The sequence below is a fragment of the Chlamydotis macqueenii genome, chromosome 3 (assembly GCF_036417535.1).
Source record: "Chlamydotis macqueenii isolate bChlMac1 chromosome 3, bChlMac1.mat, whole genome shotgun sequence".
In the NCBI taxonomy this organism is placed as follows: domain Eukaryota; kingdom Metazoa; phylum Chordata; class Aves; order Otidiformes; family Otididae; genus Chlamydotis; species Chlamydotis macqueenii.
Genome location: NC_141558.1, coordinates 99,865,174 through 100,153,531, shown reverse-complemented (window position 1 = coordinate 100,153,531; position 288,358 = coordinate 99,865,174). Strand labels below are relative to the sequence as shown.

Genomic DNA, 288,358 nt, shown 5'->3' with positions numbered 1-288,358 from the left:
TGGCAACTGCTCCTTATGCTGCTGCTCTGAGGTAGGAAGCTCTTGGTGGAGCGCAGGGGAGTAGTGGATATACTGTCTGAAGGGCTTTTCTGGGGTGTGGGAGGTAGAAAAGGGCTTATGTGGTGGTGGTGAGTGAGGGAAATCAGGGAGAAAGTGCATCAGGAACTAAGTGACAGTGAGGAAGACAAGCTTCAAGAGTGTTGAACATGCTGGGCTGCAGACAGGCATGGGAAGGAGAGGGGCTGGAAGAAGCAGGTGCCTGCCTGGTGCATTGACAGAGGAACTGGGTAACAGCTGGAAGCAGTCAGAGATTGTTTGATAAAACAAATTTTATTTGAAAACTAACAATTTTTCAAATGGAAACATTTTCTAATAATGTATTGGCTTCAACAAACTTCTGGTAAAGTGCAGGTAGTTTCTTCCCACCTACCTGGAGGCAAACTCGACCTTCTGGAATTATGGATGTTGGACAGCCCTGCTATCCAGCCATTTCCAGAGCTTTTAGGCTCCTTCTTATCATATCCACAATATGCCATTGCTTGTTTTCAGCCTCCTTTACACTGCCTAATGGAGGTCTGTAAAAAGGCTCTATAACCAGCACTAACCCAAGCTGGTGCCTCCACCTGAGAATGTGATGCTGTGCCAAAATCATTAGCACAGGATCACATCTGAGGTGATAAATCCACCTGTCGGTTCTCCTGCTTACACAGCTGGTCAGGGAGTCACTGCACCCTGCTCCGTTAAGTGAGACAGATGTCTTGCTCAGCATTTGCTGACAGCTGTTTGCGCAGCCACATGCAAACAGTACAAGGGTAGGACTTGTGTTACTGCCAGCGCTCCTGATACGGGGTCAAAATCATATGAATTTGTTGCAAATTCTCAGAACTATCCACAGTTTATTAGCATTATCTTTATAAACATGCACCACAAGTTTTTTACGTAATTGTTGAGAAATGAATAGCCTAACTACCCCTTTATATCACTGCTTGCACAGACTTACACAGCCATAGAAAAAAAGGAAATGGCCAACAATAAGTTCATTGACCTTCTGGACAAGGTTATAACTGCCCCTGATAATCTGTCTAGAGAGAAGCTGATGTTCTCCTTCCAGGAGAGTTCTGTACCCTGCTGTGATAGGCAGTTAGAAATTTTTAAAGCTCTTAAGTCCTTTGAAGTCAGGAATGATGATGTGTTATTAGCAGAATATCCTAAATATGGTGAATATGCCAGTTTTCTCAGCTTCAAGTGAAGGTATTATAAAATGATTGGAAAGTATTTGAAAAGAAATGGAATGGAAAGGAGTGGCATGAAAAATGAAATTAAATGAAATACAATTAAAACCAAATCTTTATCTGCTGCTAGGTGAATGCTAATTAGAAGCACGTACAACGAACTTGTGTGTGTGTTTGGATAATGTACTTTCTTTAATTCATGATTAAGGTAATGCAAAGGAAAAAACAAGCAATAAAAAGTCAATGTGGCCAAAGCAGTCTTAGACTGACCTCCACACCATCATGGTGTATGTGGTACTCAGTGACTTTTTCCTCTTTCCACTTATTATGTTCCAAGTCCACCCAGCTCCTCCACTGAAGGGGGAGAGCTTTGAGGTTGGAATGGGTGTGAGGGACATGGCCATCGAAGAGTTCAAGTCTTCTTTTTCACTACACCCATCATTTGCCAGGGCCATGTCAGGAATAGTTTTCTCAGGCAGCTGCAGCTGTTCATCTTTCCTTCGTACCGGATTCCTGGGCAGGAAGCACTGGAACAGTGGTGATCAGGTAACATTGCTGTGGGCTGTGAGTGTAAGATATTGAGATGTCACCACTATCCTCGAGACAGTTATTTCCCCATGGTTTGTGTCAGAGATCCTCACTGGGATTTTATTATTAATTAGTGGTCAGAGGTGAATAAGTTTATCTGCCAAATTTAGACTTAAATAAGGAATATAAAAGCCTCTTCGTGATATTTATTTCAACAAAGGATTTTACTCTCTGTTGTAATTTTTTTTTCATTGACATTACATGGTTTTGTTTTAAATAGAGCTTGCACTTAGTTTTTCTGAAACAATTAGAAGGAAATGTGAATAATTTGGCTCTTTGCAATCAACAGTTTGCTGTATGCGATATTTAAAAACTGGGAAGCATACAGAATTACCTTTACTTTAGTTACAAGCACATCCATCCTCAAAGAATCAGCCAGTGCTGCCTCACAAGCACTGTCACAGAACTGCCAAATAAGAGGGGAGAGTAACTAAAGACCAGTGCAGTAATGTTCAGAAATATGTCTTGAAAACTGCACTTTGGTGAAATAAAAGTAGAAGTAGGTGACTGTGACTGCTGCTGGCCATTCAGTTCAAAGCAAATTGTTGGTCTTAACATGGAAAACTGGGTAAAATTCCATGTTCTGTATATGTGGTCAGATCAGATACATGATTGTTCCTTTGAACTTCAAAAGAAATCTCTATTTTGGATACTGGTGGAACAAGATTAATTGTGGAAATACTTTCTGCAGAAAATGGGTAGGGAACAGGGAGTCTCCGTACAAATAAATTGACTTGATAAGAACAAGAGAGAATAAAGTGTACGTCCAGCAGTGGAAGGTTTGGGAGGAAATTGAGGGCAGGGCTACACTAAATGCAGTCAGGGAGATAGTTTTCATTGAGTGGCAGAGCTATCCTGCTTATGTACCCATGCACGTGGACCCATATGCTGCTGAATTTTGTGTTGTGGACTTAAAAATTTAATCTCCCTGGGTGCAGGGTTGTCTGCCCTGTGCTTCGTTGCACCCCGCGATCTGCTCCAAAGATGTCTGCTTGAAGAATTTCCCAGCATTTCTCTCCTTGGTGATGGCTGCTGCTGGTTTTCCTGTGCGAAGGCAAAGTTTAACTGTGTATACACGTAATTGGCTCCACAAAGAGCACTGTGCAGTTTTGGAATCCGGTGGATAAGATACTTTATAAAATTAACTTGGGAGATGTTGGCGTTGTTTAATGCAAGTGACAAAAAAAAAGTGGTGAACCAGAACTATTATTGCTCACGTTTTGAATAAAATTTTTCAATAACAATTGTCACTTTGCACATAATGAAACTTTTACAGTACTGATTATGAATGAGAAGCCATAATTCTCCCCATTAAAAGCAGCTGTTAGGACAAGCGCACACAAGTGTAGAAGGCAACTATTTCATTTCAAAATGGTTATCTGATTGGCGTGGAGAGCATTATTCACCCTTTGAAGTACCTGTAGAAATGGAGTCTTCTTGAAATGTCATGTAACAAAAGGACGTTTTCAAATACTATCGCTGACATAATGCAACTTTAAAATTAATATTAAACAATAACTTGCACAGATTGTTAGGTAACAACACAAATATTAATCATCTTTTTCCTCATTAAGAAAACAAAATCAAGACGTCGGGTATTAACAAAGGTGAAAATATGGATTATCCAGTGTGACATAAAACTAGAAGAACAAGTTTTTTAAAAAAAAACACAGAGAAAGCCAAGTGTCCAATCAGATGTACCCTTCTATATTTTTTCTCTCCAGGAAAAAAAAAAAAAAAGTTTCTTAGTATAATACTGTAATTATGAATTTGTACACCTAAAGGGGTTAAGAAAATACAATAGTAAAAGTAATACAAAATAATTCTGATTATAAAATATTTGTATGAGTGGGGAAGATTATGTAGTCCATAAAATGGGAAATTCACATTTCTCTGTTTTCTTTTAAGGGAGTTTTTCACCTATTTCACAGAATCATAGAATGCTCAGAGTTGGAAGGGACCTTCAAAGATCATCTAGTCTAACCCCCCTGCAAGAAGCAGGGACATCCCCCACTAGATCAGGTTGCTCAGAGCCTCATCCAACCTGGCCTTGAACATTTCCAGAGATGGGGCATCCACCACTTCTCTGAGCAACCTGTTCCAGTGTTCTACAACTCGCATTGTAAAAATTTTTTTCCTAATTTCCAATCTAAATCTACCCCCCTCTATTTTAAAACCATTACCCCTCATCCTATCACAACAGGCCCTACTAAACAGCCTCTCCCCATCTTTCCTGTAGGCCCCCTTGAGGTACTGGAAGACCGCTATCAGGTCTCCCCAGAGCCTCCTCTTCTGCAGGCTGAACAGCCCCAACTCTCTCAGCCTGTCCTCATAGGAAAGGTGCTCCAGCCCTCTGATCATCTTTGTGGCCCTCCTCTGGACCTTCTCCAACTGGTCCATGTCCTTCTTGTGTCGGGGGCTCCAGAACTGGACACAGTATTCCAGGTGGGGTCTCACCAGGGCAGAGTAGAGGGGGAGAATCACCTCCCTCAACCTGCTGGCCACGCTCCTCTTGATGCAGCCCAGGATGTGGTTGGCCTTCTGGGCTGCAAGGGTGCATTGCCTGCTCATGTTGAGCTTCTCGTCCACCAGCACTCCCAAGTCCTTCTCCTCAGGCCTGGTCTCAATCCATTTTCCGCCCAGCCTGTATTTATGCCTGGGATTGCCATGACCCAGGTGCAGGACCTTGCACTTGGCCTGGTTGAACTTCATGAGGTTGGCACGGGCCCACCTCTCCAGCCTGTCAAGGTCCCTCTGGATGGCATCCCTCCCTTCCAGCATGCTGACAACACCACACAGCTTGGTGTCATCGGCGAACTTGCTGAGGGTGCACTCTATCCTACTGTCCATGTCGCCGACAAAGATATTGAACAGGTCTGGGCCCAACATGGACCCCTGAGGGACGCCACTCATGACCGGTCTCCACATAGACATTGAGCCGTTGACCACCACTCTCTGAGTGCGGCCATCCAGCGAACTCCTTATCCACCGAGTGGTCTGTCCATCAAACCCATGCCTCTCTAGTTTGAAGAGAAGGATGTTGTGAGGGACAGTGTCAAAAGCTTTGCACAAGTCCAGGTAGATGATATTCGTTACTCATCCCTTGTCCATCGATGCTGTCACCTCGTCATAGAAGGACACCAAATTGGTCAGGCACAATCTGCCCTTGGTGAAGCCATGTTGGCTGTCACCAACCACCTCCTTGCTTATCATGTGCCTTAGCATGGTTTCCAGGAGAATCTGCTCCATGACTTTGCCAGGCACAGAGGTGACGCTGACCAGCCTGTAGTTGCCTGGGTCCTCCTTGTTCCCCTTTTTAAAAATTGGGGTTATGTTCCCTCTCTTCCAGTCATCGGGGACCTCACCAGACCGCCCTGATTTCTCAGATATGATGGTCAGTGTCTTGGCAAGTTCATCCGCCAGTTCCCTCAGGACCTGCGGATGGATCTCATCAGGTCCCATGGACTTGTGCACCTTCAAGTTCCTCAGATGTTCCCAAACCTGCTCTTCAAGTACAGTGGGCGGTTCTTCATCTTCGCAGTCCCTGCTTGTGCCCAAGTCCACAGCTTGGGTGGTGAGACAAGAGCCCGGTGAAGACTGAGGCAAAAAAGTCATTGAGTACCTCAGCCTTCTCTATGTCCCGGGTAACAAGGACACTGGTTTCCTTCTGGAGGGGGCCTACATTCTCCTTGGACTTTCTTTTGTCCCCTACATACCTATAGAAGCTTTTCTTGTTGCTTTTTATATCCCTGGCCAGATTCAATTCCGTCAGGGCTTTAGCCTTCCTCACCCGATCCCTGGCCACTTGCACAGCCTCTTTGTAGTCCTCCCAGGCTACCTGTCTCCGCTTCCACCCTCTATAGGCTTTCCTCTTCACTTTCAGTTGGTCCAGGAGCTCCTTGCTTATCCATGCAGGCCTCCTAGCCTTTTTGCCTGACTTGTTCTTCATTAGGATGCACCTCTGCTGAGCTTGGAGGAGGTGCTCCTTGACTTGGACCAACTTTCCTGGGCCCCTCTTCCCTCCAGGGCCCCCTCCCATGGCACTTTGCTCATCAGGTCCCTGAAGAGGCCGAAGTCCGCCTTCTTGAAGTCTAGGGCAGAGAGCTTGCCGTGTAGTTTCCTTGCTGCCCCGTGGATCTTGAACTCCGCCGTGTCGTGGTCACTGCAGCCAAGGCTGTCCTTTAGTTTCACATCCCCCACCAGCCCCTCCCTGTTGGTGAGCACAAGGTTGAGCATGGCACCCCTCCTTGTTGGCTCCTCTATCGCCTGCAGGAGGAAGTTATTGTCCACACAATCCAGGAACCTCCTGGACTGCCTGTGCCAACCTCCTGGACTGCCTGTGCCTATTTCTTTGGGCTTTTCCAAAATCTTTCTTCTGGTGTTCTACATGTAATAACTTCAGTTGTCAGCAAAACGAGTGAGGCTGTTCTTTGGGTCTCATGCTATGCCTCTTGGCATGATAACTAAGTGTCTTCCAAAAGGAGAAATAGATGAGGTAACTAATAACAGTTGTTTTAGGGTTTTTCCCATAACCATCTGGAGAGGAAATGTTGGGTGTGTGCTGATTATAAAGAAAATCCGTATGCTAAACAGCACAACGCACATGTGAACATAAAAATAACAACCCCCAGATATTTGACTGGTGTCCTTATGTGAAATTTAAAGAAAAAAAATCTAGCTTTCAGGCTTGAGTACAATGAGAGCTCTGCGACGTAGAGGAAAGGACTCAGGGGTTGATGCAATTGTAACAGTCAGTTTTAGAGCTCTGAAAGGTATTTTCTGTTTGACAGCTTGTACCATGATTCCCATGTGAGACCACGGGGCATATGAACATGTCACTGTGGAAATCTATCTTATGGTGTTAATTTTTGATTTAATTATTTTTGAAAATTATTCTTCTTCCATTTGATGATCCTGCTCTTCAGGAGTCTCAAAATGTTGGATCTGAACCTGCTTTACCAGACTTGTGTAGAGGAGGAAAGACCAGAAACAGTTCTCCATTGGAGAAAACAGCAGCAGGTACAGAAATGTAATGTTAGCCAGAACACTGTGTCATAGTGTAGCAAGAAATTAAGAAGAATAGAAAATAGAAATAATAATGCAAAAATCGGTAACTTTAATGTATGACATTGTCTTCAAAGACATCCTACCTTTGACAAAACATCTGACTTATCTTTGAAAATGTCTGCAAAGTAATGTTCTCCTCTGTTGCATAGAGCCACCACTGTTAATAATGCAAAAATCAGCCTCCCTGTGTGTTCGATACAGTGTGGAAAGTTCACTGATCAGAAGTTCATTAATTCCAAAGAAGGGCAAGTGCTCATATCAGGTACTTACGTGTAGCTGTGCTGCACAGCAGGAAGAAACTTCTCAGCAGATGCAAGCATTATCAGAGTAAATGTCCAATCTGTGAGCTTCAGCATGATTGAATCCATTGCAAAGACTCAAAATCTATTCCACTGTTGTCCACATTTATTTTCCCTTCTTTTCTTCCACCCCCCCCCCCCGCCTCTCCTCCCCTATTCATCCATCTTTCAAACTGTTTGCAACAGTTATTTTTGAGAGGGATTAGAAATGTATGCTCCGAGTAGCAACTGCCAAGATAATTCTTCCTTCTACCATTTTTTTCATACTTTTTTCATAATTTCTTCTTTCTGCATTTATACAGAAAAAATGCCAGATATTTTTCTTTTCCCTTTGGAAACTCTTCAAAATTTCAGCACGAGGTGATGCAGTTGCCCAGTGGTGGGGTTTTTAAAAGCCATTTCTTACCTGTTTCACAGAATGACTGCATTTTCCACGTATTGTAGGACATAGTTGCAATAGATGCAAGGAAAAACAGAGAGGTGACAGGTGAAAAAATGCAATATGAAGAACAGACAGAGTATTCATATCTTGAACTGGGAGATCCAGGGAAGTTCCACCTTATTACAAGCGCTCTGCCTTTCCTTGAACCTCCTCATCCGCTACACCACCAAGAGTGAAAGCTACTTTTGCACTCCTTGAGCACAAATTACAGCAACTGTGCTCCTTTGCTAACCCTGAGACAGGCTGATGGTGGTGGCTGAAGGCTCTTTAGCCAGAGACGTGCTTTTGAGTGATTAATGGCGATTCTGTTCCACAAGTGTGCCAAGAGACATTGGTACTTCAGGGAGGCAATTCATGGGACTCATTTTAGTTGTCTGTTTCAGGATGAGAAGAATGAAGCCCTAGCAGTGATTATATCTCTTCACTGACTATAATGGTTTTGTATTGGATCACCATATAAAGTGGGATAAACTTTTGGCCTTAGGGCAAAAATGATAAAAAAAATAAGAATGCAAAGAAGCTAAAATCCTTTACTTAATGCTGAAAGAGTTATGTTTTTCACAAATGTTTTGTCCTCTATTTTCCTCAATAGCAGCTTCAGGGCAATAATGGGCTCGAACAAAATAATTCAACTGATTTGCTTTCCAGAATGCAGTGCAGTCAGTGAAAGGATTCTAAGCCTGATTGTTTCAGCAGGGTCTAATAAAATTATTCATTTCCCACAAAAATACATTCATTAGAATTCATTAGAATTTTATCTTTGGGACCAGGTAATATTCTCAGTTCTATTCAATTTCACTTCTTTTTAAAATCAAAGTGCCTGAAAATTTCTCTAACATCATAGTCCTCAGTATGGAGGACAGAAGGTAGATCTGCCCTCTCAGAATACAAGATTCATGTCATGCATCATCCATAATCTGCTTTTTTCTTTCAGGTATCAGCAGTATAGCTGATGAGAACTTTTCTGAGGAAACTAAGTTTGATCAGAAAATACTCTGAAATGCTCCAGAGCAGTCTTACAATAACAGTATTTGCCCTGTATCTTTGCATACAAATTCACCAATACCATGTCATTAGTTTTATTTCAAACTATTCTTATGTTCCAAACTGGGTCTCATAAAGGAAATATATGTACATTTAGTGGTGCTCATTCTATACCTTCTATAAATACCAAGTCATTCTGCAGGGACTCATGGCAGTAAGACTACCAGTCTTACAGCCACTAAGCAATAAGATAGTGTTCATTCCATGATATTTCAAGTATGCTTTATATGTATCATATGGCAAAGATCTGGTCTGGGAAATCTCTGTCCTTGGTGATATTCAAAAGCCATCTGGACACAGTCCTGGGCAACCTGCTCTGGGTGACTCCTTTGAGCTGCGGAGTTGGACTAAATGACCACCAGGGGTCTTCTCCAACCTCAAACGCTGTGTTTCTGTGATACTGAGTGGGCAAGGGTGGCTAACGAGAATCTCCTCTATTGAATGTCCTTAAATATCTGCCATAACAAAAAGACTGTGTCACTGCTCCCATATTGCTTCAACCTGGCTATTTCAGCAGCTGAACTGTTGAAATAAAGTCTCTCTTTTGATGTTAAGAACCAAGTATGTGACAGGAGATTTTACTTCTGATTGGATTGCAACTTTGCCCAACATTAGCAGGAGACAGGACTCAGCTCTTCTGCTCCTGGCTGCACCCATGCTCTGTAGTGATCTGGGCTTTTATGCAATTCTCTGTGTTCAATAGCAAATAATGAGGTGAAATTTCTACTCCTTACTCCAGTGATGTATTCAGCTCAACTACCTATACCTGTAAGGCAACAGTGGGCTGGTGGTAGCTGTGGTTTCCATTCTGGTAATTTTGTATCATTTATATAATAAGTAATGATAACGTTTTCTGTAGAGGAAAATTTTTATGTTATTTTACTCTTTCAATCATGCAGAAGAAAATACAACTGGATAAAACCCACATGAATTGTATCATGCCTATTAAAGCTCTAACTAAGGCAATGCTTGAGCCATGACTTCAGTAATTAAGTCCTAATCATAATAGCTGTAAAAAGAGGGGAAGAAACTGTTTTCCCAACCATTTTTTCTTAAAAAAGTGACAAGGTCATTTTAATTCAAATTCTCATAAAAATATAGCCTTTGGCAACAAGTCAAATTCTTAGCCTGAAAGGCTTTGGGATGATTGACAGAATTGACATGATTCATTCTTCATAAGATAATATTAAACTGTACTCACAGACCCTACAAGTACATACATCTGGAGTAGGCTAAATCTCTCCACTTTTAAGTATAGTTGTCAGCTAAGCAAACGGAAGGGTGACACAAAAGTCTTAAAACTGATCCTTTCACCAATTGTAACCTGAGAATGAGCTTAACTGTGTACTTTAAACAAACATTGCATAATACAACATACATTGAAGCTCAAACCATATTAAATCAGATTTTTATTTATCCATTACAGGATAAATATTAATTCTGGCTAGACTTCTGTGACATAACGCCAAATTAAAATGAAGTCCTTCAAGAATATGAGACCCTAATGTCCCATCCTAGAATGGACCAAAGTTGCATTTAGCTGTGTGTCCTATGTACAGGTGTGGCCAACAGAAGATGACAAGACAATAGTATGGGAATGGTACAACATATAATGGTAATTCCATAAAATAACTTCCCACTCTCCAACAATCTGTGACCTAAGGACATCCTGAATCTGAAAGTACTTGTATTTAACAGCCCTCTGAGAATTTATCTTTCGTGAGGTTGTTGCTGGACTTTGAAAGCTCCTTAGCCTTCAGTACCACAGTGTCCTGCAACAGGGTTTTACCTGAACTGCTTAGATACTTTTAGGATGAACTAAGAGCTATGGCTATTCGTGCTTCTAGTTCCTCATTTATGTTACACTGGGAATGACAAAATTCCAGTCTAAGTAGTTAGCTCACCATTTAAAATACTTATGTATGGACCATTGTTTAAAGAATGTAAATGTTTTAGTTTACCTTTGGGATCAAAGTACTGCTGATACACTTCCCCTATCTTTGTATATCAGACTTGCCAGCACCTTTCCATGCCAAGTATTGCCTAAGTGGCGATAAAATGTTGACTGGTTCATGGAATGGTTTGGCTTGGAAGGGGCCTTTAAAGATCATCTAGTCCAAATCCCAAGTTTTTCCAGCTGATCTTCCTTTTCGGTGAAAGGCAGACATCTGAAAAAGCACAATATGCACTTTTCTTGGAGCCCATTGATCTGCTCCCTTTATCACATTGAGTCCATTGGTCTTGTGCTCAGTGACACTGCGATGAGAGTCCAGTCTATCAGCCATCAAATCTCTTTTCAGGGCCCTGACAACATACTGATATTGCTGCTGCATTCCCTGCTGTCTTTTGGACCCTCTATACCTCAATCTGCATACCCAGGCCAAAGCTCTGGTGTTGCTGAAGACAGCCATGTTATCATGTTCACTTATAGTCAAAATAAGATGCTTAATTGCTCTTAATTATGTCACGTCTAATGAACATAGGCCAGAGACCATGTTAACAATGATGGAATCAGAAGAAATACGTGAAGATGCAGGTTGCATGTTAGCTGTCGTTTGAGTCATCATTAAAAACAAATAGATTCCTTTATATTTTCTCTGGAGTCTATTTATTTCTCAGTGAGGTCAATGAGACAATTTTAAATGACCCAGCTACAGGTAGTTCATGCTCTTTTTCTGCAAAGGGCTAGGGAGGGAGGAAAACTAGTTTTTCTGTAGGCTTCAGCAATATTTTAAATGCCACAGACCAAGCATATTTCTGGGTACTATTCAACAGCTCTGCAACTGTGAATTTCCACACTTGAAAATATTTCCTTTTGTTTCTCTAATGAGATGTCACTGGTACTCCTCATGCACCATTTTATACATTACATGCAAAACATTTCCTAAAGTCTTCAAAGCAATTCTGCTCTTCACGCTTCCAGATACAAATTGGTTTGGACAAATATTAACTGACTTCGAATCATAGAATCACAGAATGGTTAGGGTTGGAAGGGACCTTCAAAGGTCATCTAGTCCAACCCCCATGCAAGGAGCAGGGACATCCCCGACTAGATCAGGTTGCTCAGAGCCTCATCCAAACTGGCCTTGAACGTTTCCAGGGATGGGGCTTCCACCACCTCTCTGGGCAACCTGTTCCAGTGTTCTACAACCCTCAGTGTAAAAATTTTTTCCTAATATCCAATCTAAATCTACCCCCCTCTATTTTAAAACCATTACTCCTTGTCCTATCACAACAGGCCCTACTAAACAGCCTTTCCCCATCTTTCTTGTAGGCCCCCTTGAGGTACTGGAAGACCGCTATCAGGTCTCCCCGGAGCCTCCTCTTCTCCAGGCTGAACAGCCCCAACTCTCTCAGCCTGTCCTCATAGGAAAGGTGCTCCAGCCCTCTGATCAACTTTGTGGCCCTCCTCTCCAACTGGTCTTATGTTGGGGGCTCCAGAACTGGACACAGTACTCCAGGTGGGGTCTCACCAGGGCAGAGTAGAGGGGGAGAATCACCTCCCTTGATCTGCTTGCCACGCTCCTCTTGATGCTGCCCAGGATGCGGTTGGCCTTCTGGGCTGCAAAGGCACATTGCCCGTTCGTGTTAAGCTTCTTATTCAATATAACTTCCAAGTCCTTGTCTCAATCCATTCCCCGCCCAGCCTGTATTTGTGCCTGGGACTGCGATGACCCAGGTGTAGGACCTTGCACTTGGCTTGGTTGAACCTCATGAGGTTGGCACGGGCCCACCTCTCCAGCCTGTCAAGGTCCCTCTGGATGGCATCCCTCCCTTCCAGCGTGTCGACGGCACCACACAGCTTGGTGTCATCGGCGAACTTGCTGAGGGTGCACTCTATCCCACTGTCCAGGTCACCGACAAAGATGTTGAATAGGGCCGGGTGCAACACGACCCCTGAGGGACACCACTTGTCACTGGTCTCCACTTGGACGTTGAGCCATTGACCACCACTCTCTGAGTGCAGCCATCCAACCAATTCCTTGATTGCAACAGTTGCAAAGAAACCAATAAAAATGAAGCAAATAATCAGGAAGATGTGCCAGAAGAATTTCCTTACCTGAAACAGGATATCCTGAGAAAGACAAGGTGGCCACTAGAGCTTATATGTCATTTCTCAACTGAACATGTGACACTAGAAATGTGTCCTTATAGAGGAAGGATTACGGACAACTGCAGGGATTCCCTTACCAAAATAAATCCATATAGCACTGTAAGAAGAAAAAGGACTGTGTGAGATACTTTCCAAAATTCGGTCCGATTTTATTCCATAGAGGTTACAAAGGAGACATTTCATGCAAAGGTAAACAAGAAGACTCTGTAACACAAGAAGAAATGCTGGAGATAGTCCCATAAAGAACTTCTGTTGCACTTCCAACAAGCCAATTTAATTTGCCACTGCCCTGCTGCTTTCTAACACACAACATTTACTTGTTAACAGCAAATACGTATGTTTATTTGCTTTCCAAGGTGTCCTGCTTCTGGCTAGGATAGAGTTAACATTCACCTGAGCTGGGAGGGCAACTGGACCTGGTGGCCCCTATGGCTGGGGCACACAGGTGGGATAGGTTACTCATTAGCCAACAGCTGGGGTGGTTTACCCAAACTGGCCCAAGGGCTGTTCCATCCCATGTGACACCATGCTCATTGTATCAGTGAGGAGGGGGCTGAGGGGAGGCTCCTGCTACTTGGGAGGAAACTGGGCATCAGGATCTGCTGTGAGCTATTGTACTGTAATTGTTTTCCATCACTGTTTTGTTTCCTTCTGTTATTCTCTTTTTTTTTTCTCTTACCCCCCTCCCCCATCTCAACCCATGGGTTTTGCCTTCTTTTTACCAATTCTCCTCCCTGCCCCACAGGAGAGTGGGGAGACTGGGCAAGAGACTGTGTAGCTTGGTCTTGACTACGGCTAAACTATAACACAAAGTTGTTTTTTTTTTTCTGTAAGGAGGTGCTGCATCTGTATGACTAGTTCAGGTTTCTGTGCACTGTCTGGCTAATATGCTTTATTGCAGATGCAGAAGGACAATCCCCAGGCACAGGTGGACAGCTCAGTCCCCATGTGTGGAGACCCTGCCGTAGGAGCTGCTCATAAGGAAGTTAGGTACAGATGGTGCTGGTCAAAACTTCAACTATTGTATGTCAGAGCTCACATCCTTGCTCAGGACTTTTGGAGGTATTCCCTTTCCCCCTGTCTTTCTGCATTGTTGCAACTTTTCTCCTTTACTATTTAATCTCAGCTTCTTCCTTCTCCTGTTCCCTCTCTCCACGTAGTCTCAACAGGCTCCTTCGTTTTGACTCTGAAAGGATGCATCATTCTCACCTCCACCAGCAAGATCCTACCCATTACTTTTAGATTTCTCTCATCACCTAAGGAAGAAAGATGAACTCATACTTTGACATGGATCAGAGGACAATTTTTCTCCATAAACAATCATTTAGGAGCTTTTAGGTTAGGATGACTAAAACAGACAGTATTTGGTCCCAGGAAAAAGCTTAACAATGTCTCCTCTCCCAGCTGAAATTTTTGATAAGTCTTTTAGAATCATAGAATCATAGAATCATAGAATGGTTAGGGTTGGAAGGGAACTTCAAAGGTCATCTAGTCCAACCCCCCTGCAAGAAGCAGGGACATCCCCCACTAGGTCAGGTTGCTCAGAGCCTCATCCAGCCTGGCCTTGAACATTTCCAGGGATGGGGCCTCCACCACCTTTCTGGGCAACCTGTTCCAGTGTTCTATAACTCGCATTGTAAAAAATTTTTTCCTAATTTCTAATCTAAATCTACCCGCCTCTATTTTAAAACCATTACCTCTCGTCCTATCGCAACAGGCCCTGCTAATCAGCCTTTCCCCATCTTTCTTGTAGGCCCCCTTGAGGTACTGGAAGACCGCTATCAGGTCTCCCTGGAGCCTCCTCTTCTGCAGGCTGAACAGCCCCAACTCTCTCAGCCTGTCCTCATAAGAGAGGTGCTCCAGCCCTTTTATCATCTTCGTGGGCCTCCTCTGGACCTTCTCCAACTGGTCCATGTCCTTCTTGTGCTGGGGGCAAGGGGTTTGAAAATACTAAGGTTATTTTAATTATACTTCTACTTTCTCTCTTCTCTGAATTTTATTGATGCAGGTCAAGAAAATAGTAGCTGTGTGCATCGTTGTCTTTCCTTTGACATCCCTGTGGTGTGAAAAGAGATACCCTGAGAGTTTGAAGGCTAGAGAGAGGAAATGCTGTGTTTCCTTGGATATAATCCAGTACATGACTTTTTTTCCTAACAGAATGTATGCTTAGGAGTGCAAAAACAACTTGAATTTTTTTTTTTGTTCAATCTGAATGAAATGATGTACAGAGGAGTGGTTTCCAGTGTGTGAAGAAGACACCTAAGGCCACTCATGGGACGTTAGGTGATACTCTCTTCTGTAAAGGTGAAGCCATTCTGAAGACACTGTTCTCAGCCTTCCTATGGTGAGGTGTGCTATTCCCAGCTTCATTGGCAGAATTTTCCTTCCATAAATATCAGCTGAATATTCACAGTGTACAAATGGTGAAAAATGCAGTAGATTTCCTAGCTTTAAGGGTTATTTCAGGACTGTCTTACAACTGGCTCGGCACACAGCTTTTTGGACACCTTTCCTCTTTTAAACCTGTGTGCGTCTGACTCAGTTAACCTGAGATGGGGAGAGCCAGACTGTTGGTGATATGGTATGAGATCTTTCCTCGTTTCTGGCTAAAGAGATATTAGAGATCAGGCAACAGTGTGATGGAGCTTGTCCAGCCATTGAGACCATTAAGTCCTTCATCCAAAGAGACATTCGCTTTTTTTTTCCTTTGAAAATCTATGGGAGCTTTTTGGGAAGCAAATGGCTTTCTGGAAGGAAAATCATAGAATCATAGAATGGTTTGGGTTGGAAGGAACCTTTAAAGGTCATCTAGTCCAACCCCCAAATGTTTGGTCATTTCTGAGTGTCCGTACCATCTTATACTGAAGCAGCTCTAGAATTACAGTCTTCATGGCAGGAATAACTAAGCAGCTAGTGAATTGTTCTTGAAATGCGGTTTTCATCCAGCTGGTGTATGAAGGTGAACAAAAACCGAGGCCGGTTATCTTTATTTCACCCATGTAACAAGCCAGGAGTCAGTCTGTGGCTATTCACTCATCCCTGCCCCAAGACTGGCGCCATCTATGGGATAATTGAAGCAGAAAGCTGGCCACAGACTGACCTCACCCGGTGGATCTCTGCGGGCTAGCAGAACTGCTCACATTTGGAAAGGAATGAAACCTAGTAATAGTTTTAAAAAGCAAGGAACAACACCTCACTTACCATATAGAGGGATATAAATAATACTTCCTGGGCAAATAAATATGCTGAATACTAAAACTTGTGCATTACATCTTACAGCATCAATAAGGGGTCTTTGTAGGTGGTGTTAGCAACTGGAGAAATCTTTTTGTGGAAAAGCATGGATTGGAAATGGAGGAAATGTACAAGGAATGCTTAGCAGCACCCCCTCCACGTTAAAATATTGTAAAATAATAATAAATAAAAGTATATTTGCAATAAAAGTATTGCAAAGCCTGAGAGATAAAACAGAGCTGTTAAAGCAATCATTTCCTGAACTCTGCTCAGGAGTGCAGCTGCATGATACACAGGACAAAAGTCAATGTTGCAGATAAGTGTTGTAACAGTCAGACTACAGCTGCCTTTATAGCGATTGCAGTGTATATCAGATGTTAATGCTAAATGGAAGACCTTTGGCATACTGAGAAGTTGTTCATTTACTGAACCGTATTAGAACTAATGGCGTACAGAGCAATCTCACAGTGTCACTTCACAATATGCCTTCTTAAAGGAATATTCTATTTGGGATGAGTCTTGGCTCTGACTATGGAGGTCTGCGGAGGTCTGCTCGGGGTGTTAGCCTCTGTGACTTTCATGGGAGCTCGGAGGAAACTTCCCAGCTGAACTGTAGCTGCTCTTCCCCAAGCACACCCTGCCTGAGCACAGCGAGGCTTGTAACAGCTAGTTGTGCCGTGAAGTTGACATGCTGACCCAAAGGATGCCTCTGTGTTCACCTGCTTTTCTGAGGCCACAGTCAATATGCATTGAGTGAAGGAGCATCTCCTCAGCCTTGTGCACCTGACAGGACTCAAAATGCCCCGTGTTCATGCAGTGACTGAGCCAGTACCATTTTCCTCAGACCCAAATGAAAGGGTCTGAGACAGACTTTTGTTTTTTTCTTTTTTTTTTTTCTCCCCTGCTACTTGTTGCTGCAGACCATGACAGGAGAAGGCTCTGAGCATGAATATGGGAACTCTGTCTTGCCTGTTCTCCCAGGAATCCTTTTCTCCTCCTAGTTCCCAAGCCACAAGGGAAGAAAATTGCATAGTTCAAACATGGACAGAGCAAATACTGAACTTAGAAATAAAAAAAAAAAAGTAGGATTTAAAATATTTTTTAAGCCTCCAGACTAAGAGAGAGTGCTTCCAATGCACTTATGCAAGCTTTCTTCTGCAATAGTCAGTTCCACACATAGCAGACGACTGCTTTTGCCTCCTGCTCTCTGCAGGTGTTGCATTAACATTTCTGTGGAGTAAATACAGCCTGTGAATCAACTAATTAAAGAAAAGCATGAACATTTATTAATACAAGAGTGCCTTAAGACATAAAAGCTACTGTCTCTCTCATGGGGGCATTTCATCAGAGCAGCTTTTCCCCTCTTTTCAAAGCAATATTCTCCATTTCTCTGCCACTCTGCAATTCTCCAACCTGATAGTAATCATGTTTGGGGGGAAGGATATTTTCTGCATTTCTGCCACTTTTCTCCCACAGCTTCCTTTCATTCAGTATGTATCACCTTAACTGGGGATCACTCTACTCTTTTCCAAGTCAGCAGCTCCAAAGGTCAGTAGGAACTCAACTGGGAAGAAAAGTAAGTGTGGGGTTTAAACCCTAATGAGTGAATTGGCAATTTCCACAATATGGTCTGGTCTGTGTATAATAACACCTTCAGTTCAATCTGAAATTTCTTGTATGGTTTAGTAATCATTCTTATTCTGGGTCTCATTCAGGTAAAATCAATTTATAACCTTAAGCCTGAAGGATGTCATTGATTCACTGAGGAATAGGGTGATCCAGCGTGGTAGGCTGACCTTGGCTGGATGCCCACCAAGCCACTCTATCACTCCCATCCTCAGCAGGACATGGGAGGGAGAAAATAAGATGGGAAAAAAGCTTCGTGGGTCACAATAAAAGCAGTTTAATAAAGCAAAAGCAAAGACTGTGTGCAGAAGCAAAGGAAAACAAAAGATTTATTCCCTACTTCCCACCAGCAGGTGATGTCCAGCCACTTCCTGGGAAGTAGGGCTTCAGTATGCATAGCAGTTGCTCCAGAAGACAAACATCATCATAACGAATTGACCCCACCCCCTCCTCCTTTCTCTTAGCTTTTATTGCTGAGCAGATATAATACGGTATGGAATATCCCTTTGGTCAGTCTGGGTCAGCTGTCCTGGCTGTGTCCCCTCCCAAGATCTTGCCCACCCCCAGCCTACTGGGGAGGGGGAATGTTGGAGAGGCAGCCTTGATGCTGTGCAAGCATTGCTCAGCAGTAACCAAAACACTGGTGTCTTATCAGCACCTTTGTATCTACCAGTACAAAGCACAGCACTGTGAGGGCTGCTGTGGGGAAAATTAACTCCATCTCAGCCAGACCCAATACAGCCAGCAAAGCTAGGCTTGGTGGCCTCACCCCTTTCTGTAGGGATCTGAGGATGCCAATTACCAAACAGCTTCTGCTCCTGATCACAAGACAGAGACTAAGTGTGGGAACAGCAGTGGAACGAATCAAGAGTGAAAAATAATTTACTGACTTGGCACTCTACACTAGCAGGAGCTTTTTTTGTTGCCTTGCCACATTGACTTTTAAATCCCGGCAATTCTGACAAAGTCTGGAGTTACAGCTACTTTAAAATTGCTATTAAAAATGGGAAACATAATTTTCAAGACATATGGTGAGAGAGATTTGGAAGTGGACCAGTCCCAGGTGTCTACCCTATCTTATTATCATGAAGAACTCCACCATCTCTGGCTGGAGGTAGTGGGGGAGACAAAGGAAGGGCTGGAGGAGTGAGCTTCAGAAGTTCCTGAATGGTACCCGTGGTATATCAAGGGAAATACCATCCATTTAAAAATACTTTAAATCAGAATGGTAAAAGCTGCAGGTATTTAGGAGTTTTGACATCAATTATCTGTGTTCACTCTTCAAAGGCAGCAACTGTGGGGTTACTGTGATGTGGAACAGCCATAACTTTTTGGTAGAAAAACATTTAAGTAAGATAAATTACTCACCTGAAAATAAAAAAAAAGCCCACAGAACTTTTGCCTTTTCTGAGCCACATATTTTGTGGACAGATTAGTAAGTCTGGTGAGCTGTGCTACTGCTGACTATTTTATCAAGTTTGGATGTCAAATCCCTTCATCTTTACACAATGAAGCACATCTCTCCGTATAGGGAATGGACTTGACCTAGGGAATGTATAAACGAAGATGACAGCTCAGGAATTGTGTTAGGATCAAAAAGGAGAGTGGTGAAGATGAAGGAGCCTTGAGACTAAGAAAGAAATAGGGTGAAATAGAAAGAAGGAGAAGCTTTCATGTTTTTGTATGTGTTTTTCCTGGGATCAAAGAGGACTGTGTATTTTGATTAACTCTAAGCTATAAAAGTTCCTCAGATTGGAGATTTGAGGGGACAATTGTCCAGTATCAGGTACACCAAGTGAGATAGGAGTTTACCTTTCACCTCTAGGAATGAATCTGGAGGTATTGAATGGAATCTAGTTACGTAAGATGACAGCCAAGTAGTCTTGCTAGAGCTGAAAAAAAGCAATTGGCAAAATGAATCAAACCTCCTGACCATAAGGAAAAAAAGGAAGAGAAAATTCTTGAGGGGATTAAAAAAAGGTTGTGTATGTTTTGGTTTTTTTTTTTCTTTTAATGGACCAAGAGTGTAAGAAAATGGTAGAATGTGCTAAAAGGAGGATGGGGAGAAACTTGACATTTGGTCTGTGGTGAAAGCTCTTCAGCAGAGTCCCTCAGCAGAAAGCAGCAGAGCACTCCCAGGAGGCAGGCCAAGGGCTGAGCAGCCACAGAAATGGTCTCACTGCTTGGCTCCGGGGTTAATCTGCAATCTGGCTAACCTGCCCGTAGATAGTTGTGAGCTGGGTATTTCTAGGAAGAGATGCTCAAATTATTGTTTCCCTGTCTATTCCCTTACATCAACTCATCTTTCCTGTACCCTCATCTCCATACCCTACGAGGGTAGGAGGGTATGGGTACGTCTTCCTCCCATGTCCTAACTTTGCTTCCAGCAGTACACACTGCAGCCCTTGTCCTTCTCCACAACACACCACATGGAGCTCAGTCAGCTTGCTTAGTCCTTCGGAGGGCAACAGGAGGTGAAAGAAAGTGGTAGATCATGGGCCAAGAGTAAATAGGTTGTTACTGGTGGTGCCCATGTTGGCCTGGTAGCCAGCTAGTCAGCATGCGAATTGGCCCACAGGCCATTAGCTGGCAGTTCTTCTTTAAACTTTCTACAGGATTAATTTACAGTGTCACGACTGGAACTCAAAAGAATCCATGGAGAAACATGTCTTAAAAACATCAGAAAAACACTCTAGTTCTTTCTGTATGACTTTCCAGTCCTAATACTACAATACTTGAATAAAACTAAATCTCTTTGATAAGTTAAGTGAAAAAAAACCAGTTAAAGTGAGATCTTCAGACAAGGAAATAAATTATCCTCTTTCTGTGAAAATACACACCTTTAACTTTATGCTTAAGATCTAAGCTGCACGCTTCCAGGTCCTGTAGGAATACATCCTCTAATGTCTTGTATGTTCTACTGAGCAAGCTGTGTTTGCTTTGATAATCCTGATTCATGCGCTCAAATTCATATACTGAAAATTAAATAGCTTTTTTTTTTTTTTTTTTTTGCAAAGAATATGACAGGACTAATTTTTTTTTTTTTTGGCATCTGGATAATCTGGTTCAAGATACCAGTTCAATCAGCTTTATTAAGCATGCTTTACATTTGCATTTCATATTTGGTCTCATTTGTTTTGCCACATTACACTTTGTTTGTATGACATAATTACTTCTGCACTAAAGGCTCCTGAGCTTTGACTATTTCAGGGGCATAGACCATAAGGGGATTAATGACAGGTTTGCAGGACATTTAGTACATTAGCAAGAATCAGAAAGTCCTCCATAACATCAGTAGAGTGTTTGGTGACATCCTTCTTTGCTCCTTCCTTCCTGTTTCTTCCCCTTCCTCTTTTAGAGTCAGGTTCTACAGATGCACAGTGAGAAAACAGGTGACTTCTTGAGGTCACTGGCCTCATTATAGTCTCATTGTATAATATTATATATTAATATATTTGTATATTAATATATACAAAATACACAAAATGAACAACATACAATTTCTCACCACCTCATGTCCGAATGACAGACGCAGCCCAAGCAGTGATCACGGGAACGACACCGAGCAGCAAGCAAAGGGGGGAGAGAAAGCTAGCAAGGTATAGGGAACCATGCCAGCAAGCAAGAGAGAAACACAGGATGCCAAGGGTGCCCGAATGGGTGCCAGAATGGAATGGATGACCAAATGGAATGGGTGCCCCCTCCCATAGGCAACCCCCAATTATATACTGAGCATGAACTTTATGGCATAGAATACTCTCTTTGGCTAGTTTGGGTCAATTATTCTGTCTGTCTTTCACCCAGCTTCCTGCATCTGCACATTAACGAGACTTTAATGAGACTTTAACAAGACTTGGAAAGCCAGACAGTGTCCTTGATCTCATTAACAACAACTCGTATCATGAGAGTGTTTTTATCAACATTCTTCACATACGAAATCCAAAACACACCAGCTACTGAGAGGAAAATTAACTCCATCCCTGCCAAAACCAGGACATCCCTACAGGGCTACATGGATTTATTTTGGTAAGGGAAGTTGTCCATAGTCCTTCCTCTGTAAGGACATATTTCATGTGTCACATGTTCAGTTGAGAAATGACATATAAATTTCTGTGGCCACCTTGTATTTCTCAGGATATCCTGTTTCAGGTAAGGAAATTCTTCTGGCACATCTTTCTGATTATTTGCTTCATTTTTATTGGTTTCTTTGCAACTGTTGCAATTATGGCAGTTAATGTTTGTCCAAATCAATTTGTATCTTGAAGCATGAAGAGCAGAATTGCTTTGAAGGCTCTAGGAAATGTTTTGCATGTAATGTATAAAATGGTGCATGAGGGGTACCGGTGACATCTCGTTAGAGAAACAAAAGGAAATATTTTCAAGTGTAGAAATTCACAGTTGCAGAGCTATTGAATAGTACCCAGAAATATGCTTGGTCTGTGGCATTTAAAATATTGCTGAAGACTACAGAAAAAAAAAAAAAACCAACAAAAAAACAACTAGTTGAGACCTTTTCTGCTCTGGCAGGATAAAAGGATGACCTATTTTACTGGCCTTGTATCAAACCATAAAATAGGAGGAGATTAAAATGTTGATCATTGTTCCAAACAAGACAAGACGGTTTTAAGAAGGACATTGACCAAGTACATCATGGGGTAAAAAGAGTTATTTAGTTGGATTGCATAGGAATATTAGTAAAAGCCATGAGGAAATGCCTTGGGTTTGCCTCAAATTAAGTTCTCTAGCCAATCCTGTTCCTTATCTGCCAAAATTCATCCTGGCTCAAACTCACCCCAGCCTAACTCCAGGTCAGTGGAATAATCACAAGCTTGAACTTTCTCTGTTGTCAAATCCAGTATTTATACAAGCAGGTGTAAGTCATTCCAACTTTAAAGCACTCAAGTAAGGACCTTTAATAGCAAAGTTAGTGGTGGTATGAATGCAGCATGAATGAGACGTGTCTGAAGGCACCAGGAGAAACAACAGAACAAGGGATAAGAGGATGACCCGTATGGATAAGGAGGGAGACTGTTCACAGCAAAGAAACTGAGGAGTGTGTTCCTTATGTTAAGCCCAAGACGTCTGTCCTCTGATCACAACTTGTCAGCAGAAGACCCTGGACTATGACAACAGGATGGTGGCAACAAGATTACGGCACGCAGCAGACTTGTCTAACATTTATAGAGGCTGAAGTAAGCAAAATTTGAGACCAAAAGCATCACACTGAACTAGTGGTCACCCCCTGTGGGGTAAAATAGAGCTGTCCAAAAACTAGTGTGTCACCACCAATCAAGAACCACCCAAGATACATGATAAAAACTCAATTTATCCTTCGTATGAAAGTATACAGCTATGAGAGAATGAATGCAAATAGACAGAATAAACTCAGAGTTTCCTTTCTCATTCTTCTCAGATAAAAGCTGAAATAAGTATCTCATAGCTCTAAATGCAACACCATAATTACATTAGTGATAGCAATTACAATTGTTGTTGTTGTTACTGTTGTTATTGGCTAAGATTGTTATTATTGTTAAAGATGGCTTGTGTCAGGACTTTCAAATACTCTACTTTTGAATCCATTCATTTTTTTTTTTTAATTTTAAGTATTATTTATAGCATTCCTATTTCTTTGCAAAACTCTGCATTTCTACATGTCCAGGCAGAAATAACCAGATTCAGATCACAGAATCATAGGATCATAGAATGGTTAGGGTTGGAAGGGACCTTCAAAGGTCATCTAGACAAACCCCCCCCACAACATCCCCCTACTAGATCAGGTTGGTCAGAGCCTCATCCAGCCTGGCCTTGAAAGTTTCCAGGGATGGGGCATCCACCACCTCTCTGGGCAACCTGTTCCTGTGTTCTACAACCTTCAGTCTAAAAAACTTTTTCCTAATATCCAATCTAAATCTACCTCCCTCTATTGTAAAACCATTACCCCTCATCCTATCACAACAGAGAATTTCCAGTTATGGAAATTAATTAATTTCAGTGTTTAAGTATTAATTAAAGTTAAAGCTTAATGGTAGGCACCTATGTAAATCAAGAATGAACAGAGGGAACAGCACAAAGGAATTCCAGCTGCCCCAGCCAGCAAGTCTGCTTCATCAGAAGTCCAACTTAAATGCCTCTATGCAAACACAGGTAGCATGGGGAATAAAGAGAAGTAAGATGCTTGCACACCTGCAGGGCTATGATCTTATTGGCTTCACAGAGATGTGGTGGGATGGGTCCTATGACTGGAGCACTGGGACAGAGGGATATAGGCTCTTTAGGAAGGACAGGCAGGGGAGACGAGTAGGGGGTGTCACCTTCTATGTCAGCAACCGGCTGGAGTGCATGGACCTCTGCCTGGGGATGGATGAGGACCTGACAAAGAGCTTATGGGACAAGATTAAAGGGAGGCCACGGACAGGCAATATTACAGTGGGAGTCTGCTACAGGCCACCTGACAAGGAAGACCAAGTGGATGAGGCCCTCTATAGACAGGAGCTGCCTCACAGTCACAAGCCCTGGTCCTTGTAAGGAATACATTTTTTTACCATGAGGGTGGTAGAACACTGGAACAGGTTGCCCAGAGAGGTGGTAGGTGGTCCATCCCTGGAAATATTCAAGGCCAGGTTGGACGGTGTTGGATACCTGGAGTATCAGGGGCACTTAGTGAACAATCCAGACTGAATGGAATTGTTATGTTTGTGAGCAGCAGGCCTCAAGGACATTGCTGAAGCCTCTTGTGAGAAAGTAATGAAGCCGCCTGTGAGAAAGTACTGAAGCCACCTGTGAGAAAATAATGAGGCCGCCTGTAAGAAAGTAATGAAGCTTCCTGTGAGAAAGTAAATGAAGCAACCTTGAGAAGAAGGAAAACAGCTGGCATACGTGACTGGGGGCTGAACGTGAAGCGGGGTGCAGGTGGAGAGAATCGTGCGGGTGAACAAAGAGAATTAACGAATCATATTTTAGCTAAGAGCGCGTGCATGATATAGTTAGCAAATTAGTAGAGAGCTTGCGCATGATATGGAACTAGAAGGGCTATATTAACCAGGATGTATCAACAGTAAATTGGCATTTGCTTGATCATATTGGTCATGTGCAGTGTCCGTGACTTCCGCGTCAGCAGGATGGGGCTCTGAGAAACCTGATCTAGTTAAAGATGTCCCTGCTTCTTGCAGGGCAGTTGGACCAGATGGCCATTCCAACCCAAACTATTCTATGATTCTATGATTTTATGAATGCTAACTGTAGTTTTGGGGTAAGAGTGCTCTGCTGGCATTAATGGTGGGAAACATCATCTTCTATATTCACTACATTTCCTTTTATTTTATGGCTGGAGCATGGAAAACATGAAAGCAGTTCTTGGAAGTGGCACGTAGGTGCATAGATTAAGGAGTCTCTTCAAACACAAGAAGATGACGTTAAATTAATCATTTTGCTTTTTACTAATGTTTATACAGGTAGAACGACGGTCTTCAGCAGAACAAGTGAAAATTTATATGATATTAAAAATAAAATCTTTTGGTGTTTTTGTAATACAAAGAGAGAGCTATTCATGGTTATACTGTCGTAGTTCAGCCCCAACGGGGACCAGACTACGCAGTCTCTCTCTCACTCCCCCCCACTCTCCGAGAGAATAGGAGGAGATTTGACAAACAAAAGAAAACCAGGAAAAAAAAAAACCAAACACACGGGTTGAGATTGAACAAAAAATAAATTTAACAGTAATGACAGAAGAAAACAATAGAGTGATGGAACACAAATACAGTATAATAGCTCACAACAGATCTCCACATCCAGTCTCTTCCAACTAGGAGGACCTCCCTTCAGCACCCTCCTCACTTATATACTGAGCATGATGTCAGATGGGATGGAATAGCCCTTTGGCTAATTTGGGTAAATTAACCCCAGCTGTTAGCTAATTAGTTAACTATCCCAGCCATAGGGGCTACCAGCTTCAGTTCTCCACCCAGCTCAGGTAAATATTAACTCTATCCTGGCCAGAACCAGGACATATACATAACTCAGCACTTTTCAAGCTATATCTGGAGTACAGTCCAGTTCTGGTTACCATAATTCAAGAAAGAACCGATCAAGAAAGAACAGACTGGAGGGAGTCCAAAGGAGGGCCACAAAGTTGGGAAGGCTGAGGGAGGACATTATCACAGTATTCCAGTACTTAGAGGGCAGCTACAGAGAGGACAGAGGCTCTCTATTCACACGGAGCCACATGGAGAAGACTTGGGGCAATGGGTACAAGTTGCACAGAGAGGTTTTGTCTCAGTATACTGTTTGTATACTGATACTGTTTGTAATTAACTAAGGTTGTGTCAGATCTGTATTTTTGCTACTGATCTTTTCTGTGAAGACATTACCTGATTTGAAACACTTTGGAAAAAAAAAAATTCTACACACTAAATAATTGTAAGTAGTTTAGAAACACTAAGAGAAAAGAGTAATTTCCTTCCAGGTGACAGCTGCTGAAACAGGGCTGTTAAGTTTATCTGAATATGGTCAGTTGACATCTTATTCAGCAAATTAGTGTAGCCAAAGCAAGCCAGAGATCTCACCTTTAAAACAGAAGCCCACTATTCATCATTGCCACTGCAAAGGCTGCTGCAATGGGATTATTACAATAATTCTAAGATACTTGGATCATTTGGTCTAATTTTCTTGTATATAGCATTCAGATTATATGAGAGTGCATTGGAATGCTCTTTCTTTAGCCACATTTCATTATTCTTCAGGCTTTGCAGTACATGTCATACTTTAACTTTGTTCCCAGTTTAGTGCCTGCCAGATGTTCTTCAAATACTTTGTCCATTTTCTCATTCTGATCTTCACTGAAAAGATTCTTCCAGTCACTTACACCACCTTCAAAGAAGCAAAGACACTTTTGAAAAACAAGAAATTTTATTATTTTTTATTCTAGAGATCTGTCATCCTTGTTCCATTGTACACTAAATGGAGTTGTTCCACTTTGCAAGATAAAACTTCATTCATTTTTGCACCAATATCATTTTGTGAAGTCAAAGGACACACAGATCTGTGAAACTGCTATAATGCAAAATAACATAGGGTAAAGGAACAAACTGCATCCTCCTCTTCAAGTGAGTGTGTCCGAAAAAAAAAGCAGCCTAAAGTCCTGTTTCCCTGCAGCTTTTTACTCCAGTCAGTTATGACTGATAAGGTGGAGGATCATGAAGGGTTGATTAAGAATCATCTGTCAGGAGGCAGAGCTGGGCTTCTGCTCACTTGGCAGCTTGAGTTTTTATCTGGTGACTTCTTTAATGTAAAATGCAGAAACCGATTTTGACAGCCAAAGTGGTCCTCTCATGTCTGTGTCCCCTACACTACACTGCAAAAGTAGTTCCCTTTTGTTTCCCCTTCTCTATGTACCTGACTCTTGCATGCTTGGCTTACTTCTCACCTATGGGGGGGTTGGCAGTGGCCCTTTCAGGAGATCCTGCACTCTCCTAAAAAGTGTGATCATGCCACTCAGGCTGAGTTTGGCTTAGTTTTGCCAGCATTAGAGTTAAGCATCTAATGGCTGAAGAATCAGTGATCTTGGTGTAGAGGTGGAGAGGAGTTCAGACACGTGACAATCCCTCCTTGCTGCCAGAGGAAGGCGGCCTCTAAAATTTGCTTTGTGCTGTTGCTTCTCCTGTACTGGCTGCAGCCTGCCTGCTGCCAGGGCATTGCTGAGTCTCTTCCTCACCAGTGCTTCGTGACTACTCCTCTCAAGCACAACAGTGATAATGTGCTTGATACAAATCTGTAAAGCTAGTCTGTGTGCAAAAAAGAAGCAAATAATGGGTGACCCAAGTTCTTGAGAGTGAGACATTTCTAACTCTGGAGCTTCCTACCTTTGCGAAAGAGAACATTGCCAAATGTCCCATGGGTCTTCAATGAGTTGTTCTTCATTGACTGGAAGCTGCTCCTCTCTACCACACTCTGAAGCTCTTCCTCAGTCAGGGAAATCCCAAAGAAATCAGCTATGTTTTTCACACCCAGGACCCGATTCTGAAAAGCGGAATGCAACATACCACATGACACTCAAACAAATGACACTGCTTTCTAAGGTGTTTGCACTTCCCTACATCTCTCTTCTGGTTGCATGTATACCATATTCATAGAGTTCAGTAGGACTGGAGCAGTATATAGTGTTTCTCTTCTCCGTAATTATTTCAGAGGAGATACGAGCTGTCTTCCTATAGATCACAACAGAATGTACGTGATTTACAGTTGAGCAAAACCTACACTGATGAATCAGAGAATCACAATATAGTTTGGGTTGGAAGCGACCTTCAAAGGTCATCTGGTCCAATCCCTCTGCAAGAAGCAGGGACACCTCCAAGCAGATCACGCTGCTCAGAGCCCTGTCCAACCTTGAATGTTTCCAGGGATGGGGCATCACCACCTCTCTGGGCAACCTGTGCCAGTGTTCCACCACTGTGTAGTATGTATTCACTGTGTACTGAATATATAAAAGCTCCCTCCAAAAAATTAACTGGGGATTTTTATTTACAGTGATTTGGGCTTATATCACAGCTAAAGATAAAACAAGAGTCATTTTCACAAATACATTTTTTAAAAGCTTTTACGTTTGATTTTCATCTCTCCTTCCCTTAAAACAAGACTCTATCTTATACGGTATCATGCAGCTTGAATACACTACATTAATATAACGGTTAATTAGTTTAGGAACAAATGCACTTTGAATTATAAAATATGTGTAACTATTGGTAGTCTCACCTCTTTCAGCTCTTCGTAAGTTATTGTCATAACATTTTCATCATTAGCATATTTGTTCCATTGGGAAAGATATTCAAAGTAGCATCCCCAGGGCACTAAATAAAACAAAAAAAAAATTCTAAGAAGAAGCATAAATGAAGATTAGACAAGCTCCTTATGAAATAAGCCAATTTTTACTCCCGAAGTTGATCCCTCAGCTATGGGCAATATTAATCATTTCTATGCCAGAGTTTACACCCTTTTGTGCCTATTATGGAGTTTTGCTCCAGGCTGTTTAGGCACATGTACATGTCTCAGGCGTATGATACAATTTATGAGTCGGTATGGCAAAACATGTTAGTATTTCAAGACAGATATGAGTCCACTGAAGAGCTATTGGTACTCAAACCATCTTGCAGACTCCCATAACCTAGCTTAAAACCTTCTTTAACCCTCCCTTCTGCTGGCCATGTGATATGCCAAAATGAAGAATTTATGCAATTTTGAACTAGTGGGATTATTTTCTTTCTTTTTCAGAGCACTGCTTAGTCCACATCAGTCCTCTGGTCCAATTTGGCATGTAGGTGTTCAGAATCTGCACGGGCACAAGATTATGGACATTAGAGAGAAGGGGTGAAGTGAATCCAAGATAGTGATGAGGAGAAACTGCTTCTTCCAGAGGAAATACCAGTGTGTGCAAGTTAAAGTAGTTTGTGGAAGTGCAGGTTTGATGAGGAGTTATCCTCAGGCAGTAAGAAAAGCACTGTAAGCTTTAGTTCAAATTTCTAACTTTCTGTCTTTAATCTCTGCTTTTGTACTGTAAACCAAAAAAAAAAAATCCTGGTGAAGTTGATTTACAAAGTGCAAGGGTTTTAGGCAAAGTCAAAGCATTTAATAATTGACACAGATGGAAGAATTTACTGTACATTTCTTTGTCATGAAAGCTGTGAAGAAATCATCCCAGGTCTCATAGGAGGGAAGAGTAGAAACACCATTGCAAAAATGGTAAAAAGATGTAGCTACATCTTTTGGATTGCGAATCAGCAACAATATCTGGAAAAAAAAAATTAAAATATTTTATTTCTAGAGAAAGACATAACAGACGGTAGTATGAAGAAAACAATAATTTGCTTTATAACTGCAGTTTGGGGAATTTCTAATATCTTGTATACTACTTGCAGAAGTAGCAATTTCTTTCCAAATTCAGAAGGTGAAATATTTCACTTTGCTTCAGTACCTTATGAAGACTATTGCCTATAATTATTAAAATATCTTTTACAGATTAATCAAATTAATTATGCAGAATCTAAGTATATTTTGCTCAATACAAGCATCGTTCAGCATTTAGGTAGTGGGGAAAAATCAGACAACTACAAATTCTCTCTGAAACTTGACACACTGAAGCCCTCACTTCCGACAACATCACAAAATGCCTCCCATAGCATACTGTATGTCAAAATACATTTTACTGATGGAGGATTTGTATCTCCCCATCTCGCTTGTGGAGGACACAATGATGTTAATAAGGATGAACTAAGATTGTGAGATGAACAGCAGTTCTTGAACTGGCATGTAGAAATGGCCAGGCTAAACACTTATTAAGTATAAGAGTATTTCTGAAGCAGAAAAAATACTAAATTGGCTAAAAAAAAAAAAAAATCTGTTGGAGTGTTTGCTTACAAGACATTAAAATCAGCACTCACCTTGGCTTTATTTTTGAAGATAGACTTGGGAAGATATTCAGGACGCAGAAGAGTTAACATAAGTCTTCGAGAAGGTAATTTATTCATTCGCTTTAAGAATTGGAAGGAGGAAAGTGGATGGTTTAATTAATAATTAAGTATTCTTTTCCATCAGCCTATGATAAAATATTGCCTTGCTCAATGTATCAACTTGTCCGACCATATCCTGCCTGATTCCCTTAACTTTGATCTTCATCGATACATCTGGTTGGCTATTGATCAACATGTTATTCTTCATCGAGTCACCAGAAGTCCTTATTCTTTGTGAATGTTATCCTAGGATCCTAGTGGACTGATCTCAGTAGCTCTAGTATTCAAAAGCCCCTGAGGATGTGTATTTGAAACAAGATCATCCATTGCTACTTCTCCTCAGTGATAATGAATTTAACATGGCCCTTGTGGCCCAGAAGGCCAACCACATCCTGGGCTACATCAAGAGAAGCGTGGCCAGCAGGCCAAGGGAGGTGATTCTCCCCTTCTACTCTGCCCTGGTGAGACCCCACCTGGAGTACTGTGTCCAGTTCTGGAGCCCCCAACATAAGAGGGACATGGACCAGTTGGAGAAGGTCCAGAGGAGGGCCACGAAGATGATAAGAGGGCCGGAGCACCTTTCCTATGAGGACAGGCTGAGAAAGTTGGGGCTGTTCAGCCTGGAGAAGAGGAGGCTCTGGGGAGACCTGATAGCGGTCTTCCAGTACCTCAAGGGGGCCTACAAGAAAGATGGGGAAAGGCTGTTTAGTAGGGCCTGTTGTGATAGGACGAGGGGTAATGGTTTTAAAATAGAGGGAGGTAGATTTAGGTTAGATTTTAGGAAAAATTTTTTTACACCGAAGGTTGTAGAGAACTGGAACAGGTTGCCCAGAGAGGTGGTTGATGCCCCATCCCTGGAAACGTTCAAGGCCAGTTTGGATGAGGCTCTGAGCAACCTGATCTAGTTGGGGATGTCCCTGCTCCTTGCATGGGGGTTGGACTAGATGACCTTTGAAGGTCCCTTCCAACCCAAACCATTCTATGATTCTATGATTCTATGATTCTATTTTCTGTTAGACAAGGATTAAACCTAAAGGTAAGGTGCAGATTCTAACTCGGGCTATGTAAATGCTGAAGAATCTCAAGGAGAGAGAGAAGAGGTAAGGAGGAAGAGCTAGTAGAAGAGATAAAAGCCATTCTTTCAGTATTTGACATTTCATTAAACTCTTCTTAAAGACAAAACATTCTATATTGAATGTCTGCAGTTATTGCGTACCTAATGAGTATGTGCTCTTCTCAAGCCCTCTGAAGTGTCCACTGATCCCTCAGCATTTGGCAATATGAATGAGAATCATCCTGACCAGAGGATATATAGGACCATCCATATACAGAGAAGTAGGAGACTTCTTATCGAAGAGAGGAGTATTTCACACACCATATATTCAGTATTTGAAGCACAAAATTTTGACAACTTTCATAGATATTCTGTGCCCACCTCATATTTCTCAGTATCACCAATTTCAAGGTAGGGGAATTCTTCTAGTTCTTCATCATTCACGCTGCTTTCTTTATTCTGCATTTTCTTTTCAAATATGGCTAGCAGATCACTTAAGATTTGACGTAACCAGTTTGTGCCTGAAAGAGGAAAAGATACAGAATTGTTTGTAAAACCTTTAGAATAAACAGAAATGGATTTAGCAGGAAAGCCAAGAGATAGCTAGCACTACCAGGTGAGTTGCATGGTCTCCTTTCATGTGATACAATCACAGCTGAGTATCTGGACAATCGCCTCTCAGGAACCTTTGTTCTTTATAAGGACACATTTTTGTAACTCAAATGTCTCAGTACATCATAAATTAACTTGTATATTCTTAATTAACTTGTACATTGTTAATTAACTAATAAAGGAGAAGAACTGCTAAGATGCAAATTGGAAAGCGTGCGTTAATGTAATAATTTTTAATGGTCCGAAACATAAGGGCAATTGGGGTGGTAAGTCCGTACCCCAAAATCTAGTATATTGTATATGTTTTCTGACATGCTGCACAGAATTATCTTGGGAGGAAAGATCTGAAACTTGTGCTATATGTGTTCTTTTTCTTGACAAAGGGCAAAAATTCTCTTAAGTGACATTTCCTATATGCATTTATTGTATTTCTATTCACAACATTTTAAAAAGTCTGTAGAGAATTTCCTTCTTTACTTTACCATTTTCTGACTTCTGGACACTGAGCTCCTACATCTTTGTCACTACAGTCTTATTAACTGTGTTCTGGTGCATAGCATTCCTTAAAAAAGAAAACATAAAAAAGCAAAAACTTTACAATCCTGTGAACTGTGACTATACGCTGTAAGACACTGTGAATGCAACTGCTGCAGAAGAGAAATAGCTACAGTAAAATGGATATGAGACACACCTAATCCAAACCTGAGGCTCTGATAGGGCCTGTATAGGGTGCTTTCAGGCGGGAGGAGCAAAGATGCAGGATAAACTCACAACCATAGCAAAGATGTTCTCTTGATTTCCCAATAGCTAAGGATCAGTATGATCACTTCAAGTGTTACAAAAATAATTTTTTATAATTATGGATTTCAGATATTCTTGATATCTATGTGAAATTAACTAAAGAATATGCAGCACCAAAAGCTCCATTCTGTGTAAAAATACAAAACTATTAACTTTAGAGATACAAATGTGAGAGCAGACCCTGCAGTATCCAGAGATCTAGTTACCTCTGGTTTAAGAACTGTGTTCTCTCTAGTATGTGCTTTTAACTTCACAATTATAAAAAGTAAAAATTAAAAAAAAATTACATGCTATAGAAAATATCAGATCTCTTTTTCCAGTCATTTGAAAAATTCCCTATATAACACTTCATAATTAACTTTATTGTGCTTTTTTGAGAAAGAAATTAGCTCTTCAGAATTTTGTGAACATTCTAAATATTGTTATTTACTATAACATATATTATAATATGTATTATATATGTGTGTGTTTAGCACAAACCTACTTATTTGTCATTACATAACTTTAGTTATGAAGAAATCAAACTATATTCACCAGATTTAGGATATCCTGCCAAAATGATATCATCACTTCTGGCTTCAAGGGACTCCATGGCTCTGAATACTTCAGGACTGCAAAAAGTAACAGGGTAGAGAACCCCCTTGTAAGAAAAAAGCAGTTCGTCACGATCCATTGTGTCAGCAGTAGCTAATGCATTATCTATCACTTCAGTAAATTTTTTCCTGGACTTCTCCATTCTTCTCTCTTTCTCACACGCAGGCTGTCTCGCAGTGTGAAATGGCCTGCAGGAAAAGAGAGCCACAGATTATCCTTCAGCAGGGGGTGACCAATAATTTACCACTCCCTGAAACAGTAAACAAATACGCAACTCCAGTCAAAGTCCTCAAGTCAATTGAACCTTTTGAAATCAACAGAAGTTGTATGTAAGCAACCAAAAAAACCAAAAAAATGCAATTGCATTCCAGGTTAAAGGGCTTAAGTAACTTCAAAATACCATGCCAAGAAATTTGTGATCACTGCACTGAGTTTATCAACAAAACAGATCAAAATAGAACAACGTGAATTGCAGGCTGGAGTTTAAACACCACAATCACATTCCTCATGGCAGTTCTCCTCTTTCCAGTACTCACTCTGCTGGGATATTTTTTGGTTATATGACTCATCTTTCTCACCAAAATGGGATCAAACATGTTGGGATTGGGAGAAATTGTTCACTGTGCTAGTGACAGAGCTGTGGACCGTCCCATGAGGGTGGCCAACTGCTCCCTCCAGCTGGTGCCCAGGAGGACAACGTGGACGAGCACACTCTTTGGCCGTTGTTCGGACTGCAGTACAGAGTTCTGCCTTTCTGGCGGTTACACAGAAATGTCTCATTTATACATGTTCTTCCCTTAATGGGCTCAATCATTGTTTAACAACTGATCAGTCATTACTGAGCTAGTAATAATATCGCCTCAACTACCATGATTAGCATTTATAATGCACTTCAGCTGATGCGCTTCTGACTCCACTGACCTCAATAGAAAGAAATGCAGTTAGGCCCAAGTTTCATATTCCCATCCTCTGGCAAGAGGATGGGTCACAAGGAATAAGAACTCAGTTTCCCCAAAGAATTCAAGCCAAGCATTTAAATACTATTCTTTCCTATCTCCAACTTTTGAGCGCTGCCTGTTGGGCACTGGAAGCAGGAGGACCAGTGCATACCTGTATGGTTTTGCCAGTTCCTCACCCTGAGGTATTCACACGTGGTCCCTCAGGCGCATCGCAGTGCTCGCAGGATAACCTAGCCCTACATTTTTATCATCAATTTTGTTCAGTCCATGGAAATATTTTTCTTTTCCCTTCATCTCCTCTTTTCTGTAAAACTATGTCAGTATAGAAAGACGACCTATGTGTAGGCACCACCTGAACCAAGCGGACATCATGTGACTCCTCCTTGACCCATTTGTTGAATGAGATCTGTGCCAAAGCGCAGCCAGTTGACACCACCTGCATCACTTCATGATGTTAGATAAAAAATGCTGTTCCATGAAACAGCATCTTTGCTGATTCTTGAAGTGTCACTCTAGCAAAACAAAGAAGCAGCTTGCCTTACTTTTTTTCCTTTACCTGCCCTTGGCATAAAACTGTCATAGAATGAAAATGTGTTTAACTGATATTTTTACCTGCTGATGAAAAAAAAAGGGGTTGACATTCCCCATGCATTCCCTAAGGAGGGAAAAAGGGAAAAAATGGTATGCAATTTAGTAATGTATCTCATGCAATATCATAGTGTTGGAATAGGATTTCATTCGTACACTTCCCTCATCACAGAACAGTCCAAAGAAACTTTGACAGAGAAAATCCAGACGATTTCCAGTGTATTTTTGCCAGAGAGGACAGTCAGGCCAATTATTCGTTGGAGACATGTTTTCTCCTTAGGAACTCAAAAAAACCAGCATTGGTGGAGAAAAACCAATTAGAAGACATAAATAAGGAGAAGGGATTTTGAGGGGAGTTAAATTTTTTGGGGAAAAAAAAAGAAAAAAAGCAGGATCAAGATTTAGTAATGTGAGCCTTTAATACCGCCATCTGCCACAGCACCTGAGCCAGGAGATGGGAGGAGCGTACCTTGCACCTTGGACATTGCACAAGAAGACCCTATGATCCTGCCAAATGCTGAACCCAAAGACTGATGGGAAACATCAGTTGATTTAAAGTTCCTAAGAAGTGGCTTCAAAAACATGGAGATTAAAAACAGATTAAAGGATTTTATAATCCCCAAATTAATAATATCTGTTGTTCAAGCCACCACAATGCCTCTAAAGGTTTCTGACTTTCCATACTTATCAGACCTGGTCCCTCCTAATCGTGGAGCTTTGCAGAAAGAGACTGGTGACCTTGTCTGTGATAGCATTAGACGCTGCCAGCTGACACTTGCCTGGTGGACTGATCTGCTTCTGCATATCCATTCCCTGTTAAAAACAACAAAGTAGTACCCTTAAAACTTGTGCTCTCAGGTGGTAAACGAGAAGAAGTGGGTTTCTATAACTATTCTATGATCTGCATTAATCCCAGTAAAACTCTGGAGAAGACTTCCATAAATTAGTTCTCCCAAATAACCTCATAAGATTTAAAATGCATCCAGTAAGATTGATGCATTCATGAATATATCCTCAAATCCCCCTGATCATTCATCTGCATATATATAAAAAAAACCCAACAACCTCAAAGTGGGGGCATCCCCTGGGATCCTATGAATGAGTCCATGAGACGTAGGGCTTAAAGTAGACTTGGCTTTACAACGTAAATGCAATATGTGGCATTATTCCCTTTGAATAATTTCACATGTGCTTAATCATGGTGGAGTCAAAGCCCCCAGATAGAGACCAGGATGGTAGGATGTCTTAGGTTATGTGGTAAAATCTTGTCTGCACACTCACAAAGGAGCCCAGAAAAAGAATGGAAGTGGAGCCCAAACAATACCCTGCCCAGATACTCCCAGGTATGTCACAGAAGCTATCACCTCATCAAAGGCCTGATCACACAAGCCCAGAGAAGCACAGGGAGACAAAGGCAGACAGGAACCCAAGCTAAGGAATCAGACAAAGGGACAACTTGTCTAAGCCCCTTCTTGGGCTGTCCCAAGTGAGCTCCAGCCTCAGTGTCCTGCTGTGAAGATGACCCAGCAAGATGGTCAGTGCTGGAGCACCTTTTGAAGACTGGCAGAGGCTGCTGCCTGGGGGTATAGGCACATTAAGAAATGCAGAGGAAGAGCCTTTCATGATTGCACAGAACTTATTATGTCAGGAGTACATGACAGGTGTGAGACAATTGCCACAAAACAAATTATTTACCAGTCTGCATGACACTATTGTTATTTACTTAAAAAATACTGAAACAGAGATGGAAAAAATAATTAATCCTCAGTAGATGATCCGGGCTCATTTTCTTGACTAGTCTAAAAAAGCTGTTTGAGCTGTGGTCCAATCTGTTTTAAAATTTTCTAGGATCCTCCTTGTTCTTTTATTTTCCTGCTTAATTGTAGTCTTCTTTGTGACAGTCACCTTCCCTGACCAGGTCAAAGCTGGTCACAGCACCAGATTAGACTATTCCTTGCCTACAGAAGTATAACCAGTCCTGTCTTTCCACTACCCCAAATTTCCCACGTCTCTTCTAAACTCTCCTCTCATAGCTTTTTTTCTGCCTCAGCTTTGCTGTCTCTGGAGAGTTTCCACTCTCTTAATCCCCTCTCTGGAACAAGGTAGGAAATAAGCAATTTTCCACAGCTTTCATCATCTCTACTCATGCATTGGCTAGTTGCCAAAGTACAGATGCAAACCTTAACTGCCCTCTCCCTCCTGTTAATAACTCCACTAGGTAATAAGAAAGAACAGGCTGACAGTTGGTGTTGCTCAGCCTGGAGAAGAGAAGGCTCCGGGGAGACCTTATTGCAACCTTCCAGTACCTAAAGGGGGCCTACAAGAAAGCTGGAAAGGGACTAATTACAAGGGTATGTAGTGACAGGACAAGGAGTAATAGCTGTAAACTGAAAGAGGATGGATTTAGATCAGATACCAGGAAGAAATTTTTCACTATGAGGGTGGTGAGGCACTGGAACACGTTGCCCAGAGAAGCCGTGGAAGGCCTGTGCCTGGAAGTGTTCAAGGCCAGGCTGCATGGGGCTGTGAGCAGCCTGGTCTAGTGGAAGGTGTCCCTGCCCAGGCCAGCGGTGGTGGAACGAGACGACCTTTAAGGTCCCTTCCAGCCTGAACCATTCTATGATTCTATGAACGTGCCAGTAAATACAGAGAGTTTCATGACACACAATGCTGGAGAAATCACCTTCTTATACTAATCTGGAGATGTCAGCTTTATGTCAACAGACTCCTCAAACCATCGCCAAAAGAGAGTTATTTCCTTGCTTGTTTGTTTTACCTGATCTTTCCCAACCATATTGGAGAAAATAATTTTAAGAGTTGGAGGTCTCTGACTGGAACGTTGTTACCAAATAAATGTGCAGATGGAGGAGTTGGGCCAGTGACCTCAGGAAGTCACCTGTTTTCTCACTGTGCATCTGTAGAACCTGACTCTAAAAGAGGAAGGGGAAGAAACAGGAAGGAAGCAGCAAAGAAGGATGTCACCAAACACTCTACTGATGTTATGGAGGACTTTCTGATTCTTGTTAATGTACTAAATGTCCTGCAAACCTGTCATTAATCCCCTTATGGTCTATGCCCCTGAAATAGTCAAAGCTCAGGAGCCTTTAGTGCAGAAGTAATTATGTCATACAAAGTGTAATGTGGCAAAACAAATGAGACCAAATATGAAATGCAAATGTAAAGTATGCCTAATAAAGCTGATTGAACAGGTATCCTGAACCAGATTATCCAGATGCCAAAAAAAAAAAAAAATTAGTCCTGTCATATTCTTTGCAAAAAAAAAAAAAACAAACCGAAACTATTTAATTTTCAGTATATGAATTTGAGCGCACGAATCAGGATTATCAAAGCAAACACAGCTTGCTCAGTAGAACATACAAGACATCAGAGGATGTATTCCTACAGGACCTGGAAGCATGCAGCTTAGATCTTAAGCATAAAGTTAAAGGTGTGTATTTTCACAGAAAGAGGATAATTTATTTCCTTGTCTGAAGATCTCACTTTAACTGGTTTTTTTTCACTTAACTTATCAAAAAGATTTAGTTTTATTCAAGTATTGTAGTATTAGGACTGGAAAGTCATACAGAAAGAACTAGAGTGTTTTTCTCTGATGTTTTTAAGACATGTTTCTCCATGGATTCTTTTGAGTTCCAGTCGTGACACTGTAAATTAATCCTGTAGAAAGTTTAAAGAAGAACTGCCAGCTAATGGCCTGTGGGCCAATTCGCATGCTGACTAGCTGGCTACCAGGCCAACATGGGCACCACCAGTAACAACCTATTTACTCTTGGCCCATGATCTACCACTTTCTTTCACCTCCTGTTGCCCTCCGAAGGACTAAGCAAGCTGACTGAGCTCCATGTGGTGTGTTGTGGAGAAGGACAAGGGCTGCAGTGTGTACTGCTGGAAGCAAAGTTAGGACATGGGAGGAAGACGTACCCATACCCTCCTACCCTCGTAGGGTATGGAGATGAGGGTACAGGAAAGATGAGTTGATGTAAGGGAATAGACAGGGAAACAATAATTTGAGCATCTCTTCCTAGAAATACCCAGCTCACAACTATCTACGGGCAGGTTAGCCAGATTGCAGATTAACCCCGGAGCCAAGCAGTGAGACCATTTCTGTGGCTGCTCAGCCCTTGGCCTGCCTCCTGGGAGTGCTCTGCTGCTTTCTGCTGAGGGACTCTGCTGAAGAGCTTTCACCACAGACCAAATGTCAAGTTTCTCCCCATCCTCCTTTTAGCACATTCTACCATTTTCTTACACTCTTGGTCCATTAAAAGAAAAAAAAAAACCAAAACATACACAACCTTTTTTTAATCCCCTCAAGAATTTTCTCTTCCTTTTTTTCCTTATGGTCAGGAGGTTTGATTCATTTTGCCAATTGCTTTTTTTCAGCTCTAGCAAGACTACTTGGCTGTCATCTTACGTAACTAGATTCCATTCAATACCTCCAGATTCATTCCTAGAGGTGAAAGGTAAACTCCTATCTCACTTGGTGTACCTGATACTGGACAATTGTCCCCTCAAATCTCCAATCTGAGGAACTTTTATAGCTTAGAGTTAATCAAAATACACAGTCCTCTTTGATCCCAGGAAAAACACATACAAAAACATGAAAGCTTCTCCTTCTTTCTATTTCACCCTATTTCTTTCTTAGTCTCAAGGCTCCTTCATCTTCACCACTCTCCTTTTTGATCCTAACACAATTCCTGAGCTGTCATCTTCGTTTATACATTCCCTAGGTCAAGTCCATTCCCTATACGGAGAGATGTGCTTCATTGTGTAAAGATGAAGGGATTTGACATCCAAACTTGATAAAATAGTCAGCAGTAGCACAGCTCACCAGACTTACTAATCTGTCCACAAAATATGTGGCTCAGAAAAGGCAAAAGTTCTGTGGGCTTTTTTTTTATTTTCAGGTGAGTAATTTATCTTACTTAAATCTTTTTCTACCAAAAAGTTATGGCTGTTCCACATCACAGTAACCCCACAGTTGCTGCCTTTGAAGAGTGAACACAGATAATTGATGTCAAAACTCCTAAATACCTGCAGCTTTTACCATTCTGATTTAAAGTATTTTTAAATGGATGGTATTTCCCTTGATATACCACGGGTACCATTCAGGAACTTCTGAAGCTCGCTCCTCCAGCCCTTCCTTTGTCTCCCCCACTACCTCCAGCCAGAGATGGTGGAGTTCTTCATGATAATAAGATAGGGTAGACACCTGGGACTGGTCCACTTCCAAATCTCTCTCACCATATGTCTTGAAAATTATGTTTCCCATTTTTAATAGCAATTTTAAAGTAGCTGTAACTCCAGACTTTGTCAGAATTGCCGGGATTTAAAAGTCAATGTGGCAAGGTAACAAAAAAAGCTCCTGCTAGTGTAGAGTGCCAAGTCAGTAAATTATTTTTCACTCTTGATTCGTTCCACTGCTGTTCCCACACTTAGTCTCTGTCTTGTGATCAGGAGCAGAAGCTGTTTGGTAATTGGCATCCTCAGATCCCTACAGAAAGGGGTGAGGCCACCAAGCCTAGCTTTGCTGGCTGTATTGGGTCTGGCTGAGATGGAGTTAATTTTCCCCACAGCAGCCCTCACAGTGCTGTGCTTTGTACTGGTAGATACAAAGGTGCTGATAAGACACCAGTGTTTTGGCTACTGCTGAGCAATGCTTGCACAGCATCAAGGCTGCCTCTCCAACATTCCCCCTCCCCAGTAGGCTGGGGGTGGGCAAGATCTTGGGAGGGGACACAGCCAGGACAGCTGACCCAGACTGACCAAAGGGATATTCCATACCGTATTATATCTGCTCAGCAATAAAAGCTAAGAGAAAGGAGGAGGGGGTGGGGTCAATTCGTTATGATGATGTTTGTCTTCTGGAGCAACTGCTATGCATACTGAAGCCCTACTTCCCAGGAAGTGGCTGGACATCACCTGCTGGTGGGAAGTAGGGAATAAATCTTTTGTTTTCCTTTGCTTCTGCACACAGTCTTTGCTTTTGCTTTATTAAACTGCTTTTATTGTGACCCACGAAGCTTTTTTCCCATCTTGTTTTCTCCCTCCCATGTCCTGCTGAGGATGGGAGTGATAGAGTGGCTTGGTGGGCATCCAGCCAAGGTCAGCCTACCACGCTGGATCACCCTATTCCTCAGTGAATCAATGACATCCTTCAGGCTTAAGGTTATAAATTGATTTTACCTGAATGAGACCCAGAATAAGAATGATTACTAAACCATACAAGAAATTTCAGATTGAACTGAAGGTGTTATTATACACAGACCAGACCATATTGTGGAAATTGCCAATTCACTCATTAGGGTTTAAACCCCACACTTACTTTTCTTCCCAGTTGAGTTCCTACTGACCTTTGGAGCTGCTGACTTGGAAAAGAGTAGAGTGATCCCCAGTTAAAGTGATACATACTGAATGAAAGGAAGCTGTGGGAGAAAAGTGGCAGAAATGCAGAAAATATCCTTCCCCCCAAACATCATTACTATCAGGTTGGAGAATTGCAGAGTGGCAGAGAAATGGAGAATATTGCTTTGAAAAGAGGGGAAAAGCTGCTCTGATGAAATGCCCCCATGAGAGAGACAGTAGCTTTTATGTCTTAAGGCACTCTTATATTAATAAATGTTCATGCTTTTCTTTAATTAGTTGATTCACAGGCTGTATTTACTCCACAGAAATGTTAATGCAACACCTGCAGAGAGCAGGAGGCAAAAGCAGTCGTCTGCTATGTGTGGAACTGACTATTGCAGAAGAAAGCTTGCATAAGTGCATTGGAAGCACTCTCTCTTAGTCTGGAGGCTTAAAAAATATTCTAAATCCTACTTTTTTTTTTTATTTCTAAGTTCAGTATTTGCTCTGTCCATGTTTGAACTATGCAATTTTCTTCCCTCGTGGCTTGGGAACTAGGAGGAGAAAAGGATTCCTGGGAGAACAGGCAAGACAGAGTTCCCATATTCATGCTCAGAGCCTTCTCCTGTCATGGTCTGCAGCAACAAGTAGCAGGGGAAAAAAAAAAAAAAAAAAAAGAAAAAAACAAAAGTCTGTCTCAGACCCTTTCATCTGGGTCTGAGGAAAATGGTACTGGCTCAGTCACTGCATGAGCACGGGACATTTTGAGTCCTGTCAGGTGCACAAGGCTGAGGAGATGCTCCTTCACTCAATGCATATTGACTGTGGCCTCAGAAAAGCAGGTGAACACAGAGGCATCCTTTGGGTCAGCATGTCAACTTCACGGCACAACTAGCTGTTACAAGCCTTGCTGTGCTCAGGCAGGGTGTGCTTGGGGAAGAGCAGCTACAGTTCAGCTGGGAAGTTTCCTCCGAGCTCCCATGAAAGTCACAGAGGCTAACACCCCGAGCAGACCTCCGCAGACCTCCATAGTCAGAGCCAAGACTCATCCCAAATAGAATATTCCTTTAAGAAGGCATATTGTGAAGTGACACTGTGAGATTGCTCTGTACGCCATTAGTTCTAATACGGTTCAGTAAATGAACAACTTCTCAGTATGCCAAAGGTCTTCCATTTAGCATTAACATCTCATATACACTGCAATCGCTATAAAGGCAGCTGTAGTCTGACTGTTACAACACTTATCTGCAACATTGACTTTTGTCCTGTGTATCATGCAGCTGCACTCCTGAGCAGAGTTCAGGAAATGATTGCTTTAACAGCTCTGTTTTATCTCTCAGGCTTTGCAATACTTTTATTGCAAATATACTTTTATTTATTATTATTTTATAATATTTTAACGTGGAGGGGGTGCTGCTAAGCATTCCTTGTACATTTCCTCCATTTCCAATCCATGCTTTTCCACAAAAAGATTCCTCCAGTTGCTAACACCACCTACAAAGACCCCTTATTGATGCTGTAAGATGTAATGCACAAGTTTTAGTATTCAGCATATTTATTTGCCCAGGAAGTATTATTTATATCCCTCTATATGGTAAGTGAGGTGTTGTTCCTTGCTTTTTAAAACTATTACTAGGTTTCATTCCTTTCCAAATGTGAGCAGTTCTGCTCGCCTGCAGAGATCCACCGGGTGAGGTCAGTCTGTGGCCAGCTTTCTGCTTCAATTATCCCATAGATGGCGCCAGTCTTGGGGCAGGGATGAGTGAATAGCCACAGACTGACTCCTGGCTTGTTACATGGGTGAAATAAAGATAACCGGCCTCGGTTTTTGTTCACCTTCATACACCAGCTGGATGAAAACTGCATTTCAAGAACAATTCACTAGCTGCTTAGTTATTCCTGCCATGAAGACTGTAATTCTAGAGCTGCTTCAATATGGTACGGACACTCAGAAATGACCAAACATTTGGGGGTTGGACTAGATGACCTTTAAAGGTCCCTTCCAACCCAAACCATTCTATGATTCTATGATTTTCCTTCCAGAAAGCCATTTGCTTCCCAAAAAGCTCCCATAGATTTTCAAAGGAAAAAAAAAGCAGATGTCTCTTTGGATGAAGGACTTAATGGTCTCAATGGCTGGACAAGCTCCATCACACTGTTGCCTGATCTCTAATATCTCTTTAGCCAGAAACGAGGAAAGATCTCATACCATATCACCAACAGTCTGGCTCTCCCCATCTCAGGTTAACTGAGTCAGATGCACACATGTTTAAAAGAGGAAAGGTGTCCAAAAAGCTGTGTGCCGAGCCAGTTGTAAGACAGTCCTGAAATAACCCTTAAAGCTAGGAAATCTACTGCATTTTTCACCATTTGTACACTGTGAATATTCAGCTGATATTTATGGAAGGAAAATTCTGCCAATGAAGCCGGGAATAGCACACCTCACCATAGGAAGGCTGAGAACAGTGTCTTCAGAATGGCTTCACCTTTACAGAAGAGAGTATCACCTAACGTCCCATGAGTGGCCTTAGGTGTCTTCTTCACACATTGGAAACCACTCCTCTGTACATCATTTCATTCAGATTGAACAAAAAAAAAAATTCAAGTTGTTTTTGCACTCCTAAGCATACATTCTGTTAGGAAAAAGAGTCATGTACTGGATAATATCCAAGGAAACACAGCATTTCCTCTCTCTAGCCTTCAAACTCTCAGGGTATCTCTTTTCACACCACAGGGATGTCAAAGGAAAGACAACGATGCACACAGCTACTATTTTCTTGACCTGCATCAATAAAATTCAGAGAAGAGAGAAAGTAGAAGTATAATTAAAATAACCTTAGTATTTTCAAACCCCCTGCTGATGCAAAGGGTTTCAAAAGGCTTATCAAAAATTTCAGCTGGGAGAGGAGACATTGTTAAGCTTTTTCCTGGGACCAAATACTGTCTGTTTTAGTCATCCTAACCTAAAAGCTCCTAAATGATTGTTTATGGAGAAAAATTGTCCTCTGATCCATGTCAAAGTATGAGTTCATCTTTCTTCCTTAGGTGATGATAGAAATCTAAAAGTAATGGGTAGGATCTTGCTGGTGGAGGTGAAAATGATGCATCCTTTCAGAGTCAAAACGAAGGAGCCTGTTGAGACTACGTGGAGAGAGGGAACAGGAGAAGGAAGAAGCTGAGATTAAATAGTAAAGGAGAAAAGTTGCAACAATGCAGAAAGACAGGGGGAAAGGGAATACCTCCAAAAGTCCTGAGCAAGGATGTGAGCTCTGACATACAATAGTTGAAGTTTTGACCAGCACCATCTGTACCTAACTTCCTTATGAGCAGCTCCTACAGCAGGGTCTCCACACATGGGGACTGAGCTGTCCACCTGTGCCTGGGGATTGTCCTTCTGCATCTGCAATAAAGCATATTAGCCAGACAGTGCACAGAAACCTGAACTAGTCATACAGATGCAGCACCTCCTTACAGAAAAAAAAAACAACTTTGTGTTATAGTTTAGCCGTAGTCAAGACCAAGCTACACAGCCTCTTGCCCAGTCTCCCCACTCTCCTGTGGGGCAGGGAGGAGAATTGGTAAAAAGAAGGCAAAACCCATGGGTTGAGATGGGGGAGGGGGGTAAGAGAAAAAAAAAAGAGAATAACAGAAGGAAACAAAACAGTGATGGAAAACAATTACAGTACAATAGCTCACAGCAGATCCTGATGCCCAGTTTCCTCCCAAGTAGCAGGAGCCTCCCCTCAGCCCCCTCCTCACTGATACAATGAGCATGGTGTCACATGGGATGGAACAGCCCTTGGGCCAGTTTGGGTAAACCACCCCAGCTGTTGGCTAATGAGTAACCTATCCCACCTGTGTGCCCCAGCCATAGGGGCCACCAGGTCCGGTTGCCCTCCCAGCTCAGGTGAATGTTAACTCTATCCTAGCCAGAAGCAGGACACTTTGGAAAGCAAATAAATATACGTATTTGCTGTTAACAAGTAAATGTTGTGTGTTAGAAAGCAGCAGGGCAGTGGCAAATTAAATTGGCTTGTTGGAAGTGCAACAGAAGTTCTTTATGGGACTATCTCCAGCATTTCTTCTTGTGTTACATAGTCTTTTTGTTTACCTTTGCATGAAATGTCTCCTTTGTAACCTCTATGGAATAAAATTGGACCGAATTTTGGAAAGTATCTCACACAGTCCGTCCAAATCCTTTTCTCCCTTGTCCTGGTTTTGGCAGGGATGGAGTTAATTCTTCTCTCAGTACTGGCCTGACTCCTGCACATTTATTTGGTAATAACGTTCCAGTCAGAGACGTCCAAATCTTAAAATTATTTTCTCCAATATGGTTGGGAAAGATCAGGTAAAACAAACAAGCAAGGAAATAACTCTCTTTTGGCGATGGTTTGAGGAGTCTGTTGACCTAAAGCTGACATCTCCAGATTAGTATAAGAAGATGATTTCTCCAGCATTGTGTGTCATGAAACTCTCTGTATTTACTGGCACGTTCATAGAATCATAGAATGGTTCAGGCTGGAAGGGACCTTAAAGGTCATCTCGTTCCACCACCGCTGGCCTGGGCAGGGACACCTTCCACTAGACCAGGCTGCTCAAAGCCCCATGCAGCCTGGCCTTGAACACTTCCAGGCACAGGCCTTCCACGGCTTCTCTGGGCAACGTGTTCCAGTGCCTCACCACCCTCATAGTGAAAAATTTCTTCCTGGTATCTGATCTAAATCCATCCTCTTTCAGTTTACAGCTATTACTCCTTGTCCTGTCACTACATACCCTTGTAATTAGTCCCTTTCCAGCTTTCTTGTAGGCCCCCTTTAGGTACTGGAAGGTTGCAATAAGGTCTCCCCGGAGCCTTCTCTTCTCCAGGCTGAGCAACACCAACTGTCAGCCTGTTCTTTCTTATTACCTAGTGGAGTTATTAACAGGAGGGAGAGGGCAGTTAAGGTTTGCATCTGTACTTTGGCAACTAGCCAATGCATGAGTAGAGATGATGAAAGCTGTGGAAAATTGCTTATTTCCTACCTTGTTCCAGAGAGGGGATTAAGAGAGTGGAAACTCTCCAGAGACAGCAAAGCTGAGGCAGAAAAAAAGCTATGAGAGGAGAGTTTAGAAGAGACGTGGGAAATTTGGGGTAGTGGAAAGACAGGACTGGTTATACTTCTGTAGGCAAGGAATAGTCTAATCTGGTGCTGTGACCAGCTTTGACCTGGTCAGGGAAGGTGACTGTCACAAAGAAGACTACAATTAAGCAGGAAAATAAAAGAACAAGGAGGATCCTAGAAAATTTTAAAACAGATTGGACCACAGCTCAAACAGCTTTTTTAGACTAGTCAAGAAAATGAGCCCGGATCATCTACTGAGGATTAATTATTTTTTCCATCTCTGTTTCAGTATTTTTTAAGTAAATAACAATAGTGTCATGCAGACTGGTAAATAATTTGTTTTGTGGCAATTGTCTCACACCTGTCATGTACTCCTGACATAATAAGTTCTGTGCAATCATGAAAGGCTCTTCCTCTGCATTTCTTAATGTGCCTATACCCCCAGGCAGCAGCCTCTGCCAGTCTTCAAAAGGTGCTCCAGCACTGACCATCTTGCTGGGTCATCTTCACAGCAGGACACTGAGGCTGGAGCTCACTTGGGACAGCCCAAGAAGGGGCTTAGACAAGTTGTCCCTTTGTCTGATTCCTTAGCTTGGGTTCCTGTCTGCCTTTGTCTCCCTGTGCTTCTCTGGGCTTGTGTGATCAGGCCTTTGACGAGGTGATAGCTTCTGTGACATGCCTGGGAGTATCTGGGCAGGGTATTGTTTGGGCTCCACTTCCATTCTTTTTCTGGGCTCCTTTGTGAGTGTGCAGACAAGATTTTACCACATAACCTAAGACATCCTACCATCCTGGTCTCTATCTGGGGGCTTTGACTCCACCATGATTAAGCACATGTGAAATTATTCAAAGGGAATAATGCCACATATTGCATTTACGTTGTAAAGCCAAGTCTACTTTAAGCCCTGCGTCTCATGGACTCATTCATAGGATCCCAGGGGATGCCCCCACTTTGAGGTTGTTGGGTTTTTTTTATATATATGCAGATGAATGATCAGGGGGATTTGAGGATATATTCATGAATGCATCAATCTTACTGGATGCATTTTAAATCTTATGAGGTTATTTGGGAGAACTAATTTATGGAAGTCTTCTCCAGAGTTTTACTGGGATTAATGCAGATCATAGAATAGTTATAGAAACCCACTTCTTCTCGTTTACCACCTGAGAGCACAAGTTTTAAGGGTACTACTTTGTTGTTTTTAACAGGGAATGGATATGCAGAAGCAGATCAGTCCACCAGGCAAGTGTCAGCTGGCAGCGTCTAATGCTATCACAGACAAGGTCACCAGTCTCTTTCTGCAAAGCTCCACGATTAGGAGGGACCAGGTCTGATAAGTATGGAAAGTCAGAAACCTTTAGAGGCATTGTGGTGGCTTGAACAACAGATATTATTAATTTGGGGATTATAAAATCCTTTAATCTGTTTTTAATCTCCATGTTTTTGAAGCCACTTCTTAGGAACTTTAAATCAACTGATGTTTCCCATCAGTCTTTGGGTTCAGCATTTGGCAGGATCATAGGGTCTTCTTGTGCAATGTCCAAGGTGCAAGGTACGCTCCTCCCATCTCCTGGCTCAGGTGCTGTGGCAGATGGCGGTATTAAAGGCTCACATTACTAAATCTTGATCCTGCTTTTTTTCTTTTTTTTTCCCCAAAAAATTTAACTCCCCTCAAAATCCCTTCTCCTTATTTATGTCTTCTAATTGGTTTTTCTCCACCAATGCTGGTTTTTTTGAGTTCCTAAGGAGAAAACATGTCTCCAACGAATAATTGGCCTGACTGTCCTCTCTGGCAAAAATACACTGGAAATCGTCTGGATTTTCTCTGTCAAAGTTTCTTTGGACTGTTCTGTGATGAGGGAAGTGTACGAATGAAATCCTATTCCAACACTATGATATTGCATGAGATACATTACTAAATTGCATACCATTTTTTCCCTTTTTCCCTCCTTAGGGAATGCATGGGGAATGTCAACCCCTTTTTTTTTCATCAGCAGGTAAAAATATCAGTTAAACACATTTTCATTCTATGACAGTTTTATGCCAAGGGCAGGTAAAGGAAAAAAAGTAAGGCAAGCTGCTTCTTTGTTTTGCTAGAGTGACACTTCAAGAATCAGCAAAGATGCTGTTTCATGGAACAGCATTTTTTATCTAACATCATGAAGTGATGCAGGTGGTGTCAACTGGCTGCGCTTTGGCACAGATCTCATTCAACAAATGGGTCAAGGAGGAGTCACATGATGTCCGCTTGGTTCAGGTGGTGCCTACACATAGGTCGTCTTTCTATACTGACATAGTTTTACAGAAAAGAGGAGATGAAGGGAAAAGAAAAATATTTCCATGGACTGAACAAAATTGATGATAAAAATGTAGGGCTAGGTTATCCTGCGAGCACTGCGATGCACCTGAGGGACCACGTGTGAATACCTCAGGGTGAGGAACTGGCAAAACCATACAGGTATGCACTGGTCCTCCTGCTTCCAGTGCCCAACAGGCAGCGCTCAAAAGTTGGAGATAGGAAAGAATAGTATTTAAATGCTTGGCTTGAATTCTTTGGGGAAACTGAGTTCTTATTCCTTGTGACCCATCCTCTTGCCAGAGGATGGGAATATGAAACTTGGGCCTAACTGCATTTCTTTCTATTAGGTCAGTGGAGTCAGAAGCGCATCAGCTGAAGTGCATTATAAATGCTAATCATGGTAGTTGAGGCGATATTATTACTAGCTCAGTAATGACTGATCAGTTGTTAAACAATGATTGAGCTCATTAAGGGAAGAACATGTATAAATGAGACATTTCTGTGTAACCACCAGAAAGGCAGAACTCTGTACTGCAGTCCAAACAACGGCCAAAGAGTGTGCTCGTCCACGTTGTCCTCCTGGGCACCAGCTGGAGGGAGCAGTTGGCCACGCTCATGGGACGGTCCACAGCTCTGTCACTAGCACAGTGAACAATTTCTCCCAGTCCCAACATGTTTGATCCCATTTTGGTGAGAAAGATGAGTCATACAACCAAAAAATATCCCAGCAGAGTGAGTACTGGAAAGAGGAGAACTGCCATGAGGAATGTGATTGTGGTGTTTAAACTCCAGCCTGCAATTGACGTTGTTCTATTTTGATCTGTTTTGTTGATAAACTCAGTGCAGTGATCACAAATTTCTTGGCATGGTATTTTGAAGTTACTTAAGCCCTTTAACCTGGAATGCAATTGCATTTTTTTTGTTTTTTTGGTTGCTTACATACAACTTTTTTTGATTTCAAAAGGTTCAATTGACTTAAGGACTTTGACTGGAGTTGCATATTTGTTTACTGTTTCGGGGAGTGGTAAATTATTGGTCACCCCCTGCTGAAGGATAATCTGTGGCTCTCTTTTCCTGCAGGCCATTTCACACTGCGAGACAGCCTGCGTGTGAGAAAGAGAGAAGAATGGAGAAGTCCAGGAAAAAATTTACTGAAGTGTTAGATAACGCATTAGCTACTGCTGACACAATGGATCGTGAGGAACTGCTTTTTTCTTACAAGGGGGTTCTCTACCCTGTTACTTTTTGCAGTCCTGAAGTATTCAGAGCCATGGAGTCCCTTGAAGCCAGAAGTGATGATATCATTTTGGCAGGATATCCTAAATCTGGTGAATATAATTTGCTTTCTTCATAACTAAAGTTATGTAGTGACAAATAAGTAGGTTTGTGCTAAATATATATCATATATATAATACATATTATAATATATGTTATAGTAAATAACAATATTTAGAATGTTCACAAAATTCTGAAGAGCTAATTTCTTTCTCAAAAAGCACAACAAAGTTAATTATGAAGATATTATATAGGGAATTTTTCAAATGACTGGAAAAAGAGATCTGATATTATTTTCTTTAGCATGTAATTTTTTTTAATTTTTACTTTTTATAATTGTGAAGTTAAAAGCACATATTAGAGAGAACACAGTTCTTAAACCAGAGGTAACTAGATCTCTGGATACTGCAGCGTCTGCTCTCACATTTGTATCTCTAAAGTTAATAGTTTTGTATTTTTACACAGAATGGAGCTTTTGGTGCCTTCACATGCCATGCTGCATATTCTTTAGTTAATTTCACATAGATATCAAGAATATCTGAAATCCATAATTATAAAAAATTATTTTTGTAACACTTGAAGTGATCATACTGATCCTTAGCTATTGGGAAATCAAGAGAACATCTTTGCTATGGTTGTGAGTTTATCCTGCATCTTTGCTCCTCCTGCCTGAAAGCACCCTATACAGGCCCTATCAGAGCCTCAGGTTTGGATTAGGTGTGTCTCATATCCATTTTACTGTAGCTATTTCTCTTCTGCAGCAGTTGGATTCACAGTGTCTTACAGCAGATAGTCACAGTTCACAGGATTGTAAAGTTTTTGCTTTTTTATAATGTTTTCTTTTTTAAGGAATGCTATGCAGGTTTGGATTAGGTTTCAGATCTTGTTCTGCTCCTGTGCTGAAGTTCTGTGATCCATCTTTCCTCTCAAGATAACCCTGTGCAGCATGTCAGAAAACATATACAATATACTAGATTTTGGGGTACAGACTTACCACCCCAATTGCCCTTATGTTTCGGACCATAAAAAATTATTACATTAACGCACGCTTTCCAATTTGCATCTTAGCAGTTCTTCTCCTTTATTAGTTAATTAACAATGTACAAGTTAATTAAGAATATACAAGTTAATTTATGATGTACTGAGACATTTGAGTTACAGAAATATATCCTTATAAAGAACAAGGGTTCCTGAGAGGCGATTGTCCAGATACTCAGCTGTGATTGTATCACATGAAAGGAGACCATGCAACTCACCTGGTAGTGCTAGCTATCTATTGGCTTTCCTGCTAAATCCATTTCTGTTTACTCTAAAGGTTTTACAAACAATTCTGTATCTTTTCCCCTTTCAGGCACAAACTGGTTAGGTCAAATCTTAAGTGATCTGCTAGCCATATTTGAAAAGAAAATGCAGAATAAAGAAAGCAGCGTGAATGATGAAGAACTAGAAGAATTCCCCTACCTTGAAATTGGTGATACTGAGAAATATGAGGTGGGCACAGAATATATATGAAAGTTGTCAAAATTTTGTGCTTCAAATACTGAATATATGGTGTGTGAAATACTCCTCTCTTCGATAAGAAGTCTCCTACTTCTCTGTATATGGATGGTCCTATATATCCTCTGGTCAGGATGATTCTCATTCTATATTGCCAAATGCTGAGGGATCAATGGACACCTAACCATTCTATGATTCTATGACTTCAGAGCCAAGAGGGTGAGGCCTGCAAGGCCCACAAGGCTCGCACCTCCTCCTCTCTGCCCCCGCTCAGCTCCTTCACATCTCTCTCTTTTTTTTTTTCTACTTTCCCTTCCTTAAATACGTTATCTTAGAGGCATTATCATGGAACATTCTGTCACCAATTGCCTCGGCCTTGGTGTGCAGCGGGTCTGCTCTAGGCCCAGCTGAATCCACTGAACAAAGCGGAGCGATTTCTAGCAGTTTCCTAGAGAAGCTACCACCTTAGCCCCACCCCCTACTAAACAAAACCAGAACAGGAGCACATATTCATTAGGTATGCAATAACTGCAGACATTCAATATAGAATGTTTTGTCTTTAAGAAGAGTTTAATGAAATGTCAAATACTGAAAGAATGGCTTTTATCTCTTCTGCTAGCTCTTCCTTCTTACCTCTTCTCTCTCTCCTTGAGATTCTTCAGCATTTACATAGCCCCTGTTAAAATCTGCACCTTACCTTTAGGTTTAATCCTTGTCTAACAGTACATGTTAAATTCATTAACAATGAAGAGAAGTAGCAATGGATGATCTTGTTTCAAATACACATCCTCAGGGGCTTTTGAATACTAGAGCTACTGAGATTCTAGGATAACATTCATAAAGAATAAGCAGTTCTATTGGACAATAAGTTGATACATTGAGCAAGGCAATATTTTATCATAGGCTAATGGAAAAGAATACTTAAGTATTAACTAAACCATCCACTTTCCTCCTTCCAATTCTTAAAGCGAATGAATAAATTACCTTCTCGAAGACTTATGTTTACTCATCTCCGTCCTGAATATCTTCCCAAGTCTATCTTCAAAAAAAAAGCCAAGGTGAGTGCTGATTTTAATGTCTTGTAAGCAAACACTCCAACAGATTTTTTTTTTTTTTTTTAGGGAATTTAGTATTTTTTCTGCTTCAGAAATACTCTTATACTTAATAAGTGTTTAGCCTGGCCATTTCTACATGCCAGTTCAAGAACTGCTGTTCATCTCACAATCTTAGTTCATCCTTATTAACATCATTGTGTCTTCCACAAGCGAGATGGGGAGATACAAATCCTCCATCAGTAAAATGTATTTTGACATACAGTATGCTATGGGAGGCATTTTGTGATGTTGTCGGAAGTGAGGGCTTCAGTGTGTCAAGTTTCAGAGAGAATTTGTAGTTGTCTGATTTTTCCCCACTACCTAAATGATGAACGATGCTTGTATTGAGCAAAATATACTTAGATTCTGCATAATTAATTTGATTAATCTGTAAAAGATATTTTAATAATTATAGGCAATAGTCTTCATAAGGTACTGAAGCAAAGTGAAATATTTCACCTTCTGAATTTGGAAAGAAATTGCTACTTCTGCAAGTAGTATACAAGATATTAGAAATTCCCCAAACTGCAGTTATAAAGCAAATTATTGTTTTCTTCATACTATAGTCTGTTATGTCTTTCTCTAGAAATAAAATATTTTCGTTTTTCCCAGATATTGTTGCTGATTCGCAATCCAAAAGATGTAGCTACATCTTATTACCATTTCACCAATGGCATTTCTCCGATTCCGTCCTATGAGACCTGGGATGATTTCTTCACAGCTTTCATGACAAAGAAAAGTACAGTATATTCTTCTGTCTCTGTCAATTATTAAATGCTTTGACTTTGCCTAAAACCCTTGCACTTTGTAAATCAACTTCACCAGGATTTTTTTTTTTGGTTTACAGTACAAAAGCAGAGATTAAAGACAGAAAGTTAGAAATTTGAACTAAAGCTTACAGTGCTTTTCTTACTGCCTGAGGATAACTCCTCATCAAACCTGCACTTCCACAAACTACTTTAACTTGCACACACTGGTATTTCCTCTGGAAGAAGCAGTTTCTCCTCATCACTATCTTGGATTCACTTCACCCCTTCTCTCTAATGTCCATAATCTTGTGCCCGTGCAGATTCTGAACACCTACATGCCAAATTGGACCAGAGGACTGATGTGGACTAAGCAGTGCTCTGAAAAAGAAAGAAAATAATCCCACTAGTTCAAAATTGCATAAATTCTTCATTTTGGCATATCACATGGCCAGCAGAAGGGAGGGTTAAAGAAGGTTTTAAGCTAGGTTATGGGAGTCTGCAAGATGGTTTGAGTACCAATAGCTCTTCAGTGGACTCATATCTGTCTTGAAATACTAACATGTTTTGCCATACCGACTCATAAATTGTATCATATGCCTGAGACATGTACATGTGCCTAAACAGCCTGGAGCAAAACTCCATAATAGGCACAAAAGGGTGTAAACTCTGGCATAGAAATGATTAATATTGCCCATAGCTGAGGGATCAACTTCGGGAGTAAAAATTGGCTTATTTCATAAGGAGCTTGTCTAATCTTCATTTATGCTTCTTCTTAGAATTTTTTTTTTGTTTTATTTAGTGCCCTGGGGATGCTACTTTGAATATCTTTCCCAATGGAACAAATATGCTAATGATGAAAATGTTATGACAATAACTTACGAAGAGCTGAAAGAGGTGAGACTACCAATAGTTACACATATTTTATAATTCAAAGTGCATTTGTTCCTAAACTAATTAACCGTTATATTAATGTAGTGTATTCAAGCTGCATGATACCGTATAAGATAGAGTCTTGTTTTAAGGGAAGGAGAGATGAAAATCAAACGTAAAAGCTTTTAAAAAATTTATTTGTGAAAATGACTCTTGTTTTATCTTTAGCTGTGATATAAGCCCAAATCACTGTAAATAAAAAGCCCCAGTTAATTTTTTGGAGGGAGCTTTTATATATTCAGTACACAGTGAATACATACTACACAGTGGTGGAACACTGGCACAGGTTGCCCAGAGAGGTGGTGATGCCCCATCCCTGGAAACATTCAAGGTTGGACGGGGCTCTGAGCAGCGTGATCTGCTTGGAGGTGTCCCTGCTTCTTGCAGAGGGATTGGACCAGATGACCTTTGAAGGTCGCTTCCAACCCAAACTATATTGTGATTCTCTGATTCATCAGTGTAGGTTTTGCTCAACTGTAAATCACGTACATTCTGTTGTGATCTATAGGAAGACAGCTCGTATCTCCTCTGAAATAATTACGGAGAAGAGAAACACTATATACTGCTCCAGTCCTACTGAACTCTATGAATATGGTATACATGCAACCAGAAGAGAGATGTAGGGAAGTGCAAACACCTTAGAAAGCAGTGTCATTTGTTTGAGTGTCATGTGGTATGTTGCATTCCGCTTTTCAGAATCGGGTCCTGGGTGTGAAAAACATAGCTGATTTCTTTGGGATTTCCCTGACTGAGGAAGAGCTTCAGAGTGTGGTAGAGAGGAGCAGCTTCCAGTCAATGAAGAACAACTCATTGAAGACCCATGGGACATTTGGCAATGTTCTCTTTCGCAAAGGTAGGAAGCTCCAGAGTTAGAAATGTCTCACTCTCAAGAACATGGGTCACCCATTATTTGCTTCTTTTTTGCACACAGACTAGTTTTACAGATTTGTATCTAGCACATTATCACTGTTGTGCTTGAGAGGAGTAGTCACGAAGCACTGGTGAGGAAGAGACCCAGCAATGCCCTGGCAGCAGGCAGGCTGCAGCCAGTACAGGAGAAGCAACAGCACAAAGCAAATTTTAGAGGCCGCCTTCCTCTGGCAGCAAGGAGGGATTGTCACGTGTCTGAACTCCTCTCCACCTCTACACCAAGATCACTGATTCTTCAGCCATTAGATGCTTAACTCTAATGCTGGCAAAACTAAGCCAAACTCAGCCTGAGTGGCATGATCACACTTTTTAGGAGAGTGCAGGATCTCCTGAAAGGGCCACTGCCAACCCCCCCATAGGTGAGAAGTAAGCCAAGCATGCAAGAGTCAGGTACATAGAGAAGGGGAAACAAAAGGGAACTACTTTTGCAGTGTAGTGTAGGGGACACAGACATGAGAGGACCACTTTGGCTGTCAAAATCGGTTTCTGCATTTTACATTAAAGAAGTCACCAGATAAAAACTCAAGCTGCCAAGTGAGCAGAAGCCCAGCTCTGCCTCCTGACAGATGATTCTTAATCAACCCTTCATGATCCTCCACCTTATCAGTCATAACTGACTGGAGTAAAAAGCTGCAGGGAAACAGGACTTTAGGCTGCTTTTTTTTTCGGACACACTCACTTGAAGAGGAGGATGCAGTTTGTTCCTTTACCCTATGTTATTTTGCATTATAGCAGTTTCACAGATCTGTATGTCCTTTGACTTCACAAAATGATATTGGTGCAAAAATGAATGAAGTTTTATCTTGCAAAGTGGAACAACTCCATTTAGTGTACAATGGAACAAGGATGACAGATCTCTAGAATAAAAAATAATAAAATTTCTTGTTTTTCAAAAGTGTCTTTGCTTCTTTGAAGGTGGTGTAAGTGACTGGAAGAATCTTTTCAGTGAAGATCAGAATGAGAAAATGGACAAAGTATTTGAAGAACATCTGGCAGGCACTAAACTGGGAACAAAGTTAAAGTATGACATGTACTGCAAAGCCTGAAGAATAATGAAATGTGGCTAAAGAAAGAGCATTCCAATGCACTCTCATATAATCTGAATGCTATATACAAGAAAATTAGACCAAATGATCCAAGTATCTTAGAATTATTGTAATAATCCCATTGCAGCAGCCTTTGCAGTGGCAATGATGAATAGTGGGCTTCTGTTTTAAAGGTGAGATCTCTGGCTTGCTTTGGCTACACTAATTTGCTGAATAAGATGTCAACTGACCATATTCAGATAAACTTAACAGCCCTGTTTCAGCAGCTGTCACCTGGAAGGAAATTACTCTTTTCTCTTTCTAGCCAAACTCAGTCTTTCTAAACTACTTACAATTATTTAGTGTGTAGAATTTTTTTTTTTCCAAAGTGTTTCAAATCAGGTAATGTCTTCACAGAAAAGATCAGTAGCAAAAATACAGATCTGACACAACCTTAGTTAATTACAAACAGTATCAGTATACAAACAGTATACTGAGACAAAACCTCTCCGTGCAACTTGTACCCATTGCCCCAAGTCTTCTCCATGTGGCTCCGTGTGAATAGAGAGCCTCTGTCCTCTTTGTAGCTGCCCTCTAACTACTGGAATACTGTGATGATGTCCTCCCTCAGCCTTCCCAACCTTGTGGCCCTCCTTTGGACTCCCTCCAGTCTGTTCTTTCTTGATCGGTTCTTTCTTGAATTATGGTAACCAGAACTGGACTGTACTCCAGATACGGCTTGAAAAGTGCTGAGTTATGTATAACCATGAATAGTTCTCTCTTTGTATTACAAAAACACCAAAAGATTTTATTTTTAATATCATATAAATTTTCACTTGTTCTACTGAAGACCATCTTTCTACCTGTATAAATGTTAGTAAAAAGCAAAATGATTAATTTAACGTCATCTTCTTGTGTTTGAAGAGACTCCTTAATCTATGCACCTACGTGCCACTTCCAAGAACTGCTTTCATGTTTTCCATGCTCCAGCCATAAAATAAAAGGAAATGTAGTGAATATAGAAGATGATGTTTCCCACCATTAATGCCAGCAGAGCACTCTTACCCCAAAACTACAGTTAGCATTCATAAAAGCATAGAATCATAGAACAGTTTGGGTTGGAATGGCCATCTGGTCCAACTGCCCTGCAAGAAGCAGGGACATCTTTAACTAGATCAGGTTTCTCAGAGCCCCGTCCAACCTGGCCTTGAATGTTTCCAGGGATGGAGCACCTACCACCTCTCTGGGCAACCTGTTCCAGTGTTCTACCACCCTCATTGTAAAAAAAAAAATGTTTTCCTTATATCTAGTCTAAATCTACCTACTTCTACTTTATAACCATTACCCATTGCCCTATTACAGCAGGCCCTGCTGAAGCATTTCTGCCAATCTTTCTTATAAGCCCCCTTGAGGTACTGGAAGGTAACAATAAGGTCTCCCCGGAGCCTTCTCTTCTCCAGGCTGAACAGCTCCAAATCTCTCAGCCTGTCCTCATGGAAGTGCTCCAGCCCTCCAGGTACATGTCCTGCTCCTGTTGGGGGCTCCAGAGCTGGATGCAGTACTCCAGGAGGGGTGTCAGGATAGTGGAATAGAGGGGAAGAATCCCCTCCCTCGCCCTGCTGGTCAAACTTCCACAACAAGGATGTGGTTGTCTGTGCCCTGCTGTGTTATCCCTCCACCAGGTATCAGGGTGGTTGAAGTCCCCCATGAAGACCAGGGCTTGTGACTGTGAGGCAGCTCCTGTCTATAGAGGGCCGCATCCACTTGGTCTTCCTTGTCAGGTGGCCTGTAGTAGACTCCCACTGTAATATCGCCTGACCGTGCCCTCCCTTTAAACTTGGCCCATAAGCTCTTTGTCAGGTCCTCATCCATCCCCAGGCAGAGGTCCATGCACTGCAGCAGGTTGCTGACATAGAGGGTGACACCCCCTCCTCGTCTCCCCTGCCTGTCCTTCCTAAAGAGCCTATATCCCTCTGTCCCAATGCTCCAGTCATAGGACCCATCCCACCACATCTCTGTGAAGCCAATAAGATCATAGCCCTGCAGGTGTGCAAGCATCTTACTTCTCTTTATTGCCCATGCTACCTGTGTTTGCATAGAGGCATTTAAGTTGGACTTCTGATGAAGCAGACTTGCTGGCTGGAGCATCTGGAATTCCTTTCTGCTGTTCCCTCTTGTTGTGGTTTTGTTTAGTGAGGGGGGGCCTAAGGTGGCAGCTTCTGTAGGAAACTGCTAGAAGTCGCTCCCCTTTGTTCAGTGGACTCGGCTGGGCCTAGGGCAGACCCGCTGCTGGCCAAGGCCAAGCTGATTGGTAGCAGAATGTTCCGTGATAACACCTCTGCGATAACGTATTTAAGAAGGGGAAAACAGAAAAAAAAAGAGAAGAGAACATGTAAAGAAGCTGAGCGGGGACAGAGGCGCAGAGGGGGAGGCGCGAGCCTTGTGGGCCTTGCAGGCCTCACCCTCTGGCCTCTCGCCAGGCAACTGACTGGGCCCAACTCGGCCTGGCCCGGCTGCAAGAAGTGGAGAGGAGATGAGATGGATGATGTGAAGAGATTCTGAGAGGCATCTGCCAGCCTGTGGTGGAGAACTTTTCTTGTGAGAGGAACACCTGCAGACACCAAGGTCAGTTCAGAAGGAGGGGGAGGAGTAATGTGGCTCCTGGCCAAGATTCCCCTGCAGCCTGTGGTGACGACCATGGTGGAGCAGGTTGTCCCCCTGCAGCCCATGGAGGTCCACAGAGGAGCAGAGATCCACTTGGAGCCAGTGAAGGACCCCACATCGGGGGAGGTGGATGCCTGAAGGCGGCTGTGGTCTGTGGAGGGCCTGCTGGGGCAGCCATTCTGGAGAGACTGCACCCCATGGAAGAGATGGCCCACGCCGAAGCAGTTTCATGAAGGACTGTGGTGTATGGGTGGGACCCCACAGTGGAGCAGAGGAGGAATGTGAGGAGGTCTTCCCCCGACCATGAAGCAGCGGCATAAAACAACGTATGATGAACTGACCGTGACCCCCATTCCTTCTTCCCCCCTGAGCCGCTCGGGGGGGAGAAGGTAGTAGAGATAATGTTAAGCTTGGGAAGAGGGAGGGATGGATGGAGGTTATCTTGTTCTCTGTCTCATTATCCTGCTGTTTGTAGTAATAAATGAATAGTTTTCCCCAAGTCGAGTCTGTTTTTAATGGTAACTTTAAGGATATTCTCCCTGTCCTTATCTCAAACCTGGAGCCATTTTTTCTTATATTATCTCTCCCTGTTCTCTTGGAGGGTGGGGGGAGTGAGAGAGAGAGAGACTGTGTAGTCTGGCCCCGATCGGGGCTGAACTACGACACCTCTGTTCATTCTTGATTTACATAGGTGCCTACCGTTAAGCTTTAACTTTAATACTTAAACACTGAAATTAATTAATTTCCATAGCTGGAAATTCTCTGAAACTGAAGATACCAAAATTCCTTGAAATGGGCTTTATTGAGAAAAAGGGATTGTCAAGGCTGATGGTGTGAGACTTTACTATATTCAGCTATTTTGTACTGGCGTTGGTATTTGTCACAGTGGACACAGTGTTTCAGACATACGCAGGGACTGACTGCCCTTCAGCCACTTGTTCTGAAAAAATACCAAAATAAGATTCTTTAAGTATTGTTGAATTAAAAGCAGGAAACAAAACCCACCCAATTTATGGATCCATCACCTAAGCAGATAAGAAGTAAAAATAAAAGACACACTAGGAAAGAATAATTTATTCAATGACTTTTTGCTTCATTCATCTGAACCTGGTTATTTCTGCCTGGACATGTAGAAATGCAGAGTTTTGCAAAGAAATAGGAATGCTATAAATAATACTTAAAATATTAGAAAAAAAAATGGATGGATTCGAAAGTAGAGTATTTGAAAATCCTGACACAAGCCATCTTTGAACAACTAGAAATTATCTGTAAGAACCCAGAAAGGTACCAGAGATCTGGTCTACAGTAACAGGAGGATCATACAGAAAACACAGGCAATAATTATTACAGCCTGTGGTTGCAGGTCAGTCTAAATCAGAGAATGCTGCTTAGGGAGGCTGCAGAGAAGATTAATGAAGCATCTGGCAGGGAGAAGACAGGTATACCCAATACTTCAGCAGCACAGGAGGAAGATTAGAAAGTCACATTAAGACCCTTCCAGTTCTGTACTTGTAGGTATCTTGGAGTATGACAGAGTTCTTTCCATGTTCTTAGTGTTTCCCTGCCTGTGTTAATTCTTCTTGCATTAATGTCACCAAATGCTCCAGTTTATGAGACATGAAAGACTCAACCAAGTCTGACTTCCTTACGTGATATTTTTTCTGCAATTAGATACACCAGATTTTAGAGTTACATTCCACATTCTCACTGTCTCAATCCTATTGCAATTTCATGGCAGCTTTTGGGTTTTCAGACACCGATACTGCACAAGAGCTTTTGCTTGTAGTGAGGCTTTCCAGGTACACTGGGCTTTGAGAAGTAAAATGTGAGTAGCACATTTACTTGAGGTAAGAAGGGGACATCATTGATCCTCAAAAACTATTACCCTGGCAACATTTTCAGATAAGAGATTATGTAGGTAGTTGTTACTGAGTCTGGCAAAAATTTCTGCAAAGACAGGGTACTACACTGCTCACAAAGAAAACACAAGATCTATTGGTAATTTTTCAGATAATACTACTACATCACCACTACTCTATTGAAGCAATTAGATTAAAACTAGTTGTAGAACATCTAAACTAAAGTAAACAGTAGACATGATCTTGCTAATCTGATGGAAAACCAGACCATGACCTGTTTCTGAAGTTTATCCTCTCCAGTGTCATCCCAGGGCTATGAATTCGGTCCCTTTCTGCCCTTACAATCTCACCCTGAAGGATGGAGCTGTTTAGAGCAGTAACACATCTAGTGCTGTTGCTCCATTAGAAACACTCTGTGGGTCCTTGCATTCAGTGAGATAATGAGGTGGAAGAGAGGAGGACAGAAAAGGCAAGCTGCTGTGTTAGAAAATGAATGTGTGCAAGGAGACTTGATGGACTCTAACAGCATTTCCATCCAAGGCAGATTTTCCTGTAGATCAATCGAACAGCTCAGAGTTTTCCCTGGGGACCATGTGAGCTGTGCCAAAGTCATACAGCCTGTCTCAAGGTGTCACCTTCTTACCTTGAGACACTGGGCTGCTGGGCAGATAGTGCTGGGACTGACTTCTGACACCCTTAAGACCCATGGTTCACCTGAGCCTCTCCAGATAGGAAGGGCTACTTTGAGCCCTCACCTCTGCAGCTCCTGAGCAGCCTGCCAGGTGGCTGTGACAGCATCGAGTGTGCCACTCATGAGCAGAGATCAAGGTCCAAGGGTTAGAGAACCTGGAGGCAACCATGTCCCCAGTGGCTCAGGTGACAGGTTGTTAGATTTCATGTTGAGGTGTTGTAGTGATCTGCCTCCCTCAGGATTCAGGCAACTGGCTCTGGAAGCAGGAGGAAAAGTTGTTGAAAGGAGGAAAAATGCTGTTTTCTTACTGTTCTTACTCTTCAGTATTGACAAATGGGAGGACGTTTTCCTTTGCAAATCAGAGTAAACATATGGACAGAAAACTGAAAACAATAACCAAACTGGTGGAAGGCATAATATATGAACGGGGTCTCCATTTTTTATGAGTAAAGTGGCACTGCTAGAGGACATATTTCCAATAAAATGGTCTATTTTGATGGTTCTTCATTTTGGAGAGACCAGAAAAGTAATTTTAAATGATTCTTTGTAGGTAATTGTAAGAAATCTTCCAGGTCTTACAGGTATGCTTTTGATTTGACACCTCCTCATGCTTAATAAGTTTGTGTATAGGCTTACTAAGTGTCTAACATCCACTCATGAAGAAAGAGACAAAGATGTGATGCACAGCAGTGTGGAGCTGTGGGTTTGCTATATGGGTAGCGAATGAGACTCATACTGTAGGGCACAAAAGAAAGAAAGAGTGAAAGGCCCCTCCACAGGGTAATTCAGCCTTTCTGTGTTGGATGTCTCTGTTGGGATGACCTCTGGAGATACCTATTTCTCTGTCTCGGTACTCCTTATCTTCTGAAAAGGCATCCGACAGAATGCCAATAGCTCCCCAACCAAGAACAGTTTAACCTGCAGATTAAATTAGAGACATGTGTAGAAAGAAATAGAACTGAAGTCATACAGGTAGAATTTTATTAACATTAATGCAGAACCTAAGTATTAGAGCTTCACATGAAAGTAACCCTCATGTAGGATTTGGTGAAGTAAAATTCTCAAATGCAAGTACTTCATAGTGAGAAATATGGCTTAGGTGGTACTTGTCCTTAGCTCTGAAGATATCACCTGAAGGGATGATGTTACAGCGACTGACTGTAGGACAGAGCCACCTCCTGGAAGGAAGTTGCACGCTTGGATGTGTATCCATTAGTGGAGTCAATAGCAAGCTGGATTGAGATCCACTGTTCACATGTCCACATGCTGGTTGTTCAGTTTGCAAATTGCACTACATTGTTCGCCAGTTAAAAATATTTCAGGCAATATTCTTTATAGATCTTTATTTGGTTTCATTTAACATTTTAAACGCTATTAGTTGTTGCCCCAATAGATTCCCATTCTTAGAATCAGCTGCAGCAAAGACTCTATGTCACTATTGTCAGTCTGCATTTCTGTAATTTCGAACAGAATTAACAGAGTACAGAGTTAATCAGTAACTTGTAGCTGCATTCCTGAGGGAACGCCATATCTGATTTGCTTGTATGTTGCATAAAGTTTTTCTGCATTGTGGAAAAACAGCCTGTATCTGTTTCTTTCAAAAGAGTTCCACACAGATACAACCATGAGCAGAAATAGGGAAAGAATAATTGAAATAGTAGAAAATTCTTTTTCACAGGGTGAAAAGCTTCCCCAAGAAGGCATGCTGTTTTCCCACAGAGGTATTTTATACCCTGCTGTACTTAGCAGCCCGGAAACTTTGGAAGCTCTGAAATCCTTTGAAACCAGGAGTGATGATGTGATTCTAGTAGGCTATCCTAAAACAGGTGAGTGTTGTTTTCTTGATAAGTAGTCAGGTACACAGTGCTGCAATCTGAGTAATATCTCAGAAAAGCTTATGGTGACGTCAGACTTCATAGCATCACAAATTTAAGTTTTAAGACATCTCTGGAGGTCAAACAATACAACCTCCTGCTCAAAGCTGGGGAAAGACCTAACTTTCAAAGTAAAGATTGGTTGCTCAAGGCTTTGTCCAGAAGAATTTTAAAACATTGAGGGTGGAAATTCACCACCCACTGGAAATCTATTACAGTGTTTTCCCACTATAGTGTTTTTTGGAGGGTTGGTTTTTTTTTATTTTGTGTGTTTGTTTGTTTGTTTATACCTATGTAGTCGGATATTACCTTGTCATGATCTGTAATATGCCTCTTTTGTAACTTCCTGGCCAATTTTCAGAAGAGTTGGCTCTGTCTTCATTATAACCTCCAGTAGTGGAAGCCTGCAGTGAGATTTCCCCATGCCTTATTTTTTTCTTCCCTAGCCTGAGCAAACCAAGCTTTTGTATGCATTTCATTTGCTCCAACTGCCAGTGATTTCATGAAATTCAGCAGGATTCTCTCCTGATTCTCAAAATCACTTGTGCTTCAGTGCAGAAACTGCACACAGTATTCAAGTGGTGAACTCACTAGTGTTGGGTAAAGCAAGATAATCACATCCCTTGATATTCTGACGAAACTCTTGCTAATAGAAGAAAGCAAGTTATTACCCTACTGGCTTGTTGTGGATTTGTTTAGTGAGGGGGGGCCTAAGGTGGCAGCTTCTGTAGGAAACTGCTAGATGTTGCTCCCCTTTGTTCAGTGGACTGGGCCAGGCCTAGGGCGGATACACTGCTGGCCAAGGCCGAGCCAATTGGTAGCAGAATGTTCCGTGATAATGCCTCTGCGATAATGTATTTAAGAAGGGGAAAACAAAACAAAAAAAAAAGATAAGAGAAGATGTGAAGAAGCTGAGCAGGGGCAGAGGGGGAGAGGGGGAGACGCAGGCCTCATGGGCCTTGCAGGCCTCACCCTCTGGCCTCTCGCAAGGCAACCGACTGGGCCCGACTCAGCCCAGCCCGGCTGCAAGAAGTGGAGAGGAGATGAGATGGATGATGTGAAGAGATTCTGAGAGGCGTCTGCCAGCCTGTTGTGGAGAACTTTTCTGGTCGGGACCAGACTACGCAGTCTCTCTCTCACTCCCCCACCCTCCAAGAGAATAGGGAGAGATAATATAAGAAAAAACGGCTCGAGGTTTGAAATAAGGACAGGGAGAAAATCCTTAAAGTTACCGTCACGGGCAAAACAGACTTGACTTGGGGAAAACTATTCATTTATTACTACAAACAGCAGGATAATGAGACAGGGAACAAGATAACCTCCCTCCACTCCTCCCGCTTCCCAACCTTAACATTATCTCTACTACCTTCCCCTCCAAGCGGCACAGGGGGAGGAAGAGGAAATGGGGGTTGCGGTCAGTTCATCACATGTTGTTTTACGCTGCTGCTTCATAGTCGGGGGAAGAACTCCTCACATTCCTCCTCTGCTCCACTGTGGGGTCCCACCCATACACCACAGTCCTTCATGAAACTGCTCTGGCATGGGTCATCTCTTCCACGGGGTGCAACCTCTCCAGAACGGCTGCCCCAGCAGGCCCTCCACAGACCACAGCGGCCTTCAGGCATCCACCTCCCCCGATGTGGGGTCCTTCACGGGCTCCAAGTGAATCTGCTCCTCTGTGGACCCCATGGGCTGCAGGGGGACAACCTGCTTCACCATGGTCGTCACCACAGGCTTCAGGGGAATCTTGGCCAGGAGCCACATTACTCCTCCCCCTTCTTCTGAACTGACCTTGGCGTCTGCAGCCGTTTCGTTCCTCTCACAAGAAAAGTTCTCCACAACAGGCTGGCAGACGCCTCTCAGAATCTCTTCACATCATCCATCTCATCTCCTCTCCACTTCTTGCAGCCGGGCTGGGCTGAGTCGGGCCCAGTCAGCCGCCTGGTAAGAGCCCAGAGGGTGAGGCCTGCAAGGCCCATGAGGCCTGCGCCTCCCCCTCTGCGTCTCTGCCCCCGCTCATCATCTTCACATCTTCTCTTATCTTTTTTTTTTGTTTTGTTTTCCCCTTCTTAAATACATTATCGCAGAGGCATTATCACGGAACATTCTGCTACCAATTGGCTCGGCCTTGGCCAGCAGTGTATCCGCCCTAGGCCTGGCCCAGTCCACTGAACAAAGGGGAGCAACTTCTAGCAGTTTCCTACAGAAGCTGCCACCTTAGTCCCCCTCTCACTAAACAAAACCACAACAGCACCACACAACCACTTGCTCATTCCCCTGTGGTGGGTTGGGGGAGAGAAACAGAACAGTGAAAGTGAGAAAAGTCATGGATTAAATAAAGACAGTTTAATACGTAAAGCAAAACCTGTGCATGCAAGTAAAGCAGAATAAGGAATTAATTCACTACTTCCCATCAGCAGGCAGGTGTTCAGCCATCGCCAGGAAAGCAGAGTTCCATCACACGTAACAGTTACTTGGGAAGACAAACTCCATAACTCCCAACAGCCCTCCTTCCTTCTCTTCCTCCCAGCTTTTATTGCTGAGCATGATGTCTTATGGTGTGGAATATCCCCTTGGTCAGCTGAGGTCAGCTGTCTCAGCTGTCCCCCCTCCCAGTTTCTTGTGCACCTTCAGCCCACTTGCTGGTGGAGTGGTGTGAGAAACAGAAAAGGCCTTGAGGCTGTGTAAGCACTGCTCAGCAATAATTAAAACCTTCCTGTATAATCAATACTGCTTTCAGAACAAATCCAAAACACAGCCCCATACCAGCTATTATGAGGAAAATTAACTCTATCACAGCCCAAACCGGCACACTCATCTGTTGACAGCCTAAAGTACAATACAGAGACAAACTGATTCACAAATGTGAACCAGTTTGACAGGATATCCAGGTTGACGTGAAAAAGTGCAGTTCGGAATGGATGTGCTACTGGTGTCTTTATCCTTTCAGGAACCAACTGGCTTGACGAAATGGTGAAGGAATTGGAATCAACAAATGCCAAATATACAGAAGAAGAAATGAAAGAGAGAATAAACGCTGAAAAGAAGCTAAAGACATTTCCTCGTCTAGAATTTGGAGATCCTGGCATATATGAGGTTGGCACGGATTAAAAATATTGGCAATGCTCTTCCTACAGATAGTAATAGCTGAAAAACAATGGCTGATCTCAGAGGTGATGGAGAGTCCAGAGCCTCACCAACTGATATGGTCAGCACAAGTAGAATGTACTATTGGCCCTGGTGTCCCAATGTTGGTGTCAGTGTGCATACAGTGCTGAGGAGCTACAAGGGGCTCAAGACCTAGACTCCGTGGGTTTGATCAGTAACACCTTTCTCTTGGATGTCCTGTCCTTAGGCCTGTCTCTTGTGAAATGGTGCTCTGTGGCAGAGGCTGGCAGAAGCCTATACCACCAATTCACCCCTGTGGGTTTTCCTAGGGGTGAGGTCCTTCTTCTCTGGTCTCACCTTTTCTTATTACCTGCAATTCCTGAACAGACACATGTCACTGAATAAGCTACTTCTGTCCTGACACATTTCTTCCCATTTGCTTTAAAGAGGATGAAGAAACTGCCTTCCAGAAGAATTATACTAACACATCTGCCACCTCATCTCCTGCCCCCATCCGTTCTCCAAAGCACAGCTAAAGTGAGTCTTCTTTTTGTATCACACTGCAAAAGCTTTTTCACTTCAGATTAGCATTCCTCTGAGATGTGAGATGCACGTTCTGCACTTTCACTTGGGCTGTTCAATGCACAGGCACATTTCCATGGTTGAAGAGGCAGAGTGCTGTATGCTGAGGCTGTGAACAAACATCTTCCCTCAGCAGCAGCTTTGCTGACTCAAGAGGTAACTGTCAGTGGGCTTTTTTTTTGCTGGGTGCCAGTGCCCCTTCAGAAAGATGCTTACAGGTTTGTGTCAGAAAACAGCAGGGCAAGCAGTTACTCTATTTGCTTTAACTCACCTCCAAGACCAGAGTATCTGTGGTAAGGTCATCACAGGCTGGGGCTAAGATGGTCTTCAATGCGAATTTTTGCAGAGAGAAGCAGAGGTGCACCCACAGCCTGCTTGTGGGTCTGCTGTTCAGCAGCCTATGAGCTCATTTCTCTGGATTGGAGTTAGCTCAGAGCTGTGTCCCAAGGGTATAAATGAGACGCTTCTTTTCACTCTGAAGCTCACATTAGCCGCAAGTGACCTGCCAAAGCTCTGATTTCTTGCTCAGGAAAGGGAATTAGACCAGCATTGTATGGTCTAGTGGGTGTTACTGGACATGTGATGTGTTCAGAAAATGGCGTTTTGGTCAGTCACCAAATCAGAACCAAATTATCTTCCTCTAGATCCTTGTGCTACTTCGGAACCCCAAAGACACAGCTGTCTCCTATTACCACTTCTACAACAACATGCCAGTGCTGCCATCTTTCGCCTCCTGGGATGAGTACTTTGAAGCCTTCATGAATGGGAAATGTACTTTGCCCTGCATCCTCTGGCATTCCTTCTTACATGAGGGGCATGCACAGGATCCTGTGCATAGGAATCCTCTAACATACCTTACCAAGGCACTCCCAGGACAGACAGACAGGTCCATGTTATGGCTGCAACAGGGAGTACCAGACAATCAAAGTTTCTTTTGTCCCTAACTCTGAACAGAGAGATCATGAGAAAGTTTTAGCTTGGTGTTTCTGTTCCCACAATACAGCTTATGGTTAGGTGCAACCCAGTGGCCAGAGCTGGGGGATCCTGCAGTGACCTCAGCTAAAAGAACAGACATGTTGAGCTGGTCCTCACTTCACCATCCTAGCGCCATGCTTAGAGAACTGTCTGGGCTGATTCCTCTGATTTGGTAAGGGCCTGTTTTGGGGAACACCCTATAAAGCTATATTTCTTCTTTATCTGCAGTGGCCTGGGGATCCTACTTTGACCACTTAGTGGAATGGAACAAATACATCGACCATGAGAGAATCATGATGATAAACTATGAGGAACTCAAAGAGGTGCGGCATCTCACCCAGTTTTTCCTTGATGGGTGCACTGTGTACCCCTCCTGATATGTATGGTTATAGGGAAGAAGAAACTTTTGTGTGAAGCTTGTCTGCCCCTTTAGAAGGGCATGCCTTTCTGAGCTACTCTGTTATGTCTGGTGGAGGCCCATAAGGTTAGGAAGAGGATAGCCTTGTACAGCCTTGCCTCTTAGTGGAAGAAGTCATATCTGGCACAGGAACAGTCACTTCTGAGAGAGAAGAAAATACCTTGAAGCTGAGGCCACCATGTGTGGATTTCCTTTCTGCTAGAGCTCTTAGATTTCCTCAGTGACACTGCAGGAGGCAGCCTCCTCTGCTGGGCTTGCCACCAGATGCTGTTTCCATGCCACAATCACGTTGTCAAGTCTTTTGGTTTCACCTCTGTGCTATGTTCCTTTGGCTAGGACCAGATACTGGGAATGAAAAGGATTGCTGCCTTCTTTGGATTCTCCTTGTCTGAGGAAGATTTTCACAGAATTGCCAAGAAGACTAGTTTCCAAGCTATGAAAGAGAAATCCAACGAAACCCATGGAAAATTTGGGGACATCCTCTTCCGGAAGGGTAAGCCTCTGCAAATGGAGAATCTGCCTTCTAAAGTTTCCTTCTAAGTGGTCCTCCTCACTTAACTGTGAGCTTATTGGGCTGTCTGAGAAGGAATGGTGTGGATGAGGTCTTTCCTGTGGCATCCTGTACAGCAAGCCTCTGCTGTTGGCAGGATTTGGGGGCTGCTTGTGAGAAATACACTGGAGCACCTCAACTGTCCTGACTTAAGGTCCTCAGCCGTTGCTTCCATGTTGCTCTATTTCCCTGTGTGGCCCCAGTTAGTTAGGCAAGTGAGGTGTGAAAGAGGGGACCAACACCAGTGTAAGTTATGCCAACAGTTATGCACCAAATCTGCTTGGGTTGGACAGTTGTTCTTTATAGAGGAGTGGTGGTATGGCCTTTGCTTGGCAGTCAGGTGATGAGGCTGATCCTTTCTTTCTTATCTTTGCTACCTTGCCTCTCCCAGGCAATCAGACCTCTCGGGCATAAATTAGATCCTTCCCACCTCATGTGTGCAATGATTCTGCCCCATTGCTACTTAAGTATTATCCTCTCTCAGGAATGGCTGCTTTCTGTCTTTGATACTTCTTGTTGTACACAGGAGTTGTTGGGAACTGGAAAGACCTCTTCTCTAAAGCTCAGAATGAAGAAATGGACCGAAAATTTGAAGACTGCCTCGGAGGAACAAAGCTGGCAGGAAAGATGAAATATGATGTGTACTGCAAGGCCTGAAAATAAGCAGATGAGCAACATGACAGCAAGTTGTGCCCCAAAGATGATTTTCCAAAGGTGCTTGCTCCCCATGTGTCCTTCTCATGAGAAAAGAGAGAAACCCTGCAGAGATCTGCCTGGTACTTCCAAGCATTTGGGTGGTAATTCTTAGGTGTTTGCTGGGCCTAGGGTGTATGCTTCTCTTGATGGAAACAAATAAAATGTGCACATGCCTCAAGTGAATGCCTGGTGTACTTCCAGGAGGGAGACGATGCACAGGCACCATAGCACCAGTCTGGTGGCTACTTCATGGCCTGAGATGGTGAATGAGGCCCCTGTGGTGCTCAATGGGGGCAAAGGGAACAACACAGGGCCTCTCCTCCTGACATATAGCTGGCTTGACATGGATTTGTGGTGTGGGTCTGAACTCCTAAATGTCTGTGTACAAGGAGAGCATGATAGTCTAGGTTCTGGGTTCTGTTTTAGATCCTGGTATTGACATTTGTACAAGGCCAGAAAGGCCTTTGGCACTTTGGCAAACTCCTCACTTTGGTGTAGGGCGGGACTTCCAGAGCTTTTACTGCCACAAACTCTTAAGTAATGAACTGTGGGAACAGAGAGTGCAGCACAGCTGACTGATATTGAAGAATTTGAGCTATGTCCTTGAACACCACTTGCTCAATAACAAAAAAACCCAGCAATTAGAACAAGATAAGTAAATACCAAAGGCAAAAATAGTAAAGACAACTAAAAATCTATAACCAATCCAAATGAAGCTTAAGGCGCGTGAACAGTATATTGCTACCAATCGAATTAGATGGTTAAGTGTGTGCACTTCGCGTGTAACTGAGAAAAATTATAAAAGACTTAGGCTGACTGACAAGAAAGGTCTCCGGAACACCATCCACGGAGTCCGTGTTTTTACTGCAACAATGAACAACTATATGTTTTCTGGAGTGTTTTACTTCCATTGGCCTCTCTAAGGACAGTTACATAAGTGGCAAGCAGGAAGAACTATGACTTTTGAATGGAAGGATCAAAGGAAAGAAACCCCTTAATGACCCTGTTGCTAAACTATTGAAACTGCACTTGTTCAACAATAAATACATTTGTGCTACACAGGTATGATTTCCACACCATCCTTGCTAGTATAAATGTCCTCGCTACAGCTGTGCAGAACACGCTGCACAACATTTTGTCACAACCACTCTTTTGGAAAAACACAAGAGCTAAGAAAATGTTGACTCTATCTGGCAAAGGGAATTCAGTTCCTTGGAAAAGGGATTCCTCTGACATATTCCCAAACAGATATATCTGCAGGACTCACACACTGAACTAAGTTTAAAAACTGAGCACCAGCAAGCCAAAATCTAGTTAGCAAAACTAGGAAATTGTCAAGGCCTTGTCAAAGCCCTGACTATCTGTGCCCTGCCCCGCAGGGCTCCTCTCACCCTGCCCATGGCCCAGGACCCCATGTCAGCCCCGTGGGGCAGTCAGCCCCTGCCCCAGTGATGCCACAGCAGAGCCAGTCTCCGGCTCCTCATAGCCCTGCACTGTCTGTCCATGGGCCCTGCCAAGCTGGACCCATCCACAGGCCCATGTCCTGGCCATCCTCAGCACATCAGTGTCCCCAGGGAGGTGCCTGATGCCCAGGGCTGGGGCTCCTGTGCTTCTCTCTAGACACTCTGCTCCTGGCTGAGATGGTGGGACTGGGCCTGACTGCCAGGCCCTACTCCATGTCTCCCTGATGGGAACAAGGAGTGTTGAGATTCGGCTCTGATGGGCCACTCACAGCCTGCTTCTCCATCACATTTTAGAATCACAGAATCATAGGATAGTTTAGGTTGGAAGGGACCTTTAAAGGTCATCTAGTCCAACCCCCCTGCAAGGAGCAGGGACATCTCTGACCAGATCAGATTGCTTAGAGCTTCATCCAACCTGGCCTTGAACGTTTCCAGGGATGGGGTGTCAACCACCTCTCTGGGCAACCCGTTCCAGTGCTTCACCACCCTCAGTGTAAAAAATGTCTTCCTTCTATCTAGTCTAAATCTACCCCCCTCTATTTTAAAACCATTAACCCTTGCCCTATCACAACAGGTCCTGTTAAAAAGTTTCTGCCCATCTTTCTTAAAAGCCCCCTGGCACCTTCTCTTCTCCAGCATGAACAGCCCCAACTGTCTCAGGCTGTCCTTGTAGGAGAGGTGCTCCAGCCCTTTTATCATCTTCATGACACTCCTCTGGACTCCCTCCAACAGGTCCATGTCGTTCTTATGTTGGGGGCTCCAGAGCTGGACGCAGTACTCCAGGTGGGGTCTTAGAAGAGCAGAATAGAGGGGGAGAATCACATCCCTCAACTTGCTGGCCACGCTTCTTTTGATGTAGCCCAGGATGTGATTGGTTTTCTGGGCTGCAAACACACATTGCTGGCTCTTGTTGGGCTTCTCATCCACTAGTACCCCCAAGTCCTTTTCCTCTGGGCTGCTCACAATCCATTTTCTGCCCAGCTTGTATTTGTGCTTGAGATTGCTCCAACTCATGTGCAGGACCTTGCACTTGGCCTTACTGAACTTCATGAGGTTTGCATGGGCCCACCTCTTAAGCCTGCCAAGGTCCCTCTGGATGGTATCCCTTCCCTCCAGCGTATCAACCGTGCCACACAGCTTGGTGTTGTTGGCGAACTTGCTGAGAGTGCACTCTATCCCACTGTCCATGTTGCTGACAAAGATGTTAAACAGCAATACTCCAATACTGATCCTTGAGGAATGCCACTCATCACTGGTCTCCACTTGGACATTGAGCCGTTGACCACCTTTGAGTGCAGCCATCCAGCCAATTCCTTATCCACTGAGTGGTCCATCTGTCAAATCCACGTCTCTCCATTTTCTAAACTTCTGTGCAAGGGTTGCCCATGTGAAATTGCTCTGCATGAAGAGTTGTGTTTGTCTCTGGGATTTTCATTCCCAGAAGAGTGGAACTTCATCAAACCCTGGGCTTTCATGCATGAAAAGAGATAAGCCACCATGCCCTATAATTTTGGAATTAGCAACGTTTCCATTTATTCCTTAATACGTGCCCTTTACTATTTCCTACATGGTGATATCAAAAGCTATCTAGATAACAGAAAGCAGTGTGCATCTCAGTGTCAGCAAGGAGTTGAACAAGGGAAAAAGCTTGACCAGAAATGAAGAAACAGTCACTCAAATATTCAAAAGGCCTTTACTAAGATGAAAAGATGGTATCTCAAGATTTATTGTTTTTTTTTTTTCCTGCAAAGGCATTTTGTAACCTAAGGCCTCTTAGCAGCCCAGAAACTTCAGAAGTTCTGAAATACTTTGAAATCAGGTGTGATGATGTGATTTTTACAATTTTGCCTAAAATGGATGAGTCTTTCTTGCTCCACTGCTGCAATCCAGAAGTGTGTGACTGCACATAGCACAGCGATAATGCCCACGACAGGTTAATAATGACTTCAGTCTACTGCGGAGACACAGGAGTAGGGGTTGTTCCACAGAGGAGGGCAGCAGGACTGGTGTTTCTATAGACCTCTTCCACTGCCAGACGCAGGTCACACCTGTGTGCTGGGTGGAGGTTCAGGCACACCTGCTACCCAGACTCTTGGACCTTTTTTCTCTCCCTTCCCATGCCTTTAAATCTTAGCATTTAGAATTACTGGATACTTTCATGTTCTGTCTTAAACACTTAGAGAAATATCTTAACAGATCATCTGAAGAAAAAAAGAGAAGATTATGTTTGAACTGCATTCCATCCACTTCATGCTCAACTTGAAGATGTTTTTCTCAGACAGAAAAGGTATACAATTGTGAGGTCTCATGTAAATATCAAAAGTATTTTAGATATCATCTGACATTAGAGTTGCATCACATCGAATTTCCAACTAATCTTAAAAGAACTGTGTTAGAAAACGCTTTATGTGACCGATTTTAAATGTGATGTGGCCAAGATTCAACCCACTTAATTAGATGGTGTGGTGGTGAGTGATGAGTAAGCTGAGAGAGATGCAGCCTAACTTTCAGCTCAACAGGGACAAAGGGCTTCTGGCTTCTAAAACAACATTTCTCACAGAAATCATGGCAATATGACTTGGAGAGATGAGCTCAGACCCCCCTGCTGGTTAAAAGGCTAAAACTGGATTTGGTCATCAGGAGGTAATGTAATACTTGCACACAAAAAGCTCTGAAAAGCAGTAAAATCCTTGGATGGGATGTAAATTCTTTTAGTCTGTGAAGATTGTTACTTTTCATTGATTCATACAATTTTTAAAAATTTCATTTTCAAAAGTTTATGACTTATATTTCCTTTTGACTAAGTTGACATCCCAGACTGTTTTGCATTTGTTCCTACAGACAGGGTCTTCCGTCTTTTCTGATTTCTGATATCTTATAGTTTCCCAACTGATGTTACCCAACTCTACTTAAAGGATTTCCTTCTCCAGACTTCTCAGTCTATGTATGCTTATGGGTGTACAGGTTGGAAATCTTGGCTATAATAAAACAGCTCCTTTCTAAGATACACAGGTCTTAATATTTTTTCTTTCTCATTTTTTTTTTATTTTTATCTATAGTCCATGGAACAATCTATTTCTAGTAAAATATTTATTTTGCATTTGTTCCCAATCCCATTAAAAAGAATTAAAAAATTCTCTTCCAGAAGAACGTTATCAACTTCACATCCTGCCCCACTAGTGTTTTTTCAAAGCAAGGCTAAGGTGAATCTTCCTTTTGATTTAATCTGAAATTACTGTTATTAATAGCATTTTCATGCAGATTAGTTTTCCACTTCCTGGGTAAAATGTCTTATTCTGAGATTATATGTAGGCTTTAGAGGGGTAATTATACATTTCCAAATGTGAAGTAATAAAGTGCTGTTTACAGAGACTGTACACACGCTCTCTGGCAGCTGCAACTATAATAGCTCCATAGGTTTTTGCTACCTTCAGCTCATCCTTGCCAAAGACAACTGCTCCCTCAAATTTCCTAGGAGAGCTGCTCCCTGGCCTCTTTCATCCCAAATACTTCAAACCAGAATCTCTTTAAACTAACTGTGAAAGGACCTTGAGTTGTCCAAAGCTTAGAGGTGAGCCTACCTGGGCCTTTTGTTTACAGTGGACACACCAATAATCACCCAGAGGGCTGTAAACTTCTAAATGCTACATTTAAGTTCAACTAAACAAGGACAACAAATGTTTAAAATATGGAAACTCATTTTCTTCTAAATGAGAAAATAATAGTATAACAGACCTTTTAAGCAAATCTTCTTTCTCCTCACAGATTTTGTCTCAGTCCAGCAACATTTTGTGGCATTTTGGGTTGCAGCAGGCTCCAAGCAGGCTGAATATTCCTGAGAAATTTGAGCTAGTGGCTGCCCCAAAGGCCAAGCTTACTTCTGACTGTAGTTGTCTGCTCCTTCTTTTGCACGAGCCCTTCTGCTTGTCTAACATCTCCAGCTTTTTGAAGTACCATGAAATACTCACTTTTGGTGGCAGCAAGCTGTCAGATTGTCCCAGCTGTCTTGCACAACCTCACCCCTGGTGCCACTGGGTCTCTAACAAAGAATTTTTCTGTTGCTTCAGAGGCTCGGCTCTGTAATTTTCTGCTTCTTTCATATCTGCCCTTGCTGCAGGCTTCCTGACTGCTAGGTTGTGCACCCACGCTCCAGATGACTCTCACAGCCCAGGGACCCCGACTTCACTCCTTCACCCAGAGTAGAGCAAGCACAGCAAGGCAAACAGGCAAACGCCTGGCTGGCTACTGAAAGGGAACAGGGTAGACACAACACTCTGCACTCACTGACTTTCAGTCTGACATGTTTCTGTAAAGGGAACTTTAGACCTAAAATCCCGTGGCAATCACTTAAGGCTTATGACATTCCCTCCAGTTGTTCTAGCAAGAAACTCATTCATTATTTGAAAAATAACAAATTTATGTCTTTGCTATCAAGAAACAACTTGCTAGCAAAGGTGTACATCCATTATTTTCTTCAAAGAGTATTGACAATTTTAGTAAATGCTAGAAGTATATATTTTTTTTTAGGATTACAGCATTTTTTCCTGTCCAATCAGTTGCATACTTATGGGTTTTTTTTCAGATTAAGATCCAGAACATCAAAGACACAGCCATCTTTTATCTCTACTTCTACTTTTACTTGTACTCCTGGGATAAGTACTTCATAGCTTTATGATTGGGAGAGATGCTTTCTGTTGTCTAGAAAGATATTCTGATTAACAGTGTGTACAGGTAAAATAGTTGTAGCTAAAGTAGCCTAGCTTTTTCGCAATGAACATGAAATTAGATTTTGACCTTGTGTTTGGCAGGTACTCCATTTTCTGACATTGTGGTAGTTATGTGTTTCCACTAGAAAAGTAGTTATACAAACACTTTTTAGCCCTGAATTCACCTAGGTTTTGAAATAATTCTCATGTATTACTTTTAAGGTTCCAAAGAGACAGATGTGGTGTAGTTCCACAGTGAACCTCTCTTAGCCAACAACTGAACCAGCGTTTAACGGCAGGAACTGGTTTTGTCCGAGTCTTGGTGCATTTGGCTTCTTTCCAGCTAATGCCACTGCTGGAACCTGATGAAAAAAGTTGCAGGGGAAGATGACTCTTCAGTGGTTCCTGTGCCCCTCGCTGCCTCTCACCAACTTTCTGATGGTTGGCAGGAAGCACATCTGGAATGCTCAAGTAATGTTTTTTTTTTTTTTTTTTTAATCAGAGAACTGCTCTGCCTGGACTCCAAGGAAAAAGGGAAGGCTGTGGACTGAAACATTGGGACAGGTTGCATGTGGTCCTCAGACTTCCTGTTGGATAGTTTCTAGGCCTTATTTATTGTGGCTATGTAATCACTTACAACCTGTGGAAAGCACAACATCACAGCAATCAGACTAGTGTAATTGCCTGAAGACTTGCTTACATTGATAAAACAAAACCCAAAACACATATTAAAACCATGCTAGTTATTTATGATTCAGTAAAAGTATATTAATGCCCTGGTATCAAAAGAAAAATTTTCACCGGCTAAGACTGGTTTATGGTATGGATAGTTCAATTCATTTTCCTTGCTTGCAATATGGAGAAAATACCAATTACCTAATTTTGAGGCTTTGTTGCTACTATTTGTAAATATTCCAAAGATAAAACATGTTGAGTACTATATCCTGCATAAAATGGAGCAATAAAATTGTTGAGTGGCATTTTTTTGGGGGGAAAAAGGAATAACCTGACAATGAGAAAGACTATTATGATGAAAAAACTCATACTATGTTCAAAAATACAGAGATTAAAGGTTCTGATAGAACATAAATGATGTTAATCATACCACAGACACGCATGCTAAAATATTTGCAGAATTCATTTACAAAGGTTCCTCCACAACTGAAATCTAATAAAGCACTTCTGAGTATCCTCCTACTATACAGAAAATCTTTCTTCCATCTTATTCCTCCATGGTCAGTTTACTGTTGTGAAAACTGAACACAGTCAAGGAGCTGGGAACAACTCAGAATTCAATCTGTTATTCACCCCAGCTAGTGCCAGGACATTATGCTTCCGTGCTCCTCTGTTCCTCAGTCCTTATTTCATAGTCCAGGTCCCACAGTTAAATGCAAACCCAAGGTCATGAAAGGAAGGTAGTGGTGAAGGAGAAGAAACCTTTTCTTCTTTACATAATGTGTCTTTACATTCACTATTACTGAATACTTTTTTCTCTTCAACAGTGGCTTGGGAATTGTACAGACATTTCAATGATGACTATCTAAAGTCAATATGCTATGAGGAATCAGAGGAGATGGGGTTAGTGTTATTTAAAGTAAAGCATATTTCAACTTTTAGTCAGTGTATTACTGAAATAATGTACAACAGGACCCATTAAGATCAGTTCAATGATGCTTCAAAACAGAAATTGTCAGGAAATTGCTGTTCCTGCAAGTGAAATTAAAAGAATATATATTTATGCAATACAGTTGCTGGCTTTTATTGAAACCTGAAACACCAAAACATATTTTCTGAAAAAGCTGGAAAATTTTACATAAAACTTTCTATTCAATCAAAAAGCCCTTTTGTTCTTGGAAAACATTTTGGCAGGTGATCTTACCATACACATTGAAATGTATTTTGGAAGAGTAAAAATTGGGTTTGGATATGACATAATTCTAATCAAGTCCTCTTGCAAAGGAAGAGTTTTGCCAACTTCAAACAAAATGTGCTAAAGAAGCTAGGCTTCACAAACAAAACCATTTTGCCCAGTGCTCTCCATAATAATCCTCAGCACCAAAAATCTGCACATCTACACAGTGTCAAAGGTGTAAATCCCCAGTCTTTCAGCAGAATCAGGACAACTCTTAGAGGTGCACTTTTCATTCTTAAGTTGTCTGGACAATGTCAGCCATGTATTAATAAAGTCAGTGGCCTCATTTTCAAAATTGCAGAGCATTTATTTTCCGTGGGGATCAGTAGATGCTGATAGCTTGGAATAGGTGTTAAAATCAGACCAGCTAACATCATCATAAAGATACATAAGGATATATAAAGATACTTTGGAGGGAAATTTTGACCAATGTGTCAATTTTTTTTTAAAGGTCCAATATATCATCATGGAATTTAAACTGCTTAAGACTAAACTGAAGGGTTAACTGTAAAAGATGTATTTTACAGATTGAATTGAAAACTGCATTGCAGTAACATGAAATATTATACATTTGGCAAAAGTGTTTAAGTACATCTCCCACTGGCCTTACTTCAGATGAAGTGCCTTCTTCACACTTCTAAGTGTCTTCTTCAAAATGTCTAAAATAGATAGGCACTTAGGGGATGCTACTCTGCCATTAGACAGCCTGCTCCCTTAGCTCAACTGGAGCTGGTTCCGTGGGAAGCATGCTTTCTGCTCATGACCGTGTGTTTTCCCAGCACACCAACTCTTACAAATATGGACTCATAAGCTGTGTCAATTACTAGAGTTTCCTGAGAGTTAGTGGTAATGCAGTCTGTCCCATGTGCATTATTTTGTATGGGCAAAAGAGCCTTGCATGGCTGTCCTCTCCTCAGTGGAGCTGGGACCCAAAGACTTTTCACGGCAAGCCCTTTCAGGGAAAAGCCTACAGAAACATTGCTATAACTCTGCCAAAGGTACAGTCAAAATATAATTCCTTTACAAATTCCGTATCAGAATCAGATGCTGGGAATTAGAAGGGTAGGTGAATTCCTTGAATCTCCTTAACTGATGGAGATTGAAGCAGCTGCAAAGAAGACAAGTTCCAAAGAAAGAGAAACCCTCAGAAAACAAAAGACATTTGGGAATATTTTTTTTTCAGAGAAAGTGAGCTGACAATTCTTTGCAGGCAGCTGTAAAAAAATCTGTTCTAGTTCTTAGTACTAAAAATATCTGTCACAATTGTGCTAAGATAGCTCCTGTTATACAGAAAAATGTATGGATGCATTTACAGAATGATGCGAAGTAGCACTGAGCTACCAAAAAGTCAGGTATCCAAGCTAGGCTAGTGGTCTAGGTATCTTCCTAATGGAGAGAGGTAAGTGCTTCCAGTGGAAAGTTAATTACTCCAGTGTCAGACCTCTGTCTTGGTGTTTTACCTTTTGGGGGTACTCATTCTTCCCTGAGACTGTTTTACTCTCTGAGAAAGTCTCATTCAGAAATAAAACAATTTATTTGTCACTTATTGAAGAATAATCTATTGGAGAGTTATGTTATGGGAAAATGGGCCGTATTTTTAAAAAATTTTTATGAATCATAGCTTGTCAGCTGAGCAATATTGATCAATTACTGCACACTCCTCATGATATTAATCCTATGTTTTCCTCACCAAGGCTAAGCAAATGGGTGACCTGCTGTATTTGAGCTCGGCAAAATGAGCTGAAATCTTACGATTTTGTCTATTGGTAAATAAGACACAAAGTTTCTGTGAAGAAAAAAAATTACTTGGATTTTTATATCCTGGTGAGAAATTCCATTAACTTCATGAATGTTAGATTTGTTTTTAGATGAAGCTATATGTGATTTATTAGACATGAAGAAGGATTTAATATCTTGAATTGAGTTTAAGCAAGAATTGAAGTACACAAACATAACATTTTTAATTGTGTAAACCACAGCTCAGGTGCTACCTAACCCTATACAGGTAAAATGACTCCGTTTTTGTCTTTAAGGTCTCTAGATACCCAAACTCTGCTTCAAGACATGTCCAACAACTCTTCTGTCTTAACAGGCTTTGATCTCTGGGGCTTCTTGAAACTATGTACATCTCATTTGAACTTCACAGTTAGATCTCATCTTTCCCTCATACTCAGCACTTTTGGAATAGGAGTGCTCTTTATAAGCCTCCATTTGGGCCTCTCCAGATGGAAGCTGGAGCTCTCAGTTAGCTGAAAATGCTAATAATTTTTACAAACTTTTCACAAAGATAGAGCATGTAATGTTGATTCTTCAGAAGAATATACGGTACAATTAAATACTTACTAATACTGGTCTGCCTACATAAGCCCAAAAGAACGATCTTGGCTTTACTAAATTTTTATTTTTAGCCTGTCACTTTTCAAATGCTTTCTTCACCTCAGAATTACTTGCAGGCTGAATAGCTCACAACAGCTCTTCTGGTAATTGCAACTCTGCTCAAAATTCTTGGCATTGGTCTGAGGAGAAATGTGCCAATCTGGGAAGCAGGGTCTTCTGGTGGCCTGAGGGGAAACATTGGCAGGAGGCTAAGGCACTGTTGGGAAGGCATTTGAAAGCTAATGGCATATGAAATAGTGTATGTGTGTTGGTTAATATAGCACAGCATAATTATCTGTGTTCTCTGCAGAAAGATTAAGGAAAAAAAAAAAAAAATTCCCATTTCTAGCATCTTCTTTTCCCTGAAACTGAGTTTACAGATTTCCTGCAGAAACTTAATTTAAAGGCTACTTGAATCTCTATGACATTATCAAAGCAAGCTTACATTTTACACAGAGATGTGTCTGGGCACAATTTTTCAGCTGCTCCTTGTCTGACATGCTGAAAAGTGGTGGGAAGTTCCACACGGGAGTTCCAGTTTCATCCCATTTAAAGATTATCTGAGTAATATGTACTTGGGGCAGCATCATAAGCCCTCTCTATAGTTACTGGAATCCTATACATACATCCCCTATACATCTTTGTTTTTCCATCTTCCTATGTGCATATTACTGCAACTTAACCTCTAACAACACATCACTTAGAGCAAATCTTATCATTCATGTGCTTATTTTCAACTTCTTATGCAGTATGGACTTGTCCTGCAGCAGCACAGAGTCACTCTTTGACCGGCATACACTAAGATATTTTCAGCTTACCTTTAGAAATGTTCTTGTCTAGTTTTCTGCCATTTGGGGAGGAAGAAAGGAACAGGTGAAACATCCTTCAGGCTTCAGTAGATGGTCGACAATGGCTCCCAGATGTGCACCAGTTCAGGGAAAGTCACTGTTCAGCCTGTATGATATACATGCACACATGTATGGAGCAAAAAGACTGTCAAAGACAAGAAAACTCAGCTGAAGAATCAGCTGAAACATATTAACTCAAGATCCTTTGTTTTGAAATGGGCCTTTTTTGCACCACTGCAAAGCCAATCCTGGTAAACCATCTTTGAAAACACGTAGTGTACATCCAGCTGCATGTGTGCTGTCATCCACTGCAGTGTGCCTGTGCTTCTTTCTACTTTAGGGGCACTTAATCTGTACAGCCTCTGAAAGTCTGCTTGTCGTGCGTGCCCACACTTCTAGCTAGCAGGGTGCAAGAGGAACTTACAGGCAGTATATTCTGAGAGGAAGGACTTGTCCCCTGCCTTAGACACAGAAAATCTCTGCTGCTATAGCATCACTATGCAACGGGCGAGAGAAGTCACCCCAGGACATGTATCTCCCCAGACAATACTGAAAAGTCTTTGGCAAGGGGTTGAATTGTGCTGGAGCTTGTACTGGAGCCAGCTTGATAACTTAATTTTATGCATTTGAAGATGTCACTTGGGACACCCAGCTGGAATCAAAGGCCTGGGAAGACTCTTCTGGCCCCATACGACTGTTTTAACCTGTTCTGCAATCTCACACATGCAGATAGGATGGACCACGCTACCACACGGAACGACTGTGGTACTAATATTTTTTAAAATAGCTTTAAAAATACCTCTGATATTATCTCTCTTTAGCTTTTCCAGGTGGGTTTCATTTTGTTGGTGTTATAACAGCTTATCACTTGAGAGCTTTTATGGTATTAATAAATCAATTTATTAGCAGAGATGGATGGAATATTTAGGCAATATGGTTTTCATTTTATCCTAGTTTTAAAAGACAATGGTACTGACTGAATATAGAAATTATTCATAGAATCTGATAGTGATGAAACTAAGAGGGTTCCCTAAACTAAACAGGAGAATTATAGGAATTATTGTAAACACATAGGAAAATATATCCTCTCCAGAGTTGATTTTATTGAGCTCTGTAACAAGAACAGAATTTCCTATTAAATACTTGCAGAAAAAAAAATCTTTAGGACTTTCTTAAGTTAGTCAAAACATGGAAAAGTGAAAGATTTTTCATCTGTGCTGTTTGTATACAGCTCCCATCAACACTGATGGTAATGAGGGCACAAGCACACTGGGGCAATGGGCCCATTAAAATGGCTAGCCCAAGCTTTCCGTCAGGCAACAGTCATTGAATGCAATGCCCATGACCCTTGTTTCTACTCTACCAATAGACCATACCCATTTGTGTCTCAGGGATCTTCCTTACTGTCAAAAAGGCAGAGGCAGAAGCCTGTAGTGTAGCTTCCAGATCCTTTGATAAGCTGCTGACATTATGATTTCAGTAAAGCCTTGCCTTCACTGTGCTCTAGCAGTAACAAAATAACCCTGTGTAGTTGTCGATGCTGCTAAGAGGCGTTCCTGTCTTCTTAAATCATTTCCTGCAATGTTTCAAAAAGAACACCAGAGGGCAAAAATTTTTAACTGCTTCTAAGAGCCAGGCTAGCAGGAGCGGGGATGCAGAGGCCTGCATGTCCCTTGCCCAGGTGTGAACTGTGTTTTGGGTGAAGCTGATGGGACTGGTGGGGTGGCTTTGCATGGACAGGCATCACCCAGCCTGGTGCTCTGGGCTCCTTCTGCACCATTGCACTGGATACCCATCCTCTTCCTCCTCCTGACCAAACTTGAACCAGATGGTACCTCCCAAAGTAAACAAATGCTTCTTTCTTTATTTAGTGCAAGGGTAATCCATACAAATTGTTAAAAATGCAAAATACAAAAAGTGTTGCAATAAATGTAGTTCCATGGCAAAGGAATCAAGTGATTATGAAAAGGCTTGTTAGATACATCTAGATAAACAATCTGGCTGCTTAAAATATCCTTACCAGGAAAAAAGAAATAAGGAGTACATTTGCCCTTTGAAGTTTTGTCAAGTGTAGCAATCACAGATTGTACTATTTTTACTAACCTCACTAAGTAGTTCACATACCTTTTTTTTTTGCAAATGTTTCCTTTTTTTTTTTTTTTTTCCTCCAAGACAGCTGTGACTAGACAGCACAGCTACTCACCCTTTTGGGTACTCTGAAAAAAAAAAAAATATTGGAGAGGCTTTTGGATACATTCTCCCATTGTCTTTCGTGTTGCAGTGCAACATGTGGGTAGGATTTCCTGTGCCAAAAGAACTGAGAGGACTCTTCTGTGCTATTATTATCACCAAGAATGACTGATTCTGTTGTAGCAGTGGAAAATGTAAAATATCAGCCATGATGCGTCTGATTTTTCGATCGGATACTGGAGGATATATATGAGGAAAAATAGCGGCCACATCTGATTATCCTATATAGCGTTAGATGACAGAAAATGCAGTGCTTTATAAATCTGAACCACCTAAAACAGGGGTTTTCTAGGGGCAAAAGCAGTTTCCTCCAAGTCAGACTTGTACCCTTGGCGGCTGGTGGCTGTCACGCCATAGAAGGAGTCTGCCATTTGTACAGCCCGTTCAGCCAAGAGCTGAGAAAGAACATCATGGATGTCGTTTCATCTCCAGATGTTCTGTGTGACAACTCCTCACTGCAGCTCAAGTGAAGCCCTCTGAGGCCAAAGCATGACGATCTAAAGAAACACTGCCAAAGGTATGAAAATGTTCAATGTATTTTACACAAATTTTAACATTTGTGGTACTCAGTGAAGACTTCATGGAGCTCTGTAAATATTGTTGCATGCAATTAACTTCACAGCATGGGTGCATTATTATCCCTGGTTTACAGCTAGGGAGATTGGCACAGAAAAGATACGCAATTAGTCCTTGAGAAACAAAAATATTTTATGCCCCAGAGGGAAGCAGAACCCAAGCGAGTTAAGCAGTAAACCTGTCCATCTCTTATTTTCCATAACAACATTTTGTGAAACTACTGTTTCTAATTTGGAGGAGATGGCAAACAACAGCTCATGGTTACAAAGTAGTGTTGTGCTTTATAGCAATATAATGAGAAAGGAAACACATTTCATATCAGATCTTATTCTCACAGGTGTCTAATAGCAATTGCCAATTGCAAGCACATAAGGCATAAATTCATGTAATTCATTATTCAGGCTTCAAAAAGGAGGAGATTGTTTTGTAACCTGTGTGGTTCTTTTTAAAAGGATATTTCTCTCTTTTGCCGTCTAGTTTCTGACATTCAATACATTTTTAGCTTTTCTCCACAACCGTTGCAATTAGAAACATCACTATTGTTGAGAATGAAAGCTGAAATCGCTTTCTGAAAGGAGCTAGGTTTTTATGAAAAAGGTGATTTCTATGAGGCTCGTTGTAGCCGCCTGGCTCAGTATCAGCATAAAGTTTTAAAACATCCATCTCTACATGAGCAACATGGAAAAAGAAAGCAAATGGGATCTTTCTGCTGCTCTCAGATCACATAGCTGTTAAGACTTCCAGCTAGGATGTTCAATGTGTATCTCTGGGTTGTGGTCTATTGGTTGTCCATGCTTGAGACATCGCCCAGGTATATGGCAGTCCCTTCTAGCCCTGGCAGACACCAGAGTGCTCAAGGGGCAGTGGTGGCTGTGGAAGAGTAGTTTGACTCTGATATGGCTTTGGGCATGCATTTCTATGCAGGAGGTCCAAGGCTTCCCAGTACCACTGTTTCAATGTAGCCTGAGCTTTGAGGCTATTCTAAAGAAACAGATTTTTTAAAAGAATCATAATAAAATAAAAGTTTTTAAAATTTGTTTGGAAACTTTTGACACCTGAAACTGTGTCAGACATCTATAAATGGATGTGTTGGTCTCTCTTCATGGAAAGGAGTGGTCTCATGGATGTGTTGAGGTGGTTTATCAGTTGAAGGTGAAAGATGCGGAGTATCTGTGTGCTTCACACAGTTGTGTTCAATTTTATTCTTCCTGCAAGGATGAAAAGTGGTGGGGCAGAGTGGTGGGAATTTCTATCTCATTCAAGGTCCATCTCCACACATGCATGGTGGGGGACTGGGCAGCTGGGGCAGGAGGTCCCACAGTCGGGGCCAGGAGGATCATAGCAGTGGTGGATGGGCTCCAGGGCCCTTCTGACACTCCCGAACAGCTGTGATGGGCCAGCAGGCCCCCAGGTGCTTCCCAGTGCCACCACAGGCAAATGGCACCATCTCAAGCTGGCTGAGAGGAGAAGGAGGTTACAAACCCATTAAAGATTTATGGAGCCAGTAGTCAAAGAATGTGGAGCCAAAAAATCCCTCCTGAAGGGCTGAACCTTGTTTCGGATGTGGGTTAGCGTGTGCCCTTCTCACAGTGCTAGGGGTGTGAACAAATGGTCTGAGCACAGGTGAGTTGTACAAACAACATTTGGCAACAGGCAAGCATGGTTGCACCTGTGAAGTTTGGTCAGGTAATGCAAGAGCAGATACTAGGTTCACAATCCATTTGAAGGGATGCTACTCAATTTCTACATACTACTGTATTATTCAAATTTACTAAACTAGTAAACTACCAGTTACACCAATTCTTTAGGGGGAGTTTTGTGGGAAGGAAGAGTTTGTAATTCCAAAAACCAACAGAATCGGAGGAAATAGCACCTAACCATTGGAGATAACATGTTATTGGAGATAACACTAACATTTGTTTCTGTGGAAGGGAAACAGCCAGAGCTTGGTGAGGAAAATGTCTGCAGTCCCACTGGGAAAAGACAATGCCCTGCAGAGTGACTTTCCAGCGCTGGCAGAAAAAGATGCTTGCCATGGGATCTCAGTGGCTATGTGATTTTGCTTACAGGCTACAGTTCTCCTGCCTTACTCATCTTTAGGACACCAGCCAGCTGTTAATCTCAGGAAATGAAGGCGGCAAGCTGTGGCAAGTGGGCTGATTTTGTTTGTGGTGGTTTTTGGAAGAAGAGTAGAGACACTGCTGGTTTTTGCCTGCTCTGGGCGGATTCCCGGTGGCTGGCACAGCGTTGTGTGGCAGCACTGCAGAGAGTGCAGAAACAGGCAGAAGAAAAGTGTGGAAATGTGCGCTCCCAGCTGGAGCGGTGCAAACTTTGGGTTTACTGCATTGAGGGCTGTGGTTGCAAACTCAGCAATGCTTGTGCATCACAGAGATACAGGATGGAGGGGACCAACTGGTTAGTGATGTACTGCTTTTTGTGAGGCTCTTTCTGACCGTCTAGTATCTGACATATACAGTGGCAGTGAAGTCATAATCAAGCACACAGTGAATCCCACTGGAGCTTTGTAAACTACATGATAAACTGAGTTAGAGATACTCCAAATACTTCATTTTGTGTAATTAAAGACCCCTTCAGGTGTGGCAGTCTTTGAAACATATTGGACATTATAAGCCCTGCAGTCAGGGCTTTATACATAGCCATTTGGAAAGCCAGACCTTGGGAATGCTGTTTGAAAAGCCTCCCTAAGCCAGGAGCCCAAATGATGTTTTTATGTTCAGCTGAGATAGGGAACATCCCAGCTGTGTGACAATGCTGCTGTCCCCCCGGTCCCCTCTAGCCCAGCACTGCCTCAGCAGAGACTGTTACACAAATGTTTACATTAAAGGGACCTCCCTCCCCAGCCCAATACACACACAGATGCAGATCCAAACCACTACAGCAGTGAGGTGACTACGTTCACCATCTTGGCACTGTTATTTGGTATTGTGTAACAATGAGAAAATATTCAATACCTGACAAATCAAAAGCACAGGTTGTTCTTGCCTTAAGGATATGAGCACTAGGTGTCACTGTAGTCCAAGGGAAAGGCATCATCCCAAGGGCCCCAGCAATTGCTAGGAAAAAAGTCAGTTTTCTTTTTGCATATGAGAAAACTTAGGTTTTGATGGTGGCAGAGAAATAAAAGAAAAAGACAACCATGCTATGAATACAGATATAAGTATAAATATATAATCTACATTTTATGCGGATAGCATCTTTTATTCAAAAGGGAAACATAATTTGTACAGCAAATTGTGTTGTATTCCAGGATCACTTTCAAGGCCAGGTTGGGTGGGGCTCTGAGCAACATGATCTGGTCAAAGATGTCCCTGCTTTTTGGAGAGAGGTTGGTCTACATGACCTTTAAAGGTCCCTTCCAACCCAAACTATTCTATGATCCTATGATTCTATGATCTTCTTTAGCACACAGTGGTAGAGCCCTGCTCTTGTTTCAGCTGAAGACTGTCATCTTGAAAAGGTCTGCTGTACTGAAACTACTCAATGCTATTTCCATAATTAGCAGCAATTTTAGATAACTGATATATTAATTTCACACAATTTAAAACAAGTGGGAAACAAGACATTAGGGAACACGCAAATGTGAGCACACAGCATCCTAAAACAGCCTATAGGAAAACATCCATACCTCTCCAACACCTCAAATTTCTGTGTTCCCTCATCTTTTTTAGACTTTTTAATCTTTTCTCCCTATTCCTTTCGCTCTACATACTAAATATCCTTATCTCCTCCAGTTTTCCAAACTAAATGGGTTCTTGCAGACGTTGTGAGTGGAAAAATGAGAGTGACAAGTAAAAACACAAATTCATACTCAGAGCCAATGAATCCTTGTATTTCTCCATGTCTGGATTTCATCATTTGCTGATTTGTAATATAGAAGAGTAGCGTGAATGAAAAACAAAGTTCTGGCAATGTTGTTTTTCTTTTCTTTTTCTGTCTTTTAACAAATGATGGCTTCTGTCAAAATAACCCCCCATAAAAACTTACATGGCTCCCTTGTGAGTTCTTCCTATGCCAATTAAATTCAAATGAAATGTAGTGGCTTTTAATTTACTCTTTTTTTTTAATTATTATTTATCAAATGTGTCCAGACAGCCTCTGGCTCCCATTAGAAATTTGAAAATAAAACAGACAGCTTGTTAATCTGTGTCAACTCAGCTCAGAGGCCCCTCCAGAACAAATTAGACATGTTCAACACCACGTCCTCAGGCAAGAGCCTGAGCAGACAGATGAGCCGTGCATCCTGCCCAAAAAATCAACAGACTTGGATACTGGCAAACCAATGGAGGAAATGAAAGTCACAGGTAGACAGACCTCCTATCTAAGGAGGTGAGTAGCTAGGAGGCTTCTCCATGCTGAAATGCCCCTGCTAAGAATGACAGGTAAAAGAATATCCCTGCTGACCTTCTACAAAAAAAAAAGAGAGGAGCTCAGGAGGTAGCTTGGTATCTGCCATGCCTTCTACCAGCAGTGGGCTCAAAGCTGAGTTCTGCAATCACTCACAGATAGGAATCATTTCCACTGAAAATGGGTAGGTAATTATGCATTCAAGGTTCCTTGCAGGGGTGAAGCTCAAAGGATCAGTCTTTTGGTTTTGCAGTTGCAAGGTAAGGATATACATTCATGGTCCTGAGCGAGCTGCTCTTGACCCTTCTACGAGTAGCGGAGAGAATGGATTATAGACATCTAGATGTTCCCTTCACAGCTACACTATGATTCATGAAGTCTTTTCCATTTCTAATTCCTAAGTTCATAGGTTATGTTACAGAGAAAAGACAGAAAAGTTGTGACTCTGGTTGACACCTTTGCAGAGGAGGAAGAACAGTGAATTCGAAGATGTAGTAGGATCAAAGCATTCTAAGAAAAGAATGTGACCTCATGGTGGCCTACCAAATTTGCTCTAGTTTAGTTTAGAAACTTCATCTATTTTCACCCAGCTACTTCAAGCGCAAAGTTATCCTGTTAAGAATGGGTGTTAGCAGGTCAAAGAGCTGCAGACTGATAAATGGAGATTGCCTCAATCAAGCATGACGAGAGGCACTTACATGCCACATGGGCTGCCAACAGGACAATCTATCAACTCTGTAGGTGTCCAGACCACAGCTGAGGTAAGCTGGTAGATGACAGGCAATTATTCATAAACTGTGAATAACAAGATGTGTGACACACAGCTAAAATCATATGATGTCTTTTCTTACTGATGTTGTGAAAAAAAATAGATTTAAAGGTGAGCTGTGGTGAAATGGAAAGTTTTGGGTTGTTGGAACTTTTGGGGGGTTTAACAACTGTGTGCATAATTACTGAGAGAGAAGATCATATAATTAACATGAATTTACCTTAAAATAATGTTTTCAAAAATTGATTGTGCTGTTGTGTGTCAAGGCCTACATTCAGGATCTAGTTCCCTGAGTAAGATGTCTCACAAACAACTTGAAACAGAGTATTTTACTGAATTCTCCTTCTGACATCATTACTGTAGAGTATGAGCATGCTACTTTCTTCTGACTAACTCAGTGGTAGTAAGGTCTACTGTTTCTATGTCAGTTCTCATGTTCTTGGTTATGTTTGGTATCATCACGTCCTCCTCCTTTCTTCTGGTTTCGGTCCTCTACTTTCTCTCTTCTCAGCTTATTTTCTTTCATCTGGTGATGTTCATGTCTTTTCCGTAAACTTCATGTGCTTTCCTTATTTTTCTCCTGTGCTTAAACACAAGCTCTCCTTCATCAGGGCCAATTCTGTAAATATCTGAGTCTTGCTGAATCACTCATTAACATCATCCCCACAGACTTCTCTTGAACAACTGTTTCCAATAGCACATCAGCACATCATGACTGCCAAAGAAGGGAAACAACTGCCACTCAGCAGGCCTAGCAAGACACCAAACACATGTGATGCCATTCCATAACCACAGGACTTGCTATTATTTTGTTTTGATTTCCCCCAGCCACTGGTACTGGACTAGCAACTTCACAAAGAACGGTTATTTTATGGCAGCTAGACAAGCCAGAGAGTCTGAGCTAGTAGCTTTAGAAAGCTGTGATTTGATTTCACCCTGGCCAGCCTGAGAGTCAGTGTCAAAGGACTTCTGCCATGGCACAGGCCCAGGCAAACGGAAGATGTAAGACAGTGATTTCTTAAGAGGAATTGAGCTTTTATAATAAGCTTAGGGACCAGAGGGTGAACAGCAAAGGTTAAAGAGAGCATGTGGAAGGACACTGCGTACTTCTCTTCTAGGGTAACAGGGAAAATATTTGTCTTCTTTCCTCTAGCTTGGAGCTCAACAGAGCTCTCTCCTTTCTTATTAGGTAGGAGATTCATATGATGAATCAAAATATGGAGCTTGATTTTAGCTATAAAGTAGTAATCCAGATGTCGTTCCTGAAAGCATAGTCTCTTTCTAGCCCTCAGCCAGCAGTCACTTGACCACTATCATGCACTATACATGGGAGACTATTTAACCTATGCCTTTTCAACAACATATAGCACAGCAGCTAAGAAGAGAGGATCTAGATGAAGTGGGGTAAGACAGATGTGGTTCTGTAATGGCTTCTTCTCTAAAAGAAGGAAAGAACAAAGCATGTCATGCTAACTTTCCCAAGGAAAAAAAAAAAGACACTGTCATCAGTATTAATCACTTGAGCTAAAATTCAGAGGAAATAAAATTGCAGTCTCAGCACATTCTTCTCTGTAGCTTTCCATAACGGAGAGGTGCTAGAGAGCTCTCCAAACAGAGCAGGCAGTAGCATACATATGTACCATCTTTCCATTGACTACCTGTCAGGAGACACCTCCTTTCAGACCCATCCCTGTCTCTTTTTTCTCTACCCATCAGGTCACCAGACCTATACCTTTGTCTTGCTTATTTGGATCCATTTTAAATAATGCATGGAAGATTTCTTCTGAGGCGCTTGGTCAAGGAAAAAAGTCCAAATAAGACTCATCTAATGTAAATATGGCAGGAACTGTTTAGCTCCCCCTTCTTCATCAAATCGTAGTCCTTCCTAAGAGCCACAAAAGCTTCATTTGTTGTACATGCTCCACCATAAGGCTTCCTCTGCTTTTGCTTATACAGCTTCTATCTGCTGCCTTGTCTTGACATGGTGCTTTGTGATGAGTGCTGCAGGTAGAGGTTAAGAGTGTGTGCCAACTCCATGCTTCTTCCATAGCCAAACACTGTATTCCCAGTGCTCATGATAGACTGAAACTACAGTGATAATAAGGCCTGCATGTGTGTCTCAGGCATGTATGTACACACATCATGGAAAGGCTCTGAAAAAATTCCAGTTAGGTGTCTCCTCTGTCATTCTGTGTTTTTAGACCCTTACTAATTCAAGATTTAAAGTATTTATTGCTGTGGATGTTATCCCCTATTCTCAGATAATCCACAGAAATCTCAAATTTTTTTGCACTGGTACTTTCCCCCAAATACACTTTCTTCAAAATGTGTATTCCATAAATCGCCTATTGGCAATATTTGAGCCTGGTTGTGACAGGCTTGTGGCATCATATGACATCATTTATGTTATCTGGGATTGATCAATAGGAAAGTATTTTCTGCAAGAATTGTTGCATATGCATTTTTTGTGATAGTCTCATGGGAGAATATTCAACCAGCTTTACTAATTTCTATTCTCTGGGCATCCATGCCAGTGAAATGTGATCACTTCAGTGTTTAAGCAAAGACTGAAATGTCAAAAGGAAATAGACAGTATTTCCTTGCAGTTATAGAAGATTCTTGGATTATGTTTTTCAGTTCTGATCTTCTGGAATTTTAAATAGATTCATGAATTTGTATATACCTACAAAGACTAAAATCTCATTTTGGTTGCTCACAGAAATGTAGCTTATCCTCACAGATTTCATTGGAGCTTCAGAGTTCAACTCAGGTTATCAGCACTAGAATCTGAAGGACAGAAATAGGAATGCCATGGGTATTTTAAAGATCGATTGGCTTTCTGCTGAATTCACTAGATGTAGAAAGAAATATGCCAAATATCTCTATATTTTAACCACAAATTTGCATTTTATCATTGCCTCATTCCAATTTGCTTATTTCTTTTCCTTTGTAGAGGCCAAATCACAATTTTCTCTTATAAGAAAAATATACTTCTCATCAGAACCTTTTAAAAGCCATCAAGAGGAAACATTATAATAACAGTGAAAAAATACCTGCTTTGGTTAGAGAATGGACTATCATTTGTGATCAGGATATACATTGAATTATGAACCAAAAAAAAAACAAAGAAGAAAAATTGAATTTGATGTTTTGACTTGAATGTGATAGAAATTTTGTATCCAAGTCAACACATAAGACTCTTGTATTGTTGCCTGTTCACACAATTTAAGCTTCAAAATTTCAAAAGTGAGTGCCCTGCTGAGAAGCTAGAAACTGAGCCATTTGCTAGTCTTAGGCTGAAATATCATCATCATGTTGAGAAGTGTCCACTGTGTGTGCAAGTGCAAATTATTTAATTTCTTCAGGGACACAAATCAGCCAGTGGAGAATAGAAATAGTATCAGATGAATAAGTTTCAAACCAAAGTAACCCAACAGTGAACATTTACAAATTCCTAAACGGAGAACATTTAGTATGTTAACATCGAAAGCAGGAGTGTTAAAATCAGTGGGTACAGCACTTGCCACAAACAACATAGAAGACCATTGTATAAAAGAGTTTAAAAAAAACTATCAGGAATGATTGCTTCAGAAAAAATCTGTGTGATCTATCTCTTTTCCCTCTGCAAGCCAAAGTGAAGGGAAGTGGGAAGTTAGCACAGGGCTATTGCTATCCTTTATACTAAAGACACCCATCCCTTCTTCCTATAGAAGTTCTATTACTAGAGCATGATAACAGCTAATGCACCTATACATTGGATGTTGTATTATTAATGGCCTTGCTAATAGCTGGTGACAGTGAGAGAGTGAATTTCCACAGTTCATAGCCCTTCATAAGACTTCTTCTGGAACATTTCTCTCCACTATCATCACCCAGACTCCCCCTCTGACCTCTTTATCAGTCAGTGAGTGGTACCAGAGGCTTAAGACACATAATCACAGCAATGTGCCCTGTGTGCTCTGCAGAGTGGCACAATGCAGAGGGAAAAATTAGAAAAAAAAACCCATTGCTTAAAAATATACAAGGTCCTGTTTATACTGTGTTAATCACCATGAGGTGATTACATCATTTGATAGCATCATTTAGTTTCACCTTCTCCTTTTGCACTAACTAACTTCACATGAATTTTTGTATTTCATCTTCAAGTGAATCTTCATATTTATAGCTATGCAACCTGATCTAAAATTCACGCCAGTGAAAGTGCTGCCATTGATTTCAGTGGACTTTGGATCAAGTCCTTGTCTACCTTAGAGCTCTGGCTCCCTTGGCTCCTAGTCATGAAACCAGAGGCTGAACCTGGCTTATCAAGGAATATAAAAGTAACATTAAAGGAAAACATTACTGTATTTGCTTCCACTTCTGCCTCCCTTTCAAGAGAAAGAGAAGTAGCTGCTTATTTCAGTACAACTGCAATTAAAGGCAAAATCAACAGCTACAGGTTATAGTTTATTGCAAGCATGCTTTGTGCTCAGAAAACCTTAGAAAATTGAAGCTTTTTGCAATATATTTTTCTCCACAGACCAAGTGGTTGAGTGAACCCTCATTGTTTGTTAAGGATAATGTTACACAGATGTTGCTGAAGCACAGTACTGGCTTTGGGCTACACTTGGTGTCTGCAGAAGCACCTGGAGTCTTCCAGGGCCTTCAAAGCCTTGCACTTGCCCTTTCACATAAATGTCTCTAAACATGGTGACATTGCTGGTGGCTGTAACAGGAAGGGTGGCTGCACCATACTGCTCCAGGTGAGACAGCAGAGGCATCAAATCTCAGTACTCTGTCCCTGGAAATTGCCAAAGCTTCTTTGAGAGACTTTTTTTTTTTTTTTTTTTTTTTACCATTTTCAGTATTTATAGTTACTGTACTTTCATGGAAAGCCTAAAAGCCTAAGTTATAAGGTGGGCAAAACCATCATGAGTATCTCCTCCCTGACACGGGACACTACAAGAGTAATGTCAGTGCTTGATTTTCAATTTCTAGTAACTCGGATTTGAGTTTGCATTTGAGCTGTTCAGAGAGGTTTCAAATACTCCTTCTTTTCAGGACCATCAGGAGTTAGTATTGCATAGCAATTTCCATAATTAAAAGAACAGTGAAGCTATTTTCAACACTTTTTACAGTAGAAGTAACTTCAATCCTTCTGTCACCCTTTTTGGTGCTTTTCAGCCTGCTAAAAGAGCAGTTGAATGAATCACTTAGCATATGTTCAATTTTTAAAATAAGTTCTTAAGGGAATCTTTTGGTTGATTTGCTTCCTTAACAGAAAATATGCATATAATCCTTACTCAAACTCAAAAAAGCTGTTCAATTAGCACAGGGTAAAGAACTACCCTGGTTTGCACAGTATTGCTGAGGGCTGGTCAAAGGGGAAGAATTTATATACTTTTTTCCCCCTTTGTTTTGCTTTGCCTATTAACATCAGTGGTACATTTCAAAAATCTCTGATCAGTGTCTAAGAAAGTAGTCTTAACTATTTTACAGCCACGATTTTAGGCAGTTTAATGCCTTTTATAGACAGCTGTGTGGAGTGCTTCTGGGAATATTCCTGTGCTTGCTGTATCGTTCCATATGGCCTATAGTCCTCACAGGACACTGGACAGATACAACCCTACTAACCCCCAAGCACACCCCTCTGAGGGTGTTATTCTCCCTGCTGCCTAGAATAGGATGATACCATTATTTGCCTTTTTTACTTTGAGACCTTAAAGGTGCAAAAGATATACCACCATACCTGCTTCTATCCTACATGCTGCTCCATCCCTCTTGTAGATCTTGGTCAGTCTTTTCAAGTCTTTCAGCTTTACTGGGAGCCTTGGGAATTTGAGGAGGTACCTTTTCCTTTCGTTTTCTTTCCAGCTTTAAAAGTCAATATACAATGCACTCAGATTAAAGGTAAACAAGACTTAGAAGTTGTTTTGGAAGTGCTAAGGCTGATACTGCCTGGCTCCCCAGTCATATAACTGAAGATGATTCTGATATTTCAGAACTTAGAGGATCCTTTTGCTCTTTCTCTGTCTGACCATCCATGTCTGTCCACCTACTTTAATGAAATTTGGAGGATTTTAATTTTCTCAGAGATGACTATTCCTTTATCAAATTGATCAACTGATTCAAAGAAGATGGGGCAGGAGTTGTGGTGAGACACAACCAGACACATGCAGACCATGATAAATGTCTCATTTCTTTATTAAATCAGAGAGAAAATCAGCTATCGTTATATTTTAAAAGAGTTTGGATTTCTGCAGATTTTGCACGGGCAGCATACAGCTCACTGGGCTGGGCTGTCAGGGGGAAGCCCAAGGTAAATGGTGGTTTTTCAAGCCCACCTTCTCAGTAGCTTCAGGGGGAGACATGGGCAGCTGCTCTCAGCCGGCCCCTCTTTTGCCCCGGACCAGACCTTGCCAGGTGCTGCACAGGCTGGCTCCACTCCAGCAAAGCACTTAAGCACATGCTTAACTTTCAACACGTCAATTACTCATGGAGAAGTCAAGCTTGGAGAAGCTGCTGCTGTAGAGATAGCAGCGAAAAGGAAATGGGGAGGTGGTGACCTTATTGCCTCTCTTTCCCAATGGACTTGTCTGCAGACATCATTCAGGGCCTGGGGTAAAATGATCGCAGAGGCTAATAGGTCAATGACCTGCTACTCTACTGTTGGCCTCGCCTCAACCTTTGCAAAAGAGAGGGGAAGGGAGAGGGGAAGATCTGTACAGTTTGTCAGATGTTATCACGCTTGATAAGACAAAGCTTCGCTTTCAGGAATTTTTCTTTCCTAGTTTGCTATGAAAAAAGATGGCAACCCAGAGATCTGTGATGGCAAAGAGGAAACTCACAATCTTTTGTTCTTGCTCTGCCACTCACAGCTGTGACAGGTTTCCTTTCTCCCTTAAGCTATTCCAATTTCTGGCTCTGCATGTGTCAAAATAAGTTTCCAAAGCAAATCACAAATGCATGGGGTAATTAGAGCTGTCATTTTGATGTAGGGGAAAGCCCTCCCTTTCTCAAGAAGAATACACCTCCTGGTGAACAGCATATTGTAGTGATGATGAATTTGGCATTTGTATCTTTGGGGGTTTTTTTGGGTTTGGATTGTTGTTTGGTTTTGTTTTTTTTTTTTCACTTGAGAGATGGGATAAGGAAAAAGAGAATTGCCTTATGATGCCAGCCCTTCTCTGTTTCAAAAACTCTCGGGAAATGCTGCTAGGAGGTAGACAACTCTGCATGGCCACTGAAATACAGAAAAATGACCCTACAGTCACTTCTTTGGAAATGTGGACATCTAGCAGAATTTAAAGAAAATTCAAAAAACATATATTCAAAAATAACATTCAGAAAAAATTGAAACAAGAAATTGAAAGAGAAGGTCCATTCCATCCACAGCAACATGAAAAACATTTCCTAAATGTTTGGAGGAGTATCTTTAAAAAGTACTGTGACAAACAGGCACACAGCCCAGATCTTCACTCTTCCAGAGACATCCTCAGGGACATATCTGAAGCTCCCTTCACAAGCCTGACACAATAACAACATTCTCACCAGGAATCTATTCTACAGTGTTCTCACAGTTTTTTTTTAATGGGAGCATTTTGTAATAATGGCAACATATATGGAGATAATTATTTAAAAGACTCTTTTTCTTTGTGGGAGTTTAACTGCACACAAAACCAAATTATTTTCCATGCAAGCTGCCCTGCTTAATTTCTGTACTCCTGTTCCATACATGACTCCCTGATGTCTTTAAAGGTACAGCTTGCTCCTCAGTCTTCTCTAGGGCACCTGCGGCATGTCAGCCATAGGAAATGTCAATCAGACTTGGGCCAAAGCTATGTTTTAAATGTGGAAGGAGTGAAAATCACTGGAAAGGTACCTAAAATGCACACTGCAGTATGGGAAGAAGAATGGGCTTTCTAATCGAGATGAAGGACACATTTTCTCTCTTACTGCTGTCTGATTCACTTTCGGTGAGTCATTTGCTTTCAGTGTCTCTGCATCCCCAGCTCCACAGAGGGGTTCACTATGATTCCTTTCTCCCATCTTTCATGCATATTTTGCAATGAGGCATTTTTTTTTTGTGTACCAGGAGGTATTATTGCAAAGCACTGAGCACGGAGAGGGTGCCTCTCTGAGGCGCAGTTTAGTGAAGTGGTTTGCTGGTGACATCAGTTTAAGGACTCCTGCCTGTCCCATCTGCCTGTCCCTGCCTGTGTACTGCAATTCACTGCTCTGTCAGCCATGTCACTCTGCATTTTGCTGAAAGATGCTGAAAGCAGCTCAGGAAACTTATCTAGTTAAAAATAAAGTCAACCCTCACCAACATCATTTCTCATTCAGGTCAATCTACTGATAAGTCCAGTGTGGTCCCATCAACAGACCTTAACACAAGCAAGTAGGCTGTGAGATGTAGCAGAGGGGTAGGAAGAAAGACTTTGGAATTTCTTAAATTAGTTTAGCCAGCATTTCATTTCACTGCAGCCTGAATAAAGCTTTTTAGGCTGGAGAAGAAACAAGTATGGTTATATGAGTCTCTGCTGCAACTCCATTATGAAACTTTGCCCTTCTGCGGGATTTCTTTTCAAGTACCACAGCAACTCTTTGCAAACATTAAGTGCTGTGTCCCTACAACACACCTGGCAGGCAGATACAATATCCTCTTATCAGATGGGCAAAAGGAGCCGCACAGTGATCACGACTGGCTCAGCCAGGCAGTGAGAGCCGACGCGAGAGGCAGCAAGGAGCAGAAAATCCTAATTGCTGAACTTGTGTGTTAACGACGAGGTTTCTGCTGAAAACCAGTGGCCACTGATAGAAATTGCTGATACAAAGATGCTTCAAGCAGCAATAAGAATGGGGTGAGGAGTAACAATGATATGATTTGCAGATGGCTTTCATTAAATGGAGTTTTTATTGGATTGAAGGCACAATTTGGAGTCTACAGTAGAACTGCTTGAAATACTTTAATCTTGAAGAGGTTTTTGACCAAATCAAACATTTTGCTGGGAATTTTTCAGCTCCACTGAAATTTCCTGGGGCATTCTTGGTTTGAAACAATAAAGAAAAGTAATTTCAAAATAGTCATGTTAGTTTTATCACTGAAGATGAGACATATTTTATAGAAAATATATGTTTATGCTTCTGGGAATAACTGTTATTTTTGCCAGCTCTTGCCAGAGAAGTTTTGTCATGGATTATCACAAGTGACTGACTAGGTTACAAATACTGTAAAATATGAAATGTTTTTATATATTAAAGCAGTAACAAGAAAATATTTATTCCGATGATGAAACCAGTGATGATTAAGCTTTCCTGAAATAAAGCTTCCTTCATCTTATATTGGTGTTTATCTTCAACCTTTTAAAAATATCCCCATTTTCATAGGAAAAAACCTTGTGGCATTGCTTTGGTTCAGGAGTTTTGGGAGCAGGGGCTTAATAGTAAAATGTTACCCTTTCACTTTTAGTCAAATCCTAACAAGACTCCGTCAAGGCACAAACTACCTTGCTCTGCAATGCACCATCCAAATAAAATTATATAAATGCTCACAACTCTATTTCTTGCTATATTATTGGATGTTAACAAAAATTTTCTGAAGCTTTTCTTTTAGGGGACAAATCCACATAGGTAATTTCATGGGTAGATGCTGAAGTTATAAGTGAACAAGATAAGGAAAAGTCTTCCTTCTTTGAATAATCAAAAGAAGTAAAAGAATTGCCATACGAGGTCTTTGAGCCTATCTATGATTGTTTCAAAAACCAAACCAACTGAAACTTTAGCTGCATTTTTCCTTCTAATTTTCAACTGTTCAAAATTAGCTGTGGACCTCAGGCTTCAGTACACACAGAAACTCAACCCCCACCTAGGCTGAAGCCTCAAAGGCCAGAGAGATGCCTTCTGATTACAGTTCATAAAAAGAAAAAATGTTTATAAGCACGGAAAATAATATCCATATTTCCATAAATAATGAGAACAAGTGGTGAGAGAGGTTAAAGGAAGGGATATAGCTTGCAATTCTAAACCAAAGGAACAAAAATCAAAGCCAACAACCCCCTGAAAGATCCAGAAGTCCCATCAGACCAAAACCAAATGTTTTCAAAATCTGCAAAAACCTTCTGGTGTGAAATAATTTCAAGTTTCAATAAGAGTGCGGTTAGCAACAAACTATAAATTACTGCACACAGAGGTTTCTAACTGGCAAGTGGCAAGCACATGAAGACTGTTTCTCCATACTTTTGGCTTATTTTAATACAATTCTTTAAAGTTGTTCATAAGGAAACAAGATTGTGGTTCTAAGTGCCCTGTGAATGTTGCTACGCAAGTACTCGAGAGATGGAGGCACAGAAGAGCTGCAACCAGAAATCAACTGCATCACCAGGCACCAGAGACACTAAAGAGGTGAGATCCGTGGTCCGTGTGTTGACAATAGGGAAAGCTGTGGCTGGAGGTCACCGCTTACCAGATACAGAGTGTTTCAGCTGCAGAATCGAAGCCAGAGGCAGTCTGCTGCTCACTGAACAGATTTGGTATCTTATCATTGGCAATATTTGGGGAAAGAACCTCTGCTTACTCTCAGCTCTCATCTTACATTGTTTTCTTCACTTTTGTCTCCTTTAGCTTCATCTTGAGAGAAAAGTTACAGAACAGGAGCTGAGTAAATGCCCCTGAGTATGCAGGGATTTGGACAGCCAGATAGTTTTGTAACAGCTGCTGTATTGCTTTATCCTTTACCTTCCAGAAATTCTTTATTCCACAGTCTTTCCACCCACAAAGTAAAAAATTAAACGTATTTGCAATGTGTGCAGCAGTCACTGCTCCAATAGTATTGTGTGAGTCCCTAGCGAGGGTGAACTCTTCCCCAAGATTCACTGATTGCTCCTGGGGACCAGAAGGCTCCTGGCAAAATGTTCTTCATGATCTTCATCTTCTGTGATAACATTTCAGTCACAAGCAGGAAAAGACTTGTCTTCCAGCAGTGGATCCATACCTGATAGTGGCAGGAATGGCAAAAGGTGAATGCATGAAGGGCTGCAATTATCTGCATTATACGAACCTCTGAGCAAAGGACTCTTCCATAAGAGCCCATGAAAGTCTTCCGTAACACCTGGTAAATCAATTTTGAGACACAACCTGTACATCTATATCACTGACACTGTTGTGATTGTCACTTGCTATATGGTGCAGACAGGACAGCATTCAGCACTGTCTAGCCACCTGTGTGTTTAACAGCTTCTTAGCAGATTTTGAAAATTTTACACTGATTCAGGTTTTGTGTGCAGCCAGTGATGTATAGCTGGTCAGAAGTCAGGAAAATCTCACTCCCACATGCTATAGGTGTGACTATATGGTCAGATGTGCCTTTGGGGTGCTAGTAGTCATGGGCAGACATGGCAAAGCCCAGGAACCTGAACCTTGGTTCAACCTCTAGGGACCTTAAGAGGCTGTTCAGAAAGGATTTTACTATTTTGGAATGGGAATTAGCTACAAAGAAAAAAAAAAAAGGATGACTCTGTATGCCGATGCAGAATTAAATGCAGGCAAAGAGGCAAGAGAGAAGGGATACTCCTGAGGAGCATTTGACTGGACTTCTGTATAGGGGACAGAAAATAAATGAGCCAGCTGAACTTGATGTTGGACAACAAATGTTATTCATCTTTTATTAATAAAAGAGGTCTCCCCAGAAAGAAAATTCCCATCTTGGCCTGGTGATGTAGCACTAAGTGGTAACTGATACATGAAATGCCAGAGCTCATAGATCTCTAGTTACACCGGAGTAGACACTCTTTGGGGCTTGTAATTACAGGGAGTTGGCAGACATACAGATTTCATCTTTGAGAGAGAAAAGGACTTTCTGCTCTCCTGCCAACTGGGATGACTAAGCTCGGTGCCAAGTTGGACATACCTTCCAGAGCACTTGCAAAGCAGTGCTTAGTTCTACCTCAGATTCTTTCGCTCTCTGGGTTTCTGAAAATGAACTAATAAAATATTTGTAATGGCACCTGCAGCAGTGAGGCATCTCAGAGAGAAAAGCCAAGTCCTGCCTCCCAACCAGAGGAAGGCACAGTCAAGAAAGAGCAATAGCTCAGGGCTGCGTAGGAGGGAAGCAGGAAAAGTTTCATAATGGCTAGGGCACAAACGCTGGCTCAAAGACAACTGATATTCCCAGGCACTGTCCTGACTGTAAGCAGGAGTCTGCTCTCTGGAGCCATCCTAATGGTATGGATTAAGCACTGATGTCCCATGGGGCAAACATGGTTTCTCAGGCACTCCGTTGAAGGCAAGCTGCCCACGCTGCCAGGGGACATCTGTATAGTTCAGACCTGTAACGACACCTGGAAAGCCAGACTTGCCCTCTGTTGCTCTCTTTAGATTATAGGTGCACATTTTCCCTCTGATTTGTAGTACTGAGATCAACCACATCAAGTCTGGCCTCGGTGATCTATGCTGACTGCCAAGGTGGCAGATGATCAGCTATCTGATATTTAGTTAGACATCTCCACATGAAATATGTAAAATCTGTGGGCAAAAGAGCAGTACTAATACTTTGGGGCCAAACTTTGCTCTCAATGACACCAGAGGAGTGCAACTGAAGTCAATATGATTTACAGGAATTAAGGACAGTACATGGTTTGGTTTTTTTTTTTGTTTTTTTTTTTGTTTGTTTGTTTGGTTGGTTGGTTTTTTTTTGAGATGACATTTAGATTCTAGTTGCAGCTAATAGGGCTGGCCACAGATAAATCTCAAAGAAAAGTAACACTGTTGTTTGTTTTTCTTCCCTAACGCCAATGCCAGCCCCAGTCTAACAAAGCACCCTATAATATTTGCTTAGGCACTGAATCTGTTAGCCTAACTTATTTTTACTGTTTATGCCATGTTTCTGTAAAAATGTGTAAAAAAATTCTGTTAATGCCAAATGTTCTCAAATACTCTTTTTCATAGGCACAGTGTACACTAGGAAGACATTGCAAGTACAGCTGTGCTGGAATTTTTATATCAATAAACCCCTGAGAGGTGGTGTAACTCCCAGCAGCACACTGGTTCCAAGGATGAAATAACACATCCTGGCACATCTGTTGTTTTTTTGCCAATAGAGCTGCAAGGCTTTTTTTTTTTTTTTTTTTTTTTTGTTGCTGAGACACAATACCAGCAAAAGCTTCCCCTGAGAATCCAAGCAGGGACTCCATGCAGCCAGCTGTTTGGGATGCTCACCTGGCATGCAGGAGACAGAGGTGCGCATCCTTGCTCTGCCCAGATCAGCTGCATCAAATCCGAGTCCCCCTGCCAGTGAAACATTTCCCCAACCCTGGCCCTGCTACCTGCCAAAAGATCCCTCTGTCCCTCTGTGCTCATCTGGTAGAGCTGCTCCAGGACAGTTCGATGAGCTGATGGGTTAGGATGGGAGGTGGGACAGCCAGGCGCCAGTCAGGCAACACAGCAGCTCGAAGAAGGGTCTCCTGTACCTCCGGCCAGCTCAAATGCCAGCCTTTTGGCTGGCCTCAGGGACAGAGCTTTCTCTGGTTTTCAGCAGAAATCTTTCCCGACAAGGATTTTGTTGCAACTGATGTGCCTCTGCGAAGAGAATAGCTTTCTAAAAGTTGCTGTTTTCTGACACAAGCACATGTATAATCGTATTTCACTGAAGAATTTCTGATCAGCTCTTGTTGTTAGCTCAGGAAAGGCCAAATGACCTAAGGGTTACAAGGTGCCAGTTACAGATAGTGTTTCACATTCTTTCTTAGAAAAATAGTTATGAAACTACTGGATTTTCTTTCCCTACTTTTTTCTGTATCCCTTCCAATGCAAAATACTTTGTTCTCCCTGTGGAAACCAATCATTTACTAAATATTTAGTGTAATTCATATCTCTGTCTCTCAAGTGGGCCAGTGTTTATGCTTCAAAAGCAAGAATCTTTCTTCTCATGCCATAGTCACTCCATAGAAATAAATACAAACCACAGAACCTGCACAAATCTTTGCTGAGGCACAAAATTTTAAACACCTTATGGATTAATGTTTATGGAGCCTGTCAGAGATTTAAAACCACAATGAGAAAGAAAGGTTTTCTTTAGCTCTGAGAAACGAACTTTTTGTCTAACATCAGCCCTACACTGAAAAAGCCTTGGCAAGTTGTTAGTCTAAGCAGACAGGTCCTTATTCAATTGTTCGTGATGCCTTTCCACTTAATTCTTGCTATAAATTTGCCTCTTTGCCACCCTCTTTACACCGTACCTTGCTGTGCCTCACGAGACACGCAGAGCCAGCAGCTCACCACAAACTCAGCCTAAAGGGAAATGTTAGCAACAAAGACCAGCCTGCCAAAACCCATAAAACTTGCAGCTTTTTGCCTCACTTTAAAACAAAAAAATAATATTGGCTTTTCTCTAAAGTGGTAAAGCAACACATGTCCAAATGAGTTCTTGACATTACACTACAGGATTTTTCAAGGATTTTCAAGAAACCTTTGCACTTATCAACATGTTCTCCAAAATGTACTATTGTTAATTGGTTTAGTACTCAGTAAAAGTAAAAAAAAGAAAACAAAACCAAAACTGGTGGCATGAGGTGCAACCAGTGGCTTTTGGTAAGGCAATGGGAAGTCCATGAAAATCACAGCCCCTGCAATACTGAATAAATCCAAAAGGAAAGAACTGATTAAAAGCAGAAAAGTAGTCAAGTCTATTGCTGTGGTAACCTGCTGCTTCACTGCTGCCACCGTATCTATGAGAACGTACCTGTACTTACCCGCTGGGCAAAACCTGCTCATGAAAACTCTAAACACAAAGAGAAACGGGCATTTTCCCCAAACTGTGGTACTTTTTTTTCTGTAAGGTTTAACTGACCTTCTTGCATTGTTAACATTTCCCTCTTTCTGAAGGGAGCTCAGTGAGAAAAGATGACTCTCAATGGACTAAAAGCCACCACTGCCCATTGTAAAGCAAAATTTGGCTAGGTCAAGCATAGCAATTTTTGCAGAAACCACAGCATGCTGATAATGCCACTTTCCCACTAAAGAAGTGCCTGCTCCTCTGCCTACCCTCAGAAGCACTCGAAAACTGTCAGAGGGCACCTGATGAAGACCTACACCCCTCTACAAGGCCTGTTGGGCAGCCATTCCTGCTCTCCTCCAATTGTAGGGTCTTCCCCATCCTCTTGCTCATGTTTGAGTATTTCAGTCCTGCAGATGAGGCTGTTGTTTGTAGTCATGAGTTATATTTTTCAACCTAACACAGAAGATTTGTTCTGGCTTTCCTTGAACAGTCATTGAGGTCAGAAAGGAGAAAATACACTTTTCTGCCCTATGTACCACTTATAAGGAGGGGATAGGAAGGAATGGGACAAGAGGTGAGGAAGAACTAGTCTACGACCATTTGCTTTCTACTTTCTAATTTCTTAAAAGTCATTAATCTCTGTGCAAGGTGCCACAGTAACAGTTCTGGAGACCATAAGCACTGTGTTTACGTATGAGGCAGGAACGGTGCGGAAAGGGACAAGGGAGGCTGCCTGGCACACTCAGGCGGCTTTGCCTCCATCCTGTCCTGGGTTGATCTCTGTTGACGGTGATGGTGCGGCTCTGGCACTAGGCCCATTTAGGCTTTGGCATCTGGGCTGAGATTGCTCAATGTGGCGAAGGCTTCGCAAACACCTTGTGCCCACAGGCAGCTGGCTTGGGACCACGGACCTTGCTTTATACAGGGCTGAGGAAGAGGCATGAGCACATAATGGTTTTTGGGTTACTACAGGTTTACAAAACTGAAATAGCAAGCTGGTACACAATACAAATGTCAATGTTGGGGACTAGAAATAAGAAATATTCCTGCACTTTACCTAGCTTTTTATTCCACATTGAGGACTGCATGAAATTTCCACTGCTAAAATACCACACTTTTCTTGTGAAAGCAATTCTGTTTAACTACACAACAGATCTCTTCCTACTCTTCTGAAAAGCAGTGCATATGGGAGGCTGAAGTAGCACATCTCTGACAGCTGTCCAGGATCTTCCCAATAAGAAGACTTCCTACTGCATGTGATGTTACTCCAGCTACTCCACTGGCTCTCAGAATAGCATTTTACAGCTAGTATTTCAATTCATGTAATAGCTATTTTCCTGTATGATTTTCACGGTTGGTGTAAATCTAGTTACAAGCATTGGGGATTAATTTATCCCTTCCCAGGCAGAACTCCTCCTGCTGACAATCTGCACACTATGGTTTTTTTCAAGGCTCCGAGAAACATGCAGAATCTCATGGTTGTTTCCAGACGATTAGGCAGCAGACCAAGTTTGTCAGCAACATTTCCAAAAGGCTATTTTTTTTCTCTTTTTTCCCCTCTATCAGTGCTCACATCCTTCTTGCCATCCCAGGTGCTCCTTTAACTGAGGAGCCAGTCAGTGTTTCAGGGTTTGGTCCTCATCCCAACCATGCTGTCCCAAGTTCTGCACTTGAGCGAAAGAGGAGCACCTCTGGCCACAGAGCCGTGGGGATCCAGGAGGGTGATTTAAGGAAAGGTGAGGGAGTGAGTCAGCAGCAATGTGTGTCTCTGCGTTGCAACAAGCAACCTTCTGAGAAGTATAAAGAGCGTGCTGGCACTGGGTCACAGGGAGAGCACAGCAGAACTGTCTCTCTGGCAGATGGGAAAGGTACTGGTGCCCACCCCACAAGACGCAGAGGTTTTTACTTTGTTGTTGTTGTTGCCCTGAAGGATTAAGTCCTCTTCCTCATACTGCCTGCTCACTAAAGTGTGATAAAACTCCACACAGTAAGCTCTAACCATGGAAAATGCAACATGCTGAGACTGGAAAGTCTGACTGAAGGATGATGCTTTTCAAAGCTATGTTTTTCCCAAGGATAACCAGCCACACACAGGCCTGCTCCTCCACAATTCTGACTTGACTTCGACATTCTGTCCCCTTTCTAAAAGGTTGGTTTGATGACTTTATTTTTAATGATGAAATAATGTGTGGGCCTTGGTGTTTTGGGATGAGGGTTTGGCTCACCTGTGTAGCTCTCAGAAAACAGGATCTCAGCCCCTGGTTCCCATAAACACTTATAAAAAATTCCACCCCACATTTCACGTGGCACAGAGCACAGCTCAGCCATCAGCTGCTTGCTCATAGCTGTGCTAAAACAACTGCATGTTGAAGAAGTTTACAAAGACCATTTTCTACTTAAAAAAAAAATAATTAAATGAATGAGTCATTTTTTATTTTTGCTTAAGAAGTCCCACAAACTCCTACTTATCTCTTGGACTCCATCTTTCCTACTACTCACAGCAAACACAAAGAAGTAAGACAGCAGAGGGCTTTATTATTCCTTTAAACTAAACACATGATATGTATGGGATATCACCCATATCAAATATGAAAACCCCTGAACACAGTTTAATGATACCACAAGTATGGTAGAGCTGGAGTCTCAAGTTGCTCTTTGTGATCTTTTAATTCATATTCGCATTACAGCCATGGGAGATGTGCCATTCATGTCACTTCATTGTGATTTAGTATCTTTGTTTATAAGAAGCTAAGTGCTTATCCTTTACAAGAAAAAAAAATAATTACTTCTATTTTGTTATTATTTGCTATAGGCCCAATCGATCTCTACCAGTGACCAGGACTCCTGATGCTCAGGAGTAGTGTAGAAACCTAGGAGTGAAATGTGGGCCCTTGCCATGCAGCACAGAAGTAACTGTTCTTACTGTCTGTAAGTGCTTATACTGTAACTTACTGTCTGTAAGTGCTTATATATTCTGTAAGTATTGCAAACACTGCTTGCTTGACTTGCAATAGTATTTCCCATTATTTTCCCAAACTTTAAAAATTAATCAAGCGTTTGGTATACCCCAAGCGAGGCTGCAGAATGCATTTGCCACTTGAGAAACAGCAAACCTGAAAAGCAGTTGAGAGCACAGGGTCTGCTGGGTAAATCTTTGAAGGAGGGTGCCAGTCTAAGAACTGCATTATCCTCTGCCAAACAACACCTGATCCTGCTAGGAGAATCAGGCTCCTGAATGCTCACGTACCCCAGGCCAAGGAACATGGCTTGGATCTAGTGGTCCGTCCCTCTCGGTGCAGTACTGCACTGAAACCTAAGCAGATTTACTTTCTGTAGCCTTGATAGGTAAGAGCCAGACAATTCTTCCTTTCTCACAGTTAGAATTTCCAAGATCCTTTTTGGAACAACACTGTTGAATTTAATGCGGTACAGTCAACCGTCCACAGGATTTTAAAGCATGCTGCACAATTCTATAGCAGACTGATAATTACCTTTCAATTTTTCTGACACAAAAAGAAAGTATTCATGCTCTAGTAAATTTTGCTGAGTATTTCCTTCGTATTTGGAGCTAGTGCTGTTAAATCATACAGGGTTGCTCCATGAAGCTCATTCATCTAAGCAACATGAGTTGCTTTCTACAACACTTCTGGAAAGACTTGGGGGAAGAGGAGAAAATGTGAGTCTCATTACAACAGTGTAAGTATAGGACATCAGGGAACAGGGGCACAATTCCTAATGTAGCACAGATGAAGTCTGGTCGTGGTCCTGGTGTGAGGTGGCAGCTAGGCCAAAATTGACCTCGACACATGACTTGGAACATGTCTGGCCATCGAGGCTGAGAATAAACCAACCACTGACAAACCACAGCAAGTCATGTAAAATAAAATTTTCCTTCCATGGCATCGATGCAGAGGGAACACTCACGATGTACTGTTGTGAATGGACCCATGAGTTCTTCTGCATATGTCTCCTTTTTAAATGGGAGATCAACACCTTTAAAGAATCCTGATGTGACTCTCGCAGTCCTTTCCCTAGCTATAACAAGAAAAAACATTTCTTTCTCTTTTTATATCCCTTACCTAATGAGACTGGAAGTTCTTGGACGCAGGTAGGTTTCTTACCACCACAGTGGTGATTGGAAGCTCTGCCTGTTAAAATCACCCTGTCTTTTACATTATAAAATACTATTTTCAGTTGCTTAAACTTTTCCAGTTTTTTATCACTTGGTCTCACATTTACCTTCAAAAATATTTTCTTTAGGCTGGATTATCTTCTGGAATGGGGGCAAAGAAAGGGAAGAAGAAATTTTAAGCAACATATTCAAGTCTCTTTTGAGAAAAAAAAAGCTGGGGAAATGACAGTAGACAAAATAATAGTGTATATTTTGGCAAAACATTTTTATTTTAAAACCATAATGCCACCAGTTTCTGAACTCTAGACTTCCTGTTTTGCAGAGTTTTGGCCTTTTGGCTATTGCCAGCTCTGTGGAAATCCACTCAAATTTGACTAAGTTATAAACCCTCAAAAACCTGCAGCTTGCTTTTATTAGATAAATTTATCATCTATTCTGAGCATTGATTTTTTTTTTTTTCCTGAAATGCCAAATCCAAGCTGCTGTGCTGTTTAGTCAATTCTGGCAGATAAACCAAGAGCAATGGGACTGTTTGCCATGAATCTGCACGCTGGCAGTGCACAGGAGGACACTGAGCTGAAGGTGAAGGGGCTGTGGGCTCAGCAAGCTACAAAGAGCGAGGCAGAAGGGAAAGCAGGCATGGGGCTGTAGGGCTGCTTGGTGATGAAGGGGACCCGTACTCGAAATTGGAGACAGACTGGGATGAACTGGCGGAGAAGAAGGAGGACTGGGAAGATGATTCTGGAGAGGTGAGACTGACAGCATGGACAAAGCAATGGGAATGAGAGGTCTGATGACGAGAAAGAGATTAGGTACATGCGGAGAATAACTTTAAGGCATGAAGGAGGCTGAAGTCACGGTCACGAGAAAAAAAAGCTCCTTCTGGCTTTGGCAGAGACACCAACATTGCCAAGTCTCACCACCTCCCAGCTGAGAGGAAAGGGCTGTGAAGCTGGCAAAATGTCCTGTTCTGCATACTGCAGCAAATGGCAATCTGCTGTCTCTGTGGTGTCTGTGTGGTGCAGGGAAAGGTCTCAAACATGCTCTGACCTGCTCAGTGCCATATGAGAGCTTTCTTGTCTTTTCTTTTTCCTATTTAAAAAGCCCAGTAGATATTACAAAGATGGGGAGAAACTCTTTAGCAGGGTCTGTTGTGATAGGATGAGGGATAATGGTTTTAAAATAGAAGGAGGTAGATTCACACTGGATATGAGGAAAAAAAATTTTTACACTGAGGGTGATGGAACTCTGGAACAGGTTGCCCAGAGAGATCGTAGATGCCCTGGCCCTGGAAACATTCAAAGCCAGGTTGAATGGGGCTCTGAGCAACCTGATCTGGTTGGAGATGTCCCTGCTCCTTGCAGGGAGTTTGGACCAAATGACCTTTAAAGGTCCCTTCCAACACAAACTATTCTATGATTCTATGATTCTAAGATTATGGGCCATGCACACACACATGCATGCACCGACTTTGTGTCGGTAACCATGTTGTTTAAAATTAAACTTTGAAAAGCGCATTTTCCGCCCCGGGAAAACAGGGTCCGGCAACCCTCAGCGACCTCCGGCTTCTGCCCCCGCCCGATATCTGACTGCCTGGGCCCTTCCTCCCCGCACCGTGCGGTGCCCGGCGGGCGGCAGGGCCGGGGGTCGGAGCGCACAGGGAGGGGGTCGGGATGCACCGGGAAGAGGTCGGGGCGCACCGGGAAGGGGTTGGGGCGCCTCTCACCTCTCCCTCCCCACCTCCGTTAGCCGCTATTTGTACGTGTTGATTTAGGAGGAGGCGGGGAGAACATGAGCCCGGCGCGGGGAGTAAGCCGGCGTCCCCCCCCCGGGAGCACCGGGGAGGGTTAATCGGCGAGGATCTGTGGGTCTGGGAGGAGAAAGCGGAGGCCGGGCTGGGGAGGGGGGAGGATAAGAGGAGACGGGGAAGCGCGGCTCGGGGAGGTCGCACACCGCCAGCCTCCGCAGCCGCGGCCGGCACCGGAGGGGTGGTGTGTGTGTTGGGAGGCGGGGGTCCTCCCTTCCCGTCCCGATCTTTTCCTCCCGCGTCCCCCGCCACGGAGGGGAAAGAAGGCGACCCCTAGGGTTAGGGAGCGGGCCGCCCGCGGCGACCCCCCCGGCAGTGCCTGCCCGGCGGGAGGGGAGAGGCTGGGGAGCGTCCCCGAGCCGGGGCTGGCTGTGCAGGAGGGAGGGAGGGAGGGACACGGGGAGAGGGACAAGCTCCCTGTACCCCCGTCCCCAAATTTCAAGGGGTGGGGAAAAAGAAAAGAGAGGACCTAAGCGGAGACCTCCCAGCGGGAGCGACTGAACAGGAGCCCAGGCAGGCGTGGCGGGGTGGGGGGGGGGGGGGAGCGACATCCCAAGGAGAGTCCCCCTCCTCCGCTTCCCGGAGCCGCTGCGTCCCCGCCGCTGCCGCCGCCACCTCAGGATGTGGGTGCCGCTGCTGCTGCTGCTGCTGCCGGAGCTGCTCCCCGCCGTGCCGGCCCAGAAGCTCTCTGCCCTCACGGTAAGGCTGCCCCGCCGAGGATGGGCGCCGGGCGAGTCGGTCCCCTCGGGGCGCACCTGGGCGGACCGGTGTGCTCCCCCTCTACGGGGGGCGTCCAGTTACCCCGCGCCCCTCGGCTGCCGGGCCAAAGGGCTGCTCCCCTGTTTGGGCGGAGGATGGAGCCCCCAGCCGAGGTTGAGGGGTGGGGGGGCTCCGCCGAGCCTTGCCCGGCAGCCGGCACCGCCGCCCCGTCGCGTTTTTCTAGGGGAGCGCAGGGCCCGCGGCGGCGGAGTGGAAGTTTTTACCGCGGGTCTCCACAGAGGTTCGTTACTGTCCCTGTTAATGCTTTTATTTTCCCGAAGAGGAATAACGCTGCAGTGAGGTCTGCTTAGTGGGTTGACCGATTTCGCTTTATTTTTAATTATAAAGCGAGGTGAAACGAGCCTCTCTGGCTATTCCAGGCTCCGTGATGCTAAACATGGAACTCTGCGTGGAGATGGGTGAGCCAATTCATTAGGCTTGCTAAATAAGCCATAACCACTTCTCTCTCCCAGACCAGAGGTTTGCAGCTAATAGCTCTGTTCAGTCTTCTCGTTGAGCTTGCAGTGTTTGCAAAGCTATAATTAATGCAATCTGTAGAAATAAAAACATTTTCCTTAAATGTGTTTTTAAACAAGTGCTTGAGTAAACATAACGGGCAGCGAGTACCCCTTTCAAGCTGTTTTTAAGTGTTTTGGTGAGGGCTGTGCCCTTTAGAGTTTATTATGCTGAAGTTCTAGGCAGTTGAAATAGACCCTATTTTTGTCTCAGTCTTTCAGAAAATTTCTGCAAAATACCGAGAGTTGGGTTTTTCCCTTTCTTTTCCTTTCTTTTTATTTTTTTTTTCTTTCTTTTCTTTTTGAGTAGGGGGGATAGGGACAGCTCAAGGAGAAATGGCAGTGGGGGATGGCTAAGCTGTTCATACCTGAAATTCTTCAGAAAAAAAGTTTTGCCTTCTTGTCTAGGTTTTTTTTTTTTTTTGAAATGATTTGTAGATTAGAAGCTGCTAATTGAAAAGGTTAAAAGAATGAGTTTGCTCCATGAATTTTATAATGTGTGGCATTTGAAAGTGTGGGACAGATGATAAAGTCAAGTGATTCTCATCTTTTACTTTTTAAGAACCTCATTTGAAGCACCCTTAGACTGTCAGGTGATATACTCTGTTCTAGTATTGCAGTGTAATTCCAAGTTCACTTTCGCAAACATGTAAACAGAGTTCACAAGAGATAACATGTTATATTCTTTCTTCTGTACATAAAAAGGTTCTGAGTATTAGCATGGAAGTAAACTGGAAATGCTAGAAAAACTTAATTTGTCCAAACGTAAAATAAGAGTGATTTTAACTGCTAAATGGTCTTTAAATGATACGTGACTCAAATGATGCCAAAGCCCTTTGATAGATATTTATAAATCACTGCTGAATGTAACTGTCATTCTGTGAGTGGTTGCCTGCCTCACAAAAGGGAAGAAAAATCTGTCCAAGGGCACTTGGGCAAACTCTTTAAAAATTTAATGTCATAGACTCATGCAGATGTATTTGACTTCACCGTTAGCTGGGAGATGTCTGAAATCCCTCGGTTCCCTCCTTCACCCATCCAGAGTGTGTATTGTTCATTTCTCTACCTTATGGCAGTGTGCATCTTTATGAATAGAAAAGTCAGTCCTGGTGGCATCCCCACCCTGTGCTACCAAAAAGGTAATTGCTTTGGAAACTTTAAGCTTTCAGACCGAATTAAACGTGCACATTTTAGTCAGGGTAGCTAGCCGTGTTAGCAGGGGACTGTAGGTGCCGAGCCCATGCTAGTTCTTCCACTGCCTGTGCTCTTCTTGCAGAGATGGCTAACCCATGTGAATACTAGCCTGCATTAGAAATCCTCCCGTAAAATGGGTAGTGGCACCCGTAGGAAGAAAATAATGCTCTCACACACTCGTGCACATATCCTTTTTACATCTTCCCACGAGACTAAACTTTGAATGAGGCAGGTTTATTTCTACTATTTGTGTACTTCCCTATTTAAACAGAAAAAAAAAAAAAAAAAGCAGTGCTATTACAGCAACAAATACCACAGCACTAAATCATTCTCTACCGTGCAGTCGTTTTGCGTATAGCTCACAGGCTGTGTAACCCCTTGCCACATGCACCTTTCTCAAATATTCTTGGGTAGTATCTGCATAATTAAAAGACAAAAAACAAATGCAGGCTGTGTAGAAAGCCCAAGAAAACGTATGAATTTTTCACCTGCTGTGCCATCGTATGATGACAGACGTTGCCATTTTTTTCTACAGAAGATTTTCTTTTTATTTGTGGTTGGAAGAATAAGAAAGACAGATTGATATTTTCACAAATAACCAGAGGCCGTGGGGACAGAGCAGGTTTCACCTGCACCTTCCATGAAAACTGCAGGATGATCACGGAGAGAGCATGTGCATCCCTGATGGCATTGCACTGGGTACATGCAGCTTGCCAGGTGGTGGCAATATCAGGGGCATAGTCTCCTTAACTGCAGTGGTAAATCTGCCGTAAGATGAACCTTGACAACCTCGTGATAATAAAATTAAAGTTCCCTCTAGCAAAAGCAACTCTTAACATTAAGGTCATTTTTCAAAAGATGACTGTGTGGATCAGAGGTTTTTTCCTTGCCGGAATGTTGAACGGCTCTGAGTTCTAAGCAACAATCTGGATGAACACTGGGCAGGGAGGAGAGTATGAGCATCTGTCTTTATGTTTTTCATCTGTCTAAAGAGATTTCTGGGATGTTTTAACTTTATGTCCTTGCTGGCTCCAGAAGCAGAGCAAGTATGACTTTCAGAGAAGACTTCCAGTAGCTTACAGAGCTGTATCCCCGTGTAATTAGGAATGGTATTTTTGCATTAGATTTCCCTTGAGCAGAAAACCCCACCACAACCACCTGTGCCTACAGTTCAGGTTGATAAGTGATTTTCAGATATTGGAAGCTTTGCAATAGTCCAATAGCAAGAAATTACAGAGTTTTCACACAAATAACACCTCCAAGAGATTTCTGATTGTCTGGCAGTCTTATGTGACTGCAAGTCTACAGGGATTGATGAGCATATGGCTTCCTACAACCTTGATAAGAGCCATCAGGACAATTTCTGGCAGGTGGATGAATCAAAGTAGTCAGCAGGTAGTTGAGATGAGTCAGGCAAACTAGAGCCTGGTCCCCAGGTCCTCATGGCTAATCTAAAGTGAATGTACCAGTGTCGTAACGTGTCCCTCTCTGCCCAAGCTGTGGACCCAGCCAGAACTCACTTCAGTCCCTATCCGTGTGCCAGGATAGAGGAAATGTATGAGGGGTGGGCTGATGCACACCTGAATCTTTATTGAGGAGCCAGGATGTGCACCGAGGTCCAAAAGTTTCAAAGTCCTTGTGGATTCACTGAGGATTAGAGAAAGCCCAAAGCTACTTTGAGTTTGTACCAATCTTGGCCTCTAGTCATCAAAAAATACTCTTTACTAAAGTTGCTCCTGGACTCTTGTCTCCTGAGGGGGAACATATTGCAATAATAGACAAAGTCAGGGGAAACATAACATTCCAGTTCTGAATTGCTAACTGCGCCACAGGGATGCATGGGGAGGAGAGTATTATTTAGTATTATATTTATTGTTATTTCAAATAAACAAACATTGGCAACAGAACAATGGCTTTCCTTCTGGGAAGGTAGGCTGAGCGCTGTCTCATAAGAAACCATGAGATCTGGAGGGACTGTAGCCAATTTGGCTGCTCCTGGTTTTTCCTCCCCTTGTGTCAAATACTAATGTAAAACATTCTTACATTCCAGAAAATATCTTAAGTAGCCTTGTCCTTTTACCTTGTTTATGGAAAGGCAGGTAATAGTCTGCAATTCTTGTAATACGTTGTTGGAACATTTTTGCAGTGCTGTATTCTGCTCTGTGAGATGTACCCATTCTTCCTGGATGTATGAAACCAGTGGGAGCTGAGCATTATTGGCATATTGTATAGGGGAGTAGTCATATCTTGAGGATATAGATAATTTTGTTTTGAAACACAATGTTTTGAAGAAAGCTCATGTTGTTCCTCAAATAAGTAAGTTTACGATCACTGCACTTACCCCTACACTTACTTTGGCATTGTTTATGTTGTATTTTTTGGAACCATCAGCTTGGCTTTTATCTCAGTTGTGGTGTTGTGTGTATGTATGTACTTGTACAAACAATAGGACACAAGTGTTTTTTATTTTAAAATCTTGATGACTTACAGCATACCACAAACTATTTAATTTTATTCTTTCAAAGCCTCGCTGAACCATGTATCCTTCTCAATACAAAATTGATCTTAGATCTTACAAAGGAAGAAAGTTTGCTTGAAATCGCTTCTGGAAATGAACACCTCTGCCTGTTAAAAGTTCCTTTCATCAGAGGCTGAATATTTCAGGGAACAATTGTTTTCTTTTTCTCCCTTGGCACATGCTTTGTGACTATTCAATAGCATTTAATGCGCTGGATAGCTTCCACAGCACTCACCAATATAAGATGGACCACTAAGGTAGTTCAGTAAAGGGAAGCTAAACACAATCAAAGCTTTCCAAGTTAAGGACCCATTTGTATGGCGCCTGCAAACCCAAACATTTGGTAAAGTTACTCTAATTATGACTCAAAAACCAAGACCATAAATAAAACTGTAAGTGGCTCCAGATCCTAACAGCATTGTTACTGCAAATGGGCATTGGTACAACCAAGGGTACATCAGCTCTGAAAATAAAACACTTTCAACAATGCTTCCTTGCAATAAATTCTCAAGACACTTCTCATTAAAGAAACAAAAACAAAACCTGTGAGAGTTATTATTGAAAGAGTCAGCAAAACTTTTGATCAGGGGTTAGAAGTAATGTTTCTGCATGCAGCCAACATAAACTGTACCTTCTAATGAGAAAGACATCACAGAGATGGCAGGTTGACTGCACACCCGTAAGATTTTGAAACTAGAAGCAAAGAGTAGGAGTGAATGTGGGTAGGGAGGGAAGAGCGGGATAGGGGAAAACAAAAAGAAGTAGATCAAGCGTATTTTGACCACTTGTGATGTTTTTGTCCGTCCCCTGCTGCCCACTGAATACCTCGAGGAACAGCCGTGCGTATTCCTTGACAGCTGGCAAACCTCAGGGTTTGGTCCATTTTGAGAAGCCTCCACAGGTTTAGCTGCTCTCCAAAACCTATCTGAACTGTGTTGGTTTGGAAATCGGGCTGCAAATCTTTTAGAGATCTGGCTTGCTCAGGACTTCGCTAGTGTTTCCATTTCTCCAGCCAGACCAGACTCACCACAGGCGCAGCCATTTTGACGGTATTTTGGTACTTCCATTTCCTGTCAGGCCTGAGACCAGGAAGTGCAGAGGCGCCTGAAAATTAAAAACTGAGTAAGAAGGACCTGGGATCAAAGACCTATTTTTGAACAGCAAATGAAGGTCTGAGTTTGGTTCAGGAGTGGCATTTTTTATCTAAAAAAATGCGTATGTTTTTGGGGAAGCTGGAATGGGTGTTATGTTTCACAAAGGAGTTGGAGATTTCCAAATATTTTGTGTTTCTTTAGGATCAAAATGCAAATGCTTCTTAATTTTCTGGCTGATTCAATATTGTCTTTTGAAGTATGTTTTTAGAAAGTTCAGGTGAAAGATTCGCAATGAAGCTCATTTCACAGTGAAGAGTTGGAATGCATTCTTCAGACAGAAGATAGTCAAGATAGTTTTTGACTGTGTGAATACTGCCCTCCCCTCCTCTGCCCATCTACTGTCTTCTACGATAAAATTCTGGTGATGTCAATCATTTTGGTCTCAATGGTCCTGCGTGGTCTCTCAGAATATGCTTCTATGGACATTTCTCTATCCACTTCTGGTTGGTAATTGATAATCACTGCCTTTGTGTTTATCTACAGTGGTAGCTAAAACACTTTCCAGTGCAACACGGGCTTTAAGTCTGAACAGAGGAAGTGCTTTAGGAAAAAACTTACAGTTTATAGTATGCCAATGTTTTACAAAATAATTTATGCCAAAGGAGAAGGAGGGATAACTTAAGATGTAGCAATAAATTGGCCGTAAGCAATACCTAGTAATTCTCTTCAGGAATAGAACTGAGTGGAGAAGAGCAGGTATAGCATAAATAACTGCATATTTTCCCACACTTTTTCGATCTTTGCCTAGCTGCCCCTTTTACTTAGGGAATTAGTCAGATTTACAGCCATTGGTGTAGTGCAATGATGTTCATGGGATACAAGAATACAAACTTCGGTTACGGGGAGGTGAAAATTACCCAGAAGCGTGTGGACTGGTATTTAGATTGGTGTGCTAACACTTAATATCAGAGGGTTTCTTAATATGACTTTACCAAATTATGAATAGTCTTCAAAAAAACAAAGTAAATGTGGTATCACCTCTTACCACAGAACCTGTGAAGTAAGTTTGTGTGGAGTCAGTCCCCCAAACTGAAATTTTAGCCAGTCCGTGCAGAAGAAATTGCCTTGATGAGTTAGTAACAGCCCTTCAGCGAATTTTTTTCCCCTTCCTAATTTATTAGCTTTTAAAAATGACCACTGAGTATTTCATCAGCTGCTGAAAATCCAGGCTAATAGAGAATACATCCTAGAATTCTTGTCAAGACAGAAAGAGAAAACATTTCCTGCAGGCGATCCCTTCCAGCTCTCTCCCTGGCTTGCTCAGTATGCCGCTAGAAAACGCGCTCAAGAATGTTTACCTCATACCTGTCCAAAAGCTAGCTTTTTTCCTTCCTTTACTTTATGCTGCTTGGTCTGTCATTTTCTGAGTCACTGAGTAAGGATCTTTTTTTCTTCTGCATTACCTTAAATTTGTTCTGAGGATGTAATAGTATACTTCCCTGTCTTCTAGGTGTTCATTTCTAAACTGTATACAAATTAGCTGTCATACCTATGCTATAAATCTTTGACTCTCTGTCCTAGAGCACCTAAAGGGTACTTACATGAAAACAAAGAAAAAATCTGTTGCTCTAGAATGCTCTTTCTTTATTTAGGCCATGGCTGCATGCAGTATTTTACAGATTTTTAGGATACAATTGCTGCCATGAGGTGCTTTTGTTCGGGCTGGATTTGTCATGCATTTATCAATATTCTTTATTCAATATTAAAGCAAGATAGTGAATAGGCAGCATAAATGCTCAGGAGAGGGCTGTAGGTTTTTTGAAATGAAAGTCATGTCAGATAAAGAACCATTTCAATGGCAATCGGGATGGACTCACAACGATCCGTGTAGCAAAGCTGCAGTACAGAGAAAACCTGGAGATTGTGGGCATGCGTGGATGTCAGAGAGGGAAGGCAATGACTCAGTTTCATTATCTTTCTCTCACTTTTATCTGGAGTAAAGCGGAGGAGTGGTGCAGTTTAGTCTGAGTAAAAGTCTGCCGTTGAATCTCATTATTGCTTTGAAGGAGAGGGAGAAAGGAGGGTGGCGTTTTGGTGGACGCACAAGCCATTTAACCATATTTTAACCGTAACATGACTACGTGAACAGAAATGCTGTTAAACTGGACCGTGTGTCCTAAAGTATCAGAGAGCACAAAGTGTGTGATCTGCCTGGTATCTAGGTGGTGCAATCTAGGGAATTGATTCCCAAACCTTTTTCTTTGCTAGGTGCTGCTCTTTCCAGTGGCATCTTTCTGCTCATGGTAGAGCTTAGGGTCTGGGACCCCTTTTGGGAGAATACAGGGTAAAAATATGGCATTGACAGCATATCAGAAAGACAGTGATATTATTAAAATGTGATAATCTCTTCTCAGTGAGGCTCACATGTGTGCTGTGCTGGCTGCAGTGCACTTCATCCTGACTTTCTGTAGGCATGCAAACACACTGGGTTCCTATTTGGGACTGCAAGGTGAACCTAATGGTCTTAAAAGGAGAGTTACTATCAGAGTCAGGGCATGTTGAATATGGCTTCCAAACTGGCTCTGGTCCGGTTGCCCCAGTTAATGCATTTGTCCCCGTGTCTGTCTGCATCGGTGAAGAATTATTTAATGCATTTAATCACAGTGTTTGAATCAGTTCTTATGCACTGTAGCATACACATTGAGGCCACTTAGTGCAGCCCAAGGGGTGCCAGTGAAGGTGATGCAGGCTCTGTAAGGTTACATTTGCCATGTGCTGTGGTCACTGTGTGCCACCTTGTTATGCCAGTGGTGCTGTATAGCACTGCTCAGGGCCGGGGAAGGGACTCGTTGTGTGGACTGATGTGCCAGTTTGAGTGAAAAATCACTGTAGCAAATGTCTCTTTTTAAAGTAAAGATTTCTGTCAAATAAATGAAATCAAATAAGTGAAACCTTCTCCCAACGATGCTGCCTTGTATTGGAGGAGAGCACGAATTCTGAAGACATCTTTGTCCCTACAGAAATTAAAAAGAAACTAAAGAAGGCTCTGACTTCACTGTATGTTTATTTAGTAAATTGTCTCTGGTCTGTAGGATGGCTTACTTTTGGGAGCCAGCCATCCAAGACTTCCGAGACATAAAGTAAAAAGCAGAGAGAGGGCTCTACGCAGATTTTTCTCCATTTCTTCTCCTGTTCCGTCCGTTGCAAATACAGCCCGGTGGCATCACTTAGGCAACATCCTCGGGGGCAGGGAGGTCACCTGTCATCTCCTGTGACACTTTAGGGATCCACCACCGGAGGGCGAGCGAGAGCAGCGCCGTCCGCTCCCTCCCCTCTGGGAAGGGCTGAGAGGAGGGGAATCCCTCGTTTCTCGCCTAAATCTGGAGGGGAGGAGGGGGAAAACGGGGGACGTTCATTTTTTTCAACACTTGCCACTCAGTCGCCCGTCGGAAAGGCCCTCGAATGGGAAAAATCTCAAATGGAAAAAAAATCTTGACGGAAACTGGAAAGGTAGAATACAGTTCTCTTAAAAAGTGTCGTTAATGACATGGCTTCCCTCAACATTAATTAATCATTAGCACTGGTGAGAGCTCAGAGCTGGCTGGTGTGGGCAAGAGGGGAAATATGGCCTAACATATGAGCTTCTTTTGACCATGAGACGTCAGGAGGGGTTCAGCCTGCAGAAGGCATATGGCCTATTCATTTCATTGTATGTATCCATACTGTTTCTTTTTGCTGCATTTATTACATGGATTCTTGTGAGCAAGACAAAACAAAGTAGACAATTTATTTTCCACACGGTATTTAATGGGATTATGTTTCAGACTGCGTCCTCCTGGGAAGGCAGTGTTCAAGCATGTCAAATTTTTGATGGATTTCAGCCTAAGTGGATTTAGTTGCAAATCTGAACTTTGTACAGGAGGCTTTATCTTTCCATCTTGTTTCCTCCTTGAAAGGTTCCATAAATTACATTTCTGAGAGAAAGGGAAAGATTTTTTGAAAGAAGTGTTCATTTGGTAAACTGCTCTTCTGTTTAAGTTTCCCCTTTCCAGGTGCTGAATGACTCCGAGAGCAAAAGTTCTGTCATTGCTTGGTGATGGACTTCCATTAGTTTGCAATAAAATTACAAGGCAATATTCATGCACTGATAATTGATTTCTTTCTGAAGGCAAAATGTCAAAAAGCAGAGCTCAAATGTCTATTTGTCTGCACCTAGTGCACTAATTTTCTCCAGTGCAAAATGCATATACAGTGCTGGTCTCCTGAAGGGTCAGTGTTTATGTTCATTAGATGCAAGACCAGGAGAGATGGAAGGCCATTAGAGAGTCAGAGTATTTCCTACTAGATGGCAAAGCCATATCTGATACCAAGATGAGATGGCTTGAATATTGCTGATAGAGAATGGTTTATGCATCTGGGTGGCTGGTGGCAAACTCGCAGAAGCACAGCAGATGCAGCACTGCTGATTTGATAGAGTAGCTGGTGAAATAGTCACAGATTGACAATATATGTAGTACTGACATAAAAGCAAAGAGAAGAGGTAGCAGAAACCCTGCTGATAGCAGCGAGCCCAGAAGAGCTCAAAGCTGACATCCTTTGTGACTTACAGTTTTGACTGGGCTGTCTTTAACCTCTGCAGATTTTGCTCCAACCTTCTCCTTCCCCATACAGTTTATCTTCTTTCCTTAGTACATCTTGTTCCTCAGTGTTTACATGCCCTGCCTATTTATAGACTCTAAGCTCTTTGGGTTTGTAGCATGTTTTGGGCAAAAGAGCCTCATTCTTGGCTGACTCTCTCTGTCTACCTTCATTATCAAGTTCAATAATAAGTAAGAGTAAATCTTGAATGACACCTGCTTACTGACAAGGCTGAACACATATAATGGAGGGTATACAAATAATGGAGCTAATCAGGCAGTTGTGGCCAGAGTCTGGTTCTTTGCATCCTCTGCATAGTACCCAAGCTGGGTACTTTGTACAGACTTTCCTGTTGTGTGGTGGTTTTTTTTTTTTTTTTTTTTTTTTTAATCTAGTCTGCCTTTTGTAAAGAATTAAAGCAATCAATTCAGCACTACAGGAAGAGATGAGCAAAAGGGTCTGTTCCCTGGTCTTGTCATGTTGCTGGCCGAAGGTGATCTGTGTAGTGCAGAGGGCCGAGTGTCATCTGCTTGGTATTTCCTGACTTGTGAGAGCTTAGTGTTTCAAGCTTATCATTGCCCTAAAGCTGGGGTTCCTAGGATGTGGTATGTGTTTCCTCTCATGGTGCAAAACTCTTTCTCCCCTAAAGGAAAAAAAGCCCTGAACCAATGCAGCCAGGTCTTTCCTGCAAAGAATAAATGGAATGTTTGGATGCCTCTTCCTATTTTTGCATGTAGCTTAGCAAAGTGCTGGGAGCTTCTCTAACCACTGCCCTTCCCTACATTTTCTTGAGGGAGAAAAGAAGATAGATCTAGATGCAAGATACTTCCATCCTGTGGGTGCAGACCAAAGAGCTGAGAGCTGTTCTTGCTGTTCACCAGCTCTTGAATGTTCTCTTTTTCTACAGCAGCAGCACCAAGAACCCTCTGGGAAACCTGGCCCAAAGGCTCTCTGGACAACCTCAAAGAGGTGTCAAGCATTATCAAGGAGTATGGATCTTTTTCCTATAGTCTTGTGGGGCTTCAAAATGTTATCCATCAGCTGCAATAAATTCCCTAGATTGCTATCTCCTATCTTAAGACTACCTAGGTCAGTCGTATATATGTATGCAGGGGTGGACTATGTATGTTCCCATGCAATGCTTTTCTTCCTTTTGTTTTCCGGTGATGACTGTTAAACTCTCATAAAAGCTTAAAAGTTCCCTTGGAGTTAATAACCAGAATTTTAGATATTTTTTTTCCCCTGAAGTTTATGCCATTTGATCTGACCACTTTGATCTGAAATTTGTTTGTTTGTTTGTTTTGATCTAAGAAAGGGAATGATGCATAGGAGTTTAGTGTTAGTTTTTATTTGACAAGATTTCAAAGTTGTTAGGTTTTGACAGTGTTGGAGGTGTTGTATTTGGTAGTTGATAAATTTGTGCTATTTAAAGACTGAAAAGAACACCGTCTACCTTCAAATCTGAGATCAGGTCCATTTCAGGAACTGCCTTGGGCAATAGTTGGCTTTATTTTAGTAGCTCTCTTGACTATCACCCTAAATGAGAGAATAGAGAGAGCTTTTACTGCTTGAATTGCTTATTATGACAGGAGCAAAAAGTTAACAGTTTCTTTCCTTGATGCAAAAGTAAATTATTTATTTAAAAACTGCTATCCTGAGTCTTCTGTGCACACCTAGGGCTGAGGAAACTCCAAAGAGAGATTTATTTTACAACCATGTCAGGAAATCGCACTCATTTAACACAAATAAGAAGCGACCAGAAGTCTTCAATGAAATTAGGTGGTTACAAATAGGACTAATCACATGTAAAAACTCACTGTTTCCACCTGACAGCAATTAAACTGGTGTCAGAGATGCAATGAAGTTCCCTCAAGGGGTCTTTGTATAAATGAGTTAAACATCAGAAAGAGAGTGCGTGATGGATGGAAAAGCTTGAGCGAAATGACAAGTCTATCAAAGCTGAAGGGGGTCACAGTTCATACTCTACAGCTATTCTGTGGTATGCAGGATGTCTCTCAGGAAGAGCCCCGTGGCTATCCGCTGTCAGCAACAGCAAAGCAGGTGTGCGAGCGTGTCTGAGAGAGGCAGAAAGAGATGCTTTCTGTTTCTCACAACTGATGTTTCTTGTTTGAATATCGGTCAACACTTTTTAAACCTTTGTGATTTTTTTTTGTTGTTTCTGGTTTCGCTAAAACACTACTGTTTAGTGGAGTGACATTTAGAAGTTGTTAACAAAGTATAATTGGAGCTGATTACTTAATTTTGTATCTGTTCTTGGTGATGGTAAAATGACCTGAGGGCTGCATGTGTCCCATCCATGCATTCTGTGTCCTGCGTTGTTTAAGAAGTGGTGGGATGTGTGCCAGGTGTCTGCAAGGCAGTTCAAATAGTGGGGGAGTGTGGGTGAAGAGAAGTGAGGTGGTTTGCTCCCCTAGTACATCATTTTGAGAGATCAGAAATGATTCTGCCTCACCATGCTGCAGTCCTTCCCAATGAAGAGGGGAGTCACCATCACAGCTTCTGTCCTAGCCCTCTTGAATGTCACTTTGCTTTGGTATGCTCTCATGTGCCTGAGACAGGCACTCAACAGCAGTAATTCTGGAGCTCTCTGATCATGTCATGTGTGCCATGGATAAAGGAGCTGCTGGGGCAGCTGTACATGGGTGCCAGAGGGTTTGTGTGATGGCAATTCAAATATTCCGTACTCTTTCTAAAGGATACATCCAACTTTCTGCACTACATCCTCCTGAATCCAGTGGGAGTTCGATCAAGGCAAAGCTGGACATGTATCTGTCCTCTTGACTCTGGAGCAAGGGAATCTTTATTTACTCTTCTGAAAGGAAAGAAGGAGAATAAACTTGACTGTGGGTCTGTCAGGGCAGGAGCGTGCAGAGAAGCTGGGAGATGATTGCAGTGTCTGAAACCGATACTGTCAATGAGTGTGTTTGAATGTGAAGCCTCAGAGTGGTGATAAAATCTCTGTCAGGCTGTACGTGTCTGACTGTTCATATCCATGCTCCTCGAGTAAAACAGAAGCATGTCGTCAGCTTTTTGTACATACAGGTAGGAGGTGATCAACCAAAGGATGCCGCTGGGCATATATTGTGCAGAGCAATGGCACAAAATCACCTCACCCTACTGTCTGGTACTCTGAGTAGATTTACTTTCTTGAATCAACCTTGTCATCGTATTTGTGCTTCTTACATATTGTCAAATGCATATGACTGCAGAACTTAAAGTTCCTCTGAAGAAGCCACCAATTGGTGAAATAAAATTTGTTAAAATACTATCTGCTTTTCACTTTGCATGGCAAATATAGCTCACTGTCTTGTTAGGAGGTTGATAAGTTGGAGCTAAATTCTACATCCACCAAAACCGTTATTACAAGACTGTCAATCTTTTTTTTTTTTTTTTTTCCTGAAAATCATTATTTTTGATCTTGGCAGCAAGGGGAAAATCTTTCTAAGATACAGCCATTCTTAAATGACATGCTCTATCAAGGCTTCAAAAATGTTCCAGGAGCAAAAGATTGGCTAAAAGATACCTGAAAGAGGTGGAGGCACTGACTCAGGTGAAATAGAAGTGAGCAGAACCTGAAAAAGGCAGCAATCAAGGTCAGCAGAATGTATTAATCCCAGAGGTGCAGAAAGAAAAGAGTGCGAGTCTCACTACTTTTAGTTTTTCTTCTTTTTTTTTTTATTTTTTTTACTTTTTTCAAAAATGGTATGTTTGTTCCAAAAGGGGCTCATTTTTATAAAGTTATTTTCTTACAAGCAAGCTATAAGGCCATCTCTAAAGGTTACATCAGAGTCACATCGTTTGTCTGCATATACAACTGTGTTAAATTAGAGCTAAGGCCATTTATGTGTCTTCTTCATCAACACAGTCATTAAGAAAACTGATGGAATCGGGAGTGCTACGGTGCCTGTTATTCGTTCTGACTGCACTCTATAGGCAAACACACCAAGTGCATTGGTTTCATGAAGCACTTTGTTTTCCAAACTCACCTCTCCATCAGTCCTGCTGCCCCTCTATGGCCTGGAATCCCGCCCGAGCTTGACTGCAATGCATAAGGTGAGGCTCCTGCTGCTTGCCTGCTGTTACCTTGTCTGAGAATCTGCCTTGTTGTCCCAAAGTGTTTGTGCGTTGTGTTAAAACCGCTTCTGAGATTGCATATGAAAGCATGCAATGTAGGAGTTTGTATTTTCAACACCCAGTCCCTGCCTTAGTGACTCTATGATGTATGAAACTAGTTAATGCTGTTATTTTCAGTTAATGTGGCCAGCACTCCATCAGGTCCATTAACTTGAAGCTGTGAATGGTGCTATGAAATGAAGGGGTCAGTCTTTCAGTGTAGGGGTCACTTGCATTGTTGTTGCAGCACATTGATCAGGGTTTTAATCTTCTTCTACCCCAGAGATCTCTGCTGCTCACTGTTTTGCTTTCTCAAACAGCTGTTGACTATATGCTGTCTTTCCGAGAGACTTTTTCCTTCGTCACGCTTCTCATGTCAAAGGTGAACACCATTGCACTATTGCTATTTCATTTTCTAAATTGCATTAGGATCTGTGCCATGGGAATCCACTCAACTATTATGGTGTTGTTCAAATACACTGTAACTTGATTTGAATGCTTGGCAGATTTAGCCTGATGGACTGTGAATCCAGATGTTATCCTTCTGCTCATCACCTAATAAAATACATACCCAGTACTTTGTTACCCTAGGGACAATTTATCAGCGGCACTCAGCTTCATTATGGACGCTTCCCTTACCCCGTGGAAGGAGGCAGCTCTGTCCGGTAGAGAAGTGTGGTTCCACATAGTGTCATTTGGGAATTTGTCTGAGGACCCTTTCCTCCTAGAAAGTGTGTATTAGGGCTTGGGAGCTAGTCCTGAAGCTCTGATAATGACCACATCGCTGACAGTGTGCCTACAATGCCTCTCAGAACCAGAGGAGACCAATTTGGTTCGAAATAAAATGGGCAAATATTTCTGCTTTATTCCTAGGTGACTGATAAATCACTGCTGTGTTTCTGATTGATGGCTGAGACTAAGAACAATCTCACACACGAGGCACAGTTACAGTTGCCCAGTTGTTCCTGTTTATTTATCATCATCTCTGTAAAGCCCAGTTCTTCAGGAGAGGGTGAAAACCGAGTTGGTGAAAAGGATGGCTCCCTCACCTGCTAAGAGAGCATTTCTAAAAGGCCGAAAAGATACCAGCTGTGAGATGGGTTGAAAAAATAGGGAGAGAAGAGTCACATATATCCATATATATTCAAAGGATCAAAAAGGAAAAGCAGAAGAGAAGAATATTTTAATCCATCTAATGCACAAGATAGCCATCTAGCTCCAGGCAATCTAAAGAAAATACTCCTCTCTTGCCCAAGTCATGTGCATGCACGTATTGACTCCTTTGGGTTTTTTTTTTTTTTTTTTGTTTTAAACAGATTTCCTTCTTTTATGGATAGATGGCTTTTCATTATCTGGGATTCAAAAATAATTGTTATCAATAGCAAAACAAGTGAAACCTCTGCTAGCCAATCTGATTAGCTGAATGCGAAAATGTTTTTTTTCTTGATAAGAATTATGTAAGCAAAGCCACAAATAATTAAAATCTATGTTAACATAAAGAGGGAAGGAATGCAGAGTTTTGAGCAAATTTTTAATAAGTTTTTTTTAAAGGCAGTTTGTCTGTGGAATGTTGCATTTTTAAAGAGAACATTTCTTAACAAACAGCTCTTCTGTTTGAAAGTTTTCTATAAACTGTGGATTTTATTGAAACCCTGGGTTTACAGTGCTGATGTTCTTAAAGAGATGGAGAAAGAGTCATTATATTGTACTCTAGAAATGTGTAGTAAAAAGGAGTTTTATTTCCTAAAAGAGTTGACGGAAGATAAAAGTCCAGGAAATTGAGCAATTTTTGAGTAGAAGAGTGTTTTAATTGGAAGAAATTTCAAGCAGCTGTAGTATTTCATACGTAGTGTAACATGGATGCAACTAGTTACTATAGTTATGTGTATAGTTTTTTGGTGCATCAGTAACCATAGTCAAACAGGAGCTAATACAGTTTTATAAGTTTCATGAACGGTGTCCACTTCTGTGAACCTTTTCTAACCTGAAAGGAATTCTGCAAAATTTGCAAGCTCTTCAACTTTTTGACTTAGCTTCTTGTTAGTGATCACACTTATTTCAATATTGAAGACAATACAGCAGTACTCAGTGTTGCCTTTTTTTGCTATTAACTTTTCTCCTTTTGAGAGCTCCTTTACCATTTTTAATATAAGAATATACATTTCTGATAAAAGATTGGGTGATATCAAAGATGTGGCTCATTTGAAAAACGCTCTCTATCAAGCCCTCTGTTCATATCCTCCAATACAGAGTGACAGAAATGTCCAAGTATTTTGCAGATTTTGCTGAATTTTTTTCAGCCTGGAAATAGCCTATAAAACCAAGCTCTGTTCTTGAAACATTTGAAGGCATAATGAATACTGTTTAATTGTGATGTCAATACAGGAAAATCTCTGAAGTACATTTGGAGTATGGGAAAATTGACATTTGAATTTTGAATCATTATTTAGCATGACAAGAGACTGAGATAAGACAGGTCAAGTTGTTTATTGTTACTTTTGCTAACTTTGTTTCTGACCAGACATATTAAAATGGTCCCAGACAGCTGCAGATTTGCTCCTGCAGAAACAGGGAAGAAAAATTAATATCCTTGTAATACTATCATCAAAGACAAACTCTTATAGAATAAAATTGTTTATTTTATTCTCACAGGTTTTTTAATCTGTTTCATACTCACAATCTTTGCATGGCAGATAAGATAATCTATGAAAGTTTAAAGACGTGATTTGGGGGATTTTTCCAAAGATTCATTCTTCAACCATGCCTTTGAAAAATCCCAAGCTATTTCATTTATGTATTTTTAAAGATATATTTGATATTATATAGAAAATTACTTGTTGCATTGGGTAAACAACAGTTCCTTTACATTTATATAATTTGCATGATCTTAGTGTCACAGTAACCTTATCCATATCAAAATCTTTAGTTCCAAAATAGTCCAATCTTATAACTGTCTTCTCTAATTATCCTAATTACTCAATGTCAAAACATCTCTATAACCCAGTCTAAATACGTTTGAATCCAACAGATTAGCACATGTAAGGCTTTTTTTCTCGTATTATTCAATTACAAATGAATTCCCCTTCCTCATTCCAAAGCAAATCATTATACATCTCTCTCGGGGGACCAATTCCTTTCTACTTGAACCACTACAACTGCCAAAAACCTCTTAATAGGGTAAAAATGTAATGTAAAAGGCAAGCGGTCTGTGTTAGTGTCAGGTGCCATGAGGACCAGGGAGTGGGAGTCGTGGGGACTCCCCATGGGCAGCCAGAGCCCGTCCCACGCCCCAGCCTGGAGCAGGGCAGTCGAGGGGGATGAGGGCAGCCCCACCCCGGGCATTGGGCACCTCTGTGGGGATGGGCTGATATAAAGCTGTGAAGTCTCCTGTAGGTTGGGATCTGGATGTGCAGAGCCCATGGTGAAGCTGCAATGCAATGGGAGCAGTGGATCAGGCAGAGGGCAAGCAGCAAAAGTTTGAAGAGCAGCTTCCTTGGAGCCTCTCCCCAGGGACACCAGGAGAAGGGGGCTGCCACAGATGTGCTGTCTCTCCGTTGACCCTGAGCCCAGGCAGCCAAACCTTTATGAGGCATGCTCTTGGGACTCGTACCCAGCAATCCAACATTGCGTTTGAGCGCTACAGTCCAGAAGGCACCCTAAAAATATCTGTATAGTCTGTGAAGTAATTCTTCCAATGAAAAATCCTAGCAATCAGACTTTTGATCTGGAATAAATGACAGAAACCAACTTAAGGGAAGCAGAGGCCAAGCTGTTGTTTCCAGTTTTACAGAAACTGTGTTGGCTGGTGGCAGTGTAAGAACCCCAGTAAACCACCTCTTCATTCTAGCTGGCATTGTGTAGCATTGTACTTTGTGTCATACAGATTTTATAGCTTTAAATTGCTGTGAAATACACAGGCAATAGAGAAGATAAACCTCTGATTTAATCACATATGTTAGGCTGAAGTTCCTTAGTTATTTATGAATGAAGACTTTTCCCTTGGAGAAGGAGAATCACAAACAAGAAGATAAGCACAATACCAAACCTAAGGATCCCATCATCCTCTAAGTCATGAAACCAGACTGAACAGAGAACCTGGGGAAATTAATCCCTATGATGTGAGTGTGAGGAACTATAGAAAAATGCAGACATCTGCAGAGAGGACTGTCTCAGGCAGACTGTGGAAGCAGTGTGCATCCGGCAGCCTTACAGCTCATCACCCGAAGTGTCTAGAGAGCACTAGTCGTCATAGGTTCCCACACCATATTGAATATTTTTGCAAGACAGCAATTACTAGACTGTTGACCACTCATGTTAATATATCTGACATGATAGCCAGCGTGCAGATAAAGTTCCCCCATCCACAGTCTCCTTGGGTGTTAGCTGGAGCAGGCTAGAACAGGAAATTAATAAATTGCTTTCCACGGTGCTTTCCCTGCTTTCCACACCACATAAAATAAAAAGTGCAAATAAATCGTGTGAAAGCTTGGGTAGGCATGTCCATGTCTGTTTGTGTGCTTGCCTGCATACGTGTATATGGGTGAAGGAAGCAGGATGGATGCTTTGTGACTGTTTCTGGGATGAGCAGTTGAATATTGTGCAATTGCTCCTGAGTTGCAGGAGACCACGTAGCTCAGCGTAACCGTGTTATCATGGCACAGTGCCCAAACTGCTATGGCTTTCAGAGCCGTGCAACATATTGAGTAACCATACCCACCTACATCAACACTCATGTGGCAGTGCAGTTCTCCACCAGGCAGTGCAGGGCTGCCATGGGTTACTATGCTTGTAATCATCGCATAACATTTTTCAGTGTTTTCAAATTTCAGAGGACTAAACTGAGTAAGCAAGCTGCAGGTAACTAACAGACATATGACTTGTCGTCAAACATTCAGCCCAGAAATGCCTTGGTGAAATCATATTCTATTATCTTGCAAGGTTTGGTCAGAAATAGCTGTGGGACCACATGAACTGGTCTCATGTTGATGAAAGATCAAATTTCATGCCTTGTATTTGGAGTTATGAAACAAAAGGTGCTTGCCAGCATCAGCTTTTCTGAGGCAACATGAATACTCTGAAGGACACTTCCTCCTCACTGGAGAAAGAAAAAAAGAAACAAGTATTCATTTCTCATTTCTTGCTCTAACAGAAATGATACTTCTACATTTTTATTCTTACTTCACCATATCAGGGTTTTTTCCTGAATTTTAGGAGGAACTTTTACACTGAAAGCATTTGCAAAGTAATTTGTGTTACTGTCATATCTGGCCATAAGGGTGGACAAATCAAACTCAGTTTCAGGATTTGTAGAACATTTTCCATTCATAGTTAATCTCTTTGATCAACTTGAACGAATAAAATAATAGGGAGAATCTTACACTTGTCTTGGAAATTTTCATTGCTGACTGATTTTTTTTTTTTTTTGATGCAGAAGGATTGTTTGACCTTTCTGATGCCTTTCTTGTGGACAGGTATTATGCTTTGTGACTGTTTCTGTGCTGCACAGCTGAGTATTGTGCCAACACTCCTGAGTTGCAGGAGACCACATGTAAGTGTAAGTGTGTTATCATGATGCTAGCTACGAACAGTATTAGCTCATGAAAAGCTTAAAGGTTTTATACAGGAAGTACTTGGTAAGAGCATATGAGGGGATAAAATTGCATCAGTAAGTCCTATCTACCTTGACAATAAATGTATTAACCTTGAGTGATTCATCCAGTTCCTCAGTGAGATTCTCTTTAAGTAGCAGAGATTTTATCACCTTGTTGCAATAGCCTTGTTTTTTATAGTTACAGCTATACCTTTGTATCAACACACACTTTCAGGTGGCATATCAAATAGGGTGTTGATATGGATTTAATGGGGAAAGGGAGGAATAAAACCTATTCCCCATTTGCACCAGTCTCACGTCATTGAGATCTGCCACGGCTGTCAACTAGCTCTCCCTCTCTCTGGCCTTTTTATAGCTGGTGGGGCCAGGGAGCCTGATGCATTAGCTTGGGAGGGGTCTGGGTGAGCTGTTTGTAAAGCTGAGGTGTAGGAAAGGGCTGAGGGGTAGGAAAGGGGCTTGTCTATTAGTGCATGTTTGCGTAAATATTGTATGAGTTCTTGGCTCTCAGTAGTGGCTTTGCATGGTGCTGCTGCTGGCAGAACAGACTGGCTTTTCTCAGGTAGGCTTTCAATGGCTTGTTTCTCTGTGACTAGCAGTTTATATTTGCTGAGGGAACAGCTTATTTTGATACTAGCATCAGTGGATAGTGCTTACTACTTAAATAATCCAAGCAATATTTGATATGTTCTGGTTTCAATTAAGTGTTCAGGCTAGAAACAAAATCTAGTGGAGAGACTGGGTTTACTGAAGGCTGTAATTAAGGTGGTGGTTCTTCTCAAGGTGCCTTTGAGATAATTTTTTTTTGCCTAATAGGAGAGAAGCACATGCCCTCCCTCTGCTCTCCAGAGCTGGAAGCAACCTGGGTACTGCAGCTCTGAACAGGAGTCATCTCCTCTTCCTCCTGCATCTTGCATGCTTTCTGTAGGTGCTGTCTGTGATCTGTTCTACAGCACTATCAAACTGTAATTCAGGAAACAGTTTAACTCATTGGAACTGGGAGAGTCAAAAAAGCATAATGTTCCTATCCCACAGGATCCTTGAAAATACAGATTGATATCTTGTCTGGGAATTAAACTCTCTCCTTGTGATGCCATGCAGTGTTTTTTAGGCTCTTTATTGTGCGGTGGTCTCCCTGAAGAGAATGTCAGTTTTGGTGGCCTCAGTCCCTTCTTTACTGCTGTTACTGTACAAGCATTGAGTAAATATTTCAGCATGTGGCTACAGCCTGAGCCCTTCTTGCTTTGGGCCGCCTGAAGGGAAGGCCTCCCATGCAGTGAGGTTTTAGAGGGGGTACAGCTCCTTCTGTAGAACCATTACAGCCACCTCCGTGCCTTGCCCTGTTCACATCTAACATCTTCAGGGCAAAGATCTCGGTCTAAGTGTGTGAGGTAAGTTTTGTGTGAGGTTGTGAAACTCCTGGACGTGCTGTTTGAGGTTATCTGTATACCCCTGAATGGCAGCAGTGGTGTCAAGGATGCTGCTCAGCTGTGTTGGTTGGTCTAGTTTAACCAGATGGAGGGAGCTGTTGAAATTCTGCTTGTTGGATGTGAAGACGTGCATTAGTTGGAAAGAAGAGTTGAGAAACATACTGTCCTCTCAGGGACGTCCAAACAAAGTGCCTCTTTCAAGCTGTTTTGGCCTAGAGGCAGCAGAAGCCTGTGGCTATCTGGCAGGAACAACTGAGAATTTCTCCATCTCTTTGTCCAGAGGAAACTGATATTCCTCAACCTGCCTTTTTGTTTTAGATAATATGTGAATAAAGCTGTGCTGCCCATGTTGCTCTTCCTCAGAGGGAGGGATGGGATGGAGGAGAGGATTTATTAGGCAGGTAATTGTGTCATTCAATTGAACAACCACCAGGAAAATCTTATATGATGCAGAGGTGAAAAAGACCACCGACTGAGCTGAACCTTAGGATGGACTTGCATGCCATAATATAACTTGGGCACTCAGGGCTTCATAGTTGCTCTCAAAGATGGAATTTTCCCGCACTAGTGCTGTGTGGGATTCGTTCCACAAATACGTAGTTGGAGGACTAAACATCACCCCCCTTTCTGGGGATAGTGGGAAGGGGAGCATGTGAAGAATGATGAAAAGATGTTCCCTAAACCACATAATGGAAAGAATGGAAAAAGGAAGAGTTACAGCTCAAGCCATTATATCCCCCTGTGTATGTTTCTGTGAGTTCACCCAAAATTGCTGTGGACACAGTGCCAATATTCTTGGCTTAAGCTACTGCTGTGTATTTAAGTTACATAGTCCTTGTTGAACACAGGGGTGTCCTGTGTCAGTGAATTCACAGCACATCTTCCAAAAGGGAACTCTGGGAAATTCTGCTGAATGCCAGCCCCCTTACACCCCTCAAGCCCTCTACCTCTTATTTTACTGTTGTGATAAAAGCTGCTGTGTATGTACATTGGATAACATGAATAAAATTATTCCATGTTATAGAAGTGACTCTTTATTCAAATGAAAGTGGTTGCACAGCTGCAACTTGGAAGAGTTTGACCTATAGTATTTACAGATGGGATCATAGTGATGTCTTAGTTACATCTGCTATTTATTTTGTCTTCTGTAAGATGCTGCTGTGTTTAGTGATGGTAGGCAGTGTTCATCAGTGATTGTTCATGTGCCCATATTATTCAGTTAGTAGTGAAACTGTTCAGCTACAAGGATGAAACTAAGATAATTAAGACACTGTAGAAGATCCTATATTGAGTAGGAACTTTCCCCTTAGGAAAAATGTACAATATGCTAAGGTATCTGAGGATGAAACATGCACCTTTCCTGAAACGTGGATGTCTTCAGGAAAGACAGGTAGCACTTTCTGATCTGTACTTGTTTTAGGACTGGGAGAATAAACCCTTCTGAAGGTTGTATTACAAATGGGTCCTTGCAAAAGCTCATCATCCTCTTCCATTTTCTTGTCTGTTAATTATAGAAGAGACCCACATCCAACTGGCTTCTCAAAGCGTGAAGATCTTACCTGTTTGAGAAGAAAGACGCTATTGTTAGGAACACTTTATACTGACTCCTGTAAACTGGATTGAGTTCACTAGTTCAGAAAAGCTATGATTGTGACCATGGATCTCTTCTATTAATAGAATCTAAAAAAGATAAAGCACAGGATAAGTAGTAAATTGTTTCTTAGTCTCATAGGCTGCTAGGAAAATTCCTGAAGCTAAGCATTTTACGGGCCAAAACCCCGTAAAGACTGATATTACCTGGTAACTTTCAACTCCTGGTCTTGGAAAGAAGTGTCCTTAAGTTACAAGTCCTGAAAAAGGGATGTTTATTTGTCTTTTGTTTATCCCAATGAATGTGTCCCATGGACATACTGATCGATCTAGCTAGCGATTTACTCTTTAGTAAGTCAAAGGAACATAAAACACAAGCTGCAAATCTCTGTACCCAGTTCTGGTAGATAGTTGTGTTCCCATTGGGACAATAGCATGGTGTAGGGAAGGTTGTCAACTTACTAGAGTAAAGTGCTGAGGTCTAGAGGATTATTTTCAGTACTGCTGATCTGAATTATGTAACTTGCAAGAAAAAGCAATAGCTACATATGCTGGTGTAGCTTACAATGGCTTGATCCAAAACAAGAACTAAAAGAAACTCTGAAATTAGTTATTTGGAAAAATATTTTTCCAAGTGTATTAAATTATTTCATTTGGACAAATTATCTTCTATAATGACAAATAACCAAAAAGATCACTGACTTTAGAGGTGGGTCTTCTAAGTCTAACAGGTAGCTAGATTGTATAAAACTCTTTTCCATGCAGGGTAACACAGATGGACTATTCCATTTCATTGGTGTGTTTTTGCAGATGGGACACTGACATTTTTGGAAAAATTGTGATTAGTGCCCATCAGTTATTAACATAGCAAGGACTCCAGTTTACTGATGATCTGAGCCACACTGAAAGACCACAGACACTGCTGCTCAGTTGGTTACTGTTAGTTTGCGAATTAATCACTTTTGTTTTTATTCACACAAAAATAATGGAGAGTCTCCTGACTGTGAGAGCGAGCAATCATTACAGACATGCATGGGTTTTCATAATGAATGCTTATCACTCTTAAGTGTGGAAAGAAAATTCCAAGCAGGCAGAGGTCAGAAAAAAATCAAAATCAACTACTTCCAGAAGCCAGTATTTTATCTGTGCGTATTCTCTTAAGATACAGCTGGGCTGACAAATGGTGTCCTGGTCTTCTTGGAAGCAGTTGACATTTTCCCACTTATTTCAGTATTGACTTGAATTTTTTAAACAATCTCCAAGTGTTTCTTGCAGCTGTGAATCAAATGCAGGTGAATTTTCCCACTCCTGCCTAAAAGAAACAAAATTGCTTCCTACTTTGTAACTGTCTGTTTAAGGAAAGATAATTAATCCAGTTTACTGAACTCACTTTCAGGGTCACACAATACCTTTCCTTCCTGCTCCCATAGTAAAAAAATCTTCTTTCCTGGAACCGAACAACAGCAAACCGAATTAACTAAAATCTAATTTTTCTTTTTTTCTTTTCTTGTATTTAATATGTATTTAATATTATATGTATTTAATATTTAATACTTTTCTTGTATTTAATATGAGAACTACAATATGAGCAGTAGTAAAGCAAATTTCCCATGCACTTCCTTGACAATGTGACCTTGACTCAGATATGCTTTAACTGAAATAGTTCAATCTCCAAATTTTTCCAGACTCAGGGTTTTTTTTTTTTTTTGTGAAGTACTCAAAAGGTGACTGTTGCAGGGTATATGATTTGTATTAAAAAAAAAAAAAAACCAACAAAAACAAAAGAATCCCAAACCAACAAAACCAGAACAAAACCACAAAACAAAAAAAAAGCAAAACTACACTGAGAAACTTCTGATTTCACGTGTAAGCTAATTCTGAAGAGATAGGTAAGTATGCAAAAATATGCATGAAAAGACTGATGTATCTAAATCCCCCATTTAAACAAAACCATCAAAACAGTCTTCCCAACTTGCGAAAGCATTGAGTTTGCTGTTACAAAAACAAACAAAAACATCTGGATGTGACAGGTGTTGCAGTGTGGATCACACAGAGGCATTAGAGTTAATTTATGGATGCTTTGAAACAAGTAGAGCTTTAGTAGTTTTCTTCTAATAAATGGTGTCACTGTTGATGTGGAGACTCAGAAAACCATATTTCTGTTCACCCTTTTCATGTTTAGTGCTCAGATGACAGTGAGAGGCATAGCACTACTTGTTTTTTATTAGAATACATAGTTTTGTCATAGTTTTATTTGGGAAATCTGCGTAAATGGCTTAAGCAGCTGGGTAGGAGTGAGTGAGCAAGATATTCTTACACTGGGAAAAGATGAAAGACTGATTAGTTGTGAAGACATTGCATTGAGAAAAAGTCTGGCGTTTAGTAACTGTAAGTACTAACATCCAGCCTAGAGCTTGAATTTTGCATTTTTGTTCTTCATTTCTGCTTGCTGAAGAAGAGGATCTGAAGCTGTCTGAGTACAGTAGTGTGAAAACTCTTCAAATGACTGGATTGTCATAGCTCAGAGTGAAAGGGGAAAGGAAGGCTTATTCTGTGTGTTCCTGACATTTCTGAGTTGTTGGCTCGGTTGTCAGCATGTACCACCTCTGAGAAAAACCCTTCTGTGGCTGGAGTCAGTAGACCTTTAACTTAATTGGAAAGCCCTTTCTCAAACTTGGGATTCCCGGCCTAGACTCTAGGAAAGAAGCTTCTTTCCCACAACTAACAGCATAGTTGACATATTTTGGTTTGGACACTGATTCTCAAGAGTGGGATCATGAGTTCATTTTATTACTGGGTTAATTACTACTTACGCAACCAGTTTCAGGATATATGTTTTAAAAATGCGTATTTTCAAATTCAGAGAAATATTAGCCTATTAGGGAAAGAAGTATTAAGTATGTACCTATTCATAGATGTATAACTCCTCATTAATACTAATGAGTAAATCCTGTAAATCCATCTGATAAACTACTTTTCATTTTTAAAGGCTGAATCTGATTTCTTTTTTGAGTTTTTCTAACTTCAGCTTCAAGTTACTGGATCTTTGCCTTTGCTGGAAGTTAAGGCAGACCCCTTAAATGAGAAAGGTATTTTGCTTGTTTAATACTTTGTATAGTTTGTTTGAATTTCAAATGTTTTCAGAATAGGTAAGTTCTACTTTCTAATGTGTGAGTGATCAATGGCTTGTTCTGTGGAAGGAAATGAGATTGCTGATGTTAATGCCATTAATGATGTTCAATCCTTCCCGCAAATATTTGAGCTAGGAAACAGCTGAGGTTGATGGATAATCTTCATAGAAATACAGTTTTAATTTTAAGCAGAAACTAGTTTTGGAGCCATAACAATTTTTTTATGCTGTGAATTGTTGCATTCTCTTTAGCTGTCCCTACTGCTTAACTCTGGAGTAAGTTCTTCTAATTATCACATATTTGCTGATATAGCAAATTAGTGTTCACATCTGAGTCATGAGCAATGGAAATTATAATTTCAATGGAAGATCAAGTTGGTATTTGCCTGTTAAAGTGTTTATTTTCCATGTTTCTCTTTTGTTCTAGACCAGTATTCATTACTGTTCATGTTCCGCAACTTAATTTACCAGTTACCAGAAAGCCTGTAAAATCCAAAGTAGGTGCTGATCTATGCAGTGTGATATATTAGTTAAAATCACAGCAAAATGTGAAGTGCTACAATTTACATAGACCACAGTCTGAACCAAAATCTTGGATTTAAAACACACCAATCTTGAGGAGGATTTGGATTTAGATCTAAACTCTGTGGTTTGGGTTTTTCTTTAATCACATGGTGTTACAAACATCTATTTCATGTGTCTAAAGTGTCCCAGCTGTGCCGAGTATTTCCTTGAACACATTGGACTTATTTTTACACAGATGTAAATTAGGAGTAACTCTGCTAAAGTCAATGCAACTGGTGCTGGTAGATGATGTGTGAGGAAAGGTCTGTGATTTCCATATGATGTCTCTGTATGCTAATAATATAAAAGTGACGTGTATTCTTTGCATCAGCTTTGGGAAAAACCTGCCTGCAAGTCTTTGCATGTGCCTGAACATCATGCGGATATGCTAGCAAACGAAAAATAAGAGTTGGAGTGGCAACTCTCTACCATGGCCATTTGAGACCCTTCTTTTAAGGCAGGCCTCAGTGCTGTGTCCTCCTTGCTGTCTTCCCCTCATCTCACTGGTTTCTACCACAAATGCCTTCTCTTCACACTTTCTATAACCCTGTCCTGCTGCATGCTGTCAGGGTGCTGGGTATGTCATTATGCCGTTTGCCTCTCACCTTTAAGGCTGTCACTCATCAGCAATTAGGAACCAATATTATAGAAGTATTTGAGGTAAGGAGAATATTAGAGCTGGATCAAGTGTTGATTTCCACTTTGCCTTTCCCTCTTGAGTTACCTGAAGATTTCAACTGAACTTGAGCTGTGAAGAAATGTAAGCTTTTCTTTAGATTGGACGGAGTTTGCAAAAGTCTTATGTTTGTCTCTGTCATTTCCCCCACCTCCACCCCTTCATTATTCTTGCGTGCATATCCAGTTCCAGATTGAAGTGTGACTGTTCTTGTGGTATTTCTTCTCCTGGCCAGAAGCAGGTACTCCTGGAAGCATTGCTGCAGAATCCTTTTATTGAGTGTTCCTGTGTAGTTTTCCAGACTTGCTGAGTCTAATCTTTGTGTGCTTTCAGATTCACACTGGATGAAAATAAATTACTATTCCTTTACTTGTGGCTTTATTTGAATGCCATTGCTATTTTTCCTGTTTCATCAAAGGAGGGGACTTGACTTGTCTATCCTAGTAAAAGTGATCTGACTCACACCATATTATACCAAGAAAGAGAAACTGCCTTACAGATTTTTGTTTTCCAAAGATGATATGTGGTCTATGCACAGCTGCTGTTCCCCTGGAGGAAGATGGTCAAACTTCTCATTGGGAGTTGTTCGTTCTTACCTCTTCTAGCCAAGAACAATATGAAACAGGGTGAATCAAGGGCAAGATCCATGCAGTTACCAATTTGGTAATACTTAGCATGAAAATATAATACAGTAAGGGACCAAGAGAGAAAACAGTGAGGCCCATGAAATGTCACGTTGCATACTTTGTCAGATGGAAGAACCTGGTACTTCAGATAGCTCTGGGCCAGTAGTAAAACAAAATTCAAGAAGATGATTTGATCTACAAGCCTGTCTTCAGCAGAGTGTTTGGTCTTGGCTAAGGAACATACAAATCCTGACACCTCCTTTTAAGTTGCCCTTCAAGTTTGTAACATTGAGGCAGGCAACAATGGGCAATCATAGACTGCCCCCACCCTTGAGTACAGCAGTATTTCAAATCCTGCAGACAGTGTGAATCCTTTAAGGAACAGCAGGGATCTTTTTCTTGTGTACATAAAATGCATGACTACTTAAAGACTTTTGAGAACATACATGAATTTTGTAGTAGTTATCAGTTGTTTTTTCAATCTCTTCAGAGCAGCCTAAACAGATACTGTAGAAAAAACAAGTCTATTTTGACTCTGGTTTTTATGATATCCATGATAAATCATGTATGATTCCTCAGAGATGCGTCATATTCGAACTGGTATCTGTTTATGCCATGCTAGAACACAACGTTATTTTAAAAAGTGTTCAGCTTACATATTCTCATAAACAAAAGGAGGGCAGAAGTGGGGAAAGTGTAAAGGTAAAAGGCAACATACAGGGTGATTGGAGAAACTTGTACAACCCAAAAACTTTAAAGCTAGGCACTTTAATAGTGGTTAGATAGTGGTGTGTGTTCTCATACACCGATAACCAATTCAATTCAAGTTAGGGCTTAAAGGTTTAAATTAGAAGACTGTTCGTTGCTGAGAATCATGTTTCCCCCAGACTTATCACTCACTTTCTCTACTGGAATTTAATGTATGCTTAACAGTAGATAGCTTCTGGATTCTGTCTCCTTTCTGTTGGCAGCAACAGATCACCTGCTTTTTTATCTGGAGTTCAATATTCAGCTTAAAACTTCACATTTGCCTGTACTACTTCTGCAGTGATTGTTAGATGTAGTCTTAAAATTCACTCGTTAAAATTTATACATAGCATTTTTCTCCATTGTAAATAATTCTCTGTCACTTCCAGCATTTAAGTTTTAGTATCTTCTGGGTGTGACTTTACTGTAGACAAAGAACGAGATCTTAGATTCTTGTGGAGGGTTACGTCAACCCTGCTGAAACAGCTTATAGTATCTCTTGAGTGACAAGATTTTTAGACTTAGAAATAGGAGGAAGAAAGAAGAATGTTTAGTAACAGGCAGCAACACTTCATGAAGCTGCATGTGCAATACAGCTGCTGTTGGATATTTGTCTGTTGTTTCTTTGGGTGTTCTGTACACGTGAAAACATGATGTATTTCATTTCCATCTGTACAAGGCGGTTGCATTTTTGAGCTCGAGAGAAAGGAATCATATGATAAATGGAGCTTGCTAAGCCTCTCTGTATTTGCCTTTTCTCAAAGGTTAGAACTGGAACACAGTTGCAAGAAGCAAAGCTTGAACTGGACTTAAGCAGTGAGAGTGAGCTGTTCTTTATCATATTAATTTCAGTTGAGTCATGTCATTTCACCTCCCAAAACTCATGATGGTTGGTTAAGATTATATCCAAACCAGTCATAAGTTACCTATGAATCAGTAACAGAATATTTTGGGCTGGTACACAAAAACATCTCTTGCTCCATATTTAGTTAGCTTAGATCCTCTTGTGGTTCAACAATATTTTACAGAAACAAAACATTCTTAACTTCAAGCAGAGTCCAGTTTCCTTAATAAAACTTCTAGTGCAAGGAGGGCAAAGAGTGTAGCCAATTTACAGCTGCATTCCTCTCAGAGCAGCTATCAGACATACGTCTTGCATACTCTATGTTCAGGGCTTTCTGTTATTTATTTTGATTATCTGATAGATGTTGTGATATTAAAAGCATGGTATGCAGCAGATAAATCATTATATCAACTCCTTGTGCGAATCCTCTCTGCTTTTCCAACTGGGAGAAGAAAAGATTAAAGTATTTGAGTATGGAAGCCATGCTAAGGGACATATCCTTCTTTGTTGGAGTATTTGCTATTTTTCTCAGGAAACTTGTAATCTGATTGAAATATTGCCTTTGAGAAGTGCTATGACCAACTTTTAGACAAATTAGTGGTAAGTAGCAATGTTTAGAAAAACCTTGAATAATATATCTGTGCCTTAAGTTTCCTATGGAAACATTAATGTATCACACTTATTTTGTGTTTTGATGGATATGCTAACAATTCTGTCATTGTTTCTACACGTCTGACAGCTACAGCAAAGAAGTATCTGAAAACTGAGGTGTTCCTAAAGCTAAAAAACCCATAACTAAATGAAGCAGTATGCTAAGCTGTCATAGAAAATCCAAGTAATCCATGCTCAGCAGTAAATAAGCCCAAGAGAACTAGAGTGACAGTCAAGTCTGTGGCCTCATTCAGAGCCTGATCTTGTGGTTTTGGCACTTACTTAATGTTTTACTCTTATATTGCATTTTTCATTCAAGGTTTATGAAATGCTTTACAAAGACAAGTAATAATAGTCTGAATTTTTAATTTTTTTTTTTTTTTTTGTGAGGACTAAAGAAGCGCTAGGAGATAAAGTGGTTTGTCTGTGACTTAGTTCATTGTAGGTAGGAAGGGCAAAGTCCTGACTCCAAATATTGCCTTGATTTTTAGGTACACTTAGTTCTTTTAAGGAAGGAACATTGCAGGTATATACCTCTTACAAACCGTGATATTGCTCTGCTCTATTCCTCTCAGGCTCCGAAGTGGGAGAACTATGTGAGACCTTGAATTCATGATTCACCCTGAAAAAGCTAAAAAACCGATCAGTACCACACTGTTTTTCAAAACCTGAGAGAATTAATGGCATGCAGAGCCAAAGTAGCTCAGCCCATGCTTTTTCTTTGGAACATCATCCTAGATCCCATTGAAAATGACCTTCAGCAAAGATTTTTTTTTAAATGGAAACAAAGGAGGCCATAATCTACTTTACAAAGCATTCTCAAATGTTTTTAACAAGAAAATCCACGTGCCAGTTTTGAAGAATTCCTACCGTTTCTTTTGCTATATCCTTACTTTGTTAATGAGCTGGACCTTTTTCAGCCATGACTAAATCTTTTTGTAGGAAAGAACGTTTGGAAGGATGACACATGTGGTTAAAAAGCAGGAATGAGTTTCTGGAGTCTTGAGTTTAATTTCCAGCATTGCCACAGACTTCCTCTGTGACTTTGGACAAGCCACCACATCTCTGTGACTAAATTTACTGGCTGTAAACTGATGCTAGTGGAATTTCTCTTCTTCAGAGGCAAGTTGTGAGGAGAACTTATGTTTAGGTATCAACTGCAGCTACAGAGGACTTAGATTTTTAACTTTCTAAAATGTGTGAATCCAAAAGAAGTATTTAAAGATATGTCCTTTTTCTATGGATGGTCTCCATAACGGGAAAATGCCACAAAGAAGTTGGAGTCATTTGTATCACAAATCTGTGGTACTTTGGCATCTCTTTCTGTCAGACAGCTTCACAGCTGAATTTACGTCCTTACCTGGGAGCCTGAGTCCAAGCCAGTGACAGCAAACCTGTAGCAAATGTGTCAGAATCAACTAATAAGTTGTGGCTTGAGCTGTGGTCTAGGTGGTGGTAGTGATGGACCTCAGGGAACTTTATTAAACCAGAAAGGTGTGTCCCTCAGGTGCTCTAAGATGTGGCCAGGGATATGAGCCTTGTGGGTGACATCCGAAAGGTCAAGTGGTAGACTGTGCAGTGGCAGAAGAATAGCGTAGTTGATGTATCAAAGACAATCTGGGCTAGATCTGATGGTGAACAAATTCTTTAGGTTCCCGGGCCTGCATCTTAACTAGAAGATGGCCTCTCTAGCCGTAAATATGAGCACACTGAATTCACATAAAACCTTAGCTCTTCTGGTTTTGAACAGTTAAAATAGTGAGTTATATTTGCCAACGAGCCTGAAAAATCACATTGTTCATCTTGTCCAAGCCGTATTCATGGCTCAATATGTTTAGACTGACATTTATCTTATTTATCCAGATTGCTTTTTAATGTGGTCAAGCACTGTCCACAGAGAGCATCAGTAGCCTATGGTGGGCAGCTTGTAATTCTGCTTAGGTGCTTGGCCAGCCTCTGCCTAGAGGGAAGGGAGGCAAATGAGCAATTACCCTTGGGGCAGTCACCCAATGCTCCTTTTCCTCAGGCAACAGAGGTCAGAATGCCTTAACAAATGCTGTGGCATTTGCCCTCCCTTCTCTCTGTGAGGCAGAGGGCAAGGAGCAAAGATAAAGCTTTTTAAAAAATGGCTTCACTATTTCTTTTCTTCCTCCCATGCCAAGGAAATTTGGTCAAAATTAGCCATCTCACTGCTGACTTTCCAGGCCACTACACAAAATGGAGAAACAAATCTGTGACTGTGGTTGCTCTCCTTGAGCTCACGAGCACCAAAAGACAAAATACTATTTGCAAGAGCCAGGTCCCAGACTCCGAGAAAGTTGTATACAGAGGAGGAAGAGGATGAGGAATTGGTGGGATGGGTATGTCTATTTGAAGGAGGTGGACTCTATTAGATATTATTCCAAGTGCTATAGTCTGTGCAAAACTGTGTCAGGGAGCTATTTCCAACAGTGAAATAGGCAAATATTTCATAGATGTCACTCCTGTCCATATTTTGTTGGTCAGTTCCACTGCATATATACAGTATCTGTCTCATGGAGTATTATATGCTTCCAACAAATATAATGTGAGAAGATAAGATTCTCTGATTTTTCTAGTATGAGCAGAAGCCACAGATACAAAATATTGCATCAGAGACTTAGGACTCCAGAAATCGTCAGTCTGGGGTTGTAGAAATATGATGTTTAGACAAGTTCTTGGTAAGAGCTGAAACTTTCTTCCACTTTGAGGGGTGTGGGAAAGTCTGATTAAAATGAAATACCTATTCTTTAGAGCTCTGCTTTTTTTTAATCTGTTGTGTTTTCAAAGTACTTGGAAGAGTTTTCTTATCACTAATACAGACTGTCTAAGCTTCCTTAAGTGTGTAAGAATTGGTTCTGATTGCATCCCATTTAAAAAAAAAAATCTCAAAATAATCTGTGATATTTTATTAAAGGATCCCAAATGACTGATATGATGTTCTTCTGTCTGTGATCAGCTCCACTGTGTTTAGAAACAACTTTTTTTTTTTTTTTTTTACATTTGTAGTGCAGTAGTCGTTTTCTAGTGTCGATTCTTCATCCACAATACAGCATGTGTGACTGTCATTACAACTTCTTTGGGAATTTTTTTTTTTTTGGTACAGCACTTACCATGGTGGGGTCTTTGCTCACTGAACTGAAATGAAAACTCTGCAAATTCTTCTTCATCAACCTGTTAGGTTTCTCATCCCTAACAATTCCTTTAGCTGTTGAGAAATTCGCACATAAGGATCCAGAGTGGAAAGGGACTAATGCATTGAACAGCTAGTATGATGATTATTTAACATTCTCTGGTATTGCTGGGTAATCTTTTAGGAGAGATTTAAAAGTTACTGGCCAACTTGTGTGCAGAAAGCAAAGAGCAGCAAGAAAAATGTGTTCTGCTGCAAAGGCAAGAGGCCACTTAAAATGTGACACAGAACTTGGAAAAATTCTTTTTTATTCTGGTAAATTGCCTGTTTTGGACCATGGCTTGTTGACCCTCCCACCCACTTCTAGATACACACAAAATTTTGTTTTTCATATTCAAGGGGTTTTCTTTTGCAAAAGTCCTTGGAATAATTAGAAATAAATGGCTTCCTAATGACTTTTTTTTTCCTTGGAAAACAATGGTTTAAATTAAAGAAGAAATGTTTTTGCCCAACATGCAAACAAACATACAAGAGTTCCATAAAATCCCAAAGTTGAGAGGAAGTAGAACTACCAGTGGTTTGAGATAACCACAGCCAGGTTCTTGTGTCCCTATGGAAAGTGTTTTTTTCTCATTAGACTGGCTTGTTAAACCTTTGTATATTCCAAATGTGTACTAGTTAACTGTTTGCTTTTAGCATGATTTCTCCTTTTAAAGACAATAGTATTTAAACCCAGCAACATGTTGTTTTAAGCTCAACAGCTTAACAAGAGGAAAATCTGCCTCCCAGACTCAGCTGCCTGCCTTCCTTCCAAAAGACTTTGTTTTGAAGAAGCTGATGGCAGTGATAAATGTAAGAGAGTTCGAGGTCTGCAGTTACTGTCAGCAAGTTAGCTTTATGGGTTGGGGATTAGACCTTTGATGTCTTATCGAGTTTCTGCTCTGCGTGAATCAGTTTCTTACTTGATTTAAATTATAAAAAGAAATGCTCTGTGGCGATACTGTCTCATACTGTGTCTTCGTCATTTGAGATGCCCTCCATGTTCTTTAGTTCCCCGGGAAGGGAAGGCAACCAGCCATATGGAGAGTGGCCAGTTGCCTGCTGATCATGATAGGCGTTAAATAGAGTTGCATAGAAATTCAGTTTTAGAAAAGCCCTCTTTAGCTCAGCCTTTCTGTCCCCCTACAAAGGGAGATTGTTCCTTACAAGCCTGTAATGTAGCATCCAGCACTGTTTCACTTTAGCTTTCGAGGGGGTCCCCCTATTCCTTTAATAAATGATTTCCTTTTTACTGAGGTAACGGCTTCTTATGAAGTTGTCTTTTTGACATTCCCCAGTGTAATTGCTTGGGCATGTGGTGAGAGAGCAGAGGTGAGCTGGGAAGGAGGTCTCCCTTTCGTGATTTCAGGGAACGATGAGGATGGCAATACCTCACTCTGGAGATGACTGTTTGAGACCATCTAGAAGCTCATTTTCAGGGTTTTGCATGTCCTGTGTGCCGTACCAGTGGATGAGGAGGTTTATGGCTTTTGTGACAGAGGTTCAACCTAACGCTTCTTATTTTGAGTTACAGGTCATTGCTCTTAGTTTTATTGTTTTAAGCTACCTCAGACACTTTAAGGGTGTGTGTTGATATTCTTTAATCCTAAAATAAGCCCCTCAAATATAGAAATGTTGATTTGGCTTAGATTTTATTTGCATTTTAAAATATCTTTTCAACATTTTAGAAGCCAAAATATTTTTCATGTGAGCAGTCTTTGAAGAAGATTAAAAAGTAAAATGTGTTATTTTCCCAAATTGTAGCTGTGGTTATTAAAGACACCAACCAGGCAGATTAGCTATGTGTGAGGAAACTGGGTAACAGGAGGGTTGTGCTAGCCCACTGATATTCTGAAAGCTGAGTCAATACTCGTGAAAAGCTTAAGTAAATGAGAGGATAATTCAATACATAGACAATGCATCCCACTGTTTCTCTGTTTATTTTCTCCTTGTGTGACTTCTGGCAACTGAGAAGAAACATTATAAATGACATCAACCCGCCAAAGAAAAGATTATGAATAACAATACCACAAGAATAAAGGACATAAACTTACCAGTGACTCAGGAGAAATGCAGAACACTGGTCGCATGATGCATCTAGAAACTAGTGGATTGAAGTACATGCAGAACAGAATGCCTTCAGATTAGAAACTCTTTCAATTTGAGTTTCAGTTTAAAATGGTAGATTGTTTTGTCCCTGGTAACCCAAGGTCCGTTTAGCCATAGGTGTTTTTTGACTCTGTTGAACTCCTATGCTTTGTTGGTGGTACTCTGAAACCAAAAGAAGTAATGCCACTGGACACAGAGAAAGAAAAAAACATATTTACTGAAGAAATAAAAAGACTGAGATATCTCTAATTAGCAGTTGTACGCACATACAAAGGACACCACCTTCTTGAGAAGAGTTGTCATTTTTCTTTACATTTTTAACAGTGCCGCCTTCAGCACTGTACTTAAGACTGTCAGGCTTTCCATCCCGATCTGGAGTTCAATGTTCAAGCAATACATATAGTAATCTGATACCCTACATTTGGGTACCATTTAACTTTTTTGGTGGTGCAAATAAACCAGCTGTTTATGTTAAACTGGAGTTCAAAATAACTGATATAAATCATGTGAAGATTTTTTGATCCCTGAAAAGCGAAGTAAACTATATTCTTGGAAGAAGAAAAAACGTTGCAGTCTATTTGTCCTTGCTCTGGTGCAATTTTATTACTTCTAAATGTCTACAGCATTAAAGGTGTGGGCTATTTTCATCTACAGCAAATACATTAGGCTCAGTTTGCAAAAATGAGTGGTTTTGTGAAATATGGAGTGCTCCTTATCTTGCAAGTGAATTAATGTAGTCAGATAATGGGTGTTTAGTGTCACTGACAGTGTTTATTGTGTCTTGAAAATTAAGACCGTTAGTTCATTTTTAGCTATATGGGATCAATGCCAACAAATTGTTCATATATTGTTTCTGATGCTTAGACTGTGCAGCTTCTGGCATGAGTCATTTGAAGTGGGTGCTTTGTGCTTCCGAAGACTATATGTTATAGGAGCATTCAAATTAATCAGTGAAAAGTCCTTCTGAAAGGGTAGTTCACCAGGGCTGAGTGCTACTCAATAGAAACCCAAACTTGCTCCTATTGAAGTCTGTGTATTTATTTACCTTAGAAGGGGTGGAACCAGATCCCAGAATTAAGCTATTCAGGAGAATAGCCCTTCAAGAGGTATGATTGCACTACCTTGAAGTTTCTTTTCAAGACAAAGCCAAGTGGACAGAAAAAAAGAGATTCGGACCCCTTGTTCTTTTAGTGTTTCATCAGATTTCCTAGTATACTATACTCGGAATGCTTAAATAGCACAGAATGCTCTTTTGCTGTAACTTCCCCTATTCCTCCAGACACCAAAGCAATTAAGTTCATTTTGGATTAAAACGATGGTAAATGGAAGAAAAATCTGCTCAACTGGCACTTTTGAACTGCTTACAGAGTCCATTGCCTCCCTGCCTCCCAACCCTTCTCTAAATTGTTTGCGGTTCCCAACCTCCCCAGCCCTCAAAATAATTCATCTGTAATAGATTAGAAATACTGTCAAGCCACCAAATCACCTGAAATCTCTTTAAGTTGATGAGCTGCTGGGAAGAACTTTTTTTGTGATATGGTAATGATGAAACTTGAGATTGCATGTGTAGTAAATCCATGCCCATCCTTTCTTCAAAGCAGGAAGGAACGTGTATCACTCAGTTTGCTTCAATTTCATCTCAGTCCTACCTAGTTTACATGTTTGTGCAACTGAGCTGTTTTGCCTTTTTTTAGTCATTTGTGCAGCAGCAGTAAAAAATGATGGATGTGCTGGCATTCAGCCTCGCCATCCCTCCATCAATACAGCAAAGTAGAGTTCACTTAAAAAAACAACTGTTAACGCAATAAACATTTAAAAAAATAACATGCCACAGCAAAACATAAAAATCAAAGCACAGTCCTGTTCAATAGTCAGTTTCTGTGCTGGTCATAACAAGAGCAGCAGTCTGTAGTTTTGGCAGTGAGTCTCCAAGAGCTCCACTGCACTCAGAGCACTGAAGGAGTAAAGCACAACACTGTCCTAACTGATAGGTAGTTTGGAGCTGACTTCAGGTGCTGACCCAAGAGGAATTAAAAAAAAACCCAAACAGACACCACCACCACAACAGCAGCAACAAAACCCAATAAAAACCACAACAAACCCAGACCCCACCTTCCCACTCCTTCTTTAGCTGTTTCTTTCAACCATCCTTGCTAAAATTGACATGGAAGGAGGTCTGATGTCATAAGTTACACATGAAGAGTTTTGTGAAATATGATGAGGCGAAGAGGGGGACTGTCCGTGTTCAGAAGTTTAAGAGGGTCCTTTCAATAAAACATCATCTCAGCAGGCATTAGAGACAATTCTCCCTCCTGTGTCCCCTTGCACGTGCACAGACATCTGCTGGAGACCTTTGATAAAGTTGTTTTTGAAACCTAAAGTCCACCTCTGTTTTAGTCATCTGGAACTTTGAATGTTTCTTCCCCTTTGTTTTTCTTTGATGCTATGGGCTGGGTTAATCTCATAGGACTTCAACCATTTACAGGAGAGCTAGTTGATCAGACTCTCCAGTTCATAAAGTGGAAAGGACGTTTCTAGGATATGATCCATCTTATCCTAAGTCAGGTGAATCTTATCCTAAATGTGCCAATTTCTAGTTTCTTTAGTCTGTGCAACTAGCTCCACATTATGAAATCATGATCATGGCTTGCTGCCCTGGAGAGTACTGTGGCTGGAATACTATTTTTTTGGGGGGGGGGGTGTGTGAACAGTGATAAATGAACTTCCAAGAACAAATCTTCATTTTTAGATGTCTGAGATAACTTCACTGGAGTCAGTAGTCTGCCCATTTGTCTGGTAGTGTAACATAATGGGAAGATTCTGATTTACACCAAGAACCTTTACCACTGAGAAGAGACACAGCCATGTTTTGATTATGTTCTTTGTTGTTAAGTGCAAACAGCCTTGCCCACTGTAATAGCAGGAATGGGCACATTTTAGCTCATGAGATTAGTCCTGTGTCTGATGACTTTATTTGTAAATTCTTCCATGCAAGCTTAACTTTAATGGTGATGTCCTGTATGTCTGGACAAGGAAGGAGGTCACAGTTTGAAGTAGACAGCTCTGGGCTTTTCCTGGAACAGTCATGAAGGACTGTTTTGCTTCAGTGGGACAGCACAAGATGAACTAATCTGTTAAAGATAGGTTAAGTATAGCAGTTTTACAGAGTTATCATTTTGAAAGTATCTTTTGGTACTGTTCTGAATAACTCAAAAATAAGGATAAGGAGAACCTAGGTTTACCATACATTTCAGTGCTAGGGTTGAATGCTTTTCCTTGGCATTGGGATGAGAGTAGGGTCTGTTCTGTAAATGTAGCTTCTGCTTCATTCCTTGGCAGAAGAGTGATGAAATAAATATAGAAAAAAGGAGTGATGTTTTAATAAAGCAGATTAACTACGACAGACTAGCTGGTTAGGTATTTAAACATCGTTGCCTTTGTCTGAAATATACATGGGAATATGACTTTATATATTATAGCCTATATGTGTGGATATATATATGCACACGTGCTTATATATGCACACACATATATATATTACTATTGTCTAACTGATTTTCCCATTGTAGATGAGCCTGGAGGGAGCAAAATATTCCTAGCTTGGAGATTTCCACATCTGCCCTTCAGGCAGCTATCAGACAGAAGCAGCGTGGCTACATAAATCACTGTAAATCAGCACGTTTTTCAACAGCACAGAACGCCAAGCGCAGAGCCACTTTAGAGCGTGCTGCTCCATAGTTTGTCTGCAGACCTCCCATGCCAGCAGCAGAGAAGTCAGACCCTTCTATTCAACATCCTACAGTAACCAGATGCAGGGTAAAGAAATTGCCTTTCAAAGCTGTAGTCTACACTTGGCTTTTCCAAGCAAAACAGTGATGTCTAGCATCTATCTTTTCTATTCTGCTTGTTTTTCAGGCCTTTTGGGGCCTCAGCCCCCCAAGATGAAGTGTTCTTGTCTGATTTTACAAGTAGGCTTGAACTTAGTTTCAGATTCTTAGGCAGTAGTTTTCACTTGGACCGGGGGAAGGTTTGTGTATCAGTTATAAGGGCTCCACAGAAAGTAACAGAATAAAAACTTGTGTCAGTATGTTTAAATATCTACTGCCTCACAAAAGAGAATGGAGTTTGTCGTCACGTACAGAAAAGAAGCAATTTCTCAGTCTTCAGCTATAGTAGGAAAACTTACATTAGGGCAAAGTAAAAATAGGTTTAGCATAATTCTGAGTTATGCTTTGTGTACAGCCTGTTTGTGTTAAGGATGTCTCTACAGGACCTCAAGAAAACTTTATTAGAGTTAAGCTGACCCAAAAAAAAAAAAGTTGGGGAGCACTCCCCTGCCTCACTCAGAGTAATTAGGCGGTGGCCCCTGAACAGTGACAATCCACAGCTGTGCTCTGTGTTGTGAAATGTAGAGCAGAGCATTTCCCATTACTGTTTAGAAGACTGTGAGCCAGATTCAATAGCTAATCTTTGCACCTCAGCCTAAATGTGTCTGTCGACAACTTTTCCTGCAATGGAGAGAGATGCCTGCCTCCATGACGAGACTGTAACACTGGTCTCAACTCTTCTGCTTTCTTGCACTTGTAGATTTGGCTTGTAGATGTAATCCAGTTCTTGACTCTCTGGCCATGCACCATTTTTCTCCCAATATACTCTGTCATCTGCTTAGGTGGAAAGACAGTTGCTCTGCAGTATAGATGATGGGATCCCAGATTTATGTGTTGGAAATGCGTAAATGTGCATGTGACTCAGTTTCATCTGAAGACCTTTTCTGCCCTAGCAGTGATGTGGAGGCAGGATGTAGAGCAGAGGGAATGATACTGAATCCCTGCAGAAGAGTGGAGAGTGCAAGTTAAAGAGAAGTTGTGTGTTATAACATAGCAGTGAGCAAGTTTATGGACATGTTATCTTGATAAATGGTTTAATAGCACGGTAGAGAAACCATCAAATGCCTACTCTTGAGATACTGGAAAAACTTTCTCATGGACTGCAACATGTTGCTTGTGGTTGAGGAAATAAGCATCATCCTGACTGTCCACAGCCCAGATGTGGGACCAGTGACAAGAACAAAGCTGAAAGATAGAGCAGAAAACAGAGTTGAAATAATTTTCTCAAGTATAAGCAAGGTTTCAGGTATCTTCATACTCTGACAATTCTGGTGTTACCAGACTCCAGTAACAGAGGAGTGAAAGATCACTGGGACTGCTGATGCTACAGGGGGGCACATTTCAGCCAGTGTTAAGAGCCTTTGGTATGTGAGGTGTGAAGGAGAGTACTGGAACTCCATGATGCCTGAAACACACAACAGTAAATAATATTTTATCAATGCTTGTATCTGTCAGTTGGATACATGCAGTTTATAGTGACTTTTGGTTTTAGTGACAGAGATAAACTTAATAATAAAGAATTTTTCTGATATGGTTCCATTACAATTCTTTTCAGAAATACTACATAAGAATTTAAAGCAATGCCTTCATATAGACTCGTAGGCCCCTTGGAAATTGACTGGTTTAAAGTATAATACTTTGGAAAGGCTGACATAAATTGGAGGCTGTAGAATTTTTTTTTTATTATATTAAAATGTAAAGCAGAAGATAATTTAAAGCTACTCCAGTTGGGGAGTCTTGTCTGTTAATCTGTAGCATAAATTCAAATTTGTACTTGAAAGCAATTTTCTGAAACTTGACTAGGCTGGTTTCTGTGTTATTAGGGGCAGGAACACCTCTCCGTTAAAAGTGGTTTGCTTTTTAATAGTATTTAACCATAATTGTCCAATTTTTACTGGTTGTTCAAAACAGTTCCACCTCAGGTTGACCAACTATTGTTGGCTTCATCTCAGTTGCTACCAGCATTCAACAAAAGTGCTGCTTTAAGCTTGTCCTTCAGTGAATCCCATGTTTTTACAATAACAGATTTGTTTCTAAATGAACTTAAAGACAGAAATAGATGAGCCAGTATTCAGGGTGAGTCACCCTCTGGTCCATCTAGAACCATCTTTCTCTCTGTCTAAACTGTCTTATTTTAATCAAAAGGAATACTTTCATAGCAAAGTACAGGTCTAAGATGTGTATCAGTATGATCCCAGTTTTTGTGTCTCTAACTCCGCTTGTTTCTGTTTATACAAATAGTAAATCCCATGAGAAATCCCACAGCCCTTGCTTATTCCAGCATTTCTATCAGTTTCAAGATATTTATCTATTCCTTTGGCTCCATGTAAGCAAGCAATGGTGATTTGAACTCGTATCATCTTGTGCTGCTGTAGTAAAGATGACAATGGAGTATTTTCCAAATATTAATCAAGTACTTTCTGTCTTTTTTTATATTTGCTAGTCTCTCTTGTATGCTGTCTTTTCTCGCAGTTGCTTGCCTTTTTGTCCTTCCTGCTCTTAAATCCCTCAGTTACACTAGCTTGGTGGAAATTGTTTCAATGTACAACCCAAATTCTCCAGTGAGATTTGGCTAACCAACAAGCTATTCAAGTGGTTTTGTCTCCCGGATATGTCTTCATACTCTGCTTTTCCAGGTTGCTTGAATATCCCTGAACCCATAATTTACTCTAATCTAGTCTAAGGCTTTGAAATAATAAAATACTTAAAACTCTTTGGATAAATGCCCTTTAAAATATAGCTTTATCTGTGAACTATCACACTCTCAAGGAGGTGGATTTTGTTCTTCAGACTATTAAGGGGATTTTCTGTCCACTGTGTTACTGTGGTTTGTCTACTGCGATGAGGCGTACCCATCTTAACTCCTGCAACTCAAAACAGAGAAGATGAGAAAAGTCTGGGAGAAAAATGGAACAGAGGCTAGACTGTTGCTCTGTGTCATTTTTTTTCTGGTGCCTGGGTTCAGTTCCCTGATCTACCACATGATTTTCTGCGGGTCACAAAGCCTTCCTGTGCTTTTGAAAAAATAATTCTCTGCTCAACGGAGATGTTGCGGAGGATGAATTAAGGGTGGCAAAGTGCCTAGCCATTACAGATGGGTAGTCTTATATACACAGAAATGCTGTGCTTAGATCCTTACTTCACAAAATAGGAAGAGAGAGATCACTTGACTTGCCATCACAAAATCCACAGGGGAAATCTGAGGCGGAGCCAGGGACTGGGTCCAATTTTTCTGCAAGAGGCCCCATGTGGACCATTTTTCTTTGAAAAGTCCTTTTCACAGTCCTATCTAGGCCTAAGCCCAGAGTCCTGCAGATGCCTCCCAGGCCAGAAGGAGAGGCTTGGAGGACCTCACTTGGGTCCCCCCGTTGTGCTGCAGCTCATCAGGGTGCCTGGTTGGGCCCTGGAGACCAACATAAATTGGAGATCGTTCAGAATCATGGAAGCCTGTCTTCACTATTGCTCATTTTGCAGGTAAAGGGAGAAGACTTCAGTTTTTCTCCCTTCCCAGTCAACTTAGCTAATTACTAATTTCTGTCATCAAAAGGGATCTGCAAAATAGCACTGAAGGGAGACAGGGAAGGAACATCACTTCCCCACTGCTGGAACTCTATAGCTAAATTTCAGGAATAAAGATTTGTGGTTTGTTTGTGATTTGTGAGTGATTGGCTTTTGAAGCTAATTATTGTTAAAAATGAAAAATTACTCAAAAGCATAGAGAAAAAGAAGCTTTCTTTTTTGTTACTGTGCCACTAAAACATAAGAATTCTGGTCAAAATCCAACCACGTAACTATTATTTTAAAGTGATACCTTTGAGATTGTCTCTCCATTTTCAGGCATAGTCTCCAGAAAGGCATCTGTATTTCCTCACATTAAGTGATAGGAAATGCAAATAGACCACAGTTTAAGTATGAAGATTACGGAGATTTATGACTCTCTTTCTACATATTTTTGTGTAATAAAATGCAGGGAAGCTGTGTCTAGCAAATGTTTTATGAATCTTTTAGCTTGTACCACTTTTTCCTGCTCAAATACTAGTCTTTGTCTCTTTTTTTTTTTTGCTTGGAATTTTCCTTTTATTAGTCTCAGTTTCTAATCTGAAGTTCAAGATTTTCTGTACCTGAGGTTTATGGTGATGTAGTAGCACCAATGATACCAGTGCTTCAGCCGGATGAAGACCTTTTCTCAGGTGCTTCCTAGTGCTTAGGAGAATTATAATCTCCTGGTAGCTGTATGCCTTGCTCAATTTTGAGATTATTCAGAAACAGCAAAATCATAGAGAAATTTGTCTGAGGACTGAGTTCAACTTTGTAGTCCTGCTTTTAGGAGCTCTGAAGTTAAAGTACTATCTTTGGTTTTGGCTGGCATGCAGCAGCATCAGAACCGATTAGTTTTTTGGAAGCATGTTTCAGGGTGAGCAACTCCTGCTTTTCACGGTGCTGAGGATGACACAAAACTCATCAGCCATGCCTGTGATCTTGGAGGTGGAGGGATGAACTTTTTAACCAGGTTCACTGTGGCCTTGTGGCAAAGCTAGAAAGGGCAGCATCTCTTGAAACTCATAATGGGAACAACCTAAATTGCTTCTGTCAGCCACTACCCACTCCCTGTCTTCTGGAGGAGATGAGATTGAATTGCTGATAAAGGGAGAATGTGTGGTGCAATGGGCCGGACTGACAGGGTTTGAGTAGCGGGGGCCTTGCAGGGTTCTCCAGTGTGGGAGGAGGGCACAAACTGCCCTATGCCAGTCCAGAAAAAAATAGTGTAGCCACAGGTGACCCACACTGGTGCAAGGACAGGCCTCAGGGACCCTGGTCTATGGGCAACTCATGCTGGGGCAGGGACACCCCATAGGGATTGCAGCCATGGACAACCTGTGCTAGGGCTGAGAACATGCTCAAATCAGCAGTCAGAAGTTTTTGTTGGTTGGTAAGAAATTAAAAAAAGCTATTTGACTCAAGATCCGACACACAGCCTCGTTCAGGTTTTGTCTTTTCTGTTTGCACATGATGGGGCACTTTGGAATGACAGCTGAGACTCCATCATGCATGTTGTAAGAATGGTATCATTGAAAAAAAAGCAAGCTATAACATTTCCCTCTTCAATCCTGACATCTGTTTTTATAGGCAAGCATATACATAAATACAAATATTTCTACAAAATATGTCTGAAATTTCTGTTTTGCTGAGGAGTCTTTAGATTTTGAATATGAGCATTGCAAGAGTAAATGATCTGTTGTGTTTCATAAGGACCTTCATAAGGTTCTCCTACCTTGCTAATTTTCTCTTCAGGCCTCTTGTACTGAGGCTATTCAACATATTATGGCTTTAATTTTAGATCAGTATGTTAAAAATATTATTTGGATCTTAGAACAGACTTTTCAGATTGTTATTGTAGGCTAGTTAGTGCAGAATTAATAAAATAGACACGTTTCCGTTGCTGTCTCATTTTTGTTGTGAAGAATGTTTCTGCCATCACTGTTTTTGTTCTAAAGACTCCAAGCTTCTGCTTTCAGCTTCATAATGGTTGAAGGAGATTCAGAGATTTCCTAATTGCAATACTGGATTTAGTGTATGTTGTGGCAATGTTGCAATCACAACCATTTCAAAGCAGCAGCTGAATAACCCCAGATTTACTTAATTAACTACTATTTGAATAGGCTAAAAAGACAGAGCTTTTCAGTTTTGGGTAATATTTGCATGTGTTCCCTGGGGAAGGGGACCACAGAGCTGTTTTCACATGGGAATAGCATTCCTACAGCATTTATTTGTCTTTTCTAGTTTTTAAGAGTGGACCAAGACAAAGACAGAGAATGCAGCCTGGACTGTGCAGGTTCCCCTCAGAAATCACTCTGTGCATCTGATGGAAGAACTTTTCTGTCCCGCTGTGAATTTCAACGAGCAAAATGCAAAGACCCTCAGCTCGAAATAGCCTACCGGGGCAACTGCAAAGGTGAGCGAATCAAAGTTTCTCTTGACCGTAATGATAAATAATAGACTTTAAAGAGTTTTTGAAAATATCTGTGTTTTGAAAACTAGGAGTGCTGTACTTGAAGAGTTGTCTAAAAGCAAGTAGGTTGAAATCCATCCTGTTAATTCTATACCATTAGGTTGCATAAAGATAAATTAATCTTTATCCATCAGCAAAAATATGACTCCCCGACCCATTTACACTATAATAAGTCACTATTAAGGAAATTATAAGATGAGGTCCTTGTTCTGAAGGACTATATCATTGGCAGGCTCAGAGTAACTCTCAATATTGTTATCTACAGAGGTTTCTTGTCTATTGCAGTTTGCTATTTTTGAGTTAGAAATGGTCAAATTCAGTCTTGTCTTTCCTAACTGCAATCAGTTAGCTGGGAGGGAAAAGAAAAGGAAAAAAAAAGAAAAAAAATCTGACTGGTTACTGTTGTTTTGATTTGATTTAAAATGTAATCTCCCAACATAAGTATGTAGAAATTGTGGGATTTATTGGGTTTTTTTTTTTATTTAATATAGCTGAAAGCTGTGTAAACCCTCAAATAGTGTTAATTCTGAAATTCAGTGAAACGATTTGTAAAGCTTAGAGCCTTCACAGGCCGTTCTTACCTACATCATCCACTTTTACTTCTGACCTCTGTTTAGAGAAACTGTGCGCCATGTGACCCTAGCATTTCACTTCCAATACTTATAAAGTATTCACTGTTATATCTTTTCACTTTTAGAGTAGCCTTGTCCTAGAGAACACAGTTCCTTACTGAAGTGTAGTGTGATTCCCAACACAATAATCTTTTTGAAATGTAAGAATAGCAGTAGTCATAAAGACTTACTTTCCCTTTCTCTCTGTCCAAAAGAGAGAGGCAGGGGGAAGAAAACCCCAGGGGCCACACCGATTCAACCTCTAGGAGGCAATTTTCCACATCATCTCTCTCCATTAGCTCCAGCAAACCTCTGAAGCATCAAGACTGCTTCAAAGAGACATTCTGTCTCATCTTCTGCTTAGACGAGACACAATGCTCGTTCTTCAGCCCTTTCATAATAAGCCGTTGTATTAGCTGATGGATCTATTTACTTTTGCGAAAAAGGATAACATAATGAAGCTACCTGAGCCAAAGTTTTTGTTACACTCCTGAACAACAGAGATAATTATTGTGCACTTTCTATTTATTCATTTTATACATTACAGCATTATACACTTTTGTGGAAATTAGTTTTACAGAATGTTTTTCTCTATTGCTTTTTCCTCTTACTGTGTTGACTGTCATCTGCAAGAAATTTGTTCCATAAAGATGCATTGCCCTACTGAAGGTGTCCCCAGCAATGCTGGCAAATTTTTCTGCAGTCAACAACTACTGTTTGGAGAAGTGCTCATTTACTGTTTTATTAATGTGTAGTATGTCAGTACAATTGTAGATTTGGGATTGGACACCTTAGGCAGGTTAAGTATTGCTAATAGCATCATGCCCTCATCAACTAATCTTTCAATTAAACGAATGAAAACAGCATTGTAGTATTTAAGTTTTTTTTTCCTTTGATTGGCAATAGACACATGGTTGCCAATAGTATACTTGGTCAATATTGGCAAGAGACTGGTGCTCTTTTAATTTTACATTTTCATCATATTATTCAATCAAAGTAGTCTTAAATTTTGAAGTGACCAATGTCTTTATTATTATCCATGGCTGCAATCATCAGAAATATTTCAAGCTGTGAAAACAAGTTTTAGAGAAGAAAAAGGCAATTTGTTAGCCTAGCTGCAGTTTCAGTTTTAGCATTGCTAGAGCTACTTTTGATAGTCCCATGAAACATTCTGCTGAAAAAGCTAAGGAAGTCCTCAGATTAAGACCTCTTTTGAGCCAGTTGCTTTTGAGTTTTGAAATTTGTTGTTGCAGGTGATGCTTGACCAAAGAGTAGAGGATTGTTTTAGTATGGCTAACCAAAAAGTGACGGTTCCATTTCAGGGCAAGTTTCAAGGTTTCAGAATTTGTTTTTGTTCCGTGTTGGAATGAAAGCAAATCCTTTTGGAAGTGTTCATCTGTCCCCCTAAAACCCAGAGAAAAATAACACATTAAAGCCTTGGCTTTGAAGCAAGTTTTGAGGTTGCTAATGGAGGAAAAAGTGAAAGAAGCATACATGCTTGCACGTGGAAGTTGTGAAGGGAGAAGAGAGATGATTCCTGGTATAGGATTCGCAACTTTAAATCTGTGTCTGATATTCATCCTTCATTGATCAGAAAACACAGTCTTAAGTCTGTGTCTGTCTCCTATTGTCTTCTTCCCAGGTGAAAATCCCTGTTTGCCTCACAAAAATCTTGCCTGAAAATTAAATACTTCCAGGTAGGATTTTAATTAGTTGAAAACATGGTGGCCAGTTTTTTGTTCAATTTAATCTGTTCACTAGAAATCTAAATGCCTTGACAGTTTATGTCAACAACATTTGGGAATAATTTTGAGTCCGTCATTTCTTGTTTATATTCTCTTCTTGTTTCTTAAATAACATTAAGAATACTTGTTCTCTTTCTTAATTTGTTTTTATATGAATATACCAGGCCCATAATTGGAGTATTGGAGACTAATATTCTGAATGTGTTAAGCAAGTGGCTCAGTAATAATATTTGGTATTCTGACATTGTGATCAGTGGAAAAATAAATTCACATGTACAGTCCTGCCAGTATACCTCTACTCTAATATAGAGCTCTTGAAACGTCTCAGCTGAGGTGCTCAGATTTCTTGGCTTCTCTACCAGTACTTCACTGAAATAAGACTTTTCTGATGGCTGGAGGTTTGGTACCAATTGTTGATCACTGTAAAATTGCAACTGCAACTCGCATCACATTTCCTTAGTTGACTGCATCATGCAGCAGCAACCTGGGTTTACAATGAACTCTTAAACTGGACTTGAAACACTTCTTGGGGTGGTCCATACTCGAAATTGCAATGTAAGGAACTTTACATAGAGCGATATTTAATTTGTGAGTGGCTTGGCATTTTTAGGCTGGCTGGCACTCAGAGTCTGTATTCAGTATTTGCAGAGGTGGCCCCAGCAGGGCCTTGCTGCATGGTGAGCACGCAGGGGTAGCCGCCATCACACACAGTACTGTCATTGTTGTTCTATAACTGTGTAGATCCCCTTTCTCTATTGGAAACCCTAGATAGCTCATGTTTAGCTTAATTCATTTATGGTATCTTAAAGAGCCTGGTTGTTTAAAAATGCCATTCTTTTATGGGCTATCATGGACATAACAAAAGGTACTATCCTCTTCACACGATTCACATAAAAAACTGAAGCACATCAAAATATGAGTGGAATTTCCCATGAAGAGGTATTTTACTATTTGCTATTTACTTTCCTTAAAGAGTGAAACACCCAGCATTTGTGTCATTAAAATGAGGCTTTCAGCAATAGTTTGAATTATTAGTACAATGAGTTAATGAATGACTTAAGGACACGCTTGAGTGATTTAAGATGTTATGAAATAAGGTACATTTCCATCCTTGAATAAACATACTGGTATGATTTTCCCTTTGTGAAAAGAAAGGAGGACATCGCTGGCCAGTAGATGTTTTGGGCTTGTAAATTAATTTTGGTCCCATAATTCATAAATCTAAACATCCTTTGAGGAAACGTTACTGTTGTAAGAATGGGGTTGTAAGTGCTGGACATGGTTTCTGAGTGCACACCTTATCCCATATTCCCATGGAGGCTAACCTCACACTCAGGTTTGACAGTGAGCCAGGGGTGAGCTCAGCCTGTGCTCGCAGTGCCTGAGCACGTCCCTTAGACCAGTGTGCAGGCAGGGACATTGGCTTGGCCACTCCACCTGCTGCCTGGAAGGCAGCCGTGTGGGCTGCATTTGGGAGGCAGGATGTGCTCCTGAGGTGTTTCGTTTGGAGAGAAAAAGATGTTAGGGAGCAGGTTTGGTTCTTGTCCTAACTGAAATGAGTGAAAGTGGGACTGGACCAAGGTGTCAGTCTATAAAATAAACCTGAACACACACTGAGAGCTTGCACGGTCTACAGATTGAAAGCAGAACAGTTTTCATTTGTCCTTGTCACCTCTCCTTTTTATCCTCTCCCTTTTCTTTTTTTCTTTGTATTTTACGAGGAAAAAGGAAAAAAAAAACAACAACAAAAAAAAAGGGAGATGCAGTGTTTTTTAATTATTTGGGAAAAAATAATTTAAAATTACAATATATTGAGAAGTGGTATCAGTTTGGGGTTTTTTTTTAAATAAACTTGCTGGGAAAAAAAATGATTACATTGATTATAGTGCAGATTTTTATCTTAAAATACTTTTAGCTAGGAGCTATCTCCTTCTTTTTCGGACATATTTTCTCACTGTAGACACTGTGTTTAATTTGTAGGATGGCTGCAAGTTTCCAGACTGTAATGCTGGCAATCCTGATACAAACACTGTTCAGCCCCAATTGAATTTTGTTTCTGAGCCTTCATTTGTGTTACGTATCAAGCATTTATGTATCAAGCCACTGCAGTAAAGGTGTTAATCAGAGAAACAAAATATTCAACATCTCCGTCAACAAAATGTGTCTACATACAGAAGTTATAATTTATGTAGTCTCTGAAAGCAAGAGGAGTTGGCCTCTGATTATACTTTCTAGTCAGTGTTTAATGAAGTTTTAAGTTAAAGTTTTAAGTATGTTTGGAATATTTTTTTGTGGAATATCCTTTACCCTTTTAAATGTGTCTCCTGGTACATGGAACACAGGACAAATAACAATGAAATAGTATCCGCAATTGGCTGTGGGTGGAATTTATCTCTTTTTAAAATACTAAATTTTTCTTGATAATATTTCTCCATGAAGAGTTTGCCAAAGCCAGACTGCACAGAAACAAGGCATATAAAAGCATTCTTAGGCACAAAAAAAAAGGGTATCTTTTTAGAATCAAATATGCACTACTGTAATTGTATGAAAGTAATCTTTTTTTTTTCATTTTGTGGAGTTTTCATTTCTGCATGTATTTTCAATTTAAGTTTCAGGTTTAACATAAACTGAACATCTTGAAGTGAAGTAGAAACTACTGGTGCTGAAGAAATAATACTGCACTGAAGACTAGGAACTACAAATAGTTGCAGGCCTTCTCAGATTTTCAGTGCAAGAACTCTAAATTGCCTGTATTAAACTTTTCCAAACTATTTATCAAACCTCTGTTCTGCTCAGAAAGGCCAGTCTGGCCATTGGTATGTAAAAAATCAGAAAACTGTAGCTTTAGTTTTTCTTACAAATACTTGATTCAGTTCTAGTCAGACTGTATCTCTCCAAATGTGGCTGTTAGCAAATTGAGAGAAATATTATTGTGCCAAGAAGGAATCCAGCACAGCATTCCTTATTTTATCTTAAAGCTTAGCTATCTAAATTGCTGGGTGGTTGCAAAATGTGGAAAAAAAAAAAGCAAACAACAAAGAAACCCCACACCCCACACTGCCTGCCTCTGTTAGAAGCCAATAGAGGAAAGTTTAAGCTAAGATTGCTGTGCTGTTTTGTTTGAATCCAGAATGCAGCAATAAAAATAAATAGTGAAAGAGTTGGCCAGCCCTTGTCATGAAGCAGCAAGTCTTTCTTTTATGGCTATGTCAGACTAAATGTCTGTGCTGACATCCTTTCCAACCCAAGAGGATAATAATCTCTGCATCTTTGAAACAGAAACTTTGAGCATGTATGGCTTGCTATGTATTTCCTATCACGAGAGGCTACAGTTATTTATATGCTTTGTTGGTAGACATGATCAGTTCTTTGGAATATTAATTGACCTAGGTCAAATAGCATAGGAAATGTTCATGTTATGACTAGTTTATACTGTATAAACCAAATGGTGTCTTGTGCTCTGAATAAAATATTTTTTTTTGTGCTAAATTAACTACAAATTAAGACCATTTGACTTTTGTCATATCACTACCAGTCAGCAAAAGGATATAGCAGTGGGAAAGAAACAAGTAAGTAGAAAAAAATTCTGGTTCATTATTAGGACAATTCAGTAAGTGCTCAGACTTTAAACAGCTTGTTGCACTGTATATTTCTAAATTTAAGGCTAAGTAAGTGTGTATAGGTATTCTGCCATAATGGAGGGGCAATAGGGGAAACCCAGAGAGAAACAGTGAGAGGTATTTGGATTATGTGTGTCTATACTAGGTCTACTTGTTCACATCTGTGTGACTTTAGAAAAGCTTTCTCTATAGTGTAAGAACAGCTAAGTGTGTGTGGAAAGCCCTCAAGGGAACTGTTTCTTCAAATGGTTAAGTTTGACCACTTTGTAAGTAGTTTTAACAAAATGGTAAATGTTTCTGATCTGTTCAGCAGGATATTCTATCTATAATAAAATAACTAAATAAACTGTGGAGTGTATTGAATGCATAAATACATAACAAGCCCGTGTCACAGACAGTAAACTCTTTGAAAGGAAGCAAAGTCTGCTCAGTGTATTTGGGCTGGGAAAGGTGCTTTTATTCTTACTGAAATATATAGCAAACCAAGAAATATTGGATAAACTAAATCAAATCATTTGCAGATTTATCTGTTCTTTTGACAAGCTGTTTACTTTTCCATGAGAGAATCTGGATTAGAACTCCCTGTGGAGCACCAAAGTTGCTGTAAATTCAGTTGTATTAAATGTCACTTTGGAGATGGCATTTACACCCTTGATGTGTTTGTGTCATTGTTTTAAAGATAAACTTGTACTTCGCAGTAATAAACTTCTCTCTGTGTGATATATTATTCAAGGATTTGCCAGCAGTGTTGAAGCTGATGCTTTTTCTTTCTGAAGCTCGGGGTTTTCTCTGCCATACTGTTGGAAATATGGCATAAAATGAGGTTAGTTCCAGGTCAGTCCTGTGCTGTTTGTGAGGCTAATTGTATTTTCAAAATTTTCTTGGGTTGCGATTTCCTATTGACTTCGGTGCTATCTCAGGAAGTCCTGTGCTTCCAGGTGTCACACATGGCAGAATCTGGTTCTGGATCCTGCGGTGATGTACCAGCACCACTTCACACGTGAAAGCCTTCCCTATTGTGTATAAAAGCTTAGCGCAGAATTCAGATGGCTTTATTTTTCACCTATGCCTTCCAGACGCTAGTCTCTTCTGGAAGCCGGAATTGTCACCAGGGCCATTCAGAAAGACCTGACCAAACAGCTACTACTCTGTAATCCCCAGTTATGTGTATTTCTGTCCACTCCCATGCACCCATTTTTGTCTTCAGTTATATACCCCAAGATTTATTTGTCTTCTTACACCTCTAGCTGCCTTTGCAGTCATGCTGCTAAGTCACAGCGGTACAATCAACGTGCTGGCCAACGTACTGTGCTAAAATGCATTGAGCCTTATACCAGCCCAGTTTGACAGCTGATAGAGTCCAAATGAGCTAATTCAAGGTAAACTCATGCATCTTCATGCTCAGTTTCTATGCCAGGAGAATTTTTTTTTCCCAGCAAGCTTCTGGGAAAAAGCCCATTTATCTGGAGTTGAGAGGATAAAGTCTCACTGAGTCAGTCATTGACATAATTCAAAATTACAGCTGGGCATACATATCTGAAAAATTAATTTATCCCATTGTCTGAATGTAGGCAAATAAGGCCTCATTTCAGTCAGCTTTTTCCACATCTTAGAACCAAACAGCTTTTTCACCAGGTCATATACCAGATTCCAGCTTGAGTCTGCTGGCTCCCTTATTGATAACTTAAGCTAGGGAGAGAAGTAAAGTATAGTGGGAATTCTAGTCAGAAACCAGTAACAGTTTCAAGCCCCTTATTTTTCTGCTAGATCGTTCCAAAAGTTTAACAAAAACAGATTTAAAAAAAAAAGCTTTTTTTTTTTTTTTTTTTTTGAGCTAGAAGTCCAGCATAACAACAGTGAAACAATAGTGACTTGTTCCAGTGATGCACAACATCGCACAGTGCTTTTAATCCTTCCAGCACCTTGCAGACCTGGAGTCCTCTCTGCTCGCAGGTTATTTTTCTCCAGTGTGATGCTCTTCACCCCAAAAGAGTTTGACCTGCTTTGGTCAGGGTCCATCATGATCAAAATAAAAGTTGTGGGATTGTTTCTTCTCAGTCTTGATTTCAAAATAATCAAGGTCAATCCTGATCTGGATTAATCCTGTTCTAGATAAAGAGGAAAGTCGAATCTGTATGTAAGGGACTTCACTGGTATCCCCTTAGATGTCAATATTCCTATAAACCTCCTTCTGGCAAGCCACTTAAGCCTAGACTCATCCTACTAATTTGAGATTCATATGAGTCATCTTCATTAGTTACATGTGTGCAAGGTGCACAGAGGGGCCCATAGGCAAGAATTGTCTGGGTGCACTTGCAAGACTTTGCACAGTGAGTTTCAGATTCGTCTTTGCTGAGTTAGTGTGAGCAATGGCCACATGGAAGGTTCATTTCCCTGTGGATTAGGATCTCATCCATCACTGATTTTTGCCTCTTAGGAGCTGCAAGGTTTCCCTGTATCTGTCTCTTGTCTGATACTTTGATGTGAGCTCATGTTTCAGCCTTTCTCCCAATCATGGCAAGAATTAATTTTCTTGTTCTTTCTCAGGTGATATTTTACATAAATGGCTAGCACTTAAATATCTTGGATTCTTCTTTTCCTTTGGAAAATTTGTTTGAAATCGCACAGTAGATTTAGAAGGTATTGCAACCAGGACACAGAGGCAGATGCTCAGATGGTGCAATCTTATACATGTATTATTAAAAATATTATAACTTCTTTTCTCTTCGGGGATGTTGTACTTGGAAGGAATTTAGCTTCTCTGAATTAATAATCTAATGTTCATTATTATTCTGAGAAAGAATGTTTTTCTATGTTTTCTTTTTATCTTGACCACCCTATTACATTTCTTCTACCACATCTCTGTGTCATGGTTATTCCCCAGTGGTAATACCTTGGTGAAATAAAAAAAAAAACAGAACTGGGAATAATATTTTGACTATAGACAGTTTCAGATGCTTAACTTGATAAGAGATCTTCTTCATGGGCTTACTTTGGTTATTCTGAAGCACAGTGATGCCCAATGGCTTTAAAATGTTTCCATGGTTATATAATGCAAAATAAGACTTCAGTCATTAATTTCATATTCCACTAAATTTGGTCATTGTTGGCATGCTTTTATGATAATTCAAATATTGGAGATAATTTACAACCCTTCTGGTACTATACCAGAGACCTTATGTGATGGAATTATATCACTTTTCCTTTTATACATTTAAACCACATGTCATTCTAGAAAAACGAGGACAGAGGTCCAACAAAAGAGTGATTTATTTTCAGTTAAAATACTAGCTACATTAAAACCACATGTTATTAAGTACTGTATAACCAAACTGTGCTCAGAAGAAGGCTTACAACTCCAAAGCTTGCTTAAAATGTTTCTTTTTTTTTTCCCAAAAAACTCTGGCATTAACAGACTTCACCTGAGCTGCACAGTACATTGGCTGTAGTTTTCCCTTGATGAAACAAGTTATTAAAGTCCCAAAGTAAAAATTAATTCAGTTCCTTATTATTTTTTTCTCACATTTCTGGCTTGTTGAACTTTTCTGTCCGTTCTAGGTAACATTGCATCTCTGTGAATATCCCTCCTGAAACAGGATAATATGATCAACGTTGTTAAGGCTGAAACAGTTTTTCAAAGTGAAACAACTTGCATTTTGGGCATTTTACCAACATGAACTCTCATAAAGCTCCTGTGAGAAGAGTAAGCTAATGCACAGAAGTAGTGCACGCAAATCCAAGAGCAGAAGGGAAATCAATATTCGGATTAGAATTAAGGGGCCCCAATTTTGTTTTCAGGATGCAGATGCTGAGGACCGATTTCTGTCCTCATCACGCTATACTTCAACACAAAATTGCCTAGGATTTGAAGAGTATTTTTTTATGCTAATGTTGCTAGGTGAGTTGTCCAAAGCTCAGTGGAGATGACCAGTGAAGGACTCATCTTGTACAAAGGACTTTGGCAGTTGTCCCAAGCTTCCATGCTGGTTCTGTGCATGTCTGTCTGGATGATACTGGCACAGAGACGGTGTCTGGGGGGCTGGAACTTAGCTGGCTCACCTGTATGCTCCTGGGAACTGTTAGATGCCAAAACCCTGCCAAGATATGCTGGTATATAATGGGGAAGTGAAAGAGTTTTTGCCTCACTGTTCAGATTCTGTTCAATGTGCAGCTTGCATGGATGAGAAAGCTTGTCCCCGTGCTTTCTAAGAACAGCACAGACATTCACGAATCCCCACAACATCCCTGACTCATAGGGGATCCCTGGACAATTTTAGACCTAGAAGGGAACTAGCCAATTACTGTCAAACAGCCTTTAAACAAAGCAGGGATCAGAAGCAGCAAACTTCTCTGCCTGTATGCTTGGGATCATTCTAATTCAGATGTTGCAGTCACATCTTGAAGTCATTAATGCTACCTTAAGCTTGCCTGGTATTCTCGTTTCTACTGAAATTGCTTAGCTCAAGCAGATTCTGAAGCATTGATTCTGCATCAGCAACATGCTAAAATTTGTCGTGGCTTTAAACAAAAAAGGTGCAACAGCTTGTGTTATGTGTCTTTTCTCAGCCCTTGGCTACCTAATGGAAATAAAGTATATGTAGTAGAGAATATAATTTATTAGATAATAGAAACTCTGTGGAATTAAAACTGTCTGCTACGTTGTCTTGGATGGAGACCAGTACCAACAGTGGACAAAAAAGGACCATATGGTAGATTTGACTTGTGCCATGTATAAATTGTAAACTGTTACACTAAGTATTAGCATAATATGAATTAAGCATGTCCAAAATTATTATTAAATCACCTTCTGAACAAGTCCCTATGCTGTACACTATAACTTTTTTTTTTTTTTTTTTTTTGCCAACCTGGTAGGCACACCTGTAGTCACAACTAAGATGACTGCCTAACTGCAGTAAACAGTGTCTAAAATACTCACAGTAGGAAATACAAGGCAGCTGTACTCCTGCCTACTTTGCCTTACCTGAAGCACTAGAAAGCTGGTGCTGCCACCAGCATGGAGAGAATACTGTGGGACACAATATTGCAGTTATTGCTGTGTTAAATTGCTAGGAAAAGCCCTGTTTGGGCTTCTGCCCTTTGGCAGCAGTTGGAGCAGCAAGATTGTCTCTCGAAGCATCTCTCCACCTCATTTTCCAGTTCTGGATTATTGCCCAGAAATTATTATCTTCCATTATTTTTTTTTTCCTAAAAAATAATGCAAATGATCATACATTTTCACTGATTATGATTTGGTTCTCTTTATGTGGGTCTCAGAGCCTTCTTCCGTTTTCTTAATTTAGATTGTCACCTATCCTTTCTTCATTTTGCATCATCCAGCTGACTTGTCTTTTCCCCTTCTCTAGATGTTTCCAGATGTGTGGCTGAGAGGAAGTACACCCAGGAACAAGCTCGCAAGGAATTTCAACAAGTGTTTATCCCAGAATGCAATGATGATGGCACATATAGTCAGGTTGACATTTTTTCATTCAGTATCTTGCATGGCTGGAAAGTCAGAATGTGTGCATTTGCAGAGAATTAAGAAGAGACAAAAGTAATGAAGAGAAATGTAATTTAAAAATGAAATGTGATTTGTGCTAACACTGATGTTAAAAAATGGAAGGAAAATTAATGTTTTGTGTCAAGTCCTTGTTCTTTTTTTCAGAGTTGGCCAGCAAAAGAGCCAAACATTACCGTTGTTCATGTGATACACTCCCTGTTCTTCTAGGCTGAGGCAGCTGAGTCATTCTTGTAGCCCCTGAATACTCATCAGATGGTAAAATGCTTGGAATTTCTGATCTGTTCCAGATCCCAACCAGAAATTTTGTGACCAGAGTCCATAACTTAGTGCTAATGCGTGAATCATACAGGATTCTTCCCTATTCTCAGCTGAATTTCTGCACAAGCATATGGTCTGAGTCTAATTTACTTATGTTAGATCATGGAATTCAGAAGGGACACGGTTAGAAGCTTATCCTGTGATATGTTATCCCAATCAAGATCACCTTCTACCTCCTCTGTACTGCATTTCAGTTGCAGAGTTGTGCAGAAGACAATCCTTCTCGATTTAACCATGGTGAGGGAACCGATATTGGCCTTCAGGAAATACAATGCAATTGATTTCTAAGAGGAATTCCAAGAGTTTCCTTTCTGACAGCTTGGCATACGAATAATGCTGGCAAAAGCACTCTGTCCTGCTCCTTCAGTGGGTGGAACAATATGTTCTCTATGTGGAAAAAAACTTGAGATTGCTTGCTTCAGGAACAGTTTATGTGTCCCTTAAGGAACTTCATTATGAGGTTTTCATAACACCTGCCCCTCACTCTTCTGAAGTAAGGAGTAAACAACCACATATTTCAATAGTTTTCTATTCCATTGGATTCTGAAGGACCTATCACACTTTGCTTGAAATAAACTCTTCTTTATGCTGAAGAATCATATATAGGCCTGAGATTAGGTCCATTATGGTTTCTTGTTCTAACTTTTGCCAATATAGTTTGCTGGACTAGCCTTTTGTGTGTGTCATAAACGCTTGGCATAACAGACATACAGGTCTGACAAACTGCACATGGTTCATGTCATTTCTGACAGGTTCAGTGCCATAGTTACACTGGATACTGCTGGTGCGTCACTCCCAACGGTCGTCCCATCAGTGGTACTGCTGTGGCCCACAAAACTCCCCGGTGCCCAGGTAAGGCATGTTTGGCTGGATGGGTTATGACATTTTCTTATTAACAGTAGAGTTTATCGGTGGCATCTGATTAGACTTAGGGAAAAAAGTCTTCACTGGAAGAGTGGTTCAGCCCAGAAGCAGGTGCTGGCCGAAACTGTGGACTCCCCATCCTTGGGGATTTGGAAAACTCAACTGGATGAGGCTCAGACAAAGTTGATCTAACTTTTAAGCTATCCCTGTCTGACTCCTGAAGTAACTGCCACCCTAAACCTTCGTGTGATTCTATGATCCACCTACTTTATTTGTACTGTGATCTAGCTATTGAAGGGAGTTTCTGCAGTGGATATTTTTATGATATTTATGTGTCAATATATAAAACCATGCAGCTGGCTTGCTGAGATAGTCCTTTATGTTGAAACTCTTGGATGTAAACTCACTGCAAAAAATTTCAGAGGGCTTTGCCTTTTCAATATTTTAAGTATTTAGAGTACAGAAAAAACCCCACCACCTAAAAAAATATGGACTGTGAATGTCCTGATTTGTAACATAACCCAATGAAAGAACTCCCACAGCAAATCCCATGAGTGACTAAATCTAAAGGAGAAATAAAAATTAAATAAAGCATTAAGAACATAATGGAATTATTGTGTATATAAATTAATTGTCAAATCAAACTCCTTGCTATGTGTACTGCCTTTTGTCTTTTGTTGGGACAATTAACAGGTTCACTGTTTTTTAGAAATTTGCTTCTGACCCTATTTCATTGACATTGATAATAAATATAAATTCCCAGTGTTTGAACAGTTACCAGAATTACTATTCACCTTCCTTGGGGCTTACAGAATTGCACAAAAATACTTGAGCTCTAGGTGTTGCATTTTTGTTTGTGCTGCAGCACCATTCTCTGTCAGAGAGTGGAAGGATTAGCTTTTAAAAGCTAACCCTGTAATGTAAATGAAGCGGAAAAAAAATGGATTAGAGACTGAGGGAATTCAGCTGGTCTGATCTACTTCAATCTTTCAAGCACAATACTGATGCTTTTAATAAATAGATGGAGGAAGGAAGAGAACACTGAGAAAGTTTCAACAAATATTGTAAAAAGTTAATTTTACTTTTAAGGTCCATCTTATTTAAATGATTTGCAGAATCTTCCATGCATCTTGCCTGTAGATGATCTTTAGCCAGAAAGTACTCTTAGACTAATCCTTTTGATCCAGTTGTAAAAGTCACTGTGGAATGGCAGCCAATTGTGAAAAATAACATAAAAAGTTCAGAAGCCTTAAAATAGAGAAAAATGTGCATTCATTTTAATGTAATTATTGTTTATAACTGGATCACACCTTCTGAAGACACATGGTTAGGATAGCATTTATGTGCTTCAGTGTATTCCTGAACAGAGGTGCTTTTGCATCTCCAGAACCAGGGTTTCCCTGAAAGGATGCCTTCATTGCTTTCTCTGCAGTATCAATTTGTAGCTTCCTCTTTCTGATGTCTTTCACTGACATCAGCGAAAAAAGGGTTATGCCAGTGCTGAAAGTTCAATGAGTAATTGTTTGGCAGATGTGTCGCAACATATGGCATTATGTTTGGCTCAAAATGTTGCTGAGTTAGTTACTGTACTTTCACTTTTTCTATTTGTATTCAGTATTATCAAGGAGAAGCTGCAGTGTAGTTCCAGGTTAATTAATAGATTAAGATGAGAACAATTCTATCTCTACAGGAACCAAACTGTTCAAAGGTATATTCATGTGCCCAGCAGATAAACTGCCAGACTGCTTCAGCTCATTTTTGGAGGGGTGGGAAGGGAGGTTAGTTTTACAGAAATGCTAAGGAGAAGATGAGAGTAGCACTTGGTTTTAATTTAGTAGCTCAGAGATAGACATACTGCTCCAGGGCCCAGGTGAGTATGCAGAGTCTGATTTTACTCCGTAGAAGATTGTGGGTATTTTCCAATTGTTATGAGATCCTTTGGGATTATCTCTGCACGTTTCCTCCCCTGCTTGTATCGGTGCTCTCATGTTTTACTGCTCACCACTTATCCTTTGTCCCTCAGGAAAGAAGTCCAGCGACAGCAGAGTTTGGAAATAAATTTGAAGTGCTAGGGGATTTTGCACTAGTAGTGGCTAAGGGCTCCGTCTGGAGAAGTCTGGAGAAACCTTCTCATTCAGCAGAGAAGGCAGCTACAGATTTTCTCAGAAAGTTAGGTGCTATAGTAAGGCAAAACTTTGCTCTTATATTGCAGAGTGGAAGCCTGAAGCACAACTGCACCCCTCTTGTATTTCCCAGTATATGTTCAAAATTGCCATCTGTTTAGGATAACAGAGGGGTTTTTTTTTTCCCCCAGGACTGTTGGTGTTTTCCAGATCACCATTGATTCTCTTTTATACTTTTTCATTAGATCCACTATGCACAGAAATTATGATCATAATATTAGTGGATACACTGAAGTTAAGTAGATGTACCCCTGCTTTAACCAGTATTTCAGGGGTGCACTTTCTTCCAACACTTTTGTCCCTAGTCAGTCTAATACATTGTGTGCTTGGCATTGCCTTGCTACGTTTTGATTTTGCAGACAGATCTACTGTAGCAGTGGCATCCTGACATCAGCATGTTTATGTATTTTCACTTGCTTCTGTGTATTCTACAGGCACGAAGCTATAGCTGTTTCAGAGACATTTATGCAAATTTATCCGTTTGCATGTGCCAGACATTTTTATCCCAGGATCACTTTTGCCACCTTTTCCCTTTAGAGCAGAACGTGCACAGACGATCAAGATGGCAGGTAGCGTCAATTGTGAACATGCTTTTGTAATGATTTTCTCATAGGAAATGTGATACTATGGAATGTGAAAATTTCTCTTTTTAATGAAAACGTTTAGTGTTTCTTTTCAATTCTAGGTTAGTTCTTCAGTAACTTCAGATAAGGCTTGAATACATGTTTAATCAACTGTGCTGTTCCTAAATTATGGGATAATTTCGTCCTTTCATTTTCTCCCAGTAGAACCACCTTTCACTTTGGTGAATATCCAGAAATAGGAAAGAAGAGCATGGCAGCCTGGAAGAACTTGGATTTTGATAGAGGAAATATGGAACAGGATTTAGGACGGCCAGTTAGGAGTTTGATTTCTTGATTCTGTTCCCCGTCTGTGCTTCACATTTACTTGCCATAATCACAATATTAAATAGGTGAAACAATCAACCTCCAAGTTTATCTATCTGTTAATATCGGTTAACTGCATAGCATGATGCTTCCTGAAGTTATCACAGGTCCTGAGACAGAAAAGTGTCACTTTTTATATACCTGCAATAACTATATGAGCAATTTTTTTCCTAATTCTTTTGTTCTGGTTTTTCTTATTGAAGCTGTCTTATTTGCTATAGACAAAAGATGTGGAAGGATGAAAGTTATAAGCAGCATTAAAAAAATTCAGGACTCTCCAACTAATTTATATAAAACCTTTGCTTCAGTTACTACATCTTTAACTGAAAGAGGCTCTTTCCATCCTTTCCAGTTATTCCCACACCAACACTTGGTACTGCTAAAACACACATGATAAATCTCAGAATGCCATTCCACTCCGTGGAAAGAATCTCCACTGTTGCTGGAGCAATGGTGAGGAGAGTAAATCAAACACATTCCCATGACAGCATTAAAAAGAAAGCTTCTTAAAAATGATGAATGTCCTCCAATACTTTCACTAAAGAACAGCAGACATAAGAAAGACATTTTTACAACTCCCCATCTCTGTTATCAGCACTGCAGGGAACTGCAGAAATTCCACAGGCGTGGAGTCCTGGGAAATGAGGCAGAAATTGAGAAGCAGGTGTTAAATTGCCATTGGAAAATAAAGTGTTCACCTATTGTAGGGGTTTTGTGCCATACTAACTCTTCTGGGCTTCTGCCAGTGAGATCACAGAGATATGGACACATATTTTATTATTCTGTAAAGTAGTTTTGCTACCTTACAATTAAGATGTCATAGTCATCTTTTAAGGCCAAAACACAAGTGTTTTTAAAAATTCAGAACTCTTCCTATCTGTATAGTATTATCTTCAGATAATATGATGAAAATTAATATATTTGGGAAAGCAATGAACTTTTTTAGTTTACATTATATTGCTTTTGTTAGCTGGGAAAAATATCCATCCTTGAATTATCTAGTTCTTCTGTCCCAATACATAGTACTTTCCCTATAAATACAGAGTCAAAAACACAGATATGTAAAATATAGAACAGCATGTGAAGTTTACTGTCCTATTTCTTGGTATCTGCATTCGGTGATTACATACCAAACATTCTTTAGCAGGAGATCAAAAATCATTATCTACACTGGATAATAGTAGATATTCACCTTCTCTTTTAAAGCCCGGTCCCATATGATCAGAACTACAGAAACTGATATGCAAACCCACAAAACTCACATCAAATTTCCTGGAATATTTATTGTGACTCAGAAGTTGTTAGACTGAAACTGAGCAGAACTGTGGGTTTTGCAATAAACTAGGGTATAAATATTTCTGCATTTTTAAAAAAAATCATCAGAATCAGAAATATATAGATGGCTAAGGAAATGTACAAGCTAGAATGGTACAAAATTCTTCTTGTTCTCCTTGCCCTCTTCCCTTCCTTAAATATAATGATGTGATGATTTGGTTGTTTGTAGTGCACAGAAAACTTGGAAGCTTATTCTATTGCCTAACTTTTACATAAGTTGTAAGTTGCTATTTCTGTTTCTTGCCTAGCTGAAAATGTGAGCATTCATTGTGAGTATTGAAGATACAATTTTCTAAAAACTTGCAAGTGCAACTTCCCATCACTATTTAAGCTAGAAGTACTTTTACCTCAAATATGTTCAGAAAATGGTAGAAAAAACTGATACAAGCTCAATAATTCCTCCTCACATCCAACTTGGGAGACAACAAGAAAAGTTTCTGCTGCAGAAATTGAAAATATCAGGTGAAACTATGTAAAGGGTGCAGATTTCCCTTTGTAGGTAATTCTGTTAATATTTTTGTTAGCTTCCTAAGACTATTTAAAAAAAAAGTTATCCCAGTGAACCTAATTTTCCTAGCATTCATCTAATTTCATAGGGAAATTAGATTCGCTATGATAAAGTTAGCCTTTGTAAATGCTGTTCTCTTCCTGCATCCATGAATTTTGGGTCAAAATTTAGGGTAAAAAAAAGCAAAGCATAGAAAAAATAATTCAGTTCTCCCAGACTGTACATGAATACCATATTGTCATTATTTCTTACCATTTGACATACAGATGAAGGCATCTTGGTGTTGTTGAATTCTGGGAAGTTTTTTCTGCTTTTGGTTTACTGTGTGGAATATTATATAAATTTCACCAATGTGTTAAAATACTTAGGTATAAACTGCATCTTAGGCTCAGTTTATAGTAATGGTTCTGAATGTACATAGAGAGACAACACTGGTGTCAAACTGAGGCTTTATTTAACACTCTGTTTAGTGCAAAGGGGCTCTCCGTGGCAGTTCATCATACATTCCCTATGCTGAGACCTCATTTCTACTCACAAATTGGTGTAAAACTTTAGTGTGGATGAGAGTCAGATTTAAAATCTCAGTATTTGCAAGAAAATTCTAATTATACTCCTGTGCATAAAAATTAAATTGAGAAACTACAGAGTTAATTGTAACTGGATGAAATTTGAGGAAAGATTTGATCACTGGTATTTAGTGCAATTAGAAAACCCTGTAATTTTGTATGCAGTACTTCCTAAAACTGGAACATCTTATCTGAGTTCAAGCTAAACCTCTTATCAAATTCAAGCCAAGCACCAAAAAGCTCATCTCTTCTGGCTAGAATCTGCCTCCTCTGTGGAACAGAGTGAACAACATGGATTGGTATTGCAGTGTCTTTAAAGCAAGCTTTCCCAAGCTCCCTTGACCTTTAAAGGTCATCTAGTCCAACCCCCCTGCAAGGAGCAGGGACATCTCCAACCTGATCTCCAACCTCTGATCAGGTTGCTCAGAGCCCCATCCAACCTGGCCTTGAATGTTTCCAGGGATGGGGCATCAAACCACCTCTCTGGGCAACCTGTTCGAGTGTTCCACCACCCTCATTGTAAAAAAAATCTTTTTCTGATGTCCAGTCTGAATCTACTTCCTTCTGTTTAAAAACCATTACCCCTCATCCTTTCACAACAGGCCCTGCTGAAGGGTTTCTCCCCACCTTTCCTCTAGGCCCCCTTTAGGTACTGGAAGGCTGCTATAAGGTCTCTCCGGAGCCCTCTCTTCTCCAGGTTGAACAGCCCCAACTCTCTCAGCCTGTCCTCATAGGAGAGGTGCTCCAGCCTTGTGATCATACTTCATATGAAGTATTTAAAGCAGAAAGGGGCGTTTTTTAATCTGAGCCAGGAAGGAGCTACAGGCTGAAGAAGCCCCACAGAGCAGCTGAGACCCTTGTGCAAGACTCTGTGTAGGAAGCGTACTGGCCTGCACAAAGAATGGTGAGGGAACCATGGCCCCGAGGGCTGGGTCGATGCATCTTACTGCAGGACCTGTCCTCTCTAGGTCAGTGCAGAGGGGAGACATTGACTCTGCAGCCTGTGAGCACATTCTTTTACTTGTGTCCATGTAGAGTTTAATGTTAGCTCTTTCTCAGGTCCTGCAGTGGCCAAGAAGTAGTGTCTAACAGTAGATTGATGGTACAGAAATGAAGAAATCCAGCAAAGCTAAAATCTTTGGTTTACAAGGGAAGAATTTGCTAGTATTTATTGCTGTAAGAAATAAAAATGAACCATTAAAGCTGAACTGTGTTTCTTAGAAAACATATTAAAAGTGAAAATAATATTTTCTGGTTAATTCTTTTTCCAATTGCAGGTTCAGTGAGTGAGAAGCTGCCACAGAGAGAAGGTGCAGGAAAAACAGGTAAATATCTCAGTTGGCCTTTAAATGGAAACTAAAATAGCTGTGGGATACACCACTGTGATTGTCCGTAGGTTTAAATTATTAAAATATATTCACCATGTATTATATATGCATATATAATATGTATACATGCATATATGCTATTCATTTTACGTCTGCATTGTAGATATTTAGCAAACTTAGTTTAAATGTATATGTATGTATGCATGTGTTTGTCTGTATATGCATAGACATTATATTTTTCTAGTCTGAGCCCTACAGACTTTGTTAATCTGTTCTGTTTGGAAAATAACTGTTCCTCTCATAGCTATACTCTGAAGTATTTTCCCATACTGTTTGCTTGCCCTGGAGGACAGATTATTCTGTCTGTCTGATAAAGACAGCATTCTGCAGTCCCAAAATCTTAGGAACTGGAGTCCTCACTTTATTTCCATGGCAATCAGTGCTTGAGTCATCTTGGACCCAGCACTTTGCTCTATATTGTGATTAATTCATCTGATGGCTTACACTCATGGCCAGATGGTTGTTGTTGTTAGTGATAGATCATGGTGTGTATCTTCCTGGCAGGACAAAATCTGATGCAACTCCAGCATAGCTGGTAGATTTAAATGGGGGAGATGTCAATGCTTTAAACAAAATTGAAGCTTACACTCTCCAAACACTTAAAATAATTTTAAATTCAGCTGAAAATACATACTAAAAGTTACTGTCAGTTACAATGGCATAAATTAATTTTAAAGAAGTTACTCATATTTGTGCTAATGTTAATGACTATCTGTTTGGCCCACTGTTATATAATTGGAATTTTTTTTTTACAGGAACTTTTGCAGCAGTGTAGCATACCCAACGTTTATATAAAGTATTGTGCTGTTAGGTTAAGAAAGTCAGTACTTCTTTAAAGGCTAATCATTACCAAGTACTGGAAAATTTTTCTTCATGTATTTCCAGACGAATTGTGGGTTCCACTAACCTTAAGTTACCCATTTGCTTTAGGTCAGGACTTCTATTTTCAGCTTTGAGCCGAACGGACTATCCCATATATAAAACTTGTCTGAAATATTTTTTTTTTGTGACTATTGTGGCTGAGCTGCTGAACCCTGGATGAACAATCATAGAACAAGGACAATTTATCAAGTCTCCGTTCACATCACATATATTCATGTTTAGAGTGATGTGGTTGCATTTTACTTATGCCCTGTTTTTATTCTCCAGCATAAACCTGCAGTGTGGGGAGCTGCTGACCTGGTTCCCAGCTCTTCTCAGATGTTGCTAACATCCTCTTCCCACCCTTCTTCCAGCCAGTCACTGCTGTGTGCTTTAAATAAAGTAATGTTGTCAGAGGCATCACAACCTACTTAGAGACCATCACAAACTCAGAATCAGTTGTCTGAGTTAGAGAGCTGTGCTTTGGCTTCACAGTCAGTATAGTAAAAACATATTGTAGCTCAGCTTGAAAGGGCATACTGCAAAATCCCCTGCTTATCTTTCCTCTGCATTTTCCTGTGGAATAACCAGGGGTGCCTGATGGGGGTACCTGCCCATATTGTAACCCAGTAAGCTTAGGCAGGTTCACAGTTTTCTCAGTGCTGCAGAGGACGTGCTCCAGACCTTCAGGAGCGATCTTGAGGACTCTACTCAAGAGACAGCGTAGACTTAGCCTGAGACAATCTGTTCTTCTAAGATGTCCCACACAGACTCACAGGAGAAGGTGACCTGGCAGGCTCTATCTGTTGCAGTTGTGTAGCTCACTTTCTCCGGGTATTCCAATACTGAAAGAAAATTTCCAGCTGCAGACTTTGGAGTTCAGGAGCTCTGTTTGCAGTTTTGCATGTTAAATCAAACAGGAATAAAGCTTAAAAGATAATGCCTGATGTATCTTCTCCAGTTCCCTCCTCTATTCAAGGAAAATATTCAGACTGTCTGAAAAGCACACGTGTCAGAGATGGGATCACGTCCCTTTTTTTTTCTGATTCTTAGCTGACTGCAGGACTATGTTCTTGATGACTGAACTCTGATAGAAAACTGAATGGTTTCTGTTTAAATGTATGCACATATGCACTGGTATGCATGCGCCAGCCAGGAAGACGTATGAAGTTAACCTGTAAGATATCTAATTAACATGAACTACTCTACAATTGTGGCTCTCTATTGGATGTTGTTTTGACCAATGAAATGCCAGATGCCTCTTCACTCTAACATAAAAAGTTTTTATGAAAAGATGATGTACCTGACAGAGTGCAAACAGAAAATTAATGCGGTTGTCTTCCTGCAGATTAAGGGTAGTTCAGGAGCTGTTGTAGCTCCTCCCGTTCTGGAGTGAAGTTAATACCTCTTAGATTATACAGCTGTCGTGTACCAAATGTTTGGTTCAGTGATGACCAAAAGCAAACCTCGTTCTTTCTTTTGGGTGGGGGGGACTTGAGGCCAGTTTTATGACTCAACCATGAAACATCTGTTGAGTTGTTTGTTTTGTTTTGGTTTTTTTTTTTAAAAAAAAATTGATAAACAGTTTTAAATGCTACTTGAACAAAGTTCAAGAGGCTAATTTTGATTGGGCGGGTAATTGCTGAAGTTGCAGCCTTATATCTGAATTTCAGGTGATAACCTAAGATTAAACGTGTCACAAACTGAAATTGTGTACCAAAAGATTATTAGGAAAATGTAATTTAAACCCAAAACTGAGTTTCTGGCTGGGCTCTTCATAATATTTACCTACCGTAAGCTACCCTCTGAAATTCTGGGTTTTCTGAATTGCATACTGATGGATAATCTAAATGTATGTCTTGATGCTCAGTACACTGGGATACTTGATGGCCTCTCTGAAGTTAATCAATGGTCTTATTCCACCACCCAGAGGACACCACAAAAATGCTAGCAAAACTAACGAGAAGTGACAGTCTGTTATGGAATTGGAGTAAAGTATCCTGTCGTTACCTGGACATGAAGAATGAGCAGAATAAAAGCATTCTTATAAAGAATTCTTCTTATGCTTTGATCAAAACATTTTGCAGTGAAAATAAGTTTCTATTGCTATTCCTTTGGTTTTATGAAAAGCATGGACGTTAGTGTTCCATGACTGCAAATTTGGTTTTACCTGCTATTGGTATTTACTTGGTATCTGTATTTGCTGTGAACTTGGCTATGACCTCTAGAGAGGAAGGTCTGAGTGCCTCCAAATCCTCTGCGTGATAAGACAGTGCAGATTTACAAAAAAAAAAAAAAAAAAAAAAAATCTGAAAAAAACAATCTGGAAACTATGTTGGTCTGAGATCAGTTGTGAAACTGCAGTAAGTGCTGATAAAACCCTTGCATGGAAGATGCTGTTTATGATGGGACATCTTGGTCTTGGACTTAGCTTCACGCTACCGGAAACAGCAGTGACTGGAAAATATGTACTAGAGAGCGTACTAAGTCGTATTTACCCAATATCTGAAATAATTTTAAGTAACAAAAATGTAGTAAGGTAAAGATAGGCCTTTGGGTACCACTCTTTCTCACAGAACACTAACTTAAATAATTTTTCTATTGAATTTTTCTTTTCCAGCACTACTTCCACTGTGTTTTACTGAACCTAAAATTACTCAGATCCTCTTATAATTTCTCTAAATATTCCTCTGTCTTTTCTTGCAGTAGTGGCTGGCAGTGGATGGATGAAGATGGCTGACCAGAGAATAAGAATTATGCAAACAGTATTCTGGTTCTTTAATCTGTGAATCTTGCTTATAACATCAGCTTGACTGTTAAATAGATCCTGCTCTGCTGTGCTGAAAGAAGCTTTCCCTTCATTTTCAGGTGTCAGCATGTCTGCAGCCACTCATGCACCTCGGACTGCTTTTGCTTTCACAGGTCTTACCCCTTCTGTACATTTATCTAATTATTTCTTTTGATTGGTCGATTATAGGTATCAGCGTGCAGCATTAAAAATGAGGAACTACTGTCCAGGGAGCCACCAGATCACTTCATGCCTCATGAAATACCTTCAATCATTTCATCAGCCATAACCTCGAAAGCCATCCGTTTAAAATCTGTAGTCTGTAGATGTAATATATCTATGCTGTGTAGTACCTATAAATAATATTTAAATTATTGTTTGTTTTACCGGCCGGGGCTATGTGCAAATCATTAGTATCAATCACGTATGTACACTTATTTAGCTTACTCTCATAATTGTAGTCTCCTTGCAAATCTTTTCCATTCTGAATTCAGATGATGCCTCAGCTCCCGCGCTGGAGACTCAGCCTCAAGGTGATGAAGAAGGTGAGCATCAGTAGGAATTTAACAGTGCAGTATTGAACTATGCAGTGTGGACCGTATACCACAATGTCAAATGCTACCTTAGAGTTAGGGAAACTGCTGAAGCAGTTGGAAGAAATTGAAAAAAATTGAAAGCATCTGTACCTTTTTCTAGATGAACACAGCAAACTCAATAGAGTCTTTGCTTACAAGCAATGAATTTTGTGTGCTAGTTCTGAGGTGACGCTGTAGCTGTGGAGTCCAACATTGGCAATTTTAATTGTCACTACTCAGAGCAGAGACAGTTTTTAAACTTCAGCCAGAGTGCAGATTAAAACTGTATGGCCAAATAAGGAGGCCAAAGGTAAATTCCATCCTCAGCATATTGCCTAGTAATATTAAGGTTGATCTTTTTTAAGGCCCGTTTGCCTCTGGGGAAATTCAGCACTCGGTAAACGGAAAGCTCAACACCTGCATGCAATGATAGCCCTGTGTTGTGGCTGCCTTACCACTCACTGCAAATCTCACAGAATCTGGTCAGAAGTTATCCTATATTATGGGTCACACTGGGAGATTTTTATTCTAATTAAACATAATTTTAGTCAAGAAGAATTTATTTCAACCTTTTTATATGAATGGGGTAAGGAAGGAGTTATTCATGCCTTTGCATGAATGAAGCTTTTAAACATTGTAATAGAAACCAGTGTGCCCTTTTCTTTTTTAGATCCATGTATCTTTAAAACTAGCCACTTACTATTCAGCTGCTAATAACTTTTTAAAAAATTGTAACATTTGCAAACTTTGTTCTGTTGTCTTTTTTTTTTTTTTTCCCTAGATATAGCTTCTCGTTATCCTACATTATGGACTGAGCAAGTAAAGAGTAGACAAAACAAAACCAATAAAAGCTCAGGTAAGAACTTACGTTGTCCTTATTTTGCAAAGCTCCTGTGAAGACATACTCTAAGCCTTGTTAAAACTGAATCCATTAAATGGAAAGCCATTTTAATAACCACTACGCTTCCACTGTCATCATGCTCTAGCGACTTAATGATTTGCATTGTGATGATTTTGTAGGCTCATCCATCATACTTTCTTTTTATATGGAAATATTTTTGGCCAGGCTTTACTAGGTGTAAATTGACATTACTCCACTAAAGTCTCTGGCTCACATCTGTTTGCATCTGTGAGTGGATCTGACATTTATTTTTTTTCATCCTTTTTCATTCTCTGCCTCTTTATTATCTACTTGTATTTTCTCTTTTGAGGGTGATGTGTAGCAAGAAGGTGCTTGGAAAATGACAGTGTGTGTTCTATGTGTTTGGCGGTAAGTCTTAGGACACAAACCTGAAAAGGCCCAAACTCTCATCAGAAACCAGCTCAATTAACAGGAAATTGGAAAGAGAGTGTTACCTGCTTTTTGCTACATCAGTTATCTGCTGTTTACAGACTGCTTGCCAGTTTAGTATGAATTAATTATGTTGCCTTTTTAATAATTGTTGAGTTTTGGCTTTACTTTTTTTCACCAGTTGAGCTTTGTAAACCTGGACTAGCAACGTCAGGCAAATATCCTAAGACTCAGGCCTCTAAAATATTCAAAAACATTCAGTGTATTCAGATAGATTTAGTGGACTCTAAGTTTTGATCCTTTCATTACTGTTCCTTCCTTTCAGTGGAGTAAACTTTAGAGGATCTTCTTGAATTTCCTGATTTCTTTTTCTCTGGAAAAGTGTTTAATTTGAAAGGAAACATTAATGACACAAGATATGACTTAGTAAATCACACAAAAGCACACTTCAGATCCAGTGGAAATTGAAGATGTGCTTTAGATTAAGTACTGTGCTTAAGTATTTTATTGAATAGAGGCCCAAAAGGATTTAAAAAGACAAGCAATCACCATAAGAAAGACAGACATATCCTTACTAAGAGGTTTACAGAGTCCTTTATAGAAGCTATTTTTAACATCAAAGCAATAATTATTAATACTTTTTCCTCTCCTTGATGCTCCAGTAGGCACTTAAGGAAAGGACCTTAAACAGAATGTAGACAAGAGTTTGAAGAACACTTTCCGTGATGGAGATTTATTCTGTCATTTGTTTAGTCGATGTTAGCAAGAACAGAATTCCTTTGGGATTTCTGTTGTGTCAAATACGTGTATAGAAATACGACACTTTTAGTAGTGTTTATTTAAGTTTTACAGTGCTAGAGACTAGATCTAATGCAAGAATTCTTGAGTTTGCAGTGCAGCTGCTGGAAGCCAAAGCAAACACACAAAAAATTAGGAAAGACGGGTTTATTACTGGGAACCTGTAACCTCCTGTCAATCTAAAGACGTATTTACAAAGGAAGAGAAACCAGAAGCATAGCCTGCCTGTCTTATAATTGCTAGCCCATGGTACATTAGTGTCAAAAGCATGGCTGGGCTGGAGTTGCTAACAACAGGACTTGCTCACAACTGTATTGCGTACAGGGGATCTCTGGAGGGCTAGCACGTGCTACAGTCTGTGGTGCTGTACCTGGACTGGGAGAAGTAAGTCAGCAGCAGGCACTAAGGAGCCAGATTTGCTTTTATTTGTGGGCATACCTGATGCGCCAGAAGGGACCACTGCTCTCTGCTGTTACTTCTGTTGCATATGTAGTGAAAAATCACTCAAGATGAATCTAGGTGCTAAACCCAGTGTCTTCACCAGTTGTGCGAGGCAGTATCTCTCTTCCAGACACCAAAAATATGATGTATGTAAGTGGCTGTATATTTATAAGTTGTTTTGGTGGCTAAGCATCACTGATATTCAGTAAATAGGTGTTCTAAGGTCTTGAAAAAACTAGGTTAGGTTTTCCTGTTATTAATTTTCAGAGTAGTGCCAAGGCTTTTGAGAACATCCACAGAGAATGAACTGTGTGTTGCTACATGTACCTCAAGTGGGCCTACAAGAAAGATGGGGAGAAACTCTTCAGTAGGGCCTGTTGTGATAGGACGTGGGATAATGGTTTTAAAATAGAGGGAGGTAGATTTAGATTAGATATTAGGAAATTTTTTTTTACAATGAGAGTTGTAGAACACTGGAACAGGTTGCCCAGAGAGGTGGTGGATGCCCCATCCCTGGAAACGTTCAAGGCCAGGCTGGATGAGGCTCTGAGCAACCTGATCTGGTCAGGGATGTCCCTGCTTCTTGCAGGGGGGTTGGACTAGGTGACCTTTGAAGGTCCCTTCCAACCCTAACCATTCTGTGATCTTATGATTCTATGACCTTGTGACTGAATCCACTGGATTGTAAACTAACCACCTTTGGATGCCTAGGATTCAATATAAGGGATGAATACAGATGTCATCTTTACTCAGTTTGCTTAGCAAACTCCGATTCAGACTTGGTCATACAAATACCAGAAAGCTTATTGAAATGTATTTGTCTGAGTAAAATGAGGAGAGTTTATATCAGTGTGTGAACAGTGTTTATAAAACAAAAGATGAAACCCAATTTATTGATAATAGGCTGAATTTTTCTTTGTTGTTCTGTAGTAACTCAAGTGCTTTCAAATAAATTCTTCAGGTGCGAGTAACACTATGATCTAGCCCTGTCTTTAGAAAATAGCTAAAGAAAAATAATAATGCTAAAAATTTTGGGCAAACTCCAAATATCCTGCTTAAAAGCTGACTATTTTAATTTGTATTGCTTTTATTTTTTTTTCTAGTTTTCACCTGAATATATATCCTAATATGTCATGGTCAACAAGTCATGGCCATAAATAAACTTGTCTTGACCTGAGAAATCAGTCTTCTTAGGAGAATGTTTTTGTGAGTTAAGGATTGCAAATGAACACATTAAATTTATTGTAGTCATCCTGAAGTGGTTTGCTTTTGCTACTCTGCAAATGACCTGCCAGTCACAATTAGCCAGTAAAATCAGCATAAGCTTTTAGATTTTGGAAGATAGAAAATAATGGCTCAGGAAATTCTAGTTTATATTAGTTATCCAGTGCTTTCATTTGATTAAATCAGCCTAAATCAATTTAGCACAGAGTAATGGCATTTGGGAGACTTACAGATGCAGGGCGTGAAATTACTGGATTACATATCCATGTTCTATAATGACTTCTAGTGCATATTCTTTTTGTTGGTTCAGAAAAATAAGCCTTTGCTGCTCACTAAAGGCATTTGTAGAGTGGTATTTAACTTATTAGCTTTTGATGACAAAATGTTACTGCTGGAAAAAAAAAACCATCAACACTGGGTCATGTAACAATACCTCTGTTTAGAGTGGTGGATTTGGGTAGAAACATCTCCATTTTAGCTCTTTTTGTATGTTGAAGATAATTTTCACAATTTTTTAAAAAGACTTTTTCTTTTCAGAATTAGAAAAAAAAAGTATGTATTTAGTTGCTAAAATAACACAGTGTTTGCTGAGATTATGTTTTTTACATATGTCTTGGTGCCTTTGCAGGTTTTTTGCAATTTTTTTGTTTCTTTTCGATTTCTTTTTACTACTCACACTCCTCATTTCTTCCTCCATTTCACAGAAAATATTGTGTTTGCCATATCAGATTGACAAAAATAAGAATTATAGCAACAGCTACCAAAAATAAACAGAAATGCATTGAAAACACTGACTGTAGGACTATATGGATTCTAATTAGGACATGAAAATGTAGCAGCCTACATGCTGCTGTCTGTTTGTGAGCTCAGTGTCTAATCCCTTGCTGTAGTTGGTGGAGATGCAATCAGTGTGGTCAGTGGAGCCTAGAGAGCAGCCCACCTCATCGTAAAGCCAACACCTGCACTTGGCCAGCTAACCAGATGTGGTGGGCTGACCCTGGCTGGATGTCAGGTGCCCACCAAAGCCACTCTATTAGTCCCCCTCCTCAGCTGGGTAAGGCAGAGAAAATATAATGAAAGGCTAATGGGTCGACATAAGGGCAGGGAGAGATCACTCAGCAATTGCCATCATGGGCACAACAGACTTGACCTTGGGAAATCAGTTTATTACTAATCAAGTCAGAGTGGGATAATGAGAAATAAAATCTAAATCTTAACACCTTCCCCTGACTCCTCCCTTCTTCTCAGGCTCAACTTTACTCCTGAATTCTGTACCTCCTTCCCCCAAGCAGCACAGGGGGTCGGGGAATGGGCTGGTGTGGGGTCCTCCAGGTGGATCTCTCCCCCTCCATGGGCTTCCATGGGCTGCAGGGGGACAGCCTTGCCTCACCATGGGCTGCACCACGGGCTGCAGGGGAATCACTGCTTCAGCACCTGGAGCACCTCCTCCTCCTCCTTCTTTCCAGACCTTGGTGTCTGTAGGGCTGTTTCTCTCACATATTCTCACACCACTCTTCTAGTTGCTGCTGTGCAGGTTTTTCCTTTTCTTAAATCTGTTGTCCCAGAGGCGCTGGCACCATTGCTGATGGGCCCAGTCTTGGCCAGCGGTGGGTCTGTCTTGGAGCCAGCAGTCGTTGGCTTTATCGGACACCGGGGAAACTACTGTCAGCTTCTCACAGAAGCCACCCCTGTAGCTGCCCCGCTGCCACGCAGACCCAATACACTAAATAATTGGACCACACTGAGTGTGGTGACTGGTTCAGATCTCTAGCTTATATGAAGGTATTTATGCTTTAGATGAACTTTATCCCACCCCAGTGTCAGTTGAAAATCCAGTAGTATTCTTTTAAAGCTTTTGTATTTTGTGAAGACGGGAGGAGAGGTTTTTTTTTGCCTTGAAGAAACTGGATGTTTTGGACTATGTCCTCAGCAGTTGCCAGTTACTGTAGGTTCAGGGCTGGGTGCAACCTTGATGTGGGTGGAGAACACTACATGACAGTGCGGATGCTTTCCCATCACCTAACAGTTTCCTATTGCAGTTCCCTGAGGAGAGCTCAGGTTGAGCTGTAGATCTCTTAGGCTCTCCTTGCTACATCTGCTCTATCAGCAATTTATATCCCCGTGGGATCCTTGGGAACCAAGTGTGACAGTTTTCAGAGGATGTATGCCCTTTTTTGAGTTTGAGGATAGGCAAAGAAGGGTAGTTTAATCCTTTTCACAATGGCCAGTGAAGCTTAGGATTCGTTTTGTTAACTCAAATTTAAGAGCCAAATTTTTCTAATAGTCCATTGTGGGAGCACTTCCATGAAAAATAAATAAGATGAGTTTAACTGGTAATATTGTTGATGTTCAAAACAATTATTGAAGTACAATCTGTACACCACACAAATGAGAATAAAAAATACTCAGTATAAAATTTCATTAATTTTGCAAACACAGTATGCAAAAAGTCATCCATAATCTTGAATATACTTACATATGTGCTTAAGATCTTTAGAAATTCTGGTGATAATATAATTTAAGGTAAAAGAACCAGGGTTAAATAACATGTCATTGGCTAAGACACCATACTGTTCCACATATTTGCTATTCAGTTCTATTCTCTTATTATTAGTGCTTTTCTACTGTGTTTCCTTAAAGACTGAATAGTATCGCAATATTAGCACTAATGATTTATGTTCATTGATCAGTTGTGTAGTTTATTAAATGAGTATTGTAAAGTAATTAAAAAACTGGTGTTTGTTTTGTTGATAATCCGGTATGACTGGCAAAATAGAAGACAGGAAGAAATTGTCACATTTATTTGGACATTACTGAGCTTGACTTTGATTCATGTGTTAAATTTTAAACATATGAAATGAGTAGATGGAAATTTAGGGCCCCTGGCAGTCAATGGCAGAACTCCCAGACAGCGGTTGAACAACCATTCATACTGTGACTACATGCTACTGGTTGACCCAGTTGTTCGCATTTCATCTGGATCAGGCACAGGCACGTGACTTAGTGCTTGTGCCGGGTTCTTGCTTTCTGCCAGCTTTACACTTATATGCTTTAAGCGGATGCTGGAGGACCAGCCGTACAGGATCCAGCATAAGAGTTGGCCCAGGGGAAAGCCGTGTTCTGGCGTAAAGCATGTTGAGGCAGGGTCAGGTTGTCAAAGTTCTTAATACATCTATGCAAAAAGTAGTGGATCATGTGATTAAGAAGACATTTTTTATCCAGAATGAAGAATCCTAAATCAGAATTCATTCCCTGTTCAAACTATGGCTTTAGTGACTTCAAGAATGCCCAGATTTCAGCCACTGTACCTAGATATTCTGGTAATGTAGAATAATCTTCAATTTAATTTTTTACTTTTGCTGTGCACGTATGAAAGGAATACATTGCTTTTTATTTAATTTTCTGACACAACAAGTAATATTTTATTGCTGCCATTTAACTACAGATCATCAGCTTCAAGGCTTTAGAGATCTGTTACAAGATTTTGTCAATAAGCCCCAGAAGGTTTGATCCAACAGGTGTCCATTCTCAAAATGCCATCTGGGAGATCACTGGAGTGCACATACAGTAATGTAGCATAGATTGACTGCAAATGCAAATGAAACAGCTAGTATAACATCTACTGTGAATACGTTCTTAATAGACTACAATAGGGAATTTAAAGTGATAATGTAATTAGCAGCTACATGTCTGTATCTATACCAAATAACTGCTTGCATTTATCTGTCCATATAGTCTGAATCTGCTGGCAAAATGACATAGACTAATGTGACAGAGTGACATTCTAAGATTTCAGTGCAGTTTTTACTGCCTTGTCATCTGACTGCTTTAAAGCATTTGTACCTATGAGTTTTTCTCACATGGAAACTGTGTTGGTTGTCAGTGAGGTTTCTGTTTTGTTAGGTTGTTTTGTTTGTCGGAGGCAGTTGTTCCAGTGGGATCTCTGTGCACTGGTCATTCCCTGAAAGTCACGCTCTTTAAAAGGACCAAGACAAACCTTGTTCTGTACTCCAGTGCTCCTGTTCTTTCCAAACTGAACCTGGCTAATGTCCTCCTGCTATACCTATCCTGGCAAAACTCAGCCCTGAAATTAAAAAAGCCTATACGAAAAAAAACAAAAGCAGCATTTTCTTTCAAAGGAAGTAAATGTAAGATTTTGTGTGTCTGCCCAGTCACATCAATTCTCACAGCTAGTCCTCTCTAAGCATAGGAAAATTACTAACTTACAGACAGGAAAATTAGTAACAGCTTAGTGACTTTGTATTTATTCTCATTAATTGTTGCATTTTCCAGATGTTGCTTTTAATACTCACTGAAGATAAATTACGTGCTGTTGAAGATGTGTGAGCTAGCAAGAAAAAAATGAGATCCAGTTGTATGTTCCCAGTTACATATTAATTACAAATTAATTAGAAGTTTTCTAGAACCATTTTGAATTAGGTTTATTTAGCAATGTGAAGATTTGAGATATTAAAACAGTTATAACAGAAGGAAATCAACATGGATATCATAACAAACTGAGAAAAGAACACAGGGAAGAAGGAGGAGAAAGTATTTAAAAACTTGTTGCCTCCATTTTTCATCAAGGTTTCCTAGTAAGTCGTACGTTGGCCTGCAGAACCCTGACCATCTTCTGTTCTCAAATTTACTTGTATTCAGCATTAGAGGAGGGGCAGATGAGGATTTTAGAGCAGAATATGCACATATGTCCAGAGAGTCCTACTCGCTCTGAATGCATTGCATCTATATTGGATGCTTAGAAATTGAGTTTAAGTAAATATATAAGTAGATTTGTGTAGGAAAATAGTCTGAGTAGGAGTGGTTCTTTAATTGCAAACCACTGAATTACATAGGAAAAACAGTGGGGTTTTTTTCCCCCATTATTACCTCATTTCAGCCCTAAAGACAGTGTTTCCTTCCAACAATTAGTGAAGTATCAGCCACACTTAAAGATGGGATTTGTATTCCCAAACTTCTGTTGTAAATACAGCTGTTAGCTGTAGCTAGAGAACCGCAAGCATGGGAATAAGCTGCTGAGATATAGGCATCTTGTGCCTTCATATGGCCTAAAGGATGTGATATCTGCATGGGCTAGGAGATATGACAGCCTACTGGAGGTCTGTCATGTTCTGGCATGTAAGTTTGATAGTCCAGAGCACCTGAACTGGCATTGGATTGAGCCCTAAGAACCTCAGTTCAAGCCATGAAAGTAGAAGGCAGAACTGTTGATTTTAAATAACTCTTCAAATGTATAAATTGGCTACTAAGTCAACACGTGGATTCTGTCAATGGGCTCAGTCCAGATGGGCAGTCACCCTCTGACAATTTTTGGACAAGTTCAAATCCAGATATTAATAATGTGAACTTTATAGCTTGGGCTCATCTGCAGGTCAATTTCCTACACAAGAAAAGGCATTAGCATTTTTTTCATCACATCTGCAGCTGAACTCTGAATGTTTTCTGATGGCTGCAGATCTGGCTTTTGGGCATTGTCAAATTTGTGGATGCTGGAAGACATCAGCTGATAGAATATTTGTTGTTTGGGCTGTTATCTCAGCAAGTTATGCATAGAAGATAAAGAGAAAAGAATTATGAGGAAGTAAGAAAAACTGATATGGAGGAGGACTGGAAGCTTCCAGGCTAACAATCTTATGGCCTCCTTAGACTCTTTGAATTGGCTGTGGTTGCTCACTCACTAAATGTTCCCTTTAAAGTACCTGAATGAACTCAATTATTTGAAGTGAACTATAATCTGTGATTTGTATTTTACTGTAAAACCAGGATTGTTAAGACACTGTTGAAGAGGGAGATGTGTGAGGCACTGTGATGTCTTATTGTATCTCCTACTGTTTTATTTTTAAATATTTTGAAGAGTAGGGGTAGTTCTCTTTTCTTCTCTTCCTTTTTTTTTTAAATTATTTTTCTGTCAAGAAATGGAGTTGTTGCAAAGTAGTATTCTTCTAGAATACTGATTTCAAGTTACTCCTTGGCAGCTGAAAAACTGATGGCTTTGAAACTGCTGATTATTCACACTGTTAGGGCCAGTCAGTAAATGGTTGACTTAGTTGCTAATGGAGAACTTTGTCTTAATTTTCAGTTCAAATTTTTAATCATATCCTAATCTGGAATTAGCTATTACACAAAGAGAGAACAGTACTCTTCAGCCCCTTCGCCCGTGAAGAAATTCACTCTTCGTACTCTTTAGTGCTCCTGCCTTGCCTTTCCTTGTCTTACCTTACCTTGACTTCACTTGCCTGCCTTGCCTTGCCTGGCCTGTCCTAAATTGGTAAAGGAAAATTACAACTTTCTTTCAGTTCTTTCAGCCTCTTCCAAGAAGATAAAACTTTCCAGACCTCTCCACAGTGCTTGTATACATTCTTAGTTTGTGGGCTGCTGCATCATTCTTACTATAGTACTGTCCTTTAATAATCCTTTTCACAAGCATTTTCATTTATCTTCATTTTAATTTTACATATTAGTTCAAAACGTTTATAAAGATCAAGTGCTGATATTTCCAGTTTTTTCCTCCCACTGCAGGGTAAGATCCTCCCATCCTAAACCGTTAAGAAAATAGAGTTCTGGTTTACATCCAATTGATGTTCTTTATGCTCAGGATGTTCCAGGCTTTTATTGGACCCCCACTATGGGGGAAAAAAAAAAAAAAAAAAAAAAAAAAGAAAATATCTGGTTTATGCAATGTTGATAATTTCTATTTTATTACATGTGTTAAAGTTTGATGCCAAAGGATAGTAATCTTTCCTGACCATTTTTAATTACATCACATTACTTTCTGCTGCAAGTAAATGACACAACAGTCCTGCCTGAAGTTCTCCTTTAGTTTTTAGACGTTCACTCCCCCACCTACCCGCAGCTTTCCACATTTTCCCAGACATCCGATTGCATAATCATAAAAGCATCAATAAGCTTCATAAATCCTAAGAGGGATATCAGGCTAACAGTCTATATTCTAATGACAGATGCAAAAAAAAATAAATCACATAAATCATGTTAGCGCACAGAAACATATTGGACTGGATCATATCTAAAGACATAATCTTTCTGGGAAATAGATAAATCTTCCAGTCAAGACAGTCTGGATCTGTCTATGGATATAGTGTGATTGCTGGGTGGCCTATAGAAAGACAGGTCTTCCAAATTTTGCAGGCAATTAGAAGTCCAGCAGGGTTGACAGTAGTAGCTGTCAGGCATTCCATCATCATCCCAATGACTTTATAGTTAGGATAAAGTATCTGTATTCCATGCAGGGGTGCCTTCCCTTCACTGCCTCCTCCCAGCCAACAACCCTAAAAGTAATGAACGTAGACAGTAACTCTTGCATATATTTGTTGATACAGTAAAGGCAAAAGTTTTCTTGATTCTGATGCACTTTCTTGGGCAAGAGGCCTATGTCAAGTGAGCATATAGAATTAGGCATCTAAATTTGCAAACAGGCATCTAAACAATTGTGCTTTTTTTTTTTTCTGAAATATTAAGAATCCAATACTGCTCTTGAGTCAAGTCAGTAAAAACCTATATTACAAAATGAAAGAAATACCTACAATGTCAGAGAGCTGAGAGACTCATATTTTCAAAACTTCAGTAAATTGGTGGCTATGCTCTTGATCAAGAAGAGAAAACCTGTTTGGAATACAGATGGTAAAGAAAGTTATTCCATCACTCCAAGGATATCCACCAAACTCTCTCCTACATTTTGCAAGATTAAGAACTCCTTACTTTTTCATCTGTGAGCTGATAAAAAGTCTTGAAAATGCTAATGTTAAGAAAATAAAAATTTTGAGGTTTGCTCTTAATTTTAATAGTAGTCTTTCAGTGAGCTGTTCTGGAAAAATTATTCTGGTTTTATATGACAGACTAGACTGTTCTGAGAAAAGCAATTTTCTCTTTCTTCCATGAGTGTAACTCAAATGACCAGCTGTCCACCTTTCCAATAATTGAGTAAGAAGTGTTTTTAAAAAAAACACAGTTATGGCAAAATACTTGTCTGCTACTATCTTATGTGAACTGTGTAATTCTACTGCTTGATCTGGCTGTGTTCTGCACAAAAACCTCTGCTGTTAAAGGAAATATGGACCATGGAAGGACCGGTAGCCATGTAACATGAATCAGCTCTGGTGGCTGGAGTCAAACTTTTACCTCAGTTTCCTGATGTGTACATTTCTGACAGTCTGGATTCATTTCTAGATGCTCCCTAGTAGATCAGGTTATGGGCAGTCACAGTGGTTTAAATTTGGAGGGATTTTTAATGGGATGATTTATCACATACAAATTCCAACTTTCTTGTTTGCCAAACCATCTATCTCTGTATAAACTCCCTGAAAAGATTGACAGCTGTTACAGTTCAAGCATTGCTTAATTATTTGCCCATAAATTCCTAGCTTTTTTCCTTTAATTCCTGAAAAAATTGCCATGTGATGCAGAAACTTTTTGAGGCTTCATCAGCGATGTTAGATTTTTCTATTTGGTACAAAAGCAAGAGAAATTCAACTCCTACAGGGACTTCTGTGGGAGTGAAATTCACTCCAAAACCTGTGTGTTGGCCACGTGTCTACAATGCAGCCATGACATCAGTCCAAGAGTTTACTGCAGTGTCTGCTTTTATGAACTCTTAAGGTCCCAGATTAATACTATCATCTACAAATTCTTTCCCCTAGCTGGCCCTTAATGCAATACACTGGCTTTTCTGTTTGGGACCAGTGTAGTGTCTCCTTTCATGAAAAGCCACAGTAAGGGTCAGAACTGGCACAAGAGAACTTGTTCTAGTCAAATTACATTGCTAAAGTATGTAAAACCACTTTGAGATCTTTTCATCAGCAAGATGCTGTATATACCCCAAGTGTTGTGTTTTTACTGGCTTGCTTTCCTCTTCACTCCACCCTGTCCATCATGCTCTGTCCTCTCATAACAGACTGTTCCAGATAAATCCTAGACCCCATGTTTTCCCTGGACTCTGCACTGTCTAGGAGTAACATTGACTGTTGTTGCCATAACGCACTAGATTTCTGTGTTACTAGAGAAGAAGAAGTGGTTGAAGAGACAGACCACTGTTTTTCATTAAGCTATTTTTAATACCTGTTTTAGTTTAAGAACAGCAGGCCAAGTATCTGCATTCAACCACAAATAAAACTATGCTTAAATAAGATTAAGGCTGTAAATTAAGTTTGAGATCTTAAATTCTCTTGGTGCTTTACAAAACACAACAGAAAAGAGAGGGCAAAGCTCAATATACCAAACTGATTGAAAATGTGCAACCTTCTCTGGAAAAAGTTGACATCTTATGGAGAATGTCTTGAAAAGACAGGCATTTTCGGCTAAAAAAAATGTATTTTCAAGATGAAAATTCAAACAACAACAACAAAAAAGCCTTCAAAAAGCTAAATAGTTTTGGCTCAAAACTAGAGATCTTGATTTTACCATTGTAATGCCTTATGGGACCTGTAATTTTGAAAGTTCATTAGCTCCTTCTTTTTCAGGGGCCAGGGTCCTTAGGCTGACTATACGTGCAGGATATAATGGTCTCCCTTATTTAAAAACTCAGAGGTACCTCAGAAAACTTGTAGGCATCCTGGATTTTGCAGTTCTCTGGGAAGTTCAATACAAAGAAACAACTTGTTTTGAGTTTTTGTTTTGTTCTTATAAAAATCACATTTTTTATGAATAACAAACAGTTTGAATGAAGAACATATTTTCATTTAGAGACGTGGCTTTCCACCAAAGACAATCACAATGAAATTTTTGAGCCAACTCTATTACAGTCATAATAAGCTATGAAAAAAATTTAGATTATCATCAATTAAACTGTTTATTACCTTGTTCCATTGTTTCCCACTAAGTTCTTAATGTTGTTTAAATTTACCACTCTTATTGTTCTTCAGTGAGTAAAGACAACTTCTCAAAATGAAAGTCCTCGATTTGGATGACTGTTTAGATGCAATTTTTGTTGGAGTAGAATGCGTTATAAATGCATGAAGTCCTCAAATGTGGGTGACCTGTAATGCCCTTGAATTGTTTTCCAGTCCATCCAGTTAAATCAGGGCAACAGACTGGTTGGTGCTTGGTCTGGGAGCAGAGGAGTATAAAGTCAAATTAATGCCTCTGGTGTCTCCAAAAGCTGAGATACAATTTTGGCAAGAAAGTAGAAAATAATTCAGGATTGCAAGATCTGTCCAGGTTCAAGTCATAGAAAGGATTGAGTGTCTGCAGCGCTCCCTCTCTGTCATTAGGCCAAATTTTCAGGTCTGTATTCAGGGAAACACTGATTGATGTAAAGGTTGATCCTGTCTGATTGTGTTTAGTAGTCATTTAGTGAATTCATCCCACAGACTCCGTTACAATGCAGACTCTTTGACAGAGTTAGGGATGTGATTAGTTGCCCAAGTTTATGACCATCACACTCTGTCATCGTGCAGTTTGTTCCTCTTTCACAACAGTACTGTGCCCCGTTATTCTGGCTGGCAAGGAGGTAGGGACCCTTTGTGTTGGTTTGCTTACCTAATTGGTTTGGGGAGCAGAAGTGTAAGTAACTTCTGATCTTGGATGTTTCCTCTTGGATTTTCCCCAAACTCCCATGATGTAGTTAAAGCCATTATCTCAATAGCCCTTACTGCCTGAAAATAATGAGATTCATTATTTTCATTGCTCTCCTGTTTGGCTGAATAAAGGCTACATTCTGCCTAGCTTAAGGGACTTACAGTTCTAGTGTTATTGCAGTTAAGCAATTTAAGATCATTTTTAGGACATGATTTTTGGTTCCTTTGAGTTGATACAACAGGGAAGCAGCAAAGCCAAAAAATATTAGTATAAATGTCAGTGGTTTGAAAGGTCACTTCTCCCCCTTTCCCTACCAACATCCCAAGTATGAAACAGTGACTTCTAATGTAGTCACACATCCTGTAGTTCATCCCTTAAACTAAACAGCTCCATATAATAATAGCAAATGACTGTAGGAGGAGATGGTTTCGTTTCAGCAGGCATAAAGCCTCATTTTACACAGAGCACCGTAAATAGGAGAGACTCCTCTGCAGTTCAAAGAGTAATGCCATTGGAAACCTTATTAGGAGAGAGGAGAATCAGGCCTGGAGAGTTTTTTTTAATTTTCTTTTAATTTTCCTCTAAACAGGGACATTAGTGGTACAGAACTGATGATGGTGTTATTGCCTATCTTGGAAACACAGTGCACACTCATTTCTTTAAGTAGCTGGTTTGTGGCAAATCAGTCTGCTGGATCAGTGATAATAGGACAGTCCACCCCAATCCTGCTGCTATTGCATAGCTGTAATTCCTCTCAACTTTAATGGATGCGCTGTCAGCACAAGAGCTTAGCTACTCCACTTGTATTGCCAGCTGAAAGAGTGAACAACGTAATTTCTCTTTATTACTTTTCTCTACAACTCCGTTCTCCCTAGATGAGGTGAAGTGTTTTGCACATTGAAGTCATATTCAGGTCCTTGAAATACTAATGGATACTTTCATTCATGGCTAAGAATATAATATCACATACCTAACCATAGTGCTTGCCTCAGGAATGTCATGGTGCAGTTACCTTTTCAGTACACTTATCAAAATGACTGTGTGTGACTTTTATATGGATCATCCCTTGTCCATAGCAAGGCTAGAGGAAAAATGCCTTACTTAGGATCTTTTTTTCTGCTGTACAATTCAGTGAGAAAGTTTGGGGGTCAGAATACTATCTTTAAGCTTAATTCACCCTTTTTCATACCTGATTTTATTGGAGCCTTATGTAATTTTATCGTAGTCTCTGTTATCTCTAGCATAATTAATCATCCTCACTGTTGGTTGCACACACAGAACTCCCTGTCCTGGTTCCAGTTCTTTCTTTGCAGTCTGCTTTCTTTTGTGTAAATAGCTTATCTTCATTGCATATTTCTCCTTTTTTTTTTTTTTTGCCTAGGTGTTACTCTGCAATCTCAAATGCTGCTGGTTTTGGCTTTTCTTTCAACACTGATTTCTCATCTCTCTATTCTTCCACCTTCTCTTTTTAACTATTGCAGCCAAAAGTCAGGTTGGACGCCAAGGAATAAAGGCTGTAGATCATGCTATAAATTTGCAGGCCGTATTCTGAAAATGCGGTGACTCCAAGAACAAGCTGAGAGTTCTTAGGAACAGCTAGTTGAACAGTGCAATGAACAGGAGAGAGAGTTTGATTCCTAGATTGAGTAAGCATGGAAAGGTGTCATTACCTATCTATGTAGGATTTCAGAGACCGTTCCAGGGGTACCTTGTGGTGTTTATACTGCAGGCTACTGAAGGATACCAAACTCAGGGAGCAACTAGGTGTTTGATCCTGAAGCTAGTGATCTATATGTTCAGCACTAATCCAGTGCTTCTCTGTGTAAGAATGTTTCTGTAGTCAAGGCTGTGAGTATTTGTGGAAGTCCATTTGTATTTTTCAAACAAAACGCAATGCAAGTGCTGTAACATCAACACTGTTAGTCTGTTAGACCAGTGCTATCAGATTCTTGGCCTATATTCTCTGCCAGTTTTACTTCCTCAGGATGTCACTGGGGAGTCTTAAGCAGCCTACAAAGTATTGTATGCGAAAGCATCTGACGTCAGCTGGTGCGGAGAGGCGGTGTGGTTTCATTGCTTACATTGGTGGCCCCTAGCCAGGAACTCCAGGGCTCTAACCCTGGCTCGGCTTCTGGGAGGGCTGGTGCAGTCTAGACAGATCAGTGCAAGCAGAGGCAAATGTTTCGACAGAGAGATGGTTGAGATAGTGTCTAGTACAGGACTGTTGAATACAATAAGGAACTTTACAGACTTATACAGTATAGGACGTGGAAGTGAAGAAAAATATGTTGTACTGACCAGTTGAAATAGTTGCATTTCTCTAAATGAAAAGGCACAACCTGAACCGTTTCAATTTTGCATCTAGACTTCTTGCCTTTTTTTGTTTGTTTGTTTGTTGGTTTCTTTTTTTCAGCCATGTAAATCATGACGCTGGATTTTCACCTTTTTTCCTTGTAACTGATTGACAGCTTCAAAGATTCCTCCCCTTGTTTCTCCAAACCGTACCTGCCATTGCAATAAATATGTACGTAGAACACAAGCGAAAGAGGATGCCCATGACTTTGGTGCAAGGGAGAGTCTGTGTCTTCACCTCCGTGTTATCTTTATCTAAATGAGCCTACCTGTATGAGGCAAACTTTCTGGTACTCAGTGGTACTCGCTATGGGACTGTACTGTAGTTATTCACAGGCATGACCCAAGGCAAGCAGGTTTGTAAATACACAGGCTTTTCCACTGTTCTTCAGCCCGTGTTTGTTCCTGTTGATTGACGAAAACAAGTCCCACTAAAGGCCCTTGTGGACTTCATTAATTATGCCAGTGGTTGATTGGTTTGGCCCAGAATGCTTTATAACAATAGACAGATTTAATCAGCAACAGCTCTGGTTGCAACAACTTCACAACCTCCTGGGAGCATCATACACTGAGCTTCCTTTTGTGTTATTGTCAAGCCATCAAACAACCTTTAATCTTCCCAAATTAAAAAGAAAACAAAGCATACAATGTGTAATACGTAGAAAGAACAACAGAACTGTCTTCACATAAGCGATAATAAAAACGTTTCCTTATTAGGTGACTGAATGCCAACATTGCTGTTTCCTGTGATGCTGGTTATCTAGAAAAGTTAAATATTTAGAATCTGTTTTGTTTGACCAGTTCTGCCAAAAACGGTCCTTTGGATTTTCTCTGTTTGTTGTAGAGAGCTTCAGAATAAGTGAGGCCTGAGGTAGATGTGCATGTGTGTGTGAGAAGACAGGATAGGAGCAGGTCTGAAAGGGTTGAAAATATTTGTGTGAAACAAGCTAAGCAAACACTTTGAAAAGTAACACTTTCTGAAACCTGTTCTTTACTTCGACACACAATGATTTGTTGGGAAATATTTATACAAGGCTTATTCCATTGATACATGTTCTTTGTGTGGTATGTTAAACATTTTAATAATCTTCTGAGCACTTAAAGTAACCATGCATTGTAAAGGATTAAGGATTGTTGGTCACACTTAAAATTCTGATTTTACTGGTTCAAAAAGTCTTTGACTTGGGAACTATGCATCATCTAAGAAGCCTTTAAAATTGTTCTGGATATGCTAGGGACTGACTTTTCTGTTGGTGATCCCTACTGTATATAGTGGAGTGGTTCCAGTTTACAGGAGCAGAAATTGTGGCCTGGGGTTTTCAATACGATAGGGGGTCTTCCATCTTTCAAAACCATAAGGATGTTTCATTATGGTACCATATTTAGCATTATCTACACTTCAGAGAGCTCTTTCTTTTCGAAAACAGAGATAAAAATGGGGTGGAATTAACATGTTTATTTTTAATTCAGATTGCCCTTGTTTTTATCCAAAGTTTGAAGGTAAAGCCAAGCCAAAGATTTGGCTTTGCTCTTGAAACCAAAGCACAAGCTGAGCTGTTTAACCATGGCCATATGAGAAAAGATAAGAAAAAAAAAGAGCTGCATAAAACTATATTAAAAAGTAGTTGGAGCTGAAATAATAGTATTAGAATATTCTTACTGGCTTTTACTCTTCTTTGGCTCATCCTCTTTATTCCACACAAAACTTGTTCAAAATCAGTAAACAGTCTCCTGTCTGAATTTTGTACCTCTCCTGTTACAAATACTGACTCCCTATGTGCTACATAAATGGTGTGTTTTGGATATAATGTGCCGAGGGTGAAAGCATTTAATCTAAGATGAGCCTTTGGATTTGTGCAGGGTTAAAGCAGTGCAGTTACCTTCTGACCAGGCTTCGTGTTCACGTTATTTATCGAATCTCATACTGAGGAGAAGAGAATGCATTTTGGGAGCAGTGTGACTCGACAGATGATAGCATGTTATAGAATTTGCCTCTTGCTCTGTTACAAGACTTTTCATTGTACAGCACAGTTCTTGTGATCACAGACGTGAGCAATTATATGCATGCTCATTTTACACCTGCTTCTTGTCTTCTCTTTTGCAAGATGAAGAAGAGCAAGTCACTATAAAATAGCCAGGTTTTGGTTCATCTGTCATTAGTTAGCTTTTAAAGGTGCAATTAAGTTCTCAGCATTAGTACAATTTTTAAATGTTGGGATTTTTGAAATCAAGTGGGTTTGAAGGGTGCATATCTGAGAGCCCTGGAGGTGGAATCATTCCACTTAGCCACAGAAGAGGCTCTGGGAATGATGGTAGCATAAACTTTTGCATTCTGGCTGTCAAATTAACACTCTCTGAAACACTGAGGAAGAAAGGAGAATTTATGTTTCAACGGCCTGTTTAATCTCTGTATTCCTGTTCCGTGTGAGGGGCAAATCCTTACTGTTCTGTAATGCCCGTTCAGTCTTCTATGAACTAGACAGAGGTGCATATTATATTGACAATTTTCTAACATACTCTGAGACATGTAAGGGGGAACTACCTAAGTGCAAAATAACATTCTCTTATTTTTTAATGTATCTGTGTATTTTTAACCGTGCACCTCGGATCACATTCCCATAAACGAGTCATAAGTCCTCCTGGCTTCTGCAACAGTAGTCAGGGTTCATGTCCTTGTGGTCTGAGATTATTACAGTGAAATCTGAGAGGATATAACAATCAGAAGTCCCACTATGCTTTATTGCTGAGCCTTCCACCAGCGCTGCTGAAGTGTGACACTCTGTGGGACACACATAGATGGGCTGCAGAGCACATGAGCAGGTTGCAAGCCCTGTGAGCAGGGAACTGAGGGAAGCCTGTCTCAGGCTAGAGTTACCCTCCTTTTTCTGTGGAGAAACCATGGCAGAGCATGGCAATACCTACTTTGCTTCTACTTTCCCACGTGAGCAATCAGGTGCCCTGGCAGGGCACAGAGAAGCAATTTCTGTCTCACGTGCCAATGCATGGAGTTGAGATCGCTGCTTTATGGACTGACTGTGCAGCCCATGTTGCAAGCACCACAGCCACAGTAGATGGTGTAATGAAGCAACTGCATGACTTATGCTACAATTACATGAATTATGAAAAAAAAATAGTATATGAATTAAAAAGTTTGCTTGATTCTTGTGTCAATCTTGTTTACATCTTGAGTAAGTGTATATCCAAGGGAGCTGTCTGTAAGGTGGTTGGAAATGAGTAGATACTTAGAAAATAAATTGTAGATGGAGGTCAGCCACCTCAGGCAGGAGTTAAACAATAAGGCTGAAAAACACTGCGTGGTGCCAACAGAATTAGCGGTGTGGACCGGTGGCAGGAACGTGGCACAAACTGCATCCAGCAATGCCACTGTACACCTCTGAAATTAAAATTACTTAGGTGCCTCAGGTCAGGTATCCATAGTCATTTCCCAGCACTGATGTAAGTATCTCAGTTTCCCAAATGGTGAACAGAAACGACTCTTGTTTCAGTGAGGGGAAGCGCTTGGTTGATAAATGTTCCTATAAGCTGGCTGGCTTATTTAAGTGCCAAAGTATTAATTTAGACACCCCAGTTTGCACATTTTGTTTTGTAATTTTTAGTAGAGCTATTCAAACAAATACCCTTACCTGGCAAAGACTTTCATTTTCACAGCTCTATGGAAAAAGTGAACCAGCTTTATTTTCACTTCAAATATTTCTTTAAAAATAAGAGATTTTTCCACCGGCAAAACACTAACATTTGCTGGTCAATATACTCATAAAGCAAGAATGGTAGCTTTGCGCAATTTTGTTTAATGAATGAGCCTTTAGATTGCTATAGCAAACTGACCAGCTAGCCACTGTGTTTGGGAAAAGTTAGTGATTTTCATTTACTGTAATTTTGGATGGTGGCTTTTTTGTTTGGTTGGTTTTGCAGTTTGAATGCTATGGTGCTACTCTGCTTTGGCAGGGTGAGGCAGCCATACCTAGCAATAATAGGAACCAGCATTTCCTCTTACATAGGAAAACCAGTTTTCATCCCATTTGGCAAATAACTGCTTTCAGTTCTGTCCTTGTGGGATGGGGCAGTCTTCTGTGCAATATCCTCTATCATTTTAGGGGTGTCCTGGTTTCAGCTGGGATGAAGCTAATTTTTTTTCCCCATAGCTTCTGTGTTTTGGATTTAGTATGGGATGTAGTATATGAAGAATGTTGATAATACATGGATGTTATTAGTTGTTGCTAAAAAGACCGAGGATTTTTTCAGCTTCTCGGGTTTCACTAATGTGCAGGTGCAAGAATCTGGGAGGGGTATAGCTGGTACAGTTGACTCAAACTGGCCAAAGAAAGTGTTCCATACCATAGATGTCATGCTTAGTATGTAAGTGGCAGTTGTCTGGTAAGCAGCTGTCTCGCTCTTTCTCTCATTGCTTAGGATCATTCTGGGACCACATTCGGTTTTGTTCTGTGATGCTGCTTGAGATGAGTTGTATCGGTTGTTGGGTGGTAAGAAATTGTGCATCATTCGTTTTGTATACTTTATTATCCCCATATTTTATTATTATTATCATTATTAATATACATATTATTATTATATCTTCCTTTGCTATCATAGTTAAATGTCTTTATCTCAATGCATGAGTTTTCCTTTATTCCTGATTCTCTCTCACATCCCCCTGGGGAGAGTGAGTGAGCAGCTGTGTGGTACTTGATTGCTGATTGGGGGTTAAACCATGACACTAAGTTAATAAAAATCAAACAGGAGCACCTGGAGATGATAATCCATCCTTGTTCAGCCTTGTAACTGAGTGAATGTCCTCAACTCATTGAGCAAAATGGGATGAGTGACCTCATCTCCTCAGAAGACTAGATGATTTTTCACTTTCTTTTTGAAGCCTGATGCCCTGCAATTGACAGCTGGCTTAAAAGGATTTTTGATTTGTGTTAAGGTTGCATTCAGAGATCCAGCATAGAGGGTGAGGTGTAAACAGTCCTTGGATGAAGTCTGACTAACGTAATCCACTTTGTGAAGGCATGCTATCGTTTTCGCTCACTACTGTGAAAGATTTAACCAAAATGTGCTACTCTTGGTTCATTGTTCTCTCACATTTCATAGATAGTGTAATAAATGTTTGACTCAGGATGTTCAGGCTCGAATGCAAAATGTATCTTTGAAATAAGTCAGATTTATAATCTAATGTATACTATCTTCATGTTTCTCTGTCATTTATGTGCAGCAGGAGCAAATGCTAATACTTAAACATTTAGAGCCAGATTCTATTACACTTGTATGTGAAGAGTAGCTTCTCTGTGAGTTTTCATCAAATCAGCAGACAGATTCCACACTACCGTTTTACTCAATCTAAATAATAATGGCAAAATTGAGATTTACATTTTGTTTAAAAACAGGTAGCTAGTTTCATCCCTTTTAATCTGTACAATGGCAGTGGAAGAACTCAGTGAAGGAAAAAAAGGATTATAAATGAATAACTGAGTAATTTTAATAAGTTATAATTCTATGAGAGGATAAATTTGAATACTTACATAATATTTACAATCTCTTTAACCAAGAAGTTGGGCTAAAAATTAAACAAACAAACAAAATGGTAAATTAGCAGGCTTTTGTCACAAACCAGTTCTTTTTCTTTTACAATGTTGTGGTTACAGTCTTTTTCACAGCATAGTATTTCAAATTAAAAAAGAAAAATAAAGAATTGCAGAGGTATGTGCAAAACCTTCCCTAAACCAGAAACTCTTTTAAAAGTTCCAGTAGACAAGTGTGTTTGGATTTTGGTTAAAGAGCAAGGCATTCTATTTCCATCTGAGATCTTTGTCTTACGGGCTCCCAAACTTTTGCCTATTGGTAGAACCAGAATTTGTGTATTGCAGAAATCTTTATTTGGCTTATAGCCACTTGGCTAGTCAAACCTAGGGTAAAAGCTGAGGAAATCCCAGTGTATACAAGCAGATTAGATTGGCTGTGACCATGTTCTTTTCAGATAAAGCTAAATGGGAGCTGGTGGTCTCTGTGTTCTCGTTTTTTGTTTCAGTGGGCTCAGTGCATTTCCAGATGGTCCTCCTGGTGTATTGCAGTGTCTTTGCATATGAAACCACATAGATAAATGAGAGCATCTGTCTATGATTTATCTTGCTTTGTTCAGTGAAGTACATAAATTAATCTTTGAGGCTGTGTTGAAGCTGTGAGCTTTGTGTTTAGCCAGAATCATCTACCCAAGCTCTAAAAGTGCAAAATAGTGATCAGCTGTACATTGAGAGCACTCTCCAAATGCACACAAGGGGCCTGAAATATTTAGTTCCCACAGGTTTTCACAAACAAGAATAAGTATGGGTAGGAATGTTGCCAGCTTTCTCCAGGCCTTGAGAACCCTCATGCTGATGTGTATCTGAACCTAATGTAAATCAAAACATGTGGCGCCAGATGAGTATTAATACTGTAATTTAGTCCTAGGTTTTGGTTGCCATCTAGATGTTGGGGCTAAGATTGAGTGTTTATTAATGTTACCTATTCCTTACAATCAGTACTTGGTCCATGAGCCAATACGAGGCTTAATTGGAAACATACGTGCATGTGAATATATTCAGCTGTGGCCTGGTGTATTGTCCATTGAATTTGGTGGGTGTTTTCCCATGGATTTCTGCTTGTGGAAGATTGGGCCACAGAAATACTCTTCATTTGATTTAGGTTTTTGAATAGTCTTTAAAAGAAGCGAGTAGCAGGAACAAAGTTGTTGCTGCATTTGTTTGTAGTGTTGAGCTGCACTTGATTTCTGCTAGAGATAAGTTTATTTGAAATGGTCAAGAGAGGGCAGGCAGAAAAATTCTTGTAAGAACAGGGCTTCTTAAGAAAGATTAGCGTAAGATGCCCATACCCTAGCCATAAAGGATAAGAAAATAACTTTGTGTCCATAAAGGGTATAAAGTTGGTGTCTTAAACCACATTATACCACCTCATCTTCCTCTTCAGAGAAGGAACGCTAGAGAAGGTCTAAACACAGGCTGGAAACCTGTGTTTAGAGTATGAAGAGTATGAAGCTGTGGAGTAAAACTTTTCCTTCACTAGAATGAAATAATATAGGGAATTTTTGTCATTTGTATTAGCTGACATGTTTCCTCGGATGCTGTGTTTACAGCAGAAGTAATTTAATCTGAGGGATGAAATTGGTCACCGACAAGTAAAGAACTTGCTAGTTTACTTTGAGGGTGCATGTTTTCTGGAATTAGGAATAACAGGACCTCTGCACTAATGGATCATTTGCTATCCAGTCAACATAAATTCTTCTGCAGGGAGAGCATAGCTTGAATAGAAATTATCCCACTCCCACTGCTTTTCTAAAGTGAACGTTTCGGATATATGTGGAAATACAATTTGGTGTAACGTAAATGGGAATCCATTCAATGAAGTTTGAAGACTATTTGAAAATATAAAAACATATTTTAATCAGTTTCTTCAGGGTCTATGAACCTCACTGGTTCAAAGAGGGTTCATCCTAAGCAAATGGATCAGATTCTTATCCCTGTGAGATGTGAATTTGTTGGAGGGTTGCATGAGTGTCATAGGATGACTATTTATCTATCTCAATTACTTTTGAAATAAACTAGCGTAAAAGTTGTGTAAATTAGTATTTAAAGTGTTCTAAAGGGGTGCCTAAATTAGGCTTAATTAACTACGACAGATGATTTGCATATCATTTTGATTAGCAGAAATTGTCATGCAGTTTAACTCTCTGTATACTGAAATTTGGACATGAATATATTCTGTCTGTATATCCTCTCAGAAACCCAGGGGAAGTGCAGTATTAACTGTCTCTAATGTTACACTGCACTCCACCAGAGCATGCGTATCACTTCTCAGAGTATTTTTGCTCACAGGTTTCTTGTTACCTGCTTTCTAAAGAGGACATTGAGCTTCAAGCCCTAATGAAAGATCCCTTTACCCTGGAAACCAGGCCATCTAAATTGTCCTTTCATGGCCCATTATGGTAATGAGAAAAGGAGGGAGAAGGAACCAAATGAAAACAGAATTTCTTGGAAAGGATTCTGTTTATCATACACATATTGTGGGGTTAAGGAAATTGGAAGGAAATGTTTGTATAGTGGCAGGAAATGTTAAAGTAGCATACAGACGCCTTTGTAATTTTCTGCAGATTTGGCAACTTGTTTCTGTAGAACACACTGAAATTTAGACATGAATACAGCGATTCACATTTAAGCAAAAAAAAAAAAATTGTAATCAAGAAAATTCGATGTGTTGGGAGAAGCTGTGATAAGATGCAGCACAGCTGCCAGAATTTCTGAAACAAGGGGCTAAAATATCTCCTGTTACAAGACGAATGAGATAATTGTCATAACTAAACATATTGTGGTGCTCAGTATCTTAGATATGCTGCAGACAAATGCATGGTTACACGGTTTGTTCAGGTTGACTTTTCCAGAAAAGTCACCTCTTTTCTCCTCCAGGACATCCTTTGGGCAACATTGATTAACAATTTAAATAAAGCATCAGGATGACTAAATGAGTCTTTCATAAATAAGGATTTTTTAATAATAAATAAATTGTAAATTGATAATATAATGCTTTATAATAAGTGTTATACCCTAGTACTATTGAGGTATTTTTCTGTTCATGTAAATTAGCTTGGTTAATTGAAATGTCAACAGGTTTTTTTAGGAGAATTTGTCATTAGCAACAAGAACTAACTCAAGATTTTATACAAAATATGAAGCTTACTCACAGAGTTTGTCATTAGCTGGAGTATCTTTCTCACTGACAGGAGATGCAGCATTTCAGCTGGTTATTTGTGATGGACTATGAAGGCATCTTGAACCAGAACAGGAAAAGTATGTTTAGTAACTGACATTTAAAGTAAAAAAAAAAGGGAAGAAATGGAACAGCAATATGACATCAGAAGAGCAACATACATTACATTTAAAGCAGATTTAAAAAATAATTTTTAATGCTGAGCAAAAGTTTTACTTCATCATCCTTTTTCAGAGTAAGTAGATGGTCATTGGGTGGTACAAAGGCTCTTGGTGTAAAACTGTGCAAAAAGGTTTATTTCCTGACATGACTGAAATTTGTGTGTAGAATGACTAATGCTTATGAACCTGGAGTAAAATACAGTTTTGGGTAGAAACTGCGCGAAGGCTTATCAACCTGAACTTAATGATGCGAGCTGAGCTACACTGTGGCTGGTTAACATGGTAGACTATGTGGAAAGGATTTTCCATCCATATCCAACTACTTTATTGAACCAACACACTTGGAAAAGCACCCCTTTTTTTTCCAGCAAGACAGAGCTGAAGGAACTAAGTGAAATAAAAACAGTGTAAGCATATTCCCTGAAAAGAAGAAGCTGGAGTGGCAGTGCTTTTCTCTTCCCAGAAGGAATGTTATTGTAGTAACACATTCCGTAGAAAGTTTGATGCATTTTAATGATTAAGGTATTTATGCTACTTTTATTGTGCCATAGATCTTTTTCCATACCATTCACTTTATGAACTCCTGGCATCCGTCTGTTATGGTTCCAGATCCCAGTTTTTGTCAGATTGTTTGAACAAACTGTCAGGCATTTTCTAAGTTAATGACATTTATCACTGGTTCTCCTTGCAAATGAACGTTTGTTGACCATGACCCTTCTGACATTACAAAAGCAATTAGTTGCAGCAGGATGGTAGCACTGTGATAAGAGCTCTTAGTCATCACAGGGCTACAATTGCATCTTTCCAGTGCTCCTGTTGTAAATAATTGAAAGAGAAGTTTGAAAGGGAATGAATTATTCCCTCAGAGAGGAAATTACACAGAGGACTAATATTCTACTTCTGGGAAAAGCAGGCAGAATTATAAGTAAGCACTTCAGAGCAGTTTTCCTTTACTTTCTGTAGGAAAGGTGTTCTGTTGAGGAAAACAAATGGGGAAGTAGTAACAGCGGCACAAATGGTCATGTCAGAAGTGTACAAAAGCACTGGACTCTGCAGAAATGACTGTCTTGGGCAGTCACTAAGCAGATTGCCTGATAGGTCACCTGAAGCTCATCAGCCATTGTGTAAGGGAGGAGACTAATAAACTATTCTGCACTTTTGGTGAATAAAGGCTCAGTCATTTGGCACACAGAGAACTGACAGACATAGTTTCTCTCACACTAATTTGTATTTTTTCCAATTTCATAAAAATAATCTACATTTTATCTGACAACTAATTTAGGATTAATGATAAATTCATATTCTTGTTACAATTTCCTATCCATAAGGGAAGAGTATAGAAATTAAAGGTTCCAAGAAGGGGAAACTCCTTCCTGAAAATACCGTAGTTTCTTTTTTATATTTTTTTTTGTCTTGAATGCATGTGCTGATGCTACTTTTCAAAAGCAGACTTTTCATCACTAGAGTCCAGCCAGTAACAGGACTTTTATCTTAGCACTTGTATCTTTTTCATAGACTTCTGCCATTAAGAACATTCCTTTTTATCTTCAAAACTTCCTTTGATTACTGACACTAACTGTCTTGTTTCCAGTATCACCTGCAATGTTAAGTTCCATCACTTTTCTGATTTTCCCTCCTAGAGCCATAAGCCTCATTTGCAACCCTCCTTTGACATCTCTCCCATAATATTGCTTTTCTGTACCTCTGAGACTTAAAATCAGACTATAAGAGAGAAAAAGGATGAGAACAAACCTTGACCTAGTGCAGAAGAGACAAATTTCTAGCTTGAGCAGCAGCCTATAGAAAACCTTGCCTTGGCAAGTTACTCAGGAGAGTAAAGACCATTTATCTAGGTCTGTAATACCTGCTCCTAAATCACCACAGCACGGATGACTGCAGTGGCTCATTACTTCAGTGGTTTTGAGTCAGCAGTGCAGTCCTTCGCTAGTTGTTCCAGTCAGTGGAAACTAGAACTTCCGAGAAATTAGGTGGTGTAGCTTATGCTGATAGCTGAAACAGTCCATATCTGCTTCTGCACTGGGAATTCTCCATCACACCCTCTCCATGCTGTTACATTTTGTCTATCTGGATGACCTGACTTATGTAGTCTCTGTACGCCAAGGTATTTTCTGAACGAAGCTGAGAGCATGAAAATGTATCACTCCTCTGGGTTTAGAAGAGATAATAATACCTGCACATCTGCCAGATTATGTTGCTAGTTACAGGGATGTAAAACGAGAGAAGGTCACGGTAGCTAATGGAATGGTCCCAAGGTTTGTCAGTATGAATGAGAAAAGAATTTAGAGGAGTTTAAAGAGGAGTAATGATTTCCTCCGTCTCGCTGCAGCTGCTTCACCTCATTTGCTCTTTTTTTTTGCTTGATTTTATACAAAACATAAAAAGTGAAAAACTAAGCTAAGTGATGTGTTTTCCAGGGTTGTGATTGCTTGTAACTTGAGAACCATCATAATTCGGATTCACTGAAGGAAAGATTGATTTTGGCTACTCTAAGAGGATGTTGGTGATGGATTTCTAGGTTGTGAAAACCATAGCTATTTCTGTGAAGGTTTTAACATGCAAATAATTAGCTATTTCCCTTTTTCAAAGGAGCCTTTCTGTCCTCGCTACACTGATTCTCGAAGTGCACTTTATTATCTAAAGGCTGGTACTTCAAGAGCTGTTCAATCTCTGATTATGTCAGTGGATAGACCAAGACAAAAACATGCAAAATCAATCAACCAATCAATCAAATACTGTATGATACAAAAAGACAAAGAAAAAAAAAAACACAACCAAAGTCCGTCTGTGCCTTGTAATCAGGTTAGCAAGTGATATCCTGGTTTCTTAAACTTTTTACATGGGTTGGAACAAAATACAGTTTTGGAAACAAGGCCATTGTATAGACAGAATTGTGTGCCATTTAAACGATGAAGGTGTTTAACTTCCTGCCACCTTTTCCCCTGCAACAGAAGTCTTACTGATTTTGGTCATCTGTATTTGCAAGAAGCTGTCAAGAAGCAGTAGCATTCTGGACATAGCTAGTGACTTTCTGTCGGGTTTTGTCTACAATTTGCAAAGCATTTTCTGAACCCTATGGATAAGAGTAAATGAGATTAGACTGAAGCTGAAACTCATTACAAATGCACTAGAAAATCCAGTCAGGATTCAACTTGTTCTTCTGTGGGTTGAACTGTGAAAAATCAAGAACTAAATCCCACTAGAGATTCAGAGAATAAGTACATCACTTGTCTTTAACTGACTTGAAAGAAGAGCAAGTATTACCCACAGATGACTTTTCTTTAACTGAATAAAGTAATCTATTGATCGAAATTCTAGTAACTAGAAATTTTCTTGTCAGTAAATTTTGTGCTTGTAGAGTGCTTGTGGTTATCAGCATTCTTGGTTTTCAAATATTTAATTTTTGTTTACTAGATTAGATTGGGAATTATACAGAAGCTGTTTTATTAACCATCTAAATTTCACATGATAGGAGACTGTCTTTAAAGTTTCTGAAGAAATAATAGCTTGAGTAAACAGTCTGTCCCATTTGTTACCTCTGCAGTGCCACGTATACTAGCTTACTAGTGATCAAAAGTCCTCAGCCACGGTGTTTTTTTACTGATTGATGTGAACTGGCTGGCATTGTCAGGCCCTGGGGTTTCTGCTCTTTTCCTCCTGGTTCATAGTTTCATGTAAAGCCTAGGAATGTGCAGACCTGTAAGCTTTTCTCACATCTAGAAAAGATCCAAGACATATTATTAATGCAGAGATAAAAATGTATTACTTTTTTCTTGTGGGCCCTTGGTCTCCAGAGCAAATGATACATTGCCAATACCACAATCACCAGAAAAGAATGTAGAAGAATTTTCACTATATTAAAAGATTTCTCCAAAACTGGCATGAAAGAGCAGAATATAATCATCTAAATGAATATCTAGACGTATAAGGAATCTTAAGAAGTTGGATTTTTGCTGTTCCCTCTGAAAAGAATCAGTAGTTCAGGGACTGTGGAGTTGGTGAGGATTCTTTTAAGGTGGCAGAGAAAGTGTTTGGTTATTTATAGATTATATCTAGCATAGGAAAGAGGATGTCAATGTGCTGTTAGGACTGTATTATGCAGCAGCTGCATGAAAAGGAAACTAAAGTTCCTAACAGTATGCAACATAAACCAATGTAGCTGGCATTTGAGCTGTAGCAAGCCTCTTCAAATACAATCCTTATATGCAATAAAAGACAGATATAAAAACTGTTTGATAAATTGAGTAGGCCCTTTCCGTATAGCTTCTTCAGTTTTTTTTTCTTTTCCTTCCAAAAGCATCGTCATGTGATCAAGAACTTCAGTCAGCCCTGGAGGAAGCTAAACAGCCCCAGAAAGACAATGTGTTTATTCCAGAGTGTGCCCAGGGCGGCCTCTACAAACCTGTGCAATGCCATCCTTCCACAGGGTACTGCTGGTGTGTTCTGGTGGATACGGGACGTCCCATCCCTGGTACATCAACCAGGTAAGGGAATTCGTGTTCAGTGCTCAAAAGCTGTAGTGAAAAGATGCCTTAGTGTGCATGTACTAGCTTGTAGATTTCTGTTGCTGGTGGAATGATATCATACAGGTTCTTCCACTACGAACTGGAATATTTCTAAGAGCCATCAAAAGTTAAGGCCAGAAGGCCACAGACTCTTTAACTGCAGTGTCACAGGCAGTTTGCTCCCGTAGTCTTCTTTTTTACTTCTATTTTGTGTTGGGAAGCCAAAGCTTGGCGCAGATAATGAATAAGCCCAGAGGAAACTTCACAATCCTTATCCTGAATATAGAAGAATCAAGTAAGATGGTCTATGACAGAAACCACGTCCACCCTCAGAAATGTTTAGTTATTTTTCTAGGAACCTCAGCTATTTCATATGACTGGTTTTGATGGAACAACTGCTTGGGAACCCATAGAGAGGAAATATCATTTTAGTGTGTTATTAATAGAAGCTTGGAGTTCAATCATCTCAGCTGAGCCGGATGCATGGTAAAGAGTTGTGAGCCACATAGAGCAGATGTAGGCAAGGCCAGTATCAGGTTCCAAAGGATGTTATTTAGGCTGGTTATTGAGGTTTGGCCTTCGTAGAAATACTATAAAAGCTCATATAAAGCTGACAGGCTGTATGAGTATCTTGATGCAATCATAAATCTTTTCAAGCTTAAGCAAAAATAATTTTTTATCCTTTGCGTAAGGTTTGTGAAAAAACATTATAAACCATTTCCTGTAAAGTATTATATGCTTGGTGTTTTTCAAATATTCTTCAAGTGCTAATTTACCGATAACTGTTTATACCATAGTCTAGACCATGCCAATTACAGTACGAGCTGAAGTGGTCATAACTTAAAGTTGCTGTTGATCTGCTGTTTCTGGCCAGTTAAGATCCGTAAACTGTCAAAACAAAATAATCCAAATTTGGTCCTGAAACTGTAGGATCAGTACACATGTTGTGTGAGGACCTAGAGATGTCCTCCAGAGATTCCAGAGGCTCCCTTTTCTACTCTTCCTCTGTTTTCCATAGCTAAGTTTGTTCACTATTTCTTGGTTTTAGTGCTAATACTTCTTTGAATTATAGTTTAAATAATTTTGTGGACCCTTACTTCCTATTCTCTTTTCCTGTCACTGGACATCACTGAGAAGAGTCTAACTCCATTTTCTGTATTTTGCCCCCTTTGGATATTTATAGGCATCAATAGGATCCTCCCAGAGGATCCTCTTCCCCAGGCTGAACAGTCCCAGTTCTCTCACCCTTTCCTTTGTATATAAAATACAGTCTCTTAATCATATTCATGGCCGCCTTCTAGACTCACTCCAGTATTTCCATGTCTCTCTTACTCAGAGAGCCCAAAGCTGGACCTAGCTCTCCAAATATGTCTCACCAGTATGAAGAAGAGAGGGGAAGGATCACCTCCCTTGACCTGTTTGCAGTACTCTTCCTAATGCAGCCAAGGAGGCTGCTGGCCTTCTTTGCTGCAAGGGCACATTGCTGTCTCATGCTTAGCTTAGTGTCCCTCAGAAATCCCAGGCCTTTGCCACAGAGTTGCTTTCCAGCTGGTTGGCCCCTATCCAGTGCTGGTGCAGTGAGTTAATCTTCGCCGGGTGTGGGAATTTGGCATTTACCTTTTTTTGAACTTCATGAGATTCCTGTCAGTCCATTTCTCCAGCCTGTTGAGGTCCCTCTGGATGGCAGCACAACCCTCTGGTGTATCAGCCACTCCTCCCAATTTTGTATCATCTGCGAACTTGCTAAAATTGTTCTCTGTCCCAGCATCCTGGTCATTAATGAAGAGATTAAACAATATTGGCTGTAATATTGAACTCTGGGGCAATCCACTGGTGACCAGCTTCCAGCTGGAATTTTTGCTGCTGATCATAACTCTTGGAGACTGGCAGTTCAGCTGGTTTTCAACACACCTCACTGTTCATTTATCTAACCCATACTTCATCAGTTTATCTATGAGAATGTAATCAAAGGCAGTGTCAAAAGCCTTGCTAAAATTAAGATGAACAGTTTCTGCTGCTCTCCACTCATCCACTGAGCAAATAATCTCATTATAAAAGGCTGCAGTCTTGGCCAAGCATGATTTCCTCTTCATAAATCCATGCTGAGTACTCCAAATCATCATCTTCTCCTTCATGTGTTTTTAAATAGCTTCTAGGAGAATTTGCTTTGTCACCTTCCCAGGAATTGAGGTAAGGCTGGCTGGCTTGTTGTTTAACTCCTCCTTGCCCTTCTTGAAGACAGAACTGATATTTGTTTTCGTCGAGTCCCTAGGAATCTCCCCAAGTCACCATGACCTTTCAAGTATAATTTGAGAGTGGTCTCGCAGTGACATCAGCCAGCTCCCTCAGCACTTCTGGGTGCATCCCATGAAGTTCCATTGATTTCTATATGTCCAGTTTGTTCAAACGATCCCTGACTTGACCCTTCTCCACCGAGTGTAAGTCCTCGTTGCTCCAGGGTTTACTAGTGGTCTCAGGGACCTGGGACTCCTAAAAACTGGTTTTACAAGTAAAGACAATGGAGAAGAAGGAATTGAGTACTTCTGCCTTCTTCGTGTCCTTTGTCACAAGGTCCCCTGTCCCACTCAGCAGCAGGCCTACATTTTCCCTAGTCTTTTTGCTGCTGTAAGAAGCATGTAAGAAGGCCTTTTTGTTGCCCTTCATGCTCCTTACCAGATTTAGCTTTCAGGGGCTTTGGCCTTCCTAACGCCATCCCTGCACGTTTGGGCAGTAACTGGATATTCCTCCTATATCACCTGACCCCGCTTTCACCTTTTGTATGCTTCCTTTTTATGTCTGAATTTTGTTAGGTGCTCCTTGTTCATCCATGCAGGCTTCCTGCATCATCCTGCACATCGGGATGAACCATTCATGAAATTGAAGGTGGTGATCCTTGAAAAATCAACCATCTTACTCTCCTGTTCATATTTATAGTGTGCATGCGGTGATTTTACTTTCTACTATCACACCAACTGGAATTCTAGGTCTTCCCAACACCTTGATGAATAACCTATGGATCTAGAATCAGTCTCCATCTTCTTTTTTTCCTCTTTGGTCTGCTGGTCTCTTGTGTTCTGCCGCAACGCAATAACTCAGCTGTGAGAGAAGAGGTGGCAGGGAGTTCTTTCGCTGTGCTGCATGTCTCCAAAGTTGGAAGGCTGGCAAGTTGGATTCAGTCTCATCTGTATGATTTAGACACCAATCTTCCTTTTGCTCACTGAGTGCTCTGTCTGATGACTAATAGTTAAAAGATCAGCTGCTGTGGTCTTGACCGTTTCTAATTTGTTCATCTTTGCTGGACTTACAGGGAATCCGCGATGGAGCTTTGAGGAAGTAATGTTTCATAATATCTGAGCACAGACGGGTAAATAGAGTACTCAATTTTAGGAGTTTCTGATTAAAAGATGGATGAGTGGTGTATTTAGGAATCTATAGTCCTGGTAAACAAGGAGGTGTGATTACTGCCTGGAGTTTAAGAGGAGTGTCTAGACCTCATTTCTAGGAAAGACTTAGGCGGGCTGGAATCTCGTTAATTATTTCTTGATTTTATTTTCATTTTAGTCTGTACTGATAAAATTAAACTTTTTCCCGCTAGCAAGGGGAAGTAATAGCAGATTAGAATACAATGAGAAATATGCAGTTGTCATTTTTTAGTTCTTATAGAAAGGAAAGGGTGAACATGTAAGTCTTACCTAGTTTAAAGAACTAGAGCTTCATGCAAAATGATATATGCTATCTTCCAGCTTTCCACTGCAAAATGCAAATTAGAAGAGCAGCTGTTAAAACTCTGCTGCGGCAACTGATAGCATTAGTAGTCCTGACAGCAAGATGGATGCATTGCATCCTGGAATCTCGTTTCTGCAAATCTGGATCGAATCACAACAGAGGGACAACAGAGAAAGGATAGATAGATCTGGGAAGTTGTTGCAAGAAGAGCTTAGCTTTTTTTGCGTGTTGTTTGTTTTGAATACATTAACAAGGATGAAATGTGTCAAATTGTCAGGCTCTGAATACCACAATAAATAGTAGTCTTATTAAATTAAACTAAACCCCCCAAAAGAAGGGAAGTTATTAATACTCATTAACCTTCTATTTTCCTGTCATCTGAAGCAAAGAGAAAGAATTTGTCGGTGATGGTATTCCAGAATGAAACATATAATTCTAGAGTTAAAATAAAGATATGTGAATGAAGCACCACTCTAGGACATTTAAGACAGTAAAACTCACAAGAAACAGGCGAAGTTGTGGTATAAAGCTGGCTTTCATAAAAGCCTACAGGAAACATCCATTTGACTAAAAGAAGGTAATGCATTTAAAGGGGACAAACCCATTCCCCTGAAAGTCTGTTGATAAGGTCCGTACCAGCTGGCTCCCAATGCCTCCCAGACAACATAGTGTGACCTTGAGCCTTTTTGCTCAGCAGGGCTATAAGTCTGTGTTCTCATATGCTACTTTTTAGCAACTAGGATCATGGGCAAAGTAATGCCCAAGCCGCTTGCACAAGATATTCTAAACTTAAAAAAGAACATAAATCAGCTGCTTCATGAGGAATTCACTGTGGAATTCCTGTGAAACTCTCCATCCTCCACTGCTTTGTACACCTCAGTAAATCTGAGTGCTTCCCAGCAGACTGCTCAGAGGTATAAAGCAGCCTTCATAAGCTCTTGACGACTCTAGAGATACATTCACTGCTAGGGATTCTTTCCCTTTTAAAATTCAAAAGAGTAACTTGGGATGTCTGTTGACTACATTATTTTTAACCTGACAGTGCTCCATTCTGATATGCTATCCCTTTCCCACTCTTTCCCCATGAAAACTGAGGCAAGTGTGTTTTTCTTATCAGTTCTTAGTGTGGCTGTGCCTGTGTGGTAAATTTCTAATGATTCATTTCATCTTTCTTCAGTTGCTTTAAAGAATTAAACATTATCGTTAAACACACAAGACTTCACATATACTCATATATATATTTATAGGGCTTTAATAGATTTCATTTTAATATGATGAACTACATGTGTATATAACAAAAATGTAAGCCCAAAAGGTAGAAGAGTAGAGGCCAAAAAATAAAGTGTAGGCACAGAGCAGTAACAATAACAGAAGAGGACGAGGGAATGCAGAGTCAGGTATCAGATTAATCGAGGACCAGGCTGGTTGCCAGATACTGCATTAGTGAGTATGGCTCAGAGATTTCCCTTTCACTCTTTTCTTGGTTGATTGAAGTGGTCATCCATCAGGTATCTGAATCCAACCCGTGCTATCAAAGCAGCTTCTATGCCTGCCATTCTTTAAGGGAAAAAAGTGCCTGTAGCTCTCCCATGTCCATGAAAGAACACTGTACCTTCTTGCGGCAGCCAAAATTTGATGGGCCAGTGGGCAGTTTCCTTAGATGATGTGGAAATAAATTAAGCACTCAAAGGAAAAAAGGGTTGTGGTTTGTTTGTTTTTTTTTTTTAATTCTGCTTAGTAATTAAGGTCAGAATACTTGGATATTTTTCTTAGGGGTAGTCTGGCCTGCACCCAGGACATAGTCATGATTTAATGCTTTTAAAAATACTATTTTCTTTCAAAAATTTGTATTATTATATTTCAGTTGGACATTTTAGTATGCTACTCAGTAAACATCATTTTGGGGGACTCTAGAATAGGAGAATTTCAGACAGATGAGCAGTTATATATAAATATGAAAGAATGTAGATTCACAGAACAGGTATGTACGTAGACACGAATCATATTACTAGGTGTTTTTAACTGAGAATTGAAACTTTCTCTGAAATGCTACACACTAAATTCTGCAGCTTCAAGCTACTTTAGGAGAATGAGAAAGTAAAATTTCTCTGAGAGAGATTCTGTCAAGCTGAGTGAGAAGCCACCATGCATCAGTAGTGGGACTGTAAGACCCACCATCTTACAGTAGTGGGACTGTAAGAAGAAAGAACAGATTTTGCTAGTAGCATTGTGTAAGTTAATGTTTGTTAGAAGTACAAATAATACAGTTTCTTCTTACCAGCTAGACTAACAAAGTGGCGTTAAGTAAACTCAGACAGCACAGAGGAATCAGAATATTCCAGTAGCAGGTGGAGAATTCAGTCTTTTTCCCAATCCATTTCAAGCTGTTCCAGCCCAATTCCCCTCCCTTCCAGTTCTTCCCTCTTGTTCAAAATGTTAGCTGTTCATGGTTAGCCCTTCTTAGGTAAACTAACATTTTTTTTGGAGAGGATACAGTAGCATATGGCTTTGGAGCTGCAGTAGTAACTAACTATAGTTCTTGCCTTGCTGTGACTTTGAAATTGGTTCTCTGGTGTTTCCCAACATGAGTACTGTGTCAGATGTCAGAATTTGTCATATTGTTTATGACCTTTTGATTTTGTAGGTGGGAACTGGACTTTGGTTTTGGTTTTGTGGGTTTTTTTTAAATTTTTTTTTCAAAATTATTATTATTTTAAATGTATTGCCTTATAGCAATTCCCCACAGTTTTCTCCTTCCTCAGTTTTCTTCCCTGTAGATTTTTAGTTTAATATCAACCCCAGGAGAATAAAGAGGTGCTAGTTTCTTTGAGGTAAGTGGAAAATAGGCAGATGAATTTGCATTGCCCCTTCTGAATGAAAAACAAGCTTATTCCCTGAATAAAAGAAGATACAAGTTTAATTTGGACAACAAAATTGGAAATAAATTATTTCTAAATCAAATTAACCTTGGCTGTTTTTATTCTATCCCTGTTTGTTCTTTAGGTATGAACAACCCAAGTGTGATAACGGTGCCAGAGCTCACCCAACCAAAACAAAGGATTTGTACAAAGGACGCCAGCTTCAAGGTCAGTGAAACAGATACATTTGGTTTCATGCATTCCAATGCTTTGTTTATTCACTGCAATAAATTAGAAAGCACTTTCTTACCCTATATCAAAACAATGTATCATTTAGATATAGCTATATTGATTCGCCACTGACTGAAGTCTTTGACTTTGGGACAGTGGATGTAAATATGGGTCCTGGGTTGTTGTCAGAGAACACAAAGCTCATTTTTCTCAGTAATTTAAAGGCAATCACATTTACTTACTGGAATTATTCCTTGCTTTTGTCAGACCAAAGAAGTCAGCAAATATGTCCAGAATAACTTGGCCCATACTTTATAATCATTACTCTACCAAAATCCATGGGAAATTGGCCTCTATCTTCAAATAAATCTAAAAAAAATGTATAATCTACTTCCTTTTTTTTCCAAGAGTACCCTTGTCGGTTTACCTCAGAGTAATGTTATTTTGTTCTTCTGTGTTGTAGGAACAAACTTTGATGTTTGTTAGATTTTTCATTTCTTCACACTTTTTATAAGCATGTGAGAGATTTTATGCCTGGATAGTTGAGCTGCACAGGAGTCAGCAGACTTGCTTCATTTTTGAAATGACCTTTTAATATGTTTGAATAACTTGAGCTGTAGCAGGTTTACTGGTATTGTACATCTTATGGGGAAATTCTGAATCACCATCAGCTATTGTAAAGAACCAGAAACAAGGAAAAAATGTGGGCATATTTTTGTGCGATTAAAAATATTTCAGTTTAGCCAACCAGAGAAACATTTAGACAATAATTCTGAACTAAACATACCTATTAGTGTTGAAATGCATATTGAATGAAGCACAGATTAATACTCTCTGTTATGAAACAAATCGAATTACAAGGTATAATAAAAAGTAAGAAATATGAATGAGATGTAATTATACTGTATATAGTTATATGTTGTGTTCTACATGGAGAGAAATCAATCATAGGATTAACTGTAAGCTGCTCAGTTACTGTGGCTGTAAAAATTGTAAGTGTGACCAAAGACTTATCTAGCTAGGTATGATGGAACAGACAGACAGGAACAGGACAAGGAAGCATTCAAGTCATTTTAGAGAGCCATATTATTTTTTCTGGGTTTTGTCTAGAACCATGAGTGCAATTCTGATCATCTGTGTTCAGGAAAGTGCTTGGCCAGCAGGTCAAGGGAGGTGATTCTCCCCCTCTACTCTGCCCTGGTGAGACCCCACCTGTAGTACTGTGTCCAGTTCTGGAGCCCCCAACACAAGAAGGACATGGACCAGTTGGAGAAGGTCCAGAGGAGGGCCATGAAGATGATAAAAGGGCTGGAGCACCTCTCTTATGAGGACAGGCTGAGAGAGTTGGGGCTGTTCAGCCTGGAGAAGAGTAGGCTCTGGGGAGACCTGATAGAGGTCTTTCAGTACCTCAAGGGGGCCTACAAGAAAAATGGGGAAAGGCTGTTTAGTAGGGCCTGTTGCAATAGGACGAGAGGTAATGGTTTTAAAATAGAGGGGGGTAGATTTAGATTGGAAATTAGGAAAAAATTTTTTACGATGCGAGTCATAGAACACTGGAACAGGTTGCCCAGAAAGGTGGTGGAGGCCCCATCCCTGGAAACATTCAAGGCCAGGCTGGATGAGGCTCTGAGCAACCTGACCTAGTCAGGGATGTCCCTGCTCCTTGCAGGGGGGTTGGACCCAACACTAACCATTATATGATTCTATGATTCTATGAAAGCAGCTGCTTTCCAAGAGAAAGCAGTCAGCATTTACTTCATTTAGACAAACAGGATAAAGTCCAGAGATTATATTGTTCCTCTGAGACTATGAAGAAGAGAAATTATTTTCCTGTGTGATAATTTTGGCACAAGAAAAATAGATGTGAACTGCCCTGGATTTCACCAGGGGCTGAATGCTCCAAGTGGTTTCCAACTATTAAAGCAGTGAGGCACCAGCCTTCTAAAGGATTAGTAATGGGGCAGATAATCTGGTTCAGTTTTTAGGTAGATCTTGATTACTCTGTGGAAGACACAGTGGGAGACAAGGTCAAATGAATGAGGTACCCACTCCACATTATGGGTTATCACTTAAAATACTGAACATGTGTAGATACTAAGACATTAAAAGCTGATTTACACTAAAAATTCACCTTGGAGCATGATTTTCACAGCTCTTACCAATTTGTCTCCATTTTTCTTTCTTCACAAAACAAAAGTGATAGAGCATGCCTGACTTACAGTTTTGCTGTTTAGCTCCTCAGAGAATTCAGCAAGAACCATATGTGCCACATAAATCCTCAGATATGTGAGAAACTTTGTGGTAAATACACCTCTGTTGACAGTCAGATTGATGATGTTTATCCATCATTTCGTCAGCCAGTATTGCTTACTGAAGTTACTTACTGCTGTTGTAACTTCAGGGAAGCTAGGAGGTATTCCAGGGATAATTTGGGACATATTTTACAGTCCTTACTCCATGAAAGCCAATGGAAAGTTGGCCATCTTCAACAATTTATTTCAAACAGCACTTGGATGGTTACAGACTTGGGTAATTACTTGATTTCATGTGTTTGGTTTTTTGAGTGAAAAGAACTTGCACTCAGAAGAGAGTGTAGCAGAGCACAAGCTGAAGAAACAAGTTTTGCACTAAAAGGTATCACTTGCTGGTCACTCCCACCTTTTGCTAGCTGGAATTTTAGAGGGAGAATGTGCAGGTGAAAGGTTTCAAGTTTTCTGCTTCTTATCCAAACTAGTAGTGCTTTTTTACAGTACAGTAATAAAGATTTATCCAAAGTCAAGATATTTTGCCAGTGAAACAATTAACAAGAACTTTTCATGCTGTAAACTCCTACCTGATAAGTTAGTTTTCATGCAGTTAGGCAACGGTCTTTTGATTTTGTCTTTCTACTTTATGGTATTTTGCACTATGTGAGCTTTAGTCCAACAACTCACTGAAGCAATGTGAGCTCGTATTTATCATAAATTATTATATATGACAGGGATTTGCTCTCCCATATCTTACGTTACTTAATCTTTGACTTCCAAATGCTTTCTATTGTTGTAAAATAAGGCAAATACAAAAATTTTCTAACATTTCATAAATACTTATAGGTTAGCTAGAAAAAGCTTCCTCTTCTACTCTGCAGCGGCATGGAGTAGGTACATGCTTAGGGAGGTAGCGGGGGAAAGAGGTTACTTCACAGATGCAGTTAAGGTGTTAATTTTCTTTCTTTCTCTTAAGGCTCTATCTTTTCTCTCTGTTAACTAGTCTATATTAAATGCTCAAGTCCTGAACTGGCAAATTTCTCTCTTACTGTGCTCTGTTGTAAGCAATATTTCAAAGGCATGTCTGTATGTTGTCTAAATTTAAATACAGCATCTGATTGCTGAGTGGTGCCAGGATTGACTAAAAAATGTTGGTTAATTGTGTACTTACTTTCAAGGAATAATACATTTTTGAATGAGTGAGTTTTGTTGATTTGCAACTTGTACTCACAAAAATGTAGTCCTGGGTGAAACCACTGTGACTGCCTGCCATGTAAAACCAGGAAGATTTTAAAACAATTACTTTACTACTGTGAATGATCTTAAATAGTATAAACCACACTGGTACATCCTACAGTGGATTAAATTGGCATAGTTATGCAGCTATGCTGATTTATATCACCTGAAAATTTGAACCCATTACATGTTAAGTCAAATATTTTTAGGAATAATTTGCAAATAAATCAAGATGCAGTTTTTGGCAAACACTATTATCTTGTTAAGGTTAAACTGTAGAAAGCAAGGGCCCCTTGGCGTCTATGGCAACATTCCCACTGTTTTAAACAGAGCTAAAAATATATCCTCACATCCTAAGGGTAACTTAATATAAAGCATCTGAAATTGAAGGCTAATCTAATGTTTGTAAGAATGACCCAAGCCACTTGTATCTGTAAGATTGGACTGAAAGTTATATAATAATAACTCTTCCCATTAGATTTCTAGTTTTTTTTTTTTTTAATCCAAAGCAATTTTCTGAGGTTACTTGTAGTTTTGATTGTTCTCAGAACTAGTTATTCTGAGATAATGAAAATGAACCCGGAAAGAGTCAAGAGAATGTCACATACTGGGGAAATGGAAGGGGTTTTTACTTTTCTCGTGGTCAGAGCTTTCAAATGTTTGTATTTTGACCTTTTGTTCTCCTCTGTGTTATACAGTAAAATGGAAGCCCTGTGATGAACTGATACATTCTGTAAAGAATCTTGAATGGTTTATTTCAGGCTTTTGGATAACTGGTGCATTAAACAGAAATTCAGTTTTCTACAGAAGCTGGTCAAGAGCATTTAAAAGGGTATCACATGAAGGCTAGTTAAGCTAAAACTATAGTATCCTGGACTGAGGTGTACGTGCCCCTGTATTTTCCTAAAATCATGAGTGGAAATAGGTCAAATTCAGCCAATCATCTGAAGAAATATCAGTTTCTGGAACTGTGTTTTTTCCAAGCTGGATCTGTGGGTGAAGATATTTTCAAGAATTCTGTATATTCACTAGTTTTTAATAATCAGTAAAATATTTTTCAGTGTGCACCCTCAATAGATGTATATTTATTTATGTTATATAGATGTTCTACTGTACTAATATAAATACATTGTAAAACATACCCAAATACAGAAATTTAAAAAGGATTAAATAAAAATGAAATAAGCACAATTTTAGTTTTTTAAAAATATATTTATTAATAGTACAAAAAATATTTTCTTCCTGCACTCCAATTGATTGTCTTATGGACCCCTTAAGGTACATATACCCCACTTTGGAGACCAGTGCCTTAGACAATGGATAAGCTACCTGTTCATAAAGCCTGGTCTTGCCTCTGCTGTAAGCAACCTGGAAGAAAGGGACTTGGATATATAAGAGAGCAAGACATGATAGCATATTGAGACAGTGCCAGACCACTCAGCTAATTTGCCTCAAGGGCAAATCTTTTTCTTATTTAAAAAGTATGCATCAAATGCAAGAAGGCTCTGTTTTAGACTCTGCTGTGTGTGAGGGCTGGATAACCTTTGGATAATCCTTTACACAGTTAAGATTTTTGAATTCTTACTTAACCTGGGAATTTATCTATTTTTCCTGTAATACAATTTTCATTACCAAGACCTGAATTTTGAAAAGTAAGTGGAAAAATTTGAAAAGTATTATGGGGAATGTGATTTTGCTCACACAACATTCTTCAATTAAATGTACCCATTTCTTTTGTGAAGAAAAAAAAATTCAAATGACTAAAAGGCGCACAAACTTGAGAGAGGGACACAATATCAAGCTAGGTTTTCAGACTTTACTGGATTTCTGTGATTTTGTGGCTTTAAGTCAGACCATTAATTTTGTTTATGTTTCTTTGTGGTTTGTTTAAGTTTCTCCTTTTCTTCAGCACAGTATGTTTTTTGAAATTCCTATAGTTGTGATATTTCCTCTCATACAAAAGGGTAATTTGGGAGGGGAAATAAGCTTGAAAATTACAGTGCCTTATAAACTGTAACAGTGATACAATCTACTGACTTGGGTGAATGTACAGATTCAGTGAGTCCATCTACTAAAAGTCCTGACAGTCTCCCTTTTCTGTTTTCTCAAAACAACATAGCTCTTCACTGCTGAATATTTCCTTTTCCTGAAATGCTGATGTCAATTAACCCGGCTAGAATCCAGTAGAATGCATCAGTTGCACTGAAGTTACTTTAGATTTCTACTGGTGAAATAAGATCAGCATTTCACTCCTATTTTTGTCCTTCCTTGCAATCCCACAGCTCTCTGGAAAGCCTCACCTCAGATGCTTCTCATTACAATTTTTGATCCTAGACCATTTCTCCAAAAAGATGAGTATTTCGAGTTTTTGATAGCACCGAGTTAATAAGCATCTGAAAAATTTCCATTTTTAATGTCTAACATTTATTCAGTTACAAAGGAAGGATCCAAATTAGAAAAACTGGCATCTTTACTCAGCCCCTATGAGAGAGATTTTGAATTCTCAGTTTGGACAAGAGTATAGACCACTGCCCCCTCCTCCCAGCAGTCCAAAACTAAAAACCAATGCTTTCCACACAGAGCCTAAGCTGTGCTGGTCACTGTGTTGGTGCTGTGGTGGTCTACAGTTTAAGTCAAGCTAAGAATGTTAAAATATTACTTAATTGGAATGTCTTGATGCATGTCCCTTGTAAAGTCAATTAACTTACTTAATAACAAAAACAAATCTCTTAAAACTCTTCCTTAAATATGGTAGTGTTGAACAACAGCTTGTTTTGTGAGTTCACAGCCTACTAGTGACTGTTCTTAGCTATTGTTTTGTCCTGTGGATCTTCACAAGCTCAGTTTAACCTTGGCATTCAAGTAGTTAATATTTTCTCCTGAAAATCATGCATGAGAGCTGTTTAACTCTTTTGTTTATTTCACATTTGTGTTACTTAAGAGAAACTACAGTATTCTAACTGCCCAATTTTCTTCTATTGTAATGGATTTAATTTACTGTATTTCTGATGGGATGATCCAGCCCTGACCCTAAACAGTTTCTATTTTGTGGAGCAAAACTCATGATTTAAGTTATGGGTGAATTATGTGTGGATAAGTACAGTTTGCTTTTGGTTGTTGGCAGTGCATCCTCTTTTTCCAAAGTTAAAGAGAAATAATTGGAAACGCTCAAACCACGATGATGCAAGACCCACAGCCGTCATATAAAGTATCTTACTTCAAAGGCATCTTTAAAAAAATAGAAAGTGATAGAGGCCTAACTGCTTTTCCTTTTGAGGTATGTTCCATTATATTTTCACAATTGCTCTGCTTTTGACCATGAGCACACCAGTTTTCATAAGGTATCAGACTATTTCTCAGCTACAGTACTGAGGTACCACCACTGGTCTACCTCATCTTGCTTACTGTAGTTTCTCACAGTTCTTCATTTCCTCTGTGTAGTCCGGTACCAGCACTGAGTAGAAAATAATCTTACCTTACTACACATTCTTAAATGTTTGCATAACTAAAATTTGTTTTTTTTAAAAGGTCTCATTTAAGTGATTGAGTATTTCCGGTCATAATGTAGATTATATACATATGACTGCCTTCCCATGGGCTTCAAATTGTTAGGTCAATTGGCATGTAACTTGCTCCACTGAGCTGTGATTTAAAAGGATTATATTTTTGTGATGTGACCATCTTTTTGGCTGCATGAGCTAATATTTAAAATATCCCTTTTTGCTATTGAATCCTAAAGCTCTGAGTTGTCAGCCATTTGAATTTGCTGGCTGCTTTGAATGAGCCTGCGACTATCATCCTGAGGCATATACGACTTTATTTACCAAGAGATACTTGGCAAAAAGGCTCTATACAGAGCAGACCTGCCTAGTTAGGTGTTTGAACTATGACCAGGCAATGTTGGTGCCAAGCCAATGTTGAACCTTCCTAGCATCGATGCCAGAACTGAATAGCTGGGTGGCAAGGATGAAGGAGAGGACCTGCCTGGAGCCTGGCGGAGCCTGCAGGGAGGATAGGAGAGAGGAGGCTCAACAGTGAGGTGCAAAGGCGTGCTGGAGGGCCTGGCTTGCTCCTTCTCAGACCCATAGTGCTAGGGGAGGCAGGGGAATGGCTGCTTCCCCTTCCAAAGTAGTAGCTATCTCCTCCAATGTATGGGGCTGCAGGAGGAAGCTTGACTTTCCAGCCCTCTGCTATCCTTATCAGCTGAATGCCTTTCCAACACCTTAGGCTGCATATAGGTTAGTGACAGCTCGGTGAAGGGCCCGTTCCATTTGTTACAGTCCACATTAATTGTCCTGTGCAGGCAGCCTGAGACAGCGATGGTGAGGGACGCGGACCAGGTGAAGATGTGGATGTCAGAGGAGATCTGCGAGTCCACCATGCAGTGAGGTTAATGCACTGCCAGCACACATGGTGCTGTCTCAGTCAGGGTGCCCACACTGTGACATGAGAGGCTATTTGGATACTGAGTAGTGGTGGCCTGGGGAGGCCGTTGGACTAAGGCCATACTCCTCACAGGTCTGCTGCTCAAATGTCTGTATGAAGAGGGAGATCTATAGCAGTAAAGCCCTATGTTTCCTGAGGCCACTACTATGGCTTCAGAGCTGCTGAACCTCCAAAGAGGACTGTGTCTCTTTAGCCTTCAACAGTTTGCTTGGGCTTTTGGATTTAGTAGTTTCAATGCTATTGTCCTGTTGTCTGGCTACATGATTATATTGTAGTCTCCCAGTGGGCAGTTCTGCTCCAGGGGAAGGAAGGCCTGCAAGTTATTTTTCAAAGCTCTGCAGATCACATTTATTTCCTGCACAGCCTCTTCTGTCTGTCTCCGCTTTCTATCTTTAATTACTAATGGTCTGGCCACAGTTCTTCATATTGCTTTATTTTTGCCTTGATTTGTAGTAATTTCTTAACAAAACAATGTATTCCCCCCAACATAAAGCAGAAATATTATTATCTGCAACAAAAAAAAATGCTCAAGCACGTAAATTAAGAGCTGCTGTAACTTCCAGTTATGTGTGAATTTGTCTAAAAAAATTATGGTGAAAGCATTTGAGCCACTAGTAAAGTGCCAGTGAAAAACACATCTGTCTTGCAAAAGAGAAAAGCTGGCTAATTAGAGGTGATGCTACTGGCTCAGCAATAGCATTTCATTCATTGCACTATTTAATATTAACCTATAATTTTATGTTTACTCTAAAGGGCTATATTAGGACTAATAAACACTGACTTCATTTGCTTCTCAGCATTAAAAAAAGTGCTGGAGGCTATGCCAAAGAATATAAGCTCTATTTCTCGCCTCACTTGTTGCTGTCCTCCCTTTCCTGCCAAATCCCTTGTTAAGTACAGCAGCCTTGCCTGCTCTTCTACTCTGTGCCATTGGGTCCTGCTCTCAGTGGGAGCTGAGAAGGTCCCTGCAGTGGGACACCTGCAGGGGTCCCATGCACAGTAAGGGAACGTTCTCTTGTGTCTGGCTGACTTTCCAGGAGGTTGTCACACAGCAGCTATGCAATCACTGTCTCTGCACCAGCACTCTCCAAATGAGTTTCTGATTGCATTTTTTGTCTTCTGGGCCAAAGAATGATTAAGTGAGAGAACGCTTTCCCACAGAAATGCCTTTTCTAAGTCCTAGTGGACATCAGAAAAGTTTCACTGACCCTCACAAAGCTTGTCTTTTACACCCATCGAGGCTGTAAATATATAGACAAATGCTGCTTCCTGCACAAAACAATCCACAAGGTATTATTCCTTATCCATTCAAGGAAATTACAATTTTGGTAATATTTAAAGGTAGAATAGAGATTTTGATATATAAATACTTAATGAATTCAGCTTCTTATGCTGGAATTATATCTCTGTGTCCCATTGGTATCTGGTTTAGATCAGATCTCTTTCTGTGAGTGCCTTTCTTCATTGACTGTAGAGAGAGAAAATGTGACTAACATTTGGTAGTTGAGTATATTTTGATAGCTCGAGTTAAATGACATAATTCCCACCTTACCTGAACAGATAATTAAAATGAACGGCTGTGGTATTCCACAAGCAGTAGGCTTTGTTTCTGCTGTGGTTGATATTATTCAGCTGAGATTGGACCATGCAGAAATGTTTTTTCTTTCACTGTTCCACTCTGAAGAGCTTTTAGTAGGGAAGTAAGTCTGACAATGCTAATAGGGTATGAGAGCATCTGTTTGAAAAAATGACATTTTCAGAAACTCCTTTATCTCACTTAAGACATTAAATATTGGGAATATTACCTACACTGTGGATATCAGGTCAGGGGGAGAGGAATGACTAATGTCTCCCTGAAACCAGTTTAATCTAATGAAATCTTAAATTTAATTCTCCTTAAACTAGCACTCCATGTAGACTCCTCAGCCCTGCTTACTGATGAAAGCCCCAAGATGCTGTGCATGGACTAATACTCTGTCCTTCAAGGGATTTCTGTTGGTCAGTGTTCAGCTGCTCAAAAGCACGAAGCAGTGAGCCCTCCCTGGGGATAAACAGAGATGCTCTAGAACTGCAAGCTGAGAGCCCTTCCTCTCCACTAAACGTTGTCTTTACTCTGCAGTTATCTTTATTCTTTTTTTTCTAATACCAAAAAGATGAAAGAAATGAATTTGTGTGAAATGTTTTGATGCAGGGATTAGCCTAATCAAACAATCTGAAAGAAAGCACAGAACGATGCATGTTAAAGAGCTTTGTTTCTTTTAGCAAGGGCTTTGAGGAAAAAATATATGTAAGTATTAAGAAAATCAGGATACTTGCTGTCTTTTAAAATAAGTCTGAAGTTTACAATGAAAATACCTCAGACACTTTTAAAGCAACTGCTTTTAAGTACGCGACCACAGATACTGAGGTGTTGTTTATGCCCAGTATAAAATCCTAGCATAAGCAGGGTGAAACTTTGATCACATTGGAACCTAAAAGGGATTAAAATATTTGCCCTCATTGAACAAACTTTGGTACTGTGTTCCTGAAGTTGCTAAGCTTCAAGAAATGCATTTAAAAAACCTTGAAATAATTTCTGGAACAGTGAAGACATTGGAGAGGTATCTCATAATAATTTGGGACCGCTGGATTGCAGGTCTTGGGTGAAAAGTGAAAAAAAAACAACACAGGAAGCGGGGAAGATTGATGTAGAATAAGCTGTGTTTTCTCCCAGAATGCCTGCCATCATTATCATCTCACAATCTGAAAGACAGCATGAAAAACTCTTAGGGCTGAACGGAAAAGGTGAAAACCTTTTAGTCTGCCAGGGCTGTAATCACAATGAAAAATGACACCTGAACCTTATCATGACGGTGAGTGGGAGTCACATAATAAGACACTATTTCTTCTAAAGCGCATGGTATGAGGCTTCTCCTTTTTCATCTGATAGAGTATGAATTGAATAAAAACATGCCATTGATTTGTAAAGCTGTTCTCTGCAAAATAGATATCTTGCTTTGTTGTGTTTTCATACTTGGATACAAGTTCTTCTTGATTATCTGGCAGAAACAGCTCTCATGTTTAATCTGTGGATAGGGAAAAATAAATATTTTCATTTTTGAATGGATGTATATCTGCAGCTATATTTTCAAGAGGGAACAACAATGGTTAGGCATTTATTCATTACATTTAGTCACTTGGAGAAGTTTTCCAGTTTTCAAATAAAATAAGCACTTAGTTCCCAGTGAGTTCAGTGGGATTTCCAGTTTCCAGAAACTTTAAAAATACCCTGTACTGATAATAAACCACCCTAGTAATTTTGTGTATTGTATCAAACAGTAACTTTTTGAAATCCAGGCAGAGTTATGAGGTTAGAGCTTGTGAAAAATTAATCTAGTTAAGACTTCTCACTTCCTAACATTTTTAGTAAGTTAATGTATAATACAGAAATAACATCAGTTTTGGCTGGTGAGTAATGACTGAAAGTGTCAAGCAATGAGTTTAGCTCACTTGCCAAGGAAAGTGAACAAGATACAGTAAAAACTGTTGACACTCTGGTCTCACATCTGCAGATATATTTTTTCTGAAGAAAATATTTTTATTTTAGCCTGCTGCATTAATCTTCCTGTTTACTTACTTTTGAGAAAAAGGCTATCTCTGAAAATCAGAGAGTATATTCAATGCTCACATTTTTTCTAGATGCTAGCGTGGCTTACTTGAGAAGACCAGTGGAACTGGTCACCAATATACGAGGCAATATTAATTGAGCAGAGTTACTATCGGAGTCTCAAAGATAATGCCAGATTATGTTCTCCTAGTCATGTGGGATCAAAGACATGACTGATTATACATGCTGTGTCTTGGTAAGGAAGTGCTACAACCTTGGTGCAGCCACAGATGGAGAATGGCATACCTGCTACTATTAATACGGAGAACATGAGACCAGACATGAGCTTGGGAAATTTCCATGCTTAGTATACTTAATTGTTTGTATCACAACAGTTTATAGTTGTATAGTCTGAGATCCCAGTGTTCTGGGCACTGCAGAATAACAAGAAGATGCCTGGAAAATTTGCAGTCTAGCTGATTCCAGAGCCATTTGGACAATGAGTGGACAGATGCCATCAGTTGAAAAGGCAGTGAAAGTTTCTGCCAATTCCTCAAAGTGTTTCAGTCTGCCAACATGTGTCACCTCCATTTCACACTGGTTGAGCTTAAGCCAGCTGGCTTTCCTCCAGACCCGTTTTTGCATCAGATACTTAGACAGTGGAGAATGCATTTCTCTGGGCTCAGTGAAGAGATGTAGAACAAATATTCTTGTTCACAAAGATGACAGTGTATACAAGACTCTCTGGTTTTTGAATACATTATGTTGTTCCTTGGGTTCAATACAACTTGTGAGCCTCCACAACTAAGAGCCTTCGAGGAGGAAATGAAATTACTCTATACAAATATCTGGGAATTCTTTCAAAGGATTCAGAATGCTTCACAATATTCAGAAATTTGCTTCTCTGTAGCTCAGCAGGAGTGCTACTGTTCATAGATCCCTGATGTTAGCATATGGCAAAAATCCATGAATAATTTTGGGAAATAAATTATTCGCAAGTTTTGCCATTTATGCTTGTGAAGTTCTTGAATTTGTTTGCTATCTAGAAATGTCTTCTGGTAAAGTCTTTTGCTCTCTAAGTCATCCTCAAGCGATTCATTGTAAATATTCCTAAAATACAATTCGTGACCTGCTGAACCCTGATTCTGCAAACACTTACCCACATTCTTCTTGTGATTAATTCCATTAAAATCCATTCCATTGCATGTGGTTGTAAAGTTAAGCCCAGGCATAAGTGTTTGTAGGACGAAGGTTTAGGTTGGTTCCATAACCCTTGGTATTCTATGCACTATGTAGTCTCTGATTGCTAAATGAGAGGCAGAACCCAGAACCTGTGGAAAGTCAGGAATTTTCAGTCCAGGGGTACTATTCCTGTTCCCTAACTGCAGACTTACATAATCCATCCTTACAAGTCTGAATTTTGAGTTTTTTGAGGACATAATCCAGATTTGCTGGTAGTGATCTAACTTGAAATTCATTTTGGAACACAGTTTAATGCAACGCAAAGGTTATTGAATCAATTTCATTTAAGAATCAGAGTGAATATTCATTGGCTTTTTTTATTATTTATTCATCACTACAGACCCTTCTGTGCTGTGAACATTATAATGGGGAAAAGTACCAATAAGCAAAGGGTTCCTAGCTTTTCTAGCCATCCACAGTTGCAATAGAAAGTGTTTACTAGAGCTGGGCAGATTTGCTTACAGAAAATAAACCTGGAGTTTGAAAAATTTAGCTAGCTCTTTGAAGAGAAGAGCAAAATCTAGGCATAACTATTGACTGGCATACTTAACTATTGAGTTAGCTGTATTATATCTACTATATATCTGGTGGTGAAAGGAATATATTGCATTTTTTGATTTGACACATAAATTGCACTTAGCATTCAGTTCTACAGTCTCACTTGTCATTATTGCCAAGTGTCTCTCATTTTCAACATTTCAAGGAGGAAGGCACCATGAAAAGCTCCATTAATTGTATGTGTGTGTGTGTGTGTGTGTGCATATGTGTGTATATAAATAATCACCAGTGACTAAGAGGAGTTACTCCTTCATGAATGCTGGAGATTTCCATCCCCTTAATTTCAGTTCAGAGAAGTAGTATTTAAATGGTCATGAAACAAGATCCCTGAATCACTGAAAAGAGAAGACTCCTGGTTTTTCATTAAGATATGTAGCACATATTTCCACCCTTGGAAATTTTTCAATGTATCTGGTACTTGATCCATTAGGCTTTGAATGCAGAAACTCGATTTTAAGTTATTTAGAGAAGTATTTTATTAGTTAGAATTTTTATCTCCCCCTGAGATCTGTATAGCTGAATTCACAGTGTCGAAGAAAGAGCTGGAAGGATACAAAAAAAATATTCCTAATAAAATGCTTTAAAATTCTCTAAAATATTTATACAAGGCAGTTTTGGATTCGTTTTTCCCCAGATAACATGTGGTGGTACAGGCTTTGTGAAGGTGCATTGGGGTACAGTTTCTACTGGTGTTTGTTTGGAGTGAGGTACACTTACAATTCCACCACGCCGGAATAATGTGTTTCTGATTTATGAAGATAAAAAGCTTTTATATGATAGCTTATATAGCTGTAAATTTAATTCTGTGTTTATAGTAACATGCACATGTGTACACACAGAGATCCTCTTATGCCTCTGAACTCACTCTCCTATGAAAGGGTCTTAAGCAGGTTCTACTTACAAAAACAGCTCAATAAAGAGTTTTCTCATGTATTGAATTAAACTGAGCCCATTCTGTGAGCTGTATCCTATTTCTGCTCTTTATAATGAACTGTTGTGACATATTTTAAAGAAAGAAATTACAATTTTTCCTTAGCCTCACTCAAGATGACTGTACTATTCAAATATAAGAACACAGTGATTTTACTGTCAGAATTTTGAAATTTGTTAGGTGTCATTTTATTAAGAATAAGAAAAAATAGTAAATGCAAATTATGTCAATACTTCCTCTAATATAGTCCATATTATTATAAAGATAACTGCTTGAAAGTAACTTTGTAATTGACTAGTAAATAGTAGATTATTGGTATGCTTGACAATTACTTGCTCTAAGATTTTAATTTTATTTAATCTGTAAAACTATGTTTCAAATTCTACTTCTAAATCATTGCTTTGAATTGAAAGTTATCTCACTATAACCAGTTGTGTTAGGGTTTAAAGTGGTACAAATGGTCCTGATAACCAGGACAGTATACCTACCAATCCCTACAAAGTGCTCAGTATAAAGTAGAGAACTCAGATATTTTTGTTAGTATTTTTATTGCTTTTTTTTTTTTTTCCACAGAAATGAATGAGATTCAGTAGCAATGGTTGTTAGAAGGTTTCAAGAAGTGTCAGTGATATAATCCAGGTGTCTCCCACAGATACTAACTTTTCCTGGAGAGTGATGCTGGGACCTGGAGCATCGATGTCATGTCTTCTGCTCTCCAAACATCCAAGTGGAGGTTCTTTCCTCTGCTTCTGCTCTCCTGATGCAGAGCAAGGCAGCTCAGATGCTGGACTCTGGAGGGGCTGCAGGAGATGAGGTTGGGGTGACACCAGCTGTGTGCACCCCTGTGCTGACATGAGTTGGGACAATCAACTCTTTCCACATGTGGCAGAGGCCAGCTTGCTCTCTTGCAACTGTGTCTCATCATCTTTCCTCTTAGAAAAGCAGGAAGATTGTTTCAGAAAAAATATGATTGATGCATCTTATGCTGTATGTATTTCAAAGGATTACTTTCTGTGTACAGCATGAGGCCTTTTTTTTCCCCTGGCAAGCCAGGACACTTAGTTAATTAAGAATTTTTAGTGAATATCTCTCTTCCTCCTTAATCGTTTAGTGGAATCCAACTTTTCCTATCTGCTTGTGCAAAGCATACTTCAGTGTAATTAGAACACCAGCTGGGCTGTAGAGGCTGGGATTATTTAAACTACATAAACAGCACCTACAGAGAGTTCATGCTGTGGATGTCATTGACATTGCCATATCGATGTGAACCTAAGTCATGGATAAAAATAATTAATATTAGATATACAATCCCAATGTTAGCTTTTGAAAGGAAGTGTGTTTCTCTGACTGAACTTAGTCTGGTTCCTACTGAATCAAAGGAAGCTAGTCTCTCTTATTAAAAAAAAAAAGACTTTGTTTCCTGAATTACTTTAATTTTTACTGTCTTTTTTTTTATGAAACTCCAATGCTTTCCTATTACAAGCTGAGCTAAGTTTATTTTTTTGCTAACACTAAAATGCCAATCTGTTACGAGCTGCTTGAAATTATGTTCTCTGTTTTGACTGTCCACTTTCTTTGATACAACGCTGATTTCATCCTTTGTCTACTGTGATTCCTTTTCCCTTGTTCTTGCTTCTTGATTAAAAAAAATCAAGGCGAACAGAGCCAAAACATCTGTGTCTCACATGTTCACATGTTTCGTGTCTTCTATGAGCTGTGCCAGATTTATACGTAGCATTTTGTTGACTAGATGTGTTTGTCAATAGGAAAAGTTTAATCCGACAGAGATTACAAAAACCCACCCATTTGAAGTTCCTGTAAAAAACTGATTTCTTAAGATAGGTATTTTGACCCCTGTATTAAGAGGGTGCACAGTTCTCTTGGAGCCAAGCTCATAGTTCAAGGCATGCATCACACAACCTTATAGCAAACTTGGCAACTGAATCAAGGAAAGAGATTAATGTGCAGTGCAGTGGCTGGACATGTACGGTCCAGGAATGAGGCTTCAATTTACAGCTCCCTGTATGGCTTGGTAAAAAAGAAGGCACACTGCTGTCGTGCTGGCATTTCCGATGTTTAGAAAAACAGGGCTCACTGTTCATCACGAGTTGTTTTTACTTTTGAAGTTAATTAATTTCCCTGACATAGGCAGGTGGCCTGGTGAAATTAGCATTATTTGGGAAAGCAGGACTCTTCTGGGAAAGTAAAAACTGTATGGTTTATCCTACAGTGAAACCTTGTTTTGTCAAATTCCTCAGCTGCTTGAGATTTAAGCTTGGAGACCTAGCTAAGCATTCCAGTGAATGCTTTGTTGTTGCCAGTTCTCGTTCATATCTGGCTGTAGGGTATCTTGTGGGCAGGCTTCACTTGATAGTCACTTGGTGTGGAAGGCTGGGGGGGAAGGAGGAATGTGAACAGATACACACTGCTCTGGTTCTTTACAATACGCCCAAGGAAAGTCGCCCTGGGAAGCAAGTCAGAAAACTCTGGTTTATGTGAGAGAAGAGGCATGCATTTCTTATCATAAAACTATTACCTGAATGAGTCTATTAAACCTGAACTCATTCCAAATCAAACCTGGTCTTCTGGAGGAAGGGTGAAAAAAAAACCCCACATTAGACCCACTGGATCTTACTCCAACTGTAATGTTATGCCGTTTTCTTAATTCGGGAAGATTTGACTGATATACAGAAAGTAAGGTCATTGTGGAGGACAGTGAATGTCTTCATGGTGAAGTTTTCCTTCCTTCTGCACTGAATTTCAGAAATTGTTCAACTGTGCAGAAAGAGAAGGGTGCCTTCTATGCTTTATGTCTCAGATGGCACTTGCAAGTGGGCCCGTTTTCAGTCCTAATACTGAGGAATATATTTATTTTTTGAAGTACTTATTTACAATCTATTTTATGTTAAAGTAAGGATTCATACCCTGTGCATAGGCTCAAGTCAAGTTTCCACTCACAGATTTGTTTTCTCTCTCAGTTGTTTAACTTCAGCACTTTCTCTGAGTAACATTTGTAATTTGGAGACAAGTAGGAATTAATCGGGTTAATTTACTTGTAACCAAACCAAAATTTCAACTCCTTCCTTCAACAGCAAAAGATTAATTCCTGAATGCCTTTACCCCCAGTTGCCTTCTTTGTGTTTTATCTTTGTTTACAGATAAAGCAGAATGCTGTCACACAGGACAGATAAAGTGAGGACATTCTATACTCATTATATTTTCAGTAGAGACTACAGATAAATGCTTGTCATAAAAGAAGAGCAATTTATTCTTAAAACATGCCTTGATAGCTAGGCAGTTATATTCTTTTGCTGTGTTTCCTGAGAATGATTTTGTGGCATTAATGGAATCTCTCAAATACTTGAGAGATGAAAAGTGATCCTTTTCATGCAGAAAAAAAAAAAACCTGAAAAACTGAAGGTCACTAAAATTTATTGTAAAACTTGAATTTGGAACTCCCATCCTCTCCTCATGTCTTGATAGATGTTTCTGTCTTTATATATCCATAAAATTCATAGATCGTGTTGATTCTGCTCCAGCAGATCACAGGCATCTGAACAGCCCAAGACACTTAATATTACAGTCTTAAGTCCTTTACTACATCATGTCATTAAGTATAAAGTCCAATGATGTTTTTGAAGGTACTGTGTGAGAACCCCAAGTTCCCTTTCCATTTAAAATTTAGACAATTTAATTAAACCTTTTTAATGTAAAGAAAAAAGGTGACTGAAATGAAGCTTGTACTCTGTGTTGTGAATGGAAGTATAGCTTTCAAATTGAGATAGAACCACTGAAGTACCCTCTGCTTTTAGTTGCCCTTATGAATGATCTTTTTTTTTTTTATTCTCTTTCCCATGATGTCTGAATGTTTGATTTCCTCCAGCTCCCCTATTTTTTCCACTGTGCTCTGAGTTCAGCTTTATCCCACTGGAAATTGTATTGTCTACCCTCTTTACATCTCCTAAGTAAAACATTTATCTTGAATAATACACATGTTAAATGCTCAAGTTTAAATAGAATGGAATTAAAGTTAGAAAATAAAATCCAACAGGCTTAATGAGTTCCCATATCAAACAACAGGCTTCTATTGTGTATACACACTGCTGAAAAAAAAAAAATTTAAACAGTGGCTTATAGTATGGCAGAATGATAAAGTGCTGCTTAAGCATCAGTTCCCACAACTCTCTTGTTTGGTAGAGCTGAAAGCCTTGAGTCCAAAACATGCAAGGCAAAAACTCATTTACTGGGAATTTGACTCTTCAGTGTGCAAAGTGTAGTGGCCTTCATCCAGCACAGCACTGAAGCGCGTGCTTTTCTTTAGGCTCATGAATTCATTTGATCTAGTGAGAGCACTGTTTGTTGACCTACTTGCCAGGCTTTTTGGAAGATATTGGGTGTATTTCTTTACACCCTGCGAGATCAAGCCCTAACTTAAGGAGCAGTCTGATGCTGTTGTTATTTTTCTGAAGAAAATGTTTTAATGTAGCAATAAAAGTGGTTTCTGATGCTCTCTTTGTTCTGAAGAGTTTGCTCACAACAAAAGGAACCCTTTTGTGGACACACAATAGCTCGATGATTAGAGTACTCAGCTGAAGAGGAAGGGACTTAGGTTCAAATCCCTGATCCAAACCAGACAGAGCAGGGAATTGAACCTGACTCTCTAGTGTCAGAGATTAGGATACTCCGCTGGGATAACAGCAAGCCAGGTTTCAACTCCCTGCGCTGTCTGTTTTGGATCAGGCAACTGAGCCTCAGTCTCCCCCATCTCAGCTGTGTGCCCTCATCACCAAGCTATTTGGCCAAGATGAGATTGGATGTTTTGGTTTTATTTAAAAAAAAAAGGGGAAAAAATAAAAGCTCATTCTGCACCAGAGTAAAATCTAACTTACCCAGTCCTGACACTTTCCACATGATGGAATTGTTGTTTCCTGGCCAGGCCTAGAGAGAGCTACTTCATGGTCACATACCGAGAGCACCAGAAGCAATAGGAAGATGTATAAACCCTCTGTCTCTGCAACTGCAGCTGAAGATGCCGAGAGATTCAGTCATGTTATCCACATGGCTTTGGCAGAAGCAGAGAAAACAAAACCACCAGAGCTATCTCAGTGAACTCCAGTTTTACTTGGAGGAGAATGGGGGAGGAAGACTAATATTCTGTCAGTGTTGGTGCTGTTGAGGTGTCTGTGTCAGAACACAGGCTGTCCATGTGAGATCGCTTGAACCTTCAAGCAGCCTTTTTTCCCCAGTGGTTTCCATGCCTTTCTTCTCTCCCTTGGCTTTCTAACTATCTCTAATTTCCATGCTTGTCTCTTCCTTTCACAACCCTCAACATATATTGATGTCCTTCTGCTTCCCACAAATAAATTGTTTTGGCGTAAGATTTGGTCTTTGTGCTGACACACATAGTTGAACCCTGGTGCAAAACCCTCTGTCAGTGTGCTTATATCAGTTGACAGAAATTGATTAGTTTTAACTGTTTATTTTGTCCTTGTAATCCACACACACGTATTGAATTTCCTAATATAATCCCAGGCATTTTTAAAGGTTTAAGGATCTTTTTTTTTCTCATTAGCTTCTCTTCTGCCTTCTGATTTTAACCTATAGACTGTCTATTGATTTTTGACAATCTAGCATGTGAACCCTTTTATAGCCATCTGCAGAGGGCTTAGTTTACTCTAGTCGTATAAAGTTCATGGACTGAAAGTCTGTGTCTGTTGGAATTTGCAGTGTTGGAATTTGCAGTGTTGGATATCTCCAAGTATGGAGCATGGACCTCTCATTTTGAATATGAGTGCTTTACATTCATTCATTTGAGATGGAAAATGACCACTGATTACTAAATCAACATTACAGTATGTATATTTATACCAAAGAAGTATTTACAGAAGAGTTAGAATGGAAATGTAGGATATATGAATTATAATCAGAGTCACTATTTCAGTTCCATGCACCAACAGGCAAGCACTTACCATTGTAAAATGCGTGATTGGAAATCAGGTTGTTATACATGTACAACAGTGACTCAGTTTTGCTGGGTGTAAGCATTTGGGATACTGCTGTTGTACTTTCAGGTTATATTTCCCCATATCCCCCACAATGCCCAGGGCACAAAGAGAAAATGTGATGTCTTGTTTCTGTTTCTTTCCATTTATGCAGGAGCAGACAGTAAGACGCTCGAGAGCCCCTTTTGTGTGTCAGTGTTTGCTGTGTTATCAACAAATGAAATTTCATTACCTGCTCCAGTAGTAGGACAGATATACGCTCCTACAGTTGTGTTCATGTGCTCAGTGTTGCAGCAGTTCAAGTCATGTCAGCCTGTGTATAAAATGGGGTCATGGTTTTTTGCAGACCAAGCCTGACTGGTGGAGGGGTATGATAGGGTGTTTCTTTATGTCTTTGTTTCCCCTTGAGTCCCATGGTCAGTAAGCCTGAGATGATTTTCACTTTACCCTTTTTCCTCAGCCCTATTGGATATTACCTGCTAATACCAAGTCACTGACTCTGGGCAACCTGATTAGCATTAAACTCCACAACATCCGCTGAAGTTGACAGGGTGGGCTTCTGCACAAACACAAGGAAATCAGGCCTTGGCATGGCTGCAGGATATTTCTAGCTGGGTTCCTGACCAAAGGCAGGACGTGCAGCACACGAGAGAAGCAGACCACACTGTACACAATGAAACAAGCATACAGCGTAGTGGTCCAGTGAGGAAACCGTCCTCATAATGCATAATGGGGTGCTATCACGTAATTGGATCTCCCTGCTGTAAAACGACCCAAGGCACTTTGTAATCAAACCGCAGGCTGTAAACTATTTTACATGAAGTCAGCTGCATCGCATCCTTCCTGGCAGACACTTTAGAACCATAATTACATTAATCTCCATCTTCATTTACTCCATTGTGCTTCTGTCATTGCAGGATCTTTGCTACCAAGCACTATGTGTTCATTTCCTCAGTGCTTACTGTAAATTGCAAATTAAGGGTGACATGATTAACTCTGAATTGCCCTGCTTTTTGTGGGATGAAGTCAAGCTCACCATTACTTGAACATTAGTTTCTTGTGGTTTAATGAGGTACACAGTATTATATTTGGCTTAGGAGATCCATTCCAAATAGAAGTGAATTTGCAAGGAGAAGTGATCTGGGTAATGGTGAATTAGGAGTGGACCTTCGTTTTAAAATTAGATGAATAGTGTCTAATTATTAAGGCCTGAGCCTTCAGTCTGTCTTAGTATGCCCACTTCCTTCATCAGGAACTAAGGGTGTTTCATTCTTGCATGGTATTATACCTCATAAAAGTTTCATACTGAGCAAATGTAAGAGTGTATTTATGCTTTTGTGTTAGTCATTTTACAGCTTTTTATTTAGCAAAGGATGAGCCAGTGAGATTTGAAATGATATTTGCAGAGGAAATCTGTCATGCTTAATGGAAAGTGTCCAGCAAGGTAACACAACTGCCAATCCCAAATGAAATACTACATAAAGAGAGTGAGATTTTCATGATGCCAGGTTTCCAAGGACTGGTTCATTCCATAGTGTTCAAGTAATGCTTTAGCAGTTCTTGCTGACTCTTGTTTCACTTCACTTACTTCCAGAATTTCTGTTTTATAAATGTCTTAATCACTGCTCTAAAAACTCATTCTCAGTTAAAATTATATAGTTAGTATTCCAAGAAATAGCCATGCCTGCTTCCCCTTATTTCCAGCTCCCCTCTGTGTTGAAAATCCGATTTCTAAAACTTTCATTTGCCAGTTATGGGAGAGAGATAAAGAAGAATAATCAAATAACACTGATGAAAATTTGTGTCATAATGCTAATTCAGTACTTGCTGGTATCTGTATAAACAAATTAAACTATGGGTAAAGATTCTGATACTTCACCTGACTGTTTGCAATGTAGCTAGATCTTCTGCCTCCTTTCTGCTCCTCCTTTCCCCATCTCCTTTTCCAGCTCATCCTACACCATCCAACAGTCTGCTTTGTGCGCTGGTAGCAGTGACTTAGCTTCGTAACTGGTGGTTCTGCCACTGCTTTCATTTCCAGGATAGAGAGACACCATGTCACTGCATCTGTGGAACTCCCCATTTGTGCTCCTGACTGGAGCCACGGTTCAGGGTTGCTTTGTACCATCTACATTTGGATTAAAAAAAAAAAAAGTGCAGTGTTTCAAAGGTGCATTTGAAAAACTCCATCATGTATGTATGTAATACCCTTTGAGGCACTAAAAGGTATTTTTATGGGGTGCTGGCCTTAAATCTCCATCCATCCAATGTTACGATAGTGTAAGAACCACAGTCTGTAATGAAGGTTCTGCTCTTGTTTCTGAAAACCTGATACTGCTCTGTGGGCCAGGACTCTTCAAAAATAGCTGTCACATAAATGTGTGTTGCTGGACTGACAGTTTCTAACTCAGTTCTGAATTTCCTTTATCTTTTTCCTTTAATGACCACTGGTTCTTAGTATCTGAACAGAGAGCTGCTTTGTGGCTTTAGTTGAGAGTGGATGCTTTTGGGATTTTCAGCTGATACCTCCAATGGTAAAAGTCTCAGTAACAGAAATCCAAAATGGTTAAAATCAACACTAGATTGTAGAAAAGACTGTTTTTCATGCATGTTTCCAAGGAGCAGGCTGCTTAGATTAATTAAGTAATGTGAAAAACATCTCCACTAAGCAAGTCCCCATAGTTCAATTTTTTTCCAGCAGGAGACCAGAATTATGCACCTAATTTCTGAGGTCACTTCCATAATTGCAACAACATACATATTTTGTAATAGCTTTTCCTTTTTAATGGATATTTAAATGGAGGTAATTAAATATGGTTATTTCATACCCATCTCCTGAGAGGAAACATAACAGCATGATGAAAATACAAGTGAATTGGAAGTAATAAATGTCTACTAAAAAGGACTGCATTTTGACTCCCTGAATAATATTGCTTGTTAATTGTTAAGACTCTCAGAGTGATAATGTGGAGATTCAGACACTTACCATACTATATAAAACTGGTTTCCAAAATTATTCAATTTAATAAGCTATTATTGAAAGTGTTACTGCAGTAGAAATACCAGTTGAATATCTCAGGGACAGGCAATCATGAAATATGGTATGTAAAGCAGAAGTATAACCTTTTGAAAATTGGATCCAGTTGCTTTTCTCTTCTGGACTTTTTTGGGACCCCTTTCTAATCCTGAAACTCTTCTCTGTGTGTCCTAATCAGTGGGCTAATCAACTTGTGTCACTGTGCCAACACTTCAGACAAATACATTGTGTTTCTGACAGTGGAGCTGGACCACACGGCTATATTGCAGCTCATGTTAAACATAAGGCAACAAGTTTCTAAAGGTTAGGAGTTTGGATTGACACAGGCTGAACCTAAATGCTCAGGATTTCAGATTCTTCTCAACATACTGAAATGTCTTTGGCCTCCAAAACCGGGGTAGATATTGTTTAGGCAGTGATTTCGTAATAAAAAGGTGTCCAGTTCAGCAGCAAAGGAGCAAGACCTCCTTATCATCTGAGTTTTCAGATCTTTTACCTGTTCCCAGTCAAAATTAGAAAGGTAAGAGTTCACAAGAGAGTGTTATAAAAAGGCAAATAAGGTCCACAAACCTTCTCAAGTTCTGCTTTGGATTTTGGATGGCATCTGGGAGGATTAGAGTGTTCTATCTAGCTTGTTCATCCTTGCCGATTCTCACAGTGACATATCTGAACTGTTAGTGGCAAGAAATTGGCTTCTTCAAACCCTTTCATGGAGGAAAAACCAAACTAAAAAGTAGCAATCAGAAGTTAGTTATTTCACATTGCCTGTGTTATGCTGTGATGTTCTGATTCTCCTTTTCTTGTTCAACAATAATATTACAAGAAATTAAGTAAATGTAACTAACTGCTTTTCCTATCAACAAATGCCCTAGCCTAACTTTATCACTCAGTTGCCTGCAAAAACTGTTTATATCATCATATGTTTTTCTGCTATGAACATTATCCCTTCTTTCCACCACATTTACCCAAAGAATAACAGAGTAGTTTGAGCCTGAATGAACTTACAGAACAGATACATACAGAATTCATCACAAGCAGTTTGACATCATCTGGGAATGTAAGATAGCTGTCTGGGCTTCCTCAGTAGTTAATGGGGAAGAAGAGATTAATTTTAAGGGCGATCCTATCCTATTCTACAAAAAAGTCTAAGGTAGCTGGGATGAATGCCTTCTGAATGAAAGCTCCTTTATGCTGAGCTTAAATAACTGTTATGGGTGAGACACCTCATTTCAGCAGGCTCAAGTTCAAGAAATCCTACTCAATGCACTTTGGTATGATATGAATGCCTGGGATTGAAGGGTAGGGCCTTGAAAGAGCATCCTTTGTTAACTCTTTTGTTCCCCCCCCCCCCGAAATTAGAACAGAAAGATCATTTTAACATAGTAACAAAAATAAAGTTAAATATATGTGGAGAACTGAAATCTGCTTCCTGCCCTTCTCCAGAAATAATACTTCTTCCCTTTAAGATACAGAGATCTGGGACTACAAAGCAATGGATCTGTAGCTCCCTTCCAGCTAACCTCTGTTGTGTTCTACTTTATTATTTCTGAAATTTGGGTAAGCACTGATAAAAGAGAATTTGGCTCTGATTTTAACATAAGTCTTTTAATTGGTAAGAATATTTTAGGGAAAAAAAAAAAGAAAAGAAAAGGAAAAAAAAGGGTAATATCTGAGGCATGTTAACAAGGAGAGATGAGAGTGTCCTCAGCCCCTCTAGGATAGAGACTAAAAGATAGATAATTACTATTCATGAGAGGTTACCAGGAGGTGCAATGAGGGAAAAACTGCAATGAGGCATAAAACCACTGACTCTTTTGAGGCCATGATTTTTAGTCTCCAGCAGAGTTACAAATTTCAGTTCCCAGACTCATCTTTTGAAGGGCCTTTTTGCTGGAATGGGGCTCAGGAAAAGCTCAGGAAGTCCTCCAAAAAATGAGGAGGGCCCTCAGCATACCTAGACAAACACAGACTTATAATTTATATGGATCAACAGAAATAAACTCAGGAACTGTACATATATGTGTGTATAGAACAGAAGTCCAAGAAAAAATATTTTCAATATTTTCCTTGTATTGTCTGCTCTCCCAGCATAACCAGTAGCACTGACAAACATTCTTAAATTATTTTCTCCTATGTACCACTATATTTCAGTGAAGTCAAAGCTGCAAAAAGAGCACAAATAGTTGTCATCATTGTGATTTTTGGCAGAGCAAAACTTATTTATAATCTTCAGAGATGTTTCAGTGGTCATTGTATTTGAGTGTACTGCTAAGCTTGATATTCAAATTAAGAAATAGGGAATAAAAAAGAAGCTAAAGAAGCTTTAGATTTGCTAACTGGAAGTTGTCATGCCTTTAATTACTTGAGTGACTGATTCAAGACAATTTCCTCTGTTGCAGGAAGATTAATGTAAACTCCCTTTTAAAGTGATTAATCTTATCTATTGTATTCACATTTTTACAGAAATGAACAAAATACTTTTCTAGCCATGGCTTCAGGTGTGCTGTAAAATATAATCTTCCAAGATTGACAGTAGTAGATTATTATCAACCGAGCAGGGAGCTCCAAGACTCTTGGGTGCATATTTTAGAAGGTTTATAGCCAACTGCCCCACAGATTTAACTCAAAAAATCCACCCTCTATACTAAAGGTAGATATATTTATAGAGACACATGTGTATATACAAGGTATATAATGTATAATGGCGATTCTTTGATTACCTTTATATTATAGCTGAAATGAGGTGTTTGTATATTCCCGTCATTTGTGGTATGTATTTGTTGGTCTAAGGTTTTCTTTGGGTAAAACTATCCTTAAAGCAAACACTCAACTTTGTGTTACATTTCTAAACCTGTAGGTTAACTCCATGTGGTTTCAACTTCAACCCTTTAACAACAAATTATTATTTATGTAAGCTGTCAAATCCACACAGGACAAGCAGCTGCAGAAGAAGAAACTAAAGCACATAGACTGTAGTGAGAAGCACAAAGCTCCCATAAGAGACTAGTCTTTCGCTTTCTGTATTTAGTCCACTAAGAGTGAATTATTCATTACAATCAAGCTAAAGCTCCCCCAGTCTTGCCATTTCATCCGCAAGTTTGTTGAAAGTTAGAGCTCAGCGTGAAGCCTCTAGAGAATTATTCTGAGTTAATAACACCTGCAAAGAACAGAGATTTCACTGTGAGGTAAATTGCTCTGTGATTGCCCACACATCAGCAAAAATTATAGTTGGGAGAAACTGAATATTTTCTCTGTGTTTAACTGGTGAGGATTTTGTGGGGTGTCACTTTACGTTAAGTAGTAGAGTTGTGATGTAGAATGTTTCACAGCAACCAATTGTGTTTGTTTTAACAGCAAGATTTCTTTTCTATGAGAAGATTTCTATTGCTGCCGGCTGCTATTGCAACTTTATGCAATGCACATTTAGAAACCTTTCTTAATCTTAAGGAAAATTGTCAGAGACAAGGTTTAAAATATGGCATTTTTCCCCTGATTTCTTGTGAAATTAGAAGTTGATACTTTCCCCTACCTAGCTGTGTCTTATAAATAGCAAGCTAAGTCATGATTTTGGTCTCTATGTCTATAGTATATGTACACTCAGCAGCTCCCGGGACAGCGGTGGAAACAACCCAAAGCATACATTCAAGGAATATACTTATACTTCTTTCAGGAATATACTTATAACTAACATGAAAAATTCAGGTGGAGCTCCTAAATCAAATTGGATATTGACATTATTATCTATCCAAAAAAGGACAGAAAAAGGAAAAAAAAGTCAAATTGTCTTGTTTTCCGTATTGCACTGCATTGTTGTACTCTAAGGTATTATTGTCTGCATTTTCCACGAGACCTCTATCAATTCACAACTCACACTTGCAGCAGGATTCAGGATTCTACCTGATGACAGTAACACAACCCCAGCATGAAATGGATAAAGCTTGTATCACTCAAGATAGGTTTATATGGACAGCCTTGGACAGATCTCTTTTTGCCTGTGCTTTGAAGAGAAGCAGGCTCTGGTCCACAGGCCAAGTATCCTTGCTAGCAAGATGTAGTCCTGAGCCCAGCAGGTTACTCAGAGACTTGGTTTCTTGATTCAGGCGGGTTGCCATGCGGACACATTGGATGTGTCTTCTGCATGAGAACTACTTGGGCTTTTCTTGCTCATCTCTGGGCAAATGTGCTTTTGTGACTTGCAAAGTTGCATGGTTTCATTTAAATCAGTGCACTTTACTTTTTTTTTTTTAATTGCATTGTGCAGTTTACTTACATGGTCAGAGTGTCTGAGCCTTACTTATCAGCAAGCTCTTTGCTCTAAAGAATATACTTTCGAATTCGCTGGCAGGAACCTATTGGTATAGTCTTTTGTCCCTCCCTATTAATCTCCTGACACCCTTCTCATTTCTGTGCCTTACAGAGAAAGCTCAAGTACTCAAGTCTCATTGAACTCAAATTTAGGATTATAGTCATAGGTGTTGGGTTGGGGATTTTGTCTTTCTTTTTTTCCAGTTCTAACAGAAAAAAAAAGACTACTTAAAAGCTACGGCAAGAGGAGCATGTCTGGGAGAGTGCATCTGGTTTCAGATGTGTACCTTTAGTGCAGTGGAACTTGCTCCAGTGAGTTCCTGTCATACGCCTTTTGCAGTTACTGGAATAAAATGTCCCTGGTGCCGAATGCAAACACGTAAGAGGCAGGGAACTCATAACTGCACGAATGTGTTAGACAATAATATGTAGTGTGTGCTGCTGCTGTGCATAATAGCTGAGCTATTCTTCCTGCAACACAGCTAAGGGCTAGTATAACACCGATTCATTTCCTTGGATCAACATGAGATGTATTAAAAATAATTTGCTGGGCAAGATGAGGCTTTTCAGGCTCAGGTAATCCTGCTGTCTGCTCCAGACATCGCTGAGAAGTGTAATGAAATAACGAATCCCTGCTGATTGACTAATCTTCCTTTTCCACAACACTTCAAAGCATTTCCCTTTTCACTATAGGAACAGAACTGTGGGTAAGTGGGCCTCCTGCACAGAGTTCTCTGCAAAAGTCCTACTGTGGGCTCCAGCTTCAAGCTTGTGATCTCTATGTCACTGCTCGTGGATCATCCTAGCATTTAACTCAGTTATTACAGGGCTAGGGGAAGACCTGGCATTTGCCTCAGAGCTCTAGGGAAGAGGAGAGGAAGCAGGTGTGTTGTATAAGAAAAGCTCCATGTGTCAACATCCATGCACTTGTCAGATGAATTTGTCTGCTCCAGCTGCACTGCTCTAAGATGGATCTTTCAGAATATATTTATCTGATGTATTTTGTGTCTGAAATGTGTCCATTTCATTCAGAGAAGAGCTTTGTGGCTTAGGGAATGTAATTATGAGAACAATCTAGCATGACCATAGGACCCCACAGAATGAACCAAAGTACCAACTAACTACATCCTATTGGCTAAGTGCCGTGTAGTGTGAGTTAACCCCTGTCGAAGAGAAAAATTAAAGAGGAATGGAGTTGAATGTCATTTTATAGAGAAGAGAAATGGTGCACTGAAAGAATGTGTTTTGAGAAAGCAAATAGTAGTTCAGAAGAACAAAGGTGGAAATCTGAAAGAAGTGTTGTGCTATGGGCTTCTAGACTGTGTTTCAAATGGTTTGTGTCACGTACGGACTTTTGTTGTTTCAAAGCTGTTATTTTGAAAATGTGACACCCATGGAAAAAATATCTTAAAGAAGGAAAATTCATGCCCAAAATTGAAAGAGCGAGACCCAAGGTATGCTAACCAGATTCCCACTTGCTTGAGTTCAAAAGGATGTTTTTCTATTCCTGCTCTATGTTACAGATATGTACCTGAATTTAGATGCTTGTCTTTGAATTATGTTATGAACTTGACCACGGTTTATGGGAATTTGTATATAGGGAGTCATATTTATCTTTAAGTTTGAACTATTGTTGCAATTTAAATGTAAAAAGAGGAAACAAGAAAATAAAAAAATCTGATTTTCTAGGTTGTCCTGGGGCCAAGAAGAATGAGTTCCTGACTAGTGTTTTGGATGCATTGTCCACGGATATGGTGCACGCAGTCTCTGATCCATCATTGTCTTCTAGCCGGTGGGTTTCAGATCCTTTTTGTGTGTCTTTAAAAGGATTCAGGCAGTGGTGAATGAACTGTTGAGGGCTTTGAGAAGCAATTTTTCTGCCTTCACAAAGGGTAAATTTCCAATAAACTTATCTAGAAGAGTTTACTTCAAAGTTACCACTGTGGACTATGTCCACTAAACAGAGATGCACTTGATAGCTGAATTCTCAGCAGCAGCACAGCTTAAAGATTATCTGTAGCTGCTAGTGAAACTGTGTCTCAGTCTTTGTTCTCTTCTCAGGCTTTACTTGATGAGTATATGCTACCTTCCTGATTCATGTTTTGCCTCATTGCTTGTCAAACAAACAAAGGCTATCAACAGTGTCGTAGTTCAGCCCCAACGGGGACCAGACTACGCAGTCTCTCTCTCACTCCCCCCCCCACTCTCCGAGAGAATAGGAGGAGATTTGACAAACAAAAGAAAACCAGGAGAAAAAAAAAAAACAAACACGCAGGTTGAGATTGAACAAAAAGTAAATTTAACAGTAATGACAGAAGAAAACAATAGAGTGATGGAACACAAATACAGTATAATAGCTCACAACAGATCTCCACACCAGTCTCTTCCAACTAGGAGGGCCTCCCTTCAGCACCCTCCTCACTTATATACTGAGCATGATGTCAGATGGGATGGAATAGCCCTTTGGCTAATTTGGGTAAATTAACCCCAGCTGTTAGCTAATTAGTTAACTATCCCAGCCATAGGGGCTACCAGCTTCAGTTCTCCACCCAGCTCAGGTAAATATTAACTCTATCCTGGCCAGAACCAGGACAAACAGTCACAAGTAGAATTAAAAACGCATAAGTGCTGTCAAACTTCTCATGTCAGCAGGCGAGGTGCTTACCATCTGAAGAGGAGACAGCATTTATTATTACAACTTACCCTGTAATTCAATGTGTTAGGTGTTTTATCTCTAAGAGCATCCATCATGGGTTGTAATTGGACCCTAGGTATTTGGCAATGCTAACTGTTGACGTACTTTAGTTGGATGTATTATCCGTTTTCATGTGTCTGCCATCTATGAAACTGTCTTTTTCTCTTTTATTTCTCTCTTTGCTTTTCTCTGTTTTCAGGAAATGAGAAGGGAAAGCACTGTTTTCAGAGTATGGTACTGACCTCAACACAGTTTCAATTAACTAAGAGCAGATTCCATCCTTTAGTGTAAAAGTTAGGATACAGCTCGCCAAAGTGAGCAGAGAGGTTTATGTAACAAAGCATCCGACAGTGATTTAACTATTCACAAGTAAAGGTATGAACTGAGGCTCATGTATCAGAATTAGGACTTAACTCTTGCTTTCTGTTTCAGGGTTTCAGAACCTGATCCGAATCACACTCTGGAAGAGAGAGTGGTCCATTGGTATTTCAAACAGCTAGATAAAAATTCCAGTGGTGACATTGGCAAGAAAGAAATCAAGCCATTTAAGAGATTCCTAAGAAAGAAATCAAAACCCAAAAAATGTGTGAAGAAGTTTGTGGAATACTGTGATGTGAACAATGATAAGTCCTTGTCAGTTCAAGAATTAATGGGCTGCTTGGGAGTAACAAAAGAAGAAGGTAAAGCAGAAACAAAGAAACGCCATAGTAAGAATCTTTTCTAACTATCCTTTTTGCTAGATTCTTCAAAGCTAGCCAAGTTTGATATTTGTATATACCAGAAGTACACAAAATAAAAGAATACACCTGTCTGTAGTTAATGCAGCTGTTGCTTAGAACAGATGGCAGGAAAGCTGCTTCTGTGTAGGCAAATCATCACTTTGGTCCAACAGAATAAAAAACTTCTGTTGATTCTGACCATTAAATGTATAACAGTAGAAGACCTAAGAGGATAAGATAACACTAACATCCATTGAAAAGCTAGTTTAATGTTATTGCAGTACTATGTCCTGAATTAGTGGAAGTATCACACCTGTGCTTTTTGGATTCCTGCTGGGAAGGAAGCACATTGTTGAACTTTCTAATGACTTCTCGTTTCTCAAATATGGTTTAGAGATGCAGTAAGGAATGTGGTTATCTGCCAAACAGGTGGAGCAACTGCTGGTACACAGCAACATTACCTTGCTGCCAAACTGGTAGAAAAGGTATCAACTATCTACAGTGTGTAATGGTCTGTGCAGAGTTCAATCACACAATTCCTGAAAATGGAAAAGATTTTTAAAAAAATTTTGTAAACAACAACAGTAGATCCCTATACTGTAAGAAGTTGTAGAACATGAATATAGGCAAATTGTTTTGTTTGCCTAGAACCTTAAAATGAAGCTATAGGAAATGAAATGCGAGTCAAGTGGGAAATGCAGTCAGAAATAAAATGGTTTCCACAAAACTACTTGTGTTCAAACTTAAAAAGGGTATAATGCAGAAATAAGGAGTAGCTCTACATTGCACTAATAAAATAAATTGTCTATGGGTCACTGAAACAGATCTCTCAAAACAAATGTATCAAAAGTAGAGTTTTATTCTCTGTTTTTTTTGGTGGACCTAACAATAATACCTTGCAATTTTCACTTAGGTGAGGGAGGTGAAAAAACCGTATATGAAGGTGGATGACTGTTGTCATCTTTATGCTATAAATGTGGAAACTGAAATGTAACACCTTCTTTTTTGTTTACACTATTTGGCAGACTAGTGTCTTAAAGTTGAGGCCATTATGGTCACTTCATATGTTAACATCCATTTCAAGACACTTCTGTCCTGCTGCAGCTGGCACTCATTGGTCTTACTGTAGATTAAATTTCAGTCCAAGGACATTCCTCCAGGACATAAAGGAAAGCTATAGCAATACTCAAACCAAGCCTCTGTTTTTCCTGTGCCCGTTTCAGTGAAAAAACCCAAAGATTAGCATTCTCCTGCTTCACATAAGCTGCTTGTTTTAAAAAAAGAAAGTTGTAAAATGCATGAAATGATATGAAGATCACACAAAAAAAAATGTAGTCAATAATAAGCAAATTCATTTTGGGAGGAAAAAATACCTCAGAACTTTTCCATTGAAAAACTAGTGTCATCCAGTTGGAAAAAAATTCTAAGTCAAATCATTTGGTTGCTTTCCTAGAAATACATATTTTTAAATACAAGACAATAACAGTTGCTTTTGTTGGTATATGAGCATTCTGTTTTGTTTCTCCTGTTTGATAATTAAAATTTCCTTCCTGATAATCCTTTCTCTTGCACAAAAGAAATCAATCACCACTTCACTACAGCTAGAGTTGTATTTCTAGGAATAGATGAGACCCTATCACCTGAGATGTGAAAGCTGAGATATGGAGGCTGCTCTGTGTCATTCTCTGTGAGTTCCAGGTGTCTTGTGAGAACCACCTGAAGCAATATAAAAGCTAGAAAAGCCATACTTTCTCAAGGGAGTGCTAGCTTCTGCAGTATTTTTCAAGGTCTAGTTTGGTTCCATTTTGTCCCCGTGTAGCTTGATTGACTAGCAAACTGACATGGAAAATTGCGAGGGTGAGCTCCTCCCTAGCTTCCCAGATTTGCTTGTGAAGTTGAAAGGGCCAGCAGAATCATGTAACTGGTTTTTTTCCTCCTCATTTAGAGCACTGTCATAGAATTTACCACTAAGACTTTTTTTAAAAACCAGTGATAATCTTGTTATTTTGCAGATTAAATGTGAACAATGTCTTTGGCTGGTAGATGTGTTCCTGTGCAATACCTTTAAGCAGAATGAATCCTTTCCGGAGAGTCTGCTTGTCCATGCTTCTTTCCCACCAGGGATAATACACTATATTTACTACTTAAGATTTAATAGATTTGCAGTGCTCAACATTGACTAGATGCAATCTGTCCTAACCAAATGTTGTCTATTAACTGGCAAGAAACGCTGTAATTCAGCTTTCATATAACTCCATGAAAGAAGCAACATCTGTATTGAGGAAAGAAAAAAGCGGATGTTTCAAGGAAAGAACTGAAGTATTTTATCTCATGTATTGACAGCTGTGCAGTTACCCTGCTCTAAACAATACCTTTCCAGAACGAGGGCTTCAGTCCTTGGGGATGCTACATATAACTTGCAAACTGTATTCATAATGTTTTCTTTTCTTCTTTAGCTGCCCCTAAAACCAACACTGAGAGCACTTCATCCAGCAGGCAGGTGAGTACTGAAGAGAGCAAGATCTCCATTCCTGTCTTGCCCAGCTGAAATTCTTGGGCTTTCAGCAGTTACCATTGCAGCTTCAAAGTGCATTCATCTGCCATTCTGCACACTTGCTGGGAAAATACAGAGCATGATCCCAATAAACAAATTTCAACTTTAGTTCCATCTAAGGAAAACTGAATCAATCAATTACAGGTGCAGAGTAAATGTGCATAAATGCAAAGTAGATTGGGCCTGCATGTGGATGTTCCTAGTGAAGTGTAAACTGGCATATATATTAGTGATAATTAGATGAGTGTAAAGGAGCTCTCATATGAGTCTTCTCAATTCCTGAATGACAGCATTGCCCTACACTTTTAAATTTGCACTGCTTTATCTCCATTTACCTTTTGCTTTAACAAAATTCCGTTAACTTTCCTGTGTGTCACACTATAGACACAAACTTACATTAATTGAAATTACTCTTTGTGAACAAAGCCATGTATATCTCATGCCCTGTGAAAACCCCACTGAATTATTATATAGTGGCTTTCAACACCTTTTAAAATCTTAGTGTAGAGAAAAGAGCTGTCACTTTCAAATGCCTTTGCTGACTGAGCAAAATGATGCTGGAGAACTAGGATTTGCTTTAGTCTGCTGATGTATGTTAAAACTAAAATTGGTTAGGTCTGCAGAATGATTGTAGCAAATAAAATGTCAAGTGCCCTGACAACATAATCCATGGTTTGTTTTTGCATCAATTTTCTGCAAAGACTTGATTTTGTTTTTCTGAATAACACCAGTGTATGTCATTCCTGGAGTTTTGGTTACTCAAGGCATTCAAAGCTGCAAAAAGCACAAAAGCAGAACATTTAAATCAAGGAAAGGTACACATTGAAAAGGAGGGACTCAAATGGAAGCTCAGGAAAAAATGTTAAAAAAGAGTTTCTCCTTTGTGTGTGTCTATTTTTATAATCAATAATCCTAAAGAGTCACTTTTCTGGACAACACAGGCACAACTTCCTAGCACTTTTGCATGAGTCTGAAGAAGGACTTCTGAGTTTGCCAGTTATTTGAATGGTCTGCTAAAAAATCAACTTCATACCATTCTTGCCTCACTTTCGTATTAGTGAGAGGAATTAAATTATTAATGCCTACAAAAGCATCAATAAATGATCAATTGTTTTTAAAAGTATTTATGTAAACATATTATAAGAACAACTCAGGTAACCCTGCAGCTGGGAGAATAGGAATTTGGCTAAAAATTTTTGAAACCCATAGTTGCGGCTAATGTCTTCCCATCTATCAGAAAGCTAGATTAATTTGTTAAAAACTGAACCCAGGGTGAACCTCCCCAAAAGCCAAGAGAAATCTTCTTCTCACTGTTGCTAGTCAATTTGTTACTTGCTTTATCTCTGATTTGTTTGATGTTAGGTTCACACTTCCTAAGGGAAGCTCAACATTGGTTGTGGATTCTGCCAGAGACCTCCTACATACCTTTGATGGAATATAAAATATTCTCACAGCTAGAGGGATGCGATAAGTTTCTGTTTGTTTAAACAAATATTTGTGGTCTTAACTTTTCAAGTTCCCCCCACAAATCACTTATGTTTTAAACAAGGCAGCCTGAAAACAATTATCCTGTCAGAACTCAAAGGGGTTATTTTAATTATATAATGGCAATTACTGGCACACGTGCATTACACTTGAAGCATGACGAGCCCTCTCCCCTTTCTTGTAATCTGATCCTGACTTGCAGAATCTGTAATAAAAGTGTCCTAGAGTATGTTTTTTAATTTTGTTCTGTAATTTTGCTGACTCAGCACCAATTATTTTAAAAGCTGTTGCTGACAAATGATAGCCTTAAATTAAGACTGGCTCAGCAAACCATCTGTTGGCAGTTTCATACTCCCAACAATACAAGACTGCAAACGCAGAAGGTGGCTTTCATCACAAAAGTTTTCACTTGAAAGGAAGTTATTGAAAAGACTGGGCTGGGTAGGAGCCACCCAAAGGAAACCACCCATCTAAGAAGGAGGGATCAGATTTGCACCACTCAGGAGGTGGGCACTCGAAAGCTCATTTTCTACTAGTGTATTGTGGCAGTTCAACTATATATATTTTTATATATACTTAGCCATGTATTCCTTAATTTTTTTTTACATGTCTTCATGTCTATATGTGTACATGCACTTAAAAACTTATTGAAAGAAAGCAGATACAGATATATATACTAATATGCTAACTGAATCTCAGCTGTGGTTGCTCTAAATGAGGTCAAACACATGATGGATCTGACTGAACTGGGGTAGTGGCCAGGTATATTTCACTTGCTCAGCTCCACCCTGTCCAACAAACATACCCAACGTGCACACACGCTGTCAATGAGACCCAGAGGGTCTTCTGCAGCCTAGCAAAAAGTTTACAAGGGAACTATAGATTGTTCATAAGACTTTGGCCAGCAGCCCATTCCTTATACATCACATGCCGTAGAAAGGTATATTGCACCAGGGACTTTCCCAGGCAGTTGCTAAAACCATGTGTTTGACAGGTATAAATTTAAAGAGGCCATAGGTAAGAAATAGTAAAGATGTTGCTCCTGCCCTTGTTCATAGATGCCATGAAGGACTAAAAGCAGGGATTATTTTATTCCCCATACATGCTTGTGCAGAACTCTTGTTCTGATAGTAACATGTGGACACTTCTGAAAATTAGAGATGTTTATAATTGGTTACTTGAAAACAGCATTAATAATGCAAATTTTTAAAACTTTCTTTCTTTCAGCAAGTTCCTAAGAAGCAAGGGTGAACAGCTTACTGACCCAAGGCAAGATCTCTTTGACATGTGGGAGATTTCCTCACCAAAAGGCAATAAAAACAACTGTAGTATTTGCACTTTGTACTTAAAAATGTAAATTCACTTTGTAGAAATGAAATATTTAAACAGAATTTTTTTTTTTTAATCTGTGAAAATGTAATGGCTAGTTTTGAAAAATTATCACATACAATGTATGTGTTTTCTTTTGTTGTCTGAAATATGTAAAACATGTTGGAGATGTAAAAGTTTGCATTTAAACAATTTTTTTTTTAAATAGCTTTTTGGCAAACAGTAGCATAGAAACCTGATTCTGTGTATTTTGGTTTCAATAGTATGCCTTGTTTTTCTTAATCAATACTGTCATTTAAGTAGTGTTATGCTGAAAAGTCTACTGTATTCTGAATTTTATCCAAGCAGTGTTGGATGTTTCAGATTTGCAGGACTGAGAAAAGTGTTTAAATTGCTGCGTACTTGGTTTTGCAGTTTTTAGCTGAAGAGGTTTTTCATTGGTGGCAATATTTTATTTCATTTTGGTTTTGTTGTTATTATTATGCTTTCCAAAGATCATGCAATGAGAGTGCAACCACTAATGGATTCAAAACAGTTATTCTACAGTTGGGATACTTGTAGAAAAATGTATCCTTTAATCCATTTTTGAGGTGCCTTCCGTTATAAGGTTTTGGTAGGATTTTTTTTCCCCTGTTTGTTTTCACTTGAGCTATTAATACAGCAAACCAACAAGGAATAAGATGGATTGAAACGTCACTCCTTTCTGCTTCAGCCTGGACCTAAAAGCATGTTTCTGTGGTCACTGCAAAGCAGGAGCAGAGTTTACATGGGTCAAGATTGTAAATCTAACTATAAAGGGACAGGGAAAGCTAAACAGATTGTTCAACCTTTTCTTCCCCTACACCTGGCTGCCCCCATCAACTCTTTGTTTTGCCTTGGGGTCCACTAGAGGTAAAGCTGAACAAATTATGAACAGTTGCCATCAGGAGGGGCTACTCACATCACCCCTGCCTGAGGCTTTTTCCTTGCTGTCTGAAAGAAGTTCTCACAAGTTTTCATAACTTCTATGTCATTTTTCCCCCCAGTGCTTTTTTGTATGTGTGCCTGAGGGGAATAAGAACTTGTGAATGTGAATTTAGATCAGGGGACCCAAGTAAAAAAGGTTCAGTTCTTGAAAAACTGTGAGTTACAAGCAGCTGGGTTGATTGATGCAGTGGTAGATGGGCTGCTGGCATCTAGGAGCTGACATGAGAAAGCAGGAATGTTGCAACAAGCAGTGATTTCATTCTGGTTTGTTTAAATTATATGTGGGATCTGACCTGTGACTAGCTAATCGTAATAGCACCCTGCCTTCAGCTTGTACCTGGAAAAGTCTTTTTGCAAGTAAAAATGTTTCATTTAAATTTCAACATATGCTGAAGTGATAGGAAACACTGCATGTAGTGGAATTGTACCCCCAAAATTGTGTACTCTAAGCTTTGTCAGCAGGAGGAACCAAGATGCAACTGTGTGTTATCTTGTATTTTTGTTTTTAAAAGTATTTTTTATTCTTTTTACTGTTAAACTTTGAATTTAATCTTCTTTATAGATTAAAGATCAGTATGTTATCAAACTATGCTGATGGTTTTTCTTCTGCAACAAAGATAGCCACATTTGGAAGCAGGTACACACTGTGTTTAGTTTACAGGAAACCTCACGACCTCACATTGTGTCCATCTTCTTTTCTTCCCTTTATTGAATTCTGCCCCTTTATTGAATTATCTCTAAGGTTGTTCATACCTTATTCATACCATTGCTTTCTCAAAATCGAGATTTTGAGGCCAGATCCTTTGTTGCTGCTATCTCCATATAGCTTCAACTTGGTCAGCAAATTGCAGTGTGGCATAGATAGAGATCGTACCTTTTTCCCTTGGTATGTGAGCTGCTGGGAAACTTTCAACCCGAGTGGAAACAATGAGGAGAGAGAGGCATACCCTGAGAATACTCAGCATCTGGTTAGGTGGGCACAGTATGGTGAGTAGCAACATTTTGTAAGAAGCATGTAATCCCATCACTGTGAACTTCACAGAAAATATAAATGTAGGCAATCAACTATTTTGCCGTATCCATGGTTTGAAATGGCAGCCCATTTAAACTCAGATGGTGTGTGTGAAGGCAAATTTGGACTAGCCACTTGATTATGTAATGAGTAGCCTTAAATGCTTATCAGAACACAAATGAATGCTATTGGCATTCTCTTAGGTATCCAAAGACTTCTACAACATAGAGCCATTTAATGACTGAAACATGAGGTATTTAATCTTTGTACATATTTCCATGTCATCACATTTATGGTTCATTTCAATTTCCAGCCATTACACCACTGGGCTATAAGCACTACCAAGTTCTCATAGAATTATAGAATCATTACAGTTGGAAAAGACCTCTAAGATCATCAAGTCCAACTGTCAACGCAACACCACCATGCCTACTAACTGGAACTACATAGTTCCAGTTAGAGTCCAGATCTCTAAGTGGAACACACTTGAAAGCCTGCTGAATTCCCCTTGGGATCCTGTATCTCCCATATGTATACAGGATAGTTAAACTCGGATAAATCTTGGCCCTTCTAGTTGTAACCAAGCATGGCCTTGATACCAAGAAGGAATCAATATGGATAGGCCCTTGGGCTTATACTACAGTACCAGTGTTTATTTAGTTCCACAGTAATTAATTAGTTCTAGTTTTTATCCTATTCCATATGCAACAATTTAGTTTCAGTTTTAATTCTGTTCTTATTGAAAGCACAACTTACATGCTGCTTCTCATTGACCAGTATTTGTTCTGTTTCCAGCTCTTGCTGAACAGATTTATTTAGAGTTTTATAAAGCTGTAAGTAGAAGACTATTCAATTTTAAAAATGTGTATGTGTTCAGTGATTTGTCCAGCCTGTTGCAACATCCATTAGTCAACAGGCCACACAATGAGCAATGTTCCATGTTTTGTCAACACTTTGGATAACTTTCTCATCTTGTTCCCAACCCTAGAAGTAGGCCAACTTCATAGTTCGAGTGTTACCAAAATCACTTAATTCTCAGTCTTCTCCCAGTCTGACAAAATGTCTAGCTTTTGGATACTAATTTTGCAGACCTGAGACCTAGATGATTGCTCAGAATGACAATTTTTCTTGCTAATGTCTTTTCTTGCTAAAAAAACCCAGCAGTTCATATGAGCGTAAAGGAGAATATTTAAACTAAATATTGACTGCATATAAAACAAGGAATACACTGTACTTTTCTCATTTGGACCAGGCTTTTGCCCTCCATAAGTGCCATAAGAAAATAGAGAAAGCAGGCTTTCCTAGAAAGCTGGAGGGTGAAACAAAAATATAGATTGCATTATTAAAGACATTTAAGTGTGTCCAAGATTTGATAGATTTAATTAATATTTTCCTTTTACAGTAGTAATAAAAGATGAATTAATAGAGGTTAAGAAATCTTCCCTGGCAAAGATAATTTAGTTGTCCTTTTAAATATTTACACTAGTGTATTATATAAATAGGTAATAGAAACTAGTGTGAAAGAGTCTTTAATGCAGAAAGTGAAAGGTTTATTACTTTTGGTTTTATTAGGATGGCAAATTGATGTCATTTTGGAGTAATTACTTTGACATTTAATAGCAACCAGCTAAGTTTATTGATGTTTGAAACATTAGAATGATTATAGTAAATTACTGATACAAACTGTACTCTTTGTCCCATTTAATTGTGTCAGTTCAAGTTTTATGTGTGGAAATATGCCCTCTGTTTTAAAAGCATAAATAATACATGTTATTTTTTTTTCTTTAGACAAAAGCTCATGTGGAAAGCATTCAGAACAACACATTTCTCTAGAATATCCAGTAGGTGGGGTGACAGGGAGATAAATCTGTTTTTTATCTAGGTTAGCAACAGAAATGTATGCAATATTTTGCCTTTTCTGTGTTCAACTTCCCTATTTCATTATACACTTTGTCCTCTGACTAGTGTCACTGCTGGAATACAAAGTCTATTGGAAGGGAAAATAGTGAAATGAGAGCCCATTCTGTGCATGTGGACTGTCTTTTCCATAAAATACAGTCATCTGAAGCATCCTTTCCCTAGACACTCTTTACTCTTGACATGATTCAGTGCCCAGGATTGCCTGCTTCTTATCAAATACAGAATTCTTCTTTGCACAGGCATGGAATCCATTCTTGGCTAAATGGATACTTTATGAAGAAAATAACTCATAAAAGATTAGCATGGTCTATAAGATTGTAGGTGGAAGACTGCAATTTTGTATTACACCACAGATAAAGGTTTATAAAGATTTATAAAGCCCATTCATTACCTGAAGAACATCCATGAAGATGCCTATATCTATTCTAAGTAGTCAGTCAGGAAAAAAAAAAGTAAAAAAAAAAAAAGTGGTGAATGAAGTTTCCGTTGCGAAACATTATTTTCACTAAAACATGACTGAGCAATTTCATGTGATTGAGGGTTTCCATGAAATTTCACTTTAAAAAGTATTTTTTGGTTTAGTGGTTATTTTTATGTTGAAACTTCTTTTACTTTATCTAAAAAGCATGAAGTGTCAACATTGAAAAGGAGCATTTTAACACCAATTTAATCCCCAAATTAGATGATGTTAAAGGTAGCAACATTCTTGCTCTCCCATCAACTTTTTTTTTAAAAAAAATTGTATTTGTTTGAAAGAGGTCAAGTTTCTGAACATTAATTTTTCATGCTTCATCTGAGTCTCATTTTACAGTCTTTGAGTACCTTGCTATGCCTATATGAGGCAAAGAAATGCTACATTTTCATTTAACAGGACTGGAGCTTGATAAAATGATGGATTTAACACTATATGCACACAGAACATGAATAAAACTGCAGTATGGGTAAGGGTGTTTATACTAGTTTGTATCTGTGCAGCACAGTTGAAGCAGTGTGAATTAGTGACCTGCAGAAATATATAGGGCACTTTTCCAGCTTGGAAAACAAGCCTGCCATGGGACTGAATGCAAACACCCTCAAACTTAAAATAATATCCTAGTGTATCTCTTTTACCAGTCATTTCACTCAAAGGCTGATGCATGCCAAACCCCACTTCAACCACTACCCGAGGAGCAGCTCTAGCTCTGTTGACGTGTAGCTCCCCAGGTAGTCTTCCTGAACCCACAGCTTGGCTTCAATCGTCAGAGATCCCAGGCTGGGATATTGGTGGGACCAAGACCCAGAACAAAGAACACAAGAAAAACCACAATGACAGATATTGTAATTACTCCATCGCTCAGATTTTTTACCCTGGTGGGCTGTGATCCACTGAAAACTCCTGTCCTGTATTATCGATGAAAACCCCTAACTTCTTTCTTCTTAATCCATCAAATCTGTACTCAGAGTGACAGACCGTCGTGCTTCAATTGTGTGGGAGCCAATGCTAGTCTCAGCTAAGGTGCATTTTGGAAATACTGTGACCCCTCAACAGATGCACGTGCTCAGTTAACTCCCACCTAACAATTCCTCTTTCTGCTCGCCACCATATGATAGCGTAGTGTCTGCGCACATCAGCTCTTTAATGCTCTGCAGATGGGAGGTGTGATCCTCTCAGCCTGTAGTGTCTTTCTTTGTGTTGAATACTCAGCATTGATGGAGGAAGCTTGTTCTCTAGCCCATCTCTTGCTATTATCCCAGAAGCCTGAATTGTATTGTTGCTGCTTTACATAGTTTTCAAGAAATATTTTGCAAGACAAAAATATATGAAGGATGAGGTGCTGAAGTGGAAGAAAAGAAATTAATATGCAGTTTAAGACTTAATTAAAAAAGAGAGAAGATAAAATGAAACAGGAACAGGGAGGAGACTAATTAAAGGAGGATCATGGAGAAACCACAGGGGAACTGAGAAGGATGGCCAGAGGTCTGCTAAAGCTACATATGAGGGTGAAGGAGGAGCAGACAAAGAGACAGAACATTTAAGGAAGGAGACATAGCAGGCAGAAATAGGAGGAGATGGTAAAAGGGGAGGAATGACAGAGGAAAGAGAAATGGAAACAAAGGTCAGAAATGGTAAAGACAGAAAGAAACAGAACTGCCCATAAGACTTCCATGAGGAGGAAAAGTCTGAGGAACTGAGGAGAGAAAAAGAACTGAAGTGACCCAGGTAAAAAGGAGACCCCGAATTTCCTCTTCCTGAGCACAGCATCTCACACAGCATCACTTTCTGACCTATACAACAGGTCCAGCCTGCCCTTGGATTGCTTCCCTGACCATACATAAGATCTGAATTTGGTCCTCCATATCCCAGTGGCTCTGGCACTTTGTTCCAAGAGACATTTGTTTTCATGGCCAATCCCACAGCTTCCTTTAGATCCAGGAAGCATAAGCAACATTTAATGAAAATGTGAAAGCAGAAACCAGCATATTTCTAAATTAAGAGCAGATTTGAGCAGGATGAGGAAATCTGAACCACAACAAAGATAAATTTCCTTTTGTATTTCTCATTCAGTAAAGATGCAAGCAAAGTGTAATTAGATTTTTTTTTTTTTTTTTAGTTTTTAATTTCATTTGTTATACCAATAGATCCTCTACAGGCTTGGCTGATACCCTACAGTTTAACATTTTCTTTAATCAACACATTGATGGCAAAGGATTACAAGAGAGTGCTGTTTTCTCATTGTCTTTTTTTGTGGTTGCCTTTATATTCACTCTTGGGGTGGCTAAAAACTAATTACTTAAATACTTTTCGAAATCTTTAATCTAAAGGTTTGTATCTGTGCATGAGAGAGAAAAAGGCAGAGAAAAAGAGTGCAAGAAATATATTCAAGAAAACTTTGGAGTCTATGGAAAATGTCTCAGATTCAGACTAGAACTATTTTCAAGGTAACAAATGTCGCAGTGACCTGATGACAAGAAGTTTGACTTCATTAACCTTGAATAGTCATCTGGAAAATGACTTGGAAAATAGCTAATGACAAGAAAAAACTCACGCTTCAGATTTTCAGTGGTGCAGTAGAGAAGGTAAAAGAACAAGTTCATAACTTGCTGTCCTAATGCAAATAGCAAACTGACATAGGCTGGGACAGCTCTCAGGAGAAGCTGGGAAGGAGCTTTACCTGAGTGCAGTTGGGAGAGAACCAGCTACATGCTCCCTCACAGCTTGAGGGAGAGGGACCAGGTGAAGAGGACGAGACTGACTCTGAGGGTGCCCAGCCAGCCTGTCCTACAACCAGTGCCTGCTGCACTGCTTAAAGTCCAGAGACTTTTAACTGCCCAGAACCTACATCCTGGTGGTAAGCAGCATAGCCAGACCACATTGTGGTTCTCAGGACAATTTCTGCCTGGAAGGCTTTTTCACATTAAGTTGGGCAGTGCAGCTATAAAATGCAAGAAAATGACAGCTGGCACAGATTTCCGGGTTGCTTGCAGTGCATGCAGGGGTGCATGTGGATGTTTGTGAAAGAAAGATTCTTTAAAACTCTGGAGCCTCTGCTCCATTTAACCTTTTTAAAATAGAAAGAAATGTTCATTATCTCCTGAAATCTATGACATGCAACTTCCCACAGCTCAGCGTCCTCTTCACAGTGAGAAACAGGGATCAAAGCATCAGCATGAACCAGAAGTCTCTGTGAGATGATCAAACTGCCACTGATGTTTAGTCAGAAGCATGGAGCATTGTGTCTAACTAGAAGCTAAACACTGGAATGACTACTGAAGCATAGAGACTCAATCATCACATCTCCTGCCCCTGCTCCTTTCCACCCTGCCCTTGCTTTTTTTTTTTCTTTAATTTTCAGCATAACTTTTGATGGATTTAGCTTAAGAAATTGGTCATTACAGCCTGAGCCATAGAAATTAAACAGTAAGTTTCAGAGATATTTTCCCCCATAGGTCTTGTTTTAGTTTGTACTGTTAGTATAAAGGCCTTGTCACAGGGAAGTTGCCAGTCTTCTTACAGACAATAGAAAACACAGTTGCGAGACACCTAACAGGGCATCTCATCCAGCATCAGTATATTCATGATAATGCTTTGCTGATGGTATTTTCACATTTTGCTCTTCATACATGTAGATTATATTTAGCTTCCATCATAATTCTATTAATTGCTACTTTAAAATAAGAAACAACGAGAACAAAAAAAAAATCCATCCATTTTAGGAAAAGCAGAATTAAATTCTGCCAGGGCATTTGTTGTATCACAAAGTTAATTAGTGTTTATCATCTTTTACACACATTTCCATGAGCAAAATCCAGCTTGTGCTGATCTACTACATGGTTGTGTCATGCTACAGGATTTCACAAAAGAGTTTCCCATTGCTTGAGTGTCTGCCATAAATACAGGCGAGCTGACTATTTGCATCCAAGCCACCATGTGGTTGTAGTATATCACAAAACCATGAGATAATTGGATGTGGCTGACAGCCTTTGTTTCGAAGATAGTGAGGAGTTGAATACAAATGATCCAGGTGGAAGTGCAATGGCAAAACTACATGTGGAAACTTGTAAAATGCCTTCCTATGCTATTCTTAACTTGCCTTCTGGTGAACTTTCAACTCAGTGTTTTAAGAACAACTTTTAATAGATAGTGAAGTATGTTACATTTGCTACAGGAAAATGCATACAGATGCTTCTGCATATAAAGATAATGCCCTCTGTCTAATATCCTTTGTGAATTGCCTTCAATAAACACTCAGTGCTGTGGTTAATAGCAAAACCTATGTTTATTCAGTCAACTTAACACACAGGCAGATTTCTGTTCCCACAAAGATCCCTACCTTTCTCTAAAATACTGTGCAGACCAGCTGTGCTGTGGTTCCTGGGAGCATTAAGCCAGTGTTCAAGACCAGAGCCTGGGACTCTAATGAGCATGGTGTGGATTTAAAGAGTAAGCTGGATTTGAGAGGGGAACGGAAGCATCACTTTATCACATCTCGTTGCTGTGAGAATTTACATACAGGTGTTCTCACAGATGAGTCAAGGTGCTCTGAAGTATGGCTATGCCCAGTTCCCTGGAACCAGGGGCTGACAGTGCAGCGGGTGCAGGCTGTGAGCTAAACTGTTTGCGAAGTACTGCTACCGTTTCCCCTTCCATCTCAGCCTACATTGCAGCTAGTGTGTTACTCTGTGATACTCCATTCACTGTGGCATTCCTCCTTATGCTCTTTGCCTTCAAAACCTGTCAGGAGGGTGCTGCTAGATGGGCTAAATGCACATCTGGTTTAGATGCCAGGTTTAAGCGTGGTGCTTGGGTCCACTTCAAACAGAGCTCCAGCGCCGTCGTTTTACATTGTGGCTTTGTGGGCTCAGACATTGAGCAAGACTCCGGACAAGACCCAGCATGAGCCATCCCTACAAACAGTGCCAGGCTCAGAGCAGCCTTCTTCTATCAGACTTAATAAGTATGGGCATGAACAGACAGATGAAACAGATGGGACCTACTCTGTATTGCAGAAGTGCGCAAGGACTGGCTTCCATGAGCAGGGAGGAGAAATGGTCGTTTGCCAGCACTAAGTTAGGGCAACCATTAGATCAACTTTAATTCACACTAAGACCTCAGACAAGGGTATAGTTGGCCTCAAATACAAAGGAATGTATCACTGCTTGTTGGCTGACGTCCTGAATAATGAGGAGTATGTGAATCCAAGATAGGGATTTCAAGAACGAGGCAGTGCTGGTTTTATGGACCAGATATATTTCTTAAGTTTAATTTTATTTTTTTTCTTATGATTGAAGCTAGGATCAAAGTATCTAATGTGTTATCCAGATATCTGTATTAATGTAGTGGTTTAGGCCATCATCAGAAGGAAAAAATGTTGGTCCATGTATTGTGAAAAGTCAGCAAATTGTAAGTTTTAGAGTAAGGGATCTTAAGGAAGTTAAGTGGGGAGCAAGTGCATAATCTAAAATTTAAGAGTCAATCAGCAAATTATGTTAATCCACTATTTTTAAAGTGGATAAAATCTGTCCTGCTGAATAGAGCCACAGAAGTTACATGCAGTGCTTATATTCTAGATGAGTTTCACCATCCTTGTACAAGTCTTCTGAGAACCTGTTTCCAGAAACAGAACAAGGTTGGCTGCCCAGGCTATACACACATCTGTTTCCAGGAGCATGGCAAATCTGCAGTTTGCATCACAAACTGTGTTGCATATGTTCTAGAAAGCCTTGGGCAGTGATTCTGCAGAGAAAAAAAAAAACACAAACAAAAAAAACAAAACCACATTAATATGGTTGTTTTATAATGGTTTTCAGCTTTAATTTAGTTAGCTACTCTAAAAACAGTTTCATATTGAAATTCTCAGCAAAAGTAGAGAGACCGAAGGCTTGTCGTAAAGCTTTTTGACTGCGCAGGATTGTGATGAATTTGTGGTGAATAGCAAACTTGCCCCAAAAAAAGCTACACACAAGTTCTGGTCAGGTTTGACAAAAAGTGTTGGCCATCAGAAGAGAGAAAAAAAAATATTTACAGCAAATAAACATTGGGAAGGATCATTAACTTATGTCTTGGCTAACTTAAAGCAAGTTTTGCTTGTTTGTCTGCCTGACAAGCAAATAACTCACACAGGAGATTCATGTTTGGTTATATTCTCCTCTCATGGTCTGGGAATACAAGATGTATAGCAGCAAGTTCTAGGTAACTTTCCAGATCATGAACTGGGGCTAAACCTGAGATGTTGTGCAAAACACTAGAAATTATTTAAAGAGGATTATGAGTGTAAGAAACACATGGAAAAAGATAAGTGAAGCAGAGACATCGCAGTGAAAATGCATTTTCCTTGCAGGTTTAGAAGTTACACCTGCCAATTCTATTGCTCTGGGCAAAAGGTTGACACTGTCTCTGCTAATCTTTTATCTTCTTAATTTAGTGCTATAATCTACATTTCCAAACATATAGAAACTCCCATGTACTATGGTCACTAAGACCACCAAGCATGGGACATAGTACAGTTAAGTGAAATACTTTCAACACTACACAGAGGGTTCTCTAGATTGGAGTCTAATGTCCTAGTGCCAGTAGATGTGAAAGCAGGTTATATTTTGTGACTTTATAGTAAGCAGTTCCATATACTTCCCCCGACTGGTAACTCAAATATGGATTCAGGTAGTACCATTCTTCATGGAAAAATAGTGAGTGAAATTTGATTCCATTGTAATGTTCTTAGGGTAAATGCTATTTTTTTTTTCATAATCTTGTTATGCAGATATTTTCGAAGTTTCTTGTTAGATCTACATTAATTTAATTTGTCTCAGCTTGTGTTCTCCTTCAGGAGTCCTATTAATTTTCTAATGCAGGGAACAGGACAACAGACTCCTAAAATAGTAGTTTCTAACCTTTTCCAGTTTGTAAATCTATTTTTCTTTTTCCAAAGAGATACTTTCTCTGATTAAGTCAATACAAGCTTCTGATAGGAGATCTTTCTTGACTATGTTTTGTGGATTTCTTAGAAACAGTTCATAGACCATAGGCAGATGCAGTTCACAGTTTGAGACTACCACTGTAGAATACTGGTAGTATGGATAATGCTACTCATGACTCCACTACAATTCATTTTCATCTGCTAATGCTTAATCTCGCACCTTGGAAAAGAATCAGTTCTGCCATATGGTCTATTGGAAAATCTGATTTCTCCCAGTTTGGACATTAACTGATACTGCAGCCTGGTAAATTTGGTGGCTTGTGTTTTGGTATCTGTAGCAGCACTACTGATTGCCTAGATTACATTGTGCTTGTATGTCATTTTGAATCTATCTCTGGTCACATGTAATGAAATGAAGAATTACTCAGAGCTCTAGAGACCAACCACTTTATCAAATAACATCACTGCAGATCCCAAACACAGAGATGTGCAAAACAAATATCACCAGGTCCCTCTGTATTTCTTCATATTTGCTGAAAGTTTGTCATAGCCAAATGTTTATGTAGTAATTATGTAGGCAGGATGTAGGGAAAACTTTCCTTATGCTTCTGTGGAGACAAAATTTTACTTCTTAAATAGAGGCCTGTCTATCCCTGAAGATATTCACTCACTCAGCCAGAATGCTGAGCCTGGAGCAGCAGGGAGGGTGAGTGAGGGTCTGTGTAGTGAGCAGTGAGATTGAGTGAGGGTCTATGTAGATCCCGATGGCAGGAAGTCAGATGGTGGATTATGTGGTTCTTCTTGTCTTTCACATCTTGTGAATTTCAAAGTAAACACATGTAATAAAGAGGGGAACAGGTAAAGCACCTTTAATACTACTCATTTAAAATGAAATCTTCAACATAACTTTTAATTAGAGGTGAGATTAACTTGTAGGACTTGGATCTGCCAAACTTGACTGATTTTTTTTTTCCAGAGGGAAATATTGTCTCCAATGTTTTGTTTCTGGCATGCTACTTTAGATTTCATGTTTGTTTCATCCTCTCTTTAAAGTGAATGAAGATTAAAAATTTGCACAATATCGTGCCAATTGGTTATTGCAAAGCCCAATGACACTTTTTTTTTCTTCTTGTTAACAGAAAACTAGAAGCGGAAAAAACAAATACTAATCGTTCTTGCTTAGACCAATACTGTGAATCTTAGGCTTACTTCTCATCTTATCTGCCTTTGCGCAATGAGATGTAACTGTGTTGGGACAAAAAGCTTTGAGAGACTGGCCTGAGACCCAGTGACTGACAGAGATGGAGTTGGCCAAAGAAATTTCCCTTGTTCCCCTGGTCCCTACCGGTAAGCAGCGAAAGTTGCCCTGGACTCTGTGAGAGCCAGCCATCACTGCAACTCGGTAAATCAAACAGAAATTCACTGAGGCACTTGCTAAGTGAGACACTCTGAGAAGGGCTTGCAGATTTAAACAGTCGAGATCCTACATCTGTTCTCACCTATGTCTGGCCAGCCGGGAATCTTACCCCACATTTTACATGAACTTGTTTATGAATTTCACAGGAATGCAAAGAGTTCTTATCATTGGATGAGGAAATTTTAAAAAGTTTCATGAAGATAATTATGTAAACAGAGATAGAACCAGGTAAGTACTGGAAGGAGACTTATTAAAAAAAAATAAGTATTTGTGTGAGCAGTGGATAGGGCCTGATTTCTAAGGGCTTGACACGTGCGATTGAATTTCCTGGTATCTAATAAGATGTAACTTTAAAGCGACCTGTGGAAACAGTATCTTGAAGATCCGCACTCCTTTGTCCTGAAATTGTCTGAGGAGTTCGAAATTTATTAGGAAAACACATAAACACATCACACTTGCTTAGGAAACCTGGCTAACAATTCATACAAAGGAGCAAAAATTTTCAAACTTGGGCACTGTAAAACAGCTATCTAAAGACATGCTGTGATGGTTGGGTTTTCAAACCATTTCAGCAAAGGTCATTGTTGAGTACTCTAAAAAAACCCCAGATATCTTCTTGTGGTGCCTAGCATTGCAAATATGAATTCTTTGTCCCAGAGCCTAACTTTTATGCATTGATTGATTTTATAGCAAAATATCAAAGCTCATCTAGCCAGAGAGTGCTGATAATAGCATCTTTCAAAGCTTTCCTCCAGATGAAGCATCTGTCCCCCCACTGCTCTCCCAGTGTTTATAAAACGTGCTACCATTAGCTCACAAAGGATTTTTATTGTGTAAAATGAAACCAGAAGTCTGTTGTGGTTTAGATTATTGTTTCATTTATTAATATTAAGCATAATTTCCCAAACAGGACTATTAAGTGAGAGCTGGCTTGTACACTATATGCAAACTTACAGTTGTTAGTGCTGTAGGGGGATATTAACCCAGCAGTTCTTCAGAATTCAGTCTGTGTTCAAGCTGCTTAGGATCTTATTATTTTAAAACATCAGAATTGCAGAGGTTTGTAATGATTACATAGGAACTCTGCAAGAAATATATTGCTCTAAAGAAAAACTTTCTTATTGGTCTTTGACTAGGAGCATTCATATACTGTTCAAGTGGCCACATCTTTTTCCTAACCAATATTTACACACAATGTCTTAACTTTCAACTAGAAAAGAAAAATCCAACAGTTTCTTATCTGTTCTTCTCTTCTCCTTCCCCATCACCTACACAGGATGATCAGTTGAAGTTAGTAAAACATTCCTTCCTTGCTTTGTTCAATGCAACTGTGAACTTATTGCACAATTATTTTCGAGCTTTCATGTTTCTTTTTTTTTTCCCCGCTTAAACCAGAGAAACTGTCACTAGTACGTGTTTCTTTGGTGTTAAAACTCCAAGGATGGATGTGTTCTAGATGTGTACTTTCTACATACATCACCTTATATCCAGCTGTTTGGCGGAGTATCTCATTCCCATCTCATGGCAGCAGGGTGGCCATGGCATACATAGGCCTTCCTTGGAGAGGCTTTAGCCACCTCTGTAACTTTATGTTGTAACTGTCTGTTCTGGTTTTGTTAGTGAGGGGGGGCCTAAGGTGGTAGCTTCTGTAGGAAACTGCTAGAAGTCGCTCCCCTTTGTTCAGTGGACTCAGCCGGGCCTAGGGCGGACCCGCTGCTGGCCAAGGCCGAGCCAATTGGTAGCAGAATGTCCCGTGATAATGCCTCTGCAATAACGTATTTAAGAAGGGGAAAACAGAAAAAAAAAAGGAAGAGAAGATGTGAAGCAGCTGAGCGGGGTCAGAGAGGGGGAGGCGCGAGCCTTGTGGGCCTTGCAGGCCTCACCCTCTGGCCTCCCGCCGGGCAGCAGACTGGGCCCAACTCGTCCCGGCCCGGCTGCAAGAAGTGGAGAGGAGATGAGAAGTGAATAAGATGTAAAAAGGATCCTGAGAGGCGTCTGCCAGCCTGTTGTGAGGAATGGCTGCAGACACCAAGGTCAGTGAAGAAGGAGGGGGAGGAGTAATGTGGCTCCTGGCCAAGATTCCTCTGCAACTCGTGGTGACGACCATGGTGGAGCAGGTTGTCGCCCTGCAGCCCATGGAGGTCCACGGAGGGGCAGAGATCCACCTGCAGCCCGTGGAGGACCCCACGCCGGAGCAGGTGGAGGCCTGAAGGAGGCTGTGGCCCGTGGAGGGCCCACTGTGACAGCTGTTCTAGAGGGACTGTACCCCGTGGGAGAGATGACCCACGCTGGAGCAGTTTCACGAAAGACTGTGGCCCGTGGGAGGGACTCCATGCTGGAGCAGAGGAGGAATGCGAGGAGTTCTTCCCCCAACTATGAAGCAGCAGTGTAAAACAACGCGTGATGAACTGACCACGACCCCCATTCCCTTTCCCCCCGCCCTGTGCCGCTCAGGAGGGGAGGTAGTAGAGGTAGTGTTAAGCCCGGGAAGAGGGAGGGGTGGGGGGAGGTTATCTTGTTCCCTGTCTCATTCTCCTGCTAATTTTAGAAATAAATGAATAGTTTTCCCCAAGTCGAGTCTGTTTTGCCCATAACGGTAACTTTAAGGATTTTCTCCCCATCCTTATCTCAAACCTTGAGCCGTTTTTCCTATATCATCTCCTCCTATTCTCTCAGAGGGTGGGGGGAGCGAGAGACAGACTGTGTAGTCTGGTCCCGATTGGGGCTGAACTACGACACTGTCATACTATGAAGAATTATGTATGAGGAGCATGAGATAGCTAACTTTCATGGAGACAAATCTTTTGTTCATATCTACAAAATTATGCTGTGTTACACCCAGGGTAGTCAGAATGATTCTCTGTCTTAAGGATTTCAGGACTGACAGAAAGTAAGTGGATAACTTCCAATATCATGAGAATCCATAGGGGTTTAATGAGGACTTAAACATATCCTTTCCACCTGGCCCTGTAGAGAAATGAGTTTCAGCTTGTGCTCTAAGTACTTTAATCTTGTGCTAATTGTCTTGCTCAGTAGATAAAACCGTTTGTCACTGGTTTCAATGGGAGTGAGATCTAGCTTCTAATCCTGCCTGCATTAGTTATAAAATGAACTTATTAGGGAGCTGGCTGGATGTGGTGTTTTTGTGCTTTAGCAACAGCACCTCACAAGAGGCTTCCATGTTTACTTCTGGTACATTAATCTGTAAACAGCTCCAGATATCAATCTCTTTCCACATCTTGTTAGGCTAGGGGAAATGACTGTTTTCTTACAACCCCACAGATCCAAAAAATCAATAAGAATTGAATCGATCACTGAGAATCAATGAGAATTTTAAGTTGATCTGGCCTCAAATAAAATTTGATGGCATGGCTCAGTGTCCACCAATACGGAAAGGGTGGGTCTGTTCTGCATTACACACAAGGTGTTGTTCTTTAGTTTTTGTAATATAATTAGCCAAGTGCAGTGAAGGTCTCTGCATACAGTGGACCAAATTCAGACATGATATTAACTAACTGTGGTGGTTTGGACACTAGCTCAATTTAACTGGATTTTGCCAAAAGCTGGGTCCATCTCACTCCCAAATTTTGCTAAGTCTTAATGCAGTTGAGTGCACATAAGCTGAGAGTATGTATTCATATGCACTTCAAAACCAGGTTTAATACATGCCATTCTGCATACCATCAGAAAATCTGAAAGCATTTTGAAAGAAATTAAGCCCTGCGGGACCTCAGCAGAATTCAGTGAAAAGAATAGATACATTCTGTACAGAAGCAAAGAATATGTAGGCATGGAATTTGCCCAAAGAGTAAGTCTGACACCATGAAATGGGAGACTGGCTTTCTTTTGTCCACTATAACTTCCTCCCCACCTGTCTATGTTTATTACGTTTCAATAATTAAGTGGAGCTAGAAAATATCACCTTCGTTCTTGGACAAATTCTAATTAATAGATTTTGTATGTGGTTTGCTTAATTCCTGTAAATAATTTGCTTAGGGAGCAGTGCACACATGAAAATTAATCTGAAACCATAATCAGCCTATGGAGAACACAGTACAATTATTCTTTCCCAGCCAAAATAAGCTTCAAGAAATTTCACGCTGGCTTTCTTCTGTTGGGACAGAAGGATGATGAACAAAATTGTTCTTTCCAAGATCTCTGGTACTTTCTTTCCATACATTGTGTTGAACAGTTGCCCTAATTCTTCTGTTGCTGTTCTGTCTGGAATCTGCTAAGACAATTTTTTTTTTTTTAAATACAATAAATTAACTGCTCTGGAGCTTGTTTGCATTTGTGCTGCAAAGAGCACAGCATTTTCTCAAACAGAAGATGCCAGCTGCGTTGGTATTATACTGATGGTAATCTTTTTCTGTTGTGTGTTTGGTCTTGACTACCAGATCTTCTCCCAGGACACATTTAGAGAGGGATTCATTACTAATCTGCCAAGAATTGTGACTTTTTTATGGAGATGCCATATACTTACATGAGGAGCATAGATCCAGTCCAATTTAAGACCTATGATTCACATGTAGCACAGAACCTGACGTTTTTCCCTACAGTCAGACTCAAGCTTGATACAGCCACCACCGAAACTAGATCTGTAGGGAGTCAAATCCAGACTTTGAGTATGAGAGAAACATTGCTCCGTGTTTGCTCTCAAAGGAGAAAAGCCAGTCACTTGCAAACACTGCTCTGCTGAAGGTATGGCAGGTTTGGTTTAATTGGCACGACATTGAACTCCAAGTCCACAAACTTATGTCAGAATAAGCAATTTTATACCTAAGCAGGAACAAAACTCCATTGTAGCATTAAGGTTCTTTAATTCTTTTCTTGTGTAATAATTGACACATACTGTATTTTATTACAATCATTAGGACTAGAGAAATATGCTCTAGCCAAAAGAAAAGCCAATTAGGTGGTATTGTTATTAGTACTATCTGATTACATGATCTGCAAAAATAATGGGTACGTTTTAAATGTTTTGAATGAAAATATTGAAACTTGAAGGCATAAAGTTAGTGTCTAAATTAAAGGCCTGATTTATTTTTTTTTATAGAATGCCAAGCTGTTAAACAAAGCCAAACCCAGTGGCGTGCCAGTAGGCTAACAATCTACCACCATGAGAACAATTCCAGATATATTTATGGTCCCCCTGTCTGAACCTTTTCTCTTTGAAGATGCCTGACTTAACTCTGCACCATGGGTGGCAGGAGTGTGAGAGAAGGAAAAGGTTGCAGTTGCTTTCCTAGTCTCTCCTTCAAGGCAATGGCACAACAGAACCGGTAGCCTGTGAGGGCTCTCTACATAATAAGAAGAATCAGACAATCTGGCTCTTGTTCTAGTCAGAGCATTGCCTTCTTAGGCAGTTGTTTTTCTCTGCTTGAAATGTTACAAATGATAAAATGGAGCATTATTTTCTAATCTGAAATTTTTTGGGGAGTGGAGGTGATGTAAAAAGTCTTTCTGACTGGAAAATGAATTATTTTCCCTTTTGCTGTTTTAACTATTAGAACAAAAGAAAGAAGGAATCACACTGGAGAAAAAACTAAAGTAAAAAGTGAGGAAAAAAATGCCTCAAACATTTTACTGAGCAAGAAAATAAAAGATGAAAAAAAAGTTTTACTTTCGCATTTTGTCTTTCTACTGGAAACTTCAAAACAAAAGAGCTAGACAATTTTTAATGATAACTGTTGGACAAAATCTCCTTTACCAGCAGAAAGATTACACTCCCGCTTTTTTGCTAGTTCTGCTTCACATTTTGAAGGTATAGCCAAGCCCTTCTGCCTATATTTCATACTTGTTAAGAACACAGGCACTCGAGGGAGAGATATTTTAGAGTATACTCTTTCCTTGGCAGTCATTCAAAACTGGTAGGAGGAAAACAGGCATCCTGCAGTGAGCCAGAATTGTCCTCTCTCTGCTTTCCACATCTGGCAGAAATCCCCGCTGCCACTCCCACCCCATCCTGTTCTATCTCCCAGTGGAACCTTTGTGGGGGGTTGGGTTTTTATCATTACTGTAGTTAGTTATGTGCACTTCTTCTCCATTCTGCTCAGATTTCCCCTCTGAATACCTACCTAGTAGTCTGAAGACAGCTTCTGTGCCCATCCTTGTATGCCATTGAGGTAACTGCATTTGTACTGTCTCATGGAGTGTCAGAGACATAAAAAAGTAATGACTGTACATTGTACTTAGACATTGAGAGAAAATTGAATAACAAAACCATGTTTTATTTGCATGTTTGTCATAGTTTATAACATTCCTGAACAGCAAAATGACCTGAATGACTAAGAAATACTGTACTGAATCCATCTAAAAGTAGATATTCTGGACTTTCTCATATTCACAGTGGTTTATTTCTTGCACAGCTGTTCTGTAGCTTTTAGAGATTTGTTTTAGTTAATTCAAAGATAGAGTAGGCAGAATATCTACAGATCTCCTCTAATTCGTACCACTCTCCTTGCTCCCATTGTCTGTGCCTTAACTCCTCATAAACCTCTACAAGTCTAATGTGAGACTCTGGGCAGTTGACTAGACAATCTCAGTTGTGTGGGAGTCCTTGAATCTGCACCCTGCCTCAGCATACTCAGGAAAGCTTTTGGGAACTTCTTTTTTGTTGGTGCTTTTGGGAACTCCAATGAGAAAAATAGGATTCCCACCTGTTGTCACTGAGCAATATATGATTTTCTCTGACTCCCCATCTCAAGCTATGGCCCTGGGAAATAATCTATACTAGTGCCAAAAGGGATTAATCAGTTGAGTAATCAACAATATTTCTAAGAAAAAGAACAACATGGTCACTTCAAACTCTGTTCTCTGTGCAGGCTGAAAGTCTTCCATTTTCAGAATAATCAAACAACTAAAAAGTAACCAAATTAAAACAAAAACATGGAAGAAAACAAATAGCATGAGAAACTGTTTTTTATATATGAAAAAAAATTACTTTCTTTTTAACTATCTTATCGTTATTAGGGTCAATTGGGGGAAATTTCACTGAGCAGGGAAAAAAGAAAAAATATTAAGCCATTCAAGGCAGATATTTTAATTGTTTTGTTTTTTTTTTTTTATTAGAACACATTATTAAAACTGACCTTAATTTCAATGCAGAAAGAGATATCTACTCAGAAACACAAACTTTCTTTACAAAAGTTAGACTTTTTTGAGTTTCTAATTTTTTTAAAGCAGAAAATTTGGCTCTTTTGAAAAACAATATGACTTGCTTCTACCCCAGGACAGGAGTCCTTTTTTTTGGTAAGAATCTGAACTTTTTGCCCCATATCATAGATCTTTCCTTTTACTCCACAAATCTCTCCATGATTCTGTCCTTTACTATCAAGAAATCATAATACTGTGTCCAGCAAGACCGTCTCTTCCACACATTCCAGTTCCATAAGCTTACAATAGTAGCATGCTTTAGACCTAATTCCTGTGATTTCTGTTCTGATCTACACTTCCTCCTATTTTGCCAGACTTCCTCAGGAGCCTTCACAGCCACTAATTTTTTTTTCTATTAAGCTACCTATGATATAGGCTTCTCTGCCTACTTTGTCCAATCATTTCTGCTTTCTGAGTTCTATAACTTAGGAGGAAACTAAAGACAAGTTAGGTCTGGGACCTGAATTTTTCAGATGTTGAAGCTGGTCAATAAAATCCTTTTATATCCATGTATATTTGGGTTTTTTTTAGAAAAGGATTAGGCACATAAAAGTTGTACATAGGATATTCTGTAGCAGAAAGAATTTACATTTATACTATACAGTAGCACTGCAAAGGTTTCAGAATTACGGCTGATGTTTTATGTATAACCAATAAAGTTAAATAGAAACAATCAATCGTATTGGAATGTAAAATTTATTATGATTTTATTATCATGTTTAGATACTAGGGAAGGTTGTAAGTGGCTTCATGGCTCTAGGTAGGACAATTATAGTTTTAATGTTGCTCTGTGTGGCAGCAGCCTGGAAAATATTAAACTTAAATAACGCTTTAGAATATATCAAGTTTTAAATACACTTCACTTTCAATTAGGATATGGATTCACCCTGATATCACGACGCATGGATGCGAATGCTCCCATTTTCAGTTGAGTTGCTTCAATTAATTGAGGTCATATAGGAGACCTCTGTCTATATCTTGGCAGATACTGAGGCCGGCAAATGAATACAACTTTTTGTACCACTTTTGGCTTAAAAATGAAAAAAAAAAAATTCCTAAGGACATCACCTCTCACCGTACTTTTCAGTTTCAAGTAAATGCTTTTTGTTTCCAACTATATGAGAACACTGCTCCTTCTCAGTCTTTCCAAATAAGAACCACATGCTGGTAACTTGGGATCTCTTGGAGAACAACAATGCAGTTTCTGCTACATGATTCTGGCTGTTTGCATTGACAACTACCTCAAGGGAAGTAATGAAAAACTCAGAATGACAACTGTTCTATTATAAATATTATCATTTTGGGAAAGACATTGGAGGAGAGCATAATGACCAAGAGTAATGTTACCTAGGCTTCTTTAAAAGGACTTCTTTCATCATAAGCAACCAAAATATATTAAGCCAACATAAGCCATGATAATAATCTATATTTCCAAGTAGACAGAGGAAGCAGCTAGAGGTGAGACTTAGATTTGCTTCATAAATAGAAAAGGGACAGGATGACTAAGATGCATGTGTTTTATTCCCATTCTGACCAGGAGTGGGACTTGGGGCTTCTTGGTTTTACCTTCTTGAATTTGAGATTGCACACTCACTGTCAGAATTCTGTCTCTCAGTATCCCTCCCTGCTTCCCACCTTCCCCAAAATCATGCAAAAATGCCAAGCATTAGTAGCATGTACAGACTGAAAAAAAACAGGAAACACTGTGGTTGAGGTCGGAATGCAACCTGTTAATCTGACATCCTCCAATGCTGGTATTATTACATCCTTGCTGTGGATATTATATCCATTTGTAGGAGTTCCAGGAAAATAATCCAGTTCCTCAGAGTCCCAGAGCAGTGCTTTAAAATATAAATATTTTTATATTACATAAAAAAATATAATTTACATGTACATACATATTTTAACAAGTTATCCTCTGCCCTACTGTCTGTGCTGTGGATAAAACTAGATTTCTAAGAAGCAACGTGTGTGTGTCATGTAAAACCATGTAATTCTGCATGTATGCACAAAAGGACTTGGTTTGCTCCCATGGTCAAGGTATGATAGTTATTAGTTCTGAGTACACTGTGATTGACACCTAGAATATCATTTGAGTACTTTTTTTTTTTTTCCCCATGGATCTCCTTCTTTCTATTCAGTAAAAGCAAAGTGAAAACGGCACATCCACCTAGTAAAAATACGCTGAATCCAACACGAACAATATGAGAAGGAAGAATGTAAGACCTTTCAATCTGTAGCATGAACCTAAACCCCTTGAACTACCAAGTAGTTGGTAGCAGTGGTGTGCTAACACTTACAGTGTACCAATGCTGGACAGCACATCATGGGGGTTTTATTGAGTGACAGAAGATTGAGAGGAAAAAAGTAATAATGGTTTCTGTTCTTGCCTCTTAAGAGGTCTTTCTAGCTCATTCTGTTTGGTTTTGTTTTAGTAGACATGCTTTCCGTAAGTGGTACTAATTTTTATTTAAAAAAAATTAAAATAAATTTTAGTAATAATAATGTAACTACCCAAGATTTAAGATGACTAGTATAACTAATTTAGCTTTATAACCTCTTGTGTGGCCCCTCATTGGAGCCATCTTATAGATAGGAATGCAGAAGAAAAAAAAAAAAGAAATGGCACATAAATTTTCACAGATAAAAGGGAATGGAGAAAAATTTACCCAAAGTTTAGCTGTAGTTGCTAGAAAGGAATAAACATAAGCATAATGGTTTTCGCAAAGTGTGGAGGCTAGCTGACAATGTTCTGTCTGAACTAACTTTGAAAAAAAAAAAAAGTGATCTGGAGCAGATGAAGTAAAATCATCTGTTTTGCATAGAAAAATGAACTTTCTATTAACAAAAAGACATCCAACAAGATATCAAGGCCAGGCTGGATGAGGTTCTGAGCAACCTGATCTGGTTGGAGACGTCCCTGCTCCTTGCAGGGGGGTTGGACTAGATGACCTTTAAAGGTCCCTTCCAACTCAAACTCTTCTATGATTCTATGATTCTAAGATCAGATTTGGAGCTGTTGCCATGTAGGTGTTGTAGTTCAGGTACCTTGGTCTTCTCTGGCCAAGATGAGGGCTGCAGCATAAGGGATGTTTCCTATATGATCGGTACCACTTTATGTGCTGGGAGACCCAATCTGGCCAGTAATGATGAAAGCAAACGAAGCACCAGAAATAATACATCAACATGACAATTCCCAACAACAATATTCATATTTACTGTAGATTTTTGTCCCAAACTAAACATCAAAGCTTTGATTAATGTTTTTTTTTTTCTCTCTTTCCACAGACAGCATAACATTTTCATGTCTAAGAGACCCTAGAAATGAGCATAGACTTGAGGGACTCTTTGGATATTTTCTCAGCAAAGGTACTGTCAGTGCTTTCAAATCCCTATTAGAGACTGGAAGACTATGAATGGCATACTCAGGAACCCCCATACTAAAAAAGAGCATGTTCTTGAAACAGCCCAGCTCTCCTTTACATAATGGGAAGGTCATGACCAAGAAAATGTCCTCTGAATCTTTCTTTAAACAGTATCTACTACAGTCAAGATTGTCTGTCTATTTCTTGGCTACTTTAAACTGTTTCACAAGTAAACTTCAGTCAATCCTATTTGCAAAGAGAGCTGAAAGGTAAAGGCTTTCTATTAACTGGCAATGTTGTCCTTGATATAGAAAAGATAATGTGAACAGGACAAGAAGACACAGCAGACCCACCACAGAGAACATTACAGTTGCTTTGGCATTTACTGTACTGGCTGCTGCTACTGGTGACATGCCATATACTTCTCCCCATTTTTTTCCCCTCTCTTTTTTTTTTAAAAACTCCTTGGCAAATATGAAATAGTTTATGAATAGGGACACCCACAAGTATTTACTAGGGCTGATAAACAATGGAAAACTCAATGAACAATCTCAGCTCATTTTTATGAAGATGAAAAGCTGTTCCTGTTTGCCAGGTCTAGGAGCCTCAGGCCATCACCATTAAAGTTAACAAAGGCATCATCAGAATAAAAGGGACTTGCAAATGGAGCTCTGGACCTTTCCTCCACAGCAAAATGCACCTTTTAAAGTAACAATATGGTTTGTCTAACCACATTACTTAAGCATACATGAATGTCTGGGTCGGCATTTATTACATTGGTCTAACTGGCAAATAGGAGCCTCTGAATGAATTTATTTCAAAAAAAGACCTTTGGCTTCTTAGCTGTGAAGACGAACAGAGAGGTAATATTATCTCTGTTTCTGATATGGCTACTGTTTATAGGAAAGCAGAGGTGTGCTTGGGTATTGACAACTTTGAAAAGGCTTTTCAGAACCAGAGAAGGTGCAGAAAAGAGTTTGAGCTGAATGCTCATAAAATTACCTTGCAAGGAGAAACGTAAACAGTACAGTATCCTTAGATAACCAAACAGAAGACGGAGAAGAAAGCATGGGGTATCTTCCTGCGGAAAAACTGCTCAGTACTTGAATCAGTGTCAGGGCCCTGAGGAGGGCTCCCCATGGGGGTCTCCTGGGGCAGGGTCTGGCAGCCAGGGCCTGTCCCACCCCCAGCCAGGAGCAAGGCAACAGAGAGTCACCAGGGCAGCCCCAAGTCCAGGCACTGGGCATCACCCTGGGGATAGGGAGAGGCCGAATCTGGGCTGGGATGCGGGCCTGCGAGTGGGCCCAGCTCTGCAGGCCCTACGGCGGGGCAGAGCAGGGCTAAGGGGAACTGGAGACCGACCCTGCTGTGGAGTCACTGGGGTGGGGACTGACAGCCCCAGGGGCTGACATGGGGTCCTAGGCTGTGGGCAATGTGAGGGGAGTCCCCAAAGTGGGCAAGGACATGGAGGACTAAGGTCATGACACCTTAGAATGCCAATAGAGAAATAAGACATCTGTTTTAATAGAGAGAGTGATCAGCCCCAGTACAACATAAGGAAGTAGAATACTCTCTATTTTTATAGTATTCAAACAAATCTTGGGTGATTTTTCTAGAAGTTATGATTTTACTCTAAGCCAAGTCAGACAACATGGCCTTTTGGTGTTTTATGGTCTCACAGTTCTACTTCAGTTTAAACTTGGTTTCCATTCAGCCTAAATCAGACCTTCCCTGTGTCAGAAAAAAAAAAAAAAAAAAAAAAGAAATATCTTATCTTGGTAGCAAGTCTATATGGAGAGTTACCTCAGTTCAACTAAATCCAAGTAAATTTTTGTGCATCTATTGGCCTACTTTTCGGTTTTAGGCTGAACTTTGAATATGTCTAGATATGGTCCTGGACAGGGTATCAGGTCATAAAACCCTAAATTAACACAGATCTTCTAACACAATTTTTCCTTAGGTGTTAAGTAAAGACATGGTCACCTCTGTTATGTGATTCTTTGGAAGAGTTTAACCAAGGAAATCAAGCAACAGCAATTATCAAAGGCCTGCAGGAGGTCTGACAGAAGCTCGGACAGGTGTAGGGACTGGGGAGATCGACAAAGGAGCTTCCTCCTGCCCACTTCATTGCAAGGTGACCCTAACCAGGGCATGGTACAGTGGAAAGACTTTTTCCACATGAAGGCCTCTCTTGTGTGATGTAGAGCTCTGACTTGCGATGTGAGACGACACAGTTTGTGTGCATTTCTGCTTAAACTCAGATAGAGAAATTACAGGCACTTAGTGAAACTGTTGTTTCTGAAGCCAAGTATTTTTGAGAGCTGGTAGGCACAATTGCTGTACTGTAGCAAAGGTGCTGGCACTCGCCAGAAGCTGTTCTTCAATTGACTGCTGTGTTAACAGACTGACAACTGGGTTAATGGGACCAGGAGCTGGAGGACTTGAAAGCTTTTTGGCCAATCTTTCTGCAGCAATCAGTAAAATTGGAGCTTTTTGCACAGTGGTAGATAGACGTGTTACCACATATCTTCCACTACCTGTTCACATCTATTTTAAAAAGCCACAAATGCTTCAGAACTTGTTTTGGGAGATTTTAGGATTTGTGTAGCCATTTGACAACTTGCAAAATGGCAGATAAATACTCGTAAATGGTAAAGGGAAGAATAGGAAATGTTTAGAGGTTGGCTCAGATAATCGTTTGAAGTTCCTTCCAGCCTGGGTTGTTCAATATTTGTTTCTAAAGGGAAACAGAAAATTCATGGCAAAAGTAGCCTGCAAAGACCTAGGAATGAGGATGCTTGGAACAGAATCACAAAATAGTGTAAAAAGCCACACACATAGTTGCTCTGCTGTGCTGGTATACATGGACCCTGAGGGACAAAGCAGGTCTTGAAAAATAGATACTTAAAGGCCTGAAATGGAAGTTTTAGCAATTCATATAGTACCAGAGTAGTATATGAGACTCAGACAGTTTAAATACCACAGTGGCAGCATGGTTTTCCCATGGTCCAGAGACTCCACTCAACTGCAAAGTTCAAAATTTCATCCTACGGCCCTGGGCATTTCTAGTTTGAACTGTCAAAGAGACACCTCCAGGACGGAAGGACACCTGCATCTACTGTGTATGGCAGTGAACAGGCTGCCAATTGCAACACAGGCAAGCTTGGAGGAAACAAGGCTGCAACTGCGCAAACTTGTGCATGAGAGACCTTGGAAGTCACTATTTGAAGCACACTTGAAACAATTAAGTGATGTAAAAGGCTTTTAAAGAGTTTTCCCCTGATTTCAACATCTCAACAGTACTTAATGAGTCAGCTGAACTGTTTTTTTTTTTTTTTGTGAATAATCTGTTAGTCATTTCTCTCTTTTGTTTGTGTGGGTCTTTCAAACTACAAGGAGAGAGGATTTTTTTCTTTTTTTTTTTCAATAGGAGAAATGTGAATGTAAAACCATCAGAAAAAAACAAAAACAAACAACCTGGCATACCATGTCGGTGTTGCACCTAAAATTACTTATAGCTCATTAATTGAAAGTAATTAGATTTTAAATTGACTGCTACGTTGATAGAGTTCTGTATATTTAGTGTCTGTGAGACTAGAAAAAATCTGAAGGCAGACACTGTAATGATGTTCGCACACTGAAAATGCTGCTGTGAAGGAAAGTGTTGTCTTCCACCAAGGAAAGAAACAGAAACGATCAGCTTGAACAGCAGTAGAAAAGACTCACATTTCACAGCACACAAACCTCTCCAGTTGCAGGGACAGTGAAGTGCTAAAGTTTGCAGGAGAGGCTGGTTCTTAGGGTGTTAAAGAGCAGACTGTACATGTTGTAGATGAGAGTCCGACATGAGTGATTCTCACCTGGGCAAGGGGATGAAGCAAACATCATCTCATGTTCCCTTTTAGCCTCTTTATCTACCATTCCATGAATCTTTTTTCTTTAATCTTTCAGACTGTTAGAGCTTAACTTTTGAGTTTTAACTCCACCCCCAGTCTCTAGCTTCTGCAGCTTACTGCCTATGGGTATGTGGTTCAGTTCCAGAATGGCATTGCTGACTTTGTCTCCAGAACAACATCTAAATGTCATTATTGCAGAACTCTCCAAGTGTTTATGTAAACAAAGAGCTTTTTATGACAACATTTCTTTCTCTTTCCTGTCTTCGTGCCACTAGTAGAGTGCTTGCATAGATACAGCACCAGCTGGGGCTGGAGCTTTAACATCTTTTCTATTCTTGTTTCCTCTGAGCATACTGAGATAATGTAGCATATAGTGTAACTCGACATTATATTTGTTACACAGCTCCTACTAGAGAAGCTGAACCATCAGTAGTAATGATGGAAAAAATTCAGGGAACACAGAAGTTCTTACTTCATCCCAGCAGATGCTATAATTAGGGTCATATTTTTACTTGTTATTTGAGTTGTAGTTGGTCTTTTCTGGACAAATAAAATACTACATTCCATGCCCCTCCTTTGTGCCCCCCCCCCCCAAAAACAAACAAACAAACAAACAAACAAACAAAAACCCACCCTACTAAACCAAATAAAACAAAAAACCTCAAAAGCCTCACTTAGATACATATAGGACAAATGGGAGCGTCTCATCTTTATTCTCCCTTCCTTTGCCCAGTCTTAACTTTTCAGGGGGCATTTTAATGTGTGGCCTTTTTGGGAACTTGTCCACATCAGTGAAATTCCCTGGGAAAATTTCATCCAGAATTAAGGAAACTGTACCAGCACTGCGGTTTTACACAAAACAGGTCTGGCTGTTTTGGCCAGCTTGACTCTGGTTGAGAGGCAGCGAGAGGCAGAATTCCCCCTTGGTTTGGGAACTGTGGCATCTCCATCACAGCCAGCTCTCTGATTTCAAAGATTATTGTGAATTAACCAGGTGCATTCATTTTACTTCTCCTCCTCATCCCCAAGCCTGCCCTCCATAGAAGATCCACATGCACAGACTAGTATTTATGAGCTGTTAAAGAAACATATGAAGATAAAGGACTAAGAAAAGATCTGATTCCATTTTTATGCCTGCAGATGACATAAACCCACTCCACTTTTAAAGCTGGTGGACTTTGCCATAATTTTTATGTGGCTCATAACAATTTCCACCACCTTCTTCACCTTCTAAACTGGAGCCTGGATGATTACTTATATGGCAAAGCTTACTTCTGCTGGAGCCATCTGAGCAATGTCACTTTGGCATTTTTCTAATCTGATATAATGAAAGAAGCACCATGAATACATTGGTTTTAAACCATGAACACCAGATACTGCAGGTGCTGACTTCTAACACTTTCAGTAATAGCTCATTTGAACACACATGTAACATTTCTGTTCCCAGTGAAGACTTTGTGTATTGCCTGTCACTTTTTTTCCATCATCATGAGCTGCTTATCTACTTACGGTATTGTCATAAATCATAACTAAATATTCCTCTTCCACTTTGCCTTCTCTTCTCCTTATTTGCCTTTAAGTAGTCCTTCCCACCAAATTACTTGTAATTTCCTCTCATCTTACTTGCCTTCTACTTTCAGCAAGACTTTAAGTTTTGTAATATTAAAAGACAGGCTGCTAATTCAGCATTCCTTGCATGCCCAAGTGGTTTGCACATTAGCAGAATTGGAAGAGTGCTTTGGATGAAATGCAAGCCCATGGGAGAAAATGAGAGGTTTTTTTTCAACAGAGTCAAAACGAGTGTTGTTTGTCCAAATTACATTTGTTTCCCTCTTATTTCTATAAGTGGTATATCTTCTTAGAGATTAATAATCTTGGATTAACTATATTGGTCTTTGAATGTTGCTTTTTATCATGATACACTGAATAGGACATAAGATATGCCTCTCCCTCTCTCTTCTTCTCAGATTTTCCCTTCCTCACTTCACCTGGTTGTTTTCTAGCACAATATGTTCCAGCATTTTACTACAATTGTATTATTTAATTGCATGTCCCTCAATAGTTCTGGTGCCACTGCGAAAGATGGCAATGGTCTTTTTGACTGTTAATTTTTATCACTTCAAAGACAAATAAAGTCTTGGGGCATGAGGGTGGACCGAGTGTACCATTGTTCCAAAAGCTATACACAGGATATTTCTCCCTCATATGTATCCTTAGGCTTCCAGTTTTAAATACAGGCTCTGCATTACACAGCATCACTTTTCGACGAATTCAATATGTTGTTGCCTGCAAAAATCTGTTCGTTGACACTTATACATGAAAAAATAAGTGAATTAACAGAAAGGCAGTACCTGCATAAAATGATAAAGATCATCTGATGGGGAAGGACAGAGCATGTCCTTTTTCTTCTTTCCTCTCTACTTTCTATGGTGGTTTGTATCATTCAGAAACCATCCCCGTAAATACATCAATAACAGGAAAATGTCGATAGAGGTGATGTGAACATGGGTCCCAGTGGTTCACATTGCAGAGGCAAACATATATATGCCTAGCGCTAGATTGTAAAGTATTTTAGACCAGGTTAAATCCTCTTCCTTCTCTTCTGCATTTATTATTATCAGGTCTTTGACATGACTTGACCTACTGTCCATGATCTGTGTCTGGTTTCATTTATCCCTGGGCTCACAGCCACCTTTGTTTTGTTTCAAGGTAGCACTGAAACAAAAATGCTGAAATAAGCAGGGCTAAGAAACACTTTGCTCCCTCCCAAAACCCCTGATAGCACTCTCAGGACATTTGGCTAGGCTTTTACTAAGAGAAGATTTTATAATACAGACTACCTTGTCCTAATGCAATATCTTTCCTATAACAATTTTAAGCCATTTCATACAGTTAAGCACATTTTTATGAAACAGGAAAACTGAGATATGAAGTCCAAGGCTGAAGAACAAGTCAGCAGAGGTAGCAAGAGCAAGTCAGGAGCAGTGACAATAGACCACATATTTCCTGATACAGCAGCAACCATCCTTATGCACAGCTTCAGAAACGGTTTAATTATGTTGGTGGAGACAGTTAAAATGTGCAGCTCTGTGACTCCCTTGTCATAATTTTATATGGTAGAAATGAAGCAGTTTAGGCTCAGTATTAAAGACTGAGAAGTGTAAGCTTGCATCTCAATATCAATTCCATGTAGCTACAGCTGTTAAAATAAAGCACGTTTTTAGTGATTTTGATACTTTTATAGACAATTAACTGTTAACAAGCAAATAAAGAATGATGTTTGCAATCTGTCCTGGATCTTCAGCAATGAACCACTTCTCTCCATTCACATCTCTTGCACTTATGAAGTAAGGTTTTTAAGTCTTTTTTGGCACTGAGGAATGCAACCAGAACTCTCCACTTCAACACCATCTGAATGGGTGTGGAATAAAGAGGCTTTTATTTCAGAATAGTATTTCAAATGGAAAGTATTCCAGAATAGTTTATTACACAATATCTGTTTGATTCACTTTTCTCATACAAACTCCAGACTGATTTAGTTAAATCAGTGTTCAGACTTTTTATGTAGGCCACCTCCAGGCTTCTGTTTTCAAAGTACGATGTATTTTGCAAACAAAAATCAGACTGAAGAGATTAAATTGGCCTGGAGATTTCAGTCTCCATACATTTCACTTTTTATTTATTTTAAAAGATTACATATTAATAATTAAGATATCACTTAGCCAGTTCTGAAAATATATTTTAACTTAAGAGTAAATACGAATTCATTTAACAGAAGCATATAACTGTTCTTTCGTATGCTTAGTAATCGGTTCTGCTTTTGCATGGCTGATTCAGGAATCCTGTGGGATGACCTTCTTTACGAAACATGGACTGTGACTTCCCTTCCTTAGTGACTATATTAGCTCCAGAGGTGTATTCTGGAGAATAAACAACTCAGCTTTTCCAAATCTCCAAATCTGACTGGTTCTGTGTTTTGGGCAAGTATCCATGTAGGCTTTTATTTCATTAGACCTTGTTTATCTATTATTAACTGTTAGCTATAGATGAGCACAGGACTGTGGTTTTGGTCTGTTGCTTTGTTGTTGTTTTTTTAATATAAACAGCCTTTTGAACATCATGCTTTGCCTTCAGTGGGCTGGGGGTACAGAAGAAAATTAAACAAAACAAAAAATCAAAACAAAGAAACCACACCAATGAGTAAATAAATAATGAAATGCATGACGTTTTCTGTATGAAGCTAGCTGCAGACAAGTTCATTAATTAAATCATCCAACATGAAATATAATGGATGATAGCAAAATGTAGGCTAGTGGTAGTTTCTCACATTATTTGTCTTCTTTTATTCAAAATATTTAATCATTCTCAGGCTCTCTCTCAGACTAGTGATTTTTTGAATAATATATTCCAAATGATGTGAAGTTAACTTTGGAAAACAAGTCTAGGTCAGCCTATGAGCCAGACATCCCTCTTAAATCTGACTCCAAGGAAAATATAGAATTCTGCAGGGCCTCCATCTACTAGGGCACAAACACAGGCATTTAACAGGGGCCAGGATGTCAAGAACCTTCCTGGAGTAAAGTTTTATGTCGAATTAAGTATTCATTTTCCCTCAGGTATTGCCACAGTACTTGTCATTGACAGTTAAACACCAGTGGCAATCACAACCTATCCAGAAGGCTTACTCAGAAGCGACTGGGTGTGTAAGATTTCCACACGACTTGCCAACCAAAACATAAAGGAAAAAGAATCTGTTTGCATGGTTAAGAGAAGGGGAAAATCTAAACCAGCCTGAAAAAAAAAAAAGAAAACAGAAAATTACAATAATCTGAATGAACAGATTGCATGTATTGATGCATGCAAATTGAGCTTAGCAAATGGCTGAACAGCTGAAGGCTGTGCGAAGTTTGGATTTGCTGGGGAAATAATTCAGGTTGAGAACTGGAAGTTCTCTAGCCCTCATCCCTAAGAATTTTACCCCAAACCAATAGTAGCTATTAGGTTTGGAATCATTTGACACATGCAATGGTACAGTTTCATGAGGAAACATCAAGTTATATGTAGGCCTGAGAGAAGCAAGAACCCTGAGACTTTCATGAAAAAACAGATGATGAGATTTCCAGATCAGTTGTGCAGACACAAAAGGGTTAGACCCTTCAGAAGGGTTTCAGGTAAGGACACAATTCTTCAGACTATAGATGAATATCAAACCGTATATTCTCCCCTATGGGAGAGTTTCAACGACTGTCTCTTTCCTTATTTTCTTTGGGGGCTGGTATTTGCTTTAGCATGGAAGAAGCCAGAAAGTCTGGAAGAGTCATTGCTGGAGTTCAGGGGTCCATGGGGAAAGACACCAGCTGCTGGGCCTCACCAGCTCTGGCTGGTGCCTGAGGAATAAATTTTCCCCTTGGGTCTCTCTGTCCCTCTAGGAGATTCCCTCTGTATTTTTGCACACCTCTGGAGCCTCTGTGTGGCTCCTCAGGTGAGGCTTCACAGCACAAAAAAAAAAAAAAAAAAAAAGAATATACCAGGGATAAGTCAGCATTGCCTTGGCCAGACTCATAGTCTGTGCAGGGAGAGGCTTAAACACACCCTCCAAGAGCGTATAGGATCTTGCAGGCCTGAGCATGCTGGTCAGGTTAGCATGCCAATAAGGATGCTTGGCAAACTCTCTGCAGCCTGTCTGTAAGGAGAAGGGAGCACACCACAACAAGAAGCACTCTTAATTTCTTTCCAACATTGCTACCTTTTTTCCATGTTACCAGACCAATTCCTCAGTGCCCACTGGGACTGAAGCTCAGATGCCTGTGGAGAGACATTCGCAGTGTGCAGATAGATACGAGCCCAGTGGGACTTGTAGGAGCTTCCGCCCTTTGGCAATGGACCCCTTCAGGCATGAGATTTGAACACTGGCTACCTTTCTTTCGAAGTTCACTGCAAGGTGACTCTGTTGTAGAGTGCCATGTACTAGCTACCTCCAGCCCACAGAGAAGACAGTGAATATGACTGCAGCTTTGTTCTTGGACTGTATCTTCCTAACATACGCCCTGCAGCTGATGATATTCATGTCATTTAGGGGAGCCAGGTTCAGTTCTGTATCTTTTGTAAGAGCGTGTGGAAAGAGAGGTTAATGAACAGATGTTAAAACATCTGCAGTTTTTTAGCAGTTTTACCTTTGAATTATCCAGCTTAGGGGTTTACAAAACAGCAGATAGCTTGCTAGATCTATTTGTACCCTTATTCTTTCTGTGTCTTTAGAGCCTTTCTTTTACTCTCTCTGTATTTGTTTTCTTACTGGCTTCTGCATGTTGTTGTCATTGTTACATTGGCTCAAAGGTATTTTTTCCTGGCAACATACCATTTTATTTGGGGGCTTACACTTGTGTTGTCTTCTGAAAAGATTTTCCATTCTGCCTGGCAACTTTGAGTTCTTTCAATCCTTTTTTTTCTTTTCATCAAGCAAAGACAATTCCATTGTGGTTAACTTTCCTGACTGGTGTGCTGAAAAAAAAGACAAAACAAAACAACATATTTTTATATATGTGTGTATACCTATATATACACAGCTGATTTTGTGCAGGCTAAAAATTTGCTGCCTCCAGTCCACAACTGTCCACTGTCAGCACAACTCCACAGTTGTGCTGACAGTATAACTATAAATGCCCTCTGCCTTGTTTCCACCGGGGACTAGCAAAGAACAGCTATGTACATCTCCTAAACCAGAACTGTTCTTTTTCCTTGAAAAGGTCACTCCTTTTCAAAACAGCTCAGGGGAACAAGCAAGATGTAGCAGTAAACTCCAGCTGAGGCTATGTGATATGGGAAGGGCTGGAGGAGAAATGGGGTGAGTGGAGTGAACTGACAGCTGTGATTGGGATGAGTTGACCCATGTAGCTAATATAGATGCAGCCAGATGTGGAAGGATGCACATGACTAAAAATTTGTATCTGCAGCACTGGGCAGAGAAGACACATGGGATGACTAGATGGCACTGCAAAAGTTTGAGACAAAGCTGACTCTTCATCCCAGTTTCATGGGAAATGGGTCAGTGCTACTGCTTCCAAGTCCTAGAAAAGAATGCAATTTAAGTACTTTAATAAGAGCTTAGATTTTCCCTGGAGTCTGAGCCACCCAGCTCCCACTGAAAACCCTAGCCAAGACTAAATGGATTTTTTTCAGCCAGACTGAGCGTTCAGGCATCACAATGACAATTGGAAGAAAACCTAATAACATTGGAGTGGGGAAGGGGAGGGGAATGTGGTTTTCACAAGCCACTGTTTAGTACCTCTTTGACAAAACAAATCATATCTACTCTACTCATGCAAAACAACATAATTCCAATAAATGATTTATGCTCTTACACCTTGTACTTGTTCATGCTTGGATTTTTTTTTTATGCGGAAATGGCAGAAAAGCATTAGTAAGCCTAGCTTCCAAATTCCAGTAGATCTTGTATCCCTAACTTTCTGAATAATTTCAGAAATACTTGAATGCTGTTGTAAGCAGAGTTATAAGAATAATATTACTCATTTATATACTGACTTAGCTTGAAGTATGAAACACCTTAATAAAGTGCTTGTGACTCCTCATGTAAGAGCCTATTCATATGTGGGAAGAATCAGAGCCTAAGAGTAAGGAAAAGCATAATTCATGTCTCTCTACTTTCGATGTCTGTGTAACTATAAATGTTGTTTTCTTCCACAGGCAGATTTTGAAAAAATAGGTAAAATACATTCACAGCTGCTGATTGAAAAGCAATTCCTGGTGACATACATGAGCTGATATGATGTACAGAATGAAATGATTATGAGTACAATGGGTTTTACAGTAGATTTGAAGGCAGAAGTCTTGACTCCACTCCTGCATGGCTCTTCAATGCACTGGAGAAGAGCACACCAGGCTCAGGCTGCCTGGGATTTATTCCTGTCTGGACTACTGGCTTTTCATTTTGTACTATTACATCTCTGTGTACATTGGTTTCCCAGCTTATAAAAAAGGGTGAACATACGTATCTCCCTTTGTAAAACCACTCAGGATGCACTGCTGGAAAGTATCTTTTAAGAATGAGGCATTATTACGGAGTTCCATTCATGTGAGGGTAATTGCAGGGCTGGGATTACAGATTCTTTGTTGGGTATTTAAACAACCATAAAAACCTGAACCAGTACTGACTGCTCCTGCTCTTATCTGCAAACGGATTCTGACTGTATTTGCAAGGATTAGTATTGCCTGTGTGGGATTGGACCCACTTTCAGCAAGGCCATACACAACCCACAAAATAACTGATTATCAGACATCTGTGTGCTGACTTGCTGTCTTGTGATATATTATTAGAGGTTGGTGCTTAAGGGAGGGGTGCAGTATGCAAAAAAACCCCATTTAACCAGCACTTCTGATATTGCCCTGTATATGCACCACAGAGCCAACACTAATAATTTTCTCACAGGTCATACCTTTTTTAATGTATTTCTTATAGCACTGAGGTATGCAGCTCTGTGACTACAGTAAAATCGTTGTTGTTAACCTTCAAAACCAGTGAGTTCCTTGGCCTTATTTCTTGCAAATAAAAGCTTACTAATATGATTTTAAAAGATCAGAATCTGGGAACAGTGAACATATCCCACTGCTTAGATTGTTCAGTGTGGATTTAGGAAAGCTGAGAACTATTCCAAGAGGAATAGTGTGATCCCCAGCCCATCACTCAAGTTTCAGATACATAAGCACCTAATACCCACTGGAATCCAGCAAAGAATGAGAAGCCTAATTCAGTTTGAAAATCTGGGCTTTGCTTCTGTGGGGCAATTTCT

General features: G+C 40.1%; 4 protein-coding genes across 6 annotated transcripts; 3 read left to right on the top strand and 1 right to left on the bottom strand.

Annotated features, from left to right (window-relative positions):
• Positions 1–26,226: 26,226 nt before the first annotated feature.
• Positions 26,227–33,364, bottom strand: LOC147601375 (sulfotransferase 6B1-like). Its single transcript, XM_086744864.1, has 7 exons — positions 33,145–33,364; positions 31,579–31,718; positions 30,075–30,164; positions 29,298–29,424; positions 28,393–28,487; positions 27,504–27,660; positions 26,227–26,511 (listed from the first exon to the last, which is right to left on the bottom strand). The coding sequence occupies exons 1-7, from the start codon at positions 33,344–33,346 to the stop codon at positions 26,381–26,383; spliced, it is 942 nt and encodes a 313-aa protein (XP_086600990.1). The 5' UTR covers positions 33,347–33,364; the 3' UTR covers positions 26,227–26,380.
• Positions 33,365–49,622: 16,258 nt separating this feature from the next.
• LOC147601374 (sulfotransferase 6B1-like) lies at positions 49,623–56,188 on the top strand. Its single transcript, XM_086744829.1, has 7 exons — positions 49,623–49,841; positions 51,140–51,279; positions 52,254–52,343; positions 52,992–53,118; positions 53,928–54,022; positions 54,755–54,911; positions 55,904–56,188. Exons 1-7 carry the CDS (start codon positions 49,640–49,642, stop codon positions 56,032–56,034), a joined length of 942 nt encoding a protein of 313 aa, XP_086600955.1. The 5' UTR covers positions 49,623–49,639; the 3' UTR covers positions 56,035–56,188.
• Positions 56,189–62,851: 6,663 nt separating this feature from the next.
• Positions 62,852–69,391, top strand: LOC104475056 (sulfotransferase 6B1). The gene is made up of 7 exons (XM_086745276.1): positions 62,852–63,053; positions 66,052–66,197; positions 66,657–66,746; positions 67,436–67,562; positions 67,995–68,089; positions 68,521–68,677; positions 69,261–69,391. Exons 1-7 carry the CDS (start codon positions 62,852–62,854, stop codon positions 69,389–69,391), a joined length of 948 nt encoding a protein of 315 aa, XP_086601402.1.
• A 40,576-nt stretch (positions 69,392–109,967) lies between these two features.
• On the top strand, positions 109,968–253,978 carry SMOC2 (SPARC related modular calcium binding 2). 3 transcript variants are annotated; one of them, XM_086744031.1, is made up of 13 exons: positions 109,968–110,085; positions 155,072–155,243; positions 166,640–166,746; positions 167,865–167,964; positions 174,793–174,840; positions 179,047–179,097; positions 179,909–179,983; positions 209,033–209,219; positions 215,970–216,052; positions 245,334–245,436; positions 246,772–247,046; positions 249,515–249,558; positions 252,325–253,978. In XM_086744031.1, exons 1-13 carry the CDS (start codon positions 110,008–110,010, stop codon positions 252,346–252,348), a joined length of 1,347 nt encoding a protein of 448 aa, XP_086600157.1. In that variant the 5' UTR covers positions 109,968–110,007; the 3' UTR covers positions 252,349–253,978. The 3 variants fall into 3 exon arrangements, with proteins under 3 accessions (XP_086600157.1, XP_086600156.1, XP_086600155.1); XM_086744030.1 differs by having other exon boundaries at positions 179,014–179,097; positions 246,772–247,019; XM_086744029.1 differs by having other exon boundaries at positions 179,014–179,097.
• Positions 253,979–288,358: the final 34,380 nt, after the last annotated feature.

Bases quoted from the DNA above. Each gene is read 5' to 3' on its own strand.
- LOC104475056 (XM_086745276.1), top strand. From the start codon at position 62,852: ATGAGCAGAAATAGGGAAAGAATAATTGAAATAGTAGAAAATTCTTTT. The intron at 63,054-66,051 runs GTGAGTGTTGTT...TTATCCTTTCAG, and splicing joins AGTAGGCTATCCTAAAACAG to GAACCAACTGGCTTGACGAA. The intron at 68,090-68,520 runs GTGCGGCATCTC...TCCTTTGGCTAG, and splicing joins ACTATGAGGAACTCAAAGAG to GACCAGATACTGGGAATGAA.
- LOC147601374 (XM_086744829.1), top strand. From the start codon at position 49,640: ATGGAGAAGTCCAGGAAAAAATTTACTGAAGTGTTAGATAACGCATTA. The intron at 53,119-53,927 runs GTACAGTATATT...TGTTTTATTTAG, and splicing joins AGCTTTCATGACAAAGAAAA to TGCCCTGGGGATGCTACTTT. The intron at 54,023-54,754 runs GTGAGACTACCA...TCCGCTTTTCAG, and splicing joins CTTACGAAGAGCTGAAAGAG to AATCGGGTCCTGGGTGTGAA.
- SMOC2 (XM_086744029.1), top strand. From the start codon at position 110,008: ATGTGGGTGCCGCTGCTGCTGCTGCTGCTGCCGGAGCTGCTCCCCGCC. The intron at 174,841-179,013 runs GTAAATATCTCA...TCATAATTGTAG, and splicing joins AGAAGGTGCAGGAAAAACAG to TCTCCTTGCAAATCTTTTCC. The intron at 179,984-209,032 runs GTAAGAACTTAC...TCCTTCCAAAAG, and splicing joins CAAAACCAATAAAAGCTCAG to CATCGTCATGTGATCAAGAA.
- LOC147601375 (XM_086744864.1), bottom strand. From the start codon at position 33,346: ATGGAGAAGTCCAGGAAAAAATTTACTGAAGTGATAGATAATGCATTA. The intron at 28,488-29,297 runs GTACAGTAAATT...TGTTTTATTTAG, and splicing joins AGCTTTCATGACAAAGAAAT to TGCCCTGGGGATGCTACTTT. The intron at 26,512-27,503 runs GTAGGAAGCTCC...GCTTCTTTGAAG, and splicing joins CAATGTTCTCTTTCGCAAAG to GTGGTGTAAGTGACTGGAAG.